Genomic DNA, 229,042 nt, shown 5'->3' on the forward strand with positions numbered 1-229,042 from the left:
AAGGAATGTTAGGTGTATGCGTCCCAGGTCACTAATATTTGTGGTGGATTTTCATGATTTTGAAAAGGAATTTATAAACGTGTCTTTTATGTACACTGTTCCAGATAACATGTTTCACATCATTGTGGAATTAAACTGTTAATCTGTGATATTTATTATCAATCAATTTTATCCAGTCATGATTAGAATGATTTCAATTCAATTCGTTATTTTATTTCCATTCAAACATAATACAAAGTAATATACATCAGAACTACATTTAAGGATTGACATTTACATGAAAGCAGTATAAAATAAAGCATATGGAAATGATCGGGTCAGCTAAAAGCAATGCTTGTAAAGTGTGGATCCTCCTTGAACATGTTGAAAATATATAAATAATTGGGTACTTAATATGATACATGCATATGTAACAAGAAAAAATAAGAGAGTAATAAGTAAAACAAAAAATGGTGTGGATCAGACCGATGTTCAGTCAAATAAAGAGGACTCCGCCATGAATATTGATTCAAATCAGTATTTTTTTTTCAATTAGATGTGAACTACTGAGTTGACGTTTTTGCCCTAGATTTTATTTACGGTCATTCAGATATGACTGTCAATGCCAATTGGCTCCGATACTAATGTTTCTCACAATGATTTGCCAACGACGTATCGGAATATTTTTTTAAAATCCGTCATACTTTGAGGAGCCCACAATATACAAGCTTTGCTTTCGAGTGGGATCCTCCATTTTCGCAAATTATAAATCATATACTAGTAATCCTTTACTCATATTTCGTCTGTTTTTTTTTCCAATAACATGTCTGTTTTAAGTCGATTTAAAGGGATACTCCGGGCTGAAAATGTTTATATCTAAATAAATAGAGTAACATGTCACATCCCCACTTTCCTTTTTTATATGTTATTACATGAAACCATAATTGTTTCAATATTTTCATAAATGTGTAAATTATGTGTCTCCATTATGATGAAATAAATTGCAGCAATAAATAGCTAATGCACTTGGTCAATTGTCAATCCAATTGTTTAGTTCTTGGTAGAAAGGTTTTGAATAAACCCAATTTCATGAAATAAAATACAAAAGAACAAGTTGGGATATGACATCATCAGCCCACCTTATGAATATTCATGAAGACATGCCTAGAACTGTTTCACCGAAATAATCTTTAAAATTCAATAACTTCATTTTTTATTTGTTATCCAATTTCGATTATTTTTTTTTGCATTTTGCTTCGTGAATTTTACTCTCTTTATTGAGATATACATATATTCAGACTGGGGCATCCCTTTAATGGAGTTGGTATATTGTATATGGAATTGACTTCTTATGGTTGTATTTGCTTGGTTTTATATTTTGTCGAAAATTAAGTAATGAAAATGAAATGAAATAAAGATTGCCATTTCTCTGAATCCACCATCGAAAACCAAAGCCATCGTCATTTCGTTCGTGTAATCTAGCACGTCCATGGCCACTGAGGTCGTGACGTTTCAAAAACCTGTGCTGAACGCACCCCCCCCCCCCTGGAAAAAATAAGACAAAATCTGTTCTCAATAATGGGACCTCGGTGAAAAAAACATCGAAAATCACAAATCCCCCTCTGCCCTCAAAGGTGCGTCCATATCTGAAACTTGATATAAACATCCTCGTCTCGAGTGAAAAATATTCGGAAGTTTGATTCAATAAAAAGGAAGGAAGGAGGCGAGGAATTATGGACATATTGAAAGAGGTGGAGATAGCGGTGTCATATTGGTCATTAATGGTTGGGGTTTTAATCGGGAAGGTTTAGGGGTTGTCGAGGGTCAAAGACCATGAAGACAAAGGCAGGCGGGACATCGTCACGGATGTGGGCTGGAATAGGATGGTCGGTTGGGGTCCATGACGAATCCATTAATGATCTTGAAAATGCCCTTATAACAATAGCTGTAATGAATTGGGAATTCCAAGTGCCACAAAGGATATTCAGTATCTCTTTATCATCTAAAGCTTATGATAAATATATCAGTTTCGAACGCGATTTACTATACAACTCACTCATGACAATTTTTGGGAGGAAAAACGAAGAGTTAAGATTATCATTAATATCAGCAACGTTGATAAAGATTCGCCATTTCTTAAGCAAATTTGGTTAACGAATCAAACAAATTTTAGTTTTTTATCCATTTTTTCAGGAGCTATCTTTTTTCTATATGAAAAAAGTTTGAAAACATTACAAAACAATGCGTCTTGAAACATTATATATCTAAAAAATAGCTTAATTCATTAAAACAAAATAATCCACACGCCCAAGTTTTCAATTCGAATTGCCTCCTCAGTCCTCCCCAATATGCCTATTAACGTAAGAATAGGGGTAAAGCTAATGAAATCATTGAAAGATGGACGCCACCTACTTCGACACACATGGCAATGGACATGATAAAGTTCATGAAGTTGGTGTAACGAAGCGTAGAGCTGCCATTTCCTTCCTAAAGCATAATATAGGCGGTTCTAGGACAACTACCCCCTGGACAATCACCCCCCGGAATACTACCCCCCGGACAACTACTCCCCGGACAATTACCCCCCGGACAATTACCCCCCCCGAACAATTACCCCCTGGACAACTACCCCCCGGACAACTACCCCCCGGATAATTACCTTCAGAAAATCCCCCTTTCTCTCCAGCATCAATGTTAGAATTAAGCGGGACCCATTGTAAGTTTTGGTCGGTGGCACATGTTTCCGAAATATTTTCTACTTTATCTTACGTTAATAACTTTTTCTTTCTCTTTTATATTGCTCTTTCTCCTGTTCTCTCACTTTCTTCTTTTTTCCTTTTTTGTTTTTGTTTAGCGGCGCCTTCTGCATCATGAAAAATGGGGGGGGGGGGGGGGGGTGGCTTGCACCCGAAACCTCCCGTTTGGCTATGCATATATACATCAGAAAATTTGTAAACTGGCCCTCATTCTAAGTTTTCATAGAACAATTGAACACGATTAGTCATAATAATCACAAACTGATCTGATTTTTTTAAATATCTATTTTGGGTTTAATTTCAGGAATGAAATCAGGCAAATAGATAAAACGTAAAAAAGACACCTTCATAGGTAGAAATATTGAAAGTCGATAACGCAACTATCAACACTAACACTGTCAAGTAGACCTATCAATCTGTTATTTTAAAACAGTTCAACTAACAAGAAGCTAAGAATTATGAAACAATTTGTGCACATTCCAGATTAAGATGTGGCTTTATTAATACAGTAAGCTAAAAAACTTTATGCAAAGATAATACACACAAGAACACCTTGTAACTTACAAAGGTGTTTTTGTGTGTATTACTCTTGGGTGAAAGCAATTAAACATTAAAGAAGGAAATTAAGTACCAAATTTACTAAATTGTAAACAATATGACATAATCAAATACAGTGTTTTTTCTATACAAATTGGCAGTCATGATAGTATACAATTCGTTTAAGGTGCATTTTAAGGACGGTTTGTAAGAATTTATAAAGAAGTAGGCCTATGCAAATCAAATAATGCGACCGAGCAGCGTGAGCTAAAAATATTAATATTTAGACCATAAAACGGACATTTTACAGAGCACTTGAAAAATCAATTTGTAAATTTAAAAATAATGAAAGCTCGATATCCGAGATGAAATATGTTTTGTATATTGACTCCGAAACTTGATATTTTAAACTCCATATCAGCCTATATTGAGCAAGATATTAATCTCATCGAAAAAGCAATGCGAGCGCGAAGCGCGAGCGGAAAATACTTGATATTCCGGTATGAAAATGGTGAATTTGAGCACTATCTAAAGCATTGTGTCGGGAAATTGTGAAGTGGATGTGGAAAGCACTTGATAAATGATGCGAATGTGAAGCGCGAGCTGATATCTTCATTATTATTTTGACCTAGGACCTGGACATTCTAGGTCTAAGGACATTTTGTCATCATATAAAAATGATGACAACTTTCTTATTCCTCTTCCTGAGCGCGATATGAAACATATGAAACTGTGATATTGTCGATATTCTTTTCTGAAAAGGGACAATTTAGTCATTTAGTCAGAATTCATTAACATTTTATTATCATATTTATTAATGTAATAAGCCTAAATGAGTGAGTAAAATGTGTTGACACTGAGGCCTGAAAACTGGATATTTTAAGCACTTTTGTAATCATGAATAGGATTTGTGAGTTGATATATTTTTAACAAAAATGCGAGCGCAAATCGTTAGACGAAATTTTTGGTAAACTGTCATAAAAGGGGGGTTTTAAGTAGTTTTTTATATAATTTGGCAAATCAAATAATGCGAGCGCATAGCGCAAGCTGCAAGTTATATTCACACCATAAAACGGACATTAAACAGAGCACTTAGAAATCAGTTTGTAAAACAAACAAAATAATGAATAAAGTCCGAGCTGAAATATGCTTTGTAATATCAACTTCAAAACTTAATATTTTAAGCTACATATCAGCCTATTTAGCAAGATGTGTATCTCATCGAACAGGCTATGCGAGCGCGAAGTGCGAGCGAAAAAATTCATATAGTGACATGAAATATATTTTTTAATCATTTTCCAAGTCATCCCCTGACCTTTTTTTTTTCACTCGGCTCCCTCCTCTTATTTTACCTCTTATTTTTCCTCCTTTCTTTCCCCTTCTTTTTCTTTTTTTCTTTCTTTCCCCCTTTTTTTTCATTTTTTTGCTATGCCGATAGGGGAGGGGGGGGGGGCCGGGGGGTAGTTGTCCTCAGGGGGTAATTGTCCGGGGGGTAGTTGTCCGGGGGGTAATTGTCCTCGGGGGGTAATTGTCCGGGGGTAGTTGTCCGGGGGTGATTGTCCAGGGGGTAGTTGTCCTGATACCAATATAGGCCTGTCATTTTCGAAATGCAAAAAAAAAAATCGAAGAAAGTGATCCCTTCTGAAAGGATGATGTTATATCTTGATAGCATCGATGCTTTAGTGTCCCCTAATTAGAAAGTTTATAAGTGAAAAGGAGGAGGTCACGAAACAAATAGATCCATTGACCAATCTAACCAAATCCCTATTCTACCCATTGTATAGATCATATAGATTTCATAGCTTGAGTATTCTTAGATTGCCCATTAGTGTGCTGTTCTTATCCACTGTTCCTATATTAAATCATTTCTAGGGTGGGATCGGCCTTTAATCATCTTCAAAACTACGGTAGCGGTAGGAGCATAAAGGGGTGCATGGGAGGGGCACGAGTGCACCCCAGAGAGCGGTCACAATCCCTCATCTCTCAATACTTACGTCAATGATAAGGCCGGCGTCGGAAGGTGATGATTTATTAGGACGATGAATATTTTATTTTTCATCCGAACTCTTTCTGACTATCATTAGAAATCATTGGAAAAGATTTGTATATTTATTTACGGTTTGAGGAGTATGATTGACGCAGAAATTTAGGCTGGTATCTAATTTCTGCCTTATAAGTGGTCTGTATATCAAATTTAATCGGACAAGCGGTAGGAATGCCTGATAATATCACCTATTTTAGGGCCAATTTATATGCGAATCTTGGAAGAATAAGGGAATGCTTTTCGTGATAATGCCGCTTTCTTTCTTAATGGCATATATTTATTTCGTAACTGAGTATATTTTGGCGTGCAATTTAATATTTTTGATATTGTCTTTACTTAGATTTTCGTTCTATGTATTGCACACAAGGCTCGTCACATTTCAATGAATATCGATTGAAAATGAAGAGAAATAATGAAAAAAAAATAAAGTGAAATAATTCATGCTTAATTTTTTAAAACTAACCTTTAAATTTGTCCGTTTTTTAATATTAAAGAAAATATACAAAAGAACCAAAATTTTTCAAACGTAATGGGCGTTTTCACAGTCTGTTGTTTGCTATATCAACTTTAATATGATTATAGTTTAGGAGCTAAAAGCATGAAATATTCAATACTTTCTCCGTCATTCAAAGATTTTATTTGATCGTAAATCCAGACGTTTGTACTGCTCAGTCTCGTGTTTATTGTTCCCTCTGAAACACTTTCTGGCAGTCAACAAAACACCCCCAGCACTCTTCGGCAAAGTCAATTTTGAGCTAAATTTAGTAATTGGGCGTAAAATATGTAGTTAAGAGGGTTAAAACAACTTATTGAGCGATTAAATTATACCCTAAGGACACCGAGAAAGTGCAAGATTAGAAAAACAACGTAAAAACACGGTATAATTTCTTTCTTTCTTTTTTTATACTAACAATGTCTAGCTGAAGTGAGGTAGTCTTTTGTCAAGGGGGTGGCAAAATACAATCAATCGATATTTAAAAGATCTCGGATATGGATTTGCCATTCAGTACGCTACAATTTTACTATACAGACCCGTGCCAAGCCCTTCCTACTCCTCCCGAACCCCAATCCGTCCTCCATTTCCGATAATGATTCGTGAATAACTATCATGACTATGGTCGGATGTTAATTTGTATGTCCACATTATGCATGTTATGCCTCTATGCACCTCCTTGCACATTACAAGAGACTATATATTTTCATCAAAATTAAAAGTGTACCCCCTTTCTCTCAAGCGAGATTATAGTTGGATATTAGTCGACACATTCTGGGATAGGTCCCGCAGCGCCCCACCCCCTCCTTTCTTGAATTGTGATTGTGTTTTTTATGCTGAAAGCCGGGGCTGAAAGATGGTTATTATTTCTTAATTCGAATAATTATTCACTCTGTAGAAAAGAAAGAAAGCATAACAAAACGTTATAAATGACCCTATGGTGCTTGAATCAAGGGATGGGGGAGGGGGGCACCAGTCGTACCAGAACGATGAGAAAGCCCAAGCTGCAAGATATTAAAAAACACTATAATCGAAATTGAATTTTGAAGTATGGCATAATTATGTTGAACCATCATCTAAATATATATTTTTTTCAATCGAATAATTTTGTCCCCTAGCCGCCCCCATAAAAACGCTCGTGCCAACTAGCCCCCCCCCACACCTTGCCCCGCTCCTCCCGCACATAGATAAACAACTAACACCTCCTCTCAGCAACAAATCTAGATTGGTGATGTTTCATAACACACGCACCAAGATCTAATCGAATCAGAGTAGGGGGGAAGGCGTAGTCCAGCTGAGAGTGGAATGTTAGATATGAAACCGAGTGACCCATATACAACCAACCTACACCCATTGTCCGAATACTTATTGCAAAAATATGAAACACTCCTCCCATTCTGTACTCCTTCACGATACAGGCCTATTTTCTACAAGACAGACAGTGAACCATGTTGATAGTGGAAGGGGTGGTGCTATATGAGGAGGGGGGGGGGAGGCGACCGCCCCTATGTAGCCTATGTGGTGAACAAGAGGGGGGGGGGGGTATAAGATGAAGTAGAAAGGAGAAAGACGAAAAAAGAATAAAGGTTTTGGTCGTGCACTCTTTAACACCTTAATTATTAATTTAATAAAAAATGACGTTATCTTTCAGTTGTCTTTCTGCTATCAAAATATCTTGGTGCCGCTCAAGAATAGTGGATATTTCCCTTAGAAAATATTCATTTTCAAAGGAGACGCGGAAGCCTAGATGGTTGGGTGGTGGTCTCGCAATCCCGGATCGAAACCCAGTTGACACATGCACTAATTCCCTCTGGCAAGGTATTTTCACTCACTATCAGGTCCTTCGGAGATGAATTAATCCGCCCGTCACCTGATTATTTAACAAATATCGTTTCTGCTTCGGTCTATATCATGTATATAATACACGGTCGCGTAAACCAATCGCCAACAAGTAGACCAAGAAAAGGAACAACACGAACAGTATCAATAATAACAACAACCTTAACTGCTACTTCCAAACACTTCTACCAAACGTGGCAAGGTAATATCAGTGGAAAAGGAAGTGAAATTGTAACCATTTTACCATTATCAAGATCTTCACAAAATCATATTTATCAATAGTTATTTGGAATGAAATATCCTTAAGTAATTCAGGAAATAATGGATTATGTATCAGGGACGTTTATTTTAAAGGGGTCTTTTGACATGGATCTACTCATCAACTAAGTAGTTTGATTTTCATACTTCTGATTCTAACACCAGACACCCTTATAACCTTCAATTAATGAAATTCAGAAGGTAATACTAAATATTTGGTCAAGAGAGCCTCAAAGCGTTATTAATGATATAATCAAGTAAATTATTTGTTCCTGATATCTCGGAACATTATTTGGCAAATAACACTCCCAAATGCACAGTAATCACATTTCCATTGCGTGAGATGCAATTAATTTAACATAATGTATAAAGTGTTTTTATCCTGCCAATTATAGTGTTCAGGCAAATCAATGTATTATATTCATCAATTAATTCAAGTTTTTCCCATGGATTGTCTTGAAAATATTTGTTGATATGATTTTTCTTTTAATTGGTAAGTGCAGGCTGGCACGTTCTTTGCTATCAACGTGATCAAGGAAATTAATTTATGAAAACATCAAAATAATGGACAATATTCCCAAAATGCTGTGATGGTTACTTTTTGAAGATTTGGGCACATGCATTGCAAAAACGCTGTTTAAAATTTTAAGCACGTTGTTTAAGCCCTGCACTCTAATCACTATTGTTAAAACTTTTTCAACAACTGTTTAAAGTTTTTAAACAAGTTGTTTAAAAAGTTTAAAAATTACAAAAAAAAAGTTTAAACAACTTGTTGTTAGAGTGACAGGCGTAACCAGTATGCTATACATTTTTTTTACTATGTGGTGACTGCATCCTTGTGATTTTTCATGTATTGAAAAAAGAGGAAAGGAAAAAAATAGATGAAGAAAATGAAGAAAGAATAAAGTAGGGAAATTTTTTTTTTAAGGTCTGAGTTGTGAAACTATATTTTGGGACGCATCATTGCTTCACTTTTGGACGTCTTGCCCGATTACCCCCCCCCCCCCATCCAAAATACTAAGGCGCCGCCATCGTATTAATACAAACAAAAGTATGAAGGTTAATCAGTGTGAAATTTACAATTATTATTGCAACAATTTTTTGGTTCACTTCTTTCAACAAATTCAGTTATTCATTCATTTCTCCCCACTTTTTTATGTGCTATAGCAAAGTGGGTTTTAATGAACACAAACAAATTTTGAGATCAACACGTTTAAATAAAGTTTAACTATACGGTTTTAAGGTTGTTGTTGCAAGTATGACTGTGATTTTTTTTCATATTTCATACCAGATGCTACAATATCTATCTGTGAAATCAAGTGAGATCATTAAATAACTGAATGACGTGAGATAATATATATAGATTAGTTCCAATACTAATAAAAAAAAACGTCACTTTCAAAATCGTGGGACACTTGGTAAAAATAAAGACGACAGTTTGTTATTTTTTATTACAATTCAATTGATTGAAAATTACCAACTTCTATTTCTCCAGTTTTCTACTTATTCGTCATTCAATTATCTACCCAAGGACCATATTTCTATTTCGCAAATAGAAACTTGGAAATCCCAAAGAATAACCAATTATGGGCATTTTACAAAAATAAATTCCTTGATCGAAACATGGCCAAACAATGAACTTAAGCTGTCATATTAGGATCTCATTATGGTTATCTGATCATCACATCTACACTCGAACGTGACCGGGTCTCTGCCCAATGGTCAGGCCGCCTTGACCGCCCAACAAGACCAGGCGTGGTCGGTCACTGGACATTCCTATCTTGACCAGCCCATCGCTGACGGGCTCATGTCAAATTCTTTGGATTGTCTCATCAACCTGATCAAGAAGGAAAGGGCGGGAGGGGGGCGTCTGCAAAATTTTGTATTGAAGAGATGAAGGGAAGGACGTGGAGCCAATTTCAGATTTTTCTCAATATTTTCTGTTAAATGACCACAGTAATATAAAATTTGAGCGATCTGAACACAAGGCTCATGTTGAGTAGGGACGCTTATCCTTTTGAAAGGGGGAGGGGGTTGTTGAAATAATTAAAACAAAAACTCAACGGTTTAAGCCGTCTGTATATTAATTTGTACCTGATTCTATAGAAACCACCACTGGACTTAGAGATGGGACGACGTTGCCCCATTCTCTCAAAAAAATAAACCAAGAAATTCAACAACCAAGAATAAAAAAGAAGAAGATCAAGAAAGGAAAGAAAGGAAATGAAAGGGAAAGGGAATAATAATATGAATTATTCTATGGACATTATATTCAAATCTATCACACAAGTATATATCTAGATGTTCATTTAATAACGATTCAATGTTTTACCCGCTTGCTTCGCTCTGTCGTCAATATTTAAAAATCCTTAATAGGACGCCATGTTCTGCCCCCTCAAATTGCTTGACTTATTATGCCACTGGGCATCATGTGGAACATATTCAATGCTTGTCACGCCAGACCTGTGGTCTGGGATCTTCAAAATGGTAAGACCCCCTAATGGTTCTGAACCTCGGACTTCCGAATCCCGTTACAAGAGCACGGCCGCTAAACCACTTTTCAAGAAGCCTATCGTTTTATCGTTTGGTCCAACGGTTGCACACGTGCGGAGTTGGCTGGTCTGTCTGTCACTATAAACTGTCCTCTTTTCTTTACTTTGCATGTTACTTATCTCCTTTCTTTCTTTCTTTCTCTTTTCTTTTTTTTTCTTTCTCTCTCTCTCTCTCTCTCTTTCTTTCCTTCTTCCTGCTTTTCTTATTTTTTGTAGTGTCTTGTCTGTGTGTGTGTGTGGGGGGGGGGGTGGGTGTGAGAGCGATCTCGTTCTTTTATGGGCGTGTGTGGGGAGTGAGCACTCGAACCCTTTCCGGGTTTTTTTTATATTATAAATTTCATTCAGTTTGATCAATGTTGAGCAATCAATTTTCTGCATAGCTATATTGTATGATTTTGTGAATTTATATTACTTATAAATGGTTAATTTTTGTTACTGACATGTTAATACCATGACATGTACGATTATTTGTATTATGGATAATTATTTGTCTTTTGTGAATAGTGTTTTGTTAATATTGATTTGTAATATTTTACAATGTACCATTACTTTGAACTGAATGATTAATAAATACTATTACAAAACAAAAAACGGTGCCGTGGCCGAGTGGTCTATGATGCGCCTGGCTGTACATGGAAAGTCCGATGTTCGATCTCCGGCCACGACATGCACCTCTGCTCTTTGATCCTGCATTCAAATAAATGGAAATGCTTTATGCATTATTGGTAACTAGGTGTGTACTTATTTAAACAAAATAACGGTGCCATGAAAGTCAGCGGTTCGATCCGCGACCACGGCACTGATGCCCGTGAGAAGAAGTCATTTAATCAAAATCGCTCTTTTATCCTACATTCATATTAATGGAAATGTTATTCTTGGTAACTATTTGTGCACTAGTCTTGTTTATTTGAAAAAATGATCCATTCAAAATTTTCTTTCAGTCACGGTTTGTTAATTATTTGAGTGCGTGTTTTAGGTTTAGTTAAGTTAACTTAATTTATTTTATTTTTGTTGGCGTAATGTAGAACCAACAACAAACAAATGTGTAGTGTCATATTTCCAAATCGTCATCTGATATCCAATGTAGATTCGAAGCCTCAATGACTGTTTTCCCCTTCATTATAAAGAACCTTCGGAATTACGAACCTTCGGAATTACGAAGTGTAACCGTTTTTTGTTGTTGTTTTTTGTGTCAAAGCATTATTGATATACACGAACGTGCACACAGCAGGATCTTTTGCCATGAAAACAAATAAATCCACGGAATTAGCAAGGAACACAAAACACAGCATATAACGGTTCACAAGATTTCCTCCACGGTTTGTTTGGTTTTTGTCCTTCATTATCATGATTGTCCCATCATCTTTTTGACAAGAAAACAACACTTTTCCTTCAGATGAACGCCCCCACGCCAGAAGCTGACTTTAAACTGTTTTGTTACCGTTACCACCGTCTTAAGCACGCCGTTTTAAGAGATACGTCCCTCATAAAATCCTTGGCGGACAAAAGTTAGAGCATTTACTTTGCTCACCATGTTCACAAAATAAACCTCTCACCGACAATGCCGCATTATCTTTGGTTGAGTGATTGAAAGGGAGAAATGAAAACGGTAGGAATCTTTAGATATCTGAATCGTAGTTTTCTGAATTTAACCGTGGACCGTGACATAATTTTTGTTAGTTAAGCACTCAGAATCCATGATTGATGCCAATCAGTGCATTCCAGGTTATTGTAGAAGGAAAATATTGGAAGAAAATTACCAAGATCGGTGTCTTTTTTGTAACAAAGCTGCTGTGACTAACGATTTAATACGAATCGTCAACTGTATTTGGTTTGGCGCTGAGCATCAAATAATATAGGCCTTTAAAATTTTCTAGTGATTTCCAGTACTACTGGTAGTCATGTAAAAAGATGACAATAAAAAAAAACATGAAAAATATGTTGCTCATGGGTAAATTTTGCGTGTCGTACGGGACATTTCTGAGTCCCATAGGACACACAACATTTTCTCCTTTAATTCACCCATATTCTATGATCAAACATAATTTTGTTGGTTATCAATTTTTTTTACATGACTACCCACTGTAACTTTATCATCGATAAAAAAGAAAACAAAATATTACTCAAGCATTCAGCTAAATTGTTGTCGAAATGTCCCGTACGACTGACGTATGGAATCGCTCTGAACACGATGAAAGAAGATTAACAAAATATTTCGGAATCTCCTCCATGTTAATTGATGATGATGATGATGATGATGAACACCATTTGTATGAATGCTCGTCTGTAAAATTGCATTTGATTTGTATTACTTTATATTACTTTGTATTATGTTTTGAATGGAAATGGAATAAAGAATTGAATTGAATTGAATATAATGCAATTTATCTTTAAAAAAATAATAAAAAATCAAATGCGACGAAAATCCGATTTAACCTTTGCATACATGGAAATACATTATTGAATGTTTTTTGTTGAGTATAACGTTGATTGAGAAAATGATACATGTATTCTTAGCCTGCATGAATCACATTCAAAATGGTCGATATATGCCGACAATGCCATTGTTGTTAGAGATAATATTTGCCTACAAGTTTAATTTGCCTGCATTCCGCCAGATGATGATGTTTTGATTTTTTTTCAATGGCTCGACGAAAAAACAGAATTTTGAAAGAACTATGTGGCGCTCGCTCGCAACATAATGATGTTTGTGTTTTCATGTGATTTTTTTTAAAGGAGAAACCTCGGATGTTGCCTTTGAATATATACGTGATACATAGGCATTGAATGATGTGTTTAATTTGCTGGAAGGGGACATTTTTTGTGCCATTACGAGAAAGGGAGGGAGGGGAGAAGGGGTAGAAGATCCAATACAAAAAAAACCCATCACCTTTCATGAAAGTAAATAAGTGCCACTTTTGTTCTCTTGATCAACATGATTCATTCGAGCTTCTTTTTCATTTTGAATTATTCGAATAATAGTAACAACTCCCTCACGTTTTGACAAGACCTCCCAGTGGATATTTTGAGCTATTATTTGTCCTTCGTGCATCGCTTTCAGGGACAAACACGAGATCAAAGGATCGCATCTTCAATGATTTGCAAGCATCTAATCACCATATTCTATAAAGTGTCAATTGCCTGACTAATTTCTGAACAGTAATACTGCAAATTATTCTGTCAATCACACCTATCGGTTGTTTTCACCTTGTTATGTATAGTAAATTCATCAAGTCCTTGCGACTGTGTTTCCTGTTCACTTTTAGGTAAGAAGACTGTTGCATATTAAACATTATGAAACAGAGACAAGTCGATTAAGTATCAAGCCCAGATTGGATACTTTTCTGTCAAGTTTTTCCGTGAAATGTATAGTTAAAAATCGATTGCGTAGGTTGAAGAACTATTTCAAAGGACTGGTACTTAGTACAGTGGTAGTTGAAGTCGTGACCCGAAACTGCGTTACGCATCATATTGGTGTTAGAAAACTTTTTTCCCCTATAGGCTCCTATAAATACTTATCATGCTTATTCACTGAAATAGTTGAAATAGGGGAATTATTTACATACGACCTTCAGTATCATCGGTCAAGTTTCTCTGGGTGGCTGCTCGATCTATATTTAGACAGATTGGTATTAAATACCAGTCAATGATAATAAACCCGTTTATCTAACCCTAGGTCAATGGTATTATGTATCAAGATCATTCAAAACTCACAAAAATAGGATGAAAATGACACCTCCCCGTTCTTTAGAGAGGCTGTACATTTGTCATACATGCTGATGGCATGGATGGGGGAAAGCTAGATTGTGTTGTATGTTTGTATTTTCTCGAACTCAAACTCGTTCTCTCCCTTCTTCTTCCTTTTCTCTCCAACTCAGTTGCTATTCTGTTGTTTAAAATCATGATTAGAACTATAGGAATTACCTAAGTGAGATTTCCCCAATAGTTTTAAGACGATATTTATCGTATATTAGCAAATTCCCGGCGTATGGTATTTTTATCAGCAATAAAAAAAGTCACTTTGAATAGTCTAATCTCGGTCAACCGGTTAATATTTCCCCTATTATTGCTATTCTAAAGTATTTATGTTTTATTCTTGCACCAATCCAAGGGAAAATCGGTGAAATAAATCCCCATTAATTTTCAAAACATTTATACTCGGCGAATGTTGACCCAACTGCAAGACGAACCTTCACGTATATGGTGATTGCATGTAATGTTATATGCCACGAGATTTCATTCATTTATAGCATTGATTTGATATTCAGTGTAACCATGAACTTTTCAGTACTGAATTTATATAAAGTTGTTTAGCACACTGCATCATATACACGCTTCTGCCATGCCTGTCGAGAAAAGTGGGCCTATGAAAGGACTTGGAGTAAATTTAGCAGGTGTGCACAAAATTAACTTGTATGTACAAATTAACTTGTATGTACAAATTAAATTGTATGTGTACAATAGTCCAGAATGTTGTTTTGGAACGTCAATATATTATTTTCAAGCAGGTAGTTAACTCTTCCATTAACTGAATATTCCATCTGGCTGTGATACATGCGTTTTCTTTCTTCCTGACAACGATACAACATCTCATCGGGCATGCATCAAAGGCTCCTAAAGAGATAACGGCCCGCGGACAAATATCTTTCACATAATGCGAACAAAATAATCTAATTTGCACAGGCATACCTTCACCCATTTTATACCTATTCATTATTTTTTCGACCAGAAGTCGAGGCCACATGTCACATATTTCACCACCGATTAATGACAAATCTACGCTGTGTTATTTTCAAGCCTTTTATTCAACTACCAGCTAATTATGTTTGACGATTGTACATTCTTCGCCCACCTTTTTGCCTGTGGATTAAAGTGATTATATTTTCTCGCTCGCAGATAAATGTTTGATCAAGACGATTTGAAGCAAGGTTAGCATTTGATTTTTATGAATGTTATTTGGAGATCATCATTACAGTAAATATACATTCAATGTCTGTGACAATTTATCAAAAACTTCGTCCGAGTTGGAGTTAATTTTGCAAATCTGCCGGACTTTCAGAATGCAAGTTTGTGACGGATTTTAACATGATATTAGAACATAATGTCATATTTTCCGGTTTGCCCTTCATGTGTTTTCCTGCCATTTTTTCTTCATCGTGTGACTTTTAATGGGGGGGGGGGGAACTTCCCCAAGCCCCACCCCCATATTTATTCGATCGTTACATAAATTGAGGCCGCCATCAATTACAAGCTTAACCGCTCACGATGGCGGTCTCCTGCGTTCATTAAATTTTGTTAATGTTCCTTTCTTATTATTAAAATGTGAAGTATATGCCCACACCATTTTTTTTCCTTCAAATTATGTATTATGTTTATATTGTATGCATTATGAATTATTTTGTATATTACAAACAATGTAAATATTTGTGATAATGTATTGTGAACGCAGAAATAAAAATAAAACAAACAAACAAACAAAAACAAACTTTAGGTTAACGATAACAGATTTGTCATCACCCTAATATAATGACATACCCACTCAATTTCGAATTTGCATTACTTTATCCTGATTGTAAATATACGATGTTTTTGTTTACAAAAGGCGCTAAATCATTTTAAGAAAATGGATTTGATTAACCGTTTACCTAACTAAATAATGAAAGTATAATAGGTGCAACATATGAAACAAACAATCTACCATCGTTGTGATTACTGTCACATATATGGATGTACATAAACAAATACGATTTCTTTTTTTCTAATGACTTTTTAAAATAGCTGATAAGAAAAAATAATGACTGAGCGCTTTTTGGAATTCGTAAAATACAGTTGCCGGGAAAGATCAAAGCAAATTGTATTGGGCATGTGTAGATTTCAGTAATCACCATGATCATACTCTTATATAGCTGAAGCTGGAAGCAATAGATTACGCTAACCCTGACGTCATAATACTTTCGAATTAACATGATTAAAATGTGTTGGCTACATTGCTATGGCTACAAGCTATGATGCTGTTAGCAGTCATATTAGGTGTCCAGCCCAAGCCCGCTGCATTACATCTTTAGGACAAACCTCAGACAAGAGATTGGGTGTTGTATTTACAACTGAATATATACAGCATCATTATCCCGATATCCTGTTTGTTTATGTGTCATTGGGTATAATGCAGGGGGGGGGGGGCATTATTTCGACTAGCGGCATATAGGGGTTTGTACTTTACAATGATCGGTCATAATTATTTTCATTGCAAGGTTTCATTTTGTCAGCATTTTCATTTAATTTAATCATTAATTCCTAAGATATTACTTCTACTGTTGAAAACACGCAAGTGTTTCAGTGCTAGCCTTCGATGGCCGAACTTTGTGATGTAAATGTTGATGATGAATATGCAAATAGATAAATACATTAATTAATTAATCAATCAATTAATAATAACAACATTGATGATAATAATAATGATAATAATAATATAATAATAACAGTTATGATAATAACAATAGGCCTAGTAATAAATTTGTAATTAATTTCCAAGACATCAAACGTAGGAATAGAGTAATCAATATAATAATGACTGTGTAATTTTTCTATAATTTGAGGTTACATTTTTCGGGAAAGGGGGGGGGGCCATTTTGATTTTTTTCATTTTGTGAGAAATAGCTATGAACTCCAGCATACACATCGTCTTTGTCATGTTTGTCGAGCGAACACGTCTTGGGCTAATTGGATGATCCTCAAGGCTCTGTCATGTCACCTTTGCTACTCGACCTCACTTTAGCTTGAGATCCGTGGAGGATTTTCGGCTCAGGTTGGTTCACTCTGTACGGGCTGTGACAAATATCGACTAAATGTAAAATGTGTTTTGTCGTCTAAATGTTTTCCTTTGTGTTTTGTTTTTAGTCTTCCTTATTTTTTTTTGAGAAATTGGTAACATATTTTGGACCACCCACTATATATTAGGGACAGGGAGAGGGATGCCCCTGAAAGTTAATGTTGCTACTCCGGTCGAGATTTTCCAGGACCACCAATGTGTGTGTAGCTTTAGAGCAAGAAATGTTGTGTGAGAGCGTATAGGGGCCATGGTGAGGGTAAATTGCCAATTCGTCTACTGCCAACTCGTCCACTCACCACATGGTCTACTTTCATTTAGTCTATAGCCATTCCGTCCATCAACATTTCGTCCAACAACCATTTGGTTCAATCATCACTTCGTCTAATCACCATTTCGTCTCATAACCAGTTGGTCTAATATCCATTTCGTTTTCATTCATTTTGCACAATTAACACTTAGTCCAATTAGACCAAATGGTATATGAACTAAATGGCTATGGGACCAACTGGTTATTAGACGAAATGGTGAGTGGAAAAATTGCCAATTAGACCATGTGGATAGTGGACGAACTGATGGTAGACCGAATGATAGTAGACGAGTTGGCAATTGGACGAATTGGCATTAGACGAATTGGAAGTAAACCATGGTGAGAGAGAGGGGTAAGGGGTAAGGGGGAGGGGGCGGGGTAACTTGTCAATACACAATGCAATGGGGACAGAAATGATCATGTATTAAGTTGAAGATACCAGTATTGGCGTATTGATGGGGGCTTATAGGGCCACTTGCACCCCTCCTGAAAAAAAAATTACGACCAAGGGGGGAAACGAGAAAAAAAAAAGGAAAAGGAAACAGGGTGAACTCTGACAATCTGAATACGAAGCCAAAATCACAAAATTAGATCCTGATTAATAAAAAGGATAGAAAATTTTGCTCTTTCATGACTTTGTAGGTTTTTTCCCATACGCTATGTTCTGTCCCCCTGGAAATGTTTGGCTAATTACACCAATGGCTGCTTGTTTGAAAACAGCCATTTAAATCTAACGAAAATGTTTAGATAAGAAGTATTCCATTCTTTAAAAAAATATGATTATGTAGGTCAATAAAGACTCTATCGTTGTATATAAAGAGTGGAAAGTAAAAGATTACTTTGAATACGTATGCTCGTGAATTTAGGTAAATCTAATTCAACGAGTGTTGTGGGTAATCTATTGTCCATCTTAACCCATGATTCAGAACGGGCGAAAAATGACAATGGTATCAAAACGCGTTCGAGTGAAATAAAAGCATTTAGCGCAGAGAGAAAAGGCAGTAAGCATAACAGAAAATATCGGGAAGATAAAGAAGGAGGGCAACGAGAGTTGAAAACGTGCTTGACAGGACGAGGTAGGGGTTCAAAGTGTCTTTCAAAATCCATTCCAACAACAGAGCAAGTCGGGTCGAGTGCGAGTTGATTGTCTTGCAAACGAGCGAGATTTAACTCACAACGCGCGAGCCGCCAAATAAATGTATTGCCATTCTCCAATTTGGCCATCGACAAAACGGACGCATTTCATATTTACGCCGTAAAACAGAAACGGTACGCAAACGTATATATATCCCGCACTGATTTGATCAAAGTTTTAGAACTTTCTCGGTGAATATCAATATTTGTCAAACTTCTGACATCTCGACTTGGCATGTGTGGATTGGAAAGGTTTTACGACGTTTGTTTATTTAGGTAGCTGAAAGGGGAATATTCCCCCTTTTTGATTTTGTCGTTTTGATTGAGGGGATTTTTCTATTCACTTGAGGTGTTTTGGTTTGTGGTATATGAAGGAATAACGATCAAGCTTTGACAGTTTTTGCAGGAGGTAAGATGTTTTTTTATCATTTCTTGTTTTGTTATGAGGTGTGCTTGCGACGGTGGTCGCGGTGGCGATGGTTGAATGGCAATCGCTTCCAGGGGCTATCATTTATGTTTCGGGATAATATGACTGACAGTTCTGTATCCAATGTTTTCCCAAACACGTCAAAGTCACTTACAAGTTTCAAGTTAGGACAATATTCGATCTGCACTACTCCAACGTTTTGGACGAAGACCTACATCAATTCATTCTTTATAAATTGGAATATTGTCATTATATTAGTCAGTGGGATAGAATATAACGAAGTGTCTTAAATGATTGATTTATTTGTCAGTCTTGGTAATTATTTTCAAGAGAGCTGCAGACGTTTATGCGCAGATTGTAATAGTTGGATCCAATTTATATTCTTTCATCATATACCTGCTGCTATGTCGAGAAAACCGTGTACAATTTTCAATTTATGACCAAGAATTATGTTTTCCAAAATTGGCAACAGTTAAAATATTTTAATAAATTCGTCTCTAAAAAATTGAATGTTTTCATCGCATTCGTGAAGATACAGCATCGGGCAGTGTCGGCGGTGGTGGTGGGGGAAGGGGGGGGGGGCGGCTATAGCTACGCCATGCACTTTTCATTGATGAAGTGAAGTGCTTATTACAGGACAATAGTATTACTAGCGATATCGTATTTCGTGTTGCTATTTTTTCTTTATTTATTGTGTTTCGTTTATATAAAGTAAATAATGGTAAATGTGGAAAGTGTAATCATTGAACTTGATGTGCAGGATATCTTTTATGTACAAAGTCTGTATTTTGTTTTAAGAAAAAAGACTTCAAAAATACGTTTCGTAGACATTCAATATTTAGAACTTGAAAAATTATAGTAGAATTTGGATTGTTTATCGAGTAATTATTAGAGTTAATGAAGCTGAGAAACTGAGTGAGAGAGAGAGAGGGGAAGAGAGAGAGTGGATAGAGCAAGAAGGGAAGAGAGGGAGAGAGGGGGAGGGGGTGGAATGATCGTAGAAGGGACTTCGCGAGATAGGGACCACGAAAGGAAAATTGTATCAACTCATGCCAATTAGGTTGACATTGTCATGAATGACTGCCGATGCACATAATAAGAAGATGATAAAGCAGCAACATTTTCAAATTATAGAATTACATTTAAGGTTAACTGGATTAAACACCTCGCTTGCTCGAAGATATCTGCCAAACTCCATCCTTATGTGCCAAATTCATCCCAGGCGGTACCTCGGTGCAAGACAAAGATGTGTGATTAAAAAAATCACCCTCGCATCATTTAGAGCCATATGTTGTTCGCGCATAAAAACATAAGGGTAAACCCCAAGTTCTGAGTAGATACAACATTAATCCAGAAGGATGTGGTTAAGGACCGTTCCAAATCAGATGTGTTGATATTATCAAGTCTATTACATTTAGACTTTTAATCTAATTTTGGATTGATCGGTCCCCATCACAATCTAAAGGAAGTGTAGTATTTTGCCAAGCACGAGGAAATTCGTGTATCCAACAAACTTTTAAAAAGTCTTTTCATTTTGTTTCATATGGTGTCATGGATTTGTGCATGGTACATGAAATTACCCTCCGTGTCCGAGGCGCTTGTAATCCTGACTTGATATCATATGCATGTAGATGTGATTTTAAAGTATACGGGGGGGGGGGGGGCTGGGGCTCGTCAGCCACTGCCCAATAAGAATATCCATTATGAAGTCTTCTCAATTTTTAACAACGACAATTTTTTTTACCGTGTTGCATCAAATGATACAAATGTATTTTGTGACATTGATTACATGAGGTGCAATTAAAAATCCACTGACGCTCTTCTGTTCTGCACATTGTGGTCCTGTTCTGTCACTAAAACCGCCAATATAAATCATCTAGGTTCCTGTTCATGTTCTAGCTTCTTACAATAATAAATAAAACCTATATGATGTTATTGAGAATATCTCTGAAATTCCGATGACGTCACAAAAGTCCGATCAGGAATGAAAACATTAATGTTCAAAACATTGATTCGTGGCTAAATATATAATTTGAGCGCCTCCGTCGAATGTTATCAAACGAATATTTAGTTTCCTTTCATATTTGGCACTTTACATTTTGGGAAGCTTAAGTAAATGACAAGCGTTTTTATTGAATGTACTGTCACCATTCTGCCAAATTCCATTCAAAATGTTCCGATCTGTGACAGATATTCATGTACCGTTGCGATTTCTAGATAGATAAGCCCCCTTTTAATCGGGTTATGAAGTACCGAGGGCGATGGTATCAACAGGTATGGATCTACTAATCCTATTATGGAAAACTTTGGAGATAAAATATGACAATAGTAAGGTGGTAGAGAAAGCATGTTATGGTTTGAGGAGAATCTGATGTGTAAGCTAAGTTGATTATTATATGATTATTATTATTGCTATTACTATTATTATTATCGTTATTGTTATTGTTATTATTATTGTTATTATTATTATTGTTGTTGTTGCTGTTGTTGTTATTATCATCATCATTATCATTATTATCATTATTATCAGAATTATTATTATCATTATCATCATCATCCTCATCATCATCATCATCATCATCATCAATAATACTAATGATGATGATGATAATGATAATTATGATGATAATAATGATAATGATAATAATTTATTATCATTATTATCATCATTATTATTATCACTATTATTATTTTGTTTATATTGTTGGCCAATAAAACTCTGCACCAAGCGCCACATCATCCAACCCATTTCTTCGTTATACACCCCACCCCTCTCTTATATAACCCCTATCCCTGTCTGCACTCATCTACCTTCTCCCTTCCCTCCCACCCTACTCTCGCTCGCTCGCAAACAATCTCAATCCCCCCTCCCCACCCCCATCTCGTCGCCTGCATGCTCTTGCTCCTGTCATTTCTACCACTGGCGGGGCTGGGGGCCATGGCCCGCCAAACATTCCATAATCAATTAAAAGAAGGGGGAAATAATAATAAAAAAAGGATGAAGCGTGATTTTATTCACTTATTGCCAAAAACGATCACAAAATTAGCTTCTCGTATATAAAAACATGTCCCAATTTTGGCTCGCTCGCGATTTTTAAGAAACTTTGCTCCATAAGCTATATGTTTAGCCTCTCCATTTTGGGGCTCATTACGCCTCTGATTGTTGCCCCTTCCTCTTTATAGCAACTTCACTCATCCTCCAATCTTTCATGAGCCTATCATGACTGTAGTCACAATGGGAATGTTTTTTGGCGGATTTCCAGAACGCCCTCAAACGAGGGATTCGCACTTTATATTCCCTTTATATCATTTGCTTTGGCAAATAATAATTATTTGCCCAGGACCGCAGATGTTGATGTGTATGGAGAGAATACATGGGATGTGTCAGGATGGTATCCCGTTTTATGTTTTTGACATTTCTAATTTGGCCTGTTATTTCTGTTCTGTTTTCTAATTTTCTTTTTTTTTCTTTAATTCTTTGTTTATTTCTTTCTTATTTCCCTTTCTTTCCTTTTTCTTTCTTCTTTTTTCATTTTATTCTCTTTTATTTCATTTCATGATTTTTTTTCTTTCATATATCTTTTCTCTCTTTAGTTTTCTTTTAATTTCTTTATCATTTTATTCCTTTCCTTTCTCTTTTCTCTCTCTGTCTTCTTTCTTTCTTTCTCTCTCTCTTTCTTTCTTTCTTTCTTTCTTTCTTTCTTTCTTTCTTTCTTTCTTTCTTTCTTTCTTTCTTTCTTTCTTCCTTCCTTCCTTCCTTCCTTCCTTCCTTCCTTCCTTCCTTGCTTCCTTCCTTCCTTCGAACTCCCGATGACTCGGTGTGTCAGTGCATGGACCTATTATAGGTCCATGGTCAGTGTGACAGAAAAAGCAAAATGTTGTTTGGAGATGAGGTTGAAATCAAATATGTCAACCTCTGAACCGGGGTAAACATGCAAGCGGACCCGGGTCTACTGCTATCCGATCTCATTCCACCCAGCGTGGTTGCTAGGGTAAAAAGGTCGCAGTACCGATGGTAATGGAAAAGAAATTGAATTACAAACTGGAAACTAAATCAGGGCACTCGCCTAGGAAAACATTGCAACATTAGTCGAGTATTTAAGTGACATTTCATGACCCAATTCGCTCATATGCAGACTGATTTTCGTACCAATAAACAGTTGGTCTCATTTAATTTTCTTTTAAACATAATTGGTGCATTGTCAAATGTGTTGCTTGCCAGTCCATCATAGCCATAAGATAATGTCCTGGGGGGGGGGGGGGCATTTGCATGTCTTATAATGAATGAATGAAGTGATTAAAATGCATAGACTATCACTATTCCCATATTAGAACAGCAAATATATAGGCTTATTTTTCATATCTTTTCCTTAAATTTCAATAATAAATATTGTTTGTGAATCGCTCCTTCTCCATGTTCTCCTGAAGAAAATTCACTATATTTTTAATTGATTTATCTTTTGCATTTCTAAGCGTTCCATTGATTTTTTTTGCTACTGTCTGTTTTTCGTTAACTTGTCGTCTCTCTCCGTATTTGGTATTTGAAATGGAATTAAGTTATCTTCGGTTCAAGTAGAGTTTATTGGAATTTAAAAGAGGGTTCGAAGATGACAGCTTTGTCGAAATCCGTCGAATTAAATAGATCTCAAAAGCTTTTCGACTATGTCTTCGTGATAAAAACCAGATGACATGATTCCGTTGGGAGTGTATCTCCATCTTCTCTCCTCCTACTCCTCCTCCTCCCACGAAACTCCAATCTTCTTCCAGAATATCCAAGAGGTGCAATATTGATACACGATGACGTGAAATCGGAACCGTTGCCATGGCAAGAGGCAAGTTGAAGGTCAAAACGCGGTCGAAATTACCAGTCTTAAGCAAAAATAGAACTGTAGAAGATGGAAGAAAAGATGAAATGGAAAATGTATTTAAAAAAAGAGTTGTAACCAGGGGCAATAAATCATGCAATCAGGCATGTGCTATTTTTTCAATATTGTAAATTAATGCATGATTAAACTTGATTCAATAAATGGTGAAAAAGCGCCAGACATTCTGACACGCAACTCTAAAAACAGTTTACTAAAAGTCGATTCTACCACACCATGGTCGATCTAACGTGTTGAAAATGCGGTCGCTGATCGGCCGTTTTAAAGTTGTTAAATGCTATAACATTCTAGATTTTAGGGTATTGGGGCTTGGGGTTGGTCCAAAATAATATGACAATTTATATATAGATGGAACGGAATGAACAATAAGAGGGCGGGGGGGGGGGTCCAATAATACAAAACATGCGTGTCTTTGAGATTATAATAGTATATGAAAACGTTACAGCAGAGAATACAGTAATACAGTAAGAAAATGGGCTGGAAGTAAGTGGAGGAGAAAGATAATCAGAAAGTACGATGTTGGGTAAAGGAAGGATTGAGAGAAACATAGCTTCAGTTAACTCACTCTTCATCGTCTAGCCCACATGCTTGTTTGCCTCTGGGGCTGCACTTGAACGTTGAGGGAGACGGAGAATGCTTCCAGCAGTACCCTGTGTCAACGTACGTGTCAATAGAGTGGATTGCATCTGGGATGCAGGACCGTGACGGTTTTGAAGATTGGATTGTTGAAGAAAGGGGTAATGGTTTGGGTCCAAGGGCACAGGTGATGCGGGAAATGAGGGGCTTGGGTGATGGAGAAAAGAATGCTCGGCTTCTCTGGCTTATAGGTTTTTTCGGCCATCTCTGATTTACTTCTCGTTTTTAACCACACACTGCAAAAACTCCGGTGTTGATTTAACACCAGCCCGGAATCTATATATGTCCACACCAGAAGGGTATTGAAACAGCACCAGTTTGGAATCAAACCGATGCTGTTTTTATACTAATTGGTGTTGTATAAACACCTATCTGGTGTTAGACCAAAACGATACTGATGTTGTTTAACACTATTCTGGTGTGGACATATATAGATTCCGGGCTGGTGTTAAATCAACACCAGAGTTGTTGCAGTGCCCCCTCTTCCCTATGTCCTCCACCTCCATCCACCTCCACCCCCCTCCTCTCTCTTCTTTCCCCCCTTTTCTCCCTTTCTCCACTCTTTCCACACCGACCCCTCTCTCCTATTCTCACTACCTGCAATGCGATGGAAGAGGATTCTTCTGTTCTTTAACGAATCCTTCATGAGAGGGTTACAGTAATATTGAAGTATAATTGTTCGAACACTAGACTGCTACTGCACATCTCAACATTAACTTGATTAATATGTTGAATTCAAGTTTGAATTCAATATCGAATCAGAAGAGTTGATATACCGTTTCAAAAAGCATTAGTTACCCTCACCTCTCCTACCTATATATACGCTTTAGAAAGTAAATTGAATATCAATTTACTGACAAGACTGATTTGAGATGAGCACCAAAACAATTCTAATGATATCGTGGTGGTTTCCGTGAAGCAATGTCCACAATTTCTAGTATGGCTGTGTTTTTAGCGTCTTTGTTTATCATGTAAGTCCTGTACTATCAGACCTAAAGAGCCATCGGTATAAAAAGCTTCGCAAAATCAACCATGACATTGAACTTAATTTGATTTTTAGAATTAATTCGTTTCATCCTCCGTCATTTTGCCTATCTTTTACCATCCTGAAGACATTGGTCGCCGCTCCCCCGCTAAGTGCGGTTTTAATGTCCAGCGCGTACTTGATTAATAAAACATGGCGCCAGCGAAGAAAATGCCCAGTAAATGACGAGGAAATTTGCTAGAATATGAAACAGTAATTGATATTTTGGCATGGTGGACTGAGGGGGTTCGCCATTCATGGTAAAAAGTTAGGTCGATAGCATGACCTTTTGCACGCCGTTAGCAGCATTGATAGGTTCGAAGTAGAATTATCGACTCACGAATTTACACGGCAATGGCACATTCGCGATTTTGACTGTTACATGACAATTCTATTCGTTGTATGACTGTTAAGATACATTTTTTTTTAAATATTGCTCGTTAGTATCTATCATGGTCCATAAGCTTGAAGTCAGGAGAAAAAATTGTGTGTAAATGTCATTCAATCTTTACATTATCCATTGAACATCGATTTCCATCTCTTTGTTGGTTTAAAACACAAACCGCAAAAAGAGTGCAAAAGGGCCAAAGAGTGACAGCGTTTTTCACCCTTGCTAAAACAATGTCACTCCTCGGCCATTTTGAAGGGTGATTTACCCCTTTCCACTCATTCATTTTGTAGAGTTTACCCTTCTCTACCACTCCCTCATCTTGTATTTTTCTCGTGACACCTGCTAAATACACATACACCAAATCACTCCTCCTAAACCCTCCCGATCACCCCACCATGATTATTGTTTACCCCTCTCCTCATCTTCCCCTTTCTGCTCTACTTTCGTCATGTTCATGGTCTCCTCTGTTCTTTTTCTTGTTCTTTACCATAATCTGTCAACCCCTCTTTCCACCCACTCTACAACTCCACAAGGGCGGTGCCACCAGAGGTAGTTCTACGTAAGGAGGGGTGGGGAGGCAAACTCAAACCGCACAATGCTCTCCTTCTTTCTTACCCTCATTTACCCCCCCCCCTTCCACCCTCATTTGCCCCCTTCGTTTTGTTGACAACTTGAAAATGAATAGGCGGTCGCCCACCCAACCCACCCCCTCCCCGATGACGATGTAGTCTGCTATACAGACTCTGAATGGCTCGAGGTGGGATCTCAGTGCGCGAAGCGCGCTGCTGCTGGTTTGCGAAGCAAACCAGCCTGAAAGGCGAAGACTTAGTCTGCTATGCAGACTAGTTGAATCAGCTGTGGTACACACTGCAGATGTGGGTCTACATTTGTAGACTAGTGACGATGCCCCGGCATCCCTGCTTTCCAACCCTCCTAATCATCTTTTGGCAGCAAATAACACCACCACCAAGTCCTGTCATTTTTACCCCCCTCCTATTCAATCCCATTCTTTATTTACCCCCATCTCATACCCTTCATCCCATCTCTCATCCACTCACGTGCGTTGATCTGTTTACATGTCTAGAACACAAATCCAAGTGTGCGACTTTGAGTGATCTTGAACGCTGTGTATTTCCCATGCACGCTCTCATTCAAACAACATGAACAAAGGTCTTGCATTTGCCAACAGGTTCATTTTTGTTCTCCAGTCAAACCCGCGTAACCAACCCCAACCGATCAAATCTATACCGATCTATCTATGTCATACCAGCAGTCGGTTTGGAGTCGGTTTCGTTGATGTGACTGCGGGCATGACTGTGTGTGCAAATGGCCTGTGTGCATTTTCTTTTCTAACTAAATGCCCAATTTATGAAGCTATTTATCCCCACGCCCAATTATATCGACTAACACAACACCGAGTTTTCCATAATAAGGCTTAATAGTTCCTTCGTACGCTTTTCCAAAATCTCTTGGGCCTCGTTACAATTTATCAGGGTACTAAAGGATAATTCGTTTTTCCTTTCAAATCATCGCAGAGCAAAAACGGAAATCAGCCTCGTGGTTCGGTCTTTGAAAACACAAAAACGAAATCACAACGAGAAAACGAGAGGACCCCCCCCCCTCCCCCAGAAAGACCGCGGTATTTTGTATCACTAGTTATGTTTGTTCATGTTGTGAATGTGTTTCCGTAAGTATCTTCTTCAGAAGCAGTTAAATCCCCCGTTTAGCACGCATATCTTAAGGAGCTTTGTCGATGTTTTCAAGGTAAAGAGGGGGTAATAGAGAAGTGCAGATTAGGTAGGTGTTGGTATAAACTTATAAAGAATGGTCGCTGTTTCCTAACTGGCCTGACTGGTGTTCTGCTATTACTGCTCGCACCTGCATACAGTTTCAAGGGAATCCTATATCCATCTAAATAAGATTAAGACAGAAAAAGACTTTGCAAATAATAGACCAGTCTTTTAGAAACCCAGGTACCCCACGACGATCTCCATAGACTCTCAAAACATATCAAGATACTGAAACCTTAAGAATGTCTCTCGCTTTTTTAAAATTCTATTCGAAGAATCAAATCGAATTCACCTTTCTTCCTTTGTACTCTTACACTGTATAATCCCGCCATTTATCCGCCATTTCCGATCGATATCGAGTCACACTTTTGATCGATAGATCGATATAATTTGATGGAAATTTATTACCGACATGATGAGTGATTCAAGATTACTGGTATATTATTCAATTAACTTTATTGATAAAGCAATCCAATCCTTAAAAGGGCGGTGTTCTAAGTCGATAAATCGTCGCTAATAGCCCTCTTCTCGCGGGGTTTCTTCAAAAGAATTGTTGGTAAAATAGAATCGTGTCCTCATAATTATAATAGTCAGACCATCGAGGTAAAAGGTGTGGTCAAACAGCCAGATAAACAAAACCAACTCGGGAACCGACTGACTAAAACTTCGAACGGCTTAAACAAGGGGAATCCAGCCTTGGTCATAATTTATGGTGTGGTTGAAGGGAGAAAAATGAATAAAACAGAATTGTGAAAGTTAGAAAGAAATCGAACAAGCAATAAGAAAGTTATGGCTGTTTTAAATTTGAGATCCTAATTGGCAACTGGGTGAGTAAATTATGACAAAGTGCAAGGACAACTTTCCCATAAGCCATGTACTTTCTTATCAGTGATATGTGGGTTTCTCCTAAGTACCCATTCCTCTAGGGCTGTAATCTTAATATAGCCTAGGTAGTATATTGTTTTACGACCTCATGAAAGAAAAATATGATTTGAACTAAAACTTTAGAAAAATTTCATTTTAGCCATTTTATATATTGGAGTACATGGAAGAGTGGTCCTTGCCTTACATCACTATGACATCACATTTGTGGCCAATTTGAAGTCTCCATGGGTATAGTGATTACCAATATTCACAACTTTTAAAAATTCATAACTTTCTTATTGTTTGTCCAATATTTTTCAAACTCTCACCTATCAACTTGTCTGATTTTCCTTTAAAAGCAAGTTATTATTTGGGATGGATTCCCCTTTAAGTTTGTTTCTTATTATTTTTTAATAAAAGAATGTAATTGTGTTTTCGCATTGTATAGACCATTGATAACATGAACACTATCACATTGTTCTCTAATACACATCAATCCATACGATGGACCGTCATATTCTGATTATTATGATTTTGCAAGAAATAAAATGAAAATCGTATTGCTTGCCATATCAAAGTGTTTCGTAAGACAAGCCTTATTCTACTGCGTTCATGCAATTATAGCCTACATTTTATCCTTATTGTGTACGATATGCCGTCAAATCATGGCTGTTTAACCTTTCGATACTAAGAAAAAATAAATATTTCTTGCTTTAGAAATATAATATATGTGTAAAATGCAAAAATGTATTGTAATAATTTTTGTTTGATATCTGTGATGATCTTAAACGATAAAAATGATAATGATGAAGAATTCTTACAAAAATATTGTTATCTCAACAGCCCATTCGATATATCGACTCCTAGGCTCCTCATAATAATTGCCCATAACATCTGCCAGTATTCAATATCTCTAAAGAATGAAGATTTGATAAATTCAGTGATTTGGTTGACCTAAAAAGTTAAACATGATTTATATCTGGTATAAAACGTTAATGATCCACATCGTTTTCCGTCTCATTAGTTTATCCATTAAGGTACAATTACATCCTAATGTTATCAGGGATCCCTCCCATTTTGAATGGAAGAAAGGAGGGTAACATCATCACCATCCATTGCAGATTGTCATGTATTCGAAATTTGTTCAACCCTTTTCTGTTTTCCATGTAAACTGATTGTGCCGAATTGACGTACGTAATTCATAGCAAATGTCAATGACAGATATTAAACATGTTAACTAGACTGTAACCTGTAAGTTTATTGCTCGTATATTTATTATTATTATCCTTGTTCTTGTGCCCCTTTCTCTATTTCTTTCTGACATAAATCTCCATCCGATTTATATTCCACTTTTAAGGGGTTGACCTTTCGCTGAATATTATCATTTCTGTTGCTTTAAAAGTATTAGTTTTTTTAATTTTGACACAGGGATAGTTTGTCAATCGCATCATATTCTATTTCGATTTGAATATGATTTTTATGGATGGATTTAGGCTTATGTGTACTGTGAAGAGATATCTGTGATTATCTTTTATTTATTTATTCATTCATTCATTTATTTATTCATTCATGTATTTATTTAGTTATTTATTTATTGTTTTTTTAATTTTATTTTTTTATTAATTCATTTGTAGAGCATTTCAGCTTTTATTCTTTCACGCCTCCCCTGTTTTATAATCATCGACATATAAGGTGTATTTTGGTAGTGAAATCAGTTGAGAATTATATTTCATAATCATATAAATAATGGTAATATATTGTTGATGTCAATTCTTGTGTACTTTGTTTATTTCCTCTTTTTTCACTTTGTTCACCATTTTAGGAAAACATACTAAGGAAGTTGTGAATTTGATATGATGAAAATAATTCGCTCGAGCCAGAAGATAATCATACCTCGTAACTCTACTGGGCTATATCAGGACTATTATAATTATGCCCCATTTTCACAGAATGCATTTTAGTTACATCTGATGGCTGAGGGGACATTTTGTAGATATATATATTTTATAAAATATACATTAATTTTTGTTTTGGATCAGACTCGAGTTGGCAAGTATGAAACCCGGAGGAAGTTTATTAAACATTCCAACCATTTTCAATTAACAAATCCATACATTTGCTGCCAAATCTGATACTTGACATTTGGTTTTCCGGTGCTTCGGACTGACTGCAAAGTTGCACGCAATATGACTTTTTTGTTTTGCTTAGTCGTGATATTTCGTATGATATTGCTGACTTTTGCTGTTTTTGTTATGATTGCTTTATATAGATAGGCTTTAGAAGTGCATGATGATGTTTGATGTATTTAACACACAATGATGGTAATTCATAGTGAAAGATGTATATTTTTTTGTTGTATCCCGTTTGTTTATTTTCAGGAAATGTTTCTGAATCAATTTTATTTTCATCATTCAAATTCATATTCGTATTGAATAATATTTACCATCAATGCGAAAGAGAAAAGGGCTTTTTGTTATTATTTTTTTTATATCCGTTTGTATTTTTAGAAAATATTTCTGTCTCAATTTCATTTTCACTATTCAAATTCAAATTCGTATTGATTAATTCTCCAACATGAAAAAAACCCGGATTGTTCGGATTCTATCCCGTTGGTCTAAATATCTGGAAAGATTTCTGAATAAATTTCATTTTCACTAGTATTCAAATGCGTATTACTTATTTTCTGTATCGAAAATAGAATCTGTGGGCTGTCTCGGTTTTTTTAATTGCAGATCCACATTTTCCCTTAGGTCTATGTTTTTGCAACAAGCACTGAGCGGATTAATTAGAATTAAGCTTGTTCTGTTCTCACAATTAATGATGATAATAAAATGCAAAAACAAACAAAACACCACCAACCCCTCCCCAAAAACACGTTAATAGACCAGTTCGTAGTTTCTTCATGGACAATTTTGGTCAAATGACCTTTCATTTATTTCATTATGATAGGCAGATTTCAAAGCAAGATATTACGTAAGCATGCCTGACATAGCAGGATGAAGAAATTGAATAGACCAGGTGACTAGAATAGCACACCAATGAACACTTTATGAAGGTATTTGTTGCATTCCTACTTTGAATGCATATCATAGCATGTTGCACAATGTACTTGGTAAACTGTGAAATACCAGTCGTTCGTGGACGCATTGTTTTTTTTTGTGGTGTACATGAAAAACACAATTCAAAAGAATATATGAATAATCAAGACATCAAAGTTGGTGCTTATCTCATTAGATTTTAAACCACCATGTCACTTTAGTACAAATGACCTTCCTCTGATCATGCATGCGCAGAATCTTTTTATCATGCGCAGAAAGGAACTACGAACTGGCTTAACCCCGAACTCTATGATCTGTAGTCCGGTGACATAATACCTCTATACCAAGTATTATTTGATTAAAAATAAGAGAAGTGAAATTGTGTGCAAAAAAAAATTAATTGATGTATGCAACTAGAACGGTTTTTTTCTCCTTAAAAGGAGATTCCTGCAGTTCAATCCGATGCATAGTCCTGTCAAGTCCCAGACTGAATCTGATTAATCTTAGTTTTGCGAGGATGCTGTCACAAATCCCGGTTTGGAGTGGGTCCTGTCAGTTTAGTGGAATTTTCATATGCTGCGTCTCCTACGGGACAGGAGGCGAGGAGTTGGGGTTTGGGTGGGGGGGGGGGGGCGGGGCTCACCTGATTTATTGTGAAATGGTAAAAAAAGACACATTTTTAATTAAAGAGTCCCGTAACTTTGCAGCTACCATAGGGTGTGTGCAGACACGGACACAAAAGATAAAGATATGTATTGGTAATAATTTTAATATGTGAAGAAAAGTGAGATATAAGTCAATGGCGACAATAGTCAACATGACTAGTCGCTACTCAAATCAACAGAACAGGCAGAAGAAGCGTGGGTGGGGGTATTCTACGTTTTAATATTCAAACTCGTTTTCTTTTTAAGTCCCTCTCTCTCCTCTGGACAGAGCCGGGGAGGGGGGGGGGTGCACTTCTCCAATACCCTCTTTGTTTACGCCTCACTATATGCAGATGTTTTTGTGTATGAATTATAGTCGCAAGTGGCATCTCTAACTGCCCTACCCGTGTACTTGGAACTGGGTCCATTCATTCATCTGTATTCTGCACAATTACAAGAAAAAGGAACAAACTTATTTTGTTTTCATTTTTGTAGTTATTTTCCCCCTAGTGGGTGCATTCCTTTCATTCATTTTGACATATTTGTTATACGTGAAGCTATTTCCGTTTAACATTTTTCCTTTGTCTCTCTCATTCCACATTATCATGTTATCATTCATAGAAACGAAAAATGTTGCCACTCTATTGTGCAAAAGTTATCAGAGTTGTGTTTCATTAAACTGTTGGTAAAGTTACGAACGATCATACGAACGATTTTTTTTAACGACTGGAGCATGGTATCCCTTGGACCTACCTGACTTTACATAGGATAATTTAGGGATCATTAGCACAAGAAAGTCATTCGCAACTTAAGAACAACTTTATGAAACACCTTACATAGGTCCATGCCAGGGGTAAGTTGTTAGGATATGCGTGTGTGTGTGTGAGTGAGGGGGGCCGGTGGGGGGGGGGGGCTTATGAGGATTCACCAACCACTACCTCATTATTTTACATGACTTACCTTACAGAGCTTTGGATTACAACTCAATAGAGTTGCCTACATACGAAAATAAAATCTTGGAGATCGAGTGAAAAGAAAAAAAATATGAATCACTAAAGGGCAATAGCGAAATGAAAACTTTACATGCATCAATCGGTTAATCGTTAGAAAATGATATCCTTGGACTAAAGAAACAGAATGTGAGCCGAGTGAGTGTATTTTAAGAAAACTCAAACCGAGCTTTAAGAAAAAAGAACAATACGATTGAAGTGTTGTTCCAGGGAGCCAAACAGTGGTCGAAACATGTCGATTGTTCGAGTGTTTTCAAGACCCCTTGGACCCACACTCCAGTCGGGAAAATTAAAGAGAATGCATGTATCCCATTCCATGGTCAAACATCAGCAAATATTTACGCTAGACATGTTCTAACAAAGCAGCTCCTAACTCCTCTCCCCCCCCCCCCCCCCGTCTCACCCTCCCGAGGAGGACCTTTTACCCAAATAGAGATACTGCCACTATGCATATTCTCTCTCTCTCTAAAAAAAAAAAAAAAAAAAAAAAAAAAGTGAACTTTCACTACCATTAGGAGTGACAACAAGAATCACTCTAGTTAGAGTGAATTTAGAGTGAGTTCACGAATACCTCTCACGAATTTCAGTTTAAAAAGTGGTGAAATTCACACAAGTGATAAATTTCACTCTCAACCGAGTGAATTTCACTCACTCCATCCGATGTGAACTAAGTTCTATTCATTCGATTTATAGAGAGAAGTTTATGATCGATCAAAGCCTCCTGTATTTTATTTGATAACGTCGATCTTTACTTTAAAAAAGAAATTGAATAATAAATTAAATATACATATTTCGCCAAACCTGAAAGCCAATTGGTATATTTCGTTTATTTTCATCTCCATTTCGATTCGAATGTTTCTTTTAACAAACAGAAATTAAGACTCTAAAACTTATTATAAGTCTATGCTGAAAAATTATCTCAATGTCGAATGAATGTAGAGGTATTTTGAATACGACCACTTACATGAATCATACTAATATGATTTTGGAAAAAGTACAAGTATTTGTCAATGATTGATGCTCATACATTCATTTTGTAAGAATCATTGAACGTGCTTGACATTGAAGGAAATGCTATATCAGCTTTATAGTTGCTTCACCGTTTTCGAATCCGAGTGTGGTACTCACAGTTTGATCATCAATCAATAGCTTTCGTTACAATAACGGCATGGAAATATTGTTACTAAACCATTCTTTGTGGTTCCCGGGTCACAACCCCTTATCATAACGATACAAATTTCAAATCAATCAATATCTAACACCGGGTTCACAAGTTCATCAGGTGTTCACGGTGGCATATAAATTGAATGCCTGTGATATGAATAAAAGGTTTTGTGAATGCGGGGTCTGGTGTTTAATTGTAAGCATTACCTTATATTATTGTTGATGAAAGGCAGAGTCACAAAGGCGATTTTGTTTGAAACCGTCCTACCCTAGAGTGAAAGAATTAACACAGAATTATTGATGATATGATTTATCAGGCACGGATAAAGAGGTGGGGGCGGGGGGAGGTGAGAGGGGAAGGGGGTAGGGAAGACTATATGGGGTGTGATAAGTGTCTATTATTAAGTTCTAACCCCTTTTTACTGCACTTTTCCTCGTCATTCAATAATTGGAAAAGGAATTCTTTGGCGATGGACAGTGTCATAGTGCAAAACGTGTTGTATAAAGAATATAAAAAGCAATGTGATCGCTTAGTGAAACAGAAGTGCAATACTTACAAAGCACAGAAGACAAAAACTATACCCGGTATAAGGGGGTTAATGTCTTACGAAGTTATTTTTGTTCTTAATTCTATAATAATTATTGATATACGCTGTACATGGTGCGGCATTGTAGCTCGAGGCTTGGGACATGGGCAGGGGTCGCGGATACGGGGATGGGGGGGGGGGGGGGGGGCTGGGTGGGCGTCATCCCCCACCTTTTTCCAAAACCGTGTAAAAAAACCCTTTAAAATGACCATCTGATTGTGATTTTTTGCCTAGTCCCCCCACACACTTTCAAAACCGTTCCGCGGCCCCTAATGGGAGTTTTTGTTCTCTGCATGGAACCATTAGTTTACAATAGGGCCTACAGCAAAAGTATGTAACACCCGATGTTGAAGAAAGGAAGACCCCCCGCAAAGTAAAAAGTACAACAACAATGGTAACTACGATTGCGTTTCATAATTTTCCTTGGAAAAAGTCATAAAAGTTTTCTTTTTGAAAACTGAAGGTGTGTTCTTAGGACAATCAAGTCTAAACTACCATTTTATATTTTTGGTGTCTGAGGTAATTATCATCCGACTAACAAACATTCTTCTTCAATTAATTCAATTACGTTATTCAGGGGCGGATCTCGGATTCACCAAAGGGGGGGGCACATTTTCCGAGGAAAAATTTTGACAAGCAAAAAAAAAAGAAAAAAAGTTTTTTAACCAAAATTTAAGGACATTTAGTCCACGAAAAAGTTAAAAAGTTTGACAAGCAAAAAAAAAAGAAAAAGGTCTTCACTTTCAAAGGGGGGGGGGGGGGGCAGACTTCTGTTTTAACAGCATTTTTACATTACAAATTTTAATTGTGCCTCTCAAGGGGGGGGGCACGGGTCGGTTTGCCCCCCCCCCCCCCCTGGATCCGCCAGTGACGTTATTTCATACAGTAAAATACGAGCAGGTTGCAGTTACGTGAACTTAAGGTTTAAACATTTAGACATTTTCGTTTTCATGTCTCTATCCCTCTCCACGTACACTTTAATGATACCATATCGCTTAAAGACCCTGACCGGTGTAAAAACAATCATATATCAAAATAAAGGTAATGATTCATACAATACGAATATACCAAAAATATTACATATATCTCCTTCCAATAGTTAAAAATATTAAATAAAAATCAAAGAAACTGCTCCTCCAAAGTACGCTTCGATTGAGCACCCCCACGTCGCCTGGAAATGATGACGTCACGTTGTGTCAGGAGGGTTGTGATTCCATAGGTTTGTGTACAAAAGCATTGGGTATTTTCTTCCATTTCCATGTTATGAATCCATTTTTTTTTTCGTTTTCAGATGAAAATGGCACTCAAAATTATTCACTGTTCAAATTGTTGTAAACCTACAACTATTAACTACCTTTTTTGTGATTTCTTTGTTTGGCTCTTATTGGGCCTAAATTGCTATGTCAGGAAAAGTTGTTATACATAATCTAAATGCAGATAGAATTGAAATCTGCGCCAAATAAGCAGGAAATAAAATATGGCAAAAACTAGTTCAAAACTGCAGATTTCATAAATTCAAGCTTGTGGGTAAAAATATATGTGATATCCATCTGTGATAGAAGTGAAGAGAATGAAATGCGTTATCTGGAAAGCAAAAAAATCACCCAGTTTTTCTGTGTACAAACCTATGGAATCACGACGCTTCTTACACAACGTGACGTCACGGTCTCGAGGCAGGTGAAAAGCACAATAAAGCCTATTTTCTAAGCGGGGTTCGAAACATACCTTGGTGTATTTAGTAGCTTATAAGCTTTCGATTGGTATATAATTTATCAATTTCATTTTCGGGTCCGGTCTGGATCTTTAACATGCTTACATTAGAATTGATAGAACATTGACATGACATCTGTAATCAGATAGAGTGTTATTAAATATGCCTGGATCTGTCTACGACGTTGTTTTTTTTAATTGTTTATGAAACAAAAGAACGTTGATTTACAAAGTTGTTAAAAGTTTCACCCTGCAGAATGATGTCCCATATTTTCTGAAGATCACTTTGACAGAATATCACTAGAAAGTGGATTGTCGACATCAGAAGTTACAACACTAATGAAAAGGGAACTTGTGTCATTTTATTTCTCTCATTTGTGTTAATTTTACTTAATAAAAATGTGTTGCATTTTGTGATGTTGGGCATACGTAACATTTATTTTTAAACAGGACATTCTTGTTAACCTTTATCCCCCTACTTTCTATTTGTCCCGCTCGCTTTCATTGCGCATTTCAGGGGTGGCGGAATGGGGGGGGGGGGGCAAGTGCCCCCAAAATTCAGGTTGGAATATCACAATTTTTTGGCTCGTGTTTTGCACTCGCACCAATTATTGTTTATTAAGGTAGCCATTCTGTTCCTGGTTAAATGAAATGCCTAGAATATCCAGTTTTCTGGTTAGAATATCACAAAAATTCAGCTCGCGCTTCGCGCTCGCATTAATTAGACTGGTGAGATATGTAGCCCGTATCCTATTCATGAGCCACTAAATGCAGTCTTTAAAAAGGTTTCTTTTCTGATCAGTATGTTTAAAAAAATTTAGCTCGCGCTTCGCGCTCGCGTTAATTCTTTATTTAGATTTCACATCCTTTTTTCATGATTACAAAACTGCTCGGAATGTTTACTTTTCATGTCATATTAGATAAAATTTCCAAAAGTTTTAGCTGGTGATTCGCGGTCGCAACATCTCGCAAGGACGCCCTTTTAACAGTAATTAGGTCCATAATTGACCAAAATGTGAGTTTTACAACTTCAGATTTGAAAATTATTCCAAACCGCTCGCTCGCTACGCTCGCTCGCGAAAAAAATAAAACCTAAATATATATCTTATCAATCAGAAGTCACTTAAAAGAAAACTTTGCTCAACTTAATTACTACAAAACATACAACTTCTTCACACAGATGAAAATCTCATGGTAAAAATATCCGTTTGCATCAAAATGCAAGTTTTGGCATATTAGTGCCCTTTTTTGGCTTTGCCCCCCTCCCCAACAAAAATACGTTCCGCCGCCCCTGGCGCATTTTGGGAAATGTTACACTTACCTTTCTAATGTGATTTTTTTTTAATCCCTGAAAACGTAAACGCTGTTTCCGTATTAAGTGAAGGTAATTTGCCGATTTGTCTGTAACCAATTCGTCAACTATTTTGGTATCATTGCCATATAACCCACTAGCCTCCTTTCCTACTTTCCAATTAGACTTTATCAATTTCTTTACCTGTATGATATGATTGAAGTAACTGTTTATGGGATGAATTTTTGATTTGAAAAAGTAAAAAATATAGGTACCAATAAGCAGACCAAGTGAAACTTGGATTAAAGGTACTATAGACATTTTAGACTAAATGAGAATTAGACTAAGAGCGTATTAGACCAAGTGCAGAGTAGACCAACCTGGCAATTAGACCAAATTTATTTAACCCATGTGGTATTAGACTATCTGAGAAAGAGACCAAATTGAGACCAATAGAACAAAGCTTATGTCTATGAAAAAGTGTATGTCTAGCGCATTGGACCATGATTGGACACAGCTTGTTCCCAATGCTCGACTGTCACATGACCGTGGCGTCTTGATGCGTGTCACGTGGTCAAGGGGAAGGCGCAAAGGGAAGGCGCCACAAACACGACACACGCATAACTCTCGGGATGCCAGGCAATAGGCCGAATGTAAACTATTTACACAAATTATAGAAAACGACTGGCTGCATTATTTACCAGAGGACAAAAACAAGGCATTCCACGTGCATGTTGCTCATAAATCTAAAGAGCGTCAATGTTGAAGGTTTTTACTTTAAAACTAATTATTTCGGTATGTTGTTTTTGCGCAGCGCAGGTGACAATCTGGCTGTCGAAATAACACTCTTCAAACTTTGCACTTGTATCAAATCTATGTCTCCGTCTATTTGTTATATGTGTCATTATCTGTACCCTTATCAACTACCATCCAGCGGTGTAACAGGGGTCGGTGGCCGGGGGGGGGGGGGGGGGGCAAGAGCCAAAAATTTCCCAGTCATATCATGGAACAGGCAATGGCGTCATAAGGCAAAATTTTGAGGGGGCGATATGGCGTATCGGGCAGATGTATATATATATATATAATATAAGCGAGCGAGCGAGCAAAAAAATTTGAAATTTTTATTGCTAAAATGCAATTTTGTGATCTTTCCTTTTTTCTCTCTTTTTTGTACGCCACGGTGAACAGGATTTTTGTTATGATTGTGAGCATCAGGGCGAGACTCCATATGCTCGAGGGGGCCGAGTATGGCGCTTCTGGCAAGAAGTAGCTTAATATAATTCCCGAGCGAGCGAAGCGAGCCAGAAAAAAAAGGCCTGTTAAAATGAAATTCTAATTATGTGATAGATTTTTACATCATTATAGCAAATATCATGTCATATATTTTTTTTTCATTCATCTCATTTCGCTGCCTCCTTTATTTTTCTTTTATTTCCCCTTGGCTGTGGAACCACCCCCGGTACGCCAGTGCTTCAACGTAAAGCTTAATGTAGGAAGGGACCATATAGGGGCCCGTTATAGAACCCATTAAAGGCTACAGATGAAGAGCCCCCACTGCACGGGGTCTTGACTCTTGGACAGAGCCTTTGGAGATTTAGCAAGTTTATGATAGACTTTCATATACGACATTATGCTATATACCATCCATTTTTCTTTCCGCTCGTTATCTCAATCCTCGGCAGCCCGGTAGTGTACGTTATCTTGTCCTTATTCTTTATTTTCCAATTTAGATTTTGGCTAATTCCATTCTGCCTTTATTTCCCGCTTTTGTTTGCCTTTTTGTCATATTTAATTTATTTCCCTGTCTTACTAATCATGCTAATGTATTTGTATATCGGGCCGAATTGTTCTTTCTCACTTGTTCTTTTTTCCTTCCTTTTCCCGTTATCTTTCCGTTTTCCCTTTTTTATGTCTTTTCTTAGTTTTCTTTTCCCTTTTCCTTTCCCCTTCCCTTTTTCCTTACCTTTCCCTTTCTCTTTCTTCCCCCTTTTTTTCTTTTTCCCGTTTTTTTAATTTTCCCGGTGAGCTCCGCCAGGGGGGCAGCTTGCCCCCCTGCCCCCCGCCTGTTACGCCACTGCTACCATCCCTCTACCCCCCACCCTCTCTCTCTACACATCGCATTGCGTACAGACACAGACGTTATTTTACTTCTCTATCACGTCTATTCTACCACCACCTACCCCCCCCCCACACACGCACACCCCCTAGAACATTGTCATTCTTTTCCAGGGGGTGTTTTCGTTATGGTTATCTTTCATTTTCTCACCATGTCACAAATTGATGCACTGTATTATACGTTTTGTTTAGTGTCCTTGTGCCCTCGAGCCACTAATGTTCTTCAAAGTTATTAGGATTTTTGTTGTTGTATTCCTGTGGATTAATACGTGCGGAAAGAAGCATCAGATTAAGGGGTGAGTTCATCCTGATGACAAAAAATTGCAGAAAAATAATAAAGATATTGGTGAAGGTTTGAGGAAAATCCATCAAAGATTGAAGAAAGATATTATAATTTTATTAATTTCCTCACTTATGCTATATAGTACCGAAAAATCCATTAAATTGTATTTTCTCATATTTCAATATTCAAACATTGTCATGCAGTTTGAATGATTTTGGTGGACAGGTATGGCATGGCTACGGCTACAATATAAGCATATTGAGGTTTGTTGGCCTATGGACCTTTGTAATAGGTCCATGGTTGGCCTAGCCAGCAATGATTCTGCGTCCATTTTGATTGTCATGGTCGCAGTTCCATATTATTGGCTAATTGGGAGGGGTCATCTAAAGTGTAGCCTATTGACCATCGCTTGCTGACCATTGGAATAAAACTATCAAATACGATCTATGCCCAAAAGGCGGGGTCCGATGAGTTATAGTTCCAATTTTCCATTCTAATTTTTAAAGAATGAAACATGACTTTTAGCAAACGCCTACCCTGTGTCGTCGCGATGTATTTCTAAAAACCCCATTCGTCAATACGAGGTGGAATAAGTAAATACAATGATCCATGGCTTCTGTATCAAACCTTGTGGAGTTGTCTGTCCCTTCTATTCAAATCGCCCAAGGAGATACGAGAATGATACAAAGGAAAACGATTTAGGAGCTATTAAGGGTATATTCAAAGATCCCAGGTATTGTTTGTGCAGATATCGAATCAATCCTAGCTTTTGAGTGTATTTGATTTGATCAAAATAAAAGATTAGGGTAGGTTTCAGGGGTTCTAATTATAGCCATGTTAGTGTTCTTCCGCCCATTTCTTTTTCTTTCCCTTTTTAATAGACCCTCTCAATTGCACCTCCATGCCAATCTCGCCCCCTCCTCCCCTCTCTATCTCTAAACCCTTCCTCAGTCGCCCTCTCCAAATTAATATATTCTTTTCTATCCATCTCTCGCACCCCATCATCTCCTAACTCTATAGTTATATTCTCCTTTTATTATTATTTTTTTGTATTGTAAATCGCATGGAGAAACATCATGATAAGCATGAGCTATAAAATGATGTATTATCAGTATAATCATCATTTTATTATTTTGTTATTGATTAGCAATATTTAGTTTGACGCTTTTTCCTTTTAGACGAGGCTATGAGGATGAGCTTTTGAACAAGAAAATGCAAGAGAGTACAAAAATAATATCAAGACCCACAAATGGGATAAGTTACGGAAAATGTGAGTGATTAGGCGTCAGAAAAGTAACTTTTTTTCGCCTCCCTTATATTATTAACACTAATTTTTTTTCTTCAAATTTTTAGGGTTTTGACACCTTGAACCACTGGCAGATCGGAGGGGGGGGGGGGAAAGCCGGCCCGTGCCCCCCCCCCCCTTGAGAGGCACAATTAAGATTTGTAATGAAAAAATGCCGTTGAAACAGAAGTGTGCCCCCCCCCCCCTTTGAAAGTGAAGTCCCTTTTTTGGTCAAATTTTTTGGTGGACGAAATGTCATTTTTGGTTGAAAACTTTTTTTTTTTTGGGGGGGGGGGCTTGTCAATTTTTCTTCGGGAAAATGTGCCCCCCTTGGAAAATCCTGGATTCACCCCTGCCCTGAACACGCAACGCATGTATCGCTTCATAGACATAAAATACACCCCAAACCCTGGGACTTTTTACGCGTTTTTTTTTCAATGGCCTTAACACGAGCGCACACCAATAATAGTTGAGTGCCCGCCCCTCGCGTTGGCATACTTCATCAAAATTCCATCGCCAAACACCCATCTTCAATTATTCAAGATCATCCTTCTCTGGAATGTATATGATTATGTCAGTGATTGAATGGAGAAAGAAAAAAATAGATTAGATACCATTTACAGAATAACAACACCACAACAATAAAACCCTTCCATTTATTAACATTGACAGGCTGGCTGGTGAAATCAAGTGTGTGCAGGTTCATTAATAGTATTCTGAACTTTTCTTTGTCGATGAACTATACACGTGCGGATCGGATAATAACAAGCCACCTTGCCTGCTTTGAATGATTTTGATTCGGGATTTAGTTAGCACTTGATATTGATTTTGATTCGGGATTTGGTTAGCACTTATTATTATTGATTTTGATTCGGGATTTAGTTAGCACTTAATATTGTTGACTTTGATTCGGGATTTAGTTAGTAATTGATATTGTTGATTTTGATTCGGGATTTAGTTAGCACTTGATATTATTGATTCTGATTCGGGATTTAGTTAGCACTTAATATTATTGATTTTGATTCGGGATTAAGTTAGCACTTAATATCATTGATTTTGATTCGGGATTAGGTTAGCACTTGATATTATTGATTTTGATTCGGGGTTTGGTTAGTAATTAATATTATTGATTTTGATTCGGGATTTAGTTAGCACTTAATATTATTGATTTTGATTCGGGATTTAGTTAGCACTTAATATTATTGATTTTGATTCGGGATTTGGTTAGCACTTAATATTATTGATTTTGATTCGGGATTTAGTTAGTACTTAATATTGTTGATTTTGATTCGGGATTTGGTTAGCACTTGATATTATTGATTTTGATTCGGGATTTAGTTAGCACTTAATATTGTTGATTTTGATTCGGGATTTGGTTAGTAATTTACATTATTGATTTTGATTCGGGATTTAGTTAGTACTTAATATTGATTTTGATTCGGGATTTGGTTAGTACTTAAAGGACAAGTTCACCCCAACAAAAAATTGATTTGATTAAAAAGAGAAAAATTCAACAAGCATAACACTAAAAATTTCATCAAAATCAGATGTAAAATAAGAAAGTTATGACATTTTAAAGTTTTGCTTAATTTCACAAAATAGTTATATGCACATCCTGGTGGGTATGCAAATGAAGAGACTGATGATGTCATCCACTCACTATTTCTTTTGTATTTTATTATATGAAATAGGGAATATCCTATTTTTTTCCTTGTCAAGTGAAACAACGATTAATTCCTCCCTCAACATGTGGCATGAGCATTGTTTAATGCTATATGATTCAGTCAAGTTGGGCCTTATTTTCAAATCTATAAAAAATGAAATATTGTATAATTCAAACAATAAAAAACAAAAGAAATAGTGAGTGAGGGACATCATCAACTTTCTCATTTGAGTTGTGCATATCACTGTTTTGTGAAAAATAAGCAAAACTTTTAAGTGTCATAACTTTCTTATTTTACATCCAATTTTGATGAAATTTTCAGCATTTTGCTAGTTTGATTTTTTTCTATTTATTCAACTCAACATTTTTCTGGAGTGGACTTGACCTTTAAGAAAAGACGAGAGGGCATTGCCATGGTGTACTGAAACACTAATTGTTTTTTTTTCAAGCGTATATAAATACAGGCTTTGCCTCAATTATAAGTTAATCATTTTAGTGGTGATATCGTGATCAAGTTATCATGGTGTGAATGGATTGCAAAGTGAATAAGAATCGTGTTCTATCAGAAGCGGATCTAGAGGGGGGGTTGGGGGGTTGCAACCCCCCCCAAAAAAAAAAATCCGGGGAACATTTTTTTAAATCTTATCTTTTTTTTTAAACTTGTAATTTTATTTTATTCTATTTTATGCAAGAAAACGCCATTTTCACACACAGATTTTCAAAAATTTTCCCTACTGTGGGAGGGGGGACACCCCCCTCCCACACCCTCCCCCCCTCGCTCGCTCCGCTCGCTTGGACTCGGTCGCTACGCTCCCTCGCATACCACCCCAACCCCCCCCCCTTTATAAAAAGCTGGATCCGCCCCTGTCTATGATATAAATAAGAGATAATGATGCTCAGGTATTTCGAAATTATTGTTCGTTGGAATAACAACTATTTGGATTCATGCTGTTGCAAAAAATATCAACATTTATAGCATTCATAAATTATTATGAAACAAGGTTCACTGCCCTACCTGAATACATTTTGTAAATTCTCTCCACAGTTCTTTCAACTAGGCCGATTCTATTCATATTTTTAAATGACATCCAACACAAAGTTCGGAAATGTGCTCGTTCCTCTTTCCACATGTTTCTATCGGTTAAATGATACTGTGTGAGAAAAAAAACCAACAACAAACAAACAAACTTGACACCTAAAAATCCAAAATTTTAGGAAAAATCTTTTTATAATGTCATGGACACATAATTACTATATATGGCGCCTGAAAGAGTATGTTCTCCCAGTATTTATGTGGAATGTGTTAACGCTTGGATGATAAGAAGTTATTTTTGCAGTAATGTAAATTTTGACTTGCGCCAAAGCAAGGCATAACTGCAATGAAAGAATCCAAATGTCAATAACGTCATAATCCTACACGGGTTGCATTAAAATCCATTCCAAAACACCTTTTCAATAATTTTCAATATGCGGTTGACCACTTTTTTAGTATCAATTCTCAAGTTAATTTATTTGAAAAGAGATTTGCAAATATGTTTACTAACTATAACGTCAGCCCCTGTGACTGCGACTGATTATCCAAGCATGGAGACATACAACATAAATATGGTATCAAATTATTTGGGAGAAGATACTCTTTCCAGCCACGATTTTGCGTTTTCCTTAAATTAGGTATTTGTGAGGTGTCAACATGGTCAAGTTTTTGTTGGGACTCACACGGTATAGAGATTACCGTTTCACAAGAACTTGAATTTATCTATGCCAGGATGACTCTATACGAAGTAGACTTGATCGTTACATCTAAATACATACCCAATAAAAGGCTGTATGTAGGTCGCTGCATGGAGTATGATGATCATAATATTGACATGGTATAAAGCATCAATAACCTTGATAACACATTCATCTCGACACATATTCCCAAAATATTTTTAGAATATGAGTAGAAAGATAGGAATGTTATTGAAACAAAGCTTAATTGTTTAGAGCAATCATGTCCCTTACATGACCATCTTAGCGGAAAACGGAATAAAACTGGTCTCATAATAATTAGGAGCATTCCCAGCACATCGTAGCACAGTATGATAATAGTAGAACACCATGCATTAATCATTCATGTATTCTTCAAGGTTAGCTGAGGACATCTTCTGTTTTTCGCGCATTTAGTTGAGGTTTTCCAGTATTCTTACGTGACATTTAACATTCATTGTGATTTTCGGATCATTCTCTGAGAGTGTGCCACATGAAAACACTAAGTAGCTTACAATCATTCATCATGATTTGTGGAAATACTTGTAAGTATATTAGTCTCAGTTATCTTCCTCAGGGAAGAAAAAACATCCAGCTTACCATGCTTACACTTACAGTGCCCTGTCCACTGGCGTACCTAGGATTTTCCAGAAGGGGGGCAAATTTTTGGAGGATATTTCGTCCGCGAAAAAAGTTAGACAAGCAAAAAAAAAAAGGTCTTCAACCACCCAAAAAGGATTTCTTACCACACAAAAAAAATGACAAGGAAAAAAAAAAAAAAAAAGGTCATCAGATTCAAAAGAGGATCAGTTGTGACTCGTCAGGTGGGCAGGGATACGTCCCCTGCATGAGTTGTGACTCGTCAGGGGGGCAGTCTGCCCCCTGCCCCCCTTAGGTACGCTAGTGACCCTGTCCCATAATAATGAAGCAGCATTTTAGCTTATATTCCTTTGATCCCAAACTCAAGGGGCCTTGTGAGAGAGAGAAAGAGAGAAAAAAAGTGGATTGTGCTATTTCAACGGTTTCATTTGACTGTTTTCATTTTCGCGCCTCGGACAAAAAGTGTCAACATAGAAGTCTTTTCTGAATGAAATTTGCGGATAATTCTCCTTCCGAAAATACATTTAGTTGAAAAGAGTTTGACAGCATCGAGGGGCACTTGTGCGACATCGTTCAGAAAGGAGCCGCCGTTAATGGGTAATATTGTTCAGATTTGAAACGGTCTTCATTCTTTACATGCTTTGATGATCGATAAATAGAAGTATTCTAATGTTTGAAAGAGCAGTGAGGCTTATGTTTGCAGCGACTATGTTTTTTAAGGTGAGAAAGGTGGGTGGGGGGGGGGTAGAACCGAACGAACGGGAGAAGGGTGACTGGGGAGAGTGATAAGGATGGAGAGAGCGGGGGAGACAGAGAGACAAATGGACAAAAAGATCAAGAGAATTTGAAGAATAGAGAGAAAGACAGAGATGGAAAGAGAGACTTGGAGAGAGAGAGAGAGAGAAACGCAGAGAAAGGGGGGGGGGGCGGGGGTCGAAGAACGGTAGAGGTAAATGAAGGCAAGATATCATTAGAGGGAGAGAGGAGAGAGAGGGGGCGGGGTAGAGCGAGAAGGAGAGAAAAGGGTGGGGGAGGAAGCAGCAAGATGACCAGAAAGGCTTTATCTCCATTCTTGGTAATATATTTCAGAAATGTATAATATTTAAATAAATATATATATCTTGTTTTTATTTTCATAAAGTAAATGCATGTGAAATTACAGAATAAGGGATAATCCGCGTGATCGGAGAACAACATAATCATAAACATGACATATTTTTATATTATTAAATTCGTCATTTGGGTACAACATATCCCTGATAAGGTCTTTACAATGAGAACGTTTATCTCGCAAAATTAGAGTGATGTGAGTGTGATCCCCAACATGTTACCCAACTTTACATCAATTGATCAACCACAATAATAACTTAATAATAACACATTGCCCTTGGCGAAATGATTGTATACAAACTGCTATCGATTTATTTCACTTGTCGAGTAATCCCTCTCTTCTTAATTCTCCCTTTGTCCAGGTATATGAGTGTTGTCCGCACCCGCCACTTCTAATCTAAAAACAGTGTTGGGGAAATAGGGAAACAAACAACATGGCTTCCTCGACGATGACCACCGTATCTTCAGTACTCTTCATCGTAACCTTCGCTGTCCTCATCGCCGGCGTCCCCGGTGACCACCACACCGGCCGATACTGCGCAGTCCGCGGATGCTGTAACGTAACCGGCGCCACCGTCATCAGCGATGCAGTGGCTAAGACTGGGGTTTTTAGAAACGACAAGTGCCACGCACCTTTTCCAACCAGCAGCCCGACGACGCTCTGCTACTGCGACGGGTTCTGTCAGAGAAACGACCCCGACTGTTGTCCGGACTTCTACGAGGTGTGCCTTGGTCGAAAGCCTCCACCAGATGTACTTGAGTCTCGAAAGACAGGTATATCCACTCCAAAATTTGTTTGTATTGAAACTTGGCTACATTGCACTTGTCAGGGTAAAATTTAGATATATCTCCCAGACATACAAGTATGAAATCAGTTATCCAGCGCCTTGTTACATAAATGGTTCATTTAACTTTCCCATTTGTTTTAATTTATATGTTGGAAATCTTGATTCTGATGAAGTTGATTGACTGTAACTGGGTCAGAATGATGATAGTCCCTATTTATGGAATTGTGAATTTTTGCCACTTTGCGAAATTGATACCCCCCAAAAAAAAAATACACAACAGTAAATCGCACATCTACTATTTGGATTCACACCACCAACATACAACAATCAACACGTTCGAATATCCGTATATTATCGAAGATAATACTCTCTAAAACATATCTTCTTAAAGACATGCTTCCTTAGGAATTGTCTTTAACTCATACTTATATTTCGTAACCAAGAGTAAACATGCGAAGACTAATTTTTATCTGATCTGTGCATTTAAATATCGTAGACGAAGTTGAATTACTATGCTGCCACGAAGAAAGAGAATACCAAGTAGGAGAAGTTCTAAGGATAAACTGTAATACTTGGTGAGTATATTATCAAAAATACTTTTCCAGTTCTGTAAAAGTTCTAAAATATTGCTGTTACAACATCTTGAACATGGTGAATGAAGAGTCAATAACTATAACCATCGACTGATCACGTAGAAAATGGTTAATAATATTCTCGCATTTGAAACATTATTAACATGTTCATTCATATACCCTTGCTTCGTGAAGTAACTCTTCAACAATGGCACACTTTTGACATCATAATCTATTCGTATCCTGGTTATTGTTGAAGAGTTGATTAGAACTCTCGTCATCTTTTTGAAGAACGTCGAGTACAATTATACCTTTCCACTTCATATCACTAGTTTGTCCTCACGAGTAAACGCCCTTGTCATGCTCCGTCGATATATCAATAGTAAACTGTTGGGATCCACAACTTGTGAAGACGGAGAAGACATTTGATGACGATTTATTTTGATCCTGCAACCACTTGCTAATGATTTATACCCGTTTTCACAAATGTTTCAAAGATTATTGTATCGTACGAAGTATGGTGTATGACGTATGTATAACATGGTGGTTCTTTTTTGTCTCTGAATGTTTTAAATCGCCGATTGATAGGTCGATATGTTTGTTCACCTATCGTTTAGTTAGTTGTTGATGCCTATGAAAACAATGGATAGGCGTTTTTTTTTCAACATGTTGATATTCGTTATATTTTACTTTCCGACACCTTTTCAAGTTTTTGAAATATGAACAATTAATTTTAAAAATGTATTATTAAGAAGCTGCCCTAAAATTATTCATGTGTCCATTTAGTAAATTGCCCAATATGTTTATTCGGGTGACCAAAACATGGACCAGTATTCCGGCAGCGCATTGTAATCGCAAGGACGGGGGCGCTATTTATCAAAATAATTTTCATTTTAGAGTAGTTAGCAAACTTTTCATTGAATTGTCTTCTATTCAACAGTACATGTAAGCCTGTGCTCTATGAATTCGCTACATTCGTCTGTGAAAAGAGGGATTGTGCCATCAACCAGGAGGCAGTAGATGAAATCAACGATGGTAACTTCGGGTAAGTAGACCAACACACCTGATACTACTGTCATCATGTTTTTGTAAATTTGAATACTTTAAGTTAATTTATTTCATTATTGATGATTTACGAACTGAGGCTCAGGACATCTTCACCGCTTTTATTACGAGAGTTTTTGATGTAAGAAAGAAAATTGCATTTCGGTTACAAGTGACAACAGGTTGTTAGGACTTTTGGTGGCAGGAGTGGGATGATAATGTACGGTTTTAAAGATGGAGGCCTACGGGAGCAACATCTATATCGCTGAACAAAATGCTGCTACTAATACTGGCTGTAATGTAATACATAAAGACTCAAGATTGTAGGATAGTACGATGGTAAGCCTTTCTTTGGTAAAGCATTGGTTCCCTTGCAATGACTAATGATATTGTCTTCGATGTCCAGGTGGTCAGCGGGTAACCAGACCGAGTTCTGGGGCTCCTCCAAGGACGACGCGATGCACTATAGGTTGGGCACCATGAAACCAACCGCTGCCGTCCTGAACATGCACCAGATACAGAATGACATGCCACCCGAAGACATCCCCGATGAGTTTGACGCAAGGCTCCACTGGCCAGGGCTCATCGAAGACGTACAGAACCAGGGCAACTGCGCCAGCTCCTGGGCAATGTCAACAGCAGGTAAATCCAAATTTCTTATTCCGCTCACGATGGACGATGCAGCAAACTTCCCAGGTCGGGCAGGATGGGGGTAAACACAGACTTGTATGCAAGTAATTTTCTTGCAAGTCCAACATTTGTCCAGGTTTAAAATCTCCACTGGCACCTTCACTCTCTATTTCTTTTACATCGTGGTTTCGTGACTACAAACCTTTTAGGAGAATGAAATAAGAGGCTTATTTTGTGATTTAGTGATGGTTAATTACTTTTTTTTTAATTCTAGTTTATAGTCTTATCAGCAAATGTAACACTGTGTTCTCAATGTGAATATTATTTCACATGGTGAAATGAATAATAAACAAATGATGTGGATGATTGCGATTCAATTGTTTTGTATCCTGCTTCCAACAGCTACTGCTTCGGATCGCTTAGCCATCCAGTCCAATGGCACATTCAAATACATGCACCTGTCACCTCAACATCTACTATCGTGTAATGTTAAGAGACAGCAGGGATGCACGGGAGGGCATCTAGACAGGGCCTGGTGGTATATGAGGAAAAGGGGGTAAGTACTGGACGTTGGTGCAATATGATGACGATGGTGATGATGATGATGGTGGTGATGGTGGTGATGATGAAGATAATGAGGATGAAAATGATGACGATGGAGATGATGGTGGTGATAATGATTGATGATGATGATGTTGTTGTTGTTGATGATGATGATGATGTTGATGATGATGACTATGACGACGAACGAGAGTGTTCTTGGTGGGATAAGGATAATTGCCATGAAGTGCGACTTGATGGTGGTAAAACGGTTGCTGATGCCTGATGGTGACGATCAGTGATGATGATGAAAACACTGGTGATGATGATGATGATGCTAATTGTTTTTGTGATGATAATGATGACGATGATTTTAGTGATGCTGGTGGTTGTGATAGTGATGATGGAGCTGATGGTGATGGTGATGATGGTCATAGTGGTGTTTATTAGGGTGTTGCTGATGATGATGGCGATGGTAAGGATAACTGATGAGAATAGGTGTGGAAATGTCCTAGATTGGCCAACCTCAAGACGAGGATACTGATGACACTTTTAATAGGTGTTACTGGAGATAAATTATGCTAATGAAAATGACGAAGATTCGACTCGTTTTAATTCACTTCGCGTGAACATATTACTATCGTCAAATTGTGCAACCTGTTTGTTGTAATATCATTTCAGTATTATCAACCACATCATCGTTTGTATATATATGTTTTCTAAAACCTAAAGGTTAGCTCAATTCGAATTTAACAATTATAACTTGCAACATATTTTCATACTTATTCAAATATTTATCTTTCTTCTCCAGTGATTTTTGAACTGCACTGTAATTTTCAACCACGAATTTTTTTTTCGTTGTAGACTGCATTCGTAGTGACAACTGACCAGTCTCGTATCGCTGTCACGTTATTAACCTCAATTTCATTCCCTTATTTTCCGATTGAAACATTTCCCCCTTTTCTTTGCAGAATTGTAACGGAGGACTGTTACCCGTACCTTAGCGGGATGACGTCAGATATGCAAATGAGGAAGGGTAACTGTTACATCAAAGGTCGCGATCGTGTGCCTCCGTATTGTCCGAATCCAACAGTTAGAAGTCAAAGATATATGTCGACACCGCCATACAGGATAGCACAAGATGTGAGTTGTGGATTTTTTCAAAATTCATATTCAAATACATTTGGACATGAAAAAATATGGTACCAGTATTCAGGAGCGAGGTATTGCGCATGCGTCAGACGTATACATTCTTTTGAATTGATTTGCGTATGGCATATCGGTATGGCAGATGACAAGAGTCTAGTTTTGTTGTGATTTGTATAAAGTGAAGATTTATACAAATCATAGTGACTTGTAGCATATCTAGGGAGGGTAAGGAGTGACCGAGTGCATAGGATTTCATTTTTATTGATTATTTATTTCTTAAATTTATTTCATTTTCAAAATCGATCTTGGCGGGGTAGGGACAAAAGCTAATTTAAAACAAATCTTTACTGAATTTGATGGAAGACCAATAAAGAAACACGCAGATAGCGTTTCTCCAGGCGTCAGAATGGATGACAATTTCATCATTTCTTCAAAACTTTTTCCCAAGATACGCCACTTGCGTCAATATGATTGACGCATCTTGCACAAGGGAAGAAATGTCAGTACCAATATATCATTTTCCATCTGTGCAAAAAAAACTTTACAATAATATTTTTGTTATTATTATGCTCCCTGCTTCAACACGTTCACCACGCCAGTAATCGCATCCACGCCTTAATTTTGATAAAAACAATACCAAAATCAGACTCTTGTCTTTTGATATATCGTGAAATCCGATATCGTAGTAAACAAATTAATTCATAAGTATGCCAGTGTATAGATTTTAATAGATGTCACACACGATTCCCATCATCGTGTTTAGTTAGATTTTTAATCGTTTTGACAGGAAACTTTGCAGTTTTTACCCTAATGTCATCTTAAATTGTTCCTCGCCTTTGTCAGTTATTTCAAATATTTGTTACTCGTATTTCCTAGTTTCAATGAACACCAAAAATTCTTGATTTCCTGATTGCTTGAATTGACCTCTGACTGAAAAAGTTTTGTTCGTAGTCCCACAAGTAGGGAAGCGTGTCATATTGAACATGGCCTTGTGTCAAATCACGATTTCACCCCCAGTGAAGAGTACGCTATAACACATCTTTGTCATTTTTTGAAACACCTTTCTCTTTTGAATATATAGAGTTGATTTTTGAATTTTGCTATTTTTCCAACTCTTGGCTTCAGATGAAAATAAAGTAAATATTAAAGGCCTACCTCTCCTCGAGCTATGCTTAAACACGACACAATAAATGCAAACGTAGACTAAGACTATTTGATATTTCTAAAGTGACAAGATCGACATGGTAGGAGCTAACACCTCGCCACTACAACCAGAAAATACCCCGTATACCAAATACCACTGGCGTAATGAGCCCCCTAAAACTGAGGGGCCCAAGTGTAGCGGATGGAGTAATGATTGTTAAACGATGCGTTCGATCGAATCGAGTGGGCAAATGAAGAATGATATTTTTTATATAAAGGTATAATTTTTGGTTAGATTTGGACATAATATAATGCTTTATTCTTTTCCCTTTCATTTCCTGTCTTTTTCTCCCTTTTTCTTAATCGTGAAACATTTTTTAAGGGCGCATGCCCCCAAGCCCCGCTCCTGTCCCTTTTGTACACCATCGCAATGAACCAATCATCATCGGCACTTTCTCGCTTCCTGGATAAGCATAAGTCACGTTCAAAAGCGATAAAAGTGGAGAAAGATTTCCTTTTGGAAATGCGAGAGCGAAGGCCTTGTCGGGATACATGAACACGTGGAACACATTTACGGGGTCCGAAGTTCAAGAGCACCATTGTTTTCTTTGAAATTAAATAATTTAGATATAACTTTCAAGGTGCAGAACTGTGTTTTGTGGAAGTGTTCTAGCATCAATTGAGCATCTCGGATGATAATTGGATTTTCAAGTTTGAATTAGAGCTTGGTTTTAGATCCTGTACTTGTCCTACAAAACCAAATCAATTACAGGCCGGTTCAGGGAAAGTATCTTCAATCCGGTCTACTGGTGTGAGCTGCACAGCATCAAAACTTTTACAAAAGGCGTTAACAAAATTAATTCATTTACTTTTCAACATCAAAATGTTTATCGATATACTTCCATATCTGCATGGACGAATGAACCTCTTTTTTATTCTTATTTAGTGTTATCATCTTTTTATCGGAATATGATAAATTGCGTACGAATCTAACAAAACAGGCCTATAAGTGGATTTTTGCTCGATCATTTCGGTCACTCGAAAATTTCCAGAAATTACATAGTGTATATCCAAAACTTCAACACTCTCGCAAGTTGTTTTTTCGCTCTGCTCTTGTTCATGGGGGGGGGGGGGTTTGGAGGGTGACAAATTTGTCAATGTAATTGAAAGTTACCATATTCACTGCTGTCATATTTTATTAACAAAGTTAAATGTTCAATGATACAAACCATGAAAACTAAAAAAAAAAAAAAAGTACTGGTAAACATCATGTGTCCATGTTTGTTGTTTCTATACTTCGACCACAACCATACCCCACTTGATGCATATATCAAAGTCATGCTTTGTGATGATAGTAATTCTACTGGACACACAACACCGCAGGTGTCCAAATAGTTTCGATCATAGACCCGTATAATGACGTCATCGCGTAGCATAGTCGTCTCTGTCACTTGCTTTAAACTATTATTATATTTATAATATATTTATTTCTCGCATTCAGCGGGGATTCCCTGTAGTAAATAATACACAAATCACATCAAGATATATGTCAATTTCAATGCAATGATTTTACGAAAAGAATCGCGAAAGCGAAAGCCCTCCAACTTCCCCCATCCTGTCCAAAGTCGTGTCTGAATTTGACTAATTATGGCGTGAATAAATTAGAAATGTTATAAAAATTTAAATTTCTATGGGAGCAAGGTAGATATTGATATTAATACATCGATGAATTTTCAACAATTTAATATTTGGAACACTTCAGAAAAAACCTACAACATGACCTGAGTGCCAAATAGGGACTGCTTCACCTCGACTTGTAGTCATGATAAAAAGAAAATTGCTTCAAAAGTTCTTAAAAGTTGAAACATCTAGGAAACTCCATCTTGAAAGGCTCAAGATTAATTGCATCAACGCATTCAGGGGCATTTCGAGCAGAATATTTTGAAAAATTAAGAGTGAAAATGATTTTGACTTGGTTTAAATTCGCCGCATGACGCCCCTCCTTCGTTGCTTTTACACTGATTGCAATTTACACTCGTGTCAATTTCTAGGGTGGAGTTAGTTTCGAGGAATTACATTCCAGCATGTTTTAATGATATTGTTGTATTCGAAGATGTTGTGTTGGATAAATTTAGTAAATGTTCCAACTGAGCTTGTTTGATGAATATTTGGGTGCTAAGTATCGCTTGTGATTAGATGAAAGCGGAGTGAATACTCACTTTGAACATGCCTCACTATCATGGCTATCAGGAATATACACTCTAAAAATAAATCAGTCAAAAATGACTAATTAATAGGGTCAGCTGCACAGCAAAAACTGCGGTGTTAACCGGTGTACATAGATGACCACACCAGTGATTTTACACCGGTGTTAAATTGACAGTGTTAGTTTAGCACCTATAGGTGTTATTGCAACACCTTTGGTTGTTACATGTACACTCTTTGGTGTTATATTCAATCTCTAGGGTGTAATTTTAACACCAGAGGGTGTGGTCCTCTATTAACACCCACTGGTGTCAGTTCTAACACCACAGTTTTTACAGTGTGGGTGCAACTATTATTCTACTCATATTTTACTATTTTCTAGTCGTATTTTACTAGAACAGAGTTATTTCTAACTAGAATATGTCAGAAATGTGACTAGTATCAGTTGCCCCCAGCTGACTACTTGTCCAGTCAAACGATGTTACAGGGTGCTTCAAACAAAAGTCCGATGTGATCGTGAGTGGATATCAAACAGATTATGAGTGACCATGTTTTAAGCACTTATTTTCATATCATATGTTCCTTCGTTTCATATTAAATTATTTGCAATCAATCAGAAAACATTTCTTAGAAACAAAACTTCAATGCACGTCGTTTTCTGCGGGCACGGCCGTTTTTATTCCTTACTTCTGCTTTTATACACAGTGTATTTTTTTCCAAACCAGAAATAAATTCGTATCTTTGTTTTTTGTTTTTTCGTTCTACAGGAGCAGCAGATTAAGGCAGAAATATTCACAAACGGGCCTGTACAAGGTATAGTTGCAATCTTTGATAAATTTATTAATGAGAAACAACATTAACATGATTAATAAACATTGAATAGCCCCACTCTTGCAAGATATGCTCATGATAATGATAATACACGTATAAATTTTCTACAGTACGATTCAAAGAAGTCGCTCAGTGCGGATGTTTTCTGCCAGTTAATCATACTTAGTCATTATCATGATAATAATTTTGCTATTTTTCGTTTGATATTAAGCAACAAAATACATAAAAAGATGAAAAAGCGATTACAATGTAACGAAACTAAAATTATTTGAATCTCATGTTTTCCCTCCAGCCGTTTTCAACGTCAAAAGCGACTTCTTCATGTACAAGGGCGGCGTGTATCGCCACATTCCGATGAAGTCGACTGCGTCTAATGTAGTCTTCACCGGAGACCAGACTGATGTCCAAGGTGACGGAGTGTTTGAGGAAGAGCAGGGCGGTTGGCACTCGGTTCGCATCCTAGGATGGGGTGTCGATAGGTCGTACCCAAATAGACCACTCAAATATTGGGTAAGAAATCACGGTTTGAGTAACAAGCTTGACCGAAATATATATACATTTTCTATCATGTCTATTATAGGTCTTGGCGTTGTGTAGGTTATGATATACAGACGACCACGTTACCATGGTTACTTAAAGGACAAGTCCACTCTAATAAAAAGTTAATTTGAAACAAAAGAGAAAATCCAACAAGCATAACACTGAAAATTTCATCAAAATCGGATGTAAAATAAGAAAGTTATGACATTTTATAGTTTCGCTTAATTTCACAAAACAGTTATCATTTCTAATAGGTCTATGGTTATAGGCACATCTTGGTCGGTATGCAAATGAGGAGACTGATGACGCCATCCACTCACTATTTCTTTTGTATTTTATTATATGAATTATGAAATATTCTAATTTTCTCCTCATAGTCAAGTGAAACAACGATAATTCCTCCCTGAACATATGGAATTAGCATTGTTTAATTCTATATGGTTCAGTCAAGTTGGTCCACATTGTCAAATTTGTAAAAAAAATGAAATATTGTTTAATTCAAACAATAAAAAACAAAAGAAATAGTGAGTGAGGGACATCATCGACTGTCTCATTTGCATGTCACTGAATTGTGAAAAATAAGCGAAACTTTAAAATGTCATAACGCTCTTATTTTACATCCGATATTGATGAAATTTTCAGTGTTATGCTAGTTTGATTTTTCTCTATTTATTCAAATCAACATTTTCTTGTGGTGGACTTGACCTTTAAGACTGAGAATCATTGTCACTTTGCAATTAATGGTAATGACCATGGTAACAATGCTGGGCAACCCATTAAAATTAAGATTCCGTTGATTACAAATATTGATATTATAATAAGTTGTATTCAACCTAATTTGGTTTCGGGTGAATATGCCCCGTTGTCAGAAAGACATTTCATCGAAATAAAAACAGGAATTCCGAATAAACTGCAATTATGCCTATAGTTTATTATTAGGTCACTATATATCCTGGATATTACATGAAAAAAAAAAACATTCGACATACGTTGACATCCATCTCAAAACTATTTGAAATATTCTTGAAAAAAAAAGTGATATTTATATGAAGATTAGGGGTGGTTATAATGTTCTAGTATACAAATAATACACGATATCGAGGGCATTAGAAGAATTACACCATGAAATGCCTTCAGAAAAGTTTAATTGGATATGATCAATATCATCACTTTATGATATGTTATACAGTATTATGGTTATCTATTTAGCTGTACTTTCGATATCAAATAAATGGTATTTCTCGTCAGCTTGAATATCGACTGCTAAGATTATTATTTTTTTTTTTTGGGGGGGGGGTATTAAGAGGCTGTTATTTGATAATTACTTCAATTCTTTACATATACAATAGAAAATAATATAGCAAATGAATATTATCTCTTTACAAATTAAGAGATACATTGAAAACTCCTAAACTTAACACTATACATTATTTGTTTTATTTATCGATTGCCCCTTCTAGATATGTGCCAACTCTTGGGGTACCGGATGGGGTGAAGATGGTCTCTTCCGGGTCATCCGAGGTGAAAACGAATGCAGTATCGAGAAGTTCGTCGTGGGAGTCTGGGCGAATATTGACACTGATATGATGAACCCCATGAAAACGAACAACGTCATATAGACGTCGCATAAACGTTATACAAACGTTGTGATCCAGGATTCTTCGAAAATGTGATAAACCTTTTATATCGTTGTTCAGACTGAGAGGCTGAAAGAGATTATGGTAAACTACAGATTTCAGGCCAAATTTTCGACGTTATCCACCTAAGACTGATCATTGCTTAGCATCGATCGATAACTGGCTTTAAAAAGATGAATTTGGGGGAAATGTTGGAGTCATGCGGATTTATGACGTTTTCTTCGCTTGGACCCTATATTTTGTTGGACAATGGGTGCTCGATTTTTGCAAAAAAAAAGTCTAAGTAAAACAATATCTATGGATTGGTGCAGGTCAATGCTGCCTCTGCCATGTTTATCACAAGTAATCCGAGAATAGACGTACCGATGTGATGAAATGGGACTGATGAATCAGAGCCTATCCGAGGGATTTACAGGAAGAGTGAAGTGTAACAGTCTAACAGACTTCAAAAGAAGCAACAGCGCACCTTCTCCACATGATCCCCATTTTGTGACGAGGCATAATGCAAGGAGTGAAAAAAATGCTTCAAGTAAAGTCACTATATATTGTGTAACATGGGTGTCGAAACACGGCATTTGCCGCCACGCCGGAGGTGCAACCTTAGTCCTATTATCAGAATGATAGTAATAAACAAAGGACAAAACACGGTTTTCTCGACGTATATATGTGTGATTTAACGACGATAGCTGCATTTATAAGCAATCAAAAAGTTTCATTTATTTCATGAAACTTCACGTGCTAAATCAGAGTTATATATATATCATACAGACCAATTTTCATATTGAAAAATAAACAGGATGAAGACGATATTTCATCATAAAATGAAACAATGATTCAATAACTTTATGACATTTTAGTTCTCATGTGACTTGCATAAGGTAATGGTTTAACCAAATATTGAGTTGTTATAACGATTATAACGTTACATACATACATATCATTCTGTTTACGACACTTTCCTTCTGTGATAGTCTCCGTATACGTAATTATTGTGTTCTGACCTTTATATGATTCGTATAATTCTAATACATTTTGCAAAGAGTAATGGTTAAATTAAATATTGAGTTATAATTATCATATGAAGTTACTCTCACTGACGGTGCCATTAACTGATTATGTTAGGATCTAAATTTGGCATGTAAAACCGAAACCATTTATCGAGAGGGTCATAATGGTCTAAAGAACAAACGAATCGTGTAGGCGTCTTTTTCTTAAATAGAGTTTTCAAGCTCTTGAACTTAAGAAGTTGAACATTTGAAGAGATATTACGTGAGTCACAATGAAATGACTGATTGTTAATTATATTATTTAATTGATACGAGGCTTCCCAAACCCACCATCCCCTATCATTATCTATAGGCCTACCACCCAAACCTTTGACCCATTTTCATACCTGTCTTTCTACCAAGGTGACTAGGAATGTTATTTCTCAAATTAAACTGTAAATAATTTCTGAAAAGTTTTATACAGTGGATTAAGTTACTCACTGCGGCATATTTTTGTCGATGGTATTTATAGATAGGTAAACGTTGTTTGAATGTATGTATTTTTTTTTCCATATTTATATGTGTTGATAAAATGAGTATTGTGTTTCAATAGGTATTTTAGCTCAATCACGACTTTTGAAACTTAAATGGAGTTCAGTATTTTGATTGTCAACATCATGTCAAAGCGAATATGGACTTTAGGCAGATTCTATATCGGCGACTTCAGGGGCCGCGGAACCGGGGGGGGGGGGCGTGTGCAAGAATGTAAAAATTACCATCTGATTGTGATTTTATGCATGGTCAACCCCATCCCCTTCAAATTCATTCCGCGGCTCTGGACTTAAAATCAGAGAGTAACGAATGGACTCAAAGAGTGTCGAACTCAAATCGGAGAGTATCGGCTTGAACACAGAGAATAATGACTTGAAACAAAAATTATCGAATTAAATTACTACAGAGTATCTCCTTAAGACAGAGCGTTACGACTTGACGCAGATGGTATCGACTTGACGTAGAGAGTGCCGACTTGAACGCAGAAAGTCTCAACGACTTCAAAATATAAATCAGACAGTATCGACTTAAGGCAGAGAGTACACTATAAATTCCAAGGATTCAAAGTAAATCCAGATCGGTTGTGAATAATAACCACCCGAATAATAGATTTAGATTTAAACCTTGTTGATTTAAATATAAATCTAAAAAAAGATTTGAATTCAAATCTTTTGAGATTTAAAAGTTAATCCTTAAAATTTAAAATAAATTCAAAATTCGGCTGGTCACTATTCACCGCCGATCTGGATTCATTTTAATTCCTTGGAATTTAGAGTGTAAGCTAGCTACTTGAACAAGGAGACTTGGAAGTGTATCGACGACTTGAATGCAAGGGAGTATCGACTTAAGGCAGAGAGTATCGACTTGACTTGACAGGGTATCGATGACTTGAAATTAGACAGTATCGACGACTTGAAATCAGATAGTATCGATTTAAGTAGAGGTGTTGTGGCTCAGTGGATAAGTCTTCGGCCTTTAAACCATAAAAAGGTCCGAGGTTCAAATCCCACCGTAGCACTAGCGTCCTTTGGCAAGGCGTTTATATACATTTGCCACTCTCGACCCAGGTATATTAAATGGGTACCCGGTAGGAAGGAATTCCTTGAATGCTCGATGCGCCCAATTAGGGTCGCCGTGCTAAAGCAGGGGTAATAGTATGCAGCGCTTAGAAACATTTGTATTGAGCGCTATATTAATGTTGCATATTATTATTATTAAGTCAGAGCGAGAGAATATATCGACTTGTATCGACTTGGTGCAGAGTATTGACTTAAGGCTGAGTACGGACGACTTTAATGTCTACACATGTAGTAAAAACGAGAAAGTGTATCGACGACTTGAATGCAAGGGAGTATCGACTTGATGCAGAGAGAACCGAGGGTATCGACTTAATGCAGACAGTATCGACGACTAGAAATCAGATAGTATCGACTTAAGTCAGAGCGTATATAGACGACTTGAACGCGGAGAGAATATATCGACTTGAACGCAAGGGAGTGTCGACCTGATGCAGGGTGTTGACTTAAGGCTGAGTATGGACGACTTGACTGTCTATAGTAAAAACATAAATGATATTTAATGCTGTAATGGGAAAGTGCTTCCGAAAATGGAGATGACCCGCCTCTTTTCAATTTTTGTTCGTTGTAAAGTTGATATAAACATGATGAAGATGGATCTGCTCTTGATAAAATGTCAAAAGCCTTTGCGATTGTGTTCATATTCTTTACAGATTTTTGTCAAGTTTATCATTAGATAGGCCTACGTATCACCATGTTCGTTTTGTGTGGAAGTCTATATTGCTCTCGCTTGAATTTCAAATTTCGATCTAGACCTACATACTATACATTTGAAACATAAAGCATAATTATTTGGACGTGTACAATTGTTGATCACCAAACTTCCGAAGTATGCCATTATCATTCTAACCCATACTTTGGTTTCTCAGTGCTTACTTCAGGGAAGATTTTAGCTGCTCTGTCATTCATTCCTTTATAATCTTGCATCTGATTTCTCATGGAAATAGCTTTAAGTATTTATTTGAGGTAATGGTACTAGTTATTCATTCATGCTGAATTCAGTTACCATGGTTACTCTGACCAACGAAATTGGCTCCAAATGACCAACCGCTGAAAATGGTTTATTATTAATTGGTCTAATGCCAATTTGTCTAATTACCAACTCGTCTACTATCATTTGGTCTACCATCAGTCGTCCAATCACCATTTCGTGTAATAACAATTTAGGTCATATACCATTTGGTCTTATTGGAATAAGTGTTAATTGGACGAAATGAAAGAGAATTAAATGGATAATAGAACATATGGTTATGAGACGAAATGGTCACAGACGAATTGGTGATTAGAAAAAGTGATGATTGGACCAGATGGTTGTTAGACGAAATGTTGATGGACGGAATGGCATTAGACTAAATGATGTTAGACCATGTAATGAGTGGACGAGTTGGCAATTACCATGATAATTATGTCATTCGAAATAACAGTATATAGTTTTGATCGGTCTGGAGTAGGTTGCTGTTACCATGGTTACTGTAAGATTATCATGCTTATTTTTTATATATTTTTAAATATAATATTGCCTTTTCTTCTCTAACTGCGGTATCACTTGGTAATTACAGCAAAAGAAAATGTAAAACTATACAAAAAAATATGTACATTTCTACACATTTTGACCTGCATATACCTTATTTGATAATCACCTACATATCATATTTATTTATAAAAATCAATATTCTAATATATACCGGTAGATATGTATCTATTTGCTGAACTTCACGAAGCTGTTGTATAGGCCTACTTTTGACCTTTTTTTTTTGTATTCGTCATGCCATTTTTTTTTAAACTAAACAATTACCATGTTTTTTGTTTATTCCAGTAAAACACCAAATATTATTACTAACGATCCTTGGAATTATCAAAAAGGTAACATAATCATATTTGAAAATGATAATGATACAAGACGAGTCTAGATGTTGCTCAACACCACTTTATTTATTACGAGCTTTTGTTGGCAAGCTATTCTCAGAGGTTATTTCCTCATACATGTTACGTGACCGACTTAGTAAATAACAGATCCTCACTCACATACTAACTTACAAACCTAAACCAGCAGCAGCAGTCTATGGTACGAACAGGTAAGAATTGTTGCATGTTATACACTCTTGAAAGGATAAGTCAACTTAAGGTTCGAGATTAATCGCTAATTTGAAAGAGCAATTCTGATTGGTTCCTAATCAGTCTACTGAGCGAAAAGCCCATGCAGCGATGATCCTGATAGGCCAATTCATTTCGCGATTGATCGCTAACCTTTGTTTTACGGGGCCCTATTGGTGAATATGTGTCCGTCCTATAAAAGTGGTCAAAATCAATTAAATTTTTTTCTGGTAGATTCTGAAAAAAAAATGGTTGATTTTGACAATTTTTATGGCAGTGACCATGGGCGGAAATCCCAGGGGGACAGGGGGACGTGTACACCCTACCAAAAATAGTAGGGGGACATAATATCCAATGTCCCCCCTACTATTTTTGGTCTTTTATGATGGAAAGAAATACATCATTCAAAATCGAAATAAAACATGTGTTTTGGCAGTGACAGTGATATCATAACCATAACGTGTTGCAGTGTACCTTGTCAATTTACTTCTTTTTCGATTTGTGTACGATTTTCGCCTCTATTTATCAATACATTGTACAATAACCCGATAAGGCAAGATTGTCGAAAGCTCGTAATAAACAGTGGTATTCAGCCAAGTCTATATTTAGTCTTGCAGTACTTTGATTTCTAAAATACAAGCATTTTCTTGCAAGACACATATTCGCCATGTAAGTTAGTATCTTTCTTTCGATTATGACTGTAATCACTCTTATGTGAAAGGTGTATATACATTATGCTTAAAACCTGATCAGAAAGCTAGACATTTCTGATTAGTCTGCACGCACAGACTCATATTTAACACTTTCACCAGGCCTGACTTAAACCATGACCATGTCTAAAGTGGAGACTAAACGCGAAACTCTCTGTCTGTGTGGTAGAGAGCTAGCCACGGCACATAGTGAATCTAGTCTCACTACTTCAGACTCTGCATCATGCCATTTTTTTTTCAATTCAATTCTTTATTCCATTTCCATTCAAAACATAATACAAAGTAATATAAAGTAATACAAATCAATTACAATTTTACAGACGAGCATTCTTACTTCGTAAAACAAAAAACAGTATAATATTGAGTATAAATGGAAATGAGGGGATCCACTAAAAAGAAAAGCTTGTAAAGTGTGGATCCCCCATATACATTATGCATTATGTGAATTTCGAAAACCAAGGTCTATGACTTCAGACTAATTTCGAATCACGTTTTAAATATATACGTATGTCTGAACATTTTCTAACCGAAATTTGTGACGATTTTAACCATGTATGAACCGATTCTAGTGTGAAATACCGATATCATTGTAAAAAAGATGTCATTGTAAAGCTGAAACGAAAGTTATTATTTAAAATAAGTTAATGTACCGACCCCTAAGTTCTCATGGTATGAATCACAGTTTGATATCTTTATTTCATTATAATGAAAAGGTCATGTAGCAAAGGTCGGCATAATTATGATAACTCCATATTTATATGTTTCCTCAAATTACTTTTGCCATTTTAAAGCCCTTTCCCAAGAATGTTTTATACCGGTGTTTTGTAATAAAGTATTGAATAATATAATGAATATATTATTTACATTGACATATCGCTTTTTCGATTTTGAATATTCGTATAGCTAGAGGAAAGTGGATGTAAGAGGGATGGTGAGCAGGCAGGGGCGGCGGATCCGGGGGGCAGGGATACCTGCCCCCTCCCCCCAAAACCCCGTATGAAATAAAATGTCCTTTTTCAAAATGGAAAGTTCCCTTTTTCTTAATGTGCCCTTTTTTCAAAATGAAATACCCCTTTTGAAGTAAAACATAATACATTTGAAGTTAAAAAGTCACAAAAAATTGACTCGCGCTTCGCGCTTGAATCAATTATTGTTTAGTAAGATACTATTTGTGCTGCTGGTTACAAAAAAATGCTTAGAATGTCGAGTTTTCAGGATGGAATATCACAAATTTTTTTGCTGGCGCTCGCGTCAATTATTGCTTAGTAAGGTACTGGTTGTGTTCCTGCTTACAAAAATGCTTGGAGGTTGGCATATCACAATTTTTTTGCTCGCGCTTCGCGCTCGCATCAATTGTTTATTATATTAGTAAGGTACTCATTGTGTTCCTGTTTACAAAAACGATTAGAATGTCCAGTTTTTAGGTTGGAATGTCACACATTTTCAGCTCGCGCTTGCGCTCGCATTATTCAATTGGTGAGATATTATGTATCCTATTCATGAGTCACGAAATGCAGTCCTAAAGAGGTTCCTTTTCTGGTCAGTATATCAAAAAATCAGCTGGCTCTTCGCGCTCGCGTTAATTCTTTAGTTAGATACACACCTTTTTCATGATTACAAAAACTGAATAGGATTTTTTTATTTCATGTCTTATTACATAAATGTGCAAAAGTTTGAGCTTGTGATTCACGCTCGCAACAGCTTGCAATTGGCGCCATAATTGACCAAAAGCAAGTTTTACTACTTCAGATTTGAATTTTTCCAAACCGCTCACTCGCTACGATCTCTCGCGGGAAAAATAAAGCCTAAATATATATTTTACCAATCACTTCAAAAAGATTTTGCTCAAATTATACTACAAAACACCCAAACTGGTTCACGCAGATGATAATCTCATGGTGAAAATATCTGTTTGCACCAAAATGCCAAATTTGACATATTTATATACAGTAGGCCTAAGTGCCCTTTTTTGGCTTTGCCCCCAAACGAGAATATGTTCCGCCGCCCCTGTGAGCAGGGAAGCATTACATAGAATAAATAGTGTTTTTCACAGACTATTTATATAGAAATCCTTGCATCTGAGTGGCTGATATGCAAAATATGAGTGAAAATCACGGAAAAGTTGCTTTATTAAACACTATACAGTGCGTATCAAAAAAAAGTTTACACTTAGAAAAAATCCTGTTAAATTATACATGGGTCATATCCTGGTGATTTTTCCACATTTTAACATTGGTAGAGATCCATTTAAGCAAATGACGTTATAACTGTCGAAAAATATTTCTGCTTGAGTGAGCACCACTTACTTTTGAAAAATTAGTGAAAAATGATTTGCGCAGAACTTCGAAATAGTTATGCGAAAAAAAGTAGACCTTAATCATGAAGAACACATGGAATTTAGCTAGTAAAATTGATTTGAAGATATCTTTTACCTTTTTAATTTGTTTCCTTGCTCAAAACACTTCGAAGAGTGCATTGCGCCCCACCCCGCTCCCCCACACACCGAGGCCATCGTGACGATATTTGCTTTACACTGAGCTGTGATTTACATGAAATGGCTTAGGCTTGATTTTAATTTTGTTAATCATTGTCAAGCTTGGGAAAAGTGTGGAGAAACAAGTATTAAATGAAAAATGAAATGTAAACCCACTTTAAATGATAAAAACTCAGTGAAAAAATGCTGGAGATGTCTGATATAAACTTTTGTTCAGATTCAGTTATGTCCTCAGATCCAGCTGGCACAAAAAGGGTAAAGGTTGTGCTTACTAAATGTTGAAATTTCAATTCGGGTGGCAAAATTTTTACAAATTGCTTGAATGTATCCGTTTTATTTCAATTGAGTAAAAGTGCAAGGGATATGTATGAGAAATGTTTCGCAGTGTAAGTTTCATTTCGCCCTTTCCCCTTGACACAGCGTGAAAACGAGTATTTCTGCGCAAACAGATTTCTGCGAGCTTTACAAAAATGGACAGTGCTCACTCAAGTGTAACATTCTGTCAAAATTTTTACTTTCATTGGATAAATGAGACCCAAACCCAAGATTATGTGTGAAAAAATTACCCACCTGTTGTATACTTTTGAATTCCCAGGGCTTTTTCAAAGTGTAAACTTTTTTTGATACGCACTGTAGAGAGGTGAGAGAGAGAGGGGGAGTGATGAATACATTGAAAGGGAAAAATCTGAATATTTTTTATGATCCTGACATGGCAACACGGAGAAAAAATAAAGACATTTATAATGCGCAAACACATATCCAATAATATCATGAATTATAGGCCTATGGTAGTATATTCTCATATTGGACTACCAAAAGCTTTTTTTTTGTGCCTGTTTAGCAATTGTAATAAGGCCTACTAATTCATTCAAATTAATATTATTGCATTTAATTTTGTTAGAAACTATTGGATACGAATTCAACCCCGAATTCGAATCCATTTTTATCAGGGGCGGATCCAGGAGTTTTCAAGGGAGGGGGCACTTTTTCCTAGGAAAATTTGACAAAAAAAAAAAAAGTTTTCACCTACAATAATTGAAGGTAATTTCGTGCACCTATAATTTGACAAGCAAAAAAAAAAAGAAAAAAGAAAAGGTCCTCACTTGTGTATGAACCATACTGTATATTCCCAATACAAATATATGCTGTGACTTTTAAGGGGGGGGGGGTGCACGCTTGTGTAAGAACGGCATATTTACATTAACAATTTTGATAATGGCTCTCAAGGGGGGGGGGCACGGGCCGTCATGCAGTTTCACTTCATACATGTCAGCGCACCACATTTGCGAAACCCCCCGATCCGCCACTGCTTTTTATGAATATCAACAAAACTAGGCTATTCTGATTTGCTCACAAATATGATTTACCATGCAGGAGGATATCGATGATTGTAATCAATGGTAATATGTCATGCAGTTTCACTTCAGCGCACCGTATTGTGAAATCTCGGCACATACTTCGCAGCAATATCAATGAATTTGATAATGAATATGCATGGTAGTGTTAAGTTCCCCTGTGGTCTTTAATCATATAGCACATTGCTTATGACTAACTTTGCTGGTTCAATGGAATCAAAAAAGAAAGTATGCATTCCACGATTCCCCGCGTTGCATTGTGGTTTATTTGTCCAAAATAATATAAATTTACCAGTTGAGTAACGGATTCAGTTGCCGTGATTAGCGGATCACATTAACGGGACTGGTTCAACGCATTTTCAGAATTCAATACTAACTGGTAGATGTTTACGCGTTTCCATTTAGACGAGTTTTGTGCCGTTTCAGATTTTGCCTTCTCTTCTCATAAATTCCAGCTCTTGCCTCGTGAGTATTATTTTCAATGTCCTTTAGATTCTAATCGTTTATGACAATTAATGTCGTATTAACGTACATAAAAAGTATATAAAAAAGTATATTAAACAAAGTAAGTTGCCGTTGGCGTAGGGAGTCGAGTTTGGGGCACGTTCCCCCAAATACCGCGTACGAATATTGGAATAGGCCTTTAACAAAAAAAAAAGAAGACAATTACTCATTAGCATCATGGTCCTCAGCGGATTATCTTTAATGTACGACCGGACTAACCGGACTATCTTTCTTACATACAAATCAATTTTAAGATTAAACTTTTTAAATTTTTGATTTTCTGGTTCGCTCGCTAGAAACGTGTCCGAAATAGTGTAGCCCTCTCATGATTTTTTTTTATTCATACATTTTCTCTTTTTGTGGGGAGGGGGCACATTTCGCCACCAACCCTTTCTTTATACTAGTAGTTCGGTGGTATTTCATTTTCATATGTGATTATGTTTCATGTTATTTGGTTTGTTATGTTCGTTATTCATTTGAGTAATGGTTAAACTGAGGTATATTGGGGTATAAACTCTAATGGGGCGTTGCAATTGATCGCAAATCAACTGTCAATTTGTGAGTTACGCTTGATTTGCGTTCGTTTCTTGCAACGCCCAATAAGAGACGCTATCGTGAATATGAATCGAAAAGTTAGTGTGCTGTACTGCTGTTCGCTATTCTAAAGTATCCCCCAATTATGTTGCCGAATATCATTACCCCAACTTTAACGAGTTGTGTAGGCAAGTATAGTATGTGTAATAAAGAAAATATGTAATTATACATATTAACAGAGGCGTCAACCTGGGGATAGGGGGCAGGGGCGATTGCCCCCCCCCCCCCATGAGAGGGCAAACATTTCGGCTTAAAGAGAAATTCCAGTATTTGCAGTAAACACTGATTTCATGAGAAAGTCTGTAAAACAAGGCTTAATTGTCAGTATATCATCGAGGATCTAGATCTGGTACAGTTACATAAACTGAACTTTGTGAAATCTTGAAATCTACGCTGAAAAATGTTCACACTGAAGATCACCAACACAGATAGGCACACGTGGGACAGTGTATTATTATTGCTAAAATAAAGACCCGACGGAAGTGACCGAATCCGCGCTTATTTTGCTTATTTCTCAGCAATTACACAATTTCTTCCAGAATCCTTTGGCACATATTTTTTATTCATACAAACAGACACTTAGGTGGTCATTATATTAGATTCTGTAAAAAGTCATTTTTAGATCGTTACCAAAACTGGAATTTATCTTTAATTGTAATGATAGTCTGCTCTGCGAACGCAGGCTGTCATCACATGCCAAAATATAAATTTGCCCCCCCTTAACTTTGACAAATTGACAGTCGCGTACAGATTGGGAAGGGAGCCCCCCCCCCCACACCAAATATTTCACAACCAAGAAAAAAAAAGAGAAAAGGAAACAAGAGAAGAGAAAAGAGAGAAGGGTAAAATATATTATTTTTTTCTGAATGTTATGTCAAAGTCTATGTCAAAACTGCATGGATTTTTGTAATAGAAATGTCGAAATTTTTGCTCGCTCGCTTCGCTCTCTTGCAACGTTTTAAAAATTTTGCCCAAAACACCATATCTGCCCCATTGATTTTTTTTTCTCATTACACCACTGCAATTGATCAATAATATGCAATGCAAATCTAGTTTAAAAAGCATAGGAAAGCAATATAAAACAATAAACTAGGCCAAAAAAACCCACATTAACCATACAAAACTGTCAATTTATTTCGGCTCACTTCGCGCGCAAAACTATTTAAGGCCTACTATAAGAAATTCTGGGACTTTTTTCACTTTTAGCCCTTCTTCCATCCGAGACATGGATCGACGTACGCCACTGCTTACCAATGATTTCACAATAGGCCTGTTTATCAGGTTTTATTTTGCTTCATTGCTTGTTTCTTTACCTTTTTCAGCATCGAAACTTAGGATGGCAGACATTTTGACTGACAAATTTATGATGAAGCTTTCGGGGAAAATCTGTCCAGTGAAAGCGACTCCAGACGATTTCAGCAGAAATGTCATCAATTTTAGCGTGAGCCTCGGATTCACCGAAGCCCAGGGCGCATGTGCAGTTGTAGGGGCAAACGTCATCCAGAATCAAAAGAGCGCGTACAGGAGGGCCCTCTCGATGTACTTGATGAAATACGGACGGAAGAAAGACAGTGCTCTGAAACTTGAGAAGATTCTTCTCAAAGGAAGTCTGAAGAAACATGCTCATCTTGTGAGGGAAGGTGTGTATATAAATATACATGCAGCTCCCCTTAATGTAGTGATGTCACCTCGAAAAAAAGAAAGATGTTCGAGGGAGCGTATAAAGAGAGAGAGGGGGATTTTATTATTTTTTTTGTTTGGCAATAAAACTTGTAATTATTATTTTTTCCCCAAAATTTGGTGTGAAATATAAAAATTTTACTTAGTGGCTAAATGGTATGCTGCAACGTAGGCCTAAATTAGGTCTATTTAGTTTTTAATGTATCCTTTAAGTACAGTATTAAAATGTTCGGGGGCGAACATTTACCGCCTAAGTGCCCCCCCCCCCCAAATTCTGTCAAACCAACAACGGAATTAGCCGTAACTTCATTGACATTTGGCTTTCCCGCTTAGCACCCTCGCAGATTTTCTGAAGTAGTGTACCCCAACTTCCCTCACAAATTTTCATCCATTATGTGCGCGCACACGCGTGTTTGCATGAATGGATTTAACTCACAAAAAAAAGTCATTTATATAACTTGAAAAAATTAATATTACTGTAAAATTTTTCTCAATTTTTTTGTCTTTCTAATTTATATCCAGAATTAATGAAGTTCAACGTTCCTGTCCAACAAGAGACAAAGATGTTGGTGAGATAGCAGATCTAACAAGGAATCTTGAGCAGGTTCATAAAGCACGGAATACATTGGAAAAGTAAATTCAAATTTTGATTCATCAAACATTTGAAATTGTTTCAACTTAAAGGTATTGACGTGATTGGACATTAATCTGTGACGTATTTTAAATTGAGAACTGCTTTTCTGATCCAACGACGAAATTGATTCGTGTTATCAACAGGAATTGTAACGGGACGTGTGAAGGTCAATAGCACTGAATATAACATAAGGCTAGCGAAATTACATTTTAATTGTTCGCGCTTTTGAGTTCATTTTATTGTAATGTATTGAATTTGATTCACTATTAATTATGATTTTAGGCTACATGTCAATGACATTTCGCAGAAAATAAAATTGTCTATTATGTTTATGAACAATGAACAAATTCGGACAGCAAATCAGTGATAAATAGTTGCGGGGCATGATTATTAAAGATATGACGAATGATCAGAAAATTCAAAAGATTTTCATACAATCAACCAATATAAGCCCACGCACATACAACGATCGTGGGGGGGGGGGGGGGTTCATTCACACGAGGAAATTTGGGTCGTCAGCTAATTGCATGCAAGGTAAAGGTAACATGTGCATATCCCACGTGTTACTCTTTGAAAATAATTTGTTAAAACACTTGTGGATTCAACATTGAATATTTGAGTTGTTGCAAAGGTTCTGATTTACCTTTATATTTACTACTGTCATATCAATAAGTTTGGATTCGGCATAGGCATTGGCCAATATCTTATTTAAAACGTAGAAAAGACATGGATATTTCGTACATTTTATATGACCTTATCCATACATACGTTGAACAGTAAAAGTTCATTAAATAGAAGCAATTACCCCGATTTATTCATATCACTTTTGGGCGGCCTCTTATAAACTAGTTTTTTTAAGTTATATCAGGTGATGTGTAGTTGTGAAAAAATATCTTGAGTACTCCGATCAAATTGTTTGAAGGTTTCAATAATTCTTGCCTTTATCTTATGGACTTAACCTTTCTAGTTTACATTTTATTTTTTCTAAAACGGTTCTCCTATCACTGTAGGGCATTTTTGTTACTCTTTGTTTAATTTGTCAAATTCATTATCTTTACTGGTTGTTTCATTTTGCCATGTTTATAAAATTACTATTGAATAGATTTCAGCTTTGTATACAACATGTGCATTGCATCATTCTAGTTTTCTCTTTCTGTCACACATGATAATTATTCATGGGTGAAAATTACTTGGAGCAGAACATTCATTTAGATGGAGGCAGAGAGAACGGTGTGACAGCGAAAAAGCAAGAAAGAGATCGAGGGGGTGGAGAGAGGAGTGGGGGAGGAGGGAGGGAAGAAGAGGGTGAGTCTGAAGAAGAAAATAAAGTAGAGAACAGAATGATGATAAAAGATGTACCTTTTTCTGATTAAAAAAGTTCCCCTGCTCATGACAAATATGCCGAGCCACACCTCGTCTTACGACACTCTCGTGTTCCTGCTCCTCATCTCATCCTTCTTTTTCAAAACTCTTTTTCTCGTCCTTCTTTTAAAAGATTTTTCACCGTCTCCCCTTTTTTCTTCTTATGCAACTATATCTCATTCCCTCATCGCATATATGGTTACTCTTTCTTCTTTGTCTCTATTTCCTCTTCTCGTAAATAATTATTCTTGATCATCAACTTCATCATCTTCACTATCATCTTCTTCACAATCATCATTACCATCATCATCATCATCACCATCATCTTCTTCTTCACCACCACCATCATCACCATCATCATCTTCACCATCATCATCATCTTCTTCTCCTTCACAATCATCATCACCATCATTATGATCATCGTCATCTTCATCATCATCATCGTCACCATCACTATCATCATCTTCTTCATAATCATCTTCATCATCATCTTCTTCTTCTTGCAAGACACAAAATAAAGAATCGTATATAGGAAATTTAAAATGGCATTATTATAAAATATATATTTTTGCTGTATAGACAAGCAATGAATTTGCAATGAATCTGAGGGAAACCCATCATTCTGAACATACAATAATATACTCGATATATTAAACAGAAAATCATCATGATCATTTGTGACATTATCCCCTAAATATGAATACTATTAGCTCAAATTTTAGGGAAGTAATAATTGGTAAAAGCACATCGACGCACTGAAACATGTTATGTGAAAGACTGTTTGGTATACGGGTGATTTGAAATAGGATACACACAGTAAAAATGCTGTTTAAAATGTACATACAACGCGGATTACAAACCTTACATTAGTTGTTTAACCAAGTGTTTAAAAATCTTAAGCAAAAAAGTTTAATTTTTTAATGTATGTAAATCTCCACGAATTCAGCCTGGTTGTTTAAACTGTTAAACAACTTATGTAAGGATCAAACAGCCTCTATTTAACCCTGTATACGGGTCACTGAATTGGACCGGGTTATTATTGTTCTAACTTTTCCCATTTTGGTGTTTTTCACAACGGAGTTTGCCATTTTAATCAACCTACATAATATAATTAATACACAAATCAACATATTGACGAGGAGATAGATTTGAAGAAAAGAAAAAGAAAACACGATGTCTGGTTTCTCAAACTGATATATAATTTTCCATTCGTATTGCTGAGACATATCGAACATACATATTGCTCAATGCATTGAGCTCAAATTACACGCATGTTAATTACTGTAGAATGGATAAATTGCATGTAAGAATTTACTCATTTATAATGCTGACACTTTCATGACTTATTTTGAATAATTATCAGTGCCATACACTGATTTCTTGATGGCAATTGCATTCATCAAGACAAAGGATGACAAAAAAAAATAATGCACAGGTACAGATTATTTCTGATTTATTTTTAAATCATCAATATTTCCATCAATCATCAATTAAACACTTTTTTACTGTGTCAATTTTCAAAATTGTCACACTAGAAAAACAATGTTTTAAATATTGTAATTTGACTCTTTTTTCATAAATTCTGGATCATCATAACATCTACACTGTTAGAAAATTCATCCTTAAAATAAAAGAAGTTCCTGCAGCAGAGTCTCGAGAACACCTGTAATCTGACCAGATTGCGTAATCTTACAGGAAATTGGTATTTGGTGTATGGAATCTTATAAATTTCCTTAAATAAAACAGCCTTTTCCTCTTTTTAAACAGACTTGTTAAATTGCAGAAAATTTCCTGTTATATGAATTTACAGAATGATTCTGATATTGCTTTCTGCAAAATCTTCTGTTTTTTCTGTAAAATCAGTGTTTTTTTAACAGTGTATGTCTACAACTACAATGTATATAAAATGCTCAATTAAAAGAAATCAATAATACCAGTTATAAATACGGTTGGTCTCCGGATCAAAATCTTTATTTTAATTCCATTTTTTGTTGTTATTCTTTTTTTTTTTTTTTTTTTTTTGGGGGGGGGGGTACACTAAATTGGTTCAAACTGGTACTTTCCAAGTCCCAGCACACCTATTAATATTCACTGACCTCTAATTATCACTGAGAGATAAGCTACTGATCCGTATACTAGTATACTGCACAGCCCTGTTACACTTTTTATTTATCTTTATTTGCGCCTTTTCCAATTGTAAGAGGTATAGTATACAGAGTCAGTGAGGTAAGCCCATTTACGCCAGCTAAGGCACATCCGGGATACCATTGCTGCGCGTAAAAAAGGCACATCCGGGTGTATTGAGCAGCGACAGCGACGACGTACTCACGCATCAATTAAAACAGACGGCCGGATACTAAGACCATCTAATCACAGTGAACGTATCCGGGTAAAATAAGTGACAGCCATATGACGCTTGAAAATCAATCCTAGCAAACTTTGGGAAGTTATATCGAAAGGGGAAAGCTATCATAATTGCGTTGACAATCGTGAAAGACGGACAACTTTGTTTCATGATGCTGTACGCACATCCAGACTATGCAGAGCTTGAATCTCAGATCTTCAAATGGACTAGGATGAGATACCAACATCATGGGGTCTCGAGATCAATCTTGTGATATCAGAGAGGAATATTTTAATCTTGAATGAATCATATTTTTAGGAAACCCGACAAAGGAATCTTTAACAACGTTGCATTGTCAAGGAATTCCGACCATTGCCATTTCTGGCATTCTTGTGGGATTCAAATGGATCTGTTGGACATGGTGAATAAAATTAAAGAACCAAACGTTGTTTTCTGACCAAGACATCGTAAGTAGTTTGTCATGCCCACGATTCAATAACACACTAAAGGAACATAAGGAAAGCGCTGCATAGTTTAGGAGGAAGAGGCATTCTACATTCGGCAAATGAATATCATGATATATACGGTTACTCCGACGAATACGAATCTGAATAACTGGAAAATATATGGAAGAGTTGTTAAAGCAGGGGATACCGAAGGAAGTAATTTGGGGTGTCAATAACGACATGTTGGAAAGGTTTTAACAGGATTGCTGTCCGGGGATGGTGTCGTTCGAAAATCGTTGCGTAGCGATACCAGGGTGTATAGATCAATATGAAAAAAATGTCCGACCAAGAAAAATTCAAACTCTTGCACAGACACGGTAGGCCTTTCGTGCTGAAAGAAAATTGGTCCAACGGGTCAACGCGCCTGTGATAACAAATCTTTCATTGATAGCTATCTCGTGTACATTTCTGCAGATTTCTGCAGCCTCCTCCTTTTATTAACATCCACGCTGGATCAAAAAAGGATACATATCATGGAAAGTTCTATACAATGGACCCATAGACGGGGACTTACAGATAGACGAGGTGGATTAATTTTCCATAAAATCTGACTTGTATATATGTATCATATTGCTGATGGGTATAACTTTTTCTTCATTGTAAGTATGTTTCACTATAGTAATGGACATGGGGAAATAGGTTTCGAAAACATGACAATGTAAATATGGACAATATTTAGGCCGATCTACAAGCTTAAGTGGAAATATTTAGAGGGTAAGTCAAACGTTGTCATTTTCCCCCAAACCCCTACCCCTCTTTTTTCATTTTATTAAAAAATTTACAAGCATGTCAAAATTGCCTGAGAAGTCAAATTGGATAAGAAGCAACTTTTGAGAAGAAAACACAAAGTCGAAAAAAATTTCGACGAAAATTTTTCTGACGAGAAAAGATCATACTATGATTGCCCTCGTTCCTGGAAGTACTAACTGTTCAAGAGGTTCATGAAAGCACTTTACAAAGGAGCTGCTTTTCAGAACTGGTCATAATGTCGATACTCAGTGGGAATGTGATTTCATGAAAGAAATGAATCAAAATGATGAATTACGAATGTTCACTAACAAAATAAAACGCATCGAACCTCTAAATCCTAGGGATGCCTACTAAGGTGGTCGAACAAATGCTACCCAACTAGTCAGGGAAGTAGGAGACAATGATAAAATTAGTTATGTGGATGTTTGTATCCATGGGTATGTAAATATTAAGAATTTCCCATCGGACATCCACGAATCATTACTGAAAACTTTGAATCACCTGAGAATTATTTCGGGTTAATTAATTGCACCGTCTCCCCTCCTAGAGGACTTTACCATATCGTACAAACAATAAATTACCTTTTCCTTTGTGTCGTAGTTGTAGTGAGAACAAATTGAGACACTGTTCACATTAGGAAGAACGTTACCTGACGGCTACATCGGTAACAGAAGAACTAAAAAAGGCTATGACCCTGGGTTATCGTATTATCTCGACATTTGAAATATGGCTTTACGACGAATCGTCTCAATACGATGTATAACAAAACAAGGGTCTGATCGGTACAATCCCACGGTATTTGGGATAAGTTTGGAGTCCCTAGAATACTTGGAACTCACGCATGTCATCAACCTTTAATCGGATGAAGGAACGTCCTGGACAGGTCTCAGGAACAGACAACCTCTTACAATTGGAAAAGGTGTAAAGATAGCAGATAAGAAGTATGACAGGGGTCTATTCACAGAATATGGGAACACATTCCTAGAATGAAAGCAAGAGGCGAGTGGTTGGCCTTTAAATTGTATACCAAACAACGATCAATCTTTGGAATCTCCTGAAATAAAAGAAGCACGTAAGACTTACATCGAATCGTATCATGAACATGAAGGTGTACTCCTCAATGGCAGTGTCCCATGTAAGGATATGAACCATCCAACTTTTACGATCTTATCATTGCAAAATGCGTTGTGTATCTTATTCAACCATGCAAGAATTCCTGGATGCTTATCCAAAATGGGCAACGGAAAAGATGTATGACTAACAATTATGTTTGAACTTGGCGTCTATTACGCCACGTCTTGGAACTATCACCAAACTAGAATTGGCGGAAGAAGGATGCACCTTAGAGATATGGGACAGCACTTGGGAATTCAATAGGTTCACTCAACCGTGACGGCTGAACAAAAGGAATATGACGTAACATCATTAGCATAACAATGTGGAGAGTAGTCTGGAAAGATGGGAATTCAATGGGGTTGATTAGCATAAAAATGGGGAGAGTAGTCTGAGATGGGAATTCAATGGGGTTGATTAGCATAACAATGGGGAAAGTAGTCTGGAAGCGTCTCCCTGGAAACGAATCAACAAACATAACGTTGAATAGAAGGATTAAAAGATTGTAATTGTTACAGAGCAGTTTGTGGGTAATATCAGAGCTATGAATTTTTTTAAATGGTTAGGAGTTTAAGGGGAAAAAATGCCAAAATTTGACCTATCATTTCAATATTTCCATTCGAGCGTCGATCGTCCAAAATATTGTCCGTAATTATTTAGCTAAATAACCGATGGAAAGAAGATGCAGTGAATAGTTCTTGCATTCTTGGCTTTGTTTGACAAAACAAACGTTGTTTTTTACCAAGACATCGTCAGTAGTCTGTTTTCTAACATTTAGCAAAATAACCGATTGGCGCGAAGATGCAAAGATTAGTTCTTGCATTCCTCGCTTTGTTAGAAAATCAAAGGTTGTTTTCGACCATGACATCTTGAATAGTTCGCTTTCTTTCATCTATTATAATATATAAAAAAATGCAGTGATAAGTTCTTGCATTCTTTGCTTTCATTAAAAAAAATACCGATTGAAATAGATTGAAAAATCAAACGTTGTATTCGACCAACAAGGTATATATGTATAGTTCACTTTCTACCATTTAGCAAAATAACCGATTGAAGCGAAGAGGGAAACATATCAATCTGTGGTATTTTTTTTTTACTTTCATTTTCGAAAAATTTAATAGAGATAAAATGGCTCGATCTTCAGAGGAATCATTTAGTTTCCGTAAATTCGAGGTAACCTCGCCTCTTAACAAAGATGTCCTTGATCTACGAGGATATTCTTCACATAAAGCGTTTTACAATAGCTGAAATTATTATCCTTACTTTATCGCGACTATATTAGAAAACTTGATAAAAGATGGAGAAGATTATCAAGAAATGGAGAAAGATCCAAAAATAAGAGGAAAATCGATGGAAGAGATGGAAAATCAGGGGGTTGCAAAGGAAGTAATTTGGGGAGATCACAAAGACATGCTGGACAGGTTTGAGAAGGATTGTGTTCCGGGGATGGCGTCGATGGAAAAAAGTTGCGTTGCGATACCAGGGTGTATCATCTCCGATCACTACGAAACAATGTCAGACCAAGAGAAATTCGAGCTCTTAGGTAGGCACGGCATGCCTTTCGAGTTGAAAGAAGATTGGTCAAAAGGGTGGAAGAGACGCGTTCTTCAACGGCCAGATCGTAAACATGATACATGTGAACAACCTCAGCAAACTAGACGAAAGCCTTCTAGAGTCGAAGTCTTGGAAAAGAGGCTTGCTGATGTTCATGGGGAATATGTCAACCTCCAAAAAGGGCATCGGCTCTGTACACACGAGCACACTGCACCTTTGGTCAGCGAAAGAGTTGCTGGAATAGTTGAAAATAGTGTGTTCAGTGACTCATATTGTCATCATCAATATCAGTTAGATGAAATTAACGTAATCAATACAGGGTTAAGTAGAAATGCTGAGAGTGAAATGGAGCTGCATAAAATGAACGATAAGCTTGCTTATTATTACATTTCTCTACATGGTAAGAAAAATTGTTAAGAAGTACCTAAAGCAGGTAAATACGGCTGTCTTGGAATACAAAATACTAACTGTTAATGCAAATGTTCCGTATAATGTTAGGGCAGTTGGTGTACACTACGATTGGAACTATTATCATGGTAATCCAATGCTTGTCTGGATGTGGGTCATAGTTCCATTCCCAATCCTGCTAGCAATGGAGTTGCTCCATCTATCGTATCAAGCCGTATCTACTTTTTGACACTTGCAGTAAGTAGGAAATTTACTTTTCTATCTTAAATTACCGATTACTATTTGAAACAAACTATTTAGAGTCGATTTATTATATGACATAAAAATATTCTATGCATAACATGATTTAACCCGAGAAGATGGAATTCTGTAAATGGATGTTACTTGTATCGATATGTTATTCATAAATGTTTAGGCCATGTCATCTGCATTTCTAAATTCTAAAACAAAATATATATGTCTATTTCAGAAGACCATGGCTAGTCAGTGGACATCTCAGGATGAACATCAATATATTCAAGCTAGGCAAGTACTTGCCAGCTTGGAGGAGCGACGCAAACGACACCAGGCAAGGAGGGCCAATGAAAGGGCGGAATTGCTAGATGCAACACGCGGATTTCATCCGTTCGGTCCTCGCCTTCTTTGACCACGGAGGAGTATCCCGTTATCCCTGAAACTCCCGATGACGAGGGGGAATATCCTGTTATTCCTGAAACCCCTTCTGAAATGGTAAGTTTATCATCTTTTAATATTTGAGTCAGTGTATATATGAACAGAAAAAGATAAAGCTTGAACAATAAACACAAGTGTTGATGAAACCAGTCTGACTTGTATGTTGTTATTTTTTCTTTACTTCTACGTTACAGATGGTGTCTGAAAGCCCTACAAGGGATGAAGAGGAACGCATGGAATCCGAAATAGATCCCTCAGATTCTGAAATGGTACGTCCCTATCCTTGCTATTGTATACCCGTTTTTTTAAACTATTTTGGGAAAAAATATTTTTAAAATGTATGCAATAGTTATGTAAGCTTTATCATTATAATCTAATTGCGTTTTATTCTTTTTTCATTTATTCAATTTAGATTCTGCCAGATAGTAGTCGGGATCTGTTTGACTCTCAGAAAAGCAGCGCTCTCGATTCGAATACTCTCGAAAGTGAAAACAGCAAAGCCCCTGAATCGGATAACGTGGCTTCCGAAGAAGTAAGTAATTTCAATCTTTAAATATGACGTTACCTAATGAAGCAATGCTGGAGAATATCAAATGACTTAAAATAAGAGTATCTAATATGCTTACTCTAATTCCGCTTTCTTCTTTTTTTTGTGTGTATGCATATCCACAGGTAAACATGGAACATTTTTACGATGTTGTTGAGGAGCAAGAAAGAGATGCACCCCGCTTCGGAGGACGCGTGACGGATTTTAACATCGTCGTGAGACCGTTGCATCGGCTTGTTGAGGAGATGGGCTCCCTCGAAGTTATAGGTAGATTATTTTCTAGTATTATTTCACGCCTAACCGAGGGTTTCTTGAACGGTGATCTTGTAGGTTTCATTCTGTCAGGTTCCAATTTACGTCAGGATGTAGGCATTCCTCTGACTCGATATGATCAACTATCAGTCGATCGAATTTTAGCTTTGTTGGAGCAAATTTTACAATCCAACGAAGATTTTAACATCTCGGAAGGATTCAAAATACGTTTAGTCCATATTCGTATGCCGCGAGGAGGTAAGGGATCAGAAAATATGATTCCCCTTGACAAATTCATTCGCAAAAAGTGTAGATTTATCCAAATTACAAACAAAGATGAGCTTTGCCTTGGTAGAGCACTAGTAGTAGCCATGGCACATGCTCATAAAGAGGAGGATCCTGCTAACTTTCATCAAATCACTCACCCTAAAAAATACACGACCCAATTTGATGCGGCAAAACAACTCTTTATAGACTCTAATGTACCGGAGGGTGTTTGTGGAATCCAAGAAATAGAAACATTTCAAAATATCCTGACAGAGCGAGGGTACCAGATTACCGTCTATGTCAATGGTGGAGCCCACGGCAGGATATATGCCGGACCACCCAATAGGCATTTTCTTTCTTTATTCTATCACAACAATCACTTCGATGTCATCACTAAGATGCCAGCATTTCTTCGCAAATCATATTTTTGAAATACCTGTCTAAAGGGATACGATATGAAGGCCAAGCACAAGTGCAAAGATACATGCAGTGCCTGTAAGAGTGAGACAAATTGTGTATTGATTAAAAGAACAATGTGTGAACGATGTGGGCGTGTGTTCAAAAGTCAAGAATGTTTCGACAACCATCTTAAACAGGTAAGTGGTAATAAGAGTGTATGTCGGTTATTTTTCAAATGTAAACAGTGCAATGTAATGTTAGATAGCACCCGCGGCAGTGACAAGACCCATGATTGTAGGTTCGGGTATTGTGAACGATGTCGTACTACGGTATCAAAGGAGGGTCATCGCTGCTTTATGATTCCTCTGCCCAAGAAAAAGAAGAACAAAGCGAAAAATCAGGAAGAGAGGAAGAAAGGAGACGATACCCAAAAGTTTATTTTCTACGACTTTGAATGTCGTCAAGATGACAAAGTCGATGAAAATGATCATGGTTCAGTCTTTAAACATGTACCCAATCTTTGCGTAGCAATGAGAGTGTGCGGGCAGTGTTTTGACAAACAAGATGCATGCCCTGATTGTGGGGTACGTGAACATGTTTTTAGGGGGAAAGACACTTTGGACAAGTTTGGGGAATGGTTATTTGGCATAGAGGAAGATCACAGGAGGGTCATTGCCATTGCTCACAATGCTCGATCCTACGATTCACAATTCATTCAGGAGTATTGTCTAAAGTCGGGGGTGGTACCTCAAGTCATCATGAGTGGTGCTAAAATTCTATCACTCACTTTAAATGATGTAAAATGTATAGACTCACTTAGTTTTCTTGCCATGCCATTGTCTTCTTTTCCTTCAACCTTTCAACTGAAGGAATTGAAAAAAGGGTTCTTTCCGCACTTTTTCAATACCCTCGAAAACCAAGATCATGACGGACCGACCTTGCCACCTAAAAAATATTACGATCCAGATGGGATGTCAACAGAAAAACGCGACGAGTTTGATGTTTGGTATGCGCACCATCAAAACGACAATTTTAACCTTCAAAGAGAATTACTAGAGTATTGTCGTTCTGATGTCCAAATTCTGATGGAAGGTTGCATGGCTTTCAGACGTCTCTTTATGAGCGTCACGGATAACATCGACCCCTTCCATAACATAACGATTGCCTCAGCCTGCAATACTGTATTTCGGACGCAATTTTTGAAGGATACAGACATAAAGATCGACACTCAATCATTGCCTTGAAATGGCTCGAATGGGTTAGTCATAACGAGGGAATTCAAATAGAGCATGCGCGTAACGGTGGTGAACATCGAATCGGCAACTACAAAGTGGATGGTTACGATTCAGCAACGCGGACTTGTTATGAATTTTTAGGGGATATTTGGCATGGGTGTCCACACTGCTACAAAAGGCGTGATTTGCTTGTTCCTGGTTCCAGTACCACCGTTCAGGAGGTATACGACCAGACAATGTATAGAATAAATGCATTGAAGAAACAGGGATATCGCGTCATCACGATGTGGGAGTGTGACTTTGCAAAATTAAGACGCGAAAACAAGACGCTACAGACGTTTTTGGAAAAACTACAGTTTCGGGATCCTCTCAATCCTCGGCATGCTTTTTACGGGGGGAGGACAAACGCGGTGAAATTGAGTCATAGAATTCAGGGTAATGAGAGAATCAAATATGTAGATGTTTGTAGTCTTTATCCTTGGGTTTGCAAGTACGGTAAATATCCCCTGGGTCATCCCGACATTATCACAAAGGATTTCGAGGATATTCAGCGCTATTTTGGATTGGTGAAATGTAAAGTCTACCCACCTCGACAACTATTTCACCCTGTTCTCCCATACAGGAATGAGGAGAATAAGCTTCTCTTTCCTTTGTGTCGCACATGCGCCAACGAAAAGCAATTAAACTTCAAAATGTACGCATAGCGATGAGGAAAGGGCCCTTGAATCTACGTGGGTTACGGAGGAAGTAAAGAAGGCAATAGAATTGGGGTACAAGGTTGTAGAACTGTTCGAAGTGTGGCATTATCCTCACTTTGACCAATACAATCCTCGAACCCAGGAAGGAGGACTCTTCAGGGATTACATAGATCTGTTTTTGAAAGTCAAACAGGAATCAAGCGGATGGCCCTCCGAATGTCATTCCAATGACGACGAGGTGTCCGCCGATATACAAAAAAAGCGCGCAAATTATGTGAGACAATATCATGAAAGAGAAGGTGTGCTCTTAGACCCTTTAAAAATCAAAGCCAATAAAGGACTTAGGGCTGTGAGCAAGATTTGTCTTAACAGCTTTTGGGGCAAGTTTGGGCAGCGGAATAATCTTCCAAAGACAGTCTTTACGGTGGAACCTGAAGAATTCTTCGCACTGGTGTCGGACCCCAAATTGATCATTAAATATGTCGACTTCCCTACTTCGTATATGGCGCACGTACAATATGTTGAGGAGGATGACTTTTTAGAAGTCCTCCCCAACACAAATGTGGTAGTGGCTGCCTTCACCACGTGTTGGGCTCGTCTGAAGCTCTATTCGTACCTCGAAGAGCTTCAGAAGAATGTGCTGTATTTTGATACAGATTCTATCATACACCTCAAGAATGATGAAGTAGAAGATGTCCCCACTGGGAATTTCTTGGGTGATATGACGGATGAATTAGAAAAAGATTTTGGGGTGGGTAGTTATATTACGGAACTTCAGGCCTTGGGACCAAAAAACTACAGCTACCAGGTTTTCTCAACCAAACATGGAAAAGAAATGCCCGGAGCTTGCAAAGTACGTGGTATCACGCTAAATTATAAAAATGCAAAGCTGGTCAATTTCGACACACTCAACGAGCTCGTGCACGGTGAACGCACTCACACCACCGTTACAAATGCGCATAGAATCGCGAGGATGCGTACCCACAATATTGTATCCCGCGTGGAAAATAAAATCCATCGTGTGGTATATGATAAGAGGGTATCCGATTTTAACACTGTTCCATATGGGTATTAAGATACATATGTTGTATTTCTACCATTGATACTCTTTACCTTCTAACATTCTATATTTGCATTGTATCTCACCTCCAAATTTTCCTATGTTATATTTAATTCACGCGCTACAAAGAATACTTTATAAATCAAATATTTTTATGCCAAATTTTGTGTCATATTATTGCAAGCACTCGGTGCTACCTGATGATTGGTGTAGTGTATGATTATTGCTCTTTGTTTACTTAGTTATGTAAAGGATTTCAGAATGGTGCAATATATATATACTAAGAAAATTCTTGCCATTTAATTTGTTCGTACTTCTGCGAGTGTGTGTGTGTTTGCATGTTTAGAACGAGAGAGAAAGAGGGTTTTTCAATCGTATCCCTTATTCGCCTTCGGTTAGACGTGAACTATTGTAGGGAAAATAATCCACCACCCTCAATTTGAACGACGATGTATATGTATATTGTTATATGTAATCAAGATATATATTTTTTATACCCTGTGCTTATACATTATATATTTGACTTTTCAAAATGTCTGAAAATAAAAACAAAACAAATCAAATTCATTGTTATCGATCGTCTCTTTTTATTGTAATGTGTGCATAAAAAGGAGTGTGTATGACACGATAAGCGAGAGAGCATGAGGGAGGTCTTTTCGCCGATGTTTGATAAGCAATAAGTATGTTATAGGTAAATGCTTAAAAAAAAATATATATACAAAAAATAAAAAGTACGAGATGTATAAAAGAACCGCAAAAAATCAGAGAGACTGAATGTACATGTATAAAGGAGAGTGATTCTGACAAGTTGTAGGCATTTGGTGGGATGGACGTTCGCCTGAAACATCCATTTACAGCTCTCATAGCAGGACCGACGGGGTGCGGTAAAACTCAATTTGTGAGGAAACTCCTCAAACATCATGAAAAATTGGTGGATAAACCTTTTGATAAAGTCATTTGGTGTTATGGGGAATATCAGGTGGGTTATGCTGATATGGCGAGGGATATGCCATTCATTGAATTTCAGGAAGGTATTCCCTCGGATTTGGAAGGGATATTTGACCGCAGGAACTCGATCTAATCTAATTGTTCTGGATGATTTAATGTCCCAGGCAAATCAGGATCAAAGGGTGTCGCACCTTTTCACTAAAGGTAGTCATCATCGCAACCTTTCCGTTATTTTAATAAGCCAGAACCTATTTCATCAGGGAAAAGAAAGTAGAACCATCAGTCTCAATGCCCACTACATGATCTTGTTCAAAAAACCACGCGACTCTTCTCAGATTGTCCACTTGGCAAAACAAATTTACCCGCAAAATTGAAAATTTCTGCAAGAAGCCTATAAAGATGCAACGGGTCGACCTCATGGCTATCTCCTCGTAGACCTCAAACCAGACACGGATGAAAAATTACGGTTAAGAAGTAATATTTTCCCTGGAGAAAGAAATGTGGTGTATGTCATGAAATAACTGTGTTTGCCCTATAAAGAGGTTGGGCAAAATGGAATGGTCATCAGTTGACATATAAATACCTTTGCGAAAGCAACAACAGACTCATTCGGCATGTCTCGCCGTGTAAAGAGCAACATTCCATACCTGCACGTCTTGGCTAGGGGAACCCCGGCACAAAGAAAAGGTGTACTGCAAGGTGCTAAAAAGGATTTGATTGAAACAATTTGTGAATGCGCACTTAATATCCTTCACGGCACTGTTCCTTTGTCTGTTGTGGAAAAAAATAAACTTCGTCAGCATAAGCACAAGTTGAGAAGCCTTTGTAATAAAAAGATCTCTCTTCAAAAAAAGAAAAAGAAGCTGGTAAACCAGAGAGGTGGATTTTTACCATTTTTGATTGCTCCAATCCTGGCTAAAATATTCAGATCGTAGAAAAAAGGATAGCGACCACCATGCAGTACGCCAAAAAAATGGTGCTGGTACCCCACGAAACCGTTCAGCATGTTAACGCTTCGCACGAGCATGGAGTAGCTCCTACCTTCAAAGGTCTTGCCGGATTAGACGAGCAAATGCAGACTATTTTACGCAGGCAGGACATTCCAGAGGATGAAAGAGTGAAACTCTATCAGCAAGCCCTCATGGGGTACATCAACCTACATCACAAACTCAATGAACCGATAGCCCTACAGGTGGAGAATGTACCGGGGAATAATCTTCCTGCGATCACGTCTGCAAAGTCAAACGAAAAGGCAACGCTTCATACCGCTCCTTCCACCCCCCCCCCTGGATGCAGCGTGTCAAAGAGAGTGTCCCTAAAACACTGGTCCAGAAAGCAGGGCAAATCATGCATCTCCTTCAATCTGCACCTGATCATCGCATAGCTATCAATGACAAGGGAGAAATTTTGTTGGATGGCAAGGCGCTAGAAGGAACGCACATTGTCGACCTAGTCAATGATGTGTTGAGAAAGAGGAAGAGTTTTTCTCCAAAAGGATGGCAAGAATTTGCACGGGTGATGGCTACTCTGCATCCCCCGAGGGAGCTCGTGGGAAACCAAGATAGATGGAACTTCATGCAACGACAAATTTCTACCGATTCCTTACTTCCCCGAACTACAGAATTTCAAGATCACAAACCAGACAACTTGAATACCGTGGAGGTGTTTGCTAGAGCGGATCACCTTCCTGCAACGAAAAGAGGTCGACCCAAGAGACAGTCCTCCCCAGACTGGATCCAGTATTGATAAACATCGGTATTCAACTTTCTTATTCATTTCATGACACTTCTGTTCTCGAGCAACATGGGATGTTGGCCTCCGTCACTGAGGCTACAGTTGGAACGTGTCCGATGTGCCTTGGCCTGCTGCAAAGGAAACATCAATATACACGAATCATCCGATGGAGGACATCCTAAAAAAAGGTGTATTACGATCCGGAAAACCCTGCCGGTTTTGGTGTTGTAGATGCTGTTTACCACGAGCTAAGGAAACAAAACAAAAATATAAAGAGGTCGGACATAAAGGAATGGTTGACAGAACAATCGACTTACACACTTCACAAACCCCTACGGAGAAGGTTTAAACGAAACAGAGTCATCGTCTATGGCATAGATCATCAGTTGCAAGTGGACCTGGTTGATATGCAGGCTCTCTCGCGACAAAATAAAGGATTCAAATATCTCCTGACCTGTATTGACATATTCTCCAAATATGCTTGGGTTTTACCCCTCAAAGACAAGAAAGCGGCGACCCTTGTTGAGGGCTTTCAGAAAATCTTGAAAGAAGGCCGAAAGCCATACAAACTACAATCTGATAAAGGAGGGGAATTTATCAACAAACCCTCTCAGCGCATGTTGAAAGAAGAAGACATCGTATTCTTTACTACTCAGAACGAAACAAAAGCTAGCGTAGTAGAAAGATTCAACCGAACCCTCAAAGAGAAGATGTTCAAGTACTTCACCAGTCACAACACACGCAAATACACGAATGTACTGCAAAAGTTTGTTTCAGCTTACAATCGTCGCAAGCACTCGAGTATCGGCCGCCCACCCTCGGAGGTTAAGGCAACGAATGAGAAGGATGTATGGATGACGTTGTACGCTGACCTACCTAAAAAGGGTTCCAAGGAGGCAAAGTTTCGAATGGGAGATCACGTGAGGCTTTCCATAGCAACGCAGGTTTTCAGGAAAGGGTATCTTCCAAAGTGGACGGAAGAGATATTCTCCATCAGCCGACTTATTGGAAGGACACCCATCGTCTACAAAGTCAAGGACGCCGGTGGAGAAGTCAAAAAGAAAAAAATATGTGAATGGGGGCGAATTGTTTGATGGGAGACATGTTGATCTTAACATAAATACAATCAGGTATACTGTAAACAATGTTGATCATCAGTGAAAAAAGAGAATTCAGCAATGTTTCATCATGAAACACTTGCTGGCCCCTAAAGAAAAGATTATCCATTATAAATAATAGAAAAGATTTTTTTTTTTAGGGGGCCTTGTATTCAGAAGTTGGATTCCTTTACTCTTCGTCTCAATCCTAAGATGAAAGAAGTCTTGGTACATGAGGACCAGATATTTTTACAGAATATGTAAACACATTTCTGAAACTAAAACAAGAATTAAGTGGTTGGTCTGCAAACTGCAAACCTCATGGTATTTGTTGGAATGTTGGGATGCAAATAGCTTACAGGATATGATCATTTTCTTTACAAATTGATTGCCTTTAATGTACAATAGAACTTTTTTAGTAATTATATAATGCCAGTGTGTTATGTAACTTTTGTAAATCATGTGTTATCGACATTTGGATGTGATAGGCTCTTGGCCATGATGATCAATAAACACCACGTGTAACCTTAACTCTATCTGAAAATTGCCTTTATTGCTATTATTGTCTTTGCACAAAACCTTTTCTCCTGTCAAAATAGGACACAAGAAGCCTCCAGACTTTCGACTCTTCTATAGGGTTTAAAAAAAACTGAAGGCATTCGTTATGATGAGTCAAATTGAGATGTTTTTCTTACGAGGAATGTGTCTACAGCTTTTTGGAACGAATACTGCTCTCTCCTGGGACACATGGCTGTATACATTCATCAAGCCGATACCATGCCCTGTCGTATCTTACTCATTACTCCTTGATCTTGATGATGCAAAACTTGTTCCTGATGTCTTGGGCGGGGTCAATCTTTGAGAGGATGATGAACTGGAAGTTACATGTGACGTGAGGTAAGAACTTGTCCTTCTCGTAATCTGGTCCATCCGCATCAGTGATAAGGTACTCGTACCTGCATAATAAATAGAGATTGATGTATGTTTAAAACATTAATAAATGAAAAGTAAATTCAAAATGATTGTTTTTTTTTTAGTTTATTTTATGCTGATAAATGACAACAAGAAAAAAACAATCATGCAAAAATCAGGAAAAGCATCCCTTTTTTGGCACCTGGGTATAATTATAATCAATTAACGGGATTTCATTATATATCAATTGGGCAGTTTAAACACTTCCATTTATACTGGAAGTGAGAAACTTCAATTGTAAAGCTTACTTTTTAAATAAAAGCAGGGATACAAAAGAAGCAATATGATACAGTATTAAACATTTATAGTATTCTAGCACATGGTCAAACAGAAAGAGACTGGACCAAGACTAGCTCATTACGATACAAACAGAATAATGCATCTAAATGGGTTTTTTACAAACTTGCTGTATAATTTAAATGAACGATGTTGGCATCAGGTTCACAACAGAACAAACAAACCCATAGGTAGCACTTTTTATTTAGAAAAATTTGAAAAAAAATATACTCACTTCTCAAGTATTGATTTGTCCAAGACATCATTCATGAGATCTTTGTGGATTTCTTCAAACCTATCTCTGCACGAGTTGAACATATCAGAGCCCCCAAAGTCGATGGTGAAATTATTGCCATATCTGTGGAGAATATATCGAGAAAATAGACAATGAACCAATTTCAAACAATGATGAGAACAAGCCATGTGTGCCAAATGAACTATCTATACTAGGTCCTTATTCTTTCTTGCATGAGCCACCATATGCATAATCAGGAGGGATGTAATTAAAAATATGAAAAAATTAAACCATTTACAATTCACATGACTGCAAAAGGTGGTAAAGTCAGTTTCCTGTATATAATCATGCGACTTGAAAACACAATTTGCATCACTTGAAGTCCGCTCCAACTCTGTCTGTGTTCAGTCTATGCAACATACAACATAAACTAAAGAAATATGTTTAAAACTTTACATAGGATGCCTATTCAACAACAAGTGGAACGCCTCTGGCAGTCTCGCCTGCATTACGCAATGCGATATAGCAGCAGTGCTTCCTTTGAAAATATCTAATGAATGTTATTCACAGAATAAAACACTAATATGATAATAAAATATTATGTCCATTGACCCAAAATGACCTTTGACCATGATCATGTGACCTAAGACATGTGCAAAACAATCATTCATACTTGATTATCCTTATGTCGATGTTTCATGAGCTAGATCCATAAACTTCCTTAGTTATGATGCCAATTGATTCAACACATACTCCCAACACGGCCAGAGTTCATTGACCTTTAAATGACCTTTGATCTTGGCCATGTTCCTGAAATGCACACAGGATATTCAGGGATACATTGCTGCTCTTATGTCCAAGTTTCATGAACTAGATCCATTGACTTTTAAAGTTATGATGACAATTCCACAAATACCCCCATCATTACCAAAGTTTGTTGACCCTAAATGACCTTTGACCTTGGTCATGTGACCTGAAACTCGCACAGGATGTTCAAGGATACTTGATTGCTCTTATGTCCACATTTCATGAACTAGATCCATAAAATTTCAAGGTTATGATGACAATTCCTCAAATAACCCAAACATGGCCAAAGTTTGTTGACCCTAAGTTACCTTTGACCTTGGTCATGTGACCTGAAACTCGCACATGATATTCAGGGATACAGAGTTGCTCTTATGACCAAGTTTCATAAACTAGATCCATAAAATTTCAAAGTTATGATGACAATTCCTCAAATAACCCTAATATGGCCAAAGTTCGTTGACCGTGAGTGACCTTTGACCTTAATCATGTGACCAGAAACTCAGGCAGGATCTTCAGTGATACACTATTAACCTTAGATCTACGTTTTATGAACTAGGTCCATATACTTTTGAAGTTATGACAACATTTCAAAAACTTAACCTTGGTTAGGATTTCGATATTGATTCCCCCAACATGGTCCAAGTTCATTGACCCTAAATGACCTTTGACCTTAGTCATGTGACCTGAAACTCAGACAGGATGTTCAGTAATACTTGATTAGCCTTATGGCCAAGTTTCATGAACTAGGTTCATATACTTTCTAAGTTATGATGACATTTCAAAAACTTAACCTTGGTTAAGATTTCAATGTTGACGACGCCGCCGCCGTCGCCAAAGCGGCGCCTATAGTCTCGCTCTGCTATGCAGGAGAGACAAAAATTACATTCACTTCATTGATGATCTTTTCATTTATTCATCAGCATATTAAAAATTGTAATTTTGAAGATAAATGAAAGTAGTTGCATTATAAACACTGACTTTAAGTTTAATGGCAAGAAAATTATGTAAAACCAAGGATTAATTGTCTGATGTCACTGGGACCCACTGTATATAGTATTATGGTATAACTTCCCTGAAATCCTTGATTTTGATTGGCTGCTGCAGCTGCACATCGTTACTAATGATTAATTGTTACCATTGTAGCTAATACCATTGGAGTTCAAAGTTACCATAAATTAAAGTAACATTTATGCAATGGGAACCTGGTACAGAACTTTACATCAGGGCGCTGTGAACAATTGTTTTACACAGGGTTGATGATTTAAATTTGGCAAGCAAAAGACAGATAAATTTGACAAGCAAAAAAAATAAAAACTGTTTCACAACAAAATGCGGGAGGCTTCAGCCCCCCACTTTTTTCCAAAACCGTGTAAAAAACGTAAAAATGACCATGTGATTGTGATTTTTTGCATGGTCAGCCTCCCCCCACTTTTGGCTCAGCCCCCTATGAAAACGGTTCCGCCGCCCCGTATTTCAGAGCTGAGGTATATGTAGGCCTACTTCGGGGCCCCGATTTAGAGTTACGATTGATCCTCTTTGTAAGACGGGGCCCGGAAAACAAACAAACGGTTTCGGCAACCTCCCCGATGATTGTCTTTCCCATGACCCCCCCCCCCATGATATTCAAGAAGTGGTTTTAAAAAAGAGAGGAAGGGGGGAGAGAAAACGTGAAATGAGAGTGCAGGGGCCTGGAAACGATTTTTGAAGAGGTCGGGGTGCTTGTTTAGAAACATAAAAAAAGTTAAATGCATGCAATAAAAATCTTAAGCACACATCCGTCAAGCTTACCAGCTAATTGGTTTTTCGTTGTTGGTTTTTTTATTTTATCTATAGGTCTATGTTTTTGTTTTGTTTCATCGTAAATACTTTCCCCTCTCTATGCAACCCATTTGTACATTTTCTAAGAAAAGGCGCTCATTTTATTATTCAGCACCCCGCTTCCCAGGTCCGCGAAGGAGGGGAAATTTTAAGACCAGTCGTTGGTTGATTGTGCAGCTCCCTCACCCCAGTAATTTAATACTAAACGTCTTTCCCCCTGTCATAAAAGGCCGCGCCCCTATACACCCACCTGACAGGTACCTTATACCGGTAACCCCATACCAACATGTATATTTTTTCGAAGAGAAACCAAGTTTCTGTTCCCTTCTGCATAAACACAACACCAAACAAACAGATAATAAAGATACACAAAGAGGGCTACCCCGGGGGGCTACAAACCTTATTGATCCAATAAGACGTTTCCTTATCGTTTCTGCTTGCATGTCCGACGGAGAGATGGCGTCCAAACAATTACCTCCTTGGTAACGAAGAAATACCGCTGCTCTCCCGCCGCTATCGACGATCATCGGCCATTTCCCTGTCGACTTGATCTTCCCGTCATCATCCTTGAGTACGTCCGAGAGATCTTTGAGTTCGATCTCGATGATGACCGGCTTGGGCTGTTCGTCAGTGGTTGACATCTTGGCTAGCTTGTCAGTCACATCTACAAGACGACAACATATCAAAGGATGAATTTATTTCAGTTAATATTGTCCACTATAGTGTAAATAGTGAGAAAAGATATAGGGAAAAAATGTGAAATAAAAGATTTTTTTGTATTTTACTATACTAAAAGCCTGGATCTAGGCATTGACGTAAAATATAAGCCTGACGTCTGGATTGTCATGAAGAAGCGACACTAATTTTCTCAATTAAGGCACATTTTCAAATAATCACGAAAATTCCAGACATAACCAAGGATACAAATAAATTTGCAAATGTATCAACATTTTTCAAGAGGCCTAATTTAATATGATGAAAACAATATATGCTTATATATACTCAAAACTATTAATTACTTATAGGCCTTTAGGGGACTTAAATATTGAGAACACTGAGAAATCAATAACATCGTCATATGGCGATGTGGGTTCAAACAAAAACAAATAAGGTTCCAAATTAAATAAAGCCGTCAGCCTTATAATATTACATTACTCAACAAAAATGACTTTTCCCAACTTTTCGCTATAGTATTAAGGAAACGCCCATGTCATGAGTAGCATATTTCAATTAGCAAGAAAAATAGGAAAACAATCAGGAATATTCAGAATCAGATTATTTCCTCAACATGAAGAAAAGATCTAGTCTATACGATAAGTTTTACCTTTTGCATCCTTGCTTGATGTGGCGCCTTTCTTTTGAGATGAAACTGGAGTTGTTTTTCTGCCGCCATTTGCACCGGTCTTCTTTGCGGGAGTTGCTTTCTTCGGGACCGCTGTTGGTTTCTTTGGAGGCATTTCGTCGAATGCAAGTGGGCGTTAATTGGTGGTTACAAATTAAAGAGTTGTTCTAGCTAACTTGTGTTTCATGATTTACACCAGTTGAACTTCATTTTCTCATGTTCTCTGAATTATGTGTTGGCCAAGTATTACCAGGTGGGTATATATATATACTTACGCGGGGTGGGTATATGTGTACTGTACAAATGCGGCAAAAACACTGTATCTGCATCGTTACTGCAAACAAACTCGTGCTACAGGTGGGTACGGTGCGCGCCAATCATAATCCAAAAGATACCTTCTTTTATTGTTACGTCATCTTGGCCCGATCGATTGTTATCAAGCGGGTTTCAATAGAATGGAGCCCGACCTCAGAGTATGGGGAAGCTGTATTGTTACGTTGTAAATATACTTTTAAGCTCGTTTGAATATTTTTTTTGTTGTTCAACCTTTCCTTTCATTCCGCTTCTTATCTTTTCGGCGCAAGGGTCCCTAATAATCCTATTCTCTCCTTCTATATCTTTAATGTTTATTCGATCGTTTCAGTTGTCTCGTCTATCCATTGATGCCCACTGTCAAATTGATGTTGATGGCAGCACTGGCGTAAATCCCGGGGGGGATAGGGGGGATATATCCCCCCCACTTTTCGAGGAGGGGGGGGATGGCCTGTACAAACATCCCCACACTTTTTACGAAAGAAATGAAAAAAAAAATCATAAGAGACAATTGTTTTATTGGTGAAAATTCTTCCTAAAATACCGCTTAACAAATAAAACAATATTTTGATTGAATCATAAAATGCAAATAAAGAGCCATTTCACCATTTCCAAACGAATTAATTACTTATGTGCTTATTATAACATTGAAGAGAAACCCCCTTTTTCTTCCAATTCATCAATGTTGGGGTCTTTGGGAAGGGATTAAGATGGAATGTCAAAAAATTTTGAATGTAATCTCTAATAAAACCATCATGGGGTAAAAAATATAATAATATTGGAGGGGTATTTGCCGTATGGACATACAGTGGCGTAACTATACGGGGGGCATGGGGGGGGCACATCCCCCCCATCGGCTGACAAAAAAAAACGGGGAAAGGGGGGAAAGGAGAAAAAAGGGAGAAAGGAAGAGAAACGTACGTAGTGGGAAAGAAGAAAATATTATTCATTATAATGTTATATTATATTATAATTATGTTATGTTACATTACAACTTTATGAAACATAATTTGCCCAGGGCTTACGTCTTTTTTATTGTTCCTGGTGCTCGCATTGTCTGTTTAACGAGATATATATAATCCAGTTGTACTAAAACATCCCGTTTTCAAGTCAATATAAACCAAATATATTTCCTAGCACTTGAGTTATCATTTGTTTTATGTAGTGACATATGCTTCTTTTTCATGACTCAAAAGTGATTGCCCCATGTTAAGGTCTTCGTATATATGAAACATTTCCTGTCCGTGATTACGTTCGCATTAGTGGATTGGTGAGATATGTCTGCTCTTCATGAATTCCTAAAATCAGTCCTTAAAATTTCCCTTCTTCTGATCTGAATATCAAAAATTTTTAGCTCGCGCTTCGCGCTCGCATCATTTGGTTAATTAAATACGTATGGTCCTAATTAATTCCTACAAAGAAACCTTAGAATGCCCCACTTCAGGTCTGAATTATCTATGTTTTCAGCTCGCGCTTCGCGCTCGCATTGTTTAGCGAGACAGGTAGCTATCATGATTACACAAATTTGATTATAATTGTCCCTTTTTCGGTGTGAATATAAAAAAAATTCAGCTCGCGCTTCGCGCTCGCATTATTTGATCAGTGACATACACCGTTTAATGACATTGTCCTTAAAATGTCTCTATTAGGTCAGTATAACTGGCAACTTCGCGCGCTCACTAGCGCACTCACTTATTGATTCAAAAATTTTGCTGGTGCCCCCCCCCCCCTCCCCAATGCCGTGACCCACGGTACGCCACTGTGGACATATCAATGACAATTCGTTGCATATCTAAAAACATGATTGCAAAAAAATGCCAAAATATTTCAGTCATCCCCCCCACCCATCAACACGGATTTACGCCAGTGGATGGCAGTCCCCAGTCGAGGACTAACTTGGTTTGTTTACATAAAGATCAAGGCCTACCGGGATCGATCTTTCCACGTATTTTTGCTTTAAATTCCTCTCCTTAAATAGGCCCAACATGTTTTTTCTCTCTCTCCCTCTCCCTAAAATTTAAAATTCCCTTTCAACTTACTTCTCTCTCTCTCTTTCTTCCCTCCTCTCACTTCCATCGATTTCTTCTTGACATATTCCACTGCCTCAACTTTCTCTTTTTTATCAAAAATAGCAAAATATGTCTTCTCTGAGATTCAAATGCTTGCTTTATCACTATGACCAAACATTTGACCTCTTCTTTTCTGTAAACTTGGTACTCTCATCTTAAAAAAAAAAAACAAGACAATTAGAATTCTTTTCAAAATATTTAATTTAAAATCATAAAAAAACTTAAAAATCCAAAGATGTATAATATATATCAATATACACATTAATGGACGGAAGGACGATGTCTCAGTCCTGGATGGAAGAAAAACTTGCTCTGAAAAGAACATGGACGGAACGTATTAGGCCTAATGTGAACAAGCATTTTAATGCATTTCAGAAGTAAAATACAAAAAGAAGGCACTATATATATTAGATCAAGGCTCATGCATTCAGCTTGAATTTCAGTAAAAACTACAAAATCAACATATACTTGCAAACTACTATAATTGCAAGTGGAAATCCATACAAAGATACCGACGTAATCTGGATCTACCGTGTGAGTAACCCCCCCCCCCCAAAAAAAAAAAACAAGTGGAATGCCTCTGGCCGTCTCACCTGCATCACGCGATTCAATATAGCAGCAGTGCTGATTTTGAAAACTACTATGACTCGCACAAGATGTTCAGTGATACTTGGTTACTCTTATTTCCACGTTTTATGAACTAGACCAATACACTTAAAGAGATATGATGGCAATTCAACAAATACATGTACCAGCAACGTGGCCAAAGTTCTTTGACCTTACATGACCTTTGACCTTGATCATGTGACCTGAAACTCGCACAGGATGTTCAGTGATACCTGATTACTCTTATGTCCAAGTTTTATGAACTAGACCAACACACTTTCAAATTTATGGCTGTAATTCGACAAATACCCCAATTTGGCCAAAGTTCATTGACCCTAAATGACCTTTGACCTTGATCATGTGACCTGAAACTTGCACAGGATGTTCAGTAATACTTGATTACTATTATGTCCAAGTTTCATGAATCAGATCCATAAACTTTCAAAGTTATGATGGTAATTCAACAGATACCCCCAATTTGGCCAAAGTTCATTGACCCTAAATGACCTTTGACCTTGATCATGTGACGTGAAACTCATGCAGGATGTTCAGTGATACTTGATTAACCTTATGTATAAGTTTCATGAACTAGGTCCATATATTTTCTAAGTTATGATGACATTTCAAAAACTTAACCTTAGGTTAAGATTTTGATGTTGATTCCCCCAACACGGTCTAAGTTCATTGACCCTAAATGACCTTTGACCTTGGTCATGTGACATGAAACTCAGGCAGGATGTTCAGTAATACTTGATTAACCTTATGGCCAAGTTTCATGAACTAGGTCCATATACTTTCTAAGTTATGCTGTCATTTCAAAAACTTAACCTCAGGTTAAGATTTGGTGTTGACGCCGCCGCCGTCGCCGTCGGAAAAGCGGCGCCTATAGTCTCACTCTGCTATGCAGGTGAGACAAAAAATGACACGAGCACATAATCATTGTATAGCCGAAAGAAGATTTTCTCCCAAATAATTTGATACCATATTTATGTGGTATGTCTTCACACTTGGATAATTAGTATATAGGTATTCTTTGCAGTGGTGTAAATTTTGTCTTGCGTCAAAGTAAGGCACAACTCCAATTAATGAATCCAGATGTCAATGTCATAACTCATAAGCCTGGGTTGTTTTAAAATCCATTGCAAAACACTTTTCAATAATTAACATTAGAATTGTTTAATAAACACTTTTTACTGAGTATCAATTCTCGAGTTAATTTTATTGAATAGAGGTTTGCAAACCGGCTTACTGACTCGTGTAGGATTAAGACATCATTGGCATCTGAATTCATTCATTGCAGCCATGCCTTATCAAACTTTACATCACAATAAAAAAATACCTCCTGATTATCCAAGCGTCAACACATACCACATAAATATGGTAACAAATTATTTTGGAGAAGATACTCTTACAGGCCATGTAATATGTATGTGTTCATGAAGATTTTTCCCTTAAGCTGAAGATTTGTGAGGTGTCATTTTTTTTTACTCACAAGAATAGAGTGTTTCATTAAGCTCTTTATCAATTACAAATGACTTAATGCAAGACTGGAATCCCTTTCTTGTGCTAAGTGATATATCCCTGTCAGGGGCGGATCCAGGATTTTCCAAAAGGGGGGGGGGCAGTTTTTCCTAAGAAAAAAGAAAAAGGTTTTCAACAGAGAATTAAGGATATTTCGTTCACGAGAAAGTTTGACCAAAAAAAAGGGTACGTCCTCAAAAGAGGGGGCACGGGCCGGCTGTGCCCCCCCCCCCCGGGTCCTCCAGTGATTCCTGTGTACACGATTTAGCACTTAAGTACATGTTCCAGTTGTGCGTAAAAATGTGTGTAAATAAAACTGTTTGTAAGACACGAGCGACTTTAACGAACGTTTGGTGATCCTAATCAAAGGATTCAATTACAGATAAATAATAAGTAGCTGTGTTACCCCTGTGGTGTTGTTAGAGAAACATGAAGAACTAATTATTTATTTGACTGGTGATCCTTTCTTGTAGTGAATGATACAGGGTCTACACCAAATTTTCATTCCAGTTGTCCATAAAGTTGCTCGTAACTTACGAACAGCTTTATGGCACACCCCCTGTTATGATAACTGGCAACAAAAAGTAGCAGCTTGATTGATGAGGCTCATTGCAGACATTCATACAGAGGCATTAATCAGTTCATTCATTTCATTTGCCATTCCCTGGGGAATATTTCTAGTATAATAATGGTCACAATGGCCGTGGCTACTGACTTTCTAAAGTGGTGATGCTCTGGAATGGAAATTTAGGCTGAAAATGAGGGTCTAGACCGCGGCACATATTACATAACATACATTAATTTTTATAGTAAGTATCCCCTGGGTCTCATCCTATCACAGTAGCCTTGCCAGAGGATGCCAGTGCTATGTCAGAGATCAACCAGTGATCTTTCCTTATCAAGTTAAATGCTTAAATCCAAGAAAAAATACACAGTAATGGAAGCACTTCCACCAAGGATTGTTGTCTCTGATAGGCTCATGCAATCATTTACACATAAAGTATATGGAATGAACTGAGGTCTATGGAATAGATAACAAAAGCGGTATAAATATAAGATCTGAGATTTAATACAGTTTATATACGAACCAGCACACACAAAATTACAAGGAATTATTGAAAGACACACAATCAACAGTTAACACATTTAAATTTTGAATAAAAATTTTCAATTGAAATATTGAAACATACTGCATTGTTGACTTTCGCACTTCAGTAGGGCAGACATCAATTTTGCTAGCGGATTATGTCGAAAGCAATGGTTGGAAATCGCAAACTTTCAGGAACCATTCTAGAGTGAATATCAGGCTGAGAGTTCTGGCACATAGTTTGACATTATATCCAATTACTTTTAGATCAAATAATATGTTGCTGCCATTACTTAATATGAGCTTTAGGGGCAACAAAAGATGAAAAGGGTCAATTGATCTATGACTATCTTCACCATTAAACCTCGCAACTGTCCATTTTCACGAGGGGCCTAATTTTCCTTGCTGATGCCAACTTTATTTTCTCTTGATAGCATGCGTCACAAGAGAGAATGGAAAATTGACAGAAATACTGAACTGAATGATGAATCTCAGGAGCAGGGAAGAATAAGGATTAATCAGTAACTGTTTATAACAGAGGTTGAAAAATCTCTTCAAAGAGAAGAGAAAAAAAGTGAGTATTGAGTACACTATTGTTGAACAATCTCTCAGGATTTAAATGTAGGAATGACATCACAATAAGGACGCGACTTGCATGAATTCGATCAACCTAGTACTACCCTGAGTACATAGAACCTCTCCATTATCGCGTCATCCAGTTCATTCTTCGAGACTAGGAGCATCTTGAAGTTCTGGACCCTGTTCTGCATGAATTTGTTCTTGTTGTATTCCTCACCATCGCTGTCTCTCACAAGGTATAGATATCTGAAGAAAAAAATACAGATGAATATGTGGGACCTCTTGGGAACACTGATATCTGCTCTATTTAGGGTGCAAACAGGCATAATATTCCCCTCTGAAAAATAGCCAAGGGTCGCTAAGTCACCACCGAGGTCCGAGGCGCCCCGGTTGGGGATACAAGCTCTTGCATAGTAAAGAAATCGAAAGTGATTTTTAAAGGTGAGTCTGCATGATAGGTTTACCATTTCACTTAAAAAAGCAGTAAAAAACAGCATGAGAATGTTCTTGGGCAAAGGATTTCACATTAAAAAAAAATCTGAAAAAAATTATTTTAAATATCGGAATTCTGTTTTTAGTGGGGAGAATATCATGCCTGGGTGCAAATAAGACATGTTTTGCATCTATGGTATGGGAAAAATAATGCTTTGAGTTTGGCGATTATTACGAAGACTCCGCTGCATTAGTAAGGTTGGTCAAGATAATGGGGCAAACTATCACTAGCAAGGCATTGTAGATATTAATGAAATGATTACAATTAGTGAAAGTGATGTATCTAATTACCATTTCGTTTCTTTGGATCTGGCCATCTTTCCAAAGCTAATCTAGGGGGAAGCTGGCAATTCATATATTGCAAAGGAAGTGATAGTTTGTCTCATTAACACTGGTAAAAATAATAATTGTACATTTATATTGCGCAATTACTACTCAACTGTACTGCCTACAGGCGCTCTGGCATTCAAGGAATTTTTTCCTACTGGGTACCCATTCACCTCACCTTGGTTGAGTGCAGAACAAAATTTGGGTAAATTTCTTGCTGAAGGAAAACATGCCATGGCTGGGAATCGAACACACATCCCTCAGATTGAAAGACAAGAGTCAAAACCACTACACCACGATGTACCCATTCACTGAAACCAGTCCAAGGCTTCATATTCTTTTGATTCAAATTTAAAGTTTTTTTTCTGAAAAGCTTCCGTTTGAATACTTGTTGGATAAAACGAGATTGGACTCTATGTGGAATAAAATACTCACTTTTCATTCTCTAGTATACTCTTATTAAGGATGTCTTCTAGCAGTCCTGGCTGAACTTCATCAAACCTTGAAACACACGTCTCAAACATGTCCACCTCCAGGAAATCAAGCACAAACGGTTTGCCATACCTGAGAAAGGATGCAAAAACATGTAAAGTGGAAATATGTCACCATGAAAAATGATTTATTTCTATTAAGTGGAGTGTTTAGACAAGAAGAATATACCAATGACAACAGGAGTTTGGATTGAGAATAATGCTGGAAGTTATTCTAAATTTTGTGCAGTAGTTCAGTCAAATTATTTCAATGTTTTACTAAACAGTCCAGTTGTGGAAAGAATAAAACAAAAATTAATTCATAGTCTAACAGAATGACCACCCAGTCGATCAATTGTGGGCCAGAGTTCTGGGGGGAAAGAATATCTTTCTAGTATGTGACAAAATACCATGACATTCTTTATGTAAAGATCTAATAAAGTAAGAGAGAGAGAATGAAAAAGGAAGAGAGAGGAAGAATGAGGGATAGAAAGAGAATTATGGCCAGAGTAAGAAAGGTAGAAATGGAAGGGGCAGGGGGGGGGGGAGAAAGAAAATACGGGCAACCCCTTCCCAAATATCAATACGTAATAACAAACAAGTGGAACGCCTCTGGCAGTCTCGCCTGCATTACGCAATTCGATATACATGTAGCAGCAGTGCTGACTTTGAAAACAGCTATTAAATAATCATTCACAAAAGAATACTATGTCCATTGACCCAAGATGACCTTTGACCATGATCATGTGACCTAAGACATGTGCAAAACAATCATTTATACTTGATTACCCTTATGTCTATGTTTCATGAACTACATGTGTAGAGCCATACACTTTCTAAGTTATAAAGCAAATTCAACATATACCCCCAACACGGCCAAAGTTCATTGACCCTAAATGACCTTTGATATTGGTCATGTGACCAAACAAGCACAATATATTCAGGGATACATGGGTACTCTAATGTCCCAAGTTTCATGAACTAGATCTATATACTTTAAAGTTATGATAATTCCACCAATTTGGCAATACCCCCACATTATCAAAGTTCGTTGACCCTAAATGACATTTGACCTAGATCATGTGATATGAAACTTGCACAAGATGTTCAGGGATACTTCATTGCTCTTACGTCTAAGTTTCATGAACTAGATCCATAAAATGTCAAAGTTATGATGACAATTCCTCAAATACCCCCAACATGGTCAAAGTTCATTGACCCTAAGTGACCTTTGACCTTGGTCATGTGATCTGAAACTCAGGTAGGATCTTCAGTTATACACTATCACTCTTATGTCTAAGTTTCATGAACTAGGTCCATATACCTTAGAAGTTATGACGACATTTCAAAAACTTAACCTTGGTTAAGATTTCGATATTGATTCCCCCAACATGGTCTAAGTTCATTGACCCTAAATGACCTTTGACCTTGGTCATGTGACCTGAAACTCAGACAGGATCTTCAGTAATACCTGATTACCCTTATGTCCAAGTTTCATGAACTAGGTCCATATACTTTCTAAGTTATGACATTTCAAAACTTTAACCTTGGTTAAGATTTCAATGTTGACGACGCCGCCGTCTATAGTCTCGCTCTGCTATGCAGGCGAGACAAAAATAATAATGAAAAACAACCACTTAACATACCTTATGGCTCCTAACACAGCACACCTTATAACCTCTGGCTGCATATGATTTGGGTTGAGGGCGTTGATGAAGTTAGTGTCCTGATAACGGAGAAACGTTGATGCTCTCCCTGAGTTGTCAAGGAGCATCGGCCAGCGACCATCGGATTTGATCTTTCCTCCCACGTCTCTTAATAACACATCATTCAGCTCCTTGAAGTTCACCTTTACACCTACCTCATCTTCCCCTGAGAGAAAAAAATGATTTTGTGATTAGTTGATAATACAAATTTTCATGAACTTGTTTTTGAAAATAAAACATATAATTTTCAGATAAATCTCATTTATATCCTCTGGATGTCTATAGCGTGTCTTTATGCATCACTCAATTTTCCTGAGAGGCCTAATGCAATTGTGAATAATCTAAATTTGTACATTTGAAGGTTTCATTGGAAACTGTCTTCTTGAAGTTTGCCTAATTGAGACTTGTCTGATCAAAGTTTGACTAATTGAAGAGTGACACATTCCAGAGATTTAATACCGGGTAATTAAAGATTGATTTATTTAAGAAATCATTATTTGATGGTAGGCGAATCTGATATTGACTCATTAAATACTAATCAACACATTTTTGACTAATTAGAGATTTATCAACAGAAAATTTTGTAATTAATTGAAGGTATATATATTCAAAGGCATAGGCTAATATTATTGATGTCTAATTTTAAAGAAAATACTGAACTTTAATTCATGTTGATTTTAATACTGTGCATGCATGTGGATGAAAAAAAAACACCCTGGAAGAAAACAAAAATCAAATTCGTGCAGACACTTTCAAGATATCCGCGCCTGAAAATCAATTACTAAATCTCCTCAGGAAATTAATATAATGCATGTTAGTGTGTGGGACTAAATTAAGATGATGTTTCTGGACACTTTTTTCAAGCACTAAATAATGATTTTTGGGTGCGACTTTCTCTGGGCATCATTTTTATATCATATCACAGACACAGGTGATAGGAGGGACCTTGCAGCTCAGACTTTCTGTAGAGTCAAATCAATGTTTGGCAATGCTGTTTAAGTTTAAAAGTGAATGTAAGGTACTAACCACTGGCAGCCTTCTTTTGCTCTCTAATCTGTAGTTTGATATTATTAACTTTATTCCTTGCTTCGTCAGCTGATAGCTTAGCCATCTCAAGATCATGCTCGGCATCATGAACACACTAGGCAAAATTAATAAACAAACAAACAAATCAATCAATGAATTATTCAATGAAGAAATTAATTTATTAAATAAATTAACAAATGAATGAACACATTAACAAATGTATAAATAAATAAACAAATAAATAAATAAAAAATGAATAAAGGAATGAAATGAATGAATGGATGGATGAATAAATAAATAGATAAATAAATAATAAATGAATGAATGAATAAATAAATAAATAAATAAAAATAAAATAAGTAATAACTGATAGTTACAAGAGCTACAGCAAGCCACAAGAAAGATGTAATGTTACAAAGAACAATGAAGTTCAATTCGAGTAATCACACACTTGCAGCAGACAATAGTTTTGACAGAAGGTCAAGGTGAATTGTTATATCACCACAGTAAAGTTTTGGCATTTTTGAGTATGAAGTATCTAAAATATTCAATATCAGATGAAAATGTCCAGTACATATAATACATGGTACTTCAAAATAATACCAGTCATATTTGCTCTACGATGGCCGTACGGCGAGTCGCAAACAGCCGTTTCATTTAATTTTATCAAATCCACCAATATGTAGCTATTACAAAAAATGTTAAAACGGCTGTTTTCGGCTCGCTGTACGGCCATGGTAGAGCAAATGTGACTGAGGTATTAGCACTTCTAGGCATGAGTATCAATTGTAACTCTTTTGTCACATAATTTTCAATTACACATCATGGAAACAATCAGGATATCACTTGTTAAATTCTGTTTTCAGATCATTGCCAGTAAAACTTTGAAATTTATCTTTAACTTCAAGGAGCAGGCAAGAGCGATTATCACAAGTATGACTGTAAGTAGACCAAAAGCTTCAGTCTCTGTATTTTGGTTGTTCCGCTGAACTACGTTGGCTCCACTCACCATACATAGACTGAAGGGGATGGGGCCCCGTACCTACAGCCAACGTATAGTGAACTAGCGTTTTATAGATCGCGATTTAAAACTGTTTTTTAAGCAAAATTGAAAGTTTCATGGTTTCCATTATCAGGGAAATATAAATAACTTAAGTAATTGCATACCTTGGGCCGGAGTTATTGAAAAAAATCCTCTGGATGATTGAGAAATCTGTCATCTAAGACATTTTCACCTGACCTGACGGTTTTTCTTGCAAGTTGCCATCTTGAATGACGTCATTATCGTTATTAACTTAATGTCTCGAATCGATATATCGCGATTATAACTAGTACTAGTATAACTAGTATCGTTTATCTTCGGTTTCGTTCGCATATGGAGCAGATCGTATAATATCGAAAGCAATATCGATATCACATTCGTGATTGTTGACGTTCGTTCGTAAATATTTTATAGTTTGGCTGCCATTTTGACCATTTTTATCGTGTTCAACCCAATTAAACATCGGTAAAGTATATTTTTCATGCCTTTTTCATCTATATCGTTTAAAGTATTTAAACATTGAAATATCAAGGTCTAAAAGTTTGTTGTTTATACATCCTTAGATTGTAAATTCGATGTGTAAAATTACATCAAACTTTGGACTGTGATTTGACAAAAGGGAGGGAATGAGAACACATGCGAGCCCACACGTACACCCTACCGTCGGTAAATGGGGATTACAGTAAAATGTCAGAAATTGTTGAATAAATCACCAGAAACGACGGTTATTCCTGTCTAGACTGTAAGGTGATTCTAGTCACCCCTGTTCAACAAGGACAAAACCGAATTTTAAACTTTTTATTACTAACTGACTGACTGGCTTTCACTTCAAGACTGCTCATAATGGGCATTTTCGTGGCAAGATATTCCTGAATGACGACAACAAAAGTATGTTTCAGTAATAACTCATTACACCAGAGCAAAAAGCTATAATTTTAAATCCCAACTTTCACCAAACTTGATGAATATAGTAAGTACGTGTATTTGCAATTTAATAGGTCAGTTATTGCTTTATCTGGGATATGCTCCTGTCTACATACTTGTAAAGTGATATCAGTCTTGAATCCAGTCTGCATACACTTATCATGCTCTACTATCCTCTTCTCAAGTTCACAATATGCTCTACTCAGCTGCTTCTGCATCGCATCATTGACCTTCTGCGCTTCTGCAAGCTGATTCTCAAACCTACACAAAAACACCAAACGAGTTCTAACTTTTTGAAATTTGAACTATTACTGTATTTACAACATGAATTCACCCATTAGAGTAACATACTGCAAGAAGGTAAATTGCCAATTCGTCTACTGCCAACTCGTCCACTCATCACATGGTCTATCTTCATTTAGTACAAGGCCATTCCGTCCATCACCATTTCGTCTAACAACCATTTGGTCATATAAACCCTTCATCTAATCACCATTTTGTCTATGACCATTTCGTCTCATAACCAGTTGGTAAAATGCCCACTTCCTTGTCATTCATTTCGCACTTGAGTCCAATTAGACCAAATGGTATATGGACTAAATGGCTATTGGATCAACTGGTCATTAGATGAAATGGTGGGTGGACGAAATGGCAATAAGACCCTGTGGAGAGTGAATGATCTGATGGTAGACCAAATGACAGCAGACGAGTTGGTAATTGGACGAATTGGCATTACACCAACCAAATGAAGAAAAAAAAGCTTGTAAGAACACTGACACATGGCGTTTATATTTAGGATGAAAATGAAGGACAAGTATGCCAGGACTAGAGAAATGAATTAGTAAACGTGCCTCGTGTTCAAGAAAATCTAGAGGGCAATAACAGTGTGATTAGTGAGCAGTGTTCAGCAATTCAATTATAAATATGCACTACAATGATTGTCAAAAAACTAATTGAATCATTCATTGTTCACAGAAAAAAAAATTTGTCTTTATTGGATGAACGAAACGTTTGACTTCTTTATTCATCTGGCTATCTTAATGGTTAACATGATGCAGGCTATGTTAATGGAAAAAAAAACACTCCGTCCCTCGGATAGGATGTTAACCCTTTAGCACCTGAACCGCCCGAGACCGCCCTTCCTATTACACACTGAACCGCCCTTAACCGCCCGTACGTTTTCTTTGCGCTATAGTATATCTTGTCTATGATTTACCGTGGTAATATTGCGTGTGCATACCGTATAGGTTGGCTGCTACATAGATCTGCATAGAAAAGTGTATGCTCCTATTGAGTATAATAGAGAAAAACCGATTGACATGCATCGGTGTGTAGCAAGTTCCAGACTGTTGCGCAGTCGATCTCAGCAAAGATGGCTGCGTCCATGTCTCGGAAAACCACTTACTTCGCCGAAGAAGCTCGGGCCTTGCTATATGTTCATCAAAACGTTGGATATCACACAGAGTGACATCTAGATGTGAGTTGGAATTAATTTTTGACATATTTGATCCAAGATTTGGCGAAAACTTTAGTATTCTGTCAGTGATACTTTACATTTTTTTGAAGGCGTGGGACTGGGGCGGCTGAAACCCGAACTTTTTTTTTTTCTTCTCGCTCTGCAAACGATTGTCAAAGGTCAATATTCATACATCTGATTGAACTTTGCCATGTACCATTCTATTCAACAGGTCCTATGCTACAAAATAAATATAACTTGTAATGAACAAAAGTAAATTAAAAAAAAAATATTTCAATTTGTTTGGAACAATGCCTACTTATTACCAGTTTTATTGTTTCCTCCAGTGAGTAATTGCCATTATGCATAGGAATCTGTAGGTGCTATATGGTTAAATGGGTGACATGTGTAGAGGAGAGTCACCATGTTTGCACGTTAAGATCCCGCTGCACTATTCGTATAAGAGTAGGGGGAAACCCCGGTGTAGTGGTCCACCTGCACTCTCCCCCCAATCAGTTATATCAGGAGAGACCTGCGGGTCATAGTGATTCAGTTCGCTTTTCGCCTTCCAGACACAGGCGACGCCAAAACAAAATAATTACAATAATAATAACATACTTCATTCGATCCCAAAGCATTTTCTTGATAGCTATGCAAAAGTTTGTGGATACATTGCGGAGCAGCAGGGGATCGCTATATGAAAGGAATTGTCGGATGTTTTATCTGACAAAGTCTGTCTTATTCAACAGTTACCATAGCAACAGTCACACATCTGCATTTCTCAGTCACTCGAAACCAAGCAAAACTGTCAGATAACAAATGCTGATTTAACATTCCACAAGTGTGTCTTATCTGATCCACAAATTTTGATCACTATGATTTTGCATTAATTTATTTTTTTCAAAAAAAATAAAAACCAACCACAACATGCGCTTTACTTGATTCAATTACTTACTTCGCCATCTCGGCATTCTGTCTCTTCATCTCTTCCTCTCTCCTCTTCTCCTTCAGCTTCTCGATGTTGCTAAGCAACGACTCCGTCATGGACACATCCCATGATTCCAAGAGATTCTTAACAGGCTCCTGAGAAGCGACCTGTTCGGGTTTGGCGCCATCGTTGGCGTAGATGCGAGGATCGGCTCCGTTCTGAAGCAATGTCTGTACAGCTTCTAAGTGGCCAGCGAAGGCAGCTCTGTAACAAAAGAGGTCAATGAATCCATAACAAATTTTAATGGGGTCAAATATTCATGTAAAAAGAAATGGAAGTCACAACAAAAGTTATACACTAAGGCCCGTATTCTGAAGTCGGGTTTAATTTAAACTCTGGTTTTAAGTTGTGGTTTAACTACGGAAAGTCAGTTGTTACATAAATCTATAACAGTAGAGATCCAATGTATCAGCTCATTTGACTCCCATAACATTATCAACTGCCTGGGAAGGATAAGTATGACAGTTGTATTCACTCTTAAAGAATTAGTAAAGAGCACAGTAAACATGAGAAGCATTCACTGTAAACAAGATTTTGAAACATTTGGCTTCCCATAATTTTAGCACAGAGTTAGACTGTGGTCTAAGTTAAACCTGACTTCAGAATACGGGCCAAAGTATGTACCCACACTGAACAGCAACAGCTGATTTCATCCTGCTTTTTTCAATTGTAACTTATACATAAAATCAGTAAATATTTCATGTTTCATAATTTATATTTCATGCAATCATGATAAATTTATGATTATCTGGGGGAAAAAAAGAAGGGGAAAAAGGAATTTTGGCCCTAAAAACACAAACAATGGTCCATTCGGCCTGAAATCACAAAAGAGGTTAAAATTAAGAGGACTTACAAAACCATAGACTATGCAGATATAACACGAAACTGTGCTTCGCGTCCTTTGCAAAGGGCATGCATTAATCACTACACCTTTCTCAGTGCACACGCCTTTCGAATCACACAAAATTGCATCAGCAACAGTTTTGTAACCCCTCCTGGTTTAAACCTCTTTTATGAATTCAGGCCGTTGAGTTGTAATGCATCCCATTCGGTAAATTTTTTTTTTTCAATAGAAGATGTAAATTTGGAATTGATAAATTATGGTAAAATAAACCTGTAATAGCATAATATATCTTGTTCAGCATGATGAGTAGATTAAAATAAATACCTATAGAGTGGTGTCCTTTCAAATTGGCCTTTCTGATTGATATCAGCTCCTCTGTCGATCAGCATTTGAATGACCTCTGTAGCGCCACCACTGGCGGCTTCGGATAGCGGTGTGTTGCCGTTAGCATCTTCACAGTTGACCATGGCGAGCTGGTGACGTGCACGGGTCGCCCGTCCAATCTCGTCGGTTGAGACACCATCCGTATTGTCACGGGCATCAACCTTTATATTGATTTGAAATGAAATACAAGATCAAATTGAGAATAAAGATCTTATCAAGCACCATAAAATTCTGGAAAATATGTTGTGTCTATAATTAAAGATTGAGCAAAAACACATGTATTCTTGTTTTGTATTTATTTCTTTTGTTCCATGTCAATTAGAATTATTAAAAGCATAATATTAAAAGAATATAAAACATAAATATCATTACAAGAGCAATATTGATCCTTCCAACATTGATTCAGAAGGCCAAAAGTTGAATTTCATTTCTAATGCTTTAATCAGCATCTTATCCCTAGCAAACAGACTAAAAATGTACCCATTGAATACTGGAGTGGGGGGTGGGGGGGGGGGTGTTCAATGACATTTAAATAAATATTCTGGGAATATTAATTGGTCTACAGCTTATCAAACATAATTTTACTTATTCAATCATTTTTTCCCTGGTGACTCATGCAATTTTATCAAAAGAAAGTTATTATCAAAAGACTTTAATAATAAAAATAATATGCAACATTTATATAGCGCTTTATAATACAAATGTTTCTAAGTGCTGCATACTATTACCCCGGCTTTAGCAAGGCTACCGTGATCGGGCACTCAAGCATTCAAGGAATTCCTTCCTGCCGGGTACCCATTTTCTACATCTGGCTGAAGAGTGGCAAATGTAAATAAATGCCTTGCCAAAGGACCCGAGTGCTACGGTGGGATTTGAACCCTGGACCTTGTAGTGCACAGATCGGAGACTTATCCACTGAGCCACAACACCTCTACCTCTTTAAGGGACGCAAGTTCAGGATACCCTACCCGATTTTACCTCTTTCAACACTGTTAGGAGGTCGTCCATGTTACCATCGAAAGCAGATTCTAACATCGTCTTCTCCCAAGTTTTCTCTTGCTTCTTCCTTCTCCTTCTCTCCATCTCCTTCCTGTGCTCTTCCTCTGCCTTTTCCTGCTCTTTCTTCACAATTGCAAGGAAAGCCTTCGAATGAGAAAGAACACATACTGGAATGACTGGTATGAACAACTGGCCAAGCTTCTTTTTTCACAACACAAAGGTACATCCCTCAAAGAACATTTAAAAAAAGAGATAACTACTCAGTTGCAATCACTTTAAAAGCTTAACTTGAGTAGTCACAATAAGCATTGATTTTCATCGTGTTCATTCATTCATTCAATATATTCAATTCATTCATTCATTCAATTCATTCATTCATTCATTCATTCATTTATTCACTCATTCATTCAATTCATTCAATTCATTCATTCATTCATTCATTCATTCATTCATTCATTCATTCATTCATTCATTCATTCATTCATTCATTCATTCATTCATTCATTCATTCATTCATTCATTCATTAATTCATTAATTCATTCAATTCATTCATTCATTCATTCATTCATTAATTCATTAATTCATTCAATTCATTCATTCATTAATTCATTCAATTCATTCATTCATTCAATTCATTTCAAAGCAGTTCAAATCAAAGTGAATTGTATTCATATCATCTGATATGTCTAATTCCAGTTTGTTTTAATACATGATATGATTTCCAGCTGAATAACGACTCAGATACAGGGTGGTATTCACTAGACCATGTTCTTCACATATTCTGCAGCCGTATGGGATCCATTCCACTCTCAATGTCATGAAACGTTAATAAATCAAATGAAATAAAAACAATTAAATGAATATAAATCCTGGGGGGCCAGTCAAATGTATTGCTGTACACATGCATGACCCCAAAAACATGTTTAAAGGGGTGTTTTTTCGGTTTTGGATGCGGGCCGCGTGTGCACTCATTAAGGGTATCAAAAACACCGATTTTCAAGAAAAAGGGTGGTTTTGAAAGACTGGTCAATGGTCAATCGCGGGGTCAAACGTATTTAGGGTATGTTTTCTTTTCCAAAGCTTTTTTTTTAAGACGAGCCAAACATGTTTAGGGTATGTTTTTTCCCCAAGGATTTTCCCTGGGGTCATATTCTGGCGACAACTTGTTTAGGGGCCAAAATGTGTAAATGAAAGCCCATGAAAAACTTGTTTAGGGGGTTATTTTGCACATAGAGTAAAAACTTGTTTAGGTGTTTGGAAATAATCTGGTCATGCATGTGTACAGCAATACCTTTGACTGCCCCCCCCCCCCTGGGATATAAATATAAATTGTGGATGACGGAAAATATATTTTTGAATCAAAGGGTATATTTTCAACACTGTCATGATTCAATTTTTACTAAAAAAGAAAAGAAAAAAAAGAGAAAGTCACAATTTTGAGTATTTTACCTCTTTTTCAAGCTTCTCCAGCATTTCCTCATAATCTTTCTTCTCCTTCTTCATCTTACTCAGCTTACACTGGGCCAGGAAACGACGCACCCATTTCTGTATCTGAATGGATGCCAGGTGTTCCTTGCTCGGAGGTTTGGGCTTGGCCGGAGCCTTCTGGGTAGATTTGCCGGCATCTTTGCTACCTTTTGCTGCAGGGCCAGCTTTCTTGCTTCCACCTGAACAAAATTTAATAGTTCATTCACTGATTCAGGATTCTAGGGAAACCCTGTGCCCCCTGGAAGAGCTTAGATATGAAACCTATAGGCCCTATACCATTTTGTTTTCTTTAAATCATGATGTTGCTTGTAAACTAAACACTGTTGAATATAAGGGAAAGGACTTGGTGACTGTCCCCTGATATTTCCGTACCTCCCCTCCCCTTTAAAATATATAATAGAATAAAATAAAACATAAATTTATAGATAAAACAAAAATAAAAACCCTTCTTCTTCTTCTGTGTAGTCTGCTTCCTCAGTTCAATCCTGAAGATTCTTGCAGAACTTGGTGAAGGGTGAAGACTGAAGTGTGTGTCACAAGGGTAAAGTCACCCATGGGTTCATATCATCTCGCGTGCGAAGGAATATCAGTCATATGCACGCGACACACACGACAAGTCAAAAAGATAGTGGGCTTTTGCCCACATAAAATATCACCAATAATCTGGTATTTAACATTCTGCTATGACACTTACCGAATCATTTAGATCCTTCCGTGACTTCTCCTTGAAGTTTTTTCTTAAAAATATGTATATTTTCTTGATCTTTAGTGAAGATTTCAAGGAGATAAAATTTGGTCAGCGTAGATATCAATTTTCGCTTAAAGAGGGCGCGCGATTTATATTCATATCAAAGACACGACAAGGGAAAGATTAGGAACCTACACTATTTTACACGCAAATCGACGCAAGGCATTACGCGAAGTCCGTGAAGTGTCCAATCTTTTTATTGTATAGACTTTGGTATAGGCCTACCGTGACGTTCGTTAATACTGCTTGTACTGCTGGTTTCGTTCCAGGCATGTGTATTTAAAAAAAAAAATTATATTAGTCATCGTTTTAAATTAATTGCAACAAAAGTGTTATCATCGCCAATAGTAATCCTGAATTATGTTTTTGAAGGTATTTTATTTATTGGTGCCCATAATTAGTAAATTAATCATAAGAATTGCGCATTCAAAGAATTTAGACAGTTATAAAATTACCGAGGAGCTGAATCAAGGTTGTGAAATTTATTAGCGCCACCAACGGGCTTCCTTGTATTTCCGTAGAAGAGACAAACGAAGTCACTTGCTAGGCCGAGGTAAGCGAAATTTGCTCTTTTTAAATGAAATGAGTTAAATATCATTCATATGTATAATTTTGTTATGTATTGCTACTTACCGGAAAGAGCCCCGGTGCGTAGCGAGAAGGAGTTTCGGCAAATATTACTTCAGCAATGAAGCAATGTTTGCCGACTACTTCGAAATCTACGGTCAAACACGGTCCGGTGTACGAGGTTCGTATATATATACGAACCTCGTATTAGTGTGAGTGGGGTAAAGTGCACTTTACCCTTGTGACACACACTTCACCAGGCCTAGACAGCTGGCAGCCGTCTGTTTTGAGGAGTTTTTTAACATTTTTTTTTTTTAAGTTCTCCTCATACACAGACGGCTCGCTAGCGTGCAGCCACCATTAGGGGACATGCAATGCAAAATCCCCCCGTCGGGGCTCTTCAATTTTTGTCTTTAATCAATAAACATTTTGAAAATTAATGCGACCAAAATGCAAATTGATATTCCCTCTTGGCATTAATTGCCAAGAAACGGTGAAAAATCGAGTTAAAAGGAACAAAAACAGTGACTTACCTCGGCTGTCGCGCAAATTCACTTCCCCGTTTTATCCGATCTTAAGTACATAAACATATGGCCATTGAGTCCCCTGTACAGATCGCGCTAGAACTTCGGTCTCTGTATTTGGTGAGTGAAGCCAACGGAGTTCAGCTGAACAACCAACATAACAGAGACCGAAGCTTTTGGTCTACACCAGGCCAAGACTAGAAAGAGAAGTAAATCAAGGGAGAAAACCCTTATTCACCACTAGGCCTAGATGATAGATCTATACCACACATGCAACAAGCATTTTTTAACAGGGCTGCGAAACTGCACTATTGCTGCTCAATGCATTCTGCACAGCTCAGCCTCAGCTACAGTCGGATCGGAAGCAAGACTCAAGAGCGAGGTAGCCAACGGCAACACCATTTTGGGTCCGGTCTGATGAAGGGGAGCACAGACATCAAAATACGCTCACCTGGTGCAGCTTTCCCAGTCGTAGCAGGTTTTCTTGCCCCAGTCCCAGCTTTAGATGTAGTGGCTTTTGCTCCTGGTTTCGCAGCAGCTTTAGGTACAGGTTTACCTTTCGGAGGCATCCTATCCTAATCATGCATGACCGTGTAAAAAAAAATAATTCAGAAAACAGAACAGCGATTCTTCTTCCCGATCGACGTCGAGCAAGTCAAACCGAATATCCCAGTCTCGTTATTATATACATGTAGACTCCACTTAAGACCAACATCTCTGTAAAATAGCATCCACTTATTTATTATTACTTTGGTAATTATGAAAACATGTCTTCATGCTCCTTATAAGATAAAAAACTCGAAATTAGTTATATCAATCGAATAAATGAAACGAAAGTTTACATTAAAAATGCAAATCAACAAATGGTCAAGATTCTGTTCTTAATACAAGACTAGGAATGACGCCGATTTCGTTGTCAAGAGGTAATCTATCACGTACGTACGCCGGTACCGTACGGACCCAACTAAACGCCATCCCCTTTTAAATTGATAACATTTATTACAAAGCAAAGTTTCAGAGTCAGTATTCCTCTTATAAAGTTTCATATCTTGAAGCAGATATAACCCCATCCCCGAGGTGAGGTTTCCCCCCCCCCCCCTTAATTGTAAATTAGACTTCAAAGAAGACCTTTCCTTTCTTTCTTCCCTTCCCCCCTTTCTACACTTTTTGTCACATGCACTTGAAAAATCTCCCATGGCCCCCTCCACCATTTAGCTCAACACATTATATATACATCCCCCTTTTTTCACTTCTCACACAAGTTAACGTATAAAACTCTTTAGCCTGAATACCCCCCCCCCCCCCTCGCTCACTCTGCATATCCCATTTTCCTTCACTGGGGAGGGGGGCTGCTACCCCATCCTCACCATTTCACAAAATATGTATTTCTATTTTCTATGAAGCCCTCACTACCAATTGGCCCACTATTTGATTGCCCCCCCCCCTCTTTCTCTCTCATTATTTTGCATAGGACAATAGAAAATCAGCAAAAAACAATATTCTTCTTGATACATAAAATAGGGGGGGGGGTGCAATTGATCTGTCTCCATTGATCAAGTAATTTATTATTTCTTCACCTTTTCACTTTTTTTGTTACCCCTCATCAGAAAAAAAAAAGGTTGGGATGAATCATATTGATTGACATAGAAAAAAAATTAAAGCAACAAAATATAGACCTATAATCTAACAAAAATCTAAGTTACAACTTCAAAAAAAAATGTTTCAAGAAAAATACTGATTAGGCTCTTCTTACACTAATGACTATTAAACTTCTGTCAAAATATAATCTGCTATATCAACAGAAGATTCAAAGGTTCATTTGATGAATCAAATGCCAGTATCAAGTGCAACATATCATCACTGGCAGGACTCTGTCAATAGTAGTTCAATATTTTTTTTAATTGCATGCTTGAATGGGTAGATAATATCTTAGTTTTATTTTGTGGTGTGCTGTTGTAACAACTGGCCAAGCAGTGAACAAAAATGTCAACACCGAACTTGAAATCACCAAAATGATTCAGTCTCATTTTCACTGCGTATTTTTGTTTTTTTACAAAGATTTCATTAAGGGGAGATTATCTTCCGATGTTAGAATATCCAATCAAATATTAAGATTGTGAAAAACTAGGAATTGGATTAGATTATGGGCATAAAGGGATGAGACCACCCCCCCCCCTTCAAATAAAAACAACTTGCATGTACCGGTATAACAATGATTTACAACATGAGTAGTGACAACATATTTCTTTTTATCCAAACTCACATCACTTTATTAAACATTATTAAATACTCATATTTACCTACTGTACATTCAAAAGACATGTATTTCACTTTAATATGGATAGTGAAAAATTACATTTCATCGTTCAGAAATTGTTTAAAAACAGGTTCATATGTTTGTACATTTCATACCACAATGAAAAAAAAGTTATTAAAGAACTCTGATATACTTTCCATATTGACACATTACACAATCATGATTTTCCACTAGTAAAATAACATTTATTATATTCAAGAATTTTCAATTTTCATAAATAATTAAACTAGAGTGCATTTCCTGATATAATAATTCATAGAGAATCAATTTAAATGGCCAGGCAAGAGGGCCGATATAATTTATTTAATGCAGTGTACACGAACTACATGCATCTGTGACAATCCCCCATTCTCAGAAAATTTTCATATTCATATTCATACATGTAATTTATATCTAAGAAACATCAATCTATTTTTTACATCAAAGATATTCATCATATACATGAAGACCATAAACCTGATGAAACTATCATTTTGCTCTTACTCATTTATACCGAATGGGCAGAGATGAGGGTGTTTCATGGAACACCTTCTGTACCTTGATATGGCTGTACACAGCAAGGGGGCAGGGGCAGTTGTCCCCCCCCCCCCCTCCCCCTGAAATTTTGAAAACTTACATTGATTTACTGAAATTTTCACAAAATTTACAAAAAGTATGAATAAAATCCTTCAAAATCACTTTAGATATTGAAAAAGCGCCCCCATGACAATCTCAGTTGCTTTACATGTACTCCCTTACACTTCCACCCCCCCCCCCCATCCTTGCCGTTTTCATTAAAATAATTGTGGGGTAGTGAATTCACATACTATTGTGCTCATTTTTACAGATGTGAAAGAGTATACATATGAATAGCGATTATTTCAGTTCGCAATAATGAACCTATTTAGTATATATTTTGCTTCAAAATTAAAATGACACGAATTTCATGACAATACATGTATCTCCCTGTTTGACCAAGACATGCTAAACTGAACAAATTAGAAAAAGCGTAACACCATCACCTTTTTAAGCGGCGAGTTCATTACACATGGCCATGTACGTTTCATCAGTTCATAATAATGAATACTACAGAATTCTAACAAATCATCACTATATTGCCTGATAGAATGTACATATATGTGGCAAAGTGCCGTTACGATTGAAAGACTACCTAGAAATTCACCCTTTTACGTGAATAAATTGGACTCTCAGCCAAACCAATTACTGTAGGTTCACGAGCAACTGAACACTAATTACAGAGTACGTACTACAATGAAACACCAACATGTTTGAATACATATAAAGTAACAAAATACACATACATGTATCAACTTCAGCACAACAAATATGTTAATACATACAAGGAAATATTTCATAAGCAAGGTGCTGACCCTACCAAGCATATTAGCCTCAGACAAAATAATAATAATAATATTCCGCATTTATATAGCGCTTAACACATCGGAGCGACGTCTCTAAGCGCTTTACAGATATATTATTACCCCGGTCATCAGATCCTTGCATGCCCGCATACAATGTATGCACCTTCTCCACTCCCTGGGGAGCATTGCAACAAGAGTTCCAAGACTCAATTGCTAGGCATACTACATAGGCTTTCGCATCCTACCGGGTACCCATTTAACACCTGGGTGGAGAGTGGCAAATTGTGGATTGACGCCTTGCCAAAGGACGCTAGGCCATGGTGGGATTCGAACACACGACCCTCTAATTACAAGGCGAGAGTCAGAACCGCTACACCACGGCGCTTCCACTGATCCAGGAAATGATCAAGGAAATGAAATGAAAATCTTGTACTTAGAACTATGGACCTACTGTACTACTCTGACAGTAGTAGGTCCAAGTTACAACTAAGAAAAGTAATAGCAATGCATCACATTATATGAAAGTGTATTGATCCCATAAATTTTTTGTAAATCCAATCGTATCAAACATACGATATCATAGGAGCGTTTCATGAAAGGAGTTGTCGGTAGTTTTATCCGACAAGTCCCATTTTATCCAACAGTTACCATGGTCACCGTGTTTCTTAGCCAATTAGAATAAAGGTACATGTGAGTTGTCAGATCCGACAACTTATTGGATGAAAAGTGGTGATGAAACGCCCCCAGAACTAGCATTTTGTCACTATTTGTATTTGATATACATCTTGAATTTAACCTCCTACAAAAAGTATAAAGAGTAACAAAGTTAGTCTTTTGAGAATGAGCATTGAATAGAGAGCTCATTTGGGTTTTAAAGGGCAAGTCCACCCAAACAAAAAGTTGACTTGAATAAAAAGAGAAAAATCCAACAAACATAACACTGAAAATGTCATCAAAATCGGATGTAAAATAAGAAAGTTATGATATTTTAAAGTTTCGCTTAATTTCACAAAACAGTTATATGCACATCCTGGTCGGTATGCAAATGAGGAGACTGATGATGTCATTCACTCACTATATCTTTTGTATTTTATTATGTATAATATGAAATATTCTAATTTTCTCTATATTGTCAAGGGAAACAACTATTAATTCCTCCCTGAACATGTGGAATTAGCATTGTTTAATACTATATGGTTCAGTCAAGGTGGTCCTTATTATCAAATATGTAAAAAATGAAATATTGTATAATTCAAACAATAAAAAACAAAAGAAATAGTGAGTAATGGACATCATCAACTGACCCATTTGCATGTCGCTGAGTTGTGCATATCACTGTTTCGTGAAAAATAAGAGAAACTTAAAAATGCCATAACTTTTTTATTTACATCCGATTTTGATGAAATTTTGAGCATTATGTTTGTTTGATTTTTCCCTATTTATTCAAATCAACATTTTACTGGGGTGGACTTGACCTTTGAATAATTTGTACATGTACAGTACATAGGCCTAACAACTGATTGTATGGGAATACAGTTTAAACAGTTCACATTTCATTGAAAACAAAGGAAGAACAAAGAAAACATAGGAAAGATGCAATTAACACCCTTGCCACATACAACAACAATAAACAATAGATAATATTTACAAAATGGGTGCAACTGGTACATGACAATAATATAGTTATGGATGTATCAAAATGTTCATCTATGAGTAACATCCGCATCAATCTGCTTGGACTTCAGCTTGGTAACTTCTTTTTTCTCTTTCTCTTTGAAATTGACAGGGGTGGTACATGTAATTATATGAGCATTTATCATCACCCTACTTTCTCTAAATCATACTTTGCATGTTTGTTTGGAAATATGACAACTCAAACATTCTATTACGTTATAATATACATGTAAGGCAAGCACTTAATAAACCAAACAATAAAAGTGATCTACATGTACACTGTAGGCGCAGATCCCTAATCCCCTCCCTCCCCATACCAAATTTGTAGTACACAAAGTCACAAACATAGGTTCCTGAGCGCCCCCTTTTTGCCTTTTGCTCGCTATTACTTTTTTTAATGAAAAGCAGGTTGGTAATATTGAGAGCGAATTTTATGTGCCACCCCCGCCCCCCCCATTCTGGAATTCTTGATCCATTCCTACAATGTAATACATGTTATGTTGTCACTCTAAGTATAGGCCTATAAAGGAGTACTTATAGTGTCATTTTGATAAAATATTACCCATTCGTTAGTCTCAGACATACATACTGTATAAAGAGAGGATTGTTTGACTTTTACTACCCAACTCTCACTGTATTAAAAGTGTGACATCGGTTCCATAACATATAAAGGGTTTATAGACAAATTGAATTTGAAAGACCAATTCTGATTGGTTCCTAGACAGTCCACTGAGCAATATGCGCATGCAAGATTGACCTTGATAGGCCATTTCATTTAGCGATTAATCACTAAACTTTGTGTTACGGGGCCCTGGGGTTGTTTCATTTGGATGTATTTTTCAGTTGTATCTATGTAACACATCACCACATTGGTCAGATCATGCTAAAAAGATGCATGCTATGTATCAACAACAGCAACAGGAAAACACTGTAGGCTATACAAATCCCAGGAAATAATAGAGTAAAGCAACTGAAAAAATGGAAAAATATCTAGTTCTAAGATATCCTTTTAACAGTACAAGGGAATCAATATTTAGGCACATCTGATAGTGACAAGCACTGGGAAGGCTTGAAGTACATGTAGCTAGTACATGTCATGTACAGTACATAAAGTAGTCAATAAGATACACCTGCATCCAGTTTCATGTGCGATCTTCATCTACATCTATGTGTACACTCACAATATACAGCTCCAGTTCAGAACTCCTGTTCCTGATCATCTCATACTTCATGCACATGTCTGCGAACCTGTCGCCGTCTTGCCCCTGAGCTGGTGGTGTCCACATTCGATCCAACGTTTATAACTAATTCAGAACGTAACGTTTCAGTGACCCTCTCCACATTGGAATCTGTTCTTTGCGCAGTAGCACTGGTAGCTTGATAGCTACTTTGGTCTCTGGGTGGGGCCTGAGGCGCGGGGCCCCTTGGGCGGCTGGAGGGGCGTGACTCTGGGGCAGAGTGGGTTCGCTGGTGGTTTATCGTCAGCTGTTGGGCAAGAGAGGAATCTCCTTGGGCATCAGCTACTGTCTGTGAACTTGCACCTGATGGCGAAGGGTCGTTGGCCTGTCTCCTTCTTTGACGGATCGGTTTGGCATAGGTTGGAGGAGGAGTATTGCTACTAGGGGAAGGGTTGGTGTACCTGAATGTAGGAGACGACTCCTCTCCTGTCCTACTTGTAGGGGGTGAAGCATTCCGCACTACCTCATAAACAGTCTCATTGCCAGCAGAGTTGCTGTGATTGGCATTGGGGCTCACTGCCCTCTTCCCCTGAATACTTTCATCACTTTCAACCCCTTCCTTCTCACATGGAACAGTCCTATCCTGTGGACACTCATCCTTATCCTTGACCGTACCATTGTCTTCCGGGGGAGCAGTTGCACCACCTACTGCACCCCCGTTCTCCTTGTCTTCTTCCGCTCCTACAACACGCCTATCTGCCGAATCCTCATCCCGCTTAACCTTAATCTTCAACCCTGCGATGCCCTTCTTGGCAGCGCTCACCAGGTCGCGTTTGATGCGTCTCCTGCGAGAGGGATCTGATCTCCTATACTGTAGCATGCTATCTAAGTCAATGACATACACATACCCTGCGATCAAGAGCTCAAATGTCCTCTTATTGGCACGATAGCTCTCTTCTAGCTCTGCATCTGTTCTTTCATCGTACTGCCACCATCCGTTCCTACCTTCATAGAACCATGTATAGCACTCCTCAACTTCATCTTCAACTTCCTCATCATCGTCCTGATTAAGCAGAAGCTTTGGACTCATAAAGAAGTCCACAGGGATCTCTTGCCTACAGAGAGCGCACCTCCTATACTGTGTAGAGGCCCCCTTCATGCAGAGAAAACAGAAGACGTGACTGCAGGGCAGTTCAACCGGATGCACGCAAGGTTGGAGACAGACAGCACAATCCGGGATGTCCATCTTCTTGGAGGCTGGCTCTGTGACAAAGGTGAAAAGGAAAGAGAGATCTTATTAATTCATTGAATTTCATATTCACATGTAACACTCCTCTGCAGGGATGTAGTCGAGGTATTACTTCCGAGTCAAGAGGCCGTAGGAGAAAACTTTCTCCCATAGACTTTGTGCATGTCACTCGGCCTGATGACATCCTTGCTCTTCAGTCAGTTTACATACATGATGAACAATAAACTATTGAAAGTTTGTACCTATAGGTGCCTTAAAAAATCCAAGGTGCTGAACAGGATCACCTCAAGTGCCCACCTCAAGTGCCTCTTTCCCAGTCAATATTTCCCTAATAGGTTGAATTGACAGTGGTTCTAATAGATTTTACAATAATTATCATACTCTCCTAAATCCTGAGGGCTTATGAGGAATGGCATGTAGAAGAACACAAATGACTCTGCAAAGTTGCTTTCTTGAACGACAACAACTACATGAAGAATAATGCATAAGGGCTGATGAACAGTACATACATATTTTTCCAGCCAGCAGATTGACAGCTTTACCCCTATAGTCGTCTAAAACATACTGTAAGACATATATATATAATGCAAGTTTCCTCCTTCTGTTGTTTTCATGAATTGCTGTGCATGCACCCATACACACCACTCACTGACTCATTTCCTTCTAGCAGTTGAAGAGGCTACCACTTCTAATCAGGGGCTAGTAAACATGGCAGTATCTCACAAAGACAACGATCTGCTATTATTACATTTACATTTATGGTAAGTAACCTTTGTAGGCCATAAAGCTTACTATGTCCAAAACCCTTCAATTACAAAATAAAAAGGAAAGCATAATTTTTGTGATCAGTCAGCTTGCCTATAAAGAGACCATCCGAAAGAGCACCCAATATAGTGGATGGCCTCATTGACCTACAACAATACATTCAGCAGTGTAGTTTTTAGTGTAAAATTAATCTACAGTGTTCTTTGAGAAAAATGCCAAACTGGGCATTAGTTTCTCAATCAAAACAAACAAGAAAAAATCTTGTTAAAATATAAAGACAAAGAGTCCAGGATATCTAATCCACCCCCAAAATTGCAACCTATCAAAAATATGATCTCAATTCATAAGTGGTAAAATTGGAAATTGACTGGAGAGTTTTAGGAGCAGTGAACAAGAACGACGTAGCAGTCGTCTGATCGTTTGAGTCAATGTCGTTGTCTGCCCTTGTTCACTACAATTGCGAATACTTTAGATTTCACTCGACTTGTACGTGTACGTACGTCCACGTGAAACAGCGCAATAACCAGCGGGTCATGACACGCTGCCCATCCCGGAAGATCTGGCGTACCATCGCCTGGCGACCCGGTCGGGTGATGCGAAAGTGCAACTTGTACACACGTGCCCTTTCACTTACTTTGATTCCTTTTTACTCGAGTTAGGATATATATCGATATAAATTTTGGAGGTCAGAAAGCAATTCCAAATTATAAACATAATGCATCGTACAACTTACATGTACATTAATTTTGTGAAAAGTCATTGAAAACTGTGTTTTAAAAGGGAAAGGTTGATCTTCATGCTGGGCTTGAACGGTCAAAATGACGTCACTCACGTACACGTCCACTATGATTTAGGAGAACCGCAAAATGGATGTGGCGAGGTTCTCGATTCTGATAGTGGACGTGTGTGAGAACCTGAGGCATATGGAACGCCGAAAAATGACGCCATCTCGTACCAGTCCACTATGTGGACGTACATTTCTAAAAGTGCTCACTATTGAAGTTCACTTCACTTGTTTCGCTCTACATAGCAACATACTTCCAAATAATTATCTCTAATTTCCACACCTTCCACGGCAAAGTTAAAGGTCAAGTCCACCCTAGAAAAAAAAATTTTGAATAAAAATAGAAAAATCAAACTAGCATAAGGCTGAAAATTTCATCAAAATCGGATATAAAATAAGAAAGTTATGGCATATTAAAGTTTGCTTATTTTTCACAAAACAGTGATATGCACATCTCGGTGTCATTTAAATGAGTCAGTTGATGATGTCCATCACTCACTATTTCTTTTGTTTTTTATTGTTTGAATTACATACAATACTTGATATTTTACAGATTTGACAATAAGGACCAACTTGACTGAACCATATAGTATCAAACAATGCTAATTACACATGTTCAGGGAGGAATAAATTGTTGTTTCACTTGACAAGGAGGAGAAAATTCGAATATTTCATATAATAATATACAAAAGAAATAGTGAGTGGATGACATCATCAGTCTCCTCATTTGCATAGCGACCAGGATGTGCATGTTACTGTTTTGTGAAATTAATCGAAACTTTAAAATATCATAACTTTCTTATTTTACATCCGACTTTGATGAAATTTTCAGTGTTATGCTTCTTGGATTTTTCTCTTTTTATTCAAATCAACTTTTTGTTGGGGTGGACTTGTCCTTTAATAATTGACCTATTGGTGAAAAAAAACTACCACTGTTAGACTCATGAGCCTGTATTCTGAAGTCGGATTACATGTACATGTAGACCACTGTCTAACTTTGTGTTTAAATAATGGGAAGCCAAAAATGTTGACAATTTATTTACAGTATGTACATGGCATGTTTCTTATGTTTATTGTGATCTTCTTTATTTCTTTTAATGGGAATTTCCCAGACAGTTAAAAATGATTTTAGAGTCAAATTAGCTGATACATTGGACTTCTATTGTTAAATATTTACATGTACATTTACATGTATATCACAATTGGCTGTCCATACTTTACATTAAACCACAGTTTAAGTTCAACAAGACTTCAGAATACGGGCCAGAGACACAAGTGAGTCAGGAGGTGTAGCATATGTTGCATTCACCAGACATACATGTATTTGCATGGTTTAAACAGGGAAGTGGGAGCCGGGAGGTTAGACTGGTTTAAAATAATCCATACATGTAGACATCAAATATCATTGCCTTGAGTATCCTGTCAAGACTATTGCCCCTCTCATTGGCTTTAGAGATTTGTTGAGCCCCACTCCCCCCTTTTTATATGTCCCACTTGTGCTATTTAAAACACAATAGAAATGTACACAAGAAGGAAAAGAGGCCTTGCCCTAAAAATATTGAAATTTAAGGCCTGGGGTTATACTGGAGTTACATACAAGTACATGTGTACATTTATTGCCTGCTTCAGGATTTCTATACTGCCAGGGTCCTCAGGGAGATATTTTCCGATCAACAGCGCATCTGCAATTGAATACTATGCATGTACATGTAACAAATAATGCACAGTTGTGTGTTTTTAGTGGTAATGCAGCTCTTTTAATAAGGTTATTTGCAAGATACATTGTATATGGACGAGCACTCGTGTGACACTTGGGCCCCGAGTGCTTTGGCATACTGTACACTGCACATCGCAAATACCCAAGAAACCTGCAATGCTAACATCACAAATTTAAAGATAAATGAAAGTAGTTGCAGTAAACACTGATTTCACAAGAAAGTGTGTAAAACCAGGCTTAATTGTCACTATATCACCGTGGATCTAGATCTGGTACAGTTACATGTACATAAAATGAACTTTGTGAAATCCTCAAATCTAAGCTGAAAAATGTTCACACTGAAGATTACCAATACAGATAAGCGCAAGTGGGACAGTGTATTGTTATTGCTTTGAATGTCGGCCGACATTTGACTCGAATCCCGTGCTATTTGCTAATTTCTCAGCAATTACAAAATTTCTTCCAGAATCCTTTAGCACATATTTTTTATTTATAATACAAACAGACACTTTGGTGGTCATTTCATTGGATTCTGTACAAACTCACTTTGAAATCGTTACAACTGGCATTTATCTTTAAACCTGTTCATTATTTGTTTTATAAAACAGGTTGGCTGTGTGACTTCGTACATAGTGAAAACTTTTTTTAAACTTTCTCCAAATTTTGAATGATTGCACTACATGTACGAAGACAAAGAGCCTATCAAAGGCCTCACCTGCTTGCTAGTCTACATGTCCATCAAGAGAATACCCTGATTATTCATACCAATATTTGTGCCACAAAGATGTTGTACATGTACATGTATACATGTACAGTTGAAGCCAAAAGTTTACATACATGTACACCCATGAAATTCAGTGAAATTTGTTCGCTTGCCAAACATCGTAAAATTTACTGTATCTTCAAAAATATAAATACTACCATGATGAAGTTGGTATCAAATGAAAGAGCGTATTAAGCTCTTTCACATAATTGGGATGCCGTTGTGATTAAAGTATATTTTAGGTGGAATTTTCTTTGAAGAAAAAAAGTAATATTTGTGCCAAATGTATTATATTCTTTGTTATTATACTTTCAAACATTGTTTCATAGAAATATATAAATGTCAAATCTATGATTTCTATCATGATACAGTGTATGTCACCACTGAACATAAAAGTGTAATCTGAAATGTTTGTGTTGAGAACTAGCACAAATATGAAATGTTTTTGTCCAGTTTTTATTTTTTATTTGTCTAAAATATGAAGATTTTGGGGAAAAATGACACCTAAATATTTTTCAGCTCCTGATGACAAAGTAATGTGATGGAGGGGCATGGCATACTCATTTGTTTGATATCAAATTTGTCATGATAGAACATATATTTTATAAGATAGGGTAAATTTTATGATGATTGTCAAGTGTCAACTTTTCTTTGAATTTCCTGGGTGTACATGTATGTAAACTTTTGGCCTCAACTGTACATCTAATTTCAAACTACTCTCAATTTTTTTTCAAACAAAAGAAAAACATTATTAGCAAAGTTTGAAACAGGCAAATCAATAGTTAGTTGAAGAGGTTGAAGGTTACCTTAACATAAATGGTACATTTTTAAATATGTACTGCATTACAATTACTGCTGCAGCCTTTTATTTTTTTATAAGAAAACAGTTAGCTACAGGTGTAGTTTTGCAGTTTTTACAGTTTTGCTTTACATGTACCCCTAAATGCACTAAGAATCCATCTTGAAGGTGATCGTGACAGGATTTCTATTTTTCAAGTCAAGAAAATGAGCCCAAATGCATAAAAAGTTCAATGTCCATGATTTACTGACTTTTTCTTGTCTTATCCACTGGCACAAAATCTAAGTTTACATGTAAGTGACATCAACTGAATGTACGAACTTTAAGAGTCAAGAAAGAAGGAAATATTCTTCATTTCCTTGATAGTTTTCGACTAAACAAAACTAATAAAAGTAATATCAGGGAAATTGATGTCCATTTCATCATGGATGTAAAGATATGAGTGACATTTCAGCAAATTTTGGGGAGGCTTTAAAAAAAAAACCCACCAGTTAACCCTTACTGCCCATTTATTAACAGAGGTCAAGTGCAAAATATACATAATGATTCAGGCTTATGCTATAGCATCAGATTTTTATCCGAAACAGGCGCTTTAATCGACCAAGCTACACTACCATTCACAATTGTTGGACTCACTATAAAAAAAACAGAAAACGATAAATTTGTTCCACTGAATTTAATGACTTGAGTATTGTTCTCTGGTTTTAACAGGTACACTGTCTGTGAGTCAAAGAATTGTGACTGGTACAATGTAGTGTAGCTGCCCCCCACCTGAATTGAAAAGTGAAAATTGAAATGAATCTCAGTATACAAGACAACACATGTCGACCAGCTAGGCAGATTATTTCACATAAGTTAGGGTCTACTTTTTTCTTACCTGTTCCTTTTCCTTTTCTGCACTTTTTTTTGTCTGCCTTTTTTCCTCTTTTCAGTTTCATCTTTCCCTTTTTGCCCCCCCCCCCGCCCGAAATGGCAGCTGGGCCCTGGGGCACATGCCCCCCTCCCCTTATCCAGGGTTCCCAGCTTTTCCCTGATAATTATTCAAAGTTAAACTCATTCCCAGTTTCGCATGTTTTCTAACTTGTTGCAGTGAATTAGACTACATGTATTTTCAGTATAAAAACAATATTATAAAACTAATTAGTACCACCATAACCAGTCATTCAATGGATATTGTTTTGATATGCAACAAACTATTATAACAGAGTCTGACTGACTACCATGCTTTCGACTTTTGGCATGTTTGGGCTCATCAAAATTCCTGGTTTTTCCCTTATTTGACTTTGAGGCATTTTTCCCTGACCAGTGGAAAAAGTAAAATAACTTTCCCTGATTTCCCTGTGTTGGGTTATCATACACCACTGCTCGACAGACGACATCATCAACAACGCTGTCTCATTCACCACTAGCCAGGAGGCCATCTTGTTTCTCATTGTTGATCACTAATGCATCGCTAACGTTACGGACGCCGCGTCCGTAACATTAGCGATCAACAATGAGAAACAAGATGGCGTCTGTAACGTTAGCGATCAACAATGAGAAACAAGATGGCGGCGTTAAAATTCGGGCAAGTCTCCCCCATCTTTTCATAATATTTTTCTAATTTTTAAAAATGAATTCTTGTTTAAAAATGAAATCGATAGCGTAGAAATGTCGGAAATAAAGTTGTATCCCATTTACATGATTTAGGGCTAGATCTTTTAGAAGGAAAGTAGAAATCTCTGGGCGAAAGTTTGAGGTTTTTTGGCGGTACATGTAGATGAATGCAATGGAATCCCTGGCTTCGTAGAGAGTCAGTCTCAGACTCAGCCTTTCATCTTCATTCTCCTAACCTAGGGAGCTCCGGTCCAGGACTTTTCCGTGTAATATTAGGCAGAGGATACTCTCCAAAAATGGGGTAGAATGGGGTCGCAATAGCACCCCACATAAAAGGGGGAAAAATTAATGCACTTACCTCGATTATATGGATGAAGGTCTATCGTGACAAAGAATCCTGACATCCGAGGCACAAAACTGGACCCTCAAAAAAGGAAAAGTTTTGTCTCGTTCGTCCTCCTTCTTTCAAAATCGAAAACAAAATGGCCGATCGATACCGAGAACGAACGCAACATGGAGGTCTAACTTTTCCTTTTTTTGAGTGTCCAGTTTGTGCCTCGATGTCAGGATTCTGTGTCACGATAGACCTTCATCAATATAATAGAGGTAAATGCATAATTTATTTTTTCCCCCTTTTTTAGTTTTATTTCGAGTGCTATTGCGACCCCATTCTAACCCAATTTGGAGAGTACCCATGTCTGCCTTTTAGTTTTAGTGCCTAGTATTTATAAACGGAAGACTCCTGGGCTCCAGCCCGCAAAGCAGGCCGGAGCTCCCTGCAGGGTCCCTGGGTTATCAATATCATTCTCCAAGTTCAGATGTTCTCACTCACTCAGTCAGACTCAGAATAATCATTGTTATAAAATAGGTGTATTATTTCAAGCATCGCGATTGGCCAATACGCGTCACATGACATCCAACTTTTTTAGTGCATGCACGGCAGTGTAAAAGGTGCGCAATAAAAATTGACATTGCATGCTCAAGCAGATCAGTGCAGTCGAAGTCCCGGGAGAAGTCCAACAAAACTGTTCTGTAACTTTTTAAGAATTTGTTTCTGTGTTGCTATTTTATAAAACAAATAATGCACTTGCTCTGGTGTGCGTAAAAGTAAATGCAAAGCTCGGTTTCTTCAGATGGTGCACACTGAGCACTCGCCGCCAGCGGCTCGTGCACAGTGCGGCACCTATCTAAAGAAACCTCGCGTGCTCTGCATTTCCACTAACGCACTCGGCTGCATGCATTATTTATATATTGTCAACTGTTTACCAGTAGAGGTGCACGGCCAATATCGGGGAGACTGTCTCCCTTGAGAGAGATTATCTGATCTCCAATATCAGAGACGTTTGTAAAGAATTTGGGTATCCAATTTCAGACAGTCTCCAGTTTGGGAGACCAATTTCCTTTGTTTATATTTGCTGTAAAAGAATTAGCTTGGCGGCAAATAAAAATGTGATAAGCAGATTCCTCATGAAAAATTACCCTTTTCACCGTCTACTTTACAAATCATGCAAATTCACCGTCTATTTTTGTTTTGATAAGGATTTTGTTGTCATTCACACACGAAACAAATGGGCTTCTGACCTTATTGAGACAAAATTTTGGGAGGAAAAAATTACGCTTTTGTTGGTGTTGTTTCTTTTGTTGTTTTGCAAAGCAAGTCTCCAATCACCCATGGGTTCATATCGTCTCGCGTGCGAAGGAATATCAGTCGTATGCACACGACACACACGACACATCCAAAATATACTGGGCTTTTGCCCACATAAAATATCACGCATAATCTGGTATTTCACATTCTGCTATGACACTTACCGAATCATTTAGATCCTTCCGTGACTTCTCCTTGAAGTTTCTTTTAAAATATATGTATATTTTCTTGATCTTTAGTGAAGATTTCACGGAGATAAAAATTGGTCAGCGTGGATATCAATTTTCGCCTGAAGAGGGCGGGCGATTTATATTCATATCAAAGACACAAGGGAAAGACTAGCATGACTAGGCACCTACACTATTTTACACGCAAATATTGTTGTGACTTGTGTTTTTTTTTTGTACACCTAGTCCTAGGCCACTCATGGGATCAATGCATCTCGCGTGCGAAGGATTCATATGCACATGGTGCACGCGAATTTTTCACACCCTTTTTACTAAAATAACTAAGCCATTCCTTTTAAAATAATGTTTCTAATTGTGCTATGACACTTACCGAACCATATGGATCGTTTCTTGTCTTCTCTTTGGTGTGTTTTTAAGAAAAAAAATGCATTTTCTCGTGATCTTCACGTAGATACCGCAGGGTAATTGTGGTTGTAAACTTTTGCTTAAAGAGGGCGCGCGATATTATTCACAAGATGTTTGTTTAGGTAATCGACGGTTCTGCAGCTTGTACTGCTAGCTGCATTTTAGACGCTCAGCATTATTTTCCTCTTTCTGTTTTTTTTTTTGCTGTCAAGCGGTATTTTCTATTGTAGCGCCATCAGCGATGATGAAATGTAAAGAGTCGCCTTGAAATGAAGAAAAATTATGTCACATTAATTCGTTAGTTTGTTTCCTATTTTTTTTCACTTTTTTCTTCTTCCTCATCTATGATCAAAGGTGAATACCTTTTTTTGATATCTGTTCTAAAAGCTGGACATTTTAAATATTTTGTTCAAGTAAATAAATCAACAGGATAGTAATCAAAATGCGATAGAGCTGCCCGAGCTGAAAATTCTGATACAAGGACTTGAAAATAAAACATTCTGAGCACTTTTTATAACCATGATGAGGAGACCTATATATATGTGTGTGTGTGAAGTTATACATGTACTACAGCTTTGGCAACTCTTTTATTTAAATATTGTGTGAAAGATATATATATATATATATATATATATATAACAGTCCCCAAAACGTATTTTTTTCGTGTTAGCTTAAAATGCTTGATTTATTTACGCCTATATATATATATATATATATATATATATATATATATATATATATATTTATATATATATATATGTATATGAAATAAGCTAACACGAAAAAAATACGTTTTGGGGACTGTTAAATAAGAATTCATGAGTGGGATAGGTAACTATCTATTCTATTCTTGTTCGTTTTCTATTATTATTTGTGTGTTGTGTTTATTTTTCTTGAAGCACCAAAAGGTGGACATGTCCGCTAAGATATATTAACGAAGTCACCATTATTATCACAAGCTAACGGATCAATTAAAATGCGAGCGTGAAACGTGAGCTTCTTTTTTTCTTAATTCAGTCTTAACGATACTTTTTCATCATATTTTAAAGGTGAATCTCATGATTCAAAATGATAAATGCTTGTCGCACGGGCAGAAATAGCGGGACCAATAGTTATTTTCAATATTCCGAACTGCATTCTGGACGTTAAGCGAATTTGTATAACAATTAAAAGGGTAGGTCTATTTACCTTACAAATTATGCGAGCGCTGAACTTTTGGACATTTAAACCTCAACAAATGGACATTTTTAAAATATGAACAACATCATAAATGTCACTTACAAAAATGATGCCAGCGCGAAGCTCGCGCTTAGAGTTTTTGGTATTGATGACAGGACTGTATCTAAATGAAAAATAATGCGAGGGCATTTGTGCTTAAGATTTAAATTTGGGATTTGAAAAGTCCGACAGATTACCTATACTTTTAAAAGAGGAATGACCTCCAGAATTCAAGCGCGAAGCGCCAGTAGATTTATGTTGAAGTTTAGACCTAGAACAGGGACGTTGAACCTTTATAATCATGAAAAAGATGGTATTTTTATAAATAAAACATGGGAGTCTAATTTTGTTTTAGTGTTAATATTCAGATCTTCAAACTTGACATTTTCCTATCCCCTTCATTATCCCCTCTCCTTCTCCCTTTCCCCATTTTCGTTCTCCCTTCTTTTCTTCTTCTCTCCCTTTCCCTTCCCTTTTTCGCTTTTCCTTTCCCTTCTTTTCTTTCCTTTCTCCCTCCCCTACTCTTTTCTCGCTCTTTCCATTTTTCTTTCCTTCTCCCTTCCCCTCTTCCTTTCCTTTGTTTTCTTTCTATTTTATGGTCTCCTTTTCCCTCTCTCTCCTCTACCTTTCCCCCTCCCTTTTCCTTTCCCTTTCCCTCTCCTTTTTTGTGCAAACATTAACACGAACATCTTGCTTCCTACACACACACACAAACGCCCGCAATCTAACACACGTAATGCGAAACAATCGGGACATTATCATTTTGTTCATACATATATATGTATATTTTCTCAATGAACATTTTCATCTATTTAAAGCTTTGAAAATTATCAAACAATGATTCCACAGGCGAAATCTCAATGATCATTAGAAAGGTACTTTACCCATTTTCATTTTATGTCATTGTGATTATTCCATACTAAGGCAACATATTTTGGATATAAAAATACGTGAAGGATATGTTCCTCTTCTGTTTTATACTTTTTATACTCACCCCCACTCTTACGCACCAGTTTATTAAGCCTTTCTTTGTAACCTGTTTGACCCACCTCTCACTAATTCTCTTGTTTTTCATCCCATTATCACTGTTTTGTTCCAGATCCTGTTTGATGTTGCCTGCCTCATTATCTTAATCCCTCTTGGCTTGAGGTCTTTTACTGGCCTTACTTACACTAACTTCCCTTTGTGTCTGCCTACTCCTTTTCTTTCATCCCCTTCACTAACCTGATTGGTCTTCTCTACTCACTAATGCCCCTTTTGTCTCCTTGTTTCTAGTGTTGCTGTAGCTTGTTTGTGGTCTATATTATGGTTGTTCCACTTTATATGTTTGTCATTTTGCCTCCGACGAAGATTCTGCTAGGATCGAAAGCTTAGGCCCCCTTTTTGACTTTCTGTTTTATACTTTAACAGAAAACATTTTGTTCAACCAAATTATGATTTGTATTTCCAAGTTCCATGTAATATTTTCATTGGAAAATCTCTTAAAGGTCAAGTGCACCCCAGAAAAAATTGTTTGAATAAATAGAGAACTATGTTGATTTTTGGTACAATTTCCTATTATGCGCCGACGACTTGAATCGAGAATGTTCGATAGGAAAATTTCGCATTTCGATTGTTGTTTGCGTAATTTCCACCGCAGTACGAAGGATGACTAAGGACGGACCGAGCGAAGTATCCTGGTTGAGATTTGGAGGTAAGCGATAAAAACACTTTAATAAATAATTTATAATTGCTTTTTCATAAAAACTTGATCATAAGATCAAGATTAACATAGCGGACAAATATTGAAAGGTTTGGCGTAGTTTAGTCCCTCACATTCGTGTGATGAATGAAAACGTCAAAATGCACTATGAAATCACATGTGTTGTGCGAGGTTAGTATACTAACCTCGCATGTTGTGTGAGTGGTCCTAGGCCTAATAATAATAATTGCTACTAGTACTAGATATAGATTCTATCCAATTTCACTACACAACAGACATGTCATGACACAGCATATTATTGGGAAACACAAAAAATTCAGACAGTCAAAACTCAAAAACGTAGCAGAGGCCAGAGCCAGAGCTCTGGCATTCTCAATCAGTCACAATCACAGTGCCAGTGCCACTGACGTCACTCAGCTAACAACAAAATTCTGCGAAGACTGATAAGTGATCGACCAAATCATGAAATGATTAGAAAGTTTACCTGTATTTGTGCCTGTTTTATTGGTTTTATGTTGGTTCAATTTGCTCTTTGAATCCCCATTTTGCACCTTACAACGCCCTTGCGAGAGTTCCTCAGACATTTTACAGAATTCTTGATTTGTTTGTGCTGTTTATGGTTCAGTTTCGCAAATCTTCATACTTCATACCGGTACATGTTCACACGTACATACAACTAGATCAGCATACGTTACACACCAAGCGACCATTAAGAAGTAGTAAAATTAACGTACCAAAATTCAATAGAAAATTGTGTACAGTGTCTTCAAAAGAACAAACAAACAATAAAAGCATATTGTGTAATTTGTGTTGAGTTGCTATTGTGAAATAAACTGCTTTAACTAAAAACGTTCAGTTCAACAATAGTCTTTTTTGTGTGAAGTTAATCGACTTATAGAATTAAGGAGGAAGTCGTATTCTTATAAATTTAGTTATCAATTATCAAAACCATTAAAAAGGATACATTACCGAAAGAAAAAGTTCTGATGAAAAGAGACAAATTAAAATAGCATGAAAAAAATCATCAAAACCGGCTGTAAAATTCCCCGGCCCCCCACTCAGTGTTATTTAGGGTACGCCCGTACGCCTATGTCGCTCCCTCTTTTTGAAATCACCCCCCTATCTCATGTGTGCCAAAATTTCTGAACCCCCCTTTCACGGGCTTTTCCTGCCTTGGAGACCCCCCTAAATCCGGAACACCGTAATGTATACCTCCCCCTATCACAGGTGAGCTCTCATTCCAACCCCCTATCTCGATCAGGACAGACACCCCCTTTTTAAAGAAATCTCCGGGAGAAAAGTCAAATACACCTTTTTATAATTCGTGGCCGGACTTGTTCCGTGAAAAAGTACCCCTTTACCGGAAATTCTTGGAACACGAATGCGGGGGGGGGGGGGGGGGGAGGGGTTACAATTCATAATGTCATGAATATATCTGAAGTTTCGCTTAATTTAAGAAAACATGGTTTATGTATATCCTGGTAGGTATGCAAATGAGGCACTCTCTAGCTGTTGGCGTTATTCATATGCAGTATGAAAAATTTCAATTTTCTCCTGATCGTGTTTTTTATTATTTTCTTCTTGAATATATGAAATTGCCTTGTTGATTTCATGAAAAATTCCCTCTCATTAAATCTGCTGAAAAATGTATTATTGTATCAAATGCAAAAAGAATCGTGAATGAATGACATCACCAACTTGCTCATTTGCCAGTATCCCTTTGTTGTGCATATAACTGTTTTTGTACAAAAAAATAAGCGACATTTAGAAATATAACCTTCTTATCCTACATTCGATTTTCAGTGTTCTACATAACACTTGTTTATTAAATCTTTCATTCAAATCAACTTTTTGTTGGGTAAGGGGCGCAAATACAGAAAAAGAAAACAAAAAATGAACAGAAATTGTCAACTTTTTTTGTATAGAGAAAAGTAAAAGTTAAAGGTTAAGTCCAGCTCAGGAAAATGTTGATTTGAATCAATAGAGAAAAATCAGAAATGCATATTGCTGAAAACTTCATCAAAATCGGATGTAAAATAAAAAAGTTATGACATTTTAAAGTTTCGCTTATTTTTCACAAAATAGATCTATGCACAATTAAGTCACATATTGCAAATGAGAAAATCGATGATGTCCGTCACTCACTATTTCTTTTGTTTTTTATTGTTTGAATAGTGCAATATTTCAATTTTTACAGATTTGACAATAAGGACCAACTTGCATGACTGAACCATAAAATTTTAAACAATGGTAATTCCACATGTTCATGGAGAAATAAAATTCTGTTTCACCGGACAATGAGGAGAAAATTAGAATATTTTATATTTCATATAACAAAATACAAAAGAAATAGCGAGTGAGTGATGTCATCACTGAGTTCCCTCATTTGCATACGATGACATGCATACGAACCAGAGGATGTGCATATATAACTGTTTTGTGAAATTAAGTGAAACTTAAAAATGTCATAACTTTCTTATTTTACATCCGATTTTGATGAAATGTTCAGTGTTATGCTTTTTGGATTTTTCTCTTTTTATTCAAATCAACTTTTTGTTGGGGTGCATGGACTTGTCCTGTACGGAATAAAGTCGCCGAAAAGGAAGACCACTGATTAAGGTGATATATACGCCCGTCCTATTACAATGGTAATGCAGTTTCGAACCCATGTGGACCGTATCCGTGCCAATTTTCGATTAGTGATATACTTATTCTTTCCAAGAATTCCAACAAACAGTCCTTAAAATATTTATTTTTTCAAACGCATACCATATGCATGCTTTTTCATCTATATAGCTACGCGGGTTTTGATAATTATGCTACTCTTTATTAATTCTTACAAACAGTTCTAAAAATCCTATTTTTTTCTTGTTTAATCAACAAAGACTTATAATCACGATTTTATTTGATAAGGTATAGATACAAAACTCTCTTCATTAATTTTTACAAACAATCGTCTCTTTTTAGGAGAGGATATACCAACAAAATCAGCTCGCGCTTCGCGCACGCATTACGCCGATGAGATACGTATAGGAAGTTAATGAATTCATAAAATACTCTTTAAAATTGTACCCTTTCAAGTAAGTATCAGCTCATTGCTCGTGCCTGCATTGATTGCTTAGTTATAGATCCGCATCGTGGGACTTACTTCTCCCTAAAATGTCCCGATTTCAGGTCTGAATGATTTTCGGCTCGCGCTTCGAGCTCGCATTAATTTTTTAGAATTAATATTCAGTCTTAAGATCTTAATGTTGAATAAAAAAACAGGTTCGCGCTTCGCCCTCGTATTAGATCGATTTATTTAATGAGATCCCTGCATCAGTGATTCCCTGTAATAATTTAGTATGATAAATGTTCCTTTTTCAGGTCAAAAGATCAATGATTTTCAGCTCGCGCTTCGCGCTCGTATTCATTGTTCAGGTATAGTTAGATACCAATCACAGTTATGATTACAAAAAAACAACAAAGAATATTCCGTATTAACGTCTATTGAAAAATGTTTCCACTCGTATCAATGCGAGGGTCTCCGCGACGGGAAAATGGGAATTTCTATGGTTTTCTGAATTGCTGATGCTCTGGACCGGAAATTTAGGCTGGGGGTCTCAACCACGGCACATATACATGTACGTATCATTCATTTATACTGAGTATATTAGGAAGTTGGTGAAAGTAATTCCCCCCCATTGGCGAATGATCCCCGTATGGAGCTTGCATAATAAATAAAATTATCAAATTAAAAGATATTTTTATTTACAATAATAACTATTAGTTAATAATAATAATAATGATGATAATAAACAATAATAATAATAAAAATAATAATAATGATAATAATAAATCATAATAACATTTAGGGCGCTTTATAGGGCGCTTAATTTGTCTCAAAGTTCACAAGTGGGTGTGCTGACTAATGATAAATATAATCCATTAGAAAAAACTCTATATTTAATTAATTAACCAAACCAAATTTATCGGTGAATTATCGGATGGTCTAATACCACATCATCTACTTATCAGTTCGTCCAACTTCACATAGTCTAAACTCATTTCGTCTACAACCAGTTTGTCTAATATCCAATTCGTCTAATTCCCACTTGGTCTAATATCCTATTCGTCTAATTTCCATTTTGGCTAATAACCAGTTGGGCTAATTTCCACTTGGTCTAATATCCAATTCCTCTAATTCCCACTTGGTCTAATATCCAATTGGTCTAATGAGCAGTTGGGCTAAAATCATTTAGTCTAATTTCCAGTTAGTCTAACACCACTTGGTCTAATTTCCACTTTGGCTAATTTCCACTTGGTCTAATTATCATTTTGTCTAATTGCCACATGGTCTAATGACCGTTTGGTCTAATTTCCACTTGGTCTAATTTCCATTTAGTCTAATTTCCACTTGGTCTAATATCCAATTGGTCTAATGACCACTTGGTCTAATAGCCAAATGGTCTAAAGACCACTTGGTCTAATGACCAGTTCGGCTAATCGTCACTTGGTCTAATTTTCATTTGGTCTAATTCACACTTGGTCTAATGTCTATTTATTCTAATATAGCATCATTCATTATTATTTATTTATCTAGAATTAGCAAATATGGTACGTAATGGATAAATACAATGCATCAGTTAATACATATCGCCAGGATCTGGAGGGGTAGAGCTGGTGGGCGCAAAACCTCACCGTGAAGGACTATCGATGACAAGATAGTCGCTCATCAAACTAATTATTCTAATAAAATAATTCTCATAATTAGGCCTGTATATCGATTATAAGATGATGATAAAAATTATATCATACTCATAATCATTACATCACCGCATGCACATTTACAGAACAATAAGTTGGGGACCTTGTAGCTTATAATGGTCGAATGGCGGGGTTTCATCAGAATAAAATTATTATGAAGAAAGGAACGAAAATATAATGTAATTGATTGTGTGGATACGTATCTGGTAAACATATATATGCCTCTTTTAAATCATTGTTATGCACCATTACGGACGATACTTGAACTTGATGTCCTAGTTATGCAGTTTGGGGGAACCAAAACTTACAAAGTCATTAGATCATGTAATTTTGTTATGAACATTTGTTTAGTTATTTCAATATTTAGTTTGGAGGCAAATAACAGACAAGTTAGATATAGTTTGATAACACTATACAGGTATATTGGGTTAGCTGCGACAACATAACTGCGACCATCTTGGTAGCAGCCACATAATTCTGACGTGTAATAACATAGTATACATGTAGTCTACGCTTGCAGACCTTTATCAGTTATCACCACAACAGTCATTCATCTTATATATCTTCTCATTCTGTTTTTTGTTCTACTTCTTCGCCTCTTCCTTAAATGGATTGGCAAGGTTCCCACCCCATTAGGGAAATCAGGGATTTTTAAAACGTTTTTCCAGTCAGGGATTGCCTCAAATCCGGGAAAAATGTCTCAAATGAGGGCAAAATCAGGGAATTTTGATCGGCCCAAAAGTCGAAAGCATGACAGTCTGTTATATTTTGTTGTATTTTAAAACAACATTCATTGAATGACATGATATGGTGTTGGTTTTTTTTTTAGTGTAGCCTCTTCTACTACAATACAAGTATAGGCCTACTGGTACATTATACATGCATAACTAAAATAAAAATAATACATGTAATTCACTGCAACAACTTCGAAAACATGTGAAACTGGGAATGGGTTTAAATAATTATCAAGGAATTTTTTAACTTCATCAGAGATATCAGGGATTTTTGTTTTCTTGAAAAGTTGGGAACCATGATTGGGTTAAGCCATCGTTTCTATCTACAGTAGATCGTATACATAGAGGTGAATAAATAAAAATAATATTTTTTCACCTCTATATTAGCGTTATTTTACAGAAAAATAGCAAATTTGATTGTTTTTCACCAAAACCTTCAAAAATCCCCTGAAACAGACAAAAAATCCCCAAAGTTTGTATAATCCCCAAATAATTTTTTTCATCCCCACAGGCTTTCGAAAATCCCCATATTTTCAAAATTCAGTTGGAGACGAAATATACGTCACTCTAACTGTACTCCAATATCGAGGGGCGCACATGTGAAGATTCGAAGCCGGCGCGCGGAAAGTAACTTTAAAAATTTCACCAGAAAATTGAAAACAAGTCACCATGCAGACTTTACGAATTAGACCAAATGGCATGTAGACGAAATGAATGTTAGACTATCTGGAAATTAGACCAAGTGGAAATTAGCCGAAGTGGAAATTAGACCAAGTGGAAATTAGCCGAAATGGAAATTAGACCAACTAAACATTAGACCAACTGCACATTAGACCAAATGAATAATGGACCAAGTGAGGATTAGACCAACTGGTATTAGACCAACTAGTATTAGACTAACCGACTATTAGACGAACTGGTATTAGACCAAATGCAATTAGACCAAGTGACAATAAAATACATTAGACCAAATGAAAATTAGACCAAGTGGCTATTAGACCAAGTGGTCATTAGACCAATTGGCTATTAGACCAAGTGGTCACTCATTAGACCAAAAGAGAATTGGACTAAGTGGGTTTAGCCCGAATGTTGTTAGCCCATCTGATGATTAGACCAAGTGATAATAGACCATCCGTCAGTAAAATCTCAGGTTGAAGCCGGGGCTGAAATCCTCTTTAAAAATTATATTTCCCTTTTTTATTCGTTCTTGTGAAGGTAAATATTTATGCCGTTTTCTTCCTTCTTTTTAATCGCACGCTATTAGTCGCCAGTAGCCAGCGCGCAGCTTGTATCGTCTATGTCCGGCGGAGCCGGAGATCTTTGATTGAACGCGCGGGCGCGGCGCTGCGCGCGCACATCCATTGAAGGAATCTGTCAAGATGGCGGAATTCGACCTGACTTCGAAAATCGGACAATATTTGGATAGACATCTTGTTTTTCCGTTGTTAGAGTTTTTGTCAGTACAAGAAGTGAGTATTATGTACAAAGATGGTGTCTCAAACTTATACGGATTGTATAATCGTTGTAATTATCATGAATTTCGTGCCATCTGGTCGCAACTGTGTGCCCCCATGTGGGATTCGACAGTCCGACGTGTTCACTTTTGCGTAGGCAATGGTAGGCCCTGGCTTAGCCTTAGGCTAGATGATATGATAAATCATGATCTCAATTTGAATAGTAACTGCCCAAGATTCAACATGACATGTTAAGCTATTCTGCATGATATTTTTAATCTAAAAAATCTTTTCACAAAATGAAAGAGATCCTTATGTATGACTGTGTATGTTTGTTGAGCATGCAGTGTTTTGAAATGGAGACGAGTCTAGAGAGTAGATAGAGATAAGGTGTCTGAAGTGAAGAGTGAAGACTGAAGGCAGTGAAGCCACACTGAAATGTGTCAGCACAAAACAGGCTAATTTAGGGGAAAATATGGCACATTTTTTCGGGGAAGTTTAGGCTACTAGTACTATAGGCCGGTCAAATTGAAATCCTAAAATTTTTATTTGAACGTCTTCACATTTTTATTTACAATGACATGAAAGAGAAAACAAAATCAAAGCAAACATACCAACTCCCAGTTCCAAAGGTTTCCAAAAAGTGAAGATATTAAGTGTCAAACTATGGCCTTTGTGAGACCAGAAAGGGACAGAGATAACCGATTCAGCCCCCTAACTTCCCCGAAGCTAGTTGTCACGTAAAATGGTCGATGAATAGCTAGTTTCGAACGACCTCCTTAAATTAATATTCAATTTTAAATTTGCCGCTGCAGCCCGGCTCGTAGTCTGTGGTAGCTTGTGCACGAGACGTTATTTACGAAAAATGCATTCTAAAAAGTAAAACTCTCGGCAAAATCGTGATATAGGCCCCGCTCGAGAAAAACTTGTAATCGATTATACTACCTCAATATCTAGGTTGCTAACTTCAGCTCACTATATATACTCGTGATATAGGCCCCGCTGCTGTGTTGAATGGCTTAGAATGTCCGTTTGCGGGGCCTGTTTCACGAGTATAGTACTATAACCGTTATATAGGCCCCGCACTACGGCACTTCAGACACTCCAACACAGTAGCGGGGCCTATATCACGAGTATATATTAAGCTTGCATCCTAAGATAGTCGCGAAACTGGCCCCGTCCAATGCGCTTTTCCCAGCATTCGCACGTGTGTGGGGCTCGGATGACGACTATAGTAGTATACTCGTTATCGAGGCCCCTTACACTGTTATATAATGGAAAATAACGTGGTCGTGGGGCTTGTTTCCCCGGCCGGTGAGAATTATCATGGGCGGCGCTGTAGGGGGAGCCTCCAATTTATTTTCCAAATATACAAGGAAAGAATATCATGAGCGGCGCTGTAAGGGGCGGGGGGCTCCTTATTTTCCAAATAAACAATTAAGGAGAGAATGATTTAATACTTCTTCAGAAATTTATTTGTGGATTTATTTGTATTTATTCATTAATCATTTGATTTATTTGTTTTCATTTTTTTTTTCTTTTGTGATGTAGAGAGTCAGAGGTATCATTCGTTTTTAATTATTTTTATGTGTAAAATTTCATTTATTTATTTCTCAATCTATTAATTAATGTATTTATATTTATTCATTAATCATTTAAGTCATTTGTTTTCTTTCTTTTTTTTGTTATAGAGAGAGTCAGAGTTATTCGTTTTTAATTCTTTTTATTTGTGGAAGCTCATTTAATTTATTTATCAATCTATTTTAATTGATTAATTAATGTATTTATATTGATTAATAAATCTATTTATAGTTATTCATTAATCATTTAATTTATTTGTTTTCAGTTTTTTTTCTTTTGTGACTGGTAGAGAGTCAGAGTATCATTCGTTTTTAATTATTTTCATGTGTGAAATTTCGTTTATTTATTTATCAATCTATTATTTTGATTGATTAATATGTATTTATATTGATAAATAAATGTTGATATTGATAAATATATTGATTAATAAATGTAAAAATGTATAAATGTATTACCCAACAAGGCAACGACAATATTATCATCTCCCATTAACAAGAACTTTATTTGCAAAGAATTCATTTGTCTTTTCCGGGCCCGCCTACTGGAACTCTCTGCCTCAAGATTTTAAAGAATCCCCTAATATAAATATTTTTAAACGCAAACTGAAAAAAATGTTAATTTTGCAATACTCGTTGCAAGCAGATCATGCTGAATAACTGATTTATTTATACTCGGTTTTTGTGTCTATCGTGTATTATATGCGCTCGTATACACTCGTATATACATGTATATTATTTGTTATTACTTTTTTCTTCTTAAAATTGCAACTAGCCAAAGTACCTGCTCCTGTTGCCCGATTTCTTTCTATGTTATGTACACTGCATTTCTCTGTCCCTCCCCTCTTCTCCCCCTCACATTCCCCCTCTCTCCCTAATGCTATAAAACAAAATATTTCTCACATCAGTTTTTTTTCTCGTAAAATGCACCAAAATTGTTTGTATTTATTTTTAAAGTTCTATATATCATTACGACCCAGTGTTTTTTTTTGTAATGAAACTAAGTTTATTTAGGGGCTTGCCTTTTGTACAAGCTTTGCTTTTTTTTGGCAAGACCCTCCGTTTTTACTTTAAAATACAATTGTCATATTAGGTAATTTTATTCATTGAATTGTGCTCCTTAAATCTAAGATTATGTTATATATATTTTATTACGTCTTGCAGTATTTTCCACCTTGTTTTGTTATATTTATCATGCTTATGTTGTGAAACGGAAATCAATAAATCAAATCAAATCAATATTTATATTGATAAATAAATGTATTTATATTGATAAATAAATGTATTTATATTTATTCATTAATCATTTAATTCATTTGTTTTCAGTTTTTTTCTTTTGTGATATAGAGAGTCAGATCGAGTTATCATTCGTTTTTGTCTCACCTGCATAGCAGAGTGAGACTATAGGCGCCGCTTTTCCGACGGCGACGGCGGCGGCGGCGGCGACGGCGGCGGCGGCGTCAACACCAAATCTTAACCTGAGGTTAAGTTTTTGAAATGACAGCATAACTTAGAAAGTATATGGACCTAGTTCATGAAACTTGGCCATAAGGTTAATCAAGTATTACTGAACATCCTGCCTGAGTTTCATGTCACATGACCAAGGTCAAAGGTCATTTAGGGTCAATGAACTTAGACCATGTTGGGGGAATCAACATCAAAATCTTAACCTAAGGTTAAGTTTTTGAAATGTCATCATAACTTAGAAAATATATAGACCTAGTTCATGAAACTTATACATAAGGTTAATCAAGTATCAATGAACATCCTGCTTGAGTTTCACATCACATGACCAAGGTCAAAGGTCATTTAGGGTCAATGAACTTTGGCCGAATTGGGGGTATCTGTTGAATTACCATCATAACTTTGAAAGTTTATGGATCTGATTCATGAAACTTGGACATAATAGTAATCAAGTATTACTGAACATCCTGTGCAAGTTTCAGGTCACATGATCAAGGTCAAATGTCATTTAGGGTCAATGAACTTTGGCCAAATTGGGGTATTTGTTGAATTACAGCCATAAATTTGAAAGTGTGTTGGTCTAGTTCATAAAACTTGGACATAATAGTAATCAAGTATCACTGAACATCCTGTGCAAGTTTCAGGTCACATGATCAAGGTCAAAGGTCATGTTAAGGTCAAAGAACTTTGGCCACGTTGGGGGTATTTGTTGAATTGCCATCATATCTCTATAAGTGTATTGGTCTAGTTCATAAAACGTGGAAATAAGAGTAACCAAGTATCACTGAACATCTTGTGCGAGTTATAGTAGTTTTCAAAATCAGCACTGCTGCTATATTGAATCGTGTGATGCAGGTGAGACGGCCAGAGGCATTCCACTTGTTAATTTTTTTTATGTGTGGAAGTTCATTATTGTTCCCCTTGTTTTGGGGAGAATAAATTGGAGCCCCCCCAGCATTTCATTTTAATTATATTTTTTGCGGGACCCGGGAGGGGGGTGCATTGGCGGCGGAAGCCAAAAAATTTAGGGGGGGGGTCCACCTGAAATTTTGTGATGGACACATGCACAGGTAAAAAATAATTTGACAAGCAAAAAAAAAAAAAAAGGTTATCAACCTCAATTTTAGGGGGACCGTCCCCACCGCAAATAAAAGGGGGCCTGTCCCCCCGTTCCCCCCCCCCCGCTTCCGCCGCCTATGGGGAGGTGTCATCAATAATCAAATTACATAGTTCTTGTACATGATTTTTCCCCAATATTTCACTTGACGTAAAGCTGCGATTGAATCCATTTTGTATCATATATCTATTTATAATCACCTGGATGTAAGTAGTCAATATCTTTTTAAAATCAGCTTTCTTCTCTTATTCAATATTGAATCACTCATCTGGCTTCCTGTGTATATTTTGTTGTGTTTTTCATTCCTTTCATAAATGCCTCCCCCCGCCTCCCCACTTTTCATCCATTTAAGTTCGAAAAAGAAAACGAATAGGTATAATCGGGGAAGATTTATTAATTTTCTTTTGGTCAATTTCATTATTGCTTGAGGGATATCTACACTTGATAATATTAATCTATAATACTGAGACTTATCCTCCCCGGCAATTGGGGATATGCCTATCATTATGTATATTATTCATTTTGCGTATAAAAGTAGGCCCTACTTTCAAAGTACTTTTTTATCTTAATAACCTTTTGTTTTTAAAAAGCTATATATACCGTTCATTGATATGCCAGTATTTCTTCAGCTAACATATTTTCTCTTCCTGCATTCATTTTAAAACCTAAAGGGATGGTCCGTGTTGAAAGTATTTATAGCTTAATAAATAGAGTAAAATTCACTGAGCATAATGCCGAAAATTTCATTAAAAAAATATTGATTGATTGTCATTTCATTAATTCACCATCCAAATATTGCATTTTTTCTTCGCCTATATGGTATTCATTTACTTACTAATTCATACACCCTTGCCCCCCCCCCCCCCCTCCCCCGATTTCTCGTTTTTATTAAAAGATTTAATAATTTCGGAAAATGTGTCTCAATGTGTTCTTATAATTTATTTTTATGCACGAATTATTCTACTATTTCCCTTTCTGTTATATTTCATTTCAGGAGTTTAATGTGTCCCCCAGATCCGAGATTTCGTAGCGGGGGGGGGGGGGGGGGAGCTCAAATTTGAGAAGACAGTTGGTGGTCTGTCTGGTTGAATGCGTCAGGAAAAAATATACACACAGGCACTGACGGGTCCAGTATTTTTAAAGGGGCGGGGATACAGGCTGGTCGGACACATTGCCATTCATGAAATCCATAGTCGGCCAGTCAAAGAGGAAGAGGTAAAAGTTTTTTTGGGGGTATGTTTTTAAGCACTGCTGACATGTAGGAGTGAGAGAGAGGGGGGGGGGGCATCTTGTTCAACACTTTACTTCATCTGTAAATATCATTATTTTACATTGATTTACATGTAGTTTAATTACCACTAGGCACTCACATAGTATCCTGTTGCTAGGCGACATCCAACAGGCGCTGTTTTTCATGAAGTTGCATCGTACATATTACTTAGTTGACAGTGAGGTCACGAATCGTGGCATGTTCTGAGATTGTTTTTTATATATAAAAACACAAATTTAGAATGAGAAATCAGATAAAGCACAAAAGTATTTCTAATTTCATTTTTCTGTTTTTTTTATATACAAATGCCAAATCACAACACGTTTTTCTCGTTGTGATATCGTTTTTGTGTTTTCAAAAACCAAACTAAGGGGGCTGATTTCCGTTTTCGCTTCTACATGATTGGAACAGAAAAACAAATTATCCATTAGTACCTTGATTGTGCAGGTTACAGGGCAAGTGAAAGTGACATTCACAATTGATCTTAGCAAGACATTCATAACATAAATGAGTAGAGTACCATTTCATATAATAAACACTAATTCACTAATTAAAGTATGAGAATGGCAATATTTGATCGGAGAATATCGAACTTCTCAACCGAAATGCGTGACAATAAAAATATACATTTTCATCGAACCTTTAAGTTAAGAATATTTTTTCTATGTTTCTGCTTTAATTATCATCAACTTTGCGTCAGGGTAAACTGCCTCCTTGAAGGGTAGGCGGCGTAGGCCTATTGTGTCGATTGATAGACAGCATCTTTTCCCAAAACAGTGCAAACATAAACTAATAAATGAATATAATTATGAATAAACCAGGAAATGAATAAGTAAGTGAAACAATACGAAGGAGAACTTGAAATAGTAATGCATTAGGCCATCTCTCTTTCTTTCTCTCTTTCTAACATTTCACGTATTGGCTTCAATGAGGTAACAATTATATTTTATTATATATAATAATATATGGTACACAGAGAGATCAAATCCATAAGCAAAAAAGAGAAATTAACGATAATGGTTGCAATGGTCTAACATCAACTAAAACAAAAAGTATGATACAAACAAATATATCAATTGTTTAATTTAAAGGACAAGTCCGCCCCAACAAAAAAATTTATTTGAATAAAAAGAGGAAAATCGAACGATCATAACGCTAAAAATGTCATCAAAGTCAGATAAAATAAGAAAGTTATAACATTTTGAAGTTTAGTTTAATTTGAAATAATAGTTATATATGCACATCCAGGTCGGTATGCAAATGAGGAAACTGATGACGCCATCCACTCACTATTTCTTTAGTATTGTATTATATAAAATATATTTTCCAATTTTCTTCTCATTGTCAAGTGAAACAATTCCTCCCTGAACATATGGTTCATTCACGTTGGCCCTTATTGTAAAATCTGTGAAAAATGAAATATTGTATAATTCAAACAATAAAAAAAAGAAATAGCGAGGCCGGAACTGTATCATTTGCATGCAAATGAGTTGTGCATATATTTATCACTTTTTTGTGAAAAATAAGCGAAACTTTAGAATATCACAACTTTCTTATTTTACATCGGATTTCGATGAAATTTCCAGCGTTATGCTAGTTTAATATTTCTCTATTTATTCAAATCAACATTTTTTCTGGGGTGAACTTGACATTTAAATGAATGAAATGTATGACCCTGTATCAACATAAGACCTCAGATAACAAAAATATGAAAATATAATAAATGAATAAATAGATAATAAATAAATAAATGAACCTCCACACGTAAAAAGAAATAAAAACGAATGATATCTCTGACGCTCTATATCACACACAAAAATGAAAACAAATAAATTAAATGATTAATAAATGAATATTAATACATATAAATAAAAAATCAAAATAGATTGATAAATAAATTAAATGAACTTCCACACATTAAAAGAATGAAAAACTAATGATACCTAGCTCTAATTCCCTATATCACAAAAGAAAAAAAACCCTGAAAACAAATGAATTAAATGATCAATAAATAATTATAAATACATTAATTAATCAATTAAAATAGATTAATAAATAAATTAAATGAGCTTCCACAAATAAAAAGAATTAAAAACGAATAACTCTGACTCTCTCTATAACAAAAGAAAAAAAAAGAAAACAAATGAATTAAATGATCAATGAATAATTATAAATACATTAATTAATCAATTAAAATAGATTAATAAATAAATTAAATGAGCTTCCACAAATAAAAAGAATTAAAAACGAATAACTCTGACTCTCTCTATAACAAAAGAAAACAAATGAATTAAATGATCAATGAATAATTATAAATACATTAATTAATCAATTAAAATAGATTAATAAATAAATTAAATGAGCTTCCACAAATAAAAAGAATTAAAAACGAATAACTCTGACTCTCTCTATAACAAAAAAAAGAAAGAAAACAAATGACTTAAATGATTAATGAATAAATATAAATACATTAATTAATAGATTGAGAAATAAATAAATGAAATTTTACACATAAAAATAATTAAAAACGAATGATACCTCTGACTCTCTAGTACATCACAAAAGAAAAAAAAACTGAAAACAAATAAATCAAATGATTAATGAATAAATACAAATAAATCCACAAATAAATTTCTGAAGAAGTATTAAAATCATTCTCTCCTTAATTGTTTATTTGGAAAATAAGGAGCCCCCCCCCCCCGCCCCTTACAGCGCCGCTCATGATATTCTTTCCTTGTTTATTTGGAAAATAAATTGGAGGCTCCCCCTACACCGCCCATGATAATTCTCACCGGCCGGGGAAACAAGCCCCACGACCACGTTATTTTCCATTGTATAACAGTGTAAGGGGCCTCGATAACGAGTATACTACTATAGTCGTCATCCGGGCCCCACACACGTGCGAATGCTGGGAAAAGCGCATAGGACGGGGCCAGTTTCGCGACTATCTTAGGATGCAAGCTTAATATATACTCGTGATATAGGCCCCGCTACTGTGTTGGAGTGTCTGAAGTGCCGTAGTGCGGGGCCTATATAACGGTTATAGTACTATACTCGTGAAACAGGCCCCGCAAACGGACATTCTAAGCCATTCAACACAGCAGCGGGGCCTATATCACGAGTATATATAGTGAGCTGAAGTTAGCAACCTAGATATTGAGGTATGATCGATTACAATTTTTTTCTCGAGCGGGGCCTATATCACGAGTATGCCACTTTGCCAAACTCTCCCCATAAATAGAAATTTACGATTTACTTTAAAAATAAACGATGATTCATATTTCATACCTATAAAATGATGATCATTTGACATATCCGACTTCTAGATCATGTTTTTGGTGGAAGTTATTTCCATCTTTTCTTCTCCGTCAGAACTCCGAACGTAGCCACGGACATGCCACGGCCAGCGCACCCGGTACTGATGCACTGCATATACGGTACTAGACGACCGGCCTTAGCCACAGTCATGACATGCCGTTGCCAATTTTAGGATATTATTTTTAGTAATTATAAATATTTTTTTCCCCCTTTTTTAAACGTAACAACCATTAAAAATAAATGAATCTAGTTTACTTTTATTTTTTACATAATATTTATAATACTGATTAGCCTCATTACACCTCATTTTTATTTCATCAGCAACATGTCCTGAAACTTGCTTCCAATTCCCACTGTACAATTTTTGTTAGTACTCACCTAGAGCTAGTAAAACTTAAAAACTTGGCACGTGCCGGTAACTTCTTCCAATCCAGGTCCTTGGCCATTGATTAAATGTATTATCACGTCGAAATTTTGAAAAAAAATGAAAAAATGAACTTCTTGAAACGAATCATGCAAATAATTAATGTTATGTATTCTGGAAAATGTACTGATCAAACTAATATAATAAATAGAACTTGTGATGAGTGCTCCTTTTACGGGAAAATTAAAAAAAACTGAACAAATTTGCGCTCTTCTGTCTAAGTTGCGGAGATCCATGATGAGAAATGCCAGACGAGTTGGGTCTTGTTTTCATCGTTAAAGTTTGAAAGTTCATTTATTAATGGGGGTGACTTGAACACATCGGTAAAAGTATCAGTAGAAACAAACATAATTTACCTCTATATCATAAACATTAATTTTACCTCTAAATCATAAACATCCATAACAATATAGCACTGTATCAAACATATCAATTATTTCAGTTTTATGCTTAGAATACTCTTTTATGTTTGAGTGGAATTTCCCCATTTACAAGTTCAAGTTACTCTGTGCCCTTTGGTTCACGGTCATGAAACCCGTTCTTATTTTCATTTCATTCATCAAATCAAATACGATACGGTGCAGTGCAACACGTGCAACAATGCCTGCTGTGGCGTATTGCAAAGATATCAATGTCTTTATGACATTAAAGGCATATTGTTTTGTTTATCATATCAAATGCAGCAGTTTTTGTCTCCACGAAGACATATATTTATTATTTTACTCCAACGAGGAAGCTGCCCAGGTGGAGTGGTGGAGCTGGTGCAAGTTCATAACAGAGGATACGCCCAGATTTGCATACCTCTAGGTAACTATTTACACCCCCCCCCCAAAAAAAAAAAAAAAAAATAGAAAATAAAATAAAAAAAATGAGTCAAGCAGAGTAAAAGCAACAGTGGAAAATCTTTGATAAAGGCAAGTAGAAAAAGTAATAAAAACAGGTCTAAACAAATAACAATTATATCTATTTTTTTTAGAGCTAAATTATAAAAATAACTTTTTAGTTTAAATAACAGTTTCATTGTATTATCAGCAATTTAATCCCAGATATTCCCCCCCCCCCTATCTCTCTCACGCTCTCTCATCCTCTCTGAATTTTATTTCTTCAAATAGAATGTTGAAGCCCATCGATCAAGCTTTGAATTTCTGCGTCAATCAGGGGAATTCCCTGGGTCTCTTGACAGGCTTGGGGTCGAACATGTGCCATTTGATCTCTCGCATGCGGTCTTTCCATTCAAGTTGTGGAAAATTCCATTCATAAATAATTTAGACTAATATCCAGTCTTTTATTTTTTTTCATTCGATTGATTTTCCTCACTTTACATGGCAGCGACTGTATTTCTCTTAATATTTTCAAAAAAAGGACTGTTTTTTAGACTAGACGTAAAAGTCAAGCGTCGCGCCACGCTACCGATTCATCAATATTCATGAGGAATCGTAACCACGTGATCGAAAAGATCGTCGGAAACGTGAATATTCAACAGCACTGGATGACGTCATTTTTAGTTTTTTGCTTGGGAATCCAAAACCCTGATAGGTATTGGCATGAAACCAACAGGAATAACACTAGAATACGATTTTCTAACGACCATATAATGTGCAGCTCAAAAAATGCACGGGATCATATTTTTTTTTAGTTTTTTCATCATTATTTCTGGATTGAGGGGGCGGGGCCTATGTACTTTTGACGTCAGAATCTCTATCAAAAGTTCTTTCGCTGAAGTTAGCCCACATTTTTCATAGACTTACCAGTTGCCAATCCCAAGCAATTTAATGATCAAAATGTGGAAAAACACGGTCACTTCCGCATTGGTCTCGCCGTGCGTTTAGAGAGAAAACTCGGGAGGAATTGGGTACAAAATCCACTGAAATCTTCGGCATCGGCCAGTTTTTAGATAACGAACGATAATAGTAGGGACAAGTATAGTATTTGTGAGTATGAGTGTTGTTTTTATCTTGAAGATGTTAAGATTTATATTTTTAAAAGATTTTTTATTGTATTTATCGTGTTTTCATTTTGCATCAACATTGGCAAAGATACTTTGACATTGGGACCATTTGCGAGCTGCGGCTTCCTCGCAGGCAGTGTCGCGGGTTCCAGGATGCTCGTTGTCCTCCCTACTACTAGAAAAATGTGATCTGAATTGATTATTAACTTGTGTTTGGCATGTATGGAAAGAGAAAATTCAGGGGCTTCTTTTGACAGTAAGGACAAGTTTATAGCCTAGGATTATTTGAAATTAAGATTTAGAGATAAATTGCAAACCCTTATTTGTGTGTGTGTTGAGATTGCCATTTCCCCATGCGTTTTCTATGGGAAAATGAAATTTCTGTTTTGCACAATTTTTTCACTTGGTCGCAATTTTTCATTGTGATCTGGTTTCCAAATCTTTATAAAAATCATACCATCAGAAAGAGCATAAAAAATCCTATTGGACTATTTATGGACAAGTTTTTGGCATTAATAATAAATTTATAACAGCTCTCGGAAGCCAAAAATTTGGATTTGTGTGTGTCCATTTCTTATTACTACACAGTCTATGGCAGAGAAATGCTGAAAATTGACCTAATTTCATTCTTCTTTTTTGCAGCCAATAATCAGATTTTTTTCAAAAATGTTAAATTTCTGTCAGTCTGAAGCCAGGTAATTTCTCTTCAAATTCACAAAGAAAATGTGATATTTTCTTGAAATAAGAAAAATAAGATTTTTCTCCAGACACCCTAGTAATAGAGAGCCATTTTTTGTCTCACCTGCATAGCAGAGTGAGACTATAGGCGCCGCTTTTCCGACGGCGACGGCGGCGGCGGCGGCGACGGCGGCGGCGGCGTCAACACCAAATCTTAACCTGAGGTTAAGTTTTTGAAATGACAGCATAACTTAGAAAGTATATGGACCTAGTTCATGAAACTTGGCCATAAGGTTAATCAAGTATTACTGAACATCCTGCCTGAGTTTCATGTCACATGACCAAGGTCAAAGGTCATTTAGGGTCAATGAACTAAGACCATGTTGGGGGAATCAACATCAAAATCTTAACCTAAGGTTAAGTTTTTGAAATGTCATCATAACTTAGAAAATATATGGACCTAGTTCATGAAACTTATACATAAGGTTAATCAAGTATCACTGAACATCCTGCTTGAGTTTCACATCACATGACCAAGGTCAAAGGTCATTTAGGGTCAATGAACTTTGGCCGAATTGGGGGTATCTGTTGAATTACCATCATAACTTTGAAAGTTTATGGATCTGATTCATGAAACTTGGACATAATAGTAATCAAGTATTACTGAACACCCTGTGCAAGTTTCAGGTCACATGATCAAGGTCAAAGGTCATTTAGGGTCAATGAACTTTGGCCAAATTGGGGTATTTGTTGAATTACAGCCATAAATTTGAAAGTGTGTTGGCCTAGTTCATAAAACTTGGACATAATAGTAATCAAGTATCACTGAACATCCTGTGCGAGTTTCAGGTCACATGATCAAGGTCAAAGGTCATGTAAGGTCAAAGAACTTTGGCCACGTTGGGGGTATTTGTTGAATTGCCATCATATCTCTATAAGTGTATTGGTCTAGTTCATAAAACGTGGAAATAAGAGTAACCAAGTATCACTGAACATCTTGTGCGAGTTATAGTAGTTTTCAAAATCAGCACTGCTGCTATATTGAATCGCGTGATGCAGGTGAGACGGCCAGAGGCATTCCACTTGTTTTGTTTTGTCATTTCTTTTTTCTTTTGAAAACATTATTGAGACTGAGAGTAGGGTGTCTGAAGCCACACTGAAAAGTGTCAGCATAAAACAGGCTGATTTTAGGGGAAAATATGGCCCATTTTTTCTGGAAATTCAGGCTGCTATAAAAATGTGATCTGAATTAATAATTAACTAGTGACATTGTGTTTGGCATGTATATATGTATGGAAAGAGAAAATTCAGGGGCTTCTTTTGACAGTAAGGACAAGTTTATAGGATTATTTGAAATTAAGATTTAGAGATAAATTGCAAACCCTTATTTGTGTGTGTGTTGAGATTGCCATTTTCCCATGCGTTTTCTATGGGAAAATGAAATTTCTGTTTTGCAAAATTTTTTTCACTTTGTCGCAATTTTTAATTGTGATCTGGTTTCCAAATCTTTATAAAAATCATATCATCAGAAAGAGCATAAAAATTCCTGTTAGACACTTAATGGACAAGTTTTTGGCATTTATAATGAATTTATAACAGCTCTCGGAAGCTAAAAATTTGGATTTGTGTGTTTCACTTTCTTAACTACACAGTCTATGGCAGGGAAATGCTGAAAATTGACCTAATTTCATTCTTCTTTTTTGCAGCCAATAATTGGATTAAAAAAAAAAATGTTATATTTCTGTCAGTCTGAAGGTTATTTCTCTTCAAGTTCACAAAGAAAATGTGATATTTTCTTGGAATAAGAAAAATAATTTTTTTCTCCAGACACCCTAATGAGAGCCTTTTTTCATAGAAGGCAAAGCCATTTTACAGTTTTAAAGAGCCGTTCTTTTTTCATGATTCAGCATATATTTTGCAATTTTTATGACGGGAGTCGCTCGGTACTTGGCAGTTTTAGGCCGGCAGTTGCGAGAGCAAGCCTTGAAATAAGCGGGCGCTGAGCGCAAATTCGCGCTCATAAAGCCCCAAAATCATCAAAATTTTTGACGACGGGCGCAAATATTTCCAGGTAATTGCGCCCGCCGTGAGTGAGCAGTGAAACCATATCAATTATCATACATGTAATTTAAATATCTGAATAGCCAAAATCAAGTAACTTTCAATTTATGATAAGCACAGTTTCAAATTGCCAAGTGCGTCTTTTTTTCTGTACCATAAAAAGTGAGCTACGTCCGTTTTTTTTTTCCTGTAATACATGTGCGCGCGTGCTTCCGGTAGCGGTTTTTCCATACTTCACCATGTGCAATTTCTAATGCACACATTTCCATTTGGGATCAGGGACTCGGTTTTATAATTATAAGGGGAGCAATAAAAAGCTCTCCTAGAACTTTTAAGGAGAGCGGTAGAGGAGCACTTCAAAAAGCTCTTCTTCAACATACAAGGGGAGCTTTTTGCCCAATTAACGAAATGGATGGAGGAAATGTATGTACTATAAAATTACAATCAACAACCAAAGGAAGTATTTATAATTGTTTTACAATGTATTGTAATTAGATTGTGTGTTGTAAAACCTGTTTTAGTTAGGTTTTGACTTTGGCTAAAAGTTAAGTCACCGACAATTTTTTTTTTTTTCGGGGGCTCCATTTTAATTTTTTTGTCAAATTTCGGGGGCTCTTTTTAAATGCTACTTTTTTGTATTTTGAGGAATACCTGTTCACTTATTAAGGAATTATTACTTTTTGTTTAATATTGTATGATTTTTAAAGTTATTTATCATTTTTAGAATCTTGGATGTGGGTGTGTGTGGATGGGTGGGTGTGTGCGTGTGTGTGTGACTGTGAGTTGGACTTGGATATAAATGAATTCAATATCTAATTTCTACTCCATTTATTCCAGTACAATACCCAAGTCAGCCATGTACATGTAATATAATAAAGGCCCCCTTACCCTAACTTTTCCTGAAGTTCTTTGAAATCGCAGATCTCCATAAAAATTTAATTTCTCTATGGGGGAGTCTAAATTTGGTGAGAATGTATTCATTAAGAACTTAAATATACATGACAATGAAGAAATCATCAAACTTTATTGGCAGTTTTGAATAATATTCCTGAAATGTAAACTCTGTCTGAAACAGAAAATCACCATCATTGAGGCCTTTACTGAGCGAATTCCCCCAGAGCTCTGGCAGAGAGACAGAGCTCCAACTGGCTAGCTAGTAAAAGCGCCAATGCGTGAGCCTGCCGCCGTCCTTGTAAAAAAGATGAAGCTTTGTTTGATGATTTATTGTCTGATATAATACCTCATCCCCTAGAAAAAGAAAACAAATGATTTTTTAGTTATAATTGATAAATTAGATAACTTATTTTGGAAGTTAATAAGCCGTTTTGAAAAGCAAAGCCGAATGACAACTCACCAATGCTAGGCTACTAGACTCTGGGATTTATTTCCTGTGTAATTCGAATTATTTTATCACAGAATTGTGATATCTGTAGGGGAAACCTGTGCATTCGAAATGGCACACGGTGGTAGTCATAATTGACCCCTATACATGCAACTCTTTCCCGACCGTTGCGTTGATTTTTTTTTCCATACCTGGTACCATGCGTATGGAAATACGTGGTACAGAAAAAATAACGCAACTTTGGAATTTGAAACTGCGCTACTCGCTACTTGTAAGGCTATTCGTGATTTTGAGTGTGGATTTTGGATGGTTTTTAAATGGTAAGCGGAGCTCGAGCATATGGCACTAGTGGGCCGTTGAGTTGTTATCACTCGGCAATAATTTCGGGGGCGACATTCAGATTTTATGTCGCCCCCGAAAGCACGATTTTTTGTGATTTCGAGGGCGACTTTAGGCATTTTCGCGCAGGTCAGCTATCGCGAGGCGCGCTATTAATCGCGCTACCAAAAATGGATAAGGCGCGCATGTAGCGCGCGATCGCTCTCGCGCGCCTTAAAATCGAGTCCCTGTGGGATATCACAATTCTGCGATATAGTAATTTGAATTGCACAGGAGATAAATCCCTGTTCACAGCACATACGATGTGCGAGTCTTTTATCCTCACAGTCGCCGACTTTGCTTGTCAAAACGGAGCCTTAATAATCCAAAATCACTTAGCTTATAGTTGTGAATTGTAGCTTTTTAATTTCTTTCTTGGAGAGGGGTAAATATCAGACAATAAATCATCAAACAAGGCTCCATCTAAAAAAAAAAATAAGAGGACGCCGTGCACTTGAGTGTGGTGTTAGCTGGCCAGTTTGAGCTCATGTTCTCTGCCAAAGCTCTGGGTGAGAATTCTATCAGTAATGGCCTAAGTGATGGTGATTTTCCGTTTCAGATAGAGTTTAGATTTCATGTTAATTTTTGAAAACTGTAAAAAAAACTTTATGATTTCTTCATTGTGATGAATATTTAAGTTATTAATGAATACATTTTCACCGAATTTAGACTCTCCCAGAATGAAAGGCATTTTCTGTGGAGATCTGCGTTTTCAAATAACTTGTGAAAAACTTAAGGTACATGAACCTACAATACATGTACATAGCCTGTGGCTATATGTGCAGGAATTTTTATAGACTGAGTTAGATATTGATTTCATTTCATCATTTCTTTAACATAATTTATATGCAATCCAAGTGCACCTCACAGTCACAATCACACACAAGCACTCACCCACACCCGTGATTCTAACCATGAAAAAAACCTTACAAATTATTTTTTTTTTTTCTAAATTTATTATTATTTGATCTGAATTCTCTCTTTCTCCATCTCTCTCTCTTTTTTATATTTTTATTTTATTCATTTATTTAGATTATTCATTTATTTAGATTTTTTTTGGGGGGTTCATTGTTTGTGGTTCATTAAAGATGAAAAATAAATAAGCCCATGTGTGTGAAGTTGTAAAGGGGATGTGGAGTGAGGGTGTCAAAACACACTGAAACATTAAAATCTGATTTCTTAAATGTTTGAATAAGCCTAATACTTACATGTAGCATGCTATTCATGTACTAATTAAACAATTGCAGGAGCTGTGCTTACTATAAACAAATTTGCGGTGTGGTTCACCATTATATATATTTTTTTTTTAATTGCCCCCGGTTCCTGTAAAAAGCCCATGAGCCAGGGGCAATTTTTTTTGAAAAATTGCCCCTGGTCTGCAGCTGCTTATTTCAAGGCTTGTGCAAGAGTGATCCCAATTGCCCCAAACAGTAGAGGCGCACGGCCAATATGGGAGACTGTCTCCCATGAGAGAGATTATCTCCAATATCAGAGACTTTTGTAAAGAATTTAGGTATCCAATTTCAGAGACAGTCTCCAGTTTGAGAGACCAATTTCCTTTGTTTACATTTGCTGCAAAAGGATTAGCTTGGTGGCAAAAAAAAATGTGATGAGCAGATTCCTCATGAGAAATTACCCCTTTTCACCGTCTACTTTGAAAATTCACCATCTACTTTTGTTTTGATAAGGATTTTTGTTTTCATCCACACACAAAACAAATGGGCTTTTGATCTCAGTGAGGCAAAATTTTGGATGGAAAAAAATCTGCTTTTGTTGGTGTTGTTTCTTTTGTTCTTTTGCAAAGCAAGTCTCCAATATGGGAGACAATCTCCCATATTGGAGAGAGTCTCCAATATTAGCCTGGAGGCTTCTGGGGAGTAAAAGTCATCTACTACGTAGGCTTATTACTCCACATGAAGCCTGGGACGGATAGGCATACTTCTCTGTAGAGGCTAGGTTTTCCCACGGTGAAACTTGACCTAAATCACTAATTTTACGTTTGGTTTTGCGCCCAAACTAACGTACATGGGCCAAAACAATATTTACCCCCAGTTTTTAATAAAGTTCCTTAATTATATTTATTCAATAAATAGTAGTAAATTTGAAAAAAAATTAGAGCATGAGCGTTTACTTACCCAGTCTGTTTACGTCGCCATTTTGCAGTCTTTTGTCATCGATACCTAGATACCACACACGTGTAGAGCTGCCAACTTAGATATTTAAAAAAATACTTGCATCGGCCGAAAAATATCACAAATCGTAAAATACTTGTTTTGGTCGATAAATATATAAATTGCTTTGTGATATTTTTTGACAGAAACAAGTATTTTACGATTCGTGATATTTATCGGCCAATGCAAGTATTTAAAAAAATCTAAGTTGGCAGCTCTACACGCATGTGGTATCTAGGTATAACAAAATACTGCAAAATGGAGCCATAAACAGACTGGGTAAGTAAGTGCTCTCGCTCTTAATTTTTTTCAAATTTACCACTATTTATTGAATAAATATAAGGAACTTTATTAAAAACTGGGGGTAAATATTGTTTTGGCCCATGAACGTTAGTTTGGGCGCAAAACCAAACGTAAAATTGGTGATTTAGGTCTAGTTTTACCGTGGGAATACCTAGCCTCTACAGGGAGGTATGCCTATCCGTCCCAGGCTTCATGGGGAGTAAGCCTACGTATAGTAGATGACTTTTACTCCCCAGAAGCCTCCAGGCTACACAAGAGCGGAATCACTCTTCGCTCCCGTCTAATTTTAACGCAGATCTAATGGTTATTTAGGGTGTCTGGAGAAAAATGTTTTGGCTTTGTAAATTTTGCTCATTCAAAAAAATTATTGAATGTGCTTTGTAGATTTGAAGAGAATTAACCTTCAGATTCAGAATAACAGAAATGTAATATTTTATGGAAAATTCCAATTACATGTAATATCTGCCAAACACGAGAATGAAATTGGCAGATTTTCAGCATTTTTCTGCCATAGGCATAGGCTATCTAAACTCCTCAAAAAAGTTTGGAAATCTGACTTTGATCGATTATCCCTCCTCGGTTTTAGTAAATATTAATGCGTAATTAATATTAATGAATAGATCATTTAATTCTCTTTAAAATGATACCCTACAGTACATGATATGATTTTGGTTCACATGGAGGTGCAGTGCCTTGAAATGTGGGGCAAGGTCAAAATTCAAAGGTTGCAAAATGACACAATTTTGAAAGTCACTGTTCTTTTTTCCGTGGTGATGAGTGAGTTTCTCAGCGGTTTCTTTTGTTTTCATGCACCTTAACTTCAACATTAACATGGAATCAAACTCACCTCTGCACAAGCAAACACATAACAAGCAAACAAACATGCATGGGTATTTCAAACCATACATAAACCACAACAAAACGTAAAAAATGGAGAAGCAGGGGCTTGATCTGTTGATTTGAATGGATTTTCATCTCTATTGACACAGACTGCAGACAAAAGAATCATGTTCTGTATTGACCCTTCATGATTATTTCTGCCCGTTTTGCAGCTTTTCAATTCAGACCTCATCCAACACTTATGAATCCTGCTCTTTTCGTGATGGCATGATCATAACAAACATGATATCATTTAAAAGAGAATTAAATGATTTTTTGAATAATATCAAATATGCATTTTTTTTTAATTGGGAGTTGGGAGAAATTAATGGCCAAACTCAGGTTTCCAAACTTTTTTTGCTCGTTTTGCAGCTTTTCAATTCAGACCTCATCCAACACTTTTGAATCCTGCTTCAAACGTTTTTATAGGATGGACTTGACCTTTAAGAAAGGGGACACACACAAATCCAAATTATTAGCTTTCGAGAGCTGTTACTAAAGGGGAAGTTTACCCTGACAAGATTGTATTGTAAAAATAGCAGAAAAATAATATACAAATATACCAGGCTTAACAGCGAGAATTATTTGTCTGAGGTTGGACTGGCATTATTATTTTTCCACAGGGGCGAAGCTTTGAGGGAGAAATAGTAATTTTGCCAGTTCAAATGAGGATGAATAATTCCCTCTATACTTTCAAAACAAAGGCCTGGTAGTGGTATATTTGTTTTATATCCTACATCTAATAAGTTAGAACAATAGATCTTGATAATCTTTCGAGAGCTGTTATTAAAGGGGAAGTTCACCCTGACAAAAATTTTATTGTAAAAATAGCAGAAAAATAATATACAAATATACCAGGCTTAACAGCAGGAATTATTTGGCTGAGGTTGGACTGGCATTACCATTTTTCCAGAGGGGCAAAGCCCGAGGGTGAAATAGTAATTTTGCTAGTACAAACGAGGATAAATAATTCCCTCTATACTTTCAAAATCCGCTTCTGCATTTTGCTCGGAGCCCCTGACGAATGAGAGATAGTTTTTAATTTTCTCTTGATCTTTTCTGCTTCGCAGATCTACGATGAGAAGGACATGTTGCAAGGCAAGCTGGATCTCCTCAGCAACACAAACATGGTAAGATCTCCTTGTTTTAAATGTTATTAATTCAAAACCTGGGGTGGTATTCTGGAACACTGTCATAACTTTTGTCATAAATTTTGTCCTTTCTCTCCGAGATGTGACACCGCTATGATCGTCACAAATCGGTATTCTGAACATTGTCTTCCCTGTCATATCTCTCAAAGTTCCCGCCCATCTTTTCAGAAGCAAACCAATCAAAATCATTGTTAGTTCCCAGTGGGAGCCCTTCTAGCCAATAGGAAGGCTCCGTGGCAGGTAGGGCGTATCCCCAATACAGTTGCTGGCATCGCGCAACTACGCGTATATTGATGTGCTTAATTACAAATAGAGACAGGGAGCTGTGAAGGGTTTTAGAGGAGAAGTAGAAAAAGGAGGAAAACAGAAAAAAGGAGGAATTAATATGGAAGGCCTAATAATTGTAGCATGAAAATATAATTTTGAAAATTGTCATGGATGATGAGTAAAACTAAACCACAATCTAATCTAAATAATATCATTATATGCTTGACATTCAGTCGGCAGGGTATCGGGATATTTGGTACTAAAAGATATGACAAAATTTATGACTGCTACCCCCCCTGTCATATCTACTTTTGTCATATCTTTTTCTTGTATAAAGCAGCATATTTTTGATGCGCACTAAAGAGAAGAGACGAAATTCATGACAATTTTTGTGACAAAAGTTATGACATCCACCAGAATGCCGATTTTGTCATATCTCTGAAAAAGACAATGTTCAGAATACTGCCCCAGGAATCACATTGTCATTGCAAACACACAAGCACCAGTAACAAGAAGGACATTCTCAACCCTGAGAGATAAAGATTTGATTTATTTTGATGCCTAAAGTTTTTACGGTTGTTTCAGGTCTTGGCTGTTTGTTGCATCAATGCATGATTAGGATGGAGATCGGCAAACACATTGCCTGTGTTATAATCCCCAAGAGTCTGAATCATTGATTTTTACAAAATAATGCTTTTAAAATGTAAAATTATGCTAATTTATGCATGAAAGTTTTTTTTTGGGTTCTCAAAATAAGTAAAAATGAAATCTGCAAATTTCTGTCTAAATCCATTTTCTAGTATTTAGAATAAATCAATAGATACAGCAGTTGCAGGGATCAGATTATAATTTGACGACCACAGAATTTGTAAAGTTGTAATAACTGTTTGAATGTTAGTACATGAATACACATCAGAGGTTAACAACCTTGCTAATGAACTTGCTCTCACCAACTTTGCATGAACTAATCCTGGGCTCCGTAACACAAAGGTTTGCGATGAATTGCAAATATGAAAGAACTGCACTGATTGCTCCCTGGTCAGTATTCAAAACCTAATGCGCGTGTAACATTGATATTGATTGGTCAGTACATTTAGTGATTGATCGCTAATCTTTGTGTTATGGAGCCCAGGGTCCCGTAACACAAAGGTTAGCGATTAATCGCAAGCTTGATTTTTACAATCGATTGTACATTGTAGTCAATGGAATCAATCGTAGAATAATGTTCTACGATCATTGCTAAGTTTTGTGTTACGGGCCCCTGATGTTGTTTTATTTACTATGGAGAGTGAAATGTGATATTCCCTGTTATTCTTTATCTTAATCCATCTCAAATTCCTTTTCATTCCACCCTTGTGTAGGTTGATTTTGCCATGGATGTGTACAAGACACTCAATGAAGACCAAGAGGTGCCACAAAGTAAGTCAACTACCTTTCAAAATGTGATTTACCTTGAAGGAATACTCTTCAAAATAAATCATTTATTCAGTTGCTTTTGTATATATGTATCAGTTTATTAGCTCCTGAGGGAAATATAGCCCCCCCCCCCACCATCTTTAAAATGCCCCAGTGAATTTCCATTTCCATTTCCATATGGCGCAGATAATCTACTAGATTGAAGAGCGCCAACTTGACTCCAACACCAACCAACCATTTGGTTTGATACTGTAACAGTGATATAAATTGCTCAGAAGTATGAAGAATGGTCCCTGTACTGTCTTGAATTAATCAATTCCTCTTCCTCTCATTGGCATTTTTATTCCTTCATACTTTCTAATAGATTAATGAGCTGAAAGATGTTTAACGGTGAAAGAAAGTAGTTGCGGCAAACAATCATTTCATGAGAAAATCTTTAAAATCGAGATTAATTGCCACCATATTATCAAGATTTAGATCTGATACATTGAAATTAACTTGTCTTTGTGAAATCATGAATTGTTAGCTGAAAACCGATACTTCTGATGATCACTAACACAAAAAGGCATATGTGGGACAGTGATTTTTATTTGGAAAAATACCTGACATTTCATAGAATTCCTTGCTTATTTTGCTAATTTCTCAGCAATTACACACATTTCTCCAGAGCCATTTGGCACATATTTTATTCATACATACATACACGTGGGTGGTCATTTTATTGGATTCCGTTCTAACTCGTTTTGAGATCGTTACCACAACTGGTATTTATCTTTAAGAAAATATCTAACTCGCATTTCAGCAGCAAGAAATTTGTCTTCAGTGTGCTGCATTTAACCCAGGTGAGGTGAATGGGTACCTGACACAATTCGTGATTGCTAGAAAAGTAAATACATGTAGCTGCTTGTTCGAAAGCAGGGATAAATGTAGTATGCCTGTGAATAGGCAAAGGGTGCTTGAAATTATAATTTATTTCAGTTATATTTTACATACCGGTATGTGGATTTTCTGTTTGATTATCCTACAGCCCTGAAGGATAAACGTGCCGATGTGGTGAATCAGTTGAAGCGTCTTCAGCAGGACACAGAGCCAATCATCAAGATCTTTGAGAATACTGAAGTATTAGAACATATCCAATCAACCAGGGATAGCAAACAGCTCTTTGACTATCTCGTCAAAAACCACGGGGTAAGTCGTCGTCTTCTCCATCTGGTAGTAGTGCTGCCTCGACATACTGAAGATAAATGCTTTGTTTATGAATGTTGCGCGTTATTGTGGGCCCATATTCGTAAAACCTGAACAATAAAAATGAAAAGATATTTTGCTTTAATATAGTGCTTGATATATCAAATTACTTTGCTAATTACACTAACAGATATATTTTGTTACCCCAGTCTTCAGATCCGGCCATGCTTGCGCACAATATGTGCACTTTCTCCACTACCTGGGGGACATTCCAACAAGAGTCTAGATTTTACCTAATAGGCCACAGCACACAATTACATGATTACTAAAGGTTTCAAGGGTTTATGAATATAGACCCTGGTGCATACATGTATATGCACGCGCAAGAAAAAGAAAATAGTCATGCGAACTGTACTGAACCTGCATCCCACTCTAGAAGGCTGTTAAAACATCAAGAAAGGAGTAGTGAGCTGGATCCTGTGGGAGGTCGTTCTGGTAGTCATTTCAGGTTCTTGGGAAGAATGAAGAAGCGTATGAATGACTGCTGCAGTTGAATCTCCAGAAAAAGCGAATTCACAAAGGTGGTTTTTAAAACCATCAGTTGAACCCATGGTTTATGCGCATTTCCTTTATAAGTATGCTATTCCACTCATGAATAATATAGCTTGGATAACCACGGCAACAGGCATCAAATTGGCGCACTGTGACAAAAGCACGCATCAGCATTGGACATTTTTTAATATACGCAGTAAATAAGGGTAATTTATACAGGAAATCTGCATAAACCATGGGTTCAACAGTTGAACCCATGGTTTATTTCAACCGATGGTTTTAAAAACCACCTTTGTGAATTCCAGCAGTATTGTCTGAAAACAGTCTCTGAATTCCTGTAGAGAACAATTTCTAGGTAAAAGAAGTTTGCTACTTCTGTCATATAGTATCTCCAAATTCAGGTTTAGTCTGAGCTGTCCTAATTTGAATTTAGATATGAGGTTTTAACACCCCAGCTGCAATTTATTTCTGCGTAACATTTACTTGAACACCTGTAAATCCCCTTCAGCTCTTCCTGCTATAATTTTAATGCAACTATGAATTAGAGAGGATGTTAATTTTGCATTATTTCAACCTTATCAGAAATATTTCTCCTGTACATTTTATCATTTCAGTTTGAAGAAGATTCACTGAGTCTTCTGTATGAGTATGCCAAATTCCAGTATGACTGTGGTAATTACTCCGGAGCATCAGAGTACCTCAACTTCCATAGAACACTGGTAAGCCTTGACCATGACATGTTTAGATCATCATTATCATCTTCTCAATGTTCTCCATAATTAATCAGATTTTCTTGCAATTCTTTTCCATTTATTTATTTGGGACATTATGGGATGCATTCTCAATATATGTACTGAATTATGTGTAACTAACCAATGAATTCTCAAATCACAAATTCGAAATTAACTTTGTGAATCCAGGCCCTTAACCCTAAACTGACCGGGGGGGGGGTTGAATCAACCCCCCCCTCAACATTTTCTGCGATCACTTCGCCGCGCGAAATTTTTTTACCGCGCCACTCACAGAGTTTATACTTTCAAGTATCGCGCATCTTTTGAGACCAAATTTGCGACGCCCGGGTACGCGGTTCCGAAATTACGCAACATTTCGTAAGTGCATGTCAGACAAAAAATTGTTCCAAAACGTGATTTTGTGTACAAAGTCAATGCAAATTGAGTTTTCTCATCTTATTCATAAAGATACGATTATTTTTGCTTTAAACAGCTGAAATCAATTGATTTTAGCATAATTATGCTTCAAAAAGGTTGTGCAATAAATCTGGTGAAAAAAACAAAGAAAAACAAAAGGTTGAAAAACAAAGAAATACATAAGAAATTCATAAAACAATAAAATACATAAGAAATTGATTTTCAAACCAAGGTTTTTTTCAATTGTGATTGTTAAGAATGCTACAAAGAATATTTTTACCAAAAATTAGCATTCTAGGAGCTTTATTTAGTGAATTAGAGCAAAAAGTATAATTTATGCATAAATTAGCATAATTAATTCATATAAAATAAAATCTCATTATTTTTGAAAATTTTACCATACAGCCCTGTAGATTACATCGCACTCTACCAGCGTGCAAATTTTTGCGGCGCTAGCGCGATCGGCGGCCGAGATCTCAGGGGGGGGGTTGAATCAACCCCCCCCCCCCGGCCACAGAACAGCCAAAAAAGCCCGGTCTAGTTAGGGTTAAGATGATACCTTCTCATTCCTGTCTTTCATCTTTAGACGAGGTCCTATTATACAAAGAATGCAAACTTTTGAAAACAAGAAATTTCATTATTGTCATATATTGTTATTTCTGTATTGGTATTTAGGTCCCACCATCTGATCCCAAGTCTACCAGTTCACTATGGGGTAAGCTGGCCTCTGAGATTCTTATGCAGAACTGGGAGGGAGCTCTGGAAGATCTCAACAAGCTGCAAGAGGTCATTGACCCTCAAGATAAAATGGACGTAAGTATCGTACAGCAGACTGAGACCAGGGGAGCATTTTATCAATATTTTAGTGAGAGAAGTTGTGAGATAGCAACTTTCCTTGATTTTGATTGGCTGAGAAGCACTGTAACTATGGTTACCGTCAGATAAAATGTTTGACAAGTCCCGTCATGAAACCCTCTGCTGGAGAGCCTTTCATGAACATTTTCTTCTGACAAGTAGTTAGATCTTACAACTTTCCTTGACTTTGATTAGCCGAGAAGCATTGTTACTTGGGCAAATTTTGTATAAAACAAGACTTGTTGGGGAAAAAAAACATTTGACAAGTCCTTTCACGAAACACATAGGCCCAAATTCACAAATGTGGTTTTGAAAACCCACGGTTGAATCAATGGTTTATGCAGATTTCCTGTATAAATTACGCTTAATTTAGCGCGTATCGGGCGCGTGTATAAAAAATGTCCAGTGCTGATGCGCGCTTTTGTCACAGTGCGCCAAATTGACACCTGTTACCATGGTTAGATACGCTATTTTATTCATGAGTCCACTGTTTGAAGAGGGGACTCATGAATAAAAACAGTGGACTCATGAATAAAATAGCGTGGATAACCACGGCAACAGGCGTCAATTTGGCGCACTGTGACAAAAGCGCACATCAGCATTGGACATTTTTTAATATACGCGGTAAATTAAGCGTAATTTATACAGGAAATCTGCATAAACCATGGACTCAACCGTGGGTTTTCAAAACCACATTTGTGAATTCGGGCCATAAAGTACACATACTCCAGAATTATGAAGGGCTGTTCTACCAAATACAGCCAGTGATGTATGATGTGTTGAGGGTGTCAAGAATGCCTCCAATATGAAAATAGTTTCTTTTGAAGTGTACAGGCAAAAATCTGAGAAAAAACATTGTGTTCAGTTCATATTTCCATTGGGGAAATTGGTTATACTTGACTGCATCATTTCGTTTTTCCTTTCCTCCTCCTGCAGTCTCACTTCATCACTCCACTGCAGTCATTACAGCAGAGGACTTGGCTGATCCATTGGAGTCTCTTTGTATACTTCAACCATCCCGACGGCAGGGATCTCATCATCGACAAGTTCCTCTACCAACCAGCGTAAGTAGACGCTTCGCAAGCTTTCAATTTATAATTCAACCACAACATGAAATATAAATATAAACCAGGGGTGTGAGAGTTAAGATTTTTATCTGATTTCAGATTTTTTTTGTTTTGATTTTCAGCTTAATTTCAGCTTATTTTTGGCCTTCCTCTGTACAAAAAGTATGGGAGCTCTTTCTATTTCAGACTTTTTCAACACTCTTCAGCTTTTTTCAGATCTTTTTATTTGTGACCACTCACACCCCTGATAAACAATTAAAAATTAGAACACAAAATATGGCTTGGGTCATAAAAAACAGATTGGTTGGTTCAGAATGCTTGCTTTTGATTTTTGTGTGTGTGTAACTTGTCACTAAAAGTCTCCCCCAAAGATAATACATTTATACAACGTGTGGAAGCGTCACGATGTACAATGCAGTGGTGCCGAATCTTTCTTGTAATGAGAGGATTGTGTGTTAGAACCCCACCATGGCCTATCGTCCTCTGGCAAGGCGTAAATCCATATTTTGCTTCTCTCCAACCAGGAGTTAAATAATAATAATATGCAACATTTATATAGCACTTTATACAAATGTTTCTAAGCGCTGCATACTATTACCCCGGCTTTAGCACGGCTATCCTGATTGGACACTCGAGCATTCAAGAAATTCCTTCCTACCAGGTACCCATTTACTACACCTGGGTGGAGAGTGGCAAATGTAAATAAACGCCTTGCCAAAGGACGCGAGGGCTGGGGTGGGATTTGAACCCCGGACCTTGTGGTTCAAAGTCCGGAGAACTATCCACCGAGCCACAACACAGCTAGGATGCAAAAGCCTAGGTAATAAGCCTGGCATTAGAGTTTGAAAACACTTCTTGTAATACTCCCTTGGGAGTTGAGAAAGTGCATACTTTGTGGGGTATTATAAGAACTATGTAATGTGGGCTATAATAAGAACTATTCATCATTGTCACACATTGTATAGATACCTGAATGCAATCCAGTTTATGTGTTCTCACATCCTGCAATATGGGGGTATAATAAGAACTATTCACCTTTGTTACACATTATGTAGATACCTGAATGCAATCCAGACCATGTGTCCTCACTTCCTGCAATGTGGGGTATAATAAGAACTATTCCATCATTGTCACTCATTGTATAGATACCTGAATGCAATTCAGACCATGTGTCCTCGCATCTTGTGTTATGGTGTATAATAAGAACTATTCCATCATTGTCACACATTGTATAGATACCTGAATGCAATCCAGACCATGTGTCCTCACATCCTGCGTTACCTGACTACAGCTGTCATCACCAACAAGGGTAGGAGAAGACAGGTTCTCAAAGATCTAGTCAGAGCTATCCAACAGGTAAATAGCCACATTCTTCTAAATGAAAACGATAGTCCCCCTTATATAAGTCAACTTTTCATAGGTTATTTCCTTAAGATGATATCAAGAAGACTCCTCTCTAATTTTTTTTTAGTCATGAACAGACAGAATTCAGGCCTCGTTGTATAAAAGTTAACATTATGGTAACTTTGCCATCCAATGGTAACTTGAACGGATCCTTGATTTTGATTGGCTGTTGATCAGCGTTACCATGGTAGTTAACATGGCAAAGGTACCATTTTATGCAACGGGGCCCTGATGTCTAGTCTGGTTTCTTGTATCATTCTAAATCGAGTGTAATAATAGTAATACTTCTACTTTTTTGTACATTGTAAACAGGAGTCGTACACCTACAGAGATCCCATCACAGAGTTTGTGGAATGCCTCTATGTAAACTTTGACTTTGATGGAGCTCAACAGAAGCTTAGAGAATGTGAAAAGGTGAGTATTATTGCAGAATGGTGCCACTGGTGTTGTTTCATGTGGTCCTTGGCCCTGTCTTACAAAGAGTTACGATTTATTCAACCAACCACAACTATGGAAACCATCACCATCTAAAATACATGTTGGTTAAAATATTTTCTAGGTATGATGTATATTCCTACTTTCACTGTTTTCTTGACAATTCAGTATGCTTCTTTGTTTTCAAAGGACATTGTGCAAATGTCATACAGAAAAACTTATGACATTGATGGGTTTCTATATACTTCAGGTTGATCAGATCAATCGTAACTCTTTGTAAGACTGGGCCCTGGTTTTCAAACGTGGGTGGTGCGCATTATTCTTATACAGGTGGGGGGGGGGGGAGTCTATATAATCTGGGAATTTTAATAAAATAAAAAAAAAGGTTTAGAATTAGCTTACATGACTAAGCATACTCGTTTCAGTACTCTTTATTCATATGATTCTTTCTTTTCTCCTTTTTTTCCTTTTGAATTTATGCTCACTTTGAAAGTCATGGGGGGGGGGGGGAGGGGTAACTGGCTGTGCTACCTGATACTGGCCCAGCTCACAAAACTTAATGTTAATTTTGGAGAAGTTGATTTCATTTATTAAGAGCAGATACATTTCATTGATGAACTTGATGATGAACTAGTTTTTTTTTGTGTTCCTTATCTCGTTTTACCTTGAGGAAAATATGACGTGTAATTAATTGTGTGACCTGGCAAGCATATTATGACATTTTTCGAGCCTCAATAAAATCAAGTTTACAAAAAAAACTTTTCTTCCATAGGTGCTTGTCAATGACTTCTTTCTGGTAGCCTGCCTTCAAGACTTCATCGAGAATGCAAGGCTCTTCATCTTCGAGACTTTCTGTCGTATCCACAATTGCATCAGTATCAAGTAAGTCTTGAGAGAAGAAATTTGGCTCGAGGCCTGGTTGAGATCTACTCATTAAAACATGCTTGGAGCTTTTTTGTGATGTTGAACAACCAAATGCACTCACCACCATGAAAAAAAACCCAATAAGCAGAAATTTTATTGTCCTGGTTTTGAATTCTGATGAAAAAAAATAATGGGGATACATAGCTTAGAAGTTATATGTAACCTGTAATGTTTAGATTGAAAAAAAAATTGTAAACCACATGTCGTTGTGTCAGTGCAAGAACGCCCTTAATATCACACTTTTGTGCATCACATGGACGCAAAAACACCCTTAGCAGCACACATAAGTGCATTGCGTAAGGATGTTTCTGCACCGATGTGGGCATTCTTGCACCAACACCGCGATTTTACCCTCACATTTTAATAGATGAAAGACTGATGTCCTACGTTTAAGAAAATACTAAATATCAAAGAGTTGATTTTCAACCCTTTCTTGTTTTGGCTATTTACACTAATAGGTACATCTTTGGAAGAGGTTAATAAAATAGAGATCATAATGACCCCAAATGGCCTCAGTTCAGTGTCCGGAATTTATGGTCCTCTGTGAAAGGAATTTTTGAGATGTTTTTCCCTGAGGCCTAAACCCTTGCCCCTATGCCAGTCAAATTGGAGGAAATGTGAACAGACGACAAAAGTTACAAAAGTTGATCAAATGCTCTCCAGTCATGTTTTTTTTTTTTTTTTTTACAATAGATTCATTCAGAACATCATACTAAGCATTATGAATTATTTGTGAAACTACCCCTAGGGACAGTGATTTTCCGTTTCAAAAAATTGCCTTTTCCGTTTCAGAAAATCTCAAATTCCGTTTCAGCATGTCAGAAAACGGAAATTCCGTTTCCCCATAGACTTTGTACACACGGAAATGTGACAATTCCGTAATACACATTTACATGCACACTCGCACTGGTCAAAATTTGTATCTGCTACTGTACCAACAACACAATAAAATCCGTTCTAATCGGATCTATGCGGGTGAATAAAATATTTTAACACACCCATTTTGCATGCATACATCCTCACCTTTCATATTATTAGCATTATTTCACGGTGAAATGATATTTCATCGATAATTTTGGGGGTTTTTGGACATCGTTATCATCAGTCATCGTCTTTTCCCAATCCGCCATCTTGGATTTTAAGACCACGATATCGTGCTGTTACATCTTCAAACGTAGAGGGCAGCAACACACAACTGTGTACGTACATGTAGTTGAACGATACATGTGTGCATGTGAAGCCCAACGTCAACCCGGCCGGCCGGGTACGGTACCGGGTACGGTGCGGGGTACAATCGAGTGTGCTGATGTCAAGTGCAGTCACGATGTGTGAATTGTCATGATAGTAGCGAAGTGAGATCGTGTTTTCTGGTTTTTTTTGGCCATTTAATATTCTCATTTTGTTGTGATTTTGGAGTAATTTCTGTCGCTATTCTGTGTATTTTGAGGGAAAATACGTTTTCCGTGATTTTCCGTTTGAAATGCCATTTTCCGTTTCAAAAGGCCCTTTCCGTGAATTCCGTCCGTTTTCCGCGATCGCGGAAAATCACTGTCCCTATACCCCCATCCTGGAGACATGATCAAAGTACACCCTGCAGGCCATGAGTGTTTAGAGCCATATCAAATCCATTGATTGGCCATATCTGGTTTGCAAAGATTAATAGAGGAGTGAAGCTTTCCTGCTCATCTGATTCAGTGATGGGCTGGCTATACAACACTCCTACATGGCATAACCTAGCTTGGGTGAAAACACTGTATTTGATCAAATAGTAGTTGCTGGTCATCGCATTTATGTTTGCTCCGATTGGGACGCTGTGCACCATTGAAAACACTAAATGACCAGTCTTTTAAAGTCGCTCTTAACTTACGAACAGCTTTGTGAAATGGCTCCCAGATCAGATCAGACCAAATCAAATCAAATCTATGACCATAATGAGATGGTAACAATTATTAACCATGATTCTAAAGCTTTTCTCTTGATAACCAACCGCAATCATTCAAGAAACCCAATAATTTTCTCCTTTCTCTCTTATGCGTCAGCATTTAAGTGTGACTCTAAGTCATACTTAAATCTTCGTGAAAAAACCCGTATCAGATCAGACCAAACCAAGTCAAATGACCACAGGAAATGGTAACAATTAACCATGATTTTAAAGCGTTCATCTCGATAACCCACTGCAGATAGCCTAAGTGACCCTTTCTCCTTTCTTTCTTACATAGCATGTTAGCAGAGAAGTTGAACATGAATCCTGATGAGGCTGAGAGGTGGATAGTCAATCTAATCAGGAATGCCAGACTAGATGCTAAACTTGACTCAAAACTGGTAAGTTATACTTAACCTTATATATAGTATGCCAGAGTAAAATTTTTAACCACTGTTCAAACAAAAATTGAAAGCGTAAACGTTTGCATATTTTGACAAACGTTCAATCGTATGGGGAAAAAAAATTCCCCCCAAAATTTTTGAAAATTTGCATGTCACATCTTGAATTATGAAATGGCCATCTATTGTCCATGTCACCTTGAATTTATTTTGATTTAGTTGGAAACTATCAAAATGAGGTATACTACATGTACCTTCATTCTTGACTCTGAAAGATCCATTTCAGTTCATGTCACTATAACCCTTTTGAACTGTTTTCCCACTGCCCCAACCATGCTATTATTACCCTTCTCTTTTCTAGGTAAATAAGAATGATTATTTTTTTCAGAAATAATTTTACCTGTACTCATTGCAAGGAGTTTAAAGATCTCGGAATCAAAGTTTCTCCAAAACACAATAGTTTGTATTTTTCTTCCGTTTATAGGGTCATGTCGTCATGGGAACGCAGAACGTATCGCCATACCAACAGGTGATAGAGAAGACAAAGAACCTGATCCATAGAAACCAGCTCATCATAGTCAACTTAGAGAAGAAAGAAAACCAGCTTAAACAGCTAACTAATGCACAACAGGTAAGCCAATCGGTGACACGACATTTGCTCCGGCAACAATGGATCCGGTGCTTTATTTCGTCTAAGAAATATGGTTAGGGTTAGCGTTTCAAAAGGGTTTTATGTCAGGTTAAGGGTTAGGTTTAAAATGGTGTTAAATCCAGGGTTGAAGTTGGTCATTCCATTAGTGTGTAGAATTTACAACGGAGTAATTCTTGCTGGAGCAACTGTCAAGGAACCGGCCAATCAGCCGCTATTGTGATCCCATTCAAATTTTGCATTATTTTGTATTAAAGATCTGTGGTCCAGCTGAGTGATTAGTGCTCAGAGAGGGATACCAGGGGCCCCATCTTTCAAAGAGTTGCGATTGATAAGATCAATCGCAACTATGGAAAGCCAGCAAAGTCAACATATAAAATGCATGTTTGTTCAAAATATTTTCTAGACGTATGATGTACATTCATAAATTCATCGATTTCTTGACAATTTTGTGCGTACTCCTTTCTTTTCAAAGGACATTTTGCAAATTTCCTGTAGAAAAAATTGACACTGATGGATTTCCATAGAGATACGATTGATTGGATCAATCGTAATTCTTTGTAAGACGGGGCCTTGAAGTATTGAACAAATTGAAGATGAGTGTAGTATTGTCTCATACGAGTGGAATATTTTTGGTCTCCCATGAAGAAAAGCCATCCATTATAATTATTATCTTTAGTGATCATTATAAATGTGACCAGGCATTGTTGTGCTTTATTATCTATGTATGGTGTTTTAACGATGCACCAAAACCGTGTATTTTGGTCTGCATGATTTGCCTGTGCAGTGTGTGAGCGTCTTGCACAAAGCACCAAAATCGGATGAATATCAAATTCGACTATGCAAAGCACACTGCTCAATATGGTACCGTAGTGCACGATCAAATTCGATATTGCAAAGGCAAATAATCCGGAACAAAATACACACCACAGAGCTGCCAAGTAGTACGATTTTTCCGTATTTAGTACGTTTTTGCAACCAAAATACGGCAGTACGTTTTTTCTTTAAAAAATAATTTTTTGTATTAAAAAAAAAAAAAAAAAAAAAAATTCATCTCTATATGTCTCTATTTCATAAAACATACACAAATATGGTTATAAGATCAATGTAATTTCAGGTAACTTGTTTTTTTTTCAATCATTTTGTAAAAACCAGGGTGAGATATACACAAGTTTTAATGTTTTTTTTTTTCATCTGCAAGAGCAGTGCACATTTTAGCTTGCATGCAGCTTGAGCGCCGTGATGGGCGAGTGCGCCAAGCATTTTATTATGAAATACACTTTTTTGGGGAAAAATACAAAATATTTATCTCACACGGTAAAAATACTGATTTTTTTGTCAAAATACTGATTTTGGGGGATAAGAATACTGAAAATGCAAAATACAACTTGGCAGCTCTGACACCATTAAAAGGCGTTATCGTGGAGAGTTCTGTAACTGCAAACCATGTGTATTATTTGAGCCATATCAGATCCATTGGTTGGTCATAGCTGGTTTGCAAAGATCAATAGAGGAGTGAAGCTTTCCTGCCCATCTGATTCAGTGATGGGCTGGCTATACAACTCTCCTACATAGTGTGTTATCAACATCACATCAAGCCATGACATAAGATGGATATCATTTGGTGGTTTTAAACCACATCGATCACAAGAATCCCTGTTGAATTACAAGAACTATTTCAGGCTAAAAATACCTGTTGATTATATTCGCATTCACACTGCCCTGAAACATACCCTTCGGAATAAATTCCTAAAGTTACAAGCATGCGCAGTATGGTCTGAGAAGCAAGCAAGGCGCAAGATTTTAAATTGCTATCTTAGCAGCCACTTACAGCACCCACGCCCAACTACACGCTGGGCTAATAGTTCCTGTAAATTTGCTTTCACATTGCCCAAATACCTGAGACCTTGGAAAAATCTTTGCGAAAGTTCTTAGTGGGTATTTTCTTTAGGGGAGATTATGTGTTATTTGCTTTCACACTGCCAAAATTACCTGGTATTTTCTGATCGGGGAACTGACGAACTCCGAGGCAATCTGAAACCACCTATAGAGGCAATCTGAAACCACCAAAAGAGGCAAAGGAATTTTAATATTAGGGGAGTGATTCATGGAACTAATGGCCAGTGAATTTCACTAACTACTTCATTGGCAAGTGACCCACTGCACAACAGTACTTTACCTTGGCCGTGGCCTGCTATTTTATTTTCCAACCATACGGAAATAAAGTTGTGTCAAACGAGAAAAAAAAGACACGGTAAATAGAACAACTGTGACTGAATAATTTAAATTTCCCCTGTACATGCTTCATCGGGAAATTATGAATTATTAAATCAACAACATCATAGTCAGTGCGCAAAGTGCATAGCATAAAAAGGCAAAATGCTAAGAGTTAAAGCTCATTCTCTCTCACTTTCCCTTTTGCACTTGTGCACTCCACATAGTTCTTGCTTGTTGCCTCTTTGTGTAATGGCTTACTATGATGATGATTATTTAATAATTTTATAATTTCCTGATTAAGCCTTGGGAAAAAATTGATTAGATTTTCTCTCTCTAAGGGGGTGTTGCAAAAAAATATCTGCGATCAATTGCAAGTATTCTGTTGCAATTTTACAACTGATAGATCAACGTTAGCTGTAGCAAATCAGATTAAACTTCTTGTTTCAAGGAGCAAATTAGCAATCAATCACTAATTTGAAATTAACTGCAAGAGATATGATTGATTTAGGGACCAAATATTGACTTGCAATTGATCGCAAGTTTTTTGCAACACCCCGTTACAGTTGTTTTATTTATTTACTTTGGTTTTTTTTTCATTAATACAACTGCAATGGCCACAGGATCATCATTTACATTGATATTTGTGTCATGTCTTTTTTGCTAGAATAAAACAATCATTTCCTTCTGTATTTTCTCTTTCTTTTTATCTGTAGCAACCGGTGCCCCAACCCTGGGCTCCTGAAAACTACTGAGGGCGCCATCACCCACCAACCATCTAGAGCTAGGATCGCGTAATTTATTTATCCCTTTCTCTACTTATTCTAATTGTATGTGAAGTCACGTTATGAATAGTCAAATTTACTCAAACTTTGACTGCATCTTTCCAATGTTAGGTTATATCTTCCATGTTTTCTGCATTAAATGTGTGTGGGGGAGATCTGGTGGAGTAAAGCTAATTTTCTTTTCTATTCATAAGGACCATTACTCGTAGGCCTGTATGCTCGAAAGAGGTTGTAATTGTACCATGATACATAATAATAATAATTATTATAATAACCATGGACTATGCATATTTTTAAACATAATTACACTTATTTCATCATGTACACTATGAAAAGTACAATTAAATGAACGCTTTTGGCAAAGGGCGCTAAAAGGGAAGCGCGATTATACAAGAAATAGGCATAAACCATGGCTTTGCACCATGGTACAATTGAAACCTCTTTCAAGAATATGGGCCGTCCAGGCCAATTGTTCATATGAAACGCTATTCAGAACATCTTACTACGTAAATAGCTGGAGTAACATGCAATCATGAAAATTACCTTGCTATTGATAATAACTTCTATTTGTGGTGTATGACTGGGTTAGCAACAGAGCCTTGTAAGAAGCATGTTTCAGGATGGGGCTATGGCTTCATTATACAGAAATTAGTTGTATGTGTGAAGGAAGACCTGCCAACCAGTACGTTTTAGCCGTATTTAGTACGCTTTTGCAACCAAAATACGGCAGTACGTTTTTTCTTTGAAAAATACGTTTTTTTTTGTACTAAATCGTAATTTATTGAGAAAAATAATCTCTATATGTCTCTATTTCATAAAACGTACACAAATATGGTTATTAGATCAATGTAATTTCAGGTAACTTATTTTTTTTTCAATCATTTTGTTAAAACCAGGGTGAAGATGTACACATGTTTTAATGTTTTTTTTTCATCTGCAAGAGCAGTGCGCATTTAGCTTGCATGCAGCTTGAGTGCCGCGATGAGCGAGTGCGCCAAGCATTTTATTATGAAATACACTTTTTTTTGGGAAAAATACAGTTTTTTAAATCACAGAATACAGTTTTTCATTCCCAGAGGTTGGCAGGTCTGCATATTTATCTCACACGGTAAATTTTTTTGGTCAAAATACTGATTTTGGGGGATAAGAATACTGAAAATGAAAAATACAACTTGGCAGCTCTGTGTAGGACACATTGGTTGTCTATCGGTTGCATGTCTTATCGATTGAACCTCTGTACATTACTTCCTCCACCAAATGGTATGGTGTTATATATGTATAATCAACATTTGGATTAAAGGGATGGTCCGGGCTGAAAGTATTTATAGCTTAACAAATAGAGTAGAATTCACTGAGCAAAATGCCGAAAATTTCATCAAAATCGGATAACAAATAACAAAGTTATTGAATTTTAAAGTTTAGCAATATTTTGTGAAAACAGTCGTCATGAATATTCATTAGGTGGGCTGATGATGTCACATCTCCACTTGTTCTTTTGTATTTTATTATATGAAATTAGGTTTATTCAAATTTTTTCCTCTAAGAACTAGAAAAATTGAATTGACAATTGATTTAGTGCATTAGATATTTATTGCTGCAACTTATTTCATTATAAAAGAGACATATTATTCACACAAGTATGAAATAATGAAAAAAATATGATTTTATGTAATAACATAAGAAAACGGAAAGTGGAGATGTGACATCATCATCCCATCTAATGAATATCCATGACGACTGTTTTCACAAAATATTGCTAAACTTTAAACTTCAATAACTTTATTATTTGTTATCCGATTTTGATGAAATTTTCAGCATTTTGCTCAGTGAATTCAACTCTATGTATTAAGATATGAATATTTTCAGCCCGGACCATCCCTTTAATGCTATTCTATCACGAATAATCATGTTTTTGATACATCAGAAATTGAGGTATATGTTACTTTCCAATATCCAAATCAGAATTATGTTTAGAAAAAGGCAGGAGGGCTTCTGCTTTAACTCTACCAGGTCTCCCCTACATAATGTTAAGAATGATCAGATAAAGGCTAATTTATTGTTATTACAATTGTGTCCTGAAACCATGTGTAGACTAATATGAAATGTTTAATAGAATCTATGCATGGGTTACTTTGTCACAATTATCCATTTGTTTTCTTGAGCTAAATCCATTCCACTTTGTTCAGACCCAGTGCATTTTACCCCATTCCCTACTGAATTACACCCTTGGCAAACAGTTTGACCCCCCACCCACCCGAATGAGAATTTTGTCTTAAATAGTGGTAAACTTTTATGTGTTCATTTTAGACTTCAGTATACTTACCTTTAACTGAAAGGTACCCATTAGGATTTAAAGCCACTTTGATATTTCTAGCAATTGAGTTTGGCTAGAACTCTCCAAGCGAATGGAGAAAGGGCGCTGGAGGTCATTATCTTCCATGTCTCAAAGTTTCAATACAATATATTTTTCTGTTTATTTGAATTTCCTGAAGGTAATAATTTTTCCAGAAAATTTGTCCTCTGTTATTGTCATCATAAAGTACATTGTCATAATGTTGCTCTGTTCTTATTATGTTGACAAACTTGTCTACATCAGTTTATAAATTCCATTATGTTACCAAGATTTTACTTTTAAAAAGTATGTAGAATCTATGAGATATTGAATTAAATACATAATACAATCCACATTACTTTTGATTTAATTTTGTTATTTGTACACATAAGTGTGTTTAGCATTCTATACGTTGGCCTTCCATAGTTCCATTGTCAATTATTAGAGTCCCATAAAAGGGGAAGTTCACCCAAAGAAAAAGGTTTATTGTAAAAAAATATTAAAAAAAGGATTGGTGAAGGTTTGAGGAAAATCCATTAAAAATAGATTCAGAAAGTTATTTGAATTTTAAGTTTTTGATTTGTGATGTCACATATATGAGCAGCTGTCCCATACGTTATTAATATAAAATGCATACATTTCTATTATAATAATAATAATAATATAGGGTATTTATTTTGCGCACATATCCACCTTGTTAGGTGCTCAAGGCGCTCCTATATTACCCGGCTAAGCTAGGCGTTCATAGCGCACACAGCTTTTTAAGGAATTACTTCCTACCGGTACCCATTTACCTCACCTGGGTTGAGTGCAGCACATTGTGGATCAGTTTCTTTCATCTATATGATGAATGTTTTTTTTTTCTGTTAGGAGTGGGTGTGAAGTAATGTCTAGATTTACAATAAAACCTATTAAATTTTTGTTGAGGATATGACATTTCATTGATTTTTTTTTTTACTACACAGTATATGGTGAAGCTGCTCGCATATTACAACACAAGTCACAATAATAAAATTGTAAGAACTTTTTCAATCTGATAAATTTTCCTCAACCTTCAATGTTTTTCAGTATTTTTTCTGCTATTTTTACAATAAACCTTTTGTCAGGGTGAACTTCCAATTTAAATTCTGCAAACCAGGGCCCTGTTACACAAACCTTAGCGGTTGATCTGAGGGCTGATTTTAAAGATTAAGTACATTGTACAATCAATTGTACAAATCAACCTAACAATCACTGATATTTGTTTTACAGGCCCCTAGGCATTTTTTTCACTAATGGGGAGTTGCAAGAAACTTGCATTTGATCGCAAGTCACTTTCAGATCTCCATTTCATTCCAAATTTGCAATTGATTGATGGTTTCCTTCTTGCATCAACAAATATTAATTGATTTGCTTTTAATTAAAATTGATCTATCAATTGTAAATTTGCACTTGAAATTTTCAATTTAATGCAAATATTTTCATAATTTGTTGAAACAGCACCCTAATTTTGCAAGATTTGACTTAGCCTATAATCTAGGCTGAGGCTGATGCTATAACTGCTCTTATGCCAAACGATACAAAAATACTGCCACTGCCAATGGCTGCAGCTAATGTTTGTAGTCTCACTGTATCAGACATACGATTGCGTTACGTGTAACAGCATCAGACTCGTAAAAGGAAAGACTATACTTGCAGCCTCCGTCTAGATCATACTTATTTTAAAGAGGATCAAAGCTTGTAAATAAAAAAAGGATAAAAAGTGTAGCATAATAACACACGCACATGATAATTTCAAAAGATTTATTCATCAATGTACATAATATGTATTACAAAATTGATTGATTTTTACATTTGAAAATTGAAAAAAAAAAAGAGTGCAAGTTCGTAGAATTTGTAACAAATTTTTAATTTACTCCTTTGCAATAAAAACAAGCAATGCGTGCATAAGCCCAGCTCAATATACTAGTAATTCAATCAAATTGCATTTTTACTTGAAAAAAAAAAGTTGAATATATGCATCCATGAAGAACGTTGGAATAAAAAAGAAATTAATTCTGAATGCAATAGGAAGAAAAATACCAGTTTCCTTTCATTTTAAGATAAGAAAAAAAAATGGTTTGGGTCACTACATTGTTAAATATTGATGGAAGAGTGAATAAAGTAATACGTAATGATTATTGTAATCCTATCCCACTTCTACACAAAACTGAAATATAAATTTATGTAACTTACAAGGTTATTACGTTGCTACTGCTAATTGCACATTTGACAAAATGAATTCTCATCGTATCTGTAAAGGGTTACTCAAGCCTGAAAATGATAAGTATATACAAATATTTCAATGAAATCAGCAAATCACTATAAATCTAATCAAATCAGATTTCACAGATATCACAAAGTTATGAATGTATTAAAAGTTTTGCACTATTTCTGGTGAAGCAGTCATATGCATGTCATCATGGTTCATGAAATTCAATTGATAAACTGGTGTCAAGTCCTTCAATAATTTAACTTTTTTTCCCAAACTCTCATGATACAAAATCTTACAGTAACGATGATCTTAAACAATAAACGAGGAATCGTATACAATTCAAACACAAAAATAATATATTTTTTTTGTATTATCAATTTACAAATAAAAAAATTGAAAGATATGACACCATCAGATCACACAGTGAATGATCACTTTACTTGCACACAACTGTTTCACTGAAATAACTCAATTATTTTTGAAAAGATTTTGATGGAACTTTTGTGTCTTGTTTGTTTGAATTTAAATGTATCAATTTATGCATATTATTTTCAGGTTGAATTACCCTATTTGAACTTATCTTAAAACCCCTTTTCAATATATACATTCTAAAACATTCTGTATACACAGAAAATATCAAATTAGTGATAAAGTATTCTTCCATGACAAACAATGACTTACATGTACAAATAACAGGTTATGAAAGAAATCCATATTAAACTAATCAAGTATTACATGTTTTTTTTTGGTAATTTTCTCGGAACACTACTCTGAAACAAATATTTTTCAAACTTTAACAAAATTTGGATGACGAAACATTTTTTTAAAGCATAAGCCAGAAGTCGACATATTATTAATATAAATTGAAGGCAATACCAGGATGTGCCCGAGTAGAAAATAGATCAACCCATCAAGAAAAATAGTTTCATATTTTCATAAACTAATCTATTGTCATAAATAGAATGTACTTGAATATATTAATTACATTACATTAATCATGATTACACCAAACATACATACTCTCGGTTTAGAATGGATAAAGCGTGGCTTGATTCCAGGATTTGATCGTAATTGAAAGTGAAAATAAATTGCGAGTGTGTTATATCAATCATCACAATGTCATAGAATTCACTTCCGAGCTATCAGACAGCCATTTTAATTTCATTTTTACTAGTACTACATACATGGAGCTGGAGGTGACATCAAGGCTATGTAACACAAAGGATGGCGATCATTCGCTAATCGCAATGACCAATCATGATCAACGTTACATGCAGGTTTTGATGAAAACACTGACCAGGAACCAATCATAAGTGCTCTTACTTATTTGCAATATACATTAGTTATCACAAACCTTTGTGTAAAGGAGTCATGGAGTAGTCTGCAGGCGCATACCCTATGGTGTTTGAATAGTGCATAATACGAAGAGTCTGAAATATGAGACTAGATTCTTTCATGCACCGTGGCTGCTTCTAAGTCTTTTTGACCAAGGCAGAGGCCCGTATTCTGAAGTCGGGTTTAACTTAAACTCTGGTTTAAAGTAGTGGTTTAAGTATGGATAGCCAATTGTTACATAAATCACTAACGGTAGAGATATATTTCAGCTCATTTGGCTCTTAAATCATTCATAATTGTCTAGGAAGTAAAAATAGATGATTTTCTTCACTATCGATGAATCAGGAAAGAGCACAGTAAACATAAGAAACATACAACTTAATATAAAGTTTGACACCTTTGGCTTCCCATAATTTTAGCACAGAGTTAGACCATGGTCTAAGTTAAACCTGACTTCAGAATACGGGCCAGAGGGTTTAGATTCTAGTCTCCACACTAGACATGGTTTAATTTGTTAAAGTGTCAATTCTGAGTCTGCACTTGCAGACTAGCCCTGCTAGCCCTGGGGAGAGAAAGGCATTGATGGTGAACTTGTGCATACAATCTACTCAAAGGAAAGAAACATTGATCTTTGCAGGCAGGTCGTGGAAAGGTTTCATCAGTGAAAGAAATGTATGACATAGATATAACCAATCAGCCAAAAGGAAGGAGGAAGGAGAAAATTAGAGGTTGAAAAATAGCAACTAGAAAAAAGTGAAAAGTTATACCAACAGTGTAAATATTAAAAATGTTTCGCTTTCTGAACATAATTAGACTGCAGGCACAGGCACCATATTAATAGTTAAGTAACTTTTTTGACAATATTTTACCAAAACATAGGTTGTGTGCCTTCTTGCTGTGTAGGGGCATGAGGAATGGGGGCTAGGAACCCGGGGGGGCTACTCGATTTATAACATGATACCTATGTGCCACACCAAAGTAAAAAATAGGGGGCTCTGGAACTAAATCAAGGTTTTAAAAAGGGGGTCTCCAGAACGGCTCTTGGATCAACGATTGCTAAAAATGCAATGCTCTGGAACTGACCACATAAAAACCAAAAGTTCATGATATCATACTGTACATGGTAGCAGCAATGGTAGCGCACTGGAAAGAGAATCACAAATTTGAGGGTCTCTGGAACGGGGAAAAATAGGAATTTCTATGGCTTTTGAAATTGGTGATGCTCTTGAGCGGAAATTTAGGCTGAAAATGTGGGTCTCGACCGCAGCACATATGTATCTTACATGTATACTTAGTAGTCCCCCCCCCCCCCACACCTACCCCCGGCTAGGAACACTAGACATGACCCTATCCCACATATTTTAAAAGAACCAAGATCTCCTGAGACCTGTACCCTCCCAAACCAATATTCTGCATAGTTATCTTTTATTTGCCATTTTCAGGTAAGACACAAACATAATTAATCAAATATATTTGCTTAACCAAACAAACGCCATGTACGTCTATGGAATGTCATCTACTTCATATAGGGAATCAGATTAGCCTCAAACCATTCATCTGTGAATTGCAAATGATCCCAAGGGGCTGTGAGGAAGACTAACTTCTTGTCAGCATCCATCTGCTTCAAGCCAAGCTTGTCCTGTGAAACAAAAACAACAGAAAGAATGGCTTGAGACCACAGGCGATCATTTCATGAGATTTTGGGTCAATTAAGGGGATATATATATATATGCATACATCCTACGTTAGGGTGAAGGCTATGAATGGGTTTATTCCGTTATAATATATATTTAGACGTTAAGTCGAAGGTAGAGGGCGTTAAGGCGCATTGTGAACATTGAAAGATAACAAAAAATCACCTTAACTGCAGATGCAGAAAGATAAAGATATATATATATATATATGTGTGTGTGGGTATATATATATATATATATATTTACAATTTTTTCAAAAAAAAAGAAGAATTGATGGCTGAAACATTCAACAGCCACTGAACTTTTGTAATTATTAGAAGGCTAGATGACACTCAAGTATCAGCTGCATATCTGACAATGGAGTTATCGCTTGTATATTTATGTCTATATAATAAATAATTAATTACATGTTTATATATAAATCATCTTTATTTGATGATCAAATAAAAGAGAAAGGTGATATATAAATGAAAGAGATGGAGAGAGGAGTCATATAGTAGAAAATTACAAAAGATATACCATCACTTTGTGATATACATTAATAAATACATGTAGGCATCGCCACAACAAAAAGAGAACTTATAACTTATCATATAAGTTATTCATACTCATATAATCTTAATCATTGTGAATTTGATCTGAAAACAGACAAGTGTTGTGCTATTGAAAGTAAACATGACCTCATGGGAAGCCCCGAGCACAACTATCCCAGGAAATAATCATATATATATCTCAATAGTTTAGGGTTTCAATCACCCATTAAGGACATAATTAAATCCTCCTCCACATTCACATATCAATAAAAAATTAATTGAATTAATGAGGAAATGTATCATCAGGTTATGCAAGATTTGAGGAATCAATGTAGAATAAATTGATATGAAATTGAATTTAACTAAAAAAGAAGCAAAGACATAAATGCAAATTGAAGGAGTTATTCAAATGAATTTTTGTTTTATTAGTTTGTCTATTTAAAGTTTGTACATGTAGTTCAGGATCCATCTACCTATATCAATAAATAGTTATCTTTCACATTTTAATTTTTATTTCTGTGCATATGGTTGCTAGGTTGAATAGACCTTGTATTTCAAATTAGGGGGGAAATTCATATTAGCTTTATCACAAAATGATAATCTTTTCAACAAGTATCTTTTTATGGCCTTTTGGCTTCTTATTCAAGCCACTTTATTCAAGCGGAGCAGTAGAACATAGTTTTCAATTCAATATCGCTTTTAAACTCAACTTGGAACCTGTTTGACAAGTAAAACAGGAAATAGTAATAGTAGTACCAGTGTTTGCAATAAAGCAGAAACCAATTAATGAAAGTGTTAGGCAGGGTCAGCAATTAACAAAGTACTAAAGATCATTTGAAAACAATAAGGGATGAAATACAAGACCTGCCACCAAAACCAACTATAAGTCACCCAAAAATTAATTCTGAGCTTTTCATTGTGATTGAAAATATCATATCCTAAGTTTTGAAATATTATACAACAAGTCAATACTTATTGACAACAACATACAAAAGTACTTGGTTGAATACAGAAGAAATTCAGTGAGAGATTCGAAGCATATGGAGAAAACAGGGTTTGAAGTTTACTCAAACATGACATATGAACACTGTGCAATTGACAGTATAACAAATTCTTACAGATATGCTATTTTCTGATTTTTATTATTTGAAGACCGAATTACTATTTTGGCTTATTACAGAGAACCTTCCCTGGCGACTTATTGTAGGTTATGAGGTGGCGATTCACCTAATGTAATTATGAACGAAAAAATGAAGAAAACAGAGAATACAGGCTTTAAAGAAATATTTCTATTATTTTGTATTTTTTACCTGAATGTATAGTTTGCTTTCTCTCAATGTGTACACGTCAGATGTATTCCCAGGAACATAGAAGCCAAACCACTGTAAATGAATGAAAAAAAATATAGATATAAATGAACAAAATCAACAAAATACATAAACAAGCAGGTATATAAACAGTAAATGAGATAGATATGGAAAAAATGAATGCATGTCAGACCCCAAATTGTGCAAAATGTGATTTCATGTACAAATCTAATGCAAATTCCGTATGTAGCCAAAATTCATAAATATGCTGTTATGTTTACTTTTACTAATAAAAAAGCAATTAGTGTCAAGTTATCTATGATGGATTTATAGTGTCAGTGAGGATTTCCATTAAAAAAGAAATAATAAATATTACGTTCGAAAAAAAATATATAAATGAGAAATCAAAAGAATTAAAAAAACACATATTCTTACCTCTGATTCTTTAGGCTCTACCATTGTGTCTTTGCCAAACATGACCATCACAAACTTATTCAACTTCACCAAATTCTTCTTGTATGTCTCATTCACACTCTGTAGAAAAAAAAAAAAATATAGTGGATGTCTGAATTAGCCTCCAGCCCTTTTTTGCTGGGGGGGGGGGGGGGATACAGAATATCATTTTCACAGGGGGTTGTAGCTGCAATGTTTTGACTACTTTTATCTGAGATTCCAATGGTCAAAATCATGACTTCATACATATCTGATAAATTTTCAAATTTCTGATAAAAATAGAGGAATGTAATATAGTTTTATGATTTTTACTAAAAGTGTCCCAATAATCTTCTTCAAAACACATAAATGAATACATAAATGAAATATAAAACAAATAGGTTTTCATGCATGTCAGCATGTTTTGCAATCATTATATCTAATTCCATTTTATTGTCATTTACTGCTGTTTATTTCATTTCATTTCATTTCATTTCATTTCATTTATTTCACATTAAAAACCAATACACACAATTACAAAAGACAGAAAAGGAAATTACTCCATGTATATATAAAAGAGAGAAATACATACAACAAAATTAAAATACAATGGTAAATAATGTGACCGGGGCTAGAAAAAGCAGAGCTTATCGAGTCTAGCCCCGGCAGAAATGGAGAATACAAGAAGGAAGGAGAGGCCCACCCCGGGAGCACGTACGGTCAGAGGCATTAGGCACTCTGACCGTGACCAACTAAGCTCCTGGAGTAGCTCTCTCCTCCAGTGAACACTTTAAAATCAACCTAATGGAAATAAGGGGGGGGGGCAGAAAAAAAAAGGGAATTAAAACGAGTTACACACTGATTTTGATTAATGATTATTTAGAATTGCACAGATACCTTTTGTATTTCATCTTAAACTGCCGTAATGACGGACTTTGTTTGATGTTATCATCTAAAGCAGACCATACTAGATAGCCCTGATACTTCACACTTCTCTGTCCTGTAGTGGTCCTGAAATATATGCTATGTAATTTCTTTGAGTTACGAGTATTGTGACAATGGACATCACTATTGCATTTAAACCAATTTTGGAGTCATTTTGGAAGTAATCCCTTTTCAGACCTGTACATGAATTCTCCAAGTTGTAACTTACACAATTCGTATATAGTTAGTACTCTAAATTGTTTAAAAAGGTCTTTTGTGTGAGCCAGATAATGAGTTTTACCAATTAACCGGTATACGTAATGCACGCTTTTGCAACAGATATAATCGATTTAACAATGTATTTGATGCATTCATCCAAAGCATATTCCCATATTGTAAGTGAGGTAGAACCAAGGTATTGTATAACAAGAGTAATACATTTGATGGTAGTACAAATTTCAGCTTTGACATAACGCCAATTATTCTTGATATCTTCAGTGCGATATCGTTAACATGTAAAGACCATGATAATTTGTCATCAAACTCCCCAAAAACGGGTACTACTCACTTGCTTTAAGGGTTCTGATGAGTCCGCAAACTTAAGTGAAAGTAAGCTCTTATCATATTGTTTATTACATGGGACAAAATGCATGAAATTTGTTTTGTCAATGTTTATCCTTAACCCATTCACTTTATACCAATCATTTACATTTTGTATTTCTTTATTCATGTTTTGTATTAAGGTACCTAGGTCTTTTGTTGTGTGTATGTCGCCATGTACGGACGTGTGCGATTTTAGCTCGTCCGTTGATTGATTTGAGTGCAGAATTACAGCTGTAACATCAGTTTGCTCATCGTTATTTATCGTCAGCGATCTTAACTATCTTTGTGAACATACATGCTAACTGGATTTTATTCTTCATTATATGTCATTTAGTGCTTGATATTTTGATTTACTGTGATAACTTCGCAATGGAGAGGAGATCGAGACGTGGTGCAGATGACCACTCAAAGGACAACATACAAGATGAAGTTCGGAAAGCCCTAGAGGCTAGCTCAATAATCGACACTCTTGTAAGTAAAATAAAAGAAATTCTTATCGATGATTTAACTGCTGTCATAACTCAGAAAGTCGGAGAAGACTTGAAAGAATCTATTGATTTTGAGTTATCCTCAAGAGATAAGAGAATCACCGCTTTGGAAAGTGAAATTGTGAGCTTAAAAGAACAACAAGATGAATCTGAGCAATATTCCAGGAGAAACTGCCTTATTTTTCATGGTCTTAAGGAGAATGAAAATGAAAATACTACTAGAATAGTGAAAGAGGTGTGTGAGGAAAAGCTTGGAATCATTCTTCAAGATGGCGACATTGATAGGACGCACCGCCTTGGCGCGAAAAGTGGTAGATCACGTGGTATCATCATACGGTTCACCAATTACGACGCCAGAAACCGAGTATATCAAGCATGGAGACAATTGAGGGAGCAATCTGGTGACCCAATCTTCATTCAAGAGAGCTTAACGAGGTTAAGATCTGAACTCTTCAAAGAGGTCAAGTCTAAACAAAAAGGCAAATATAAAAGCATCTGGACGCAAGACGGTCGGATACGTGTGATAACCAATGGAGGTCATCGCTTCACATTAACAAAGAGGTCTCACATGAGTAAACTTCAGTCTTCGGATTAGTTGATCTTCCAGGATTCCAATGGAAAGATTGGATCAAGTTTAGCCTCTTCTTATTTACTCAATAGGTGATTTAAAAATTGGTCGCTATTCTCTTGAGTATCAAAACATTGCAACTCACGGAGATCATGAGATTCTATTTTACTATATACAGTTCATTGACTTCGCGAATTGTCACTTCAATCTGACGTTCAGAACAATTGCGTAGCAATCCCAAGATGTCACAGCAAATTGACTGCTATGTTTGGTGCTCTTTTAAAAAACAGTTATGTGTTTTGCATGACTGTTCCGTTTTATGCATTGTCAAAGCAATCATTCACTTATAATGGACTCTAGATAAGTATATAGTTATGCGGCTAATATACGTCAAGCGTACAGCACTTCATTGACATTGACTTCTTTAAAATTTCCAAGTTGAGTGAACAGATATTAAACATAATAGGTCAATATAGCTGTATGAACTGTACTTCGATCGATCTGGTCTTTTAGAGTTAGAGATTGATTTTATTCACATAATCGAAGAAGACTTTGTACTATGCCCTTATATCTTTTTAGTGTATGTGTGTTCAAAATTTGTACGTATTTTGATTTTCTTTGTTTTTTACATTTTGTATCAATAAGTTCCTTTTTGTGATGTCATTTGAATTACATGCTTTTAATTCAGACTTGAAGAATTTACTAGAATTGTATGATGATGGTAATACTGAAAATTTTAGCGCAGACCTCATTAATAATATGGTAAATACAGAAACAAAATATTTTTTACCTGATCAATTTAATAATGAAGTACTGTTACTGGATGAACAATACATATCTCTGATGCATATCAATTGTCGAAGTTTACAAAAAAAACTTTCACTCTATGGGTGAATTCCTAGATCTGATAAAGTGTAAATTCGATTTTATAGTGGTCAGCAAAACATGGCTTTCAGAAGGTCCAGATTGTCTCTTGTCTCTAACTGACTATGAATTTCATGGAAAAGGGCGACCATCCCGTGGTGGAGGAGTTGGAATATTTGCTAGAACTACATTTCATATTGTGGAAAGAACGGACTTGTCTGTGTTTAGTGAAAATATTGAATCTTACTTCATTGAAATTCTTAACTCCAATGAGAATTTCATATCTCTTATAAAACAAATATACAATGCATAAATGATAACATAGATAGAGTAGTAAAAAAAAAACAATTGTACCACTTCTGCAAAATACATAAGGCAGAGATGTGAATGTGAGGGGTTGTTGACAGGATAATTGGGCGTGTGTGAGTCTGTATTTGTTGTTTGGGGGGGGCTTAACATTTTAAGAACTTACATTTTCTTGGTTGATGATAGCAATGAATCTACTGTATTGCCTATACTCAGCCTCGTTCAGAGGATCATGCCAGTATTGTGCCTGTACCAAACTACAACCAAGGAAGAAAATACAGAAAGGGTTATAAGTGAGTGTATAATTTTCACTCTTAATACCTCAGTCACATTTCTGTTCAGTGGCCAAGTCAAAAACAGCCGTTTTAGTCATTTTTATTAAAACCACCTATAGGTAGTTGGTTTAAAAATGTTAAAACAGCCGCTTTCGATTGGCCGTAGGGGAAATGTGACTGATGGTTAAGTATTGAGAGTATTGTGACACGTGCATAAAGGAGATATGGAAGCAGCAAAATGCATGCATTTGGATTCATCATCATCATCATCTGGGCCCCGTTGTACAAAGAGTTACGATTGATCCGATCAAATCGCAACTATGGAAAGCCAGCAAAGTCAACGTATGAAATGCATGTTTGTTCAAAAAAATTCTAGATATGAATGCATATCCATAAATTCATTGATTTCTTGACAATTTGGGGTGTTCTCCTTTGATTACAAAGGACATTTTGCAAATTTCCTGTAGAAAAAATTATGACACTGATGGATTTCCATAGAGTTACGATTGATCGGATTAATCGTAACTCTTTGTACAACGGGGCCCTGGACTCTTGAGGGAACAAACAGGAAGAAAGGGATCAAACAATCGGTTTATAAGTCAGGTCATAATTTTTTATCAGCTGAATGTGAGTAGTGCTCAACATATTTTGATAATGAAACAAGGATACTTTTGAAAGTCTAATAATTCATGTCACTCTATAAATATAAATGACATTTCCGGACAGAGCACTGAAACTAATTGAGAGATGCTTGAAAATATATCAAATATCACATACAATCTACATACATGTACATGAGCTCTCACTTGGTTATTTGTGTCATAATACATACATATCTATTTCTTTATCTCTCTCTCCCTCCATCTTCCTTCTTTCCTCCTTTCTCTCTCCTCTTTTTTGTAGCTCTCTCCCACTCTCTCTTTTTCTCACTCTCTCTCACATGCACATATCTACATACATGTACATGAGCTCTCACTTGGTTATTTGTGTCATAATACATACATAAATGATGAAACACATTACCATAATATATCACCATTCAAAATAATTCAATACTAAAAATAATTGTAAATTGTACTCACTTTTCCTGGACAAATCTGCAATCAAGTGAGAATAATGGATCAACATGTGAAAACAAAAACAGGAATGAGAGAGAAAGAGAGACAGATAAAGTATTAACATTCATGGTTCTATGAAGAGTAGAATAATAAACAGTTTTGTATAAAAAAGAGTAAAGTAAATAATAGTCTATGAATCTCCTAAAAAAAGGATCCTTCTATTAAACAAAGTACAAATTTACCTTTTACATTTAAAAGAATATTCTTAGAAAAATCAATGATACACGAACATGCCAAAACAAGAGGATAATATTGAGGTACTCAAGTGGTAAAAAAAGTTTGACCATTGTGCCACATAAGAATGAGTGAGGTCACTACTCTACTAGTAAATTTTGTGCCCATAGGGATATTAATTAAACCTCTCAATATCAAATTCTCTTCACAAAAGTAAAATCTGAAGACCTTGAATAGAAAATAATCACATGGAACATTTATATGGTACATGTATATTGTGTGGTTATGGCTATTACCACTATAATATGATAATGATGATAATTGTGATTTTTTTTTTAAATACACAAGGTAGCTATTTCAGTTTTAATACTGTTCAACCTAAATACCATGTATAACATTGGTTATCATTACCCTTCTCTAATTAGTGTTGATAAAGCTACTACTACTTCTACTACCACCACTACTACTACTACTACTACTACTACTACTACTATACTACTACTACTACTGCCACTACTACTACTACTACTACTATTACTACTACTACTACTACATGTACTACTACTACTTCTATTACCACCACTACTACTACTACTACTTCTACTACTACTACTACTACCACTACTACTACTACTACTACTACTACTACTACCACTTCTACTACTACTACTGTACTAGCACTACTACTACTACTACTACTACTACCACTACTACTACTACTTCTACTACCACTACCACCACTACCACTACTACTACTACTACTACTAATACTACTACTACTACTACTACTACTACTACTACTACTACTACTACTACTACTACTACTACTACTACTACTACTACTACTACTACTACTACTACTACTACTACTACTACTACTACTACTACTACTACTACTACTACTACTACTACTACTACTACTACTACTACTACTACTACTACTACTACTACTACTACTACTACTACTACCACTACCACTACCACTACCACTACCACTACCTCTACCACTACTACTACTACAACTACTACTACTACTTCTTCTTCCACCACCACTACTACTACTTCTTCCACTACTACTACTACTACTACTACTACTACTACTACTACTACTACTACTACTACTACTACTTCTACTACTACTATATAATACAATGCAATGATAAAAATCACACTATCAATTATAGGAGACACACACCCCCTGCAGAAACATTAAGAAACCCTCTGAAGACTTCAAATATTCAGTCCTTCTATATTGCATTTCATTTATTTCACCATTCATGTGTAAAAACAATAAAAGCATTATTTGCAATGTGTTCAATGAAAAGAAACATTTCATACAAAATGTGTGGGCCCTTAAAAAGCAAAGAGCTTATCACCAAAGGCCTGGGGCCCATTTCATAAAGAATTAAAACTGTTGCAACTTTGCCATTATGGCAACCACCATGGTAACTTTGATTTTGATTGGCTGCTGAGCCCTGTTAATATGGTATTGCCATAATGGCAAAGTTACAACAGTTGTAAGTCCCCAGGTCTTTATCATAATCAAATAGCAATTGTGCCTTTACCATGCATCCTCATCATCATCAATCCAAAGTTTTAAATCCAGTTTTGTGCCCGAGGGGGGGGGGGGCAGTTTCTCCTCATGCTCATAACATTTGCTATAATATGAAAACAACCAATCAAATCTTACTTGTCATAAGCTCCCATGTTCAGCAACTCTCTTGCAAGATTACAGAGGGTTGAATTGTCTCCTGGGCACCTGGGAAAGCCATACACACCTAGATGTATTAAGATAAATTGATTAATATGATTTCACTTTTTATGGAGCGTGAAGATTGATTAATTTTTTGGTGGCTGTACAGTAATATTCATCTATATTCTCCTGACAAAGATATAATGATAATGATACTGTCTTCTAAATGCTATTCATGGTTGTGTTACAAATTTGGTGGCTTCTTTAATTGATATTTACCAACTCTACCCCAGATCATCAATAATTATCAATGAAGTACACATCTCCTTGGTGTTTGGTAGCAGAATTATATAAAATTATGTACGTCTTTAATTTACAAAGCATTCACACATCCATGTCAATTCTCCGGAACCACCATTGTCACGTATCTCTTCATCTTCCTCGTAGTATGTTCTACAGACTTTACATTATATATCCGTCACATGCATATCTTAGCACTTTACAAAAATTAATAATGAAAAAAATAGCAGATAACGTGAATGTAATCATTAAACTACCATTCAAACATTCCCAGCAAGCCTTTAACTTTCTAACCATAAATTCGCAAAAAATTGCAAGACTTGAGATTGACTTGGAGACCTGAAACTAGTCTGCAATCGATTAAAGGTTTTGATAGACCTTACCTTGGTGCTGGCCCCCAGCAGAGATCAGGTTGTTCATAGGAGGGTTTGGACATATCTGTGCTACAGCTCTCCTACAGGGTTAAAGACAATAATAACAATAGTAGACATAAGAAATGTGTCAGCACAGAACTTCATGATATACATATTTGTACAGAGATGTCAACCTGATCAAGAACATTCCAGTATTTTAAAGGCCGAAAATCAGTATTTTGGTATAAAGAAGATCAGAATCTTCAAAGAAATACCATAGGACGACACATAAACTTAAACTTTAGAAATCAGTAATTTGCATGAAACCACCAATGAACTCATTTTTCAGTAATTATTACTGAAAATCAGTACTACTTGGCAGCTCTGGATGTAAAGTGCATCAACCAACTAGATTCTCAAATTTACAAAAGGGCAATTCCATAAAATATGTACGTCCGACCCCCTATATATGGGACCTTCACCAAATTTACTGTCTCTGATTTCTGGTTCTTTTGACAGTCTGTAATGTTCTCAAAGGACCATGACTTGGTCAGTTTATGAAATGAAGTAAGACTTGAAAAAATGGGGGTTGGACATACAAAAAGGTTGATCATTTTATGGAATTGCCAAAAAGGCTTTAGATTCTGCAGGTGAGATTATAAAAGAATACCATGTAACAATGATCACAATGGTTTCACAACCTAATAGTAAAAGTCAAGACTGTTACACTGCAAGACACAAACACTCACTCAAAGATAACATTTGTACAAGCTATTAGCCCATCAGAGACTGAGCCTGGTCGCCGGTCTGCTGGGCAAACCCTGCATTCAAGTTAATAGGATCTGAATGCACAACTTACAATGAATCATGCACTGAAGGCCCTCGCTTGAAATTGAGCCGACCACAGAGTTCATTATTTAGGTCCTCTATGCACAAGAATGCGTGCATTGTTTGTTTTATACACCCCCCCCCCCATGTTACTGAGTTCCCCCGAATGCTATATTTGATCTAAATTCTAGATAATTCCAGACCTCACAATATCCTGCACTCTGACGTCAGAGTGCAGGATAGTGCATTTTGGATGCAATAGTGCAATTCGCTGAATATCATGTGATCCAATTTGGACCAATCAGATTACAGAACATTCTTGGGAGTTGTATAATGAGGAATAACTGATCAGCTAGAAGGAATCTACTCAGAATTTCCAGTATTAAGGTCCGGCCTTAGTGCACCATCCACAGAAATACCAAACAAAGTGTCACTGTATGTCATACTCGGCATAAAAATGGGTTGAGAAACTCACAAGAACTGTCCTCCCTGGGAGAATCCAATGGCATTATATCCATTCTTGAGTTTAGGGTCTTTGGCGATGATGTCACAGGCAAATTTTATTTGGGTGAAGCCGTCCATGAAAAAGCCATTGGCCATATCCTGAGACACACATGGAGGGAGGATTGAAAGGAGAAATAATTACAATGGTAAAAAATCAAAGTCATGAAGTTGTAGACATTCAACCAAACAAAACAACTTTAAAGTCCACAACATTTCAGTATTTATATATATATATTTCACCAAATCCAATAATACATCAAGGCATAAATCTGAACAGAAACTCAAGTCAATGAATTGGGCATCCTCAGTACATGTAAGATGTACAAATTTGATTGGGTCATGAAAATACTTTGCCTTTCAGTTTTCTAGATCTTGTGTATGAATAGAAGTTTCAAAATTTTGCAAGTTTTCTATTGACATTTGCCACTCTCCACCCAGGTGAAGTACATTATCCAGTAGGAACAATTTTGATTGCTCAAGCTCCTGATAAGGGTAGACATGATAAAATCAGGGTAAAAAAAATACAGTATGCAGTGCTTGAAGCATTTGTACAAAGCACTATACAGTATATTATTGATGATTATGAATTCTGGTTGATGGGACTCATGGGAGTATATAATAATTTGGAAATTGATACTAGTTATAAAAACAATAAAAATATTATACAACATTTATAATACTAGTGCTTAATACAATGTTTCTAAGCACTGCATATCTTGACCCAGGCTTTAGTATGGCTGCCCTGATCAGGTATTGTGCATTCAAGGAATTCCTTCCTAACTGGTATCCATTTTCCACACCTAGGTGAAGAGTGGCAAATGTAAATAATTGTTACTGTCACATGAGACCTGTTCCTGGTTTCTATTGGACTTACGTCAATAATATTACTTCCAATTTCAAGAGAGTTGACATAGATTCCTGGTATATTTTTCTCTACCAGAGACTTTATGCTTCCCATGCTTAGTGGATTACAGCAACTGTCACCTGAAAAATAAAACATATGAAAAATAAATATGCAAGTAGTACATTCACATAAAAACATAAGAGATTGGATACAGAACTAAGCTACAGCTCTATATCAGGGAGGAGCGATTTAACAACCTTTAACTTTGAATAATTATTATAAAATAATAAATATTTATAATCACGTATTAAATTTTAGTATTTGTTAATAATTTTTATCTAAAGTATAAATTGTTCTTCAAAACGGCATTTTGTAACATCGCTATTCGAAGGTACAACGTCAGAACGAAGCGGTTAAAGGGTCAGACCTATTGTATTTGCTTTGTTGACAAACGGATCGAGGGATCTACAAGAGATCAGTCTGGTAAGAAACCTTCAATTTTTCACCTCTTTATTAACTAATTTTTGAAACCTTCATACGCATTAGGCGTATGAAGGTGTAAAAATAAATAAAATCACTAACATTTACGCGATTTCTGTCTATAAAGATGGAATTCCTAGGGAAATCCATCTTTGTTTACATGTATCTTTTATACATATATGGGAGGCGGTTCAAGGCTCCATGATGAAGAAGTACATGCATGTCAAAATATTAAAAAATATCATCATGATTTAAGGCTATGTCCCGGGGGGGGCCACTTACATTGACGAGTGGATACCATGCGCGACCAAAAAAACACGTAAAAAGGATGTCTTTTTCACGATAGGGCACGTTACGTACGTAACGTGATAAGGGTGTCAAAATCACAAAAATAATGAAAAAAGGGTATCTATTTCGCTAGGAAAATTACGTGTTTAGGGTCGAATTTGCGGGGATGATAAAACAAAATTAAAATGTTTTATAAAGGATGTCCATTTTGCCCCAACACTTCGTGTTTAGAGTCCGATTTGCGCGAGGTGTAGAAGGTGGGGTCGTACTAAACCAAATAAATTAAAGACGAAGCCCGGAGGACCCATAACAATAAAACATTCCTGTACTTGTTTAGGGGTTCATTTCAGGAAATATTTGCCAAGAGTATCGTTTTATTTCCAATACTTGTTAAGGGTAGGGTTTTAGACGCCAATACTTGTTAAGGGGTGCATTTTCAGAATATGGAAATTACGTGTTTAGGGTGCTTTTCGAGACCCCATGGTCGCGCATATATTAGTATCCACTCGTGAATGGAAGTGGCCCCCCCCCCCGGGGGCTATGTCTAGGCCTAGGGCCTAATCTAAAAACACTTTTTTTAACCTTCGATTATTAGTCTAAATTCTTCATCATCTTCGTCTAAAAAGGAAGTATCTTTAAATAGTTTTATGTATGAAATGAAATCCAAACCGCAAACGAACGCAATTAAGAGCGAGCTGCGCGCTGCGCTGGCATTTGTAGCAGGAAAACAAACTTCTAAATGAATACATGGGACTACATTAAAAATTGACACAAACTAACTCAGTAACTGAGTTCACATGCAATAATACCAAGATAACTTGCCCATTCCATGCCATATGACAAGAGGCAATGATGAATTAGAATGGCAGCTTACACTACCGACAAAAAATACGGAAAATATTGCTGAGAAAATTATTTTCAGCTCCATTTTGAGTAACGTTAGGCAGGTACGGTCGAGTAGTCAAAGAAAAGACGAACAGAGGTCAGCTGATGCTAAAATTACATCATCACATGACTGATCAAATCACGTGATCGTGAGCATTTTGCACTGAAACTTTTATTTTTCATGCTGGACTAAGACGGGGGGGGGGGGGGGGGGGGGGGCTTCAGGGGCGGATCCAGGATTTTCCTGAAGGGGGGGGGCAAATTTTTCGGAGGAAAATTTTGACAAGCCCCTTCCATCTCCTGAGATTTCTGCAGCCAATCGCACGATCGCCGCATTTTTACTGTTTTAAATTTGAATTTGTTTATTAAGATTTTTTATCTTCGCAGTGGTGCGATGTAACCTTTAAGGCTACATGCATAATGGTTATGATAAGAAATATAAGATTTTAAAAATGAATAGATTATGCCAACTTTCTATTCGCATACCTTTTGTAGAATTCTGATCAAGTGTGTACTTGAAAAATAAAAAAAGGAATTTTTCGTATATGGATTTTATTATTTCTTATCTTTGCTTTTCGGCTTATCGTTTCTTTTTTGATGAAAATCGTCTACGAGTTCATTTTGATCATCAACAAGACAAAATCAATTGAGTTTTATTAGTAAAAGTACAAAAAAGTGATAAATTAATTAATTCATATTAGCCAAACACACTTGTATTAAACTGTTTTTAGGATGAAAAGTGAATTTGAATTAAAAAAAAAATTCCTGCGATCATAATATTGAAAATTTCATTGAGGAGAATAAGAATGCATTGACATTTAATAGTTGCATTTGTTTTTCACAAAATATAGTCATAAATCATGAACAACTCATGCAGTGATATGCAAATGAGAGAGAATGTTGGTGTCACTTATTCAATATTTCTATTGTAATTTATTGTTTATACAATATTTCAATTTACCAGATTTGAAAATAATGAGCATCTATTCATGAATTGAAATAGCTTACAGCAATGATGACAATCCCAGATTAAAATAAATAAAGAAATAAGTGGGTATAGGTTCCTTCATTTGCATACCGACCAGGATGCATGCATGATATACTTTTTTTGCGAAATTAAACGAAAGTTTAAAACGTCAAAAAATTGAAAATTATATTTTTGCATATCAGATGTATGATGTAGGCGAGCACTGAAATGATGACACGTAAATTTAATATTCATAATAATCAACAGTCTTTGTTGACGAGATCGAAGTTTCTGATACTGAATAAACTCCGCTTCAAAAACAAACTCTTATTCTAGTATGATTTTTCTTCTTTTATTTACTTTTATTATGGTGGTGGTGTTGGTGTCTATTTGTGTGTGTGTGTGGGGGGTCGAGACCTTGAGGATCAGCAGAATCAATGATTGAAGACATAAGTTATTTCGTCAACTATATATTTGTGAGTTTTTTTCTTTATCTTTTTATTTTTCTTAAGATACAGATAACTTGAATACCCAAAACGGATCTTTTTATAAGTAAAAAAAAAAAAGAAAGATAAAAATAAGTAAAATCGAGTAAGCTATGAACGAATTCAATGTATTACAATAAATGACATCAATAAAGGATTATTTAGTTTCACCGGAAACCCCTGAAAATAAAGTTAACAATTACAAAAAAAGTACCCTCCGATTTATTCTAAACATACATTATTCAAAAAGAATAATAATACCTGATCATCTACATTTATATTTCTTCAGACTGTCGTACAACTTTACCCCCAATTAGCCGTGCGGTCATCTAATTCCTAATACTGTGTAAACTGCTCCCTCATGCTGGCCCATGCGCATGCCCCCCCCCCCGGCATGCCCCACGACCCAATATAATAATACCATAGAGTTTGATGAAAGGTTCAGTTTTAGGTTACACTTCGTAATTCCGAAGGTTCTTTATTGCGAAGGTTCGTAGTTCCGAAACACGTAAATTGCCTATACCTCGATGTTCGTTAATCCGAACATTATTTTGTGGCGTTATTCCGAAGGTTCGTTAATCTGGAAACAAAATAGGGTTCGTCATTCCGAAGGTTCGTTCCCTCGTTAGTCCGAAAACGAAATAAGGTTCGCTATTCCGAAGGCTCGTTAATCCGAAAACGAAATAAGGTTCGTTATTCCGAAGGTTCGTTCATCCGAAATGAAATAATCTGTGGCGAAGCCGGGAATACCGGAAGGGCGAGTGTGGTGGAAGGGGGGGGGGGGGGGGGGGGGGGGGGTAGAAACACCGTTTCATTTTCAATTATCATGAGGATGGGAAGGCATGGGCGCGGCCGAACGTATTTTCCTTTGGGGGGCATATGTCAAAATTGGCCTTTTGGTGATATTTTCAACATAAGATTATCTGTGTGATGTCGTTGTGTGTTTTGTAGTGTTTTTGTGTGCTTTTACGCGGTTTGGAAAAAAATTCAAACCTGAAGTTCTAAAGCTCACTTTTTTGTCAATTATGGGGCTAATTAGGCCATACTGTTAAAATGGCATCCCGCGTGAGATGTTGCGAGCGCTAATCGCAAGCTCAAACTTTTGGACATTTCAATAAGAAATGAAAATTAAACATTCCGAGCAGTTCTCTTTAGTTCTCTTTATCATAAAAAAGATGTTATAACCAAATAATTTACGCGAGCATGAAGTGCGAGCTGAAAATTTATGATATTCCAACATTCGGAAAATTCTTGTTTGAACTATATCAGATAACTGGACATTCTAAGCATTTTTATAAAGGATGAGTTCCTTACTACAAGCGCGAGCAAAAAAGTGACTTTCTGACCTGAAATGTATTATGTTGTACTTCAAAAAGAGTATTTTATTTCGAAAAAGGGCACATCTCATTTTAAAAATGGCATTTCCCCTTTGGAAAAAGGACATTTTTTACCTACGGGGATTTTATATATATTTTTTTATCATAACCAGCAGAAGCTGTTAAAAAAAATCCCCTTATCTTGAGGTTAATGTGATCAACACACAGTCCCCAGTATTCTTAATTCATTTGCACGATCATCAGAGAAAATCAAAAGTAAGATGTTTGATCCAAGCTCCAATTCTTGATGCAATACACGCTTTGACCACCACAACATCCACATGTATCATCCTTCTTCGAAACTATTACTGCATAATACAGGGGCGGATCCAGCCTTCGCCAATAGGGGGGGGGGGGGCCGGAATTTTTTTTCCAGTCATATTTTCCCCGATCGGCCGCTCGAAGATGATTTTTGGTTTCTTTGAAGGGGTAGTCCTAATAGTCACTTTTTAGCTTTATTCTTATTAATCAACATAGATATATATCGCAATCCTTATTTATATAATGCGAGCGCGAAGCGCGAGCTAGAATTTTTGGAAATCTTATGCATTTTTTCTTAAAATTTGAACATTCTGGGCAATGTTTGTTATCCTGAAAAAGATGTGTATGCAACTAAATAATTACTATATACGAAAGCGAAGCGCGAGCAGAAATGACCCGATGGAAAAGGTTAAGGACTGCACGTTGTTAGCCATGCAGACGTTACATATTATAAAAATCAAATAATGCCAGCGCGAAGCGCGAGGTTAAATTTTTGACATTTTTACCCAAAGAATGGAAATTCTAAGCACTTTTTGTAGCTTAAACAGAATAGGTATATAACTAGACATTTGATGCGAGCGCGAAGCGTGAGCGGAAAATTTCGAGATTTAGACCTATAAACAAACGAGACACTCTCTTCATGTTTTGTAAATCATGAAAAGGATGAGTAACTGGGGATCTTCCTTACATTAATAATGCGAGCGCAAAGGCGCGAGCAAAAAATTTTCATATGCGTTTTCCAACCATTTCATATGTTTTGCTTTTATATGGCATGAGTATTAACTATATAAGTTTTATAATTCATTTCAGTGCATGTTTAGTTATGTTTAGTTATCATAAATTTTCCAGACATTTTTGTATGTTTAGTTTTTATCATTGATAAATCATGACTTGTATTCATTTTCTTGTACTTGTTTGTCCATTATAGAAACATGTATTTACTTTGACATTTTACTTTACCATGTACACATTTAATATTACCATGTATGCACCGCTTTGTTCCAATTTACCGATAGATATTTCATGTTGTAAATTATTGATGTTTTTGAAAACGGTATATAATTTCTTCGTCTTTTTCTTACTATCATTATTATTCTTTTTCTTCTTCTTCTTTTCTTCTTCTGTTATCTTCTCTGTTGTCTTTTCTCTTTTTCGTCTCCCTCTCACTTTTCCCTTCTTCTTCTTCCTTTTTTTTTTTTCTCCTCCCCTCCTCTTCACGTTTCAATGATTGTCTTGTAATATTTCATTGATGCTCCTTTTCCATATATATTGTTCGTTATACACTGATTTTAAAATGTTTACTTTGTCAATTGTATGTTCCACACGGCCCCAATGGAAATCAGTCTGTGAACTGTTTGGGCTTTTTAACCGTGTATAAATAAAATAAATCTTATCTTAAGGACTGCCACTTAGCCATGAAGACGTTACATATTTCAACAATCAAATAATGCGAGCGCGAAGCGCGAGCTGAAAAAAATTTGACATTTCTACATAATGAATGGAAAATTTTAATCAATTTTTATAATCGTAAACATAATAGCTTTATAACTAAACAATTGATGCGAGCAGCGGGAAAAATCGAGATTTAGACCTAAACAAGGGACACTCTATTCATGTTTTGTTTTTGATATTGTGATCTGAAACTGGATAATGATTTGAATAGAAAACAAGTTGAGTATCGAATAAACATGCGCGCGCGTGTTTCATATTTAGATCTAGAATATAGGCATTCTAAATACATCTTTTATTATGAAAATCAAAGCGAGCGCGAAGAGCGCGAGCTTAAACTATTTGATATTCCGATCTGAAAAAAAAGTGAATTTCAGCTCTATATTTCAAGCACTTTGTAGGAAAATTGTGAGGTGGATATGGATCGCGCTTAAAAAAGAGCTGATATTTTCATTATTTCTACTTTGAGTTTTGACATAAGACCGGCACATCCTTAGGACATCATATGAAAATGAAGATTGTCTTCCTATTCCTCTTGCTAAGCGCGAGATGAAACAAAAGGGATCAATTATTATTAAATCAGTATCTTATTCATTAATGCCTAATGAGGGCGAGAAATCTGATGATATGATGGCCCGAAAACTGGACATTTCAAGCACTTTTTTTTATTATAACTAGGATGCATCAGTTAATATATTAATAACCATTAAAGCGCGCGCAAATTGCGAGTCTAAATTTTTTTATACACTGTCATGAAAAGGGGAGTAGTTTGTTGTATAATTAATATTGAAACATACATAACTCGCCAATCAAAATGCGAGCGTGCAGCGCTAGCTGATAAGTTTTGACAATCAGACCTGAAAAGGGATATTTTGAAAAAATTATGGAATACACGAAAATAATAGGTACCTGATAAATCAAAATTTGCGAGCGCGCAGCGCGAGCAGAAAATGTTGATATTCAGACCATAAAACTGACATCTTTACAGAGCTCTTTTAAAACATCAATTTGTAAATCACAAAATATAATGAAAGTTCGATTTCTGAGATGAGATATGTTTTGTATATTGACTTCCAAACTTGATATTTAAACCTCATATTGAACAAGATATGTAAATCACCTAAAAGGCAATGCGAGCGCGAAGCGCGAGCGAAAATTTTATATAGTGACATGAAAGATTATCTTAATTATTTTTCAAGTCTTCCCCTCATTTTATTTTATTCACTCGTCTTCTTCCTCTTATGTTTTCCCCTCTTTTTTCTACTCTCTCCTCTCTCTCTTCCACTCTTTTTCTTTTTTTCTCTTTCTTTCCTCCCCTCCTTTTTTGCTCCGCCAATAGGGGGGTGGGGGCCCCGGGCCCCTCTGGATCCGCCTATGTTAATAATATCCTGTTATTTTTAATACAACACTGTTTTTGTTACAAAATTGAATTAATTTCATTTTCGGAAAAACGAACCGTCGGATTACCGAACCTTATTTCATTTTCGGACTAGCGAACCTTCGGATTAACAAATAAATTTCCCATGTCGGGTGTAGGTGGGTTTTGAACAATGACAAGCTTATTTCGTTTTCGGAATAACGAACCTTCGGATTAACAACCTTATTTCGTTTTCGGACTAACGATCTTTCGGGTTAATGAACCTTCGGAATGACAAACCTTTGGAATTACGAATGTCACCCCAGTGTTATACCACTTCATAATCCAATATAAAAAAATATATATTTATACTTTCGAATGATAAACACTGATTTCCAATCATTGATGAGACTGATATGTCAAAGCTTTCACAAGGCCGTCCAAAATTTTATTTGGAAGAGTATCAGTTTCATGCACGTCATAATAATATAAGTAGCGGATCCAGGATACGGTCACGATCAGAACTCAAAAAGGAGGAAGAGGAAAAGATTGAAGGAGAAGAAGAAGAAGAAGAAGAAGAAGAAGAAGAAGAAGAAAAGAAGAAGAGGAAGAAGAAGAAGAAAAAGAAGAAGAAGAAGAAGGAGAAGAATCGGTTGAGAATGGTGACCAGTCAAATTTTGGATTTATTTTTAATCTTAAGGATTCACTTTTAAATCTCAAATGATTTAAATTAAAATCTTTTAGCTTTTTGTTTAAATTCTAATGGTTTAAATCTTAATCTAATATTCGGCTGGTCACTATTCACAGTCGATCTGGATTTATTTTAAATCCTTGCATGGAATTTAGAGTGTATGTCACCTGATAATTATGGAGGGGGTTGATTTCATCTGACATCACCCCAAAAAAATCCAGTTTACCAGTGTGGTGAAGATATGAATTAATTTTCAATACATCAAACTTACAAATATTAACTTTCATGATCGAGATCTGTTATTTGTATGCATGTTTGCCCAAACCTTATTGATAGGCCTATTATTTATTAGTTATTATACAACATCAGAATCGACATCCCATACGAATCGAACCAATTGTTTTTGTGTTATGATGACCTTTTACATGTTTAGTCTCAATATTTTGTGTGTGCAAGTTCTTGTTTCACTAATAAAAGTGGATTAAAGACCTGGGGAAAAAATAAAAACTTGGACAAGTGATGAATGATTATGCGGTTAACTTACAATACTAACAGGAACTTCCTCTATTGGTTTGATCATTTTAATTGTTATTGAATCGGAAGTTACGCTAAAATGTAGTTGTGTTGGAATAATTAGTTTATAGCCTTAGCTTTAACGAGCATGATTATTCATATTAATTTGACAAGACGATAATCACATGCAGCTCTGAAAAGATATACTTGGCGAATCAGTAGGCTAAAGGTGCGATGAGACGACTGCAATTGGATTTGCTCCCTTGCCATCTTGCATTATTTCTGTTTTCACTCCGCGTTCTTTTCAACACTCTACAAGGCACAGTTTTTCCTCGACAGCTGAAATCCGTCTGAAATCCAACTTGCAACTTTCTCACCCTGTGTAAGGAGAAATCCACGAGGGAGAGTAGTGAACCAAGACATCGGAACGACCGACGAAACAGAGACTGAAGCTGCCTTCAGCCTTAGAGCCTTGCTGATTCACCTCGAACAGAATGGCAAACTGTACCGTCTTTCCAAACACTAGTGACCAATGGACACTCATTGGAGATCCGTTTCCCCCATTCGACTACGTCCTTTGCCTCCTCATCATCATCGGAGTCGTGGGCAATTCCCTCGTCATCTTCATCAAGATTCGCCAAGGAGGATCGCGAAGTGGAGGTGGGGTAACGGAGACCAATCGCCTCGTCATTGGACTCGCCACCGCGGACCTTCTAACCGCAGTATTTCTTATTCCGGTCCCGGAGCTTGTGAACGTACCGCATAACGCTGCGGGCGAGTTCTACTGTCGGGTCCTGGAGTCGAGGTTCTTGGCGTGGATATGTTTCATTGCGTCGGTGTATACTCTCACCACCATCTCCGTGGAACGTTTCCTCGCCGTTGTCTATCCGTACTACTACAGGATATGGATCAAGAAACACCACGTGAAGTACTCATTTCTTGTCATATGGCTATCTTCTTTTGTCATCAATATTCCCATCATCGCTTTCCATTCCATAGATGGATGTGGCAGATGCAACTCCACGATTCCATCGACCCGCTCTAGACGAATCAACGGCGTTTTCATTTTCTTAATCGAATATTTGGGTCCTCTGTTCATTATGACGTACACGAGTGTAAGGGTTTTGATCGTTCTTCGAAGGAGTCGGATCAAGGGCGTGGATGAAAGTGATAAATCTCTCAAGAGGCAATCGACGCAGCTTGATATGTATGGAACGCGGAAAGGCTAAAATTTGATCACTGTCACTTTTGATTTGATGGACCTCCGTACCAGCCATCATCAAATCAAGTGCAGCCATCAGTAAATCAAAAGTGGCCATCATCATATCAATTTTCAGCATCATATCCCTCTGTACCAGCCATCATCAAATCAGTTTCTAACATCAAATCAATGTTGTCCTTTCGGCGTTCCTGATGTGCGCGCCAAAAGGACACCTGTAAGTTGATGGCAGCCACTTTTTATTTGATGACGGTTACTTTTGACTTGATGACGGCCACTTTTTATTTGATGACGGTTACTTTTGACTTGATGACGGCCACTTTTTACTTGCTTTTTATTTGATGACGGTTACTTTTGACTTCATGACGGCCACTTTTGACTTGATGGCGGCTGCTTTTGATTCGATGATGGCTGCTTTTGATTTGATGATGGCTGCTTTTGATTCGATAGTGGCCACTTTTGATTTGATGATGGCTGCTTCTGATTTGATGATGGTTGCTTTTGATTCGATAGTGGCCACTTTTGAACTGATGATGGCCACTTTAGATTTGATGATGGTCACTTTCAATTTTTTTATCGCTTTTCATTTGATGGTCACTTTTTGTTTGATGGTCACTTTTTATTTGATCACTTAATTTGATGGTCACTTTTTATTTGATGGTCACTTTTTATTTGATGGTCACTTTTCATTTGATGGTCACTTTTCATTTGATGGTCGCTTTTAATTTGATGGGCACCTTTTATTTGATGATCACTTATTTGATGGTCACTTTTAATTTGATGGTCACTTTTAATTTGATGGTCACTTTTAATTTGATCATCAATTCTTATTTGATGGTCACTTTTAATTTGATGGTCGCTTTTTATTTAATGGTCACTTTTTATTTGATGGTCACTTTAAATTTGATGGTCACTTTTTATTTGATGGTCATTTTTAATTTGATGCTCAGTTTTTATTTGATGGTCACTTTTAATTTGATGGTCGCTTTTTTGTTGCTCACTTTTTATTTGATGGTCACTTTTTATTTGATGCTCACTTTTCATTTGATGCTCACTTTTTATTTGATGGTCGCTTTTTATTTGATGGTCACTTTTTATTTGATGGTCACTTTTAATTTGATGGTCACTTTTTTGTTGGTCACTTTTTATTTGATGGTCACTTTTTATTTGTTGGTCACTTTTAATTTGATGGTCACTTTTAATTTGATCATCAATTCTTATTTGATGGTCACTTTTAATTTGATGGTCGCTTTTTATTTAATGGTCACTTTTTATTTGATGGTCACTTTAAATTTGATGGTCACTTTTTATTTGATGGTCATTTTTAATTTGATGCTCAGTTTTTATTTGATGGTCACTTTTAATTTGATGGTCGCTTTTTTGTTGCTCACTTTTTATTTGATGGTCACTTTTTATTTGATGCTCACTTTTCATTTGATGCTCACTTTTTATTTGATGGTCGCTTTTTATTTGATGGTCACTTTTTATTTGATGGTCACTTTTAATTTGATGGTCACTTTTTTGTTGGTCACTTTTTATTTGATGGTCACTTTTTATTTGTTGGTCACTTTTAATTTGATGGTCACTTTTAATTTGATCATCAATTCTTATTTGATGGTCACTTTTAATTTGATGGTCGCTTTTTATTTAATGGTCACTTTTTATTTGATGGTCACTTTAAATTTGATGGTCACTTTTTATTTGATGGTCATTTTTAATTTGATGCTCAGTTTTTATTTGATGGTCACTTTTAATTTGATGGTCGCTTTTTTGTTGCTCACTTTTTATTTGATGGTCACTTTTTATTTGATGCTCACTTTTCATTTGATGCTCACTTTTTATTTGATGGTCGCTTTTTATTTGATGGTCACTTTTTATTTGATGGTCACTTTTAATTTGATGGTCACTTTTTTGTTGGTCACTTTTTATTTGATGGTCACTTTTTATTTGTTGGTCACTTTTAATTTGATGGTCACTTTTAATTTGATCATCAATTCTTATTTGATGGTCACTTTTAATTTGATGGTCGCTTTTTATTTAATGGTCACTTTTTATTTGATGGTCACTTTAAATTTGATGGTCACTTTTTATTTGATGGTCATTTTTAATTTGATGCTCAGTTTTTATTTGATGGTCACTTTTAATTTGATGGTCGCTTTTTTGTTGCTCACTTTTTATTTGATGGTCACTTTTTATTTGATGCTCACTTTTCATTTGATGCTCACTTTTTATTTGATGGTCGCTTTTTATTTGATGGTCACTTTTTATTTGATGGTCACTTTTAATTTGATGGTCACTTTTTGGCATAATCGTGATATAGTCCCCAAATCCAGAAGTGGGGATTATTAGAATCACACCTACCAGAACGCATGAAAATCACTTCCTTTCTCCAGAACACAGTCAGTCTCAAACTCTCGCACAACTCTGTGGCAAAATGATAACACACACAAATGAAACACATTGTATATAAACACTAGGGTTCTCTCCCTATTATATACTCGTGATACAGTCCCCACTCAACGGGAAATCAAGCTTGATTTTCACGGCGGTGGGGACAGTTTCAACAGTATATATACTCGTGATCCAGTCCCCACGCTATGGGATACACGGTTCACTTTGCACGCAGTGGGGACAGTTTCAACAGTATAGTATACTCGTGATCCAGTCCCCACGCTATGGGATACACAGTTCGTTTGGCACGCAGTGGGGATAGCTCCAACAGTATTATACTCGTGATACCGTCCCCTCACAACATAAAATCGTGCTCGTTCAACAAGGGGATGGGGACAGTTTCCCGATGCATTGTGACAAGGATAAAACATTTTAGAGTATGGCTGCGGAAGTTGAGGGAGGGGGGGGGGGGGGGGGGACTTCAGCCCCTACCTTTTTCCAAAACATTGTGAATCATTCTGAACTAAAATCCTATAGAAATGCCTTCATATAGCATAAAAGTGCAAAGTATAAATTGTAATATAAGTTCAAAGTCTTTTTTTCCAGACCCGGTTGTTTCAAAAATTATAATATAAGTCCAAAGTCTTTTTTTCCAGACCCAGTTGTTTCAAAAATTATAATATAAGTTCAAAGTCTTTTTTCCAGACCCGGTTGTTTAAAAAATTATAATATTAAACAACCGGGTCTGGAAAAAAAGACTTTGGACTTATATTATAATTTTTTTAACAACCGGGTCTGGAAAAAAAGACTGGACTTATATTATAATTTTTTAAACAACCGGGTCTGGAAAAAAAGACTTTGAACTTATATTATAATTTTTAATTAACCGGGTCTGGAAAAAAAGACTTTGAACTTATATTATAATTTTTGAAACAACCGGGTCTGGAAAAAAAGACTTTGAACTTATATTACAATTTATACTTTGCACTTTTATGCTATATGAAGGCATTTCTATAGGATTTTAGTTCAGAATGATTCACAATGTTTTGGAAAAAGGTAGGGGCTGAAGTCCCCCCCCCCCCCCCCCTCCCTCAACTTCCGCAGCCATACTCTAAAATGTTTTATCCTTGTCACAATGCATCGGGAAACTGTCCCCATCCCCTTGTTGAACGAGCACGATTTTATGTTGTGAGGGGACGGTATCACGAGTATAATATACTGTTGGAGCTATCCCCACTGCGTGCCAAACGAACTGTGTATCCCATAGCGTGGGGACTGGATCACGAGTATACTATACTGTTGAAACTGTCCCCACTGCGTGCAAAGTGAACCGTGTATCCCATAGCGTGGGGACTGGATCACGAGTATATATACTGTTGAAACTGTCCCCACCGCCGTGAAAATCAAGCTTGATTTCCCGTTGAGTGGGGACTGTATCACGAGTATATAATAGGGAGAGAACCCTAGTGTTTATATACAATGTGTTTCATTTGTGTGTGTTATCATTTTGCCACAGAGTTGTGCGAGAGTTGGAGACTGTGTTCTGGAGAAAGGAAGTGATTTTCATGCGTTCTGGTAGGTGTGATTCTAATAATCCCCACTTTAGGATTTGGGGACTATATCACGATTATGCCCACTTTTTTGTTGGTCACTTTTTATTTGATGGTCACTTTTTATTTGTTGGTCACTTTTTATTTGATGGTCACTTTTTATTTGATGGTTACTTTATATTTGATGCTCATTTAAGTTGATGGTTTCGGCATTCCATACATGGTCGCTTTATATTTGATGGTCGCTTTTCATTTGATCGTCGCTTTTATTTGATCGGCACTTTTCATTTGGTCGTCGCTTTTCATTTGATCATCACTTTTTACAGTACGTGCGCATAAACGTGTCGCAGTGAGCATGCACTGAGCAAATCCTCATGTACGTATAGCTAGCGCGCTCTTTTTGCTTCCGAGAATTGAAGTGCAGGTGCATATATATGAATCTATTGATCGTGAAAAAATAAATCTGGAAAATGGAGGGTATACTTAATAGTTTAGGGATGCCTCAATCAGTTATTAACAACTTTCAACGGGAAGGGGTAAGTTGAAGTTAGAATTTACTTAGATCTAGACCTACGCTTTAGATCTAACTTTGTTTGTCTATTTTGTTGGTGTGAAACGGTACTATAGGCCTTGGCCTAGGCCCTACTCCCTCACAACATTGTCACTGGGGCGTTGCACTGGGGCCTATGCTCTAGACTATAGACCGGCTAGGCTAGGGCCCTATCTATAAGTGTCACTAGGCCTAGTCACTAATAAGCCTAGACTAACCTGACTCCATTGGCATTGTTGAGAACTGTGCTAGTAACTTAGTGTTAGAGCCAGAGGCTACACACGAAACCCATGCAAATGCAGAAAAAATACAGTTAGTGTTCAGTTCTTAAATATTTTCAGATCTCTAGACCCTAATAATATTAATTTTAGCTGATGATTGGCATTGCCCATTTTGCAAATGCAGCGCGGCGGGGGCAGAGGGAGGGGGTAACACTAACGAGTAACGTTGAGTCTTATCCATTGTAGTTATACACTCAAGCCTAGCGCCTATAACATACAGTTCAATTGTTACTGTTAACCCCCTACCCTCTACTCCTGCCCCCGTTGTGTTGAAGAAAACCTTTTTTTTTTTTTTTTTTTTTTGCTATAGGCTATTCATATTTATATATATATATATATATAAACAAGGCCATAGATATGAATAACAACAAACCGAGTCGCCCTTTTCCAAAACTCCCAACCCCCGGCCCCCTCCCCCCAGAAAATTTGTTGCGTCTATTATTGGGCTTATTTTCTTTTTACCCAAAATTAAGGGGGGGGGGGGCTGCGTGCGCAACCTCCCAACCCCCTTGGCGACGGTCATGCAGTTGACCCACAGAAATTTAGAAAATTTATATTTTTCTTGCAAAAATGCATAAAATTTACAAAAAATTGTGCAACAAATCCTTCAAGTTCTGCTCGATTGCTTCGCTCCCTCACTTTCGAATAGGGTCTATTTTTGAAAATTGCAAGAGTTTTTAACAATGATGGGATGAGGATGTTTTAAACACTCTATCAAAAGTAGGTTCAATTTTGCACCTTTACCAATGTCACACCTGGAACACATTTAATGATGCAAATTTGCACCTTTCAGAAAAATAGGTGCAATTAAGCTGTACCTTTTAAGGTGATTTCTTTTCTGAAAGGTGCAAAATTGACACTTTGAAGGTGTTCTCAGTGTGACATTTTCTTCACAAATTATGTGCATTTGACAAACTCCATAAATTTTTCCATCAGTGGTCATTTGTAATTGTGAATTTCAGTCAAAGTTATGATATGCTGAGATCGTTAAGCATGATCTCTTTGACGGCAAAGGCGAGAAATGGCTGGCTTTAACGCCACACATTGTCATAAAGTCACGTGACCGCACATGCCTCCTTTATTTCGAGGGGTGGAGCTTAGCAAGCGTTAGAGCTGCGAATAATGACTTTTTTCTCTCAATATAGAGAATTTCAGAAAATTTGGGTGGAATCTAATGTGAGGTATTTTGATGTTTTAAGATCCTATGTTATTTGGGTTGCAGGAACCCTTTGCCTCGGGAAAGATCGACACCGGGGAGGTGGGGGTGGGGGGGGGGGGTGCACTCACAGATAGCATGCGTACACAAGCGCTTCCATGGGTTTTGAAAATACCCCCTAAACAGGTTTTACGCTTCGATGAAATAACACACCTAAACAAAGATTTCTGGCGCGGCTTTTCATGATATCAAGCTCCGAAACAGCTTCAATACAAACTTTATCCCCTGAACATTTTCTGCAACTATCCTTCATTGAGTCATTGGCCGCGTCCACGGAAAAAGGGGTCTTTTGTCAATGAGGAATGCGTAACGCGCGTTACGCGTTTATAGTTCCAAAGACGCTGAATTTCAACAAAAAGGGGTGCATTGATGGTTAGCTGAACGCATTTAGGGGGTAAATTCTCCATCTTGGCGCTCCTAAGTGTATGGCTGTCTTGAATTTTGGCCAATGACTCAATGAAGGATAGTTACAGAAAATGTTCAGGGGATAAAGTTTGTATTGAAGCTGTTTCGGAGCTTGATATCATGAAAAGCCGCGCCAGAAATCTTTGTTTAGGTGTGTTATTTCATCGAAGCGTAAAACCTGTTTAGGGGGTATTTTCAAAACCCATGGAAGCGCTTGTGTACGCATGCTATCTGCCAAGGCCCTATATAAACAAGGTTGCGACACCGGAAGTTGCCGTCATTTTCTCATGGAGCTTTCGAATAGTTCCAAACTCACCAAAGTTTGTGTACAAAGTCAATGGGGGAGATTTTTCGACAGCAAATTTCAGGTAATTAAAATTGTTGTTGAGAAAAAGAAAATGATAGTTTTTAACGGTAATTTTATGTGCTTCATTTCTATATGATTGGTTTGCAATAATTTTGACTTTCAACATGCTTTTTTACTAATTTTTAATAGTTCCAAGGCGTAAACATGACAGTAAAGATACGGTATGGGACTGGCAACCCGGGTGGCAACCGTAGCCGGCAGTGCGGCTGGCTCAGTAGGCCGATATGCGCTGTGACTGACTGATTGAGTTTCGACGGGTTGGGCGTCCGGACACATGAGTATTTCCTTTCGATTTTGAAAAGTTTACAAGCAATGTCTTTGATTTTTTTAGCACAGAATGGAAGAAAATATAATGAAGAACAAATAATGATGGTGATAAGCATTATTCAAGCTATATTTTTTGCTTTATTTTCCTGAGAAATGAGATAAAAATAAAAAAACAAGTGAGATAAAAAAAAAACAGCAAGCCTAGACTTCTACATAGGATGGGGGTCGGGTGTCCGGACACTTTATATTTTTGAAGCCTTCTTTTTTGTCTTTGGATATACTATAAATATGAATTTAATAATTGTAATCATCTTCTATTTTGTTCTCTGTAATATATTCCCTAACATTTTGTACTAAAAATTGATGAAACTTTGCTTGTAAATTTTTCCAGACGACTTTCTAAAATTGACCGTCCGGACACACAACAACTGGGTATTCATTTTTCAGTGGCCAGACACCCAACCCCTCATCAATGTTTTCACAGATCTAAAACAAATTTCCTGAAAATGAATCCCGAATTTTCTGAAATTCATTGACAATTCCTGGAATTTTCAATTATGATTTTCAATGAAAATACATGTAATAATTAATACAGTGAGCTTAAATTTGGTACAAGAAGTGACCAAAATCAAGAAATTTAAGATTTTTTGTTCATCATGTCCTCTTGAAAAAATAGGAACAAAATAAGGAAATAACAAGCACAGAAAATTATAAGCTCCAATGATGGAGCCTACGTCTGGATCCGGAGGAAGATCTAATGTTAGATCTAAATCTTTATAAAATATTACATGAATATTTTAAAGATGCTACGGTTAATTGTTTAATTGTAATCATTGGCGGATCCAGGATTTTTCTGAGGAAAAAATTAACACACAAAAAGAAAATGGTCTTCACTTTCAAGGGGGGGGGGCACACTTCTGCATTTCTACATTACAATTTTTAACTTTGCTTCTCAAGTGGTCTGGGGGCCAGGGGGGGCACAAGCTGGTTTTGCCACCCCTCCCCCTTGCAATTTTTGGATTTCCTGAATTTCCTGGAATTTTTTCATTTCTGGAACCTTTCCTGGAAAAAGTAAAAATTTCTTGAATTTTTGGAAGAGTGGAAGCACCCCATCCACTTGCACTCTGCAACCACCCTGTCTGTCTTGAGTCAATGCAACATACATGTACAATGCACACTCAAAAAGTCTTTAAAATATCACTTTTTTTACATTAAAAAAACTCAGATTCATTCAGTAATTTGTTTTCATTCTAGACTTCTTTTTTTATTCACCAGAACGCTCAAAAACTTTTAATTTTTAGCATATTTTTGTGAGGCCTTCTGAGATTGATGCAGATCTTCATCCCCACAGACTCTCTTTTTAATCTCTTTTTTATTAGAAAAACTTATAATTTCAAGAATTTAATTTAGTTTTGTGCCAAGGCATTTTTTATGATGATGAATTCACTGTATAGTCAAAATTGACTGTTCCAAAATATCAATCAAGTATTCATCCAGTCTAGATCAATAGAAAATCAACAATCTTGTTCACCACACAGGTTACTAACTGCGGACAAGGACAGGTTATCACAACCTTGTGATAAAAGTGGTGTTAGACTACATGTAGTTTAGGACTGCATTTTTTTAAAAGTGGTGTTAGACCACATGGATGTTATCACAACCTTGTAATATTGGATAAGTGCCCCCACCGTACCACTAGTTGCATGTCCGGACAGGTTGGGTATATAGACCGAAAATTTCTTCCACTAGGCCAAGTAATTTGAAATGGTTTGGAATTAAAATCAATTCTTTGTAGTTTTTCAAAGAAACTTTAAAGGCCTAATTTAGCATACATGTATATGTAGACCTCTACTCTGTTGATATGTATGGTGTGATAACTAAGTAATTACGAAAGCCAATGATAATACATGCTTAGTTGACAAGATAATCATCGATGCACCAAACTTATCTAAGTTAGATCTAAATGTAGATTTTTTTTCAATTTTATTGTGGAAAATAAAATAGGCCCTACATGTAATTGCTGCCGATTGATCTGTTTTGGATGACAGGAACTACTGGATAAGCCTGTAAGCTGTGTAGGTATGATTGTTTGATTTCCATCATGATTGTAATAAGATGTGATTATATTAATTACATACATGTAGGGCTACATTGTGCAGTCAATCTTTCTTATTTCCTTGAAATGTTCTTTAAATCTTTCATCATGTATCATTCTCCTGTCTTCTGACCGCATTTTGTGCAATGTTGGATGAGTTCGACTCTCATGAAGTTCCAAATTTAAATTAAGAACTTTCATTGGTGGCAACAGCATAAAATGAGGGTCAAGCTCTCACTCTCTACCTCTTGTTTCTTTTATTTCATATTTAATAATAATAATAAGCATTAATTTATATAGCGCAGCTTTTATATGGATATATTCAGCTGCGCTTGTTCAGAGCTCTTTTTACTTATGTCTACACAGCATATTTTCTTAACTAAAGAGATATGTTTTTAATTTTGATTTGAAGATAGTCAAGGATGGAGAGCTTCTTATATCAATTGGCAGGCTATTCCATAGTTTGGGGGCAGCAAGTGCAAATGCACGATCACCAAGTGTGACTTTTGTTTTGTGAAATGGGATCTGAAACAATAATTTATCTGTGGAACTTCGCAGGCTTCGACTGTATGATTGGGTTTTAAGTTTGAGTAATTCTGTAATGTAATGTGGGGCTTGACCGATTAATGACTTATATACAATTAACAGAATTTTGAATGAAATTCTTTGACGTACAGGCAACCAGTGGAGTTCTCTCAGAAGAGGTGTAGTGGAACTGAACTTTGGAACACGATAGATAAGTCTTGCACATGAATTTTGGACTCTTTGTAACTTAGAAATGAGACTATCAGGCATTCCAAACAACAAACCATTGCAGTAATCAAGCTTACTTGTAATCAGAGCATGTGCCACCAGTTTGATGCTTTCTTGATCAAAGTATTTGCGAATGCGCCGAAGGTTATAGAGGAGATAATATGTTGATTTGCATACATTCGTGACCTGGGTTTCCATATTGAGGTTTGTATCAAAATAAACTCCTAAATTCCTTGCAGTATCAGATGGTTTGACATTGGATACTCCAATTTTTATACAGTTGATATTAATTTTAGAGATCTGCTGTGAGGTGCCGATGAGCAAAAATTCACTTTTGCTATCATTTAATTTCAGATTATTGTTGAGCATCCAGCTACGAATGAAACAGATACATTGTTCCAGCCTTGAAACACTTGTGTCTGCAGAGGTAGAAGATGGCCTAAAAGATATATACAATTGTGTGTCATCAGCATAACAATGACAAGAAACTTCAGGAAAATTATTCTGAGTGCTATTAATAAGGCTACTTGTGTATAATGCAAAAAGCAATGGACCGAGTCGTGAGCCCTGGGGCACGCCAAAAGGTACTGGGAAAGAATCTGAGACAGTACCATCAATAACAACTTTTTGGTGCCGATCAGACAAGTATGACTTGATCCAGTTGAGAGCAACACCATTGATACCGAAACAGTTATTTAGTGTACATGTAACGATAATGCGTTAATTTAGATAGTTGTAAAGAGGTTGTTTTATTAAGCAAATGTATTTTAATGCCAATATGAACTTTATATGGCATTGGATGGGTGAGGAGGTGCCATGGCCGCATTAGTTTAGTCTGCAGGCAATGACCTAATGAAACTTGTTCTAAGTGTGGCTCCACGGAAGGACTGGCACATACAAAACTTGCTGTCTGAGCAAGAGGGCTTTCAGTACACAAGGCACGAGTAGGACGACAAGAACACACTTGTCGAAACGTCAAGATTTGGTGGTCCTTTTCAGGACCAACATTTGCCCAAGAAAGATACATGATGACCACGAAACCTACTACACTATCTCAGATGTTTTTTGCTACACTATTCTTTATCGCCATGGAAACTTCCAGAACAACATCTTAGATGGTACAGAGATTGAAGATTTTTGGTCTAGAAAATGTGCAAAGTATTGGCAGTGCAGAAATGAAAGTAATATTTAAAAAAAAGGAAGCTACATGCAAACCAACTGGATTACTAAACTCATTTGTCTATGTACTGACACCATGAAAGCATTTAGGGTTATCATCGACTTGGTGGTCAATGATGTTCGAATATGCCTCGTGAGAATTGAACTCACCCAGTACACAACAAAGAGTTTTTAGCCAAATTGGTACTAGGCTAGACAGGAATAACCATTTCTGGGGATTTATTTAACAATTTCTGACACTTTACTAAGTGAGAGAAGCCAACGCAGTTCAGCAAAACAACCAAATACAGATACTAAAGCTTTTGGTCTAGTACTGTACTAGGCCTACTTGGGTATTTCACTTTCCTTCGGAATAGTTTTACATCACGGTGGCAACTATAAGGATAACCCTGGCCTGTATCATATATGAAAATAAAATAAAGCATGTTGATCTCGAGAGCTCTGAGGTACATGTATGTAAGGCATTGAAGTGGTATAAAATACAAACACCATGGTATGTTTTTACAGTGCATAAAGCAGGCCTGGCATAAAGGGTAGGAATATTAAGAACGCTATGAAAAATTATGTAGTGATAGGAATATAAGGGGAAACAAGCACTAGCCTTTTTCTGGTGACAACTGACAAGACCACTTATCAAATGTAAAATTTTATGATATACATGTAAGTAACCTGGCGTTATCCTCATTTAGTAAACCTTGTGCTGTGTGGTAATTGAAATGAATAAATATTTAATTACTTTCTTTTTTATGTTCTTTTGATCTAAAGTGGATAAAGCACTTCACTATTTGGTAAAGTCCTGGTTGTAAATTCATTTTATGCATTGGCCCCCAAATAAATTGAATTCTGTTAAGGTTAGTGGAATTGAATATCTGCATTCTGCACAACACTTATCTCACTTGCCATCAATTAATAGGCAATACATGTTTCATCTTCAAAATCTAAATTCACAATTTTGATTCAAATTGTCAAAGTTGATTTTAATATTGAATGAACGTAATTCCCGATTAAGGATACCAATAATCTTTCTTAGAACATGTTTGCATACATGATACATTTTTTGCCTGTTGTGTAGTACATTTTGTCATGTTTATTTTAACTCACTGCATGGTAGTATTAATTCTAGTAACAATTGCTTTTCTTTTATGTTAATAGGGCCACATGGAAAACCACCAAGTTGATGATATGTGCCGCCCTGTGGCCTATTTAAATATCAGAAATAAAAAATAAATAATTAAGGGCCCACTCAGTCAAACTTAAAGGTAAATGCTAGTTTTGGTAACGATACCAAAATGAGTTCGTACAGAATCCAATAAAATGACCACCAAACATGCCAAAGTGTCTGTTTGTATAAATAAAACGCATGTGCCAAAGGATTCTGGAAGAAATTGTGTAATTGCTGAGAAATCAGCAAATAAGCACAGGATTCGGGTAGAGCGTCGGGCCCGACGCTCAAAGCAATAATTATACACTGTCCCACGTGCGCTTATCTGTGTTGGTGAACTTCAGTGTGAACATTTTTCAGCGTAGATTTCAAGATTTCACAAAGTTCAGTTTATGTAACTGTACCAGATCTAGATCTTCGATGTCGATATACTGACAATTAAGCCTTGTTTTACAGACTTTCTCATGAAAGCAGTGTTAACTGCAACTACTGGAATTTCTCTTTAACGTTAAACTAAAGACAAGCAAAAGATATGCCCAATCCCAAAGTACATTCATGTTTTTGAGTGGTCAGCTCTGGACTCTGCACTGGTAAAAAAAATCAAATTCAGCTAAATTTACAACGGCACAAAATCTACAATAAGAATTTAGGATATGAAGCTAGGGACTAGTAAATATAGTAATTTATGGCACCACATGACATACCGGTACATCTCACCTCAGCTCTCGCTCTCCAAACGACCGGTGGGGGACCAGCAGAACCTTACATCCAGCCCGACAGTTCCGGGGAAAATTAGTGCAGCGTCCCGCTCGCTACAGCAGCAGTGAGCATTTACGGCGTGCGACGAACTCGGTTGCCATTTTTCAAATCAACGATATTTCACGTATTTTGTTATAAGATCGTACAAATTTGATAAATTTAGGTGGCCGCAAATATATTAATATAAATGTGCAGCGTTAAAATGAATTTCTAACGTCAATTTCCGATATAATTATAAACAAGTGGAATGCCTCTGGCCGTCTCACCTGCATCACGCGATTCAATATAGCAGCAGTGCTGATTTTGAAAACTACTATAACTCGCACAAGATGTTCAGTGATACTTGGTTACTCTTACAGTATTTCCACGTTTTATGAACTAGACCAATACACTTATAGAGATATGATGGCAATTCAACAAATACCCCCAACGTGGCCAAAGTTATTTGACCTTACATGACCTTTGACCTTGATCATGTGACCTGAAACTCGCACAGGATGTTCAGTGATACTTGATTACTATTATGTCCAAGTTTTATGAACTAGACCAACACACTTTCAAATTTATGGCTGTAATTCAACAAATACCCCAATTTGGCCAAAGTTCATTGACCCTAAATGACCTTTGACCTTGATCATGTGACCTGAAACTTGCACAGGATGTTTAGTAATACTTGATTACTATTATGTCCAAGTTTCATGAATCAGATCCATAAACTTTCAAAGTTATGGTAATTCAACAGATACCCCCAATCCGGCCAAAGTTCATTGACCCTAAATGACCTTTGACCTTGGTCATGTGACGTGAAACTCATGCAGGATGTTCAGTGATACTTGATTAACCTTATGTATAAGTTTCATGAACTAGGTCCATATATTTTCTAAGTTATGATGACATTTCAAAAACTTAACCTTAGGTTAAGATTTTGATGTTGATTCCCCCAACATGGTCTAAGTTCATTGACCCTAAATGACCTTTGACCTTGGTCATGTGACATGAAACTCAGGCAGGATGTTCAGTAATACTTGATTAACCTTATGGCCAAGTTTCATGTACTAGGTCCATATACTTTCTAAGTTATGCTGTCATTTCAAAAACTTAACCTCAGGTTAAGATTTGGTGTTGACGCCGCCGCCGCCGTCGCCGTCGGAAAAGCGGCGCCTATAGTCTCACTCTGCTATGCAGGTGAGACAAAAATGATTCAACATTTCGCACGCATTTCCAATGGTAGCAGTCGACAAAAAGGCCCGGTTGGAACTATTCGGATCCTTCAAATTTGACCTTTGACCCCTGTTGTCGCAACCTTGTTTATATAGGGCCTTGCTATCTGTGAGTGCACCCCCCCCCCACCCCCACCTCCCCGGTGTCGATCTTTCCCGAGGCAAAGGGTTCCTGCAACCCAAATAACATAGGATCTTAAAACATCAAAATACCTCACATTAGATTCCACCCAAATTTTCTGAAATTCTCTATATTGAGAGAAAAAAGTCATTATTCGCAGCTCTAACGCTTGCTAAGCTCCACCCCTCGAAATAAAGGAGGCATGTGCGGTCACGTGACTTTATGACAATGTGTGGCGTTAAAGCCAGCCATTCCTCGCCTTTGCCGTCAAAGAGATCATGCTTAACGATCTCAGCATATCATAACTTTGACTGAAATTCACAATTACAAATGACCACTGATGGAAAAATTTATGGAGTTTGTCAAATGCACATAATTTGTGAAGAAAATGTCACACTGAGAACACCTTCAAAGTGTCAATTTTGCACCTAATTTGCACCTTTCAGAAAAGAAATCACCTTAAAAGGTACAGCTTAATTGCACCTATTTTTCTGAAAGGTGCAAATTTGCATCATTAAATGTGTTCCAGGTGTGACATTGGTAAAGGTGCAAAATTGAACCTACTTTTGATAGAGTGTTTAAAACATCCTCATCCCATCATTGTTAAAAACTCTTGCAATTTTCAAAAATAGACCCTATTCGAAAGTGAGGGAGCGAAGCAATCGAGCAGAACTTGAAGGATTTGTTGCACAATTTTTTGTAAATTTTATGCATTTTTGCAAGAAAAATATAAATTTTCTAAATTTCTGTGGGTCAACTGCATGACCGTCGCCAAGGGGGTGGGGAGGTTGCGCACGCAGCCCCCCCCCTTAATTTTGGGTAAAAAGAAAATAAGCCCAATAATAGACGCAACAAATTTTCTGGGGGGAGGGGGGTTGGGAGTTTTGGAAAAGGGCGACTCGGTTTGTTGTTATTCATATCTATGGCCTTGTTTATATATATATATATAAATATGAATAGCCTATAGCAAAAAAAAAAAAAAAAAAAAAAAAAAAGGTTTTCTTCAACACAACGGGGGCAGGAGTAGAGGGTAGGGGGTTAACAGTAACAATTGAACTGTATGTTATACTTATAGGCGCTAGGCTTGAGTGTATAACTACAATGGATAAGACTCAACGTTACTCGTTGTTACCCCCCTCCCTCTGCCCCCGCCGCGCTGCATTTGCAAAATGGGCAATGCCAATCATCAGCTAAAATTAATATTATTAGGGTCTAACGTTAGACTCTTAGAGATCTGAAAATATTTAAGAACTGAACAGTAACTGTTTTTTTTCTGCATTTGCATGGGTTTCGTGTGTAGCCTCTGGCTCTAACACTAAGTTACTAGCACAGTTCTCAACAATGGAGTCAGGTTGGTCTAGGCTTATTATTAGTGACTAGGCCTAGTGACACTTATAGATAGGGCCCTAGCCTAGCCGGTCTATACTAGAGCATAGGCCCCAGTGTAACGCCCCAGTGACAATGTTGTGAGGGAGTAGGGCCTAGGCCAAGGCCTATACCGTTTCACACCAACAAAATAGACAAACAAAGTTAGATCTAAAGCGTAGGTCTAGATCTAAGTAAATTCTAACTTCAACTTACCCCTTCCCGTTGAAAGTTGTTAATAACTGATTGAGGCATCCCTAAACTATAAAGTATACCCTCCATTTTCCAGATTTATTTTTTCACGATCAATAGATTCATATACGTATGCGCCTGCACTTCAATCCTCGGAAGCAAAAAGAGCGCGCTAGCTATACGTACGTGAGGATTTGCTCAGTGCATGCTCACTGCGACACGTTTATGCGCACGTACTGTAAAAAGTGATGATCAAATGAAAAGCGACGACCAAATGAAAAGTGCCGATCAAATAAAAAGCGACGATCAAATGAAAAGCGACCATCAAATATAAAGCGACCATGTATGGAATGCCGAAACCATCAACTTAAATGAGCATCAAATATAAAGTAACCATCAAATAAAAAGTGACCATCAAATAAAAAGTGACCAACAAATAAAAAGTGACCATCAAATAAAAAGTGACCAACAAAAAAGTGACCATCAAATTAAAAGTGACCATCAAATAAAAAGTGACCATCAAATAAAAAGCGACCATCAAATAAAAAGTGAGCATCAAATGAAAAGTGAGCATCAAATAAAAAGTGACCATCAAATAAAAAGTGAGCAACAAAAAAGCGACCATCAAATTAAAAGTGACCATCAAATAAAAACTGAGCATCAAATTAAAAATGACCATCAAATAAAAAGTGACCATCAAATTTAAAGTGACCATCAAATAAAAAGTGACCATTAAATAAAAAGCGACCATCAAATTAAAAGTGACCATCAAATAAGAATTGATGATCAAATTAAAAGTGACCATCAAATTAAAAGTGACCAACAAATAAAAAGTGACCATCAAATAAAAAGTGACCAACAAAAAAGTGACCATCAAATTAAAAGTGACCATCAAATAAAAAGTGACCATCAAATAAAAAGCGACCATCAAATAAAAAGTGAGCATCAAATGAAAAGTGAGCATCAAATAAAAAGTGACCATCAAATAAAAAGTGAGCAACAAAAAAGCGACCATCAAATTAAAAGTGACCATCAAATAAAAACTGAGCATCAAATTAAAAATGACCATCAAATAAAAAGTGACCATCAAATTTAAAGTGACCATCAAATAAAAAGTGACCATTAAATAAAAAGCGACCATCAAATTAAAAGTGACCATCAAATAAGAATTGATGATCAAATTAAAAGTGACCATCAAATTAAAAGTGACCATCAAATTAAAAGTGACCATCAAATAAGTGATCATCAAATAAAAGGTGCCCATCAAATTAAAAGCGACCATCAAATGAAAAGTGACCATCAAATGAAAAGTGACCATCAAATAAAAAGTGACCATCAAATAAAAAGTGACCATCAAATTAAGTGATCAAATAAAAAGTGACCATCAAACAAAAAGTGACCATCAAATGAAAAGCGATAAAAAAATTGAAAGTGACCATCATCAAATCTAAAGTGGCCATCATCAGTTCAAAAGTGGCCACTATCGAATCAAAAGCAACCATCATCAAATCAGAAGCAGCCATCATCAAATCAAAAGTGGCCACTATCGAATCAAAAGCAGCCATCATCAAATCAAAAGCAGCCATCATCGAATCAAAAGCAGCCGCCATCAAGTCAAAAGTGGCCGTCATGAAGTCAAAAGTAACCGTCATCAAATAAAAAGCAAGTAAAAAGTGGCCGTCATCAAGTCAAAAGTAACCGTCATCAAATAAAAAGTGGCCGTCATCAAGTCAAAAGTAACCGTCATCAAATAAAAAGTGGCTGCCATCAACTTACAGGTGTCCTTTTGGCGCGCACATCAGGAACGCCGAAAGGACAACATTGATTTGATGTTAGAAACTGATTTGATGATGGCTGGTACAGAGGGATATGATGCTGAAAATTGATATGATGATGGCCACTTTTGATTTACTGATGGCTGCACTTGATTTGATGATGGCTGGTACGGAGGTCCATCAAATCAAAAGTGACAGTGATCAAATTTTAGCCTTTCCGCGTTCCATAGATATGCTGCGACGCCGTTTCACCAGGATGTTCATCTTCATATTCGCTGCATTCATGATCCTCTGGACGCCCGACCAACTGGCCTTCCTGCTTTACAACTGTGGTGTCCTGGATGATGAGTTCACCGGAACCAAAGCCTACAGGATCTTTGTCAACCTTGCATTCTTGAATGCAGCGACGGCCAATCCCATCATCTATTCGCTGTGCTTGCCTTCGTTTCGCCAGGCTGTTAAAGATCTTCTGTTGTGCAGAGGAATGGAAGGATCTCCGGATCCTCTGACAGATCTCTCATTCAGCACCGATAGACGACCAACTACATCAACCGGTCTGACAGCAACGTCCAATAGGGATGATGAGTGAAATCCCATTATTTCCAGGATATCATAATATATTTTGGTTTGTTCTGGCATGCTTTCAAGTCTCAGAAACCCAGAAAAATATTCCAAGCATTAACACTGACAACTAACAAGATAATGGAATGGGTTTAAATACACGAGAAGAGACTGTTCGTACAAAGAATAGTTCAAAATGCTTTTATGAGCACTACATACGAACGTCGTAAGCTAAATCGATACTAAGCAAATTGTTGAACATAGGTATTGCCCCTATTACATGATTCAAGTATTTGGATAGTCATATAGGCTGAATTCCATTGAAAGATATCCATTGCACAACTGATCCCGGTGACCCATATCACAATAACTGCATTTACCCCTTTTAATTTCTATAATCCCTTTCTGCATTAATATGTCACACTTACAATATTAACAAAAGATTACTATTTTAGACATTAGATGTATCATTTCTACATCAGGAATAGTATGAGAGCAAAAAAAAATTCATGTAAGACGTACGGTTTCACCATGGAGCTATTAACACAGTAACACTGTAATGGCTCCATGGTTTCACGAATGTGTTAACATCCTCACATCGTCATGTATCTGTTGATTTAATTGTTATACTCTATGATAGAATTTCAATCAGGGGAGCGTTTCATCAATATTTTCATCCGACAAGTTGTCAGATCTGACATCTTTCCATGATTTTGATTGGCTGAGAGGCACTGTTCCTATGGTAACTGTCGGATAAAATGGGGCTTGTCGGATAAAACGTCCGACAAGTCCTTTCATGAAACGCCCCCAGGTATCCTCTGTTAATTCGTTTGTCGTAAGGAACTTACATCATTGATCATTGATGTTTCATTTTCAAATCCACAAAAGGTAAAACCAGGGCCCTGTCTTATGGAAATCCATCAGTGTCATAATTTTTTCTACAGGATATTTGCAAAATGTCCTTTGGAAACAATAGAAGCACACTGAATTGTCAAGAAAACAGTCAATGTATGAATATACATCATATCTAGAAAATATTTTGAAGAAACATGTATTTTAAAAGTTGACGTTCCTGGCTTTCCATAGTTGTGGTTGATTGGATCAATTGCAACTCTTTGTAAGACGGGGCTTTGATCTGACATGAATTGGGTCAGAAAAAACATATTAATAATAATAATAATAATAAACAGTTCTTGTATATAGCGCATATCACAATTATGAATAATGTCTCTATTCGCTTCCAAAGGACTTGGATATTATTACCCCAGCTGTAGCTTGGCTGCCGTAATTACTAAGATTACAGCGCACACGCATTTCAAGGAATAAATTCCTGCCAGATACCCATTCACCTCACCTGGGTTGATTAATGAAGGTGCTTGTGCTGTGAGTGTGTGTGTGAGGGGGGGGGGGGGTGAGAGTGGGTCTGCGCGTGGTTGCTTATTTGATTTGATTTTATTGTTTTCTTCTGCATTCACATCATTTGTATAATACATTTTTCCATAACATAACAAACATAATATATTAAAAACTGTTTTATGGCATGAATCATCCAGAGGAAAATATTGATAACAGAAAATGATTTTAAATATAATATTATATGATCTACTACCAAAATTATAACAAACACAATTTGCAGGAGACGGATTGTCGACTTTGTCGTCATAAGCAGATTGCTTGAAAGAAAAATGACAACCCCTGGTTTAAAACTCAATGGCCCGTATTCTGAAGTCGGGTTTAATCTAAACTCTGGTTTCAAGTTGTGGTTTAACTATAGACAGCCAATAGTGGCATAAATCTCTACCAATATGATATAAATGCATCAGCTCATTTTTCGCTCAAATTATTCTTAAAAAACATTACTGTCGATATTATTAACCCAATTATTGTGCTATGCAACATGATTGCAAAATTAACATTTATATTCTGTTTTGCTCATACTCAACAGTATACCATTGCATGATATCAAAGTAAAACGTAAAAAACAAACCATGAAAGTTATAATTTCTTTTTTATTCTGGAATAAATATCTGAGACTGAGATTCTTGTTCCCGTCAGTTCCTCGTCAATTCGTTTCATCAAGTCAAACAGGAAAAGATCGACTATGATAAATTTAGTTTTCTCTTTCATTACATTCATGCCGGGGATTTATATCTCGCTCGAGGAGCATTATCATATTCATGACCTACCGCTAAAAGATTTGATTTCACTTTCTATTCATTCATCAAAATAAAACACTTGTGATGTACAGTAGGTTGCTATGCAATGAATTGTCATAATAATGATGATGATGATGATGATAATAGCTAGTTTTTATATAGGGCTTTGAGTATATAGCGCTTTTCCCATAATGACTCAAAGCGCTTTACATCATAATGATATATTATCCCGGTCATTGGATTTATTTCAATCCCGCACGAAAAGTGTACAATTTCCACTCCCTGGGGGAGCATTCCTCGAATTCATCATAGCCTCATAATGGCGCTGGCAAATGCACACATACAATGACTTTCGCATCCTATCATAAAATACCGACATGAAAAATGTCAACGTTATTGTTCAACCAATAATTGTGGTTTCTACTTTTCATAGAAGGATAAGCCAACAGAATATTTTTTTTAGGCTGAATTTACTATTGGTCTGATTCTGTTTTTGTTCTTTAAAGTCGAACCATGAGGGACTCCTTCATTTGAGATCAGGCTAAGCAGTGCGAGGGTACGACTGACGGAATATTATCAAGTTCGGATGGAATACATCTGTTATGGAATATATCTGTTATGTGGCGTAATGAGCTAAACAAATTGAGGGGGCAAGATATCGCGTATAGGGCAAAATTTGTTAAAAGTTGCGAGCGACCAAAGTGAGCGAGCAAAAAATTCGATACTTTCATTACAAAAATCAAATTTTGTGATAGATTTTGGCATAATATTCAGAAAATTATATATTTCATCCTTCTCTCGTTCCTTTTCTCTTTCTTTTTTCTTGGTCGTGAGTTTTTTTTTTTTTTTTTTGGGGGGGGGGGCAAGCACCCCAAGCCCCCTATCTGCACGCCACTGGAAGACATAGATTCGGACACTATGCATGACTAAACTATCGTGTATATGGAGTATTTGAATCTCCCTAAAACACTGGTAATTAACGGAACGTTGAATACAGACCGATAGGTTTTTCAGTAAAATGACATACAGTATGTCAGTAGGCCTATGCACAAAAATGACAGAGTGACGTATGGATTCACCTTTCAGATTCGAAGATTATTATGTACATGTAGATGATAATAAAATCATACATATTGACCCTTGCAGTTTGTAGTGTTTTATTTCATCAATCGTTATATCTTCAAAATTACTGAGGAGATTACAATGAAAACATTTTTATGAATACTAATTGTTTTGGCATGTTTATGGAACGTTTACAAAATAATGCACAACCAGCTGATACCAAGCAGTTGTGATATCCTTGACAATCGTCGGCTTTTATTGACCTTACATATCCTCTTTTTGTCGTTTTCAGAATATTTTCTCATCAGAGGCCTATATTGTATTCAAAACCATTTCCCAAACCATCTTATGCTATGGAGTGCGAAATCATTATGTATAGCACTCATGACCGTAAAAACATCTCCCGGGGGGGGGGGGGGGATATATGCATGAGTCGGAGAAACCTAAACGCGAGAGAGCAAAACGACCGGGCTTGTCATGGGGCGCTGCTGTATTTTCTAATGTGAAATTGAAGGGTTTCGTGCACACTTTGGTTAAAATTTTCTTTGAAAAAAAGTAAGTTTTCGAAGTGTCTGGGGCATAATATTCCTGCCCCCCAACCACCATTGGGTTCGATCATGATTTGATATCTCTGTAAAATACATATACATGTAATGTAAGCTTTAGCTAGTTAGTTGGAATAAAATGAAATGCAAATCAGTGAAGCTAACTAGTCAAGTGACCAATTAGAATGCCAAGATTCTACTATACCCGTCATGACCTATATAATTATGTCATACATGTAAAACGAGATGATGAATATAAAAGTCGAATATCTGTAAGAGGGAGTGAAGGGCGTGGAAGAATTATGGGGAGAGAGAGAGGGAGAGGGGTAAAAAGAAAGAAATGAAGGAAGAAAGGAAGGATGGATGGATGGAAGGAAGAACGAAAGAGATAAAGAAAGAAAGAAAGAAAGAAAGAAAGAAAGAAAGAAAGAAAGAAAGAAAGAAAGAAAGAAAGAAAGAAAGAAAGAAAGAAAGAAAGAAAGAAAGAAAGAAAGAAAGAAAGAAAGAAAGAAAGAAAGAAAGAAAGAAAGAAAGAAAGAAAGAAAGAAAGAAAGAAAGAAAGAAAGAAAGAACGAAAGAAAGAAAGAAAGAACGAAATACAGAAAGAGAGACAGAAAGGAAGGAAGGAAAGAAGGAAGGGAGGAAGGAAGAAAGGAAGGAATAAATAAAGAAAGAAGAACGAAGAAAGAAATAAAGAAAGACAAACAGAAAGAAAGAAAGACAGAAAGGAAGGATGGAAAGGAAGAAAGGATGGAAGGAAGAGGGGAGGGAAGAAAGAAAGAAAGAAACAAAGAAAAAGGACGGAAGAAAGATAGAAAGAAAGGAAAGAAGGAAGGGAGAGGGGAAGGTTAAAAAGGAAGGAGGAAAGAAAGTCTGGGTGAATGCAGGTAAAAAAAGAGAAGAAGATTACATCGAATCCAGGGTGTAGTTTCCTATGGTGGCCCTGAAGGGACATCGCAAATAGACCAAATCGCGAATATTCACGACGAAATTGGCGACGAAATTCACGACGTCGCCAATTTCGTCGTGAATTTCGTCGCCAATTTCGTCGTGAATTTGTTTTGCTTGCCTGGGCGGTATGCGGGTTGAAACCAATTCGTCTGCTGCTAATTCCTCCACTCACAACAGGGTCTACATTCATTTAGTCTAATGCAATTCTGTCCATTAACTTTTCGCCTAACAACCATATGGTCCAATAGCCATTTGGTCTAGTCATCACTTCGTCGAATCACCAGTTCGTCTATGACTATTTCGTCTATATAACTAGTTGGTCTAATATCAATTTTATTTTCCTTAATTTCGCCCAATTAACACTTAGTTCAATTAGACCAAATGGCATATGGAATAAATGCCAATTGGACCAACTTGGTTATTAGACGAAATGGCAGTTAGACCATGTGGATAGTGGACGAACTGATGGTAGACCAAATTAAAGCAGACGAGTTGGCATTAGACCAATTGAAAATAAACCATTGAAACGACAGAACGATGTCCACTGCTATCCATATGCATATAGGCGGATCCAGGGGGAGGGGGGCCGAGGTCCCCCCCCCCCCTATTGGCGGAGCAAAAAAAAAGGAAAGAAAAAAAAAGGAGGGAAAAGAGAGTAGAAAAAAGAAGAGGAGGAGACGAGTGGATAAAGTAAGATGAGGGGAAGACATGGAAATAAAAAGAATCTTTCATGTCACTATAAAAAATTTTCGCTCGCTCTTCGCGCTCACATTGCCTGTTAGGTGATTTTCATATCTTGTTCAATATGGAGTTTAAATATCAAGTTTGGAAGTCAATATACAAAACATATTTCATCTCGAAAATCAAACTTTCATAATTTTGCGTGATTTACAAATTGATTTTTAAAAGTGCTCTGTAAATATGACAGTTTTATGGTCTGACTATTGACATTTTCCGCTCGCGCTGAGCGCTCGCAGATTTCGATTTATCAGGTACCTATTATTTTCGTGTATTCCATAAAGTTTTCAAAATATCCCTTTTCAGGTCTGATTGTCAAAACGTATCAGCTAGCGCTGCACGCTCGCATTTTGATTGTACGTCTCAATATTGATTATACAATCCCCTTTTCATGACAATTAATACAAAGATTTGGGCTCGCAATTTGCGCTCGCATTAATTGTTAAAAATATATTAACTGATGCATCCTATTTATAATTACAAAAGTGCTTGAAATGTCCAGTTTTCAGGCCATAATATCATCAGACTTCGCGCCCTCATTAGGCATTAATGAATAAGATATTAATTTGATAATTGAATTCTCCCTTTTGTTTCATCTCGCGCTTAGCAAGAGGAATAGGAAGACAGTCGTCATTTTCATATGATGACATGTCCTACATGTCCTAAGGATGTACCGGTCCTATGTCAAAACTCAAAGTAAATATAATGAAAAAATCAGCTCTGTGCGATCCATATCTACCTTACAATTTTCTTACAAAGTGCTTGAAATATAGAGCTGAAATTGACTCTTTTTT

The 229,042-nt window shown here is 36.6% G+C and overlaps 9 protein-coding genes across 12 annotated transcripts; 5 read left to right on the plus strand and 4 right to left on the minus strand.

Moving 5' to 3' along the window:
* The first annotated feature begins 47,342 nt into the window (after positions 1-47,342).
* On the plus strand, positions 47,343-58,094 carry LOC129279960 (uncharacterized peptidase C1-like protein F26E4.3). Its single transcript, XM_054916019.2, has 9 exons — positions 47,343-47,766; positions 48,277-48,355; positions 49,293-49,397; positions 49,803-50,038; positions 50,429-50,582; positions 51,538-51,709; positions 55,831-55,876; positions 56,187-56,404; positions 57,895-58,094. The coding sequence occupies exons 1-9, from the start codon at positions 47,427-47,429 to the stop codon at positions 58,051-58,053; spliced, it is 1,509 nt and encodes a 502-aa protein (XP_054771994.2). The 5' UTR covers positions 47,343-47,426; the 3' UTR covers positions 58,054-58,094.
* A 9,575-nt stretch (positions 58,095-67,669) lies between these two features.
* LOC135157311 (uncharacterized) lies at positions 67,670-71,869 on the plus strand. Its single transcript, XM_064112465.1, has 3 exons — positions 67,670-67,803; positions 69,759-70,076; positions 70,639-71,869. Exons 1-3 carry the CDS (start codon positions 67,722-67,724, stop codon positions 70,692-70,694), a joined length of 456 nt encoding a protein of 151 aa, XP_063968535.1. The 5' UTR covers positions 67,670-67,721; the 3' UTR covers positions 70,695-71,869.
* A 6,360-nt stretch (positions 71,870-78,229) lies between these two features.
* Positions 78,230-81,295, plus strand: LOC135157333 (uncharacterized). 2 transcript variants are annotated; one of them, XM_064112531.1, is made up of 4 exons: positions 78,230-79,516; positions 79,654-79,728; positions 79,872-79,991; positions 80,132-81,295. In XM_064112531.1, exons 1-4 carry the CDS (start codon positions 79,514-79,516, stop codon positions 80,954-80,956), a joined length of 1,023 nt encoding a protein of 340 aa, XP_063968601.1. In that variant the 5' UTR covers positions 78,230-79,513; the 3' UTR covers positions 80,957-81,295. The 2 variants fall into 2 exon arrangements, with proteins under 2 accessions (XP_063968601.1, XP_063968602.1); XM_064112532.1 differs by lacking the exon at positions 78,230-79,516 and having other exon boundaries at positions 79,574-79,728; positions 80,132-81,044.
* Positions 81,296-84,480: 3,185 nt separating this feature from the next.
* On the minus strand, positions 84,481-93,499 carry LOC129280338 (IQ motif and ankyrin repeat domain-containing protein 1-like). The gene is made up of 4 exons (XM_064112533.1): positions 93,129-93,499; positions 92,204-92,468; positions 89,180-89,302; positions 84,481-88,652 (listed from the first exon to the last, which is right to left on the minus strand). Exons 1-4 carry the CDS (start codon positions 93,259-93,261, stop codon positions 88,496-88,498), a joined length of 678 nt encoding a protein of 225 aa, XP_063968603.1. The 5' UTR covers positions 93,262-93,499; the 3' UTR covers positions 84,481-88,495.
* Positions 93,500-96,201: 2,702 nt separating this feature from the next.
* LOC129279799 (IQ motif and ankyrin repeat domain-containing protein 1-like) lies at positions 96,202-114,001 on the minus strand. The gene is made up of 10 exons (XM_064111984.1): positions 113,758-114,001; positions 111,429-111,646; positions 109,958-110,122; positions 108,920-109,140; positions 107,719-107,955; positions 105,424-105,568; positions 103,342-103,456; positions 102,256-102,481; positions 100,575-100,703; positions 96,202-99,566 (listed from the first exon to the last, which is right to left on the minus strand). The coding sequence occupies exons 1-10, from the start codon at positions 113,873-113,875 to the stop codon at positions 99,407-99,409; spliced, it is 1,734 nt and encodes a 577-aa protein (XP_063968054.1). The 5' UTR covers positions 113,876-114,001; the 3' UTR covers positions 96,202-99,406.
* A 1,547-nt stretch (positions 114,002-115,548) lies between these two features.
* On the minus strand, positions 115,549-122,768 carry LOC129281092 (E3 ubiquitin-protein ligase rnf146-like). Its single transcript, XM_064112123.1, has one exon. It carries the CDS (start codon positions 121,080-121,082, stop codon positions 119,880-119,882), a length of 1,203 nt encoding a protein of 400 aa, XP_063968193.1. The 5' UTR covers positions 121,083-122,768; the 3' UTR covers positions 115,549-119,879.
* Positions 122,769-139,478: 16,710 nt separating this feature from the next.
* LOC129280980 (eukaryotic translation initiation factor 3 subunit E-like) lies at positions 139,479-177,593 on the plus strand. Of its 3 annotated transcripts, XR_010296346.1 has the most exons (14): positions 139,479-139,619; positions 159,605-159,664; positions 161,314-161,371; positions 162,396-162,556; positions 163,720-163,824; positions 164,929-165,066; positions 166,045-166,172; positions 167,411-167,531; positions 167,892-167,993; positions 168,787-168,896; positions 171,158-171,260; positions 171,745-171,891; positions 174,840-175,033; positions 176,919-177,593. XR_010296346.1 is itself a non-coding variant. In XM_064112544.1 (13 exons), the coding sequence occupies exons 1-13, from the start codon at positions 139,530-139,532 to the stop codon at positions 176,931-176,933; spliced, it is 1,350 nt and encodes a 449-aa protein (XP_063968614.1). In that variant the 5' UTR covers positions 139,507-139,529; the 3' UTR covers positions 176,934-177,593. The 3 variants fall into 3 exon arrangements, 2 of the variants coding, with proteins under 2 accessions (XP_063968614.1, XP_054772949.2); XM_064112544.1 differs by lacking the exon at positions 174,840-175,033 and having other exon boundaries at positions 139,507-139,619; positions 171,745-171,903; XM_054916974.2 differs by having other exon boundaries at positions 139,507-139,619; positions 174,840-177,593.
* A 1,412-nt stretch (positions 177,594-179,005) lies between these two features.
* Positions 179,006-196,378, minus strand: LOC129280970 (palmitoyl-protein thioesterase 1-like). The gene is made up of 10 exons (XM_054916963.2): positions 196,207-196,378; positions 194,647-194,756; positions 193,744-193,871; positions 192,471-192,541; positions 191,785-191,872; positions 189,885-189,899; positions 188,694-188,784; positions 184,778-184,876; positions 184,346-184,417; positions 179,006-182,447 (listed from the first exon to the last, which is right to left on the minus strand). The coding sequence occupies exons 1-10, from the start codon at positions 196,310-196,312 to the stop codon at positions 182,325-182,327; spliced, it is 903 nt and encodes a 300-aa protein (XP_054772938.2). The 5' UTR covers positions 196,313-196,378; the 3' UTR covers positions 179,006-182,324.
* A 7,420-nt stretch (positions 196,379-203,798) lies between these two features.
* LOC129280332 (galanin receptor 2a-like) lies at positions 203,799-204,597 on the plus strand. The gene has a single exon (XM_064112206.1). It carries the CDS (start codon positions 203,863-203,865, stop codon positions 204,595-204,597), a length of 735 nt encoding a protein of 244 aa, XP_063968276.1. The 5' UTR covers positions 203,799-203,862.
* The last annotated feature ends 24,445 nt before the right edge of the window (positions 204,598-229,042 follow it).

Source organism: Lytechinus pictus, chromosome 17 (genome assembly GCF_037042905.1).
Source record: "Lytechinus pictus isolate F3 Inbred chromosome 17, Lp3.0, whole genome shotgun sequence".
NCBI lineage: Eukaryota > Metazoa > Echinodermata > Echinoidea > Temnopleuroida > Toxopneustidae > Lytechinus > Lytechinus pictus.

What these genes read in the sequence shown, in the direction of transcription:
- LOC129280980 (XM_054916974.2), top strand. Translation starts at nt 139,530, where the DNA reads ATGGCGGAATTCGACCTGACTTCGAAAATCGGACAATATTTGGATAGA. An exon ending in AGACCAAGAGGTGCCACAAA is followed by an intron (nt 161,372 to 162,395) that starts GTAAGTCAACTA and finishes ATTATCCTACAG; the next exon opens with CCCTGAAGGATAAACGTGCC. An exon ending in TAGTCAGAGCTATCCAACAG is followed by an intron (nt 167,532 to 167,891) that starts GTAAATAGCCAC and finishes CATTGTAAACAG; the next exon opens with GAGTCGTACACCTACAGAGA.
- LOC129280338 (XM_064112533.1), bottom strand. Translation starts at nt 93,261, where the DNA reads ATGCCTCCAAAGAAACCAACAGCGGTCCCGAAGAAAGCAACTCCCGCA. An exon ending in ATCAAGCAAGGATGCAAAAG is followed by an intron (nt 92,469 to 93,128) that starts GTAAAACTTATC and finishes GTCGTCTTGTAG; the next exon opens with ATGTGACTGACAAGCTAGCC. An exon ending in GACAAATCAATACTTGAGAA is followed by an intron (nt 88,653 to 89,179) that starts GTGAGTATATTT and finishes TTTATTATGCAG; the next exon opens with GTACGAGTACCTTATCACTG.
- LOC129281092 (XM_064112123.1), bottom strand. Translation starts at nt 121,082, where the DNA reads ATGGACATCCCGGATTGTGCTGTCTGTCTCCAACCTTGCGTGCATCCG.
- LOC129279960 (XM_054916019.2), top strand. Translation starts at nt 47,427, where the DNA reads ATGGCTTCCTCGACGATGACCACCGTATCTTCAGTACTCTTCATCGTA. An exon ending in TGGTATATGAGGAAAAGGGG is followed by an intron (nt 50,583 to 51,537) that starts GTAAGTACTGGA and finishes TTTTCTTTGCAG; the next exon opens with AATTGTAACGGAGGACTGTT. An exon ending in CATACAGGATAGCACAAGAT is followed by an intron (nt 51,710 to 55,830) that starts GTGAGTTGTGGA and finishes TTCGTTCTACAG; the next exon opens with GAGCAGCAGATTAAGGCAGA.
- LOC129280332 (XM_064112206.1), top strand. Translation starts at nt 203,863, where the DNA reads ATGGCAAACTGTACCGTCTTTCCAAACACTAGTGACCAATGGACACTC.
- LOC135157311 (XM_064112465.1), top strand. Translation starts at nt 67,722, where the DNA reads ATGTTTACGCGTTTCCATTTAGACGAGTTTTGTGCCGTTTCAGATTTT. An exon ending in TAAATTCCAGCTCTTGCCTC is followed by an intron (nt 67,804 to 69,758) that starts GTGAGTATTATT and finishes TACCTTTTTCAG; the next exon opens with CATCGAAACTTAGGATGGCA. An exon ending in TGCTCATCTTGTGAGGGAAG is followed by an intron (nt 70,077 to 70,638) that starts GTGTGTATATAA and finishes ATTTATATCCAG; the next exon opens with AATTAATGAAGTTCAACGTT.
- LOC129280970 (XM_054916963.2), bottom strand. Translation starts at nt 196,312, where the DNA reads ATGGAGCTGAAAATAATTTTCTCAGCAATATTTTCCGTATTTTTTGTC. An exon ending in TGTCATATGGCATGGAATGG is followed by an intron (nt 194,757 to 196,206) that starts GCAAGTTATCTT and finishes TTTATTTTTCAG; the next exon opens with GTGACAGTTGCTGTAATCCA. An exon ending in AAAGCAAACTATACATTCAG is followed by an intron (nt 182,448 to 184,345) that starts GTAAAAAATACA and finishes TTTGTTTCACAG; the next exon opens with GACAAGCTTGGCTTGAAGCA.
- LOC135157333 (XM_064112531.1), top strand. An exon ending in ATCCCTCAGATTCTGAAATG is followed by an intron (nt 79,729 to 79,871) that starts GTACGTCCCTAT and finishes TATTCAATTTAG; the next exon opens with ATTCTGCCAGATAGTAGTCG. An exon ending in ATAACGTGGCTTCCGAAGAA is followed by an intron (nt 79,992 to 80,131) that starts GTAAGTAATTTC and finishes GCATATCCACAG; the next exon opens with GTAAACATGGAACATTTTTA.
- LOC129279799 (XM_064111984.1), bottom strand. Translation starts at nt 113,875, where the DNA reads ATGCCTCCGAAAGGTAAACCTGTACCTAAAGCTGCTGCGAAACCAGGA. An exon ending in GACTGGGAAAGCTGCACCAG is followed by an intron (nt 111,647 to 113,757) that starts GTGAGCGTATTT and finishes AATTTTGTTCAG; the next exon opens with GTGGAAGCAAGAAAGCTGGC. An exon ending in AGTATACTAGAGAATGAAAA is followed by an intron (nt 99,567 to 100,574) that starts GTGAGTATTTTA and finishes TTTTTTCTTCAG; the next exon opens with ATATCTATACCTTGTGAGAG.